Source organism: Mugil cephalus, chromosome 21, assembly GCF_022458985.1.
Source record: "Mugil cephalus isolate CIBA_MC_2020 chromosome 21, CIBA_Mcephalus_1.1, whole genome shotgun sequence".
Lineage (NCBI taxonomy): Eukaryota > Metazoa > Chordata > Actinopteri > Mugiliformes > Mugilidae > Mugil > Mugil cephalus.
Genome location: NC_061790.1, coordinates 12108555 through 12395647, shown reverse-complemented (window position 1 = coordinate 12395647; position 287093 = coordinate 12108555). Strand labels below are relative to the sequence as shown.

At 42.9% G+C, this 287093-nt stretch overlaps 11 protein-coding genes, 1 non-coding gene and 1 pseudogene across 24 annotated transcripts; 6 read left to right on the top strand and 7 right to left on the bottom strand.

Annotated features, from left to right (window-relative positions):
• Positions 1-17317: 17317 nt before the first annotated feature.
• Positions 17318-61072, bottom strand: LOC124998858 (A-kinase anchor protein 7-like). 5 transcript variants are annotated; one of them, XM_047573464.1, is made up of 11 exons: positions 60520-61072; positions 60180-60438; positions 59291-59449; positions 58978-59132; positions 57872-58008; positions 54984-55144; positions 52487-52599; positions 50923-50969; positions 50660-50760; positions 26460-26495; positions 17318-20586 (listed from the first exon to the last, which is right to left on the bottom strand). In XM_047573464.1, exons 1-11 carry the CDS (start codon positions 60682-60684, stop codon positions 20366-20368), a joined length of 1554 nt encoding a protein of 517 aa, XP_047429420.1. In that variant the 5' UTR covers positions 60685-61072; the 3' UTR covers positions 17318-20365. The 5 variants fall into 5 exon arrangements, with proteins under 5 accessions (XP_047429420.1, XP_047429421.1, XP_047429422.1 ...); XM_047573465.1 differs by lacking the exon at positions 26460-26495; XM_047573466.1 differs by lacking the exons at positions 17318-20586; positions 26460-26495 and adding an exon at positions 26517-27752.
• An 815-nt stretch (positions 61073-61887) lies between these two features.
• On the bottom strand, positions 61888-68608 carry si:ch211-245h14.1 (uncharacterized protein LOC563420 homolog). 2 transcript variants are annotated; one of them, XM_047573060.1, is made up of 13 exons: positions 68551-68608; positions 68180-68258; positions 67973-68094; positions 67814-67874; positions 67506-67649; positions 66871-66972; positions 66672-66761; positions 65751-65789; positions 65330-65521; positions 63514-63603; positions 63266-63355; positions 62431-62622; positions 61888-62241 (listed from the first exon to the last, which is right to left on the bottom strand). In XM_047573060.1, exons 2-13 carry the CDS (start codon positions 68238-68240, stop codon positions 62018-62020), a joined length of 1407 nt encoding a protein of 468 aa, XP_047429016.1. In that variant the 5' UTR covers positions 68241-68258; positions 68551-68608; the 3' UTR covers positions 61888-62017. The 2 variants fall into 2 exon arrangements, with proteins under 2 accessions (XP_047429016.1, XP_047429015.1); XM_047573059.1 differs by having other exon boundaries at positions 68449-68578.
• Positions 68609-83934: 15326 nt separating this feature from the next.
• On the bottom strand, positions 83935-99534 carry LOC124999561 (triadin-like). Its single transcript, XM_047574543.1, has 6 exons — positions 99348-99534; positions 93898-94096; positions 89936-89977; positions 85974-86021; positions 84537-84686; positions 83935-84030 (listed from the first exon to the last, which is right to left on the bottom strand). Exons 2-6 carry the CDS (start codon positions 94082-94084, stop codon positions 84008-84010), a joined length of 450 nt encoding a protein of 149 aa, XP_047430499.1. The 5' UTR covers positions 94085-94096; positions 99348-99534; the 3' UTR covers positions 83935-84007.
• Positions 90822-90894, bottom strand: trnav-cac. The gene has a single exon. It is a non-coding gene; the product is annotated as a tRNA-Val (tRNA).
• Positions 99535-116472: 16938 nt separating the features above from the next.
• On the top strand, positions 116473-200388 carry nkain2 (sodium/potassium transporting ATPase interacting 2). Its single transcript, XM_047573980.1, has 7 exons — positions 116473-117981; positions 154894-155031; positions 156022-156102; positions 173255-173455; positions 184161-184221; positions 192919-193000; positions 196670-200388. The coding sequence occupies exons 1-7, from the start codon at positions 117928-117930 to the stop codon at positions 196677-196679; spliced, it is 627 nt and encodes a 208-aa protein (XP_047429936.1). The 5' UTR covers positions 116473-117927; the 3' UTR covers positions 196680-200388.
• Positions 200389-203299: 2911 nt separating this feature from the next.
• Positions 203300-215773, top strand: rnf217 (ring finger protein 217). 2 transcript variants are annotated; one of them, XM_047573995.1, is made up of 7 exons: positions 203302-204454; positions 208193-208414; positions 209067-209231; positions 210054-210151; positions 210223-210326; positions 211366-211437; positions 212004-215773. In XM_047573995.1, the coding sequence occupies exons 1-7, from the start codon at positions 203483-203485 to the stop codon at positions 212084-212086; spliced, it is 1716 nt and encodes a 571-aa protein (XP_047429951.1). In that variant the 5' UTR covers positions 203302-203482; the 3' UTR covers positions 212087-215773. The 2 variants fall into 2 exon arrangements, with proteins under 2 accessions (XP_047429952.1, XP_047429951.1); XM_047573996.1 differs by lacking the exon at positions 211366-211437 and having other exon boundaries at positions 203300-204454.
• A 797-nt stretch (positions 215774-216570) lies between these two features.
• tpd52l1 (tpd52 like 1) lies at positions 216571-229896 on the top strand. 7 transcript variants are annotated; one of them, XM_047573677.1, is made up of 12 exons: positions 216571-216686; positions 219045-219143; positions 219721-219930; positions 221649-221669; positions 223052-223170; positions 223289-223437; positions 224699-224800; positions 225859-225891; positions 226809-226823; positions 227419-227457; positions 227795-227855; positions 228408-229896. In XM_047573677.1, the coding sequence occupies exons 1-12, from the start codon at positions 216668-216670 to the stop codon at positions 228528-228530; spliced, it is 990 nt and encodes a 329-aa protein (XP_047429633.1). In that variant the 5' UTR covers positions 216571-216667; the 3' UTR covers positions 228531-229896. The 7 variants fall into 7 exon arrangements, with proteins under 7 accessions (XP_047429633.1, XP_047429639.1, XP_047429634.1 ...); XM_047573678.1 differs by lacking the exon at positions 225859-225891 and having other exon boundaries at positions 216612-216686; XM_047573681.1 differs by lacking the exon at positions 219721-219930 and having other exon boundaries at positions 216614-216686.
• Positions 229760-232414, bottom strand: hddc2 (HD domain containing 2). Its single transcript, XM_047573684.1, has 6 exons — positions 232309-232414; positions 231757-231878; positions 231499-231601; positions 231356-231424; positions 231121-231259; positions 229760-230998 (listed from the first exon to the last, which is right to left on the bottom strand). The coding sequence occupies exons 1-6, from the start codon at positions 232378-232380 to the stop codon at positions 230847-230849; spliced, it is 657 nt and encodes a 218-aa protein (XP_047429640.1). The 5' UTR covers positions 232381-232414; the 3' UTR covers positions 229760-230846.
• Positions 232415-232690: 276 nt separating this feature from the next.
• On the top strand, positions 232691-235226 carry cenpw (centromere protein W). The gene is made up of 3 exons (XM_047573083.1): positions 232691-232881; positions 233068-233181; positions 234995-235226. The coding sequence occupies exons 1-3, from the start codon at positions 232795-232797 to the stop codon at positions 235019-235021; spliced, it is 228 nt and encodes a 75-aa protein (XP_047429039.1). The 5' UTR covers positions 232691-232794; the 3' UTR covers positions 235022-235226.
• Positions 235227-235376: 150 nt separating this feature from the next.
• Positions 235377-240517, top strand: LOC124998645 (R-spondin-3-like). Its single transcript, XM_047573082.1, has 4 exons — positions 235377-239052; positions 239410-239601; positions 239802-239942; positions 240091-240517. Exons 1-4 carry the CDS (start codon positions 238974-238976, stop codon positions 240381-240383), a joined length of 705 nt encoding a protein of 234 aa, XP_047429038.1. The 5' UTR covers positions 235377-238973; the 3' UTR covers positions 240384-240517.
• Positions 240518-241394: 877 nt separating this feature from the next.
• LOC124999346 (E3 ubiquitin-protein ligase rnf146-like) lies at positions 241395-244362 on the top strand. Its single transcript, XM_047574222.1, has 2 exons — positions 241395-241647; positions 242216-244362. The coding sequence occupies exon 2, from the start codon at positions 242217-242219 to the stop codon at positions 243279-243281; it is 1065 nt and encodes a 354-aa protein (XP_047430178.1). The 5' UTR covers positions 241395-241647; position 242216; the 3' UTR covers positions 243282-244362.
• Positions 244363-257466: 13104 nt separating this feature from the next.
• LOC124999118 lies at positions 257467-266595 on the bottom strand (annotated as a pseudogene).
• Positions 266596-269152: 2557 nt separating this feature from the next.
• Positions 269153-276733, bottom strand: LOC124999388 (elongation of very long chain fatty acids protein 4-like). Its single transcript, XM_047574275.1, has 7 exons — positions 276477-276733; positions 274780-274871; positions 273859-274046; positions 273036-273116; positions 271935-272106; positions 271694-271821; positions 269153-270514 (listed from the first exon to the last, which is right to left on the bottom strand). The coding sequence occupies exons 2-7, from the start codon at positions 274844-274846 to the stop codon at positions 270236-270238; spliced, it is 915 nt and encodes a 304-aa protein (XP_047430231.1). The 5' UTR covers positions 274847-274871; positions 276477-276733; the 3' UTR covers positions 269153-270235.
• Between the last annotated feature and the right edge of the window lie 10360 nt (positions 276734-287093).

Below are 287093 nucleotides of genomic sequence, written 5' to 3'. Positions count from 1 at the left end.
GGAGAATTGGATCTGGGATTTGTGCCATTTGACAACTGGCAATGAAGCTAATGGTGAAAGAAGGACTCGATTCAGAGTCCTTGGGGTATATTTGTTGGATGAGTAAATCAAATTATAATTAAAGTGGTGCCTTTGGGTGCAGGGAGAAGTGAAGCATCGATGCGTCTCATGCCGCCATGCACTCCTGACTCATGAAAAACTGGCTAATACTTTCGAAGCTAGTGGACAAACCAGAAACTTCAAACACCTAAAATTCGGGTTGCAATAAGGAAATGTGACCGGCCCTTTAAGAGGAGACGCCACATGAGAATAGGGCTTAAACTTAACTGTTACAAACCAGCTTGACACTTCCAGTTATATTTTCCAATTACGAGTGTAAAGAAATGTTTAAATGCGGAATAAGGTGTTATCTGATTAAATATACATTTATTTGTATGTATTTTCACAACATAGATCCGAACACGTTTAACTTTTTTGTCTTTTTTTTTTTTTTGGTTGTTTGTCAAAGGTCGTTAGTGTTATCTTGGTTTATCAGGCCACAAATGATAAAATGTCATCAGCAGCCACAAAAAATACATGTTTTTGTCATGTTGTCATTAAAAAAACAACAAAAAGAATGAATGAATATCAATAATATATGAACAAAGCCTTTTGCAAAAGCCTTCAGAAGCTAAATTGTGATAAAACTGGTTAGTGAGGTGCATGTTTGTGCAACTGAGGTGGAGAAACTTATGTATTCTCCATTTTATTACTTAGATTAAGATTACATCATTTGTATTTCAAGATTTGAATGAGCGTATAAGGTGTTATGGAACAAAATAAGCACTAATTTGCATAGATTTTCAGTAGACATAATGTAATAAATAAACATCTAAATGTATCATTTGGACACGCCGTCGAAGCAGAGCAGACCAAAACATCCACTTTCTCTATATCGCAACATAAAAACCAAAACACCTCGAGAGTAGTCGCTTCTCTGGCCGCAGAATTTCAAGTCAAGTTTGACCCCTGATCTTCACTCCCAAGACGTTGGCTGAGCTCGGTCCAACGCTGCGCCTGTGCATCTGTCAGTGCCTTCCGCTTACCTCCTTGGAGAATGTGTGCGCTGCCTGTGCCAGTTTTTTATTGACTTCTCAGCGAAGCACGTAAACAAATCCCACGTGAAGCAGCAGCTCCAGAAATGAAGCGCCCACACCTACGACGGCCGCGCTCCCCGTGAGGCCGTGCTCCGACTCGTCGACAACTTACCACGATGCTGTTTGCAGAACGTTTACCACGTTTAGCCTCATTTCTGTCGTTTGATAATTAGCGCTGAACGCAGTACAGTGAATTAATTTGCATTTTGATGATGTGAACACTGCTAGTACAAAAAACAGTACTGGGACGGTCTCTAAAGCATAAAATAATAAAAATGTAATTCGCCGCATTTATTTACTCCGGTTTCTGGTCCTTGCTCTTAACTCTTCCTTCTGTTAGATTAATGTCACACCTCAAACGAGAGCAAAGGTTTGACCTACAACACCACTGTTTGTTGCCAGTGGCAGGTTAAAGGTCAATTTCTGGTGTTTTTCTCACACTTTCCCCTCCGGCCTTGAGAGACACGTTCTGTAGCCTCACTCTGAGCTCTTCATCCTCATGCTGGAGAGCGTCCTCGTCCCCCACGGTGCCGTATTTGAGCCCTGATAAAATCCCTCTGTTTACGCAGAATGAAAACAATAAGGTTAAGACCAAGAATCAATCATTCCTGTTTTACCTGCCTCTCAATTATATTACACGGTCACCAGTTCGGCTGTAACTGAGTTACGGCGACGTTATCCGAGTTCCTCCGTAATTACATTGGAGACTGGAGCATCTCTGGTGATTTCCATTGTGATGACGGAGCAAATTCGGCTCTTTCTCGTGCTCACTCCGCGGCTTTGGAGGAGCGTGTCTTTATGGTGAGCAACTCTGTTTATTCAACATCTCACCATCCTCTTTAACAAAAATGAATGCGTACTAGGTCGACTGTTACTTAATCACATTACATCTAATGCCGTGTCCGCTAGTGTTTAATCCCTGTTTTATTTCTGCGTGTGCGCGTATGAGTCACCACGTGACCTCTCTATAAGATGTAGGTCAGCGGCGTATGTGCCTTTGGGGCCGCGCCTCACCTCTGGACCTAAATGTAATGTGACAACGCGCAAGCCTGCGGGATGTCGGACGCACGGGGAGTTTGATATCGCAGCGTGGTGGAGTAAAGCTGTCGTTACATATGTGTTACTGCGTTTCGCTCTGCTAATGTTGCGTGGGAGGCCCTGGTTTAAATATAGCGAGGCAGCATATAAGGCTTGTGAGCTGTGGATGGACTGGTGCACTGGTTTGATGTGTCATCCTGGACGTGTTCTGGACCCAGCATTAACTCCTGCTCTATTCCTACACGATATACGTTTTAGTGCCCACATCTAATGTGTTGCAATCACATGTAACTATTCAGCTATTCCATATTTTTTACAACTGAATAATTCATGCGGCACTACTACCATTATTCATGCTGCTTGTTGCTGCTTTATACCTTTATTTTATTCTTATGTAAAAATCTACCTTTTTCTACCTTATTTTATTTATCTTGTTAGACACAGCTATTATTAGATACTGTTTACTTGTGTCTATTCTACAGTATCTATAAATTATATGTTACTATTGGTAACAATCCGGGACCTGAGTGCATATTTTTGTTCCAGCTGGATTGTAATGGGGACCTCCATGTTCCCCAGAGGATAAAGCCAACTATAATCCTCTAAATTTTCATTTATGAAAATCACATTTACATCGATCGGGCATAATATTATGAGCGCCTTCCTAATATCGTGCAGGTCTTCCGTGTGTTTGGGTCCTACGGGTTGAGGGGAGGGGCCTCTGTGGATCATCCCACAGATACTTGATCAGTTTGGGATCTAGTGAATTTGGAGGCCAGGTCAACACCTTGTGCTGTTTTTCATGTTTGTTGTGTCATTACTATGGGATGGGGGTGCCTGGTCTGGTCTAAGAGGTACAAGTAACATCCAAATGAATGCCAGGTCCAAAAGTTTCCCAACTAAACATGTTACAAGATGGTCAATGTTCTCCTGTCAGTGGTTTTAATGATCAGTGTGAGGCATAAGTGAAATCTCTGTATCAACATGTATATGATGGAATCAGCCTTGACATTTACTGTACACGTTCCTGTTCCCCATGGGCTAAAAGGTAACAACTGGCCCTTAACAGTCCTCTGCGTCATGAACAGGGTATCATAATTAATTGATTTGTCTGTTTATTTGTGTGACAAAATATACAAAAGTCAGAGCTAATTCCTATCAGCTTTGGATTTGTTTTTTTGTTGAATACAAATGATCGAATCCAAATCGTGAACGCGCTAAATATCACCTGCTAAGCATTAGCATGTTAGCATTTAGCTCGATGCACCACTTGACTTGCAGTGAAAGAGCTTCTAACCTGGCTGGCAACTCGTGTCACTAGAGGAGCAGAAAGAATCGTTCTCCCAGCAACATTACTGGTAAACATTTGGTTGTGTGTTTCCTGTGTTTATGCGACGAGGGAATTACCACCTTCTCCAGGTGTAGCAGTGTTTCTTTTATTCCAAACAATCATGAAAGATGTCCCTGTACGAAGAGACTGTGCCGCTTTCCACCCACCCGTCAAATAGACACACACACACACACACACACACACACACACACACACACACACACACACACACACACACACACACACACGGCTTTGTAATGTCTACACTCTGATGTGTTTACATTCAATTACACACTAAAGCTCTTACTTCCAGCGACACACCCAAGTCTTTTCAATCAATTGTTGTTAAAAGGGAATCTCTGACCTAAACACACTCATTCACAGGCACAAAGGGCTTAGTTTCCTCATCTGGGGTTGCCATGACAACCGGATGCATCTGTGCCGGTGGAAGCGTGCGTGTGCCCGGCGTGAGTGCGCGTGATGATCTCCTAACCCCATCAGTCTGAATTTCAGCTGATGATCTTATTTCTGGGACAAGGAGGAAGGCGGAGGGGAAGAAAGCGTGTGCGGGGAGGATGGGGGGGGGGGGGGGGGGAGAGAGAAGTGGCGGAGAGCAGGGAGGAGCGGTAGACTGAAAAATGTGGCAGATGAAGGCGTCGTCCTTGGAGATGAGTGCTGATTGTTGTCCTCGCCCGACGCGTGTTCAGAAAAAAATCGCACCTGTTGGTTCCCTGTTGCGCTGGACTCGGAGCAGAAATCACACGAAGACGGGCCTCGTCTCCAAATTAAACAGACAAGCGCGAGGCTGGAGGACGAGGTCTGGAGCGGAATGATGCCAGAGAGGATAAAAAATGAATGATGTAATTATTGCTAGCAGCACAGTAATTAGGATTATTCTGGAGGACAGAGACAGGCGAACGGGCGAAGAGGACAGCGGGAAAAATCACTTCAGATTTAGCCGGTGAGGAAGGGCGCCGCGTGGCCTTTAAAGCCAAATCATTCAGACATCCCAGACATAACTCATCACACTAACCGTTCAGGCTCCCAGGGACAACAATTTAATTTTGTTATGCTGCCGTTTAACACAAACACTCACCCATTTTCTGAGAGCGCAAACTCAGTTTTCATCCAAATGTACTTTCCAGCTGTTTAAACAGTCCTCTGCTCAGCTGACTGCTGCTTACCAGCAGTGTGTCATCATCAGATTATAGCTGCTCAAACATTATTCTACAATGAATCACTTGGCGCAATTATCCAGCTGGAAGAAACTGCCCGTCTAACTCATTTATATGAAAGGTTCCCGGTTGCAAATAGGCGATGGGGAAGGGAAAATGGAGATCCGAGAAGAAAAAGGAAAGCGTGTTTTTATGTCAGAATGATGCCTCGATCATCACGCTACACTACGTATCCATCTGGACACACTCTGCTGAGCACATAAAGGAAGCACCGATCAGATTCCACATACTAAGGCGGCACTCGGGTGAGTGCTGGTGACTAATTTGACTCATCCTCCTCAGTTGCTAGGTGAAAGCTGCCCAAAGACAAACTGAACAATTTGAATAATGGGAACCGGCAATTTGGATCTGAAGCAACCTTGATTACTGAACAGAGGGAGTCACGGGGAAAAGAAATGTAAAGAAACATCAAGATGTGAATTAAACCTCCACCGGTTCAAATCAAAGCCCGAACATAACCCACGGCCTCAGCTGTGTTTGTCCACTCAGAGGAGCTTTGAGCCGCTGCTGCGTTTGTGGGGCTGTGCGTCGTACGTATGTGTGTGTGTGTGCAACAGCCTTGGTAAACACTTCTTTGTGGGTTCACTCTGCCCATGTGTGGCTTGGGAAGTTTCTCCTACATTATCAACAGTTAAGACAGCCGCTGATGTTTGCAGGTCCTTTGCGTGCGCTGCGTGGGTGGGAACGTTTGGGCACATTCGTCTGCATTCATAGTAACGACACAATCCTCGAGCAGCTTTTATAAATCTGTTACAGAGGAGAGAGGGATTATTGTTTCAGCTGCCATCTTTCACGTCTGTATGAAGTAAACCAAATCCCGGCTGCTTTAAGAGCTGTATAAACAGAGTCTGACATGATTTCTTTCTTCTTCTTCTTCTTCTTTTTTTTTTTTTATGTCTGAGTGATTGCATTTTGTGTAGTTCCTGCAGCTCATCCACACATGCGCTCACACCCGATCCTTCGCAGGCATGCCCGTTCGGCGGAGAACACAGGAAGTCTGCTGATTAGCCCGTGATATTTTCCTACGGTGTAAATTGGAGCCGTTATTAAGGCAGAGCCCAAACAATCTCCGCTTGAGTCGGCAGGGACAAAGACGATGCTCTTAGCGTGCGGCGCGAAACGTCAATAAATCTTTAGCTTCCTCTTTTCTGTCGCCGTCACATTAAGGCCACACTGACCACAAAAACACAAGTCGTCGCAGCTTTTACGCCTGGTTTTTAACCTGCTCCGGTTGAAACCTCAGATGATGTGAATGTCTTATTTAATGGATTCTGCTTGCCGCGGATTTGCGCAGGCTTTTTGATTTGATTTCCCACCTGCTTGGTGTTTTAAAAATGTCAAACAAGCCAGTCCATTATAGCGCCCTTTCAATTCATTTGCCAGTGCTGCATTGTGCAGGATTTGCCGGTGGTGTCTTTGTTCCTTTGGGGGTTGTAGGAAATACTCGATTTCTTTTTTCACAGGCAACACGTCATAATCACAAGTTACCATCTGAACTTCACTATCAGAGACTCATGTAAGAGCCTGAACACACCACCAGAGAGTTGTGCGCTCTCCCTCTGGGGGATTTCATCTACACCTCAAATTAGAGTCTGCAGTTTATCTCAGTGTTGCACCGGCACAAACTGAAGCCAGTGCAGACCTGAGGATAGAAAACCAACTGAGCAATGTAATTTTGAAACTCGATTCATAGTTGATGGTCTTTTAATCTCCTCTAGTGGCTCAGGGAAACGCTGTAATGCCAGATTTTTCCCAGCATGTTTACGTACACTTTCAACGATCCACTTTAACTTCACAGATTAAATAGTCGGCCTCCAATAAATAAGTCACTCAAACTCAGTGTGAGAGGCCGCCCTATGAGAAAAAGAGCCATTGTGCTTGGAACAATGGAGAACCAGTGGAAATGTGCAAATCGTGCGACGTCGCCTCCACCTCTACTCGCTTCTTGCTGCGGCACGTCGCTCGCAAGCCAGCGAGCAGCCTCCATGTTAGCAAACTACGTCTTCACACGAGCAGTTCATGTGACTTCATGCTGGGCAGCACTCCGAGGAAGAGGATCTAACATTTCTACAAAAAAATGTATCTGCAGCAACGGAACATATGAAGAAGTTGTCTTGGGGGCTGTTTAAGACAAAGCTGCAAGAAGAAAGTGAATATTGAACTCCAAATAAACGATAATGTTTCTACTGAACTAAGCCCCCCAGATAAAAACTGTTAAATCACAGTGGATGTTTATTTTTTGTGTTTTACACTATTGACCCGTTCACAGTTTATAAACAATGTGACGTTTTTGAGGAGCAGGGCTTAACTGGATGTCAAACATCTGGAACACTGTAGCTTGTCAACAGCGGTTAGCACATTTCAACTGTTTGGCACGGATGGACAAGGAAAACACGTATTTTAGAGAATATACTAATACACTCACTCTCCGAGAAAAAGCTGACTCTGACTGATGGGACTACACTCACCGACCCCTACACTCTCACTCACTGGGTGAACGATTTGAGGACACAGAGGAGGACACAGAGGGGACGAAGTCTGCTTTGTCTTTATAAAGTGACGCCTGTCCAACAATATTACAAGAAGTGGAACCACTGTGGAGGGTAACGTAGTAAAGCTTCTATTTGGACACCCCTGAAACACACAACTAACATTGTGTTAGCTCGCTCTTAGCAGTAGCATTAACGTGTAACAAGAATCCCCCAAATAACGATTGACTTAACGTAATTTGTCAAATCATCCAACCAGTGAGTGGTGGACGATAAACCCAACATTAACGAAAGACAAGTTGAAGGCATACAAATCGTTAGACGTCTATGACAATGTGCAATAGAAGAATTTGAACAATGACTTTTGCCCATACGAAGACAGAGGAGCTGTCTTTATCAAGTGAAGCCTCCAGCATAAATATTACAATAAGTAAATGGAGCCACTATGGAGGGTAATGTGGTAAATGCAACTTCTGCTTGGACACCCCTGAAACACACAAGTTGCGTTACCTAGCGGTTAGCATTTGCATTAACGTGTAACAAGAATCCCCTAATTAGGCATTAACTGTACCTAATTTCAGTCATGATTTAGTCTAACCCATAATATTATCCAGGCTGAAACTGATGATGCATTACATATTAATCTGACCTGATATGAAGTGTGCACATTGTTGATTGTCTCACTCCAATCCTTTCTTTTAATCGCCAAAACCAAACCAAAGTTGTGGCTGGTATGTGATAAAACTTCAAGTTAGTGTTTTTGATTTTTTGGTTTTGGCAGCAAAAAATACAGCAAGGCGACATTTTCATGGTTGAAAGTGACAGTGTTTGCCTCCAGCTCCCTTTGTTTTGCCTCCAGCTAACAATGTGACATCACAGTAACATAGGCCATGAAAGGGTTTATACCTCATTCACATACTGGTGCCTGGTCCTAACATTCACACAAAACTCAACTTGCAGATAATCTTACTGGTACTGGCTCTTACTGGCACTTTTAAAGATGCCGGTGACTCATCCTGCACTCAGGAGCGTGTACTAATTTTGCATCCAAGACATTGATCTGTCACTTATAGGTGGTGCCTCCACTGGAGCCGACCAGTCAGAGCAGCTTGTAGGTTCCCCGTTTCATGAAGACTTTAAAAGTGACGATATGACATCTTGTTTGTGCTGCTGCCCAGTGGTAAATGATGAAGTTCATCACAATGCGTCAGTATTTTTAATAGGACCCACCAACTGGCTGGAGAAGATAACCTACAGTACAGAACAGCTTTAAGCATCACTGGCATTTCTTGGTGCGCACAAAAGCGATTCACTCAGCAAATCTCTAAAGACTTTTCTCAGACCAATTAAAAAAAAAACATCCTGACTCCCTCGCCCTCTCTGGGCTCTCTGCTTCTTCTTTATTCTCCTCCATCTGTCAGAATCTCTGGTGCAGCCTGCTGCACACATCTGCCTCTAAAAGTAATTTCCCCGCCGCTGTATGGAAATTCAAATCATTAAAACGAATCTTGTCTATCAATACCCACATTTATGCCCTCTGAACCAGTGGGGGGCTTTTTCATGCTTAATTTATGGTATGTGTAGGTATAATGGACTGCTGATGTGCACCATGTGTTGGACCATGGGCTGATTACCAGGCTGCATTGAGGGGAGAGACTGCACCAGCTGCCACTGACTCATGGCTGAATCTAAAAAACTACAATTGTGCCGCTGACTGAAAAAAATAACATCATTTTCCGAGAGGGTGGGCTTTGGTCTTTCGACGTTTACAAGCACCTGGGTGATAAATTGCACAGCTTAACAACATGTGCTCAAAAGCTGATTGACCAGACCGTCTCAGCTATGATAAGAAAGCCAACCGCTGTAGCTCCTGCTTCACTTTCCCACGCCTTTTGTTTCGCCTCCGAAACATTGTTTAACGCACATACTGGGAACGTGTGAGAAAGAAAAACGTGGGAATGTGTGTTTGAGCGTGACCCACCCGTGACCCAGCGAATTAACAGAAAGCGGCTTTTAGGGACGTTTAGAAAGTGTTTGGCAATCACGGCCTATTGTTCGCGAGGCGTATGCAGCGGTATATTAGAGCAGTGGGTAAATATTCTCTCAGGAACAACACTTTAAAATAATAACGTCATGCTTTTAACATATTAGTCAATAATGATCTGATTTTTAAAATAAAATGTACTTTATTTATGAGTGGTATGCCTCCAGTTTTTACTCTATTGTATATTGGTGTTTTACCTGGCGCTATAGCCTCAGTTTATGATGGTCTCATTTAATCAAGTAAGCCACACACATATATATATATATATATATATTTTAACTAAACATTTCAACTTATTTTTCCCCTTGGTTGCCATTTTAAATAACAAGGATTGCATATAAGGCATGTCGGAGCAGCTACTGGTGTTCCTGAAGTCCTGGTATTCCTGAAGGTAACAAAATCCACCTCCAAATCTGATGACTGTGTCTTTTTCAAGCCTCCGAGCTGCAGACGATAGCGTTGTTTCCAGTTTGTCCTTCCTCGTCACTCATAAATCAGGATCACCTTGAGGAGACGTCTCCAAATTTGGCACGAGTGTTCACTTTATCTCAAGCATGAACCGTCCAGCCTGGTGGTTGGAGTTATTTATGAATGTACATCCGAAGCGACCAAGCAGAAGAAGCAGACAAGATCATTACACTTCACAGTTCCCTATGACAAGAGTCTTCAACGTTAGGACCCCCAAACCGATGGAGAGATTAAGAAAGGACCCCCTACCTACTATATGCGTTCTATATTAAACTCGACCTAGTGCTATTTGTAAATATATATTATTATTATCATTTTGCATTCAATATTAAGCTATTCAAATAATACACAGGTTCAAATATTCATTATGGACGTGCAATTATGGTACCAATTGCGGGGAATAAGTGAAGTGCTGACAGACAGATGACGTCTCCTGCCTCCATTTATCCATTTACTAAAATGCATTGGGTTCATGTTAATGTGTTAATTTAAATTTGTGTGGGAAAATTAAATATATATACATAAAAATGTCTAATCAACCAAAGATTTTGCGACCCCCCCTGCAGTATCTCCCTTGTTGAAGACCTATGCTCTATGAGTATTTCATCTATTGGTGTTTGGAATCATTTACTACTCAGGTAAATAGCTGTGGTGCACAAATTGCAGCCTCTCTCAGACTGTAATTATGGTATTATACCGGCTGAATTGCACACAGATTTCTAGCTGTTAAAAAAAGAGCCGTCATTTTGTACTTTCCTCTGTTCATGACAGGAACAGAGAGAGCATCATTCTTTGCCATAGATCCAGTGGGTGAGTGGAGTGGGGGGGTTTGGGCTTGTTCATATTCCAGTCATGTTTGTGTCACCTTGCAGCCGAGGCTCTTCCACCACAAAATAATTGCTCTCTTCCTCCCCCTCCCTGGCCTGCCTTTCAACTTCTTTAAATTATCATTGCGATAATTGCCAGCTTTCAGCCCACAGCCCCTCTGACACGCTTTCTATTTTCAATTTGTATTATTTTTACCGCAGCATCGCGTGGACTGTGTGGACTTGGCACCAGGAGCCGTCGACTGAAGCGGCCGGCAGAGAGAAATGAGTCTGTAAGTCGATACTAACATTTGCAGGTGCACGTGCACTTTGAGAAATAAATGCGTTGCTCGCCATGGCAGATGGTGCCGTGGACCACTGAGACTAGAATAGAAAGGAAAAAACAATGGATACTTTGTTTTCAGAGCAAAAGCAGAGAACAACCCTGTGGGCTTCAGAGTGCGCAAACACAAACACGCTGCAGAATCCAAACACACTGCAGAAAGCATCAGAGGAAAACCTCTTCTTTTTTTATTTTACAGTAAATGTACACTCACCAAGTTTTGCTACTTATTTTATGGTGTTTTTGTGAAACTTTTTGTTCTATTACCAAATCAACACAAAGCTCAAGATAAAAATTATGCAACAGAAGACCACAGTGCCATCATGTCCTATCAACTTTATTTCACGTGTTTGTATTTTTGAAGCTGGCTATTACAGCATCCCTACAAAAATATGAAATATTAAATGAAACTTCATTGATTATGACATGCTAAGCAGATGTTTCTACCGTGGTTTTGAATTTTTTATATTTTCTGTGACCCTGTTTGGTTTCTTTGTGTTTCCTGTTTTTATTTTGTCAAGTTCTTCCATGGTGTTTCTTGTCGTGCTTTACTTCCTGTGTTTGCTCCACATTGTTGGACTGGTTTATCCTTGTGTGCTCTGCCCTCTCTGGCCTCAATTGTCCCTGTGGTTCATCCTTGGCTTTTGCTCTTCACAAGTTTCTTTTGGATTTGCCAGAGGCGTCCCAGATCTTTGATCTTACATTTCCCATGATGCACCTCTGTCTGGTTAAGTCAGTTCCTGTTTCAGTCTCCACGAGTTTGTGTATTGCATTTATTAAACTATAAATCTATGTTTATAGTTAAGTGATCTGGTGGACTGTATCTTTAATCGGACTCTGACTTGCAAATCAGCTTTAAAATATCAGTCTGATAGTGCCAATATAAATAAAACCCGCCTCCTGGGTTTCCTATCTCCTAGACAACCAGAGGACGTGGATGAAATATTCAAGCTTAAATGAACAGTAAACATCTGAGAGATTCTTCCTTAATAAACACTTTAGTATTCTAATTCACATTTTTTCTCTCTGAAGAAGCAACATGGGTGGTCCTCCCCTTTCATGGGATTCATGAATATTCAGCACAAGTTCCATTAATGACTTCTCTTTCTGATGAGACACAGTGGGAATGTAGACCTAACAACTTACATAAGACGCTCTAATTGACGGTTCCTGTAGTGATGACTTGGCAGTTGTGCGGCAAACGTTAATCCCAACGCTAATAAGCTAAAACCCTAACAACCAGAAAAGACATTTCAAAAAATGAAGTGAAGAATTCATTCATGTAATAAAATATTTAAATCCCTAAAGGTCCTATAAGCTCTGAGAATACTTCTTTTGAGAATAATGTCATAAGTTCTCTGATGGAAATCATGATGTGTAGTCAGCTGTTTGTTGGCGTAGTCCTACATTCCTTCTGAAAAAGGAAAAAGGGTTTCATGGCTCCCAGCAGGAGATTACGCAAGAACATAATTTTTTCTGAAAGCATGGAAAGAAGTCAGAAGTCAGAGTTGGGAAAGTTTGACCGTGATCCAGTACAAGAAGTCAGAAAACCAAGACAAACACTTCCAGGAAAAACGTTGTTGAAATACCGTGGGTTAGCTCACTAGCCAAGTTAGTCATTGTTAGCACTAGCTATAACCTAGGGTCTGAATAATGAAGACAATCTTAAGTGCCAAAAGCTGCATTTGCTTGAATTACCACTTGAGGCTGCCTCAAAGAGCCAATCAATCTTCACTGACCTCCACGTTGAAGTGTCCAACTTTATAATGGAAATAAAAAATGTCCATGACCCCCGTACAGCAAAAATGGTTTTGGTGTCTTTCCTTATTCATGATGTCTGTACAAGGGCGATTTTAATTCTTTATTGTTTATTAATCAGTTTGTTGGAGACAGGCACAGCCAAGATGACGACGGCCAGAGCAGCACACTGAGCTTCAGGACTACTCTTTAGGGATCCACCGATCGCCGTCATGAAGGGTTTGTCCAGTATTTTAGTTAATATGCAGTTGATCAGCCCTTCTCTCTACAGTATTTCTGTCTCATTAAGTAAGTCGAAGACACAGCCCTGTGCAACGTCCGTCTTTGGACATGCTGCTGTGAATTTCTGATGCACAAAGTACCACATAATAATGATCCATTTAAAGTTTTCCTGACTTTTTCCAGGTGCACAATGACAAATTCAACTGAACCGTCAGAGATGCATTATATGAATTCAAATATACTTTAAGTTGCCTTTTAGTAAATGCTTTAGTACTGACAGTGTACTCTCCACGAGTGCTGCCATTGTTTTATGCGACACCAAACCACTCTTGCTCCATAGATGGATTTGCCCTGAGTGCATAGGAAGGGGCTCCACCTTTGAGCGATGTTCCATTGTTCTGCTTCTGTTAGGACATTGCACTTCCACTACAGTTTCTTTTTTATATATGCTGTCTGCCACGCAAGAGAGAAAATGACGAAACCACATGAAAGTCTTTCTCCTTTCAACTGCAGGTATTCCTGGTAGACGTCGCCCAAATTTGTAAGGAGGAGACAAAAGATTTGACATGAAATCCGATGAGATTTGAAATCTTGTACCTGCTAACTCTCATGTGATACAGATGTCTCAGTAGAAGCTTTCACGTTTGCCCAGAGATGTGCTTTTTGTGCGACAGCTGAGGAGCAAGTTTAAAGAGGACAATCTCAAGATGATGATATCTGTGCTCCGATTATTTCAGTCATTTCAGACAGGTAATTACAATCTTGCCCTCCATCCACCCCCAGCCTCAGTCTCTGGCAAAAGCACGATGCAGCTGACAGTCACAGTTGGCAAGCTGCTAAAGCTCTGCAAGTTGTGATGAATCACACTGACTCTGATCTCACGTACAGGTCATCCAATGACTAAAATCACAGAATCGGCCACGGGGCATCGCTCCATGTGATTCACCAGATTCTCACGTTACGAGGGAAGCTGTGAAATGATAGAGCTTGGAGGGTTTTCATGCTGATGACACCCTGATGACCCCGATTCACACAGACTTTTATTTATTTATTTTTTTTCATTTAATCGAAGGCGATCCTCATATCGGAAAGAAAAACTCAAGAAAAGACGTGGAGTGTAACTGTGCCATTCATTTACACATACGTACAGGATGTTTACTGACTATCTCATTGGACGTGAACGTGTCTTCATGCTTCTGATTTATACCTCCTAAATGTCAGGAGCAGGAAAGGGAAGGTTGTAGTCGTCTTTCAAATGTCTCATTGTCATTGATCTCTCTGTAATTGACTGCTTTTATCCTGTTGGCTGCACACTCTCAATCACTTGTGTCAGACTGCTTATAGTCTTGCTGTTTGGAAAGACGTAGAAATGGCTACTGTGACAAACCCATTTTAAAGCTTTGACTGTAGAATTTTGGCTAGTTGCCATTTTGGTTTTCAGAGCCAGAAGTTACCATGTTTGGATAAGAGGGTGGAGCCTAACAGGAGCAAGGAATGATACTCCTTTTTCCATTCTACTCTAAATGGTTCCATAAATTGCAAACTTACACAATGCTCTGTTGAACAAGTCCCCACCTTCCTACAAACCTGGGAAAGTTGACCTCCAGTATGAGAATTCGGGAAACCAAGATGGACGTTTCCAGGACAAGCTTTCTCTCAATACAGTGGGGCTATCTCACTGGCCAGGTTAGCCACTATTGCCTATAACCAAATTCACCCTGGCAAATTTCAGGATCTGAGGAATGAAGCCTACGCAAGAAGCGCTATAAACATGCAGTTCCTCAAATGTCCACTAGAGGCTGGCTGCAAAAGTGAGTCACAGAGCCATATATTAGAGAGAGTCTGGCCAACGCAAATCATGGGCGTCATGTTAAATACATCGGAGGGAAGATTCCACAGTGTAACCTTATGGGGCAGATGTGCTATGTTGGAATAAATGTTTTATATTCACCATTAACAGGCCTATAAATGTTACTGCCAACGTCTGTCAATGTGTAAAAGGCCCTCACTTAAATATCCCAGCATCTACTTACTTTAAATATCTTAAATGAGCCTGTAACGCTTTGTATGGAACTATGTTTCCCTTCTCCTCAGTCTCCCATGTTCATCCATTGCCCTTAAAAGTTTGAACAATTATAAATACTCAGAAATAGTGAAAATTAAACTAGTCTTACTGTTATTTAGTATTATCATTATAACATTAGCACGCTAGCCCTAATAACTTAGTAGTAACCGAGTCAAAGTCAAATTTGTCGCCTACATGGACATAAGCTTCACATTAATGATGGTATGACTTTATTTTTCCTATATAAACTTTTAACAAACGTCAAAGGGAGACGGTGACATTTACCTCACATAATAGAGAGAAATCAGTCGACATCGGGCTCTTCCTCTTAACCTCCTGCTCCCATGACTTTCTCTGTTTTTGTTCACTGGGGAAACGGTGGAATTTCCCTCTTGTTTTCCTGATCCTGTGCTGCCGCTGTAGGCTGAGCACTGTGGGATATTTTAACTTTTAATCCAATTTTATTCTGTGTTATTGCCACTTCTCTGTGTGTGAATGTTGGTTAGATGTATCCAACATGGCGCCAATGAATCCCTAGTTGGCCAGACTCTCTTTAATATACGGCTCTGATGAGTCAATCCCCATAAGTCCTACATGATAAAATGTACAGCATTACAGTAGAAATAAACTCATCTACTCCATACTAGTTTCTACTTTCATGACAAAAATTTCATGACAAGCTAAAGACGTAGCTGCTTTGACGGACACACGATTCCCTCTCATGTTGCCAGCTGTCCATCAGAAGTACTGTAGGTGGTGTCACAGAGGGTTTGTCGATCAATATGCGTAGGCCATGCATGGTCACCATCTTGGTTGTTTGGAACGAGAAGTGACAATGTTTGGGTGAAAGGGTGGATCTGAGAACACCCGGGACACTGTACGTGCACAATAGCAATTACATGCTCATATGCCCTGATTTATTCACTCTAAATAGAGCTGTGTTTTTTAAAAATGATCAACATGCTGTACTGAAGAAGACTTGAAAGTAACAACCAGACCATAATCTAATTGGGGAAATGTTTGCTGAGTTAATAAACCAAGAGATAAGTAGGGCCATTATTTCATAGACTGAATGTAATAAAACTGAATGCTGCTGCTACTGTAGCCCAAATGTAAACACGTCTGTGCCTTAATGCCAAGTAGGCATGATGGGTGTAAACAAACAAACCATAACATCTAGAGATAGACAATCTGTCAAAGTAATATCTATCCACCTATCTGCCTCCTACTGGCCATTAGGAGCCACGGCATTCCCCACAGATAAAACACCAGCTTCATTAACTCACCTTCTCTCATCTAGAGCCCTTTGCTACGCTGCATTTCTTGTAAAACCGTTCACCCAGGGGGGGAAAATGCAGGTGTCAAGACCCTCACATCCGTTTGCTGCCTGATGAAACCCGACGCTGCACACTCACGCTCACACAGGTGGCGTCTCCAGTGATTCTGATTGATCGGACCTTCAAGCACCACACTTCAAGGGCTGCGAGAGGAGACTAAAATCGGCCGTGAGCAGAGGTTTAGCGCAGTCAGAAACTCGGTTCAGGTTGTGCAGCACTATGCTGTTGTGGTAAGTCCACCTTTTAACATGCGGAGAAAAGTGGTACAGATCCTGGCTGTTTGCTAGACAGGCCACGACGTGTAGCCCCCTGCAACGCATGAATTCAGAATATTACGCTGCTTTGTTTCTCCTTATTAGATAATATTCCATGTGCTGCACGTCTCCATCTTCGCATTTAATGTTTGAGGGTGAGAGGAAACTTTTTCCAACATTAATTATTGCCTCAGAGGAGGTCTGATCCGGCAAAATAAGAAGCACTTGTACGTGTGGGCGTACTCAGTGTGTGTACATGTCGGGAAGTGCTGGTTTAAAATTAGCAAAGAGCCCAAGTTTTTACTGTAAAAAAAAAAACTCCATTTACGATTACAGTGGAAATATGATCTCTGAAGGATGGCTTGGATTTCAGATTCTGGACGCGTCTTTATTAATAGACTCTTCTCACTGCAGCCACTGTAGCATGTGAAAGGACAATAAACTCAAATGGAAGTGGCTCGATTTATTATGGTATTGTTCCAGTTTAGTGTGTCACAGGCTTCCCAGCGAACCAGAATGGTTCACTTGTGAAAGGTTGTTATTGGACTGATTAGTATTTGGGGAAAACAGAGCAGCACATTGTAGCAATTTAAAAAAGCAACTTAAGACATTTGCTTAAATTTCCTTTCCATAAATCTCTATTTTCCTTTTGGTCTTCTGCTTGGTAAGGACAAAGATTACCTGGCTGCTGTCTGACTGAGACGTAGACTTATAACAGCAGCACCGTCCCTTTGCGACATTGCCCAATGCTGAATGCACCCAGACTGAAATCAGGAGACGGGGAGAAGGATATTGGTTTTGGATTTCATATCCTGTTTTATTGTTCAAATATGGCAGAACAAGATATACAACACAGTACAAACAACACCCGCACGCAGTCAGACACACACGTGGACACATGGAAAGACAAACAGAAAAAGACGCACGCAGCTCTGAGTTGTGCATGACCGATGCAGACGAGAACTTCTCCGGGGATCGACTCGATCAAGCATCTGACACGCACACAATTACACGCGCACACTTCAAACACGCACACACTTGCAGAGACAGATGAACACAGGCCAACAGGACAACTCGTGTATTAAAGGGGATTTAAGGAGATTAAGGATCTGGTGACAATAAAAGATGAAAACGAAAATGTTCAGAGTCCACCTCAAGACAGACGTTATTGACGTTTCAATGAACCCCTAATGACAGGACTTCAGGGGATTTCACAGGGATGAGGGAGCCTTTCCCAGCGCACACCTGTTTGCACCGGAGGGAAATAAACAGCAAACAGATGAAAATCAGAAGCTGCAAAAGCAAATAATTGAAGATAACCACTCTGTTTGTTGTTTTTTTTTTAATGGAAGGGGATTACTGCCGCAGAGGGAAAAGTCAGAATTCACAAACTCGCATGAAAAAGTCAGAATTTTGAGGGAAATTTCAAACTCAGAAGATAAATGTCAGAATTCCAAAGTAAAAATTTAATACTCCCAACTTTTGCAAACACCTCCACTGTGGCATAAATAAAAGGTTATCTTATCTTGTTTTTTTTTTATCTTGTATTTCAACATTAAAACCAGAATTTGGCAGGAAAAGTCCTAATATTGACTTTTAGCTCTGAATTCTGACTTTTTGCAACTCTGTAAAAAAGAAAAACAGAATTCTGTCAAAAAAATATTCAGACTTGACATTCTGGAGACAAAAAGTCAGAAAAGAAAAGACATTAAATCCAGAATTCTGCAGAAAAAATCTGAGGTCACAATTGTGAAAACATCCGTCCTTCTCCATAGATTCACCTTGTGATGCAAATAACATGTGTTTTACTTATTTTACTTTGTTTTCCACACTGAACTCAAAGATTCAACTCACAGTTAAGAGAGGTGATTTAAGAGAATGTTGCGTATGCAGTGTCACCTTAAGAAAAGGCCACTTTGAACGGAGGTGATCTGATTTACCAGCATGTATATATTACCTGCTCTACCAAATCTAAACAAACAAACAAACAAAAAAAACACACATTTATAACTTTGTGCTTTTTAGATTTCAAAATCAAACATCCTTTTTTTTTAATCATTAAATTATACGTTTTAACGGGGGACAAATAATGCTGTGTAATAAATAAAGTACTTAAAACAGATAAAATAATCACCTTCATCGCAGCTGCACCTTCACCATCGCGAGTTTTCTTTTAAAAGTCAAATCTCCTTTATTTCATGTATCTATCTCAAGAGCTGCGGGGTCGAACACAAAGAAGCAAAGGCCGATCGCAATTTTCAAGTGGAACACGCGCACGAAGAAAGGATGGAAGACACTGCAACTTAAGAGGCGGAGGGGCTTTCGGCTGACGGCGGTGATTGTCTGAGTGAACCTCCTGCTGACTTCAGCCTTGCCGTCGGAATCACCGCTTGGCTTTTAACTGCTCTTCCGCGTACAGTACTGCAGAACGAATGCTTCTCAGATCAGCATAAATACTCCCAAAACCTAAAACGCTCAGCCTGCCTGTCTTACAAGACCTCAGCCCACACAGTTTATGAATGCATGGGTTTAAATAAGAGATAATAAATATCTGTGTGGGCTGCTGTTTTCAGCGATAACAAAAAAAAAAACACAACTGTGTACGATCAGACAGGAAAGTGAGTTCGTGTGTAAAACGGTAGGCGTGGCTCGTCACATGAAAATCTGCTTCAAAGAGACAAGCCAATAATTATAATACAGGTTTTGGCATTAATAAAGTAAAGATGATGTGTTCTTGGCAGCTTATAGTGTACTGTATTGTTGAAGCATAGTATTTTATTTCTATCTCCAATCCACCTGACCACTACTATAAAGTTAGTGTTATTAATAGAGACCAATTAATACGGTACCAGACTTAGACGCAGTGCCTGGATCCAACAGAGGAGAGGATTCAAAAACCGACACTTCTCTTTCAAATTCATCTTAACACGATTGTCTGAGTGCTGCCCCCGCTGGACACACTTGGCTAATGCAACAGTAACATACAACACATAAAGCGCGGCTGAGGGATGAATCCGTTCCTGTAGATCAAAAAGACAGACATTGAAAATAAAATAGTGGAGCTTTGAAGAAGATCCATCGCCTTTAAAAAGGACATGTCAAACACGGGCAGCTTAACGGAAGCTTGCACAGACCGAGGCCCAACGAACTGAACCGGGTTTCACGCTGAAGTTTGTAGAGTGCAGCTGGACGGAGCCGCGTCAGTCGCCCCAGCTCGTGTTACACATCCTCTTCGGCCACAAACACGAACAGATAGGCGACATTTTCTTCATTAATACCGTTCTGATTTTCTAAGACCAAAAAAAAAAAATCCTCAAGAAACTATTTAGGAGAAAGAATTTTCTATACAAGTCCATTTTACATGGTAACAAAACGTATGTGATTCTAAAAGGGCAGTTTCTGAGTGACAGGTCACAGTGAACACTACATGTGCATGTGTGTCTCTAGAGGAGTGCTTCCAAGGTGTTTTCTGGGTTTTATGTGCAAACGCAAGACTCCAGCTGACTGAAGGACGAGGGACAACATCCTTTGCTGTAAGATGTAGGACAGCAGAGTAAGTTGGCTCACAGGCTTAGCTAGGTGACCTGGTGGGACGGTCACCTTCAGCTCAAGCTACATTATCTATTTAACTAGCGCTGTGTCAAGCTAGGTCAGGAGGGCAGGTACTTAGCACGACTGGCTAGCAGGGTTAGCATGTCAGCACAGTGCGCCGAATGGTTGGCTGGTTCAGGCTTTGTGCCCAGGTCTTACTGACTCTTCTTCTGGTCGGCCAGGCCAGGCTGATGTTTGTTTTCTGGGCTGCTGGTTTTCTCTCAGTGTCTGTGCCTCAGTCCGAAGACGTCACTTCCTGTTGTCTGTGGTGGAGTTAGCTGTAGTGTCCGTCTTTGTGGCGGGTTCCTCCGTGCCTCCGGGGGGCTGCGCCGCGGCTGCATTAGGCCCGCCCCCGTTTTGAAGTGTTTCCTGTTTGTACTGCTGCAGGGCGCGGTTGACGGCATCCTCGACCAATCGCTTGCTGACTCTCAGGAGCTCCGCCTCGTCGGGCTCTGACCGGCGGCGCCCACCTGGGAAGAAAAAAATAAAACATTCAACCAAAAGAACAATAAAATACTATTATATGCTCCCTTATTGAGACATATTTTTGTCAATATCTTTACTAACAGTCATGACAAATAATGAGTGAGGTTTACTTGCTAGCTTCTCAAAAATTTAGTGTAGTTTTACTCGGACAACACTGACATATTATCATCTATTAATGTTAATAAGGAAGAAATGTTGGCAAGAAACTGCCTATTTACGCATGCACAAAAAAACATGGATGCTAGAGGGAAATATCTGAGATGCCATAAAACCAAAACAATGAGCTGAAAGACGCTAAAATGCTCTGTTGAGATGAGGAGAACTTCCAAACGGTGTGATTGTTTATGGGTGTTGTAATATATAAACTAGTGATTGCGGTAATCTGTACATTCTTGAGGTATTAAGAGTCTGTAACATTAAACTCCAAATCTAATTTATAGATTTCACCATCAACGACTGTCACGTACTAATGTCCCTAATACTTTGAGATTTTGAACACATGTTTGAGTGAAAATAGTTTGACAAGGCTACAGCAGTATTAAAACACTCAAACCCACAATGAAACAGCAGATTTCCCCTGCGTTCATGCCTCGAAGGCGTGGCTCGACTCTATTCTGTGTGACATTAATGACATTCAAATTCTTTGCTACGGTGACATTTAACTCCGCAGCAGATTTGATTGCTGCTCTAAGCCGCTTCCCGTTGTGTTCGGGCGTCTCTTCATACGACGCCGGGGCCGATTTCAATCTTTTTTCTAATATGTTCAGAACGAAAACAGAAAATAACTATTAATCTGACAACACTAAATGAGCGTGAACTCAGTCATTAGAGTCTGAAACCACCACTACCAACAACAACAGCAGCGGCCTCGATGTGACAACAATAGAAGAGATGTGACGGCTACAGAGATGATAATAACAGATTCAGCCGTCGTTCGGTGCTTCTATGAATTCTGATTGTAGTCAATGTCTTGCAGTGCTTAAAGCAGAAATGATACACTGCTTGTGCTACAGATAAAATGGAAGGCAACGGGAACGCGAGATGGAAAGGGATTCGGGCAGACTTAACGCAGGTTGGAGAAAACTCAGAGATGGACAGAAAGTCAATAATTCATGAAGATAGATAGTTAGGCCGGCAGGCTCTAAGATGGTCAGCAATCCATTCAGAAAGAGGGTAATAAAGAATCACTCAAGCATCCAGCCAGTCTGACACACACCCACTAGGTCTAGGATGATCACGGTGGCTAAAAAGCACAAGTCAACATTTGATCACTAAAGCGAGGTCAAAAAAGATCCCCAAGCTAATGCTCTACACTGCAGAATCCCAGTGGGCCCACAGGTTTGTTCCATTTGAGAGCAGCATGGTGCTCCATTATTCATAATAGAAATAGACAGTAGATACTGCGTGACATGAGACAGTAAGTAGGTTTGTTAAGTTCAGAGTAATCAGCGTGAGGTGCGATGTGTTATGCTCTAGCTTTTCAACTGTTTCGGGTTTTATTTTGTTTCACTGATTAGTTTTTTTAAAATTTAAAACAGGGGTCTTCAATGTTTTTCAGGCCGAGGACCCCCAACCTGATGGAGAGATTAAGTAGGGACCCCCTACTTAGTATGTGTTCTATATTAAACTCAGCCTGTGTTATTTTTAAATATACATCATTATTATCACTTTGAATTCGATATTAAGCTATTTATTTTTTTAATTTTTAAGCTGATGAGGCAGCTCCTGTATTGCTGAATGAGTGAAGTGCTGACTGAAAGATAACGTTTTCTGCCTCCATTTATCCTTTTACTGAAATATGTTGGATTAATATTAATGTGTATTTAAAGAAATTTAAATATGTGGGGGGAAATTAAAAAATATATGAAAAACGTCGATCAACCAAAGATTTTGCAACACCCCCTGCAGTACCCCCAGTACCCACCCTCTAGGGGTCGCGGCCCCCTCTTGAAGACCTATAATTAATTATACGTTAATTATTAATTAATTTATTATTATTATTATAATTATTATAATTAATTGTTCAGTCTGTTGGTACATGTCAGGTGTATGGGGGGAAGAATACAGAAAATATTCTTATATGAAAATAAACATGAACATCCAGAACATGAATGTGGTCCAGATTTAAAGTGGTTCCTTCCTCCCTCATCTTCTACCTCCTGATCTAACAAAGACAGTGAGTTCCACTGCACTGGATCCAATCGATTGGACATTACTCTCTATTGTCCCATTACATTCACCTACACTCAGAAATATGTCACAGCACATACACAAACACTCGAGTAGATTTCATTTTAGTGCGACCATATCTCGGAATAGTGTTTCACTGAGAGTGTGGCTCTTCGCACACATGCCCACTCACAGCAAAAAAACAAACAACAACAAGAAAGAAAAAAACACCTCTATCCCACTACGAGAGGTCACGGACTTTTTGACAGCGGATCGGTTTGAAATACCGCGAGGAGTAATGGAGCAGGCAGGAGCAGCCACGCTGAGATTTCCGGGGAAGAGCAACCAGCTCCTTTTCGCTGTGCCCTGCTGTTCACAGGCCCATGCTGCGCGCAGCATAAAATCACATCACAGCTGCTCATAGGGGGATGGAAAAAGTCAAGATTATTCCCCGAGATCTTCGTTAAGTCGTGACTCGCAGTCTCGGGCCCAATTTTCCGTGACCTCCTGTGCAGGTGAAATCCACAGGCCTGAAAGCGCACTCTTGAATCTCCACGGATGATAAATATACCGGGGCCCAGCTTCACGTAGCAGGACCCAGCGTTAATATGTGAATATCAATGAAATGCATCTGCATCTGTGTGATGTGCGCGGCAGTGTCAGTCAAGACTGGAACATCAATCCTGTGGACGTCTTATCCCATTGTGCGCTTCCATCCACCAGGTGTGCTTTGAGGTCTATATGCAGGCCGCTGCGATAAGTTCAGCATTTAACCCCCGGCGCCGTGACGCTCTGCTGACGGGAGCCACGCGTACCCGTGGACTGATGTTGATCGTGCCAAATATTCAGCGTGCAGAATAACAGCATGCCAAACAGACGGATTCGTCAGAGCGGCAGGCATATGCACATTCTTCACTCACCCATTAATCCTCACCATGTGCTCACATCAGCCTCACTTTATTTTTTCGCTAAACTGGTTAGAGCCTAACGTGGTGTTCTCTTAGTGGCGAGGCTTGGTTTATTGAGCTCTGCCGCTGTTGTACCGGGCTGATATTTGATTACCTGCGGCCTGCCTCTCAGTTGAACGTTTGTTGCTGTGTTTTGCACGCTCAGAACCGCAGCTGACTGGATCTATCGGAAAATAAATATTTCTCAGTAAACTGCAAACATGCATCTGAGAAACTGGAGTTTGGGCTTCTGCCACTAATGATCGCACCATGTCCAGAGCGATTTCAATCCTGCGATTCTGCTCGGTTTTTTACATCAGACTCTCACATTCTCAGCCACAAACCGTTGCTCATTACTGATGACTGGCTGCTGGTCTGCGCGCACAGACAAACTTATTTGTATGTGCGAACGTATTCCTCACACTGCTGTGTGGTTTCTAATGGGAGACGATCTGAAGGCCCACAAAGGAAGCGTGCGAAATACCAATTTTTAGATTCAAATCGATCTTGTTTTAAAAGATTTTATGCATCGATATAGATGGGTTTAACGTGGCAAATGCTGCGGGACTACACAATGGGATGAGACCATTTTTGGGGGTAAATCCAGAACGTGACAGAAGCTGAACTCATTTGAAAAAAATTCAATGACGACAGAGAAGAGCTGCACAAAATCAGAGCCATAGGAGGTTGGCTGGAGGCAAAATACTGCAGAAATACCGCACACATCTAGAGAGATGGTTTTAGTTTTAATTCTAATTGTTTTGAAAAAGTCAAATATCTAGCAGCAAAATGGAGGTTTTTACAAGTGGTTAGAGGAGTAGAATTGGGACTAAGCGGCCACTGGTTCCAATCAGTGGCCTAAGAGTCCTTGAGCAAGGCACTTAACCCCTGAACTGGTACCTGGGCACCTTGTGTGGCTGCCTACTACTCCTTATATGAATGGGTGATTCAATGCAGACGATAAATGACTTGTGTGAGTGTGTACTTAGACAATACATTTAAACATTTACCGATTTTAAATGATGTAGGACCAACTGAAAAGATCTCTTATCAAGCCAGAACGGTACACCCAGAATCTGAAGATTATTATTAGTGTCTGCCAACATTATGGATACGATCCCTGCAGAGAGCTAAGTGTGTCTAAAGCTAGAGTTGTACGTCACATCTACACTGTAGGTGCAGTTCTATAACCTACGCTGCATCCTGATGCGCAACCCCCCCACTCCCCAGAACTGCGGCTACATCGTGAATGGTCTGAAATTAATTTCCTCGCCCCCTATTTCTCAGATGCCAGACGAGCACAGAAGACTCACCAGCTCCTTCTGCCTCCTACACACCATCTACTCAGGTGTCCTCTTTCTGTTCTACGTCGCGGTGATTTCAGTAACTATTGTTCCGGCAGTAACCTGCTCCGGCATGAGCCGCTCGCTTCCAGTCGTCGCCGTTTGAAGTGCAATTACACAACGACGCTGCCTGACTCACTAGCTCATGAGTGTACATGCTCGCAACAGCAGAGACTGCTTTGTTTCACCGTATGAGGTGAAACAAGCCCCTTTAATGGGCTTCATTGGATGCAGCTAGCTCGGCGCTATGCGGGATTAGACAGGTATATGATGTACGATGTGAATATATCGTTTAATAAACTGCAATAAATGTAGTTTATTTTATTTTATTTAAAAAAAATTATAAAAATGTCTAATCAACCAAAGATTTTGGTTGATTAGACAATTTTATACATTTTTTTTTTAATTTTCACCCACAAATTTAAATTTTCTTTAATATACATTAACATGAATCCAACATGTTTTAGTAAAGGGATAAGGGACAGCTTAATATTGAATACAAAATGCTAATGCTAATAATAATAATGTATATTTATAGATAGCACCATCAGTTTTGGGGTCCTTGGCCGGAAAAACATTGACATAGGCAGTTAAAGAAGAGTTTTAAAAGAGCTGCACCACAAGCTGCAGTGTGGGTAGTAACAGCTGGTCTCATGAGGGTACTCCCAGAAGTCCATCAGCTCCTAAAGGCCCTAATCCCTGTTTGCATTATTTATGTTTAATTTGCAAGTAATTCATTGTATGATGGCGGAAGTCATAAAAGCATAAAATGAAGGAAAGGGGTGTAAATAAAACCTGTTGGCAAAAACCAAGCCCATGTGAAAGGCAAATATCATAAAGCAATACGTACGTGTTCGACCCTTTTAGAGCTGCAAATCACACCTAATGGATTTAGTTTCTCGTAAATAATATATACATATGATAAAAGATGGAATATTTTGTTTTGCTGCTTGGAGCAGAGTCCTGCTTGCTCGAAGCGAGCGGCGGATGGCTGATAAAATAAGGGAACAGTTAATGGACATTCTCCTTAATCACTTCCTGCCCAGCTGCTCCAAACAAGATAAAGGCTGGTTGTGCAGGGATCATTAAGGTCAAACTGAATTAAATAAACCCCATTGATATCAGATGGGATTTGATTGGATTACAGCAGCATTAGCAGAAATATTGATCATGATTATCAAGACAAAAAAAAAAACAATATGATTACATGATCTTTCGTAATCATTAAATTCCAGGTAATGGAGAGGTTGGCGAACGTAATCACACCCTGAATTTGATTGGCCTAATGGATTACATGAGGGCCTTTATTTCAGACCCCCGCAATGAGATGCAATCAGTGTTTTAAAAGATGATTCCTAACTCTAATTGCAAGACACATGATATGAGGAGGACACATACTTGAGCGTTTGACATGGAGTGGACTCTGAATCAAATCTGCAACACAAGCACAAACATCAGATATTAAAAGGAGGACACGCCTGAAAAGAAAGAGAACAGATATTTTTTCGCGTCTCATGAGTTTCATTCACTCGCAAAAACAGCACAGTCACAAAGGCCTCTTTGTCTGTTAACACAAGGGAGATGCTTTAGTGCCGGGCAGCCATGATTTTAAATGTTAGCTCTGGAGCTCTGGGCTACGCGAGGACCGAAGAGGACGCACGTGTTTTCTGATGAGGAATGTTGTTGCCCAGATCCAGTGAATCCACGCACAGCCGGAGGTGTAGAAGTACTGTGCAGGTGTGTGTTGTGCAGGCTCAAGGCTAGTAAGTCACACAACACAGCAGCATTCATTAAACAAGTCTGTGAATTATATATATAAAAAAGGAGATCTTGTGAATCAGCTGACTGTGCTTTAGATGAGGCAAACCCCTTCTCTCATTCCGCTCAGTGAATATCCTGAAAACCCAGCCCGTCATTTTGACCCCACATACTCCTCCTCTCTGCTCGACGTCTTTGACAGGGCAGCGTGTTTGCGTGAATGTTTTCTTTTTTTTTATCTCCTCCCGATAAAATGAAGGCCTTTATGACGGCAGTAAAGCCCCCCTACTCCCCGTACCTGTGTCACACACACACTAACAGAGACACAGATAAGCCTTTCATACGGTGGATAAGCTCATTCCACAGTAAGAAGAGGCTGCCGGTCTCCAGCTCAACTTATCTCCGTCTCATTCGCTCACACATACTCACACGGCGTTCTCACAGGCTTCTTACAGCATCCCTCCTTTCTGTATCTCCCGCTCCCTCCGTCTCCCCCGTTCTGCCTCCCTCTGTCTCCCCTAACCTCGTTCTCTCCGTTTATTTAAACATTTGCTCCAGCCTCTCTCTGCCTTTTTACTTATTTATTTTTTTTATTTTCCGCTGGCAGTGTTGTCATGGCGACGGAGGCGAGAACCAGACAGCCACTTCAACTTTTACCAACAAAAGGCAGCCGCGCCGGGTTTCCGTCCGCTTTTTTCGGCAGGTTTTCGCTTAACCGCCCTCTCCTCTCACACCTGTTTGATCTCTAATTTCTGCCTCGGCCGCCTTGTCTCTCTTCTCCTTCACCCCGCGGTCTCTCACGCCCATTTCGCTGACTGGTATCAGAGCTGTTCTTCCTCTGTGAGCTGACATCCCGGCTGCCTCCAGCAGGAGCTACAGCGCGGCTCTGCGTTTGACGCGGGGAGAGAGCAAACTGCTGCAGGGAGAGCGCACCTGAAAAATCATTAAAATGTATGAAGCAGCTGCAGAATTCTAATTATTTTTACAACGGCGGTCGTTAGATTACGCTCCGACTCTGCCTCTTTCAGTGGGTATTAAATGGCATACAGACGCACTAAACCTCTAAGTCCTTATGGTGCAAACCGGGCTAATTAGTAGATTGTGGTTTAACCTCTAGCTGAAATGAGATTAGATTCTGTCCGGGTTGTGTTTTCATGTTTTAAATAATCTCTTAAAAAGATTATTTACCGTGTTAGCACCATAGCTAACAAGATGACAGTGCCTGTCAGTGATCTGAACTACACTTCACTAATGACGATCTTCTTCATTGATTTATTTATTTGCTCATCACCACAGCTTGATTTTTATCATTGTCCAAAGACTCTCTTTTATTATTTTTCCCAACACTTTCACTCATTTCCGCTCTTCAGTCAAAATCAAGACTATAGAAACCACAAGCCCTCAACCTGCGCATGTACCACTGGGTGAACAATAGCCTTTAGAGAAGAACACAACACACTGATGGAAGGGAGCTCTCTACCAAGGCCAGATTTTGAGTGAGCATCTCATTAAGGGTTTCTTTTATCCAGCAGCTTATGTGTTAGCATTGGCATGCTGGTGTGCAGATGTTAGCACGTGGCCAAAGTCACCTGAGCCGCTACAGCTCGTGGACGTTCTTGATATTTTCCTCCTCCGCTTTTTTTTTTTCTCTCTCTCTCCGACACCCTTTTAAGTGTTTGTCTATCCGAGCTCTGTAGTCACTCAAAGGTTCAAAAGGTTCTCAGCGTACAGATGCCGCGTTTGGGAATTTGACTGCACACTGTCATCAAGTGACAGCATGTGTCGACTGCGTGCGAAACCCTTTAACGCCGTCACTTCAAACTCCCTCACGCACCGGATTTATCTTGCACTTCGGCGGCCCCCAGAGAGAACAGAGTTCCCTCCCTGGTTGGATCAGACCTCGCGTTCTGCTGAAGTCTCCCAAAACATTCTGCCAGTCACTTCCAATATTTGCACTCGTCGAGGGCACACTAAATATGGATAAACAGAGATATAGAAAGATGGATGGCGCATCAAAAGGACCCACACTAATCCCATTAACAGACTTTAATCAAATTCACTGGCTTCAACAGCCTATCTGATTATATTTGCATCCTGCCTAATTATCTGCTGTTAAGACTTACTTCTTTTTACTCCAAATCAGCCCACTTCCTGAAAGCCCTGGCAGGGGTTTAGGGAGAGGAGGAAAGGAAGAACAAAAAAACAAGGGGGGAGGAGGAGGAGGAGGAGGAGGAGGAGAGGGGCATAAAGAAGGGAAAATATAGTAGAGTACATGATGTAAGGAAGAGGAAGGCGAGCGTATGCGTGCACGAGGATCTCGTTAATGGGTGTCTGAATGGGAGAGGACTGGAACGGGGGCATTTGAGGACAAAGAAGAAAAGTAGGAGAAATGAGGAAGAATGCAGCTAGATAAAGAAGAGGACAGTCGGGTTTACGGCGGCTGTGCAGCTGGGAGGTAGTGTGGGGCATGGAGCCCTGATGCTGGAGCCGTTTCCTGAGGAAATACCAGAGACTCTTCCAGACCCACGATAGTGACTGCAGCGGAGGTCAGCACATTATGTTTAGGTTTTGTTCTGGACAGATCCTGTTCTGGCTGCAGACTTACTGAAGGCAACATGATAATGGGTCACCATTATTATTACTGAACACCAGCAGGATTGTTCTGCATGATAAAATGCACACAGAGAATACTTCCCAAAACACACAAGCTCATAAAGAATAAATTAATCTGAGCAGCTTTGGCTACAGATCTGTTTATACTGCAGACCTGTAGTGGCCACTGTCCAACTCAAATGGTCTTTTACAAGGCCCTTAAAGCTGCAGTGAACTCTACACAATAAGGAAAACTAAAAACTCTACCAGAATATAACACAGTGAAATACCCTAAAGTCCTGATGTGTCCTCATTCGCTTGCATTTTGTGAACATTTCCAAGTATCTCTCCCCCGCGTCAGAACAATGGGACACGGGCTACTGATGCTCAGAAATGTGCAATTCTTCACCACCAATGCCCTGATGACAATTTCATGGCTGATGAACTCTACACACAGCGAACAAACATCAAAGCTCTACTTTCACACTCAAGGCTCCAAAACAATAAACTGGGGATGATGGAGAGTCAAGGAGGGACCTAGGAGTATAACTTCATATGATATGAAACATGAATAATTACTGGTGGGAACAGTTTCGTCTCACCTAAAAACATCTAAACGATTGAATTGCTTACCTCAACACTGTCTTATGAGTTAGTCTGAATTAGCTACTTGAATAAAAAAAAAGCAGCAGCTCAAACGCTGCGATAGAAAAGCAGAACGAACCATTGTGGATGGGTTCTCAGAGAAGAAAGCTTCAGATAGGCTGTGGGAGGAAGCCTGAGCACCCAGAGAAAAACCGCGGAGGAACAAGGAGTGCATGCACACGCTGATCAAAAGGTTTAAACCCAGAACCTTCTTGCTGTGAGGCAATAATGAAAACCCCTGCACCGGAGTGCAGATCAATGGGGCTGAGCTACGATCCTTTGAGAGAGGCTGGGAAGGAGTCTGACAAAAAGTCAAGACACTCACCAAATTGATCTCAATCCACAGACGTGCGCACCGAGTTTTTATGTCAACTGATGAAACAGCCGCCGATCTAAAAATACCAGGCTGATGGAGGTGATACGGAACCAGTCCGATCAATCGTGTCTGGACCAAAGTTCATATTAGAGTCCCTTTAGCTGTTATGCGGCTAAAATGAATAAAAATAGTAGTTTCGGGATCTGTTAACACTGGGTCTCTATGTGGGAAAATAGAGCTTAAAGCTGTGCAGCCTGTGCACTGACTGTAGGTTAAACCCCAGCCTTTCTGCTGTGAATGGACAACAAGCTGAAAACACATGCTGCACTCTGATTTAACATCGCCTAGAACTCCTGCAGATACCAGTCTGTTGGCTATCACACAACCGCTTGACAAGTCACAAACTGGATCAGGTCGACCCTGCGACTGTAACAAATTATCGCTGCGCCGGATAGAGCTGCACGAACTATGACTCAAGAAAACAGTTTCATTTGTAGAAATCTTCAATACGAGCAGTCTCTCTAACTAAAAAGCTTCTAAAACATATCTGGCCTCAACGGCATCCAGCCAAACACAGGCCCTGGCTGTGGTCCAGCAAGACGCTGGCACAGTCAAACAGCGGCGACACAAAGCGCTGCAGAAAGGGACGTGTCTCTTTGCACCTTATAAAAGCGGACATCGAGCCATTGCTATTTATCTCCATGTGACAAAAAAACCCTGTCGCTTATTCTCTCGGGCCGAGCTCCGGGGCATGTGCGCCGTGATTTAAAGCCGGCCGCAGACACACTCCTCCGTGTTAGGACCTTACTTGGAGCACAAGCAGCCGACACTCAGGGGGGCTCTTTTCTGCTTAGCGACCCAGAGTACTTTGCTGTCACTGGCTGAGAGGCTCACATTTATATAGACGTAGAAGTCAGGAATTTGAGAGCGCGAACAGCAAACTGTGAACATTTTCGCCGAAGGAGTTAACAGAGAGGCACAAGAACGGAAGAAGAAATCTTGGCAGAGGAGCCCGAACGGGGAAAACAGCATGAATTAAGCAGAGCCGCACGCATCTCTACCCCTTTCTCCACACTCCCTCCACGTCTCCTTCTCCTCCCCCGTTCTCAACTTTCCCCCCTCACACAGTTGCGCAAACCGTGAAAAAAGCAGGGAAAGATGTCAGATGAAGGTCGTTACTCTCCCGCTGTTCCGCGGTTAATGCAGGTGAACAGCTCACGCGGCGACCAATCGGAGGCCGAGCCACCCGTCATCTGCGTGTACCAAGCGGGCTGTGCCACCTCGCCTTTATCTGGCTGCTATTAGAGGGGAGAATAAGGCACGATAAGGGTTTGAATAAAGGTTAAACAGCAAGCCGGCGGTGTGAAAGGAGCGGGGGCGTTTGGTTCACGCGGCACACAGTTCAAGTAAAGCAGAGTGAAACGTCCGTAAACTGTATATTCGGTCAACAAGAAAGGAGAGCGTTGATAAATAGTCACGACTTCTCAAAGGGAGTGAAAAGACAACTGCTCATTACAACGCAGTTTAGCGATGCACTGTTTAGGCAGCTTGATGATGGAACTGAGTAATTACCACGTATTCAGTCCATTCGTCACGCTGTTTGTCCGATACTTGTCAGAAAAAAGGTTCTTTGTATATTTAAAAGAGCTTTGTATATTTCACTTTAATCGCGGGTGAGTGAAACTGTGTCAGATTCATCAGATTGTTTAACGATTCCGTCCTCATCTCGTCATTCATAAGTTTTCTAGCCATCCCCACGAAGATAACAAAAAAAAGTTTAATGACTCCATTAGTCTATCTGAAAGTGTAAAAGGATTAGATAAATACAGAACCATTATGTTTAATTAAGTTGAGGTTTAAGCAGTTTATTCAAGCAAAGGTGAGGTCCTTATGGTCCCGCATTATTAAAAACCAAATATCCAAAGTCCCAAAACTCCCTGGAAGGTGCGTTTCTATTTACCTCAGAAGGTGGAATTGGGCAGTGGGAATGATGTCACGCCTGAGTTATCGGCCTTCCTGTTAAAGAAGTCGGAAAACTAGAAGGCCGTGACCATGAAAGCTCTCACCTCGTCCGAATATGACTCGATGTGTTCAGTAATTACATTTTTTGATCGCAGAGTGAGTTTTTTTTATGAAAATTCTTGATATTATTGCTGTAACGTTAAACTAAATTTAGGCTATTTAAAATACACAAATTGTAAATGGAACAGATAACGTGAACCAACTCATGAGTTTTTCACTAGAATCATTTACAGTGATGAAATTTACAAGACCACACGAGGCAGAAATTTATAAAAATATTCAAAAGTTTTAATTGTTTAACTTAAATGTAGAAAAAGTGTAGAAACACTATTAATTACACTTTAACAGCATTTCAACGTATGTATGTGTATGTATGCTGTCTGTTTGACCGATTTAATTAATTTAAAAACTAATCAGAAGTAATAATAAACAGAATATTACAGGAGCTTCTAGTTACTGTTTACACACGGGGCGGCCATCTTGGTAATTCAACTCTTTACGAGTAAAAACTCTGGGGGGACGTTCCGGTTGAAAATTCCAACTTGGAACTCGGAAATTCCGACTTTTGGATACAAATGGAACGCACCATTATTATTCTCTTCATTAACCAATTTATACAATCACGAATGCAGTGAAACAATTCTCTCATGCAGCGTGTCAGCAACATTGGCAACATTTCTTAAAGGTATAGTTCTTTGCATTTAATCCAAAGGAATTCATTCAGCTGTGGGAATTGGAACTTGTAATGTCTACATGCAGACCTGTTTGTGTTTCACCTGCTGGGACCGCTAACGCTGCAGTGTGACAGCTTGTCATATTGGTCATGGTTGAATTCGTAAACACATGCGCTGGAAGCAGGCGCGTGGCACACACAGGTACACAACTCGCTGTCACGAGGATGAATGTCACCACATCACAGGGTAGCATCGGACCTACCCTACACACACACACACACACACACAGACACACAACGTGTTTATCTCTCTCTCTTCCTTTGTCTCTGTAACTGTTACTCTTTAAGCCCATTCCCTCATTAGTCTTCATTCGCTGCATCACTCTTTCCCCTTCTCTCTCCACTCAGAAGTAGGGCACAGTGGCTTGACTGTTTATAGCAATGCAGCTGCAAGCGGGGTAAGAGAGAGGGACGCATAGGGGAAAACACAGGAGGAAGAGAAACAGAGAGGAGGAGGAGGAGGAGGAGGACAAGTGTGCAAACAGCAATGTGTGCACTCTCAGTTTAATATTTTCTATCTTTATCGGTGCAGTGAGCTACAAAAGAGAACACACGCACCCACACACACACACACACACGAAACCTATTCTCTGCGCTGCCAGTTCAACCAGTGTCAAACCCTGAGTTTACGACTTCGCGATCTTATATACAGCGTGCACACTCAAACACACTCTGTACAGGCCACAAATCATTGAGTCACTTTATTACGCTGCATCCCCGTTTAATCATTAACCCAGCCAACAGGTTAGCAGCTGTCTGACTCCACGGAGAGGCTGGGTTTTCTACCATTGAAGAACAATTCAGGTGCAGTCCACGTCTCTTGGCAGCCGCACATTTTCTATCAGTATCGAAATAGGATCCATTTCAATTTCTTGCGCTAGAATGAAACCTGGGCCAAACAAGTTGCCAATCCAATTAACTCTCCTAAACAGTGCAGGGGAAACCCAGGTCCATCGATCGAAGGCCTCCTTTCACCACAGCTAATCCATACGACACCTTGTAAAAACAACTTGTGAGCTCAGTTTAGGACTGCAGACGTCTCGTATTAGAACCAAGTTTATGCTGGTAATCAGCATTAGAAGACACACCTTTGAGGAGATTGTGTATCATTTTTGGTTAAATAATATAGCAGTAAAAACTGAAATTTTACTTCCTACCCTACATATAGTTAGCAGCAAATGTGAGTTGTACATTTGCCAAAAATCTAAATTAACCACAACTCCAGCTGCTACGGAACAATAATAGAGAAAGCTGTAATCAAACCACAAGCTTCACCACTAATTATCCTCTAGAGCTCATTTCATTTCCATGAGCAGACGCTTTCCTCTCCCTTTACAGCTGTTATCTGGAGGGAAATTCTCGACTTTACTTTTACTATTTATCCGTTTGAATTTGCCTTCCACTGACCGCAGATGTTGTGTAACATCAGGAGTTAGATCACACTGGTACGAGAACAACTTCCCTCTAGAAAAAGTACAGATAGATATCTGGCTAATGTGTGCTACATGGTCACACGCACTCAGGAAGGAAGGATAATGGGTTGCATTAAAAGTCCTCCTCCACTCAAAATGATTTCGCGTTCAATTGGATTTTGGCCCCTTGCACCGAGTTCAGAGCCAATTAAGTTCAATGCGAAAGTGGGAAAGTGTTGTGAGGCCCTCTAGGTCACGTACCTAAACTGAAAACAAACTTCTCGAGGAGTCATCCTGCTTCCACAAGTCACACTTGTTACATTAAAATGTTTCATAGATTGGTTAAATCAAGAAAATATCAAGGTAGACCCTCTAGAGCAGATGCTAACAGCTAACAACTAACAGCTAACAGCTAGCATGGCAGCGTTGCTTCCAAGTGCTAGTTGTGTGCCATCTGCTTAAGCACATATACACGTAAAAAAATTAAAGGATGCAGATTTCCATTATTGTTGTGCTCTGAGTGGACGTAAGTAACCATTCACAGATAAATAATACAAGTAAATTTCTAATTACAATATGTCTTCAAAGCTAAATCACACTCCACGCTGTCTTGGCTAATTAAGGACAACATAGCAGACAACATGTTTCTTAATTAGACCGACACTAAATAAATCCTAACTTTATTGCTGTCATATATATGATGTTCAAATATAACCCCAAAACTTTAATAGTCTGATTGTTATTTGGAGGTTAACAAAGGATTAATGGAGACAGTACTCATGAGACAGTGGATAGTGACTGGAAAGATAATTGCTTGTTACAGAACTAAACATATCAGCTAATTTACTATTCCTACATTGTTTAGACAGGAAAGACTTGAGACCAAACCTAATACAGTAGTTCGTTTGTGACTCCCCCTCGTTTAGTCCTTTTTGAATTATTTCTATTTCAGTGCCGCTGGTGAGCTATTTAAAAGGAGCCCCATGGAGCTTTTGATAACTAGAAGCGTTATGGAGCCAGTGACTTCATGACTAAAACCTTATTCTGTTTGGAACATGTGAACAAGGACTCACATGGGTAATTAACAACCTGCTGCTGGTTTCGCACAGCCCTGCTGATCAACAGTTGGTAGGAGTAAAGCTGCGAGGAAGAATGAAAAATGCACAACTTAAATATTAAAATTAACAATATGTGCTGAGCAGATGTTAACTGAGGGACAGTGGGATGTGTCCTGGTGATATTTTCTGGCATCACGGTACGGTTTGGTCTTTTTTCATTCTCTGCCTGGGAGATGAAGACCATACTTCAGGGCTCACAGTTGGCATTCGCTCAAAGGAGACTTTTAAGTAACTAGTACGGAATAAGGCAACTATGTCATCCAAAGCTGTCATTGTGTGGCTTCGCTTGGCCACGAAGCAATTACACAGCGATTACTCTGAATCACACAGCTGGCATACGATTATTATTCCACAAAAACAGACACATACACAACACCAGACGTCACACGGGTGGAATTACACGGTCGCACGCCAACATGTATGTAGCTGTGCACGCGCATGCAGACATCAAGTGTGACAGTATCTTCATATACTGCATGCATGCGTGCATACACCCCCCCCCCGCCCCACTCCCCTCACCCTCCAACAGACAGCACCACTGAGTGTATCAATCCACTTGGTTCCTCCAACAACATGCACCCACGCGTGGGAGAAGGAGACACTTACTGATTTTCTCCTCGGCTTGGGAGAAAGGGAAGCAGCACAGTTGACCCATGGCGCCTCCTTCCCTCTCCTCCTGCTCCCCTCTCCCCGATGTTACCCCTCTTTTTCCTCAGCCCCTCGCTCTAAGACGGACGGGCGGAGCGAGAGCCCTGCTTCTTCCCCTGCCTCTCACACTCTTTATCCTCCTGCCTCGCCTTCCGCGAACCCTCGCGTCCCACCCCCCCCTCCAACTCGAAGGACAGGCAGACGCCCGGCGAGGATGGAGGCAACGGCAGAAAAAGAGCCCTCCCTTTCCCTCCGTTCCGTGCAGCCCGGAGAAGCCAGAGCAAAGGCAGCAGGCGCTGGAAAAAAAAAAAACTGAACGAGTGGCTCCTTGCTCTTGCTCTACTTTGCGCCGGCACAGGGAGGAGGGGTGTGTATCAGAGAGAGAGAGAGAGAGAGGAAGAGAGAGAGAGAGAAACAAGGGAGGGAGGGGGAGGCTGGAGGGAGAGTGTGTGTAGGAGACAAAAAAGACAAAAAGAGTGATTTTTTGAAGTGGAGAAAGCAGAGGAGGGATGTGTGCGCATAAGATAATAGGTGTGTATGTGCATAATTAGACGGGAGGGGGGATGTGTGTGGTGTGGTGGTGGTGGTGTGGGGGTGGGGGGGTGTCTGGGAAAGTGTATGTTCAAAGAAGACACAGGGTGTCTAAAGAGTGTGGCGAGCGCGTGGAAGAGGAAAAGGGAGCGCTATAAGGGAAGAGACGGCAGAGGCAGACACTATTCTGTGTGTGTGTGTGTGTGTGTGTGTGTGTGTGTGTGTAGGGGGGAGGGGGGCTTCAAGCTCCACCTCCTCTCATCACTGTAGCTTCAATAATGGTTGGTGAATGGCCGGCAGCTGCAGCCTGCTACTGCATGTGTCTGTGTTATTTATGAGGCTGTAATGGCATTTTTGTGCAAATATGGCCCCCGAAAATAATACTAATGAAATAAAGATACTCTGAGATCAAGTACGGTTTATGGGAAGGGTCGCAGTTACACTAGCATCCCAAGATGACGGTGAAAAGAAGACGAATAAGGTCATAATAAGCAATATTAGCTATTATTATGAATGCTGCAGTCCCTCAAAAATGCTGCAGAAGGAATGAATAATGGATACACCTGAACCCAACTACGCCTGACCTGGTTGTGTTGGGCAAGCTCAGATTTATTTATTTTTTTATTTTAATTTAATTTCACCTGCCATGGAAGCATTTCTTCACTCTCGGCAGAAAACTGTTCATCAAAGATTAATAATAGATTAAACGGTTAAGGTTAATGTATGCTTACTTTTCCCACTATTAGAATATTTACGGTTTTAGGGCGGTTTTAGGGCTATTATAATATTTACGGTTTTAGGGCGGTTTTAGGGCTATTAGAGTATTTACGGTTTTAGGGCGGTTTTAGGGCTGTTAGAATATTTACGGTTTTAGGGCGGTGAAGCACGGAGCCAAGCAGCTGCTGAGAGCCGGTGATCCTAGTCTTGGTGGTGAGTCCAGCATCATTGCCGGTAGTTGGACCCCTTTCGTCAGATTCAGCATTTTGAGTTGGCAGATCAAGATTTGACGGACAATAAAGATCATGAATATTTTCATGGTGACATGATCATCTTGGTAAACTCTTGCTGTGTTTTTTGTTATTTCCACATGTCATAGCAGCTCCGGACACTGGATAATGAATAGGGTTATTAACATTTGGCTATAAGTTATAGCATGGTAACAGGGCTAGTCTGTACATTTTTTTATTATTTATTTTATATCCAGAAATTGCAGCCTCATTGCTGACTGTCGAGGTCAACCGCCTCTGCCAACGCAAGGTCAGTGAAAATCCAAGATGGTAGTGCCCTTAGTATTGACCATGGATGTCTAAAACCAGCTGGATTAGATGCTGCCACTCAACCTTGCTACTATTTCATTACTATTTTATAACAGGTACCATTCATCACAGAATGACACGTGCTTATAAAACTTCAACCAGGTCTGCACGACCAAGACAAGCAAACCAAGCCTACAAAAGAAATGAGAACAGTAGTCCCCAGATAGCTACTTGTTGACAATGACAGCTATAAAACTTTTTTTTATAGCTATGAAGGCACATCTACAACATGATTTTGCCAGCTTGTAAGTAAGTAAGTTGGTTTAGGACACTTGTTAACGAAACTAGCGCAATGAAGAAACATCTCTAGGACGTCTTTCTTACATGGGTGCAGTTAGAATTTTGGCCAGCGTCTGTTTACAGTTTTAAAATTAAACCCTGAATATGTGTACCACTGTGTACCAAAACTGACTGTTTTCTTACTGATACGCATAAAGTCAACAAATTGTTTTTCCTCATCAATAGCTTGCGCGCCTCGTTAATGGGAGTTACCATGCCTTGGTGTACATCGGATCCATGATGCATGATGTGTGCAGCGTTGCCATTAGGAGAGCAGTTGACTCGTTATGAAATAATGACTCATTTTCCTCCTTTCCAGCTCATCAGTGGCATTGAACTCTAATTTCTCAGAATGAGCAGCGTAAGCTGACTGAAATCTACTCTGACAGAGCAAAGCAAATACAGTGTTTTGCTTCGTCTATTTGTGAAATGAAGTTACGATGAGTGAAAACAGACGTTTCTGAGATTTTATTTTGTCCCACGGTTTATCTATTTAAGCAGCTATTCTAAGTGCACAGAAACAATCGGCCTCGATCCCTGCGACACAGAGGGTTTATGTCCAAGCGCCCTCAACAGCTACCCGTCTTAAGCCGTGCTGATGAGCCCTTGAGTAAGCAACGACTCCCCACCAGCTCCGGGGAGGCTTTTTTTTTTTTTTTTTGCAGCTGCATGTGGACAACCTGAGAGTGGATCTAGTTAAAAACACACTTTATACTTGGCAGCATTCACAGAGGATTACAAACAAAGAGTAAGGAGATGTTAAATAAAATACACACGCACGCAAACACACATCACAATACACTGCGCAGCATTAGACACTGAGCTCAGCTGTGTTAGTAGACAGTGGAGCCCTGTCTCCAACTGCAGCGCTGAGCTCACAGCTGCCACTTTACACACAAACACTTCACGCAAAAAAACACACACAACACACACACACACACACACACACACACCAAAACACACACACACACACACACACACACACACACACACACAGCCATGCAGCTGTGATGATTGCTATTCGTGCGGCTTAAGGGCTGTCATTGGTGAGGCCTGATTGCCATCGAGTGTCATTTACACTGCTCCCATATGTGTACATCTACACACACGTCATTCCAGCATATACATACTCCAAACGATTCGCTTTAATGTTTGGGTTGTTGGTTTTATCCAAACCCGTAAACCAGACAAAGTAACACAGCCGAAATTCATGTAATATTCTCCGATATGAAAATTCGTGAGGAACTTTAATAGAGTCGCATTAAGTCCAGTTTCATTTAAGCCTCATATTGCGGAACAACGGCTAAATAAAATACAGTAACGGTGTGTTCAGATGAAGATCAAGTCATGGTGTGTACCTGTGATGAAATGCATGATAACAGATAACAGTGACTTCGGGGCGCTCTCGTGATGTGGCACAATATGTATGTATGTCTGAGGAAGAAAAAAAACGCAGCAATGTGTGCGCGCTACAAACAGGGAGATGTTCGGACGGCGTGAGACATGCCTGACATTTTGGCATTTCCACTAGAACCTTTCTACAGACTTCACATGGCAGCGCTGGGAAACAGATGTAGCGCCGCACTAGCCTGACGTAGCCTGATGGAGTCCATTTTTAGCCAGAATACGAGTCTGGTCATTGAGATTACAGGATCTTCCTACAACCAATCAGAACCATTTTGTTGAAAACAAATTCAACTCAACGCTGCTCAGACGACGTGTACGACTACGTCAGCTTCTCTTCTGCTAAGACGTGTGTCTGGGATGTCCCTTTACTAAAATATGTTGGATTCATGTTAATGTGTATTTAAAGATATTCATGGACCCCCTGTTGAAGGCCTATGCTGTACGCTGTACCCGCAGTGTCTATACATCACAGGCACTTACAGACACTGAAAGTCATTTCCCTTCAAGTTACATAAAATCCACTATAACAATTTTCCTTTCCCTCCTGGTTCCACTGCTCATCACACATATTTCCAATATGGATTACTGCTCCCTTCTGGTTGCCATTAGGAGGAGAAGCCATTTGGCTGTATTTTCCCCATAAATTATTCTAGGACTCCTGATCCATCTCACAGAAAATGATTATTTATGTGCGCCACGCGTTTCTGCCAAGGTAGCACGAAGCCAAACGGGCTTGTAGCGCACAGTGCAGCGTTTCCATTGGTTGTGTTTTGCGGAGCTCAGTAACAGGTGAAGTTCCCCAATTAAACCGAGACTTTGTGCCATTAGTTTTAATTAAGAAGATACTGTACATTAGCATTGGGTTGTAAGGTAACCTGCGTGCTTCCGTAAATGTGTACATCCGCCTACCAACCACACACACACACACACGCACACACAGACAGTGAAAAATGACATGCCCTGTAAATGCCGTCCGTTGATTTATTGTGCTGAATCAATTTGGCGGGTCTAATGTAAAGCAGCATTTCTCACATGCTCCGTCTGCCTCCCATTCACTGCTCCGCCGTATTTTTATTTGCTCATCCGGGCTGATTAGGTTACCAAAGCGTCTCTGACTCCGGGCTCATTTACGTTCACTGCCGTCACATGTCGAGGTTTTCCACATTATTTACACATCTCTCTTTATGTTAATCTCTCCTAGAAGTATTCATGCCGTCCCCTCAATCCAAGACCGAGCTTTCTAACGTGACTCACCGAGATGCTGTTTGAGTTTTTATGCGAGTCTCTCGAATGGTCAGCTCCTGTTTAAGTGTCTGACGGATAAATAAACCTATGAATGACGACGAGCCGGTGCCAATAGAGAAACATATTTAAGCTTTTCCAGCTGATTCTAATCAGATCTGACACAGGAAACCAGAGGGGTAATTGTGCCTTTTCAGACCCCTATCCAATCTTCCTCTGTCTACCACCACCATCTGGCATTATTCCTCTCTTATCATCTGACTCCTTCTTTTTTTTTTTTTTTTGGTAGGGGGGGACTCCCGTCGACCTCCCTCACCCCGCCTCTGAAATCAAACTTCAATTCGCTCTATTGTTTAATGTCACCTTCCCTCTCAATTTTCCTCTCGCAGTCTGTCTAGCCACCTCATCTGCCCTTCTCATCCTAACCACCCGTTTAATTCCAATGCTTCTGCCTGCCTGTTCTCCTATCGTCTCCTTCCCCACGCCCATTTATCATTGTTGTTCAATCTCACTCGCCCTTCCATTCTCCCATCTGCTCAGCTGTCTTATTTTACTGTTACTGTTTCTAAAACACCACCTCCTCTTCCCTTCAGGTCTGTTTCCTTAATCCGACTCCAACACACCTTCTATCCTCTTAGCATCTACGACACAAAGTTGTCAGGTTAATGTTTGGTGAGCCGACGTGCTAGCCGAGCATGAGCACACTCTTGCATTGTTAATATTTAAAGAGCAATGGCAGCGTCTGTTTGCCAGAGAGACGTATTTAGGACTTCGCGTCCCACACAGTTGCTCTTGTTCCATGTGTAATGTGTCCAGATCTGACTTCATGTCCTTTCTTCCCTTTTGAAATACATACTGTTCCGATTCAGCAGCCGCAGAGTCAGAAATTCCTACTGTGACTTGGCTGCAGGAAGAGTTGGACCCGGGCCAGTCTATCAGTAGCTTGCCATTTTTCATGGTCTGCGCAGAATGCATAGGTGACTGTGGAGGAGATTAAATGTTGCACTTGCAGCAGAGACACCGTCACTGTTTCCCCCCTTCGCCATATTGTCGGTCGGGGATGAAATAATGCTCTCGTCATGACTGTAGCACATTTTGGTGGTTGTCAAACTAGAGAGAGAGAGCGAGAGAGAGAGAGGAGACACGCTGATCTTTTTTAGCAGAGATGCTGTGACAGTTACCACACATGACAGGGAATAAAACAAACACTTGTCCAACTGTTGCGCCCCGATCAGGCTGATACTGGTGCCGATACTGGTGCCGATGCTGGTGCGAAGTTTTAATTGACGGCGTCTAAATTTGGCTGCGCCCTCGGTGAAGTTCATTAACTGGTGGGATCAAACCACGGCCGCAACCAAACAAACAGTGTCTAATTGTTGAGTTGCGGAATTAACTGGACAGATTGTGTTGACGCTTGGATTTGTGTGCCAGCGATTGAAACTTCGCGGCTATTTGCGACGTTTTGTTTGGCATTTGTGATTGTTTTCACTACGTGGAGATCTGCCATGTCTGGGGGACGTGGATGTTTTTCCCCTCCGACGTAGTCGCCTACAGTAATCAGGCATAACATTATGAACGCCTTTTTAATATTGCCTCTAACTCTCTAGAGAATGGTGTCTGGTAGTGGGGGCCCCTTTGGGTCCTATGTGTTGAGGGGAGGGGCCTCTGTGGATCATCCCACAGATACTTGATCAGTTTGGGATCTAGTGAATTTGGAGGACAGGTTAACACCTTGTGCTGCTTTTCATGTTTTTTTTTTTTAGTTGTTCCTGAACCGTTTTTCTGTGTACACCTGTGTCAGGTTGCAACCTGCTGGGGATGGCAGGTCCAACAGTTTCCCATCAGAACATTCACCTGCCAGTGTCATTGTGTTGTGCCTGATTGTTGTATCTACCACTGCCGCGGGATGTGGACGTTTTTCCCCAACACAGTCGCTTATAATTGGGGTCAAAACAATCTGATGTGATAATAAGCACGACCCCTGACATCGGGCCAACCCATGCCGCCGCTGAATTGTTGCGCCATTAATCCCCCCCCCCCCCGCAAAGAACATTCTCCCACTGTGTAATTATGTCCTGCTGTGCTTTTCATTCTATAAAAGGCTTTTAATTGTGTTTAAATGGAACCTAGAAACAAACTCTCGCAATACGTCTGCGGTATTAAGATGGATATATGCAACGCTACAACAAAGGCCTTTCTTTTAAGCTCTCTCTAATGAATCGGATATTTGTAAGCTCTCCCACACTAATGTATTACAAAGAAGAAGACTGGAAGGAAGAGAGGTGAGGGAGTCTATTCAGTGAAATTAATTATTAGAAAAAGAGCCAGCAGTGATGTGCCAATCGTTCCACGAGGGACAAGTATAAAGCAATAACAGATAGAGACCTCAGTTATTCAAGGCTTATTTCTTTGGTTTCACTGCTTTCTCAATACACCAAAACACTTTCGTGCTCACAGCTGAAATCGCTGCAGTCAGATTCTTTTTCTTTGATTCTTTCAGCGAGAAATGCAAGGCAATTAGCAATTTTAAATTTAGGAAAAATTAGTGGGTTCGTCCTTATTTGTGGTCTGCAGTCTGTAAATATCCACACAATAAAAACCAACAATTAAGTCATTTTCCCACAAATCCAACTGTATTCAGGCACCAGTGATAACCCCTAAATACCGTTGAACAACCCTTTAGTCCTCAATTTTTAACTTCCAAATATTATAGCTCCCGGATTCAATATTTCTCCGGAGACAAATTAGCCCACTTAGATGCACATTAGCAAACTGCGTCATCTGGCTGTCTGGCTGGCTGGTGAGAGGAAAAAATGAGCACTGCCGAAGACTCGTTTTATAGAGGAAAAAAACAAAAATCGCAGTCTGTGCAGCAGTGACTGACCTTATCTCAATGAAATACCAAAAGGTCACAGGGCAACAAACCGCTCTCGTCTGTTCGTGTGTGTGTGTGTGCTGCTTTAGCGCTGGGTATTTATGCGGGTGGGCTTCAGTACGCATTATACCTGAAGATTTGTGTTTCAGCCTGTAAATCTGTATGTTTTAAACTGTAAATACCAACCGGCTGAGAGGGGAGCCAAACCTGTCATTCTATCGAACATCTGATAGCACACGACAGAACGCAATCATGTAAGGACGCATTTTAAAAGCCACTGTAGTTGTGAATTTTACTGGTGCAAATATTCCTCAAGAATTTCTCTTAACAGATGACTTCTATTGGAACATGGCGAAGTGAAGAGGAGACGTGCCGACCCACGCTCTTTAATTATCTCAATGCCTCTGCTTATGTTGAGGTTACATTCCAACAGAGCAGTGTCTGGAAAGAGAACTGTGTTCTTCAGCATCCATGCCCTGACTTCTAAACTTCTGCCACCTGTCTAAACAGAAGTGGACAAAACACCGTCACTGGCCGTTACTAAACATTAGAAATGAAAGACATTAAAAAGAAGAGGGGCGCCAAAGTTAAAATACTATCACCACTGCCGGCCGGAACATTACTCATGTACTCATGCTTGTAAAACAAATCTGCCAGGAAGATATATAGGTGCAGCTCGACAGGCCTATAAAAGACTCCAGTAACGTGTCAACCCGTTAATACACCATGTACCAAATGATAGCTTGGAGCATGATTATGCAGTGCGACACTGAGGAAGTGGGCTCAAATAACTTGTCTATGCACAAGTGATTCTCGAGAGACAACGCAATCAATGTAATACACTTCAGCCACCTTGGTAATGCCCCAGGCCTACAAGCTTTGCAATAACGTGGCCTGTTCTCGTATGTAGATAAATGGGGGGAGGTAGGGGGGCATGTACAACATTTCAGTGGCTGTCAGAAAATCATATGTTGTCAGTCACATATGATGAAAACCAAAAACTGGTGTTTTCCCCAAGGTTAAAACCACCAAAGTTTATCGCTGCATTCGCACTGATGTGACGTGACAGGCGTCTCAGCCTCGTCCCAGGAGAGCATTTGAATAATTCACATTAAGGATACAGAAAGCGACGACTCCTGTCAGACCGACATCTTTACCCAGCATTCCTCTCCCTTATAACATCTCAGTTTTCCCTAATTGATTTCAGCTCGACCGTTTTGCCCTTCACTTTGCTGCACATGTTAAACAACAACAGGGGCCAGTGAAAATGGTAGATGCTCCTCTTCTGTGTCTCATAAAGTAGTCGGAGAGAAATCCCTCCCTCTTAACCCTCTGTGCATCTTGCCTCCATCCCCATCGCTACGAGCGAACGCACCCTATCGGATTGTGTATCGGGGGCTTTGTTGTGGATTATGTTGTACTGTGGATTATGGGATTAACACACATACACAATTAAGCACTGACCACTGTGTACCACCAGGAAAGAACACATGAGAAAACAGGGGCATCCCACTCAGCATGAAAAGAATCATTTAACCGTTAACTATCTCTGATGTAATTGATTCAGCAACAGGTTTATATAGTATAAAGAAGAAATATCAGACTCAGGCACACTGTAGAGGATACGTCTGAATATTCTCACCAACCACAAATGGGCTACGTTTCATTATGAATGCAGAGTCTAGCACATTGGGATTTTATGAAACTTTTAATAGATCATTTAAGTAATAGAGCACTGGAAATGAACAGGATCCGAGGATGTTGCCAGGTCATTTGAATAATGTATGCTAAGAGAGATTTCCCTGTTGTGTTTGTTGAATTGCGGCTGAAGAGTCAGTTCCTTGTTCCCGCTGCATCACTGTCTCCAGTGAGGCTCAAGACTGCTGTGTGTTGGCTGAATAATTGCTCTCCTATGGAGAGAGCGAGGCCACATACTGCTCATCATGTGTTGCTGGCTTCAGACAACAGAGATTTAAAGCTCTGGTGTGAACACTGGCCATTTTTGAACCAAGGGATTTTTTTTAGGCCGACGAATGTGTTTTCCTACTTCTCCTCTGCCACGACTTTGCATGAAATGCATGAATACGAAGCAGACATAACGTTTTTTAAAAAATGGTAGTCCACTATGCAGACTACTTCAAGTTATCCAAGCATTGTATGTTCTCTAAAATATTTGATGTTGGCGAGTTTAAGCGGTTTATAAGAAAGTCAAAAAGCTTTTTTTCTGAAGATGAAATCGCATCAAGCTTTGGAAGATGTCCATGCTAGCTGAAAAATCCTTGATAAAATAAAGTTATATAGGCCAAGCAAGATTTTCAGCTGCTTAAAGTAGGCAGTAGTATGCTGAGTCACAGCAATAAAGTATAGATCTAAAAATGATGTAGGTCTGCAAGATTGAAATATGACAGTGCCTATCCCGCTGGTGTGATTTTGCTCCTGATTGATCATTATCGACAACCCCTTAAACGTTTGGTGAAATCAAATCGAAGAAAAACAACAGTAGAACTCAGGACTATGATTAATGGTGACAGTACGAGCATTTCCACACGCAGCACGTGAAGGAAACTCAGGGGATTGAGACTGAACAGCTGCGTAGCCTTAAGAAAACTACTAATCATTGAGGAGGCTAACCGGAAAAAAAAGGCCTCAATTTCCTAGGGAGCATAAAGATTGGACTCTGGAGCAAAGGAAGAAGGTCATGTGATCTGATGAGTCCAGATTTACCCTGTTCCAGAGTGATGGGTGCATCAGGGCAAGAAGAGAGGCAGATGGAGTGATGCACACACCATCCCTAGTGTCTACTGCATAAGCCTGGGGGCCAGTGCTATGATCTGGGGTTGCTTCAGACTCTCCCATCATCGAGATCTTGGTGAAAAATGAATGCAACGCTGGATGGAAATAAGTCTGTTGACACAGGGGAAGATTATTGAAACAATGCCGCAGCGAATGCGCTTTGTAATCAAAGCTAAAGGTCCCACAAAATATTAGATTGTGACCTTGTTTTTGGTGATGACTTATTTTTTTTTTTTTGGCCAGGCAGTGTAGTTAGACATTTTAAAGAGTCTGCCTTAAACTACAACAGGCTGGAAGACATTCAGGTGAAGCTCAGCGAGTTTATAAAAAGACCCCAGGAAGACATGACAATCGGTTGGAACAGCTTGTAGAACATGATGACGAAAGATGACTTAAGAGACTTTGAGTGTGGCATCGTTGTGGGTGTCAGATGGTCTGGTCTGAGTATTTTCCAAAACTGGTCATGCACTGGTACACATTCCCACCATCTCCACGGTTTACAGAGAATGGTCTGAAAAACAGAAAATACCCAGTGAGCAGCCAAAAAGACGATGGGCTACAGCAGCAGAAGACCACACCGAATGGCACTATTTTCAGCTAAGAACAGGAGTCCTCGAATGGCCTCAATAGTCGCCCATTCACAACCCAACAGAGCAACTTTTGGATGTAGTGGACGAGGAAATTTGCACTGTGTGGACTATTGTATCAATCTGATAATCTGTCAATAGGGACCAAACTCCCTTAAAGAATGTTTCCAGCACTTTGTTGAATGCCATGAAGATCAAGACAGTTCTGAAGACTGAAGAGAGACTACCCGGTACTAGCAGGGAGTGTATCCCTATCCATGTTGGACAGCAGTTCTGCATTGGAGTCCAGTTGTTTGCCCTCAGGTCGTACGGGTTGATATTATTTACAGTGGCCAACTTGACCAAGTACCGGTCCCTGGGAATTTTGCTGGGTTTGTCTTGGTATCCGCTCGTTATTCTTCTGTTTTTCCATTTTTTTTTATCTTCATTTAAACCCCACCCCCCAGTCGTCTGCTCATGTTTTTCCGGTAAACCATCCAAAAGGGTGGCGGGGGGCCAGTCTTGGTGTGTTCCCAACTTGGTGCAAGCGCATCAGCGAAACTGTGTAGCAATGTTAGTCAAGAGGCAACGTTACCAAACGGAGTCAGTAGTGTCAGTTACACGGCATCATTTATCAGAGGATTACCACCTTCAGCTACTTGTCACAACACAGCGGAAGTGAATTCAACTGTGTAAAGGCGAGTTTTAATTCTTTTTCATTTGTAAGGGGGATTGCGCTTTATTTCTTTATTTAAATTCACACCACATGAGTTTAAAGAGATTATGTGACTTCTAAGCTTGAGGTAGACGGACTCTTAATTCCTGCCATTCCTTCCACTTCCCTCACACACAGCAGGCACGAACACTGTGCATTTAAACCCTCCACGCTGTAGCTCTGCAGCGTGGTTAGTGCAGCATAATATCAAAGAAGCAGGCGCACTTTCAGTTTTCACTCGTTTTAAATATGTATGTAAGGTTTTTTTTTTTTAGGAAAAAAAACACTTCATGAAATCACATCATCGTTTTGATGATGTGAAGTGTGAGGTAAACATCCCGCCGCTCGGTCTCTCACTCCCACGCACGCGCTGCCACTCTTTGTCTCTCGCAGACAGCTCAGTGATCCACAAAACATTGTGACAGACTAGTTCCACTCACGCTGCTAGTACCCTCTCCCTCTAAGACACGCACAGAGCAATTAGCGTAGCTGCTTGACAGTGGAATTTAAGAAGTCTCTGTCATCCATTGTGTGCGTCCGTAACATTTGGGGCTGACGTGAGGGCGGCAAAAGCGCCAAATACTGCAGTTCCTCAAATGGCCTCTTGACTCTGGCTCCAATAACATGTCAGTCCTCAGTCCGTTAAAAAAAAATCCAACTTTACAGACTGGGACAAAAGTATTTTCAGCTTTTAAAGCTAAGATCCTCTTTCTTTCTTTTCATTACAAGGAGTGTAATTGAACTCACTTTTTAAAAATGACATCAAGGATTGTCATGCAGAGCTAAGGGCGTGGCCACGTTGAAGGACATATTTTTGAATTAACTGCTCTTCAGGATGGATGACGTCATAGAGTCAGTAGATTTCTTCTATCATTTATATATGGCTACTGCTAGTATTGGAGGACAAGTGTTCTTTTTAAATGTTTTTTTTTGTATTCCATTTTATACACCGCCTTTGCTAAAGCCACTGTTTTAAAAAAATAAATGATCTCATGAGACTGGAGCGTCTGTGGCTCAGTAGGTAGAGTGGGTTGTCCACGAACCAGAGGGTTAGCAGTTACATAATAATAACAATAACAAATAATATATTGGATTTATATAGCGCCTTTCAAGAGGCCCAAGGACACTTTACAAGAACAGAAAAGACAAGTTAGACAAAACAGACAGGACAGGGTGAGCTAACTGAGAACGTAAACACTGGGTTGACGATGGGCCAAAAGCACGAGCAAACAGATGGGATTTGAGGGCACATTTGAGTGAGTTCAAGGTTGGGGCGATGCGTATCTGCCAGATGACGAAGTGTGCTTGAGCTAGACACGAAGATCACCTACAAGCCATTTCTACATTTTATGACACGCTCCAATAAAACAAAAAAAGACGAGTAATAACACAACAGCATTTAAGTTTCTGTTGGCTGAAGTAACAATCTTTGACATGTCTGTTGGCTCATAGTTGTGAGCATCAGAAGGTTGGTTTGAATATAACCACAGTAGCTAGTAGTTCAAAGCAGAGATTCTCAGTTTGGGATATCGGGGCGCAGCTCAAATAAACATGACAGATTCAAACAGGTTCCGCATAACTCACCCTGAAAAAGGAAAGATCTTGCCTCCAATCTCAGTGCAGCACATATATTATTTATACTTGTATCTCTCTCTATCTCTCTTTTTTTTTTGTAACTTAGACCAGAAATTCAGTGCATTTTAAAAGCAGTTTAAATAAATGCAAACAATGATTTGTGTCACGTTTCTTTCAAACACAGGCCATTAGAAAAAGGCCTTATATGACTTGTTACCAACTGAGCATGTCCTCTGTCCATTTAAGAGAAAACTAGACTAGGACATCAAGACTTTAGTCAACACATAAAGAGAAGAGAGAACACAACTACGCGTCAGACTGTATCAAAAAGTGATTTCTCCATGTTTCACAAGTTCTGCTCATAAAAAGTGCCTTTAAAGCAGCGCTGAAGCAACAGAAAGCCCTTTAGCTCTACTTTCTTTCTTTGGACATTAGAGCCTCTATTCTACAAGGCTGACAAGTTTTCAAAGGCCTGGCAGGGTGGTAATGTACGACTGGGCAGCAATGTCTAAAATGGAAATGAGCTCTGGAGTATCCCCCTGGTGTCTGATGAGGGCAGCCCGCCTGGCTTTTGGCTTCTGCTGAGAACAGTTTGACTTATTATCAAATAGACTTCGACTCACACTAAAAACACTGGTGACTTGGTTGGTGGTTAAAATAAAGGGAAAACCAAAAACCTACACCAAGCGTTTACAATAGTATTTCACTGAACCCATCCCAAATGATCAACAACAGATCTACAGAAGCTTCATTGACAGAATTAAAAAAAAAAAAAATAATAAAAATATATATACATATATATATACATATATATATATATACACATATACATATATATACATATACATATATATACATATACATATATATATATATAAAAATATATATAAACAAATGGAAATGTAATTTAACATGTTAGTGTTTAAATAAGACTGAAAACATTATTTTTAGATGAATTGAAGAAACCAACTCATGTGGACTGTAAGTGGGATGAGAGCGCCCTCTGGTGGCTCATTATTGCACCTGGGAGTACAACCGCTTGAGTGTGAACTCACCGAGTTGTAGTGAAGTCTCAGTGTGGTAATATCCATCTTGTTGCTTCTTTTTCAACATGGAACACAGATCCACGCGGTCCACCGTCTGGTCTCCAAAAAATCTGAAAACAGACAGTGGCTGTTAGAGTCGGCACAGAGAGGGCAGGAGACTCCGAAAGTGCACTTTCTTTTTTTTTTCTAAAATGCAATGCGGACGTCTATAAGATGGAACATTGTAAATTTCTAATATGTGTATTTAACTACATGAAAAGCAAAGTACCTACTTGTTCGTGTAGTTTGAGTAAAGGGCTGGATCCACACGCTTTATACCCTACGGAGACCGAGGCGAAAATCCTGTTAGTGTCCTGTCACTTTTTATGATACACACACACACTGAGAAAGATATTCACACACAGAGACTGGAAGAAGACAAGCATGGCGGCCTCCAGGCGCCAGGCAGGATAAGGTGCCATTAATTGTCAGATGGATGCTGTCCTTCCTCTTCCTCTGCCCTCTTGACCGGTGCTCATCTCTGATTATCTTTCTCCCCTCTCCCTCTTATTTATGTCTTTGTCCAAGTCATGCATCATTTTCACTGTCCTCTACTCATTTAATGTGCTCTTTGCGTGGGTAATCTCCCCCGTATAACGCCAACGACATCAGCATGATATCAGCCTGATATGCAAATACAAATATTACTACAGAAAAAAGCTATTCCCACAGGTAGTTCTAGCTGGAGATATGTTTTGGCATGAAAACAATAAAATAATAATAATAATAATAATAATAAGTTATTTTTTTTTACAGCAAGCTTACTGGGAAAACATATGCAAACAATTAAACAATGTTGGTATGAAAATAATGAATAAAACAATGCAAAGCAGCATTCAGATTATAAACTCAAATGTAATCCCCGACATTCTGATGCAACTTTGTTTTTTTGTTTTTTTATGAATTTATTCGCAGAAATTGCAACATATTTAATTTATCTGGTCTTGTACGTAGGTTATTTCCCTTAAACTAAGAAAGCAGGTATCACTTAGAATTCCCTGAGATGCTTATGAAGGAAACAGCCTTAAACTTTAAGGCTTTAAAGCCAATTAGACAAGACTGACATATGAAGAAGAAAAAGGAGCAACTGACATCGTGTTTACTTTTGGTTTAGAAATGTGTCTTGCTCTAAGAATAACTGGAACACAAGTGAACAACACTGGAAACTTCTGCAAAAATCCCCTAAATCATTTGCAAAGAGAGCTTTTTGGTGTGAATTTCCTTATGCGTCCTCCACAAGGAAGTTGGTTGTTTTAATTTGTTTTTTTTAGCTAGTGTGCCAACCCTACCAAATCAGGGCAAAGCAACAGTAGAGAGGAAAACTAATATCCTGCAGCTTGTACATACAGTATATGTGAGCTGTAGTTATAATTATTATTTTTTTAGCTTGTCTGCCAACAGACTTTTGCAGCAGAAGTGACACTGACGGTAACAAAGCGGTAAACTGGACGCCTGGGGGAAACATTACAGAGACAGGTGTGATCTATTGGTTGTCCACTTGTGTTCTGATCCCTGAAATGCATTTTACAACCAACCAAGAGTGAACAGGGCATACGAGGTCCTGAACTGAACTTCTCCAAGGAACAGCCTACCTGCAAAGTACAGCGAGAAAATGAGACGAAGACGTTGAGTGATAAAAGAACCATCTTCACGGCGTTATTGTTCAAAGCATCCTGAATTTAAATGGCCAAACCCAATAATGCTGCGAGCCGGAGTGGTTCTAATGTCTTATAAATCCGATACTGGTTATCACGTATCACATTCGATTACCTAACACTTCCCAGAACGTGCGCGTACCTGTGACCGTAGTTTTGATGCTCTGGACAGCTTCATAATGGTGAGGTGAGGCTCAAACCCACGACAGTCCCCCTGCAGAAGACCCTGCTCCTCAAAGCGGCTCCGCAGCAACTCTGCAGCGCACACACAAGCACTTTAGACTTACTTCAACCCAGCAACAGCTTACGGTGTGACCCAGTCTAAGAATAACAAATAAAAATATACAAGCATTTAACATTTAAATACTGTAAGTCATATCTTGGACACCTTGAAAGCAAACCTTCGTGTTATTGACAAGACAAAAAAAAAAAAGTTACTATATATAGAACACATAATGTGGATGAAATTCATACTGTACACACCCAACCCTGTTTTCCCCACAGCACCATCCTCACTCCCATTTATAGGCTTTGTGAAAAGCCATAACAGAAGACGTAAATAGTGCAGGCGCAGATGGCTGAGAATATGTGTCGGATGATGGTTTATTCTGCTGCTCATTAAACTACTCCGATAAAACCCCCCCAAAAATAAATAAAAATAAATAAGGAATAAGGTCAGACAACCTGCAAGGACAGATACGCGCAGGCAAAGACGCACACATCAACTGATGAGGTTTAGAGGGAAGCTAGAGAGGTATTTTTAGAAGAGGAACTCTCCGGGGAGAGAAAGGTTAGTGTTTAATCAATAGCAGTGGTGGAGAGTACAGACAAGATGACAAGAGAGTCTGACTTCCTGTTTTGGCCTTCCTTTGCTTGGTTCGCTCTCCATCGGGGCATATTTTTTATTTTTTTTTTGTAATCTTTTGATCCTGCCTCATAATTCTTCATGCCAGAAGCAGGAATAAAACTGCAGAAATATCCGACTCTGTGATATTTACTGCTTGTTAAAATGGTACAAATGGTCTTTTCAAGGCCTCACAGTGACCTCCACATGAAGACTTACACCGTCCCGACAACTCAATGGTGTTTGTGTCACGAATATTATGTAAAGACTCCATGGGCATGAGCATGTGCGTATTCTCCACTGTCATTCCTTTCAAAACATTTAATAATAATCTAATGTCTTAGGATTTATGGAAATTATTAAGTGATTATTTTAACATTGTAATTGTATCTGTAAGTGTGATATGATGTGATTGACTGTTGTGTACTTTTGTTGTCTTTCCTTAGACCTCAGGAAGACTAGCTGGTAAATAAATAAATAATAATACTTGGGATTATTTGAACAGTAGCTTATTTCTATTTTATTTTACTAGATAATAATTTATTTTAATCTAAAATTATTTAATCTTTCTTTTTACTTGTGTTTTTTTATGTCCAACTAAGCTACTGTGACCAAGTCATTTCCCTCGTGGATCATTAAAGTCTGTCCAAGTCTTTGGAGTTAATGCAAGTTTGTTTGGATGTTTTATCACTATTTTTTTCATCTGAAAATAAGCATGCAATGTCTGAAATCATTTAAAACCTCGCAAACAGACAGGAAATTGAGAAAAACAAACTAGCAGATGCAGTTACGTGGAACTCGTGGCTCTTTCTCCGCTTCAAAAAGATTAACGTGTTACATTTAAATCAGCCCGTGAGATAAAATTCCCTGTGGGATTTGTCTCAGATTAGCTTGGATCTGGGCATTTAATGCACTGGATGAGGAGCCAGGAAAATCCTGCACATCCACTTTCACATACACTTACAAACACCGGCGCCTCTCGCTAGCACCGCGTGGATCGTACGCACATCAATAAGTCGAGACATAAATCCCTCATTTCCTGCGCTAAGAGAGTACACGAATGCGTCCGTGTCCGTTTGGAAATGACAGCGTGTTTCCCGTTCGGGCCGACATCACGGAGCTCATTTACTGTGCATGTGCTGGTGTCACAGAAGCGATGGAATCCTCTTAGAAATGACGCACAAAAAATACACAAACGTGTACACTGATGTGAAAAAAAGACACATGAGGGAGCACAAATGAAGAAAAGACAAATATCGTGCAGATTTAAAGTGAGAATAAAACAGCAAAAAAACAAATCAGTGCAGGTGGTTGATTATTTAATAACTACAACTTATATTCATATTTTTATATATTTATATACATCAGCTGTTAGGGAGTATAGTTTTTAAACAGATGCTAAAACTGCAACCTTCAATGCCGGGACAAAAGTTAGATTAACAACGACTTCTGACTGCCAGTGTCAACCCACAACAATTACACACAACAATCTGCGGTCACTAACAGCAAAGCCCTCAAAACTTCAAGGACGCTCCTGTGTGGAAACGTAGAGCTTCAAGGAAGGACCCAAACACCTCCAATCAGCAGCAGCGCTCCACAGCTAACTCCACAGCCTCAGACATCCCTCCAGAGGGCACAACGAGCCACGCGTTGTATCACGTCACATTAACGTTTAAATATCGCAGCTCGTCTTCTAGTAAAGTACAGCACCAACCGTAACCGAGACGGCAGAGGCGCCGCCGGCGTGAAATGAAGCGCGGCCAAGGCAGCGATGAGCCGAGCGTTTGTCACTGACCTGCCAGGCTGTCCAGCGTGTCTCTGTGTGGTCCGGTGGCCAGAGCAACAAACACCACCTCCTTCCTGAAATGACTGATCCCTGAGAAGGGCAGCACCAGATCCCGCCCACGCAGCAGCTCAGCCAGTGACGGCTCGGCCTGAGAGAGCACGGTCGCCGCCCTGGAAGGAAATATACACACATCAATACACACACACACACAGAGTCAATTCATGACTTAATCCTCTCCCTCCATTCCGTTCCTGCCACATTACATAATGAGAACCTAGTCATCGCTAATGACACGATCTTCATCTTGAAGTAGGTTAAGCGTCAGTGTCATCACGTGACATGGCCCCCGTCTCCTAGGTCTCTTTGCCCGTGAGGGGTTACACATCAGAAAGTGTGATCAGTTTCTGAAAGGGATGGAGAGACTGTGGTGGGAAAGCACATGTCTGAAAAGACGAATGGAAAAAACCGTCTCGGTCCATCACGGTCATCTCGTTCTGCTGATTTAATTCAGTTTTGTCTGGAGGGAAAAAAAAAAACGTCAAACAAATTTATATTCTGATTGATGTTGCAGGGCATGTGAATACACACACGAATCAGGCATAACATTATGACCACCTTCCTAATATTGTGCCTCCGTGGATCATCCCACGGATGCTTGATCAGTTTGGGATCTAGTTGTTTCAGTTGTTTCTTAACTGTTTGTGTGTGTGTCTGTGTCAGGCTGCATCCTGCCGGGAACGTCTGCTGCCATCAAGTAGTGTCTTGGCTTTGGGGTGGGGTCGCCACGTCTGGTCTAGGTGAACGAATGAATGCCAGGTTCAAAAGTTTCCCAAAAAGAAGAACATTGCATTGTCACCGGATGAGCTGTGTTATTATTTCACTTGTCACTTGGTTTTAATGTTGTGGCTGATCGGTGTATGCCTCTTATTGGATCATTTTACTAAGCGTCCTTGTAAAGTGTTCCAGTCCAATTTCGGTTTAGAATCATTTCAGACATTGTTAGCACCAGCTAAGCTGCTGTGCATGTTGAAACAAAACAACAGCACAATTAACTCAAGTGGGCCAGAAGACACGTGTTCAGGATGTAAAAACTAACTGAAGGGCTAATTAGGACAAATTGTGAGCCACAAATGGCTCACATAATTACTTCAAATCAAAGGAAATCCGCAGAGAAGAGCATGCGTGCTCATATGTATGCGTTTAAATGTGGAACTTCTTATTCTCGTTTAATTCTCTTGCTGCTTAGAATAATAGTGTACTCTTCCTAATTCTACAGATCGCTTTTTTTCCCCGGAAGTCCTGAGAGGAGGAGATAAAACAGAAGCTGTATCTGGTGAGACACGCTGGTAATTAACTACTGCACGACCCTGCATCCTCGACTTCAAGCAGAAACTTTAGTCTGAACATTCACCACTGCAGCAAGCTACTACTGCAGAACTCCGGTTCTCCGTTTGATTGAAGCATTTTAGAATTACTGTGGAGATGTGAAACAAGGAGAATTTTATTATATTCAATCCTTAATTACATGGCACACATGAGACACAATTACTGCTCACTGAGGAAACGTAATGAACAGCAGTAGCCTGCGCTTGTGTGGGAATGTACGTCGAAGGGCTGAGCAGCATCCATGTGCAGGGATGAACTCGTTGCAGAGGAAGAAATCAGATGCATTGATACACGACCACAAATACTTGAAATTGAATTTTAAACCCTGAAACCTTCACCTCCACTCGATTAATTAGATGACATGTTTGGTACGCTCCGTTCCATCTCAGCTGCTCAGTACGCGACAACTTCGCTCTTACAGTCACTACAGATAATGTGAGTATAATGTACATGTTCTATGGAAAGATACTGTCAATATAACACTGATCAGCCATAACATTATGTACCACCTTGTCATGATCACCGGTGAAGTGAATAACACTGATTGGCGTTATCGTGGCAGCCGTCAGTGTGACATTAGGTAGCGAGAGAATATAGTGAGCATCTCCAAAACTGCAAAGGAAGGAGAAGCTGTGAACCAGCGACCGGGTCACTGGCCGTCAAGGATCACTGAAGCATGTGAGAGGCAAAGAATGGCTCATGTGGTCCAGTCCAACAGATCAGCTACTGTCCACGCCAATCCCTGTCTAAAGCTGAAAGCCCCAACAATGGACATCAGAACTAGACCATGGAGCAAAGAAAAAAGACGGCATTGTGTGATGTGTCTCATTTTCTTTTATGTCATATGGACGGACACGAGTCCACATGTATGGCACCAGGAGCCCCTCCTTGTTGCTGCCATAGGGGCGATCTGGTTTCCCAGGTTTCCATTAGGATCATTATATCATAATGAGATAATCAATGTTGTTCACTTTACTGGTCTTTGGTTTTAATGTTGCGGGCTGATTGGTGTAATATCAGTAATACTGAGAGCTAGCTTGAGGTATTCTTATATAAAAAAAAAAAAAGCACTGGTGACCTTGGTACCGTCACTACAAAGAGACTTTGTTAATGTTAACAGTAACACCTGTGCTTGTGCAGCGATTTGACAAAGTCAAAATGTGAATAAGGCTTGTTGTCTAACCTCTGTGCGAATAACGTAACGCTTTCAACCATTATCAGTTCAAAGCTTTCGCTGCCTTCACGCGGAAATCATTTTTTAACATTGTGGTTTCCACATGGCACCAAGAAGCCACCGAGGTTAACGGTTTGGTAAAACGATGAAGAAAACACCTCAAAACGAAATTATCTCTGAGTTTTTCCTGCTGTGTGTTTCTTCCGCAACTTTAATTAGATGAGGAACAACATTCGAGACATTTTGGGTCGTGGCGCTGTGAATGAATACCGCGGGGCCTCTGTGTCTGCTGCGGATTCGTGTGTTTGTGTATGTCAACGTGTGCGTGTCCACTCACAGGTCTACTTGCTCCTGGTTGGCGAGATGAGTGACTAAAAGCGTGATGTGAAGAGTTGGGACGGGGATCATGGCTTTGGCCAGACGGGGCTCCTGCTGAAGAATGGCCTCTTGGACTTCAGTCACGCCTGAGCTTATCTGTCATTGGAGAAATTTGCCTTCAATCACTGGTAGCAGTGAGGACAGTGACTACTCGTTCCTTCAGAAACTATCTTGATACAGATGTGAAATGGAGATGGAGAAATGGAGGGGGAGTGGAAGAGCTCAAACAGAACAGAAACCTGAGGTTATGAAGTTCAACACATTAGATGAGCCATCGGCAGATGACGGATTAAATCAATAACCTTTCAGAGAGGGTTCTGGTCAATAAGCATTTCAGTGTCACCAGCCACCGGGTCGTTTGATTTTACTTTATTTAAATAAAAGACGACAGCCAGTGCAGACCTAGCTACACTCAGCATGTCTAAGTGTCAAACACAAAAACTCATCACCAGTCTGAAGAGATCATGTTAAGGTGTTCTCCACAAAAGGAGAGTGGAAATTACAAATGCGCATTCATGTGGTGTTGTGGCAATCACAAAACAAAAGAGCTTCATGCTATAAAGGAAGTGATATTGTGGTTTACATGCAGAATGATTTTTTTTTTTTAAGTTTCTTTACTTCTGGAGAAGATATATGTGCATATCTAGAAACAAGTTGACATCCAGGTCTTTCATAATGTTCAAACGTATGTGTTTGTGTGTGGTTCTTTCCAACCAGAAATGTGAGCTTATTTTGTCTCTCTACTTGCAAACTGTTGCTAAGCTGGTTCAGCGTACAGTACAATACAAGACAATAAGTGCAGTAAAAACCCCAAATGAAACATCAACATACTGTATCTGCCACGCGTCCATAAATCTGGATTAACTCCAACAGTCTCCCAACTGTATCAAACATAGCCCGTATCAAATTCAGAATATACGTACACGTATATATACACGTACACTGATTATTCTGACATGAGTGTGCATTGCAGTTTATAAAAATACAGGAACTAGGGTTGCTTTTAAATTCTTAGTCGATGTTTTAGCTATATTTACTACCAGTGCCTGCAGACAAGTTCTTTACCTGAGTGTTAGTGATGGGGATGGAGACAAAGTAGTTGGGTCGTTGGCTCTCTTTCTTTTTTTTCTTCTTGTCTCCATCCTCCTCGCTGTCCACTCGGCCACCGCTGTCTCCTCTCTTCCTCTTCCTCTTCTTCTGGGTCGACTCTGAGTTTGGGACTACAGAGCACAGGCAAATAAAAGTCAGACTCAGCTTGCAACTTGTCTGCCACTAGGATGGATTTGGTAAATCACATGCTAGACACCGACTTCGTACTAGTTACTAAAACAAACTGTGATTGAAAGAATCATTAATAAATGTGCACGAAAGCACATACACCCTAGCGCTTTCCACGTGGCAGGGCTAGTCAAAGCAAACGGGAGCTCCGACATCAAACTCTTCGAGGTATCGGGAACTTTCAGCATTTTCTTCATCATGTTCTTCTTCTCCCTCCGCATCTTGCTCCTCGCCATCTTTTCATGTGATCCTGTAGGAGCTGCAAAGAAAAAGCATAGTTTATAAGGACCAACACACACAGTGCGTAGAGACATAAAATAGTGTGATGAAAGCTGCACTTTTTGAAATCACTTGCTCTAGGATATATATCTAGATAAATAATAACGATTTGGTCAAGTAAAATTGCATGTTCAGGAAATAAAACTAACCACCGCCAGTTGTTATTAAAGTATTTTGCAGACAATGACTATTTCACAACATGTGGAGATGTAATGATGCAAAACAACATGTACCAAGAATTATGATTGTGGCCACATTATGACATGTTAGAGGTTTAAATACATGTTGCACATGTGGCAGATGCTGTGCATAAAGTTCTTTATGGACATGAGCGACATTAGGGTGCACTTTGAGTTCAAATGCAGCAGAGTTGATCTATAAATACTACTGATAAAATAAACATAATTCAGTCATATAAAAAAAATAAAAACCTTTGGCCCACTTGTGAGTGCTGGCACAATATGATCACGCTGAGCCATGTGAAAGACGTGATTCTCTGCTCTTTGCTCTTGACATTTTGTTCGCAACATAAGCAGCTTTGTCAAACTATGTGCCGACTGTAAATTACGTGGAAACATCTGGCCTACACAAAGTGATACTGTTGTTGTTTTTTTTTCCCCCATGAGTGTACCAAATTGAGGAGTGCAGTCAGCGTTGAATGAGATCTGCGACAAAGCCAGTCATTATTCGGGGCGGTTAGTTCTACTCACTAGACACAGAAGAGCCCCCAGGGTCGACGTGGCCTTTCGGGACCTCAGTGCTCACTGCATCCACCTGAACTGAACTCATCTCAGTCATCCTCGCCTCACCGGCTGCTCTGTTCACCTGTCCAACCGAACCCTCATCTCCACCACCCTCATCATCATCATCACTGTCTGAGGCCACCGCTGTGGTCTCTCTTCCATAGGAGACACCGGCTGGCTGCATGTCAAACACCGCTGGCAGATGCACAGAGGGCCGAGCTATGGCCTAAAACAGAGCGGGATCACATGAGAAGTTGCAATGTTATAATCTCTCCCAAATCAGAGGAGATTAATATCGTTTGATTACCTCAGGTCCGATCGGGTGTGCAGGCGGACTGGATTTCTGGTGGTGACTGATAGAAATGGGACGCAGCCCCAGAGCTGAGAGCACATTCAGTGAATATGTCCTTTGCAAAGAAATGCTTCTTGAACACTCGGACGTGAGGCTCAGGAGGACGCGGCCGAGGAGCATGACACACAAGTGTGCCAAACTTTAGCTAATGCTACCAGCTAGCGAGAGACTAGAGACTTCAAAGCTAACAGCAGCCAGTGAACGCCGAAGACAGGTCCGCAGCTTTCTTCAGGACACTTGCCTATGAGAAACCTCTGGAAACAGACTTTACCTCCTTGTGGTCTCGCAACACCTGTTGAAATGAATCAAGCAGCAGCGCTGCAGAACATCTGTTGAGCTACTTGACTGTCTGTGTCACGCTGGGCTGCCAAGTAAACATCTTGGTAAACTGTCTTTATGCTGCCAGAGAGGAAAGTTTGTCGGCAGTGGTCTTTGCTTGTGAAAGAAAGCAAAAAAATGGGACAAACTTCAGCTGCTCAACGACGTACCGCCTTAGAATGACGACCGGAAGCAGGCTGTTTGTAAACAATGACAAACTTCCGGCGTCATTTTTCAGAGCAAAAGTATTGGTCTTTTTTCAGAATAAAAGCATCTGGTACTTGTCATTAAACATTGGGGAAAATCGATTAACCCTTTATGGGGTAAGGAACCATAAGGTGACTTCAGAATACATCTTCAATTGCGTCCGTGCCCCTCCGTAAGATTTCGAAGCACGTGGTTTTCATTCAGCCAATCAGAGAAGATCAAGATCATGTTCTTCTAATATGATAATGTGTATGTTGACAAGTGCCTGAATTAGCTCTTATCTTCTAATGGTTTAAATACATGTTTATGTTTGTTTAACACTTAAGGACAAGGGACCATACATATTCAGTTTATTAATCTTAATTTTCTCCATGAAAATTAAAAAGAAAACAATTCCTACAATAACACTCTAGGGATGAAATTTAGAATTTACAAGTATTCTCAATGAGTGCCCTAAAAAGTGTTAATGAAAGCAAGAATTCATTTAATAAACGTCAAAGAGATTATGTTCATAATTATTAATATTATTGTTGTTGTAATGTCTGTGTATACATGTAAACATTTATTAAAATACACACAATTCAAGTTTATTTCGTTTAGGTATTTAATGAACCCAAAGTAGTCTGACTAGCACATTAGAAATCAAACTACATGCACTATGACTCCTCCCATACTTATTTACAGTCACACCTTATATACTAGTTTTCATAACATGTACTTACATGAAAATGCAACAACAAACATAAAATGTACATTAATGTGGTCTAAATTATTCTTTTTTGCTGAATTGTTTTTTGCAGTTTATGAAGCTATTTACATAATGTAAACGACAAATACAGAACACTACTACTTCCTTCACTTACCCAGACACCCAGCTTTACAACATGTCACTGTGAGAAACAGGTCTACTACCAGTCCTAATCATACCTCAGGTATATTTAACTCTTGGGACACTGTACTCCAGTAACTTGTTCTGTATCTCACAGACAGCATTATTGTTTTCCTGACACTTTAGTAATCCACCCACTTTGTCATGGTAGAGAATGTTGACAAGCAACACAACATTAGGGTAATCAGGGCATCTTCTCCTAAACTGCACGGACTTGACAACCTGCGTGTAGTGCATCACCACCAGAATGACAGGCTCATCACCTATGGAGACAAAAAGATGGAAATATTTGACTTGCAAATTACAAGTAAGTGTTTACAGAATGTAGTTCTGTGATAATAAATTGTAAATACAGTCAGATTCCCTAACCGGTGAAACAATATAACAATATCATCTTACTTTATGCTTACAGAAACTGAAAAAAAGAAACTAAATTAGATAAAAGATCATACCTGGTACATCAGTCATGGCTGAGCTTATGTCTGTCCCAATACGGGAACTGTTAGGACAGAAGACAATGATGACCCGGCTATCCTGACTGCATTCAGTGAGCTGAATCTGATCCTTAACTTGAGTATTCACGTTGTCCATCAGCTGTGTGTGGGCATTAAAGGTTTCCCCCGTGACGACCATCTGATACATCACTGTGGCGAAAAAAAAAAAAGCAAACGGTTCTGACACTCACACAAGTGCTAAAATATTTTTATGTTCCAGTTTCTAAAACTCCCACTATAACCACGGGAAATGAATGGGAGTACAATATTACTAACGTTTACAGGATGATTATTAATTAGGAATGTCCGATAATATTGGCCAACCAATAATATCGACCAACCGATAATATCAGCCGATATTAGCCTATTTATGTAATATCTGTCCGTATCATTATCGGTTTTACCACCAATAATGAAAACAGATAACATAATGCCCGGGTTGTGCTGCTGCGCGCTCCTGCTGTTACTGCTTGTGGGGTCCTGGGACATTTCCCGGGGCGCAATTCATGACCTTACCAAACCGCACCCATAGCCAAAACAACAACAGAGTGTAGCTAGTGTGGCTAACAGGTTGCTTGCTACCTAAAATTAGTCTGGGCGAGGAGAAAAACGTCCTGCATATATCGGTATACCATATCGGTTGATATCGGAATCAGAAATTAAGAACTTGGACAATATCCGCTATCGGATGTCGGCAAAAAGTCAATATCGGACATCCCTACTATTAAAATATATGCTGTGTACCATGATAACAACTACACTTGCAGTCGAGTGTCAAGAAAGTGAAATTTACCACGTGGTACTTGTGCGTTGCCATCAATTCTGGTATCGTGGGACTCCTCTGGACCACAGATGGCTGAGCTGTTTGAACCTGATGCAGCAACTGTTGGATACAATGACACAATGTTGCCAGAGTTTGCCACGGCGCCATGTTACAAAATCGTATGTGTCATGAAGCTGTGCATGGTCAGCTCCATGGAGCGGATGATTTTTTGAATGAGGGCCACATTAAATGCGTCAGTTCAAAAAAGTGAGATTTACCATGCGCTCCTTGTGGATGACCTTCGGTTTGGCCACTGTGGGGCTCCAGTGGGCCACAGGTGACTGAGCTGCTTGAACCCGGTCCAGTGTCTGTTTAGATACAGTGAAATACTGCTGTCACAGTTTGCCACAGTGTCAACCATTCACTTCTGTTCTGTCTTTTCTTGCCCATTCTCTCTCATTTTAGACCCACCCACCTTACTACCAGGTAATCATCTGTCTATCTTTGCCGCCTTTACAAGCACGCATACACTCCCACGGCACTTTAACCATAAACCAACAACTAATAGATGGTCTTTGTTATCATGCCGTTATTTTTCAGTCATTCATTCCTTCTGCCTGTTCTGCTTTTTCTCACTCCTCTTGTCTCTGTCTGATTTATCAACCTTGTAAGAACCAGTTCTGAAAAAATAATAAACCTGTCGTCATCTTTAACTTGCTGGCTTTCATGTCATGTCTTCCTGAAATCCTCATTATTGGTTCAAAATATATTTTAAAATCAAGGCATTCTTTTCAATTTATATTGAAATTGTAAAGCGTAAGCTGCTCATTGAACATGAGGGCAGAACAGGCGAGATTTACTATGCACTCCTAGTGAACGACCATCACTTTGGCCACTACATGGCTCCAATGGACAGACAGAAAATCTGTTAGTTACAACGACATGATGCATTTACTGAGTCAAAATCTTCATCAAAAAGAGAAAATTATACCTGTTACATAGTCATAGTCATTGCAGAACCAATATCTGCCCAAACATGTGATTAAATGACATGATAGTGAGTATCCTGTGTGGTTAGGTGAACTGTGCCTACTAATTAATTATGTGATGAATGCGCACACATTATTGAAATGCACGTGCATAAAATATATGTATGTCAAGACACAACCCAGGTTCATGGTGTTTCAGCATCCATACATTACAATCCATCAAAAAAAAGAAAACAGCTTTGACAACTTTTAATGATCAGACTATACTTGCAGTTTATTTACAGTCATAATTTAATGTTTTATGGAGCACAATTTACCAGAAAGTACAGAGCAAAAATGCACATTCGCAAAACTTGTGTATTAGTAATCATCAACTTTTGTGATTGGTTAGTACCTGTTCTACATAAAATATATACCTCAGCATATAGCTATTCACACAGAGATGTTAACATACTGGCATCATTAAACCATCAGCGTTGAACTTGACCAAAGAGTCAATGGAATATTTTGCAGCAGCCAATGACATAACAGTTCACTTTTGATGTGAACCATCAAAATACATGGCCTAACCAAAAGGCCAAAAACGAGAACCAGTATCTTTTTTAATACTTTGTCTAGAGCTGTTAGAGCCCTTACCCCTACCAGAAAATCCAGAATCAGTCCTGCCCCTTTCAGTATTCACACTCCACTCATTACCACTGTTATATTTAGTGACACTGTACTGCAGTAATTTCTTCTGTATTTCACAGACAGCATCACTGTTTTCTTGACACCTCAGTAATCCAGACACTGTGTCATGGTAGAAAACGTTGACATGCAACACAACATTTGGGTGATCAGGCCATGTTCTCTGAGATGGTACGACCTTGACCTCTCGTGTGTAGTGCATCAGTACCAGAATGACATTTTTTCACCTATGGAGACTAGAAAATGAAAATATTTGAGCCAAAAACAGTTTATTATAAAAAATATTATACAATTCTCTTTCACCAATAACTTAACTCATAACTTAATGCTGATTGTATGGTTCAGAAAAAAACTTGCACGCTCATGCTCACAGAAAGACAACTCAAAATAGATAGCAAACTGACCCAAAAGATCATACCTGATTGGTTGGTCATGGCTGCGGCAACGTCCGTCCCAATACGTGAACTGATAGGGCAGAAGAGAATGACAACATCGCCGTCCTGACTGCATTCAGTGAGCAGAGCTTCATCCTTAACCTGAGCCTTTACGTTCTCCATCAGCTGCAAGTGGGCATCAAAGGTGTTACCAGAGACCGCCGTCTGATACCTCACTGCAGTGGAAGAATGAAAAACAGTGGTGCAACTCATACAGATTTATAAATTCACAAGAGCAGTGAGTGAAGTGAATTATAATACAGTGTAAAATATATAAAATCAACAGTCTTTTAACTGTTCATTGTTGACAAAAAAAGTTGACAAATCCAAGGACTTGTCTTTATGACCCACTATCAGTTATCCTTTGTTTACAAGATGTTTAACAGGATATTATCATGGAGTTACCTTCCCTGTACTGGTGCAGAGACTCCCTGGAGAATTTCCCTGCAGAAAAAGGCATCAGTCTATTTAGCAAAAACTCCCTATCATTTGTCATCAAGTAACCGTTAACAAACACTAATATCAGAAAATGCTACAATGAAATGAAAATGTGCATTGGAATAAAGTTGGATATACTTATTGATCCACCATGGCAAATAGAAAGGGAAAGCTCTTTGTAATTTGCAAACCTTGTATTATTTAAGAGTTCCTTCAGAGGAGACTCAAGAAGAGACAAACTCAGGTATAATGAGCAGGCGACAGTGGCTCAGGTGGTAGGGCGGGTCATCCAATGATCAGAGGGTTGGCGGTTTGAATCCCGCTGTGTCCCGGTTACTGTCGTAGTGTCCTTGGGCAAGACACTTTACCCACCTTGCCCCTGTATGAATGTGTTATGTGTGTGATGTGTTCGGCGCACATTGGCAGCCACGCTTCTGTCTCAGTTTTGTGGCTACAAAAGAAGCTTATGTGTATGAATGAATAATGGGTTCTGTAAAAATGCTTTGGGAACCACTCTGTGTGTTGAAAAGCGCTATATAAATCCAATCCATCATCGTTATAATGTGATCTTAAAGTCTCCATTATATCAAATTCAGTATTTATATTATATTACATGTTTGTCATAACCTCTACAACAATTAAAAATGCTTTCTAAAAATGGTATTTTTGTCCTTTCTGGTAAACATTGGCAGAGTTGATGGGGAATGGTGGGTGTCTGCTCAGGCCTGTGAAGCTAACTAATCAGAGCAGATGTGACTTTACAGACATCCCTAGCTTCCGGTTTTTATTATAGAAATGTAGAAATAAATTGTGAAAACATTTGGGAAATTTGAAGCAGCATCAACCCATTTCCGTATGTCATAATGGTTAAAAAAAGGTGAGAGCTACCATATGCTCCTTGTGGATGGCCTTCAGATTTGTCCTTCGACGTACCCACCGAGCTAGTGGTGTGTGATTGGCTTGAGCCTGAAGCGGCACCTGTTAGATACAATCACATGAACTTAATTACTTTTAAAGCCATTTTTGACTCTGTATTCTTATGGCTACACATTAAACATGAGGGTTGAATAAAGTGAGACAGACATACCATATGTTTCCTGTGCATGGCCATGCTTTTGGTCACTGTGGGACTCCATTGGACCACGGGGGGCTGGAGTACTTGTACTTGTACTTGTACTTGTACCAAAACCTGTTAGGCACAATGACATAATGCCTAATTAAAACCATATCAAACAGATTCACATAACAACTATGTTGGACTTTTCTGAACGTATTAGAAATAATTGGAAGGACGGACATTTTACCCTGAAAACATACCAGACAGAGTGAGACCATAGTAAAAAATAAATATATTGCTTTATAATTTAATATATTTCATATGAGCTGTGGTGTAGCTGTCAAGCTTTCCTCACACCAACAATGTAGTGGTTTGAAAAAAGATTCCCAAGCCTCATGGTACAGCAGCAAACCATCCTGGGCAACACTTCTACAACATCTGAGAGGTTGAAAAAAAAGAAGGAGGACTATGTGCTGACACACATTGGTGCTCTCCATCCCGACAAAAGAAAAGCACAAGTAAATAAGAGCACAAACAGTAAGACCAAAGCCAAGGCACTGTACGCTCTCAACTTTACAGGTTCCTCTCTGAAGAAAATGATCTCAATCTTACATTAATGAAATAGGCCGTACAATATTAAAATAAAACACACACTGCATTCTGACCTTTGTCAGGTTCCTGGCCTGTTTTGCTGATGTCCAGTAGATCAATGTGGGCATCAAGGAAAGACTGCACATTATCCATTTGACTCTTCACACTCTTCAGGATGTTGAGGTAGTCGACCAAGACCCCATTGTTAGTCAGAGCAGCTGCACGGGAGGTGAAAGGTTGTGTTTTAGAATATGCATGACAAATTATATCATAGTGTACTTTTTAAAGCAGTAAAGCATTGCATCATTCACTTGAAAACAAAAGCAGCGTATGGAGAATGGAGCAAATGGAGAATTGAAAGCAAAAGACTGTCTGTACATACCCCTGAAAGACTCCTCCGGGATGAAGTCTTTCAGTTCTTTCAGGACAGTATTGATTGGCCTCTGAAAGAAAGAAAGAAACAAAAAAACACATCTAAGTGAAAACTATGCGTGTCAGTTGTTTAAGTATCTCTCCTTTCATTCTTACACAAATTGTTCACCTCTTTGTGTATTATCTCAAGAATGTTCCTTCTCATCTTGAAGTGGCTAGGACTAGGAAACAGGTCACGGAGGTCATCTCGAGTCAGTGACTGGATGTCTAAGTCAGTGCGAATGTCAGCCTCTGAAAGAACAGTGTATGTAGTTGAATTCATGATTCACTTTCTGTATTGGCAAAGAGAAACCTACAGCCTGGTGAGCGTACTTACCTTCCAGGGTGGAGACAGCTTTTGGATAGGCCGCCTTTATTTTTTTCAGTAAAATGGACATGATTTCACCTGCAGAAAACTAGAGAAAAGAAGATTTACCAAGTGTCCTCTCTCAGATTTGAAAAAAGAAAGAAAACAAAACAAAAGAAATGTTTTAAAGGATGAGAGATAAAATGGTAGAAGGAAATTGAAAGAGAAAGAAAGGCCCTTTCAAAAGAACAAACACTGATTTTCACACGACAGATAATTAGCTTAAATAATATACATACAAAGTGTCAGCTGGCGCAGCAGATATTACTCAAGTTAAATGCCAATTATTTCACAAGAATAAAACGAGTTCTTTTCTTCTGGAGTCAAGGCTCAAAACTCACCGCTCACTGTAACGACGAGTCAACTGAGAAATCGAAACTTAGATTCAAACGTATTGTTCCTTAACGTCGTGACGTAGCGGTGCCTCAAACCATGATTGGTCGATTGGAGCACGTGGTAGTCTACAGCCCCGCCCCCTTCAATTGAAAAGGTTATTGGAAAAGAATCGGAAGACGAATGAACACCATGTACAGTAACGATATGCTTTTTATCACGATTAGCTGGAAGCCTCTAGAGTCTAGACTTTAGACAGATTAAACTGATCCACAAGGGAAATAGCAGATATAAAAACGGAAACGTAAAATATAAAGAAACAGGTATATACAATAAGATAATGTAATAATAATGAAATTAAAAAAAAGGGGTACAGGCGGTATAAATATGGTGAGTGAGGAGAATGAGGAAATAAAAAAACAAGGCGACAGAAAAAGACAGGATTACTGTTAGCAGACTAAAATAAAAGAATGAACATAAAATGCAAGTAAACAGGAAACAGCAACAAGCTTGAGCAGGCATGAGTGCACATTTCCTCTGGCATGACTGTGAGTGAGTTGCAGTCTTATAGTAACTCTGAGCTTTTTAAATTGTGACCTTGGCAAATGTAACCCACAAATGAAAAAACAAAAAACAAAACAAACAAAAAAACCCTGCTAAATAAAAATCAATATTGAAAGCGTTATGAAGCAAACTTTTTACACATCAACAACTTGTGTGCAATCACAACTCTGGAAACTAACTGAACCCAAACTGATACGGGAAATAAATAAAATGAAAATCCTCTAAATGAAGAATAGTATTCAGATTACACAGCCAGAATAACAGAGCACAGTACGCTTATGTACACTGGTGTGAAAAAAAGTGTTGGTCTCCTTCCTGGTTTCTCTTATTATTTATTTATTTTATTTTATTGCATATTTGTCACACTTAAATGTGTTTACTTTTGTTATCTTTGTCTGATGTTAAATTAGTTTGGTGATGTGAAACATTTTAGTTGTGACAAACGTGCAAAAAAATAAGAGAAATCAGGAAGGGGACCAACACTGCACGGTATGTAACACAGCCAGCAGGGCGCAGCACTGTCTCTGTAATATTTATCTTACTGGCACACAGCACTTACTGTCTTACTGCTGCAATATTTAATAGTCAGGCACTCGCTCTATACTCTATAAAGTATGTGTGCGTATAGACATTTTGTAAGAGATCCCCAAACATCCCCCGTATTCGCACTCTGCAGCAAGAATCTGAAGGAGGAGTCTGGACTGCTGTTTATATAATGTATGTGTCTGCCTCAAAGCAGGCCAGCGTGGATTCCTCTCTCGCCCATTAAAATTTCATCACGGAAATTCCAACTGCAATATCATTATAGGTCAAACAACATTTGTTTGTCGCACCTTTTCATTTCAATAACAATGAATTGAATCGACTTAAATCTGACCTTTCACACCTTGCTCCACACATGGACACTTTAAATTGCTGGTGTGTTTGGACCGCGTGCAGATTTTTATGTTTCCCACTCGTTTGGACAGCCAGGTTTGGGCAGCCCTCCAGAAACTTTGGTCTTCGGAACGAGTGACACTAACAACGAGATAGTTCAGTCTGGCTTCAGATACCGCCAGGCATTCTCCCTTTGCTTGTAAAGAGCAAGAGCGGGGGAAAGTAAAGACATATCTCAAAGCAGCAGCGCGTTTGTCTGTTGCATCCAGCGTCATTCAGCAGTCTTGTCTGCAGCCGTTGGAAAGAGAGCTCCTTCTCGGAGGCCTGTTGGCACACGCCTACAGTAGGTGAAGTGTTTTTCTCTCCTGTGTCAGACTTTCTGCAGGGGGTAAGACAGCTCCTGGCGACTCTGCTTAGTCTCCTTTATGTATGATGGAGGAATAAAACAGAGTTTCATGTGGATCCCACTGTGCTACAAAACACTCTCCATGCAACGACATTCAAAGCCTCTTTGAGGCGGCGGTGGAAATGTGTGACTACTCTGACTCGCAACAGCTCAACGTTTAGCAGAAATGTTTTTTTCATTCGGGCTTTGAAGCTTCTCCAGTGACATCTTTAAGGAGAACATTCATTTTTGTCAATAGAAGGATTAAAGATGTATTTTAAGAGTGTGCTGGGGAAGTGCCGGAATATTTCAGACTTGTTCGCCACGCAGTAACTTAAAAAAATACACTCAACAGAGCTGCTGGCTCAGCAATCGAAGCAGTGGCAAACTTTGGCCAGGAGATGGTAATCAGGTATCAGGAGTCTCTCAGTTGGATTCAGGAAATGCAGGAGTCTTAATAGAGAAGTTTAAGGGCTGATTTGGCCTCCAGCCGAACTTTTAGATGATGCCAAGTCTGCAGTGCATCAGGAAACTTTGAGACGCAGCCAGCAGTTACCACAAACAGATGTCTCAGACTCACTCGCTGGCCTCGTTTACAACCATGAAGATGGTATCAGATACAATGTGTTAGATTCTGAGAAAGCAGGGAAAGATCTATCCGTCCGTCTTGCACGTTTCAGCCTTTCACAATAAAGGCCGTAAAATAAATAAATAAATAAAAATCACAAGTTGTCAGAACAGCTGGATCTGGAAGCAACCGGCATAATAGGAACTAATGTATAAAAACTGAAGTAAATAACAAATAAAGGGGCAAAGACAAACTAACCGAATGGACGATCTGATTCTGTGAAATTTAAAAGAAATCTTTGTTTATACAGCAACTTTCCAAACCCAAGAAGAATACATAAGAGAATAACATAATAAAAAGACAATTCGGGTTAAAATAATTAGCATGATCTCCCTGATAAAAGTGAAGAGGCAGTTTAACAGCAATGGCAGTGGCTCAGGAAGCCCAGATAAGGCCTCCAACTACGCCCAGACTCTAACGAAAGGTCAGAAATACTGCAACGAGCAAGGTCGTGACGAGCCTTTAAAGTAATCAATAGGATCTTAAAGCCAATTTTAAAAGGCAGCCAGTGTAAGGAGGCTAACGCGCGTCTGGACTGGTCACGATCCATTCTGGTTAAAAGGCTGACAGCTGCCTCCTGTACATCCTGGATAAGATTCCTGCTCACTCAGGTACATTGTCTGTTGTAATCATCATGGCACAGGGAGATGAAGGACGTGGAAGAGATTTCCAACAGGGCAATGTATGCAATTTTGTCACCAGGCCTCGTCGGCAAGCTATACGGTGAAATCAAAAATACATAAGTGATATAAGTAGCCCCACCTCGTTTCCCTGGCACGGTGGGAGTTCAGTTAATAGTATAGTTTTGTTCAAAGTCTTTCAGGGAAAGTGGAACTGAGTTGCAGTTCAGCAGAACATTCATTATTGAACCACAGCGTCCATACCACCTGAGATACCAGAGATATTCCCAACTCTGTTTTTTGAAACCGTATAATTTGGAAAGCTCAAGAAAGAAAGAAAACATTGCACTTTCACTGTAATAGTCAATAAAAATTCAAAAGATAATGAAACGTGTCATTATGAGGGACGCTTTTTCCCCATTCTTTTATGCAAATCGGATGTTAGCATGCAAATTCCCTCCACAGCCGCAAAACAAAAAAGACAGATAAAAGATATTAAGCAATAATAAGAGGAATAAATTGCTCTTCATCTGAGTGCACACTGGAGAGAGCTTATTTTGACCTTTGGATTTCTTACAGATATGGAAAGACAGTTTCAGATGGGCATAAGAATTTCTCATGGGTTTGGTCCTCCGCTATGAATAGCAACAATATAAGCGTGGACAAGAGGCGGAAACGAGAGAACCAGTGATGCAACTCCTTCACACCAGGAGTGTGATCCATCCCTTTCAAGACGCTCAATTACGGCAAATGTGATTTTCTCTCATAGGTACGAGCAACGTGTTAGATAAAAAGTCAAGGCCTTGTATGCATACACACATACAGTTGCTCACAGTCACAGACGATGCCCTCAGTTATTATGCATTCATAAATCAAAAGGTTGTGACGGGAATTAATCTAAAACGATGGTGAGCGTAAGTCACCGGATGCAAATATGACAGCTTTATTAGAAAACTAGATTGCTTGAATTTGTCTGAATTAATGTGACACTTTTTTTGATTAAATAGCGCTCCCTTCCCTTCACTTACCGAGCTGGGGCCGGAGGGGGAGGAGAATTATGCAATGGCTTTGTTTTTCCCGCTGCTGTCGTCCATTCAATAAAGCAATTCCTTTTAACTGTACTTAACTACTTTATGGAGTGAATGTGGGGAAAATAATCCAAACCCTACACCGTCTTTAGAATTGGTTAACAAAAAAAAAAAAAAAAAAAAAAAAAAAAGATCAACCATCTCATAAGACTGAACCTGAAATCTAAAACAGTGCAGATGTCTGAGGTTCTTGTTGGAACAAAGACTGATGAGATTATTGATTCCTGGGTTGAAACGATCAGTCAGTTTATGGAAAAGGAATTGAGTGCTTTGTTAGTTAATCAATTCATTTAACAAACAACACATCACCAATTGTACAGCTCTGTCTAGCAGCTGTGTGAGGCTATACTTTGGCACAGCTGTGATTTCATTAGCTAATTACCAATGTCAGAAAGCTAGCACGCTCACAACAGCAATAACAAACTGATGCTTAGATACCGCTACCTTCTGTCTATGTTAGTTACACTAAGCTTTTGACAGTACAGTTGTCATGAATCAGGAAGTCAGTTACAGAGACCAAAACCATTTTTATACCATTACCATTTCTATATTTATATAGATATAGATATAGATATATTAGTTTGTAAACACGTTTAACTCTGCTGTAAAGTTGGACATTTTAACGTCATGAAGCTCTATGTGGATTGATTCGCTCTCTCTAGTGGCCATTTGAGGGACTGCAGTTTCAGCATTTCTGCACTGGCTGCTTCATCCACCCTGGAGTCTTCTGCTTGCACAAAGCCAAGTTAAGGTTACATTAATATCTGCAGAGTAGATATTTTAGTCATAAAACTCTGATACAGTTCTAGTTAACTGGATAAAGTTGGACTAGAAATGTTAAAGAGATTAGAATCTATCTTGAGGGTTGTATGAATGTACTGTACGCATATTACCGAATGGAATTTTTTTTTTGAATGTCACATTTTGTTCTGTAAAATGGCCAGGTTTCAGCTGTATAAAACACACTGACATGCTCAGATTGTGCTGGGGTACACGAACACCATAGGTCTTCAACAGAGGGTTTGCGACCCCTAGGGGTACGCAGAGGTACTGCAAAATCTTTGGTTGATTAGACATTTTTATACATGTGTTTTTCATTTTCCCCCACAAATTTAAATTTCTTTAAATACACATTAACATGAATTGGCCCCTGATTGGCCTGAGAGCCATTCAGTCCCCAGGTGAAATCGCATGTGTTATGTGAATAGCTGAATAACGAAGGCAAAATGATAATAATAACGTATATTTATAGGCCGAATTTAATATTGAACACATATAGTAGGTAGGGCTACTTAATCTGTCTATCAGTCTGGTGGTCCTTGGCCTGAAAAACGTTGAAGACCCCTGATGATACCATTGAAGACAAGCAGACTGGATGGCAATCCGTCTAATCTGTTGAAACATTTCACTGCAAAATTGCCAACCTCCTTGTGGCACTAGTGGGAAAGTTCATGAGTGCCTCTATCATCCGGATGCCACTAATCCCCAAATAACATTTCATTGCAATCCTTCCAATAGCTGTTGAGAGTCTGAGACAATGAGGCCGACAGGAGGATCAACCATTCAAACGTTTTTCATCTGGGCGGCAAATCTGCCAAAGTAAACACTGTTCACAGTTTAGGACAGTTCATAATTTAGATGATTAATCACTAGAGTATAATGGAAACAATGAAAGCACTTGTTGGTGGCACAGTGCTTTGGTGGTTAGCACTGATGCCTCGCAGCAGGAAGGTTCTGGGTTTGAATGAATCAAATGAAAATGAATGAATGAAAGTACTTGTCCAGCTGATTGTATTGTTGGCTCTTTTTTTTTTTTAAAGATAATATATGCAACATGAAGTGCTTGAGCATTCATTTGTATGTGGAGAGGAGGTTTCAAGATAAAGTGAATGCTTTTGTGCTTGTTTTTTGGCCTGCGGTTGGCATCACCGAGCAGCAATCATTCAGCCGGTCGTTCCGTGCACAGGACTCTAGCTCTCCCCACCTTTTACGTCGTTTGTTATCTCCCTCGTATTTTCTGCGCTCTTTTTCCACTTTCTCTAATGAATCAGTTAGAAAAACCCTCTATTCTCCTTTTGATTTAAGTGCTGCGTGCTTTCTTTTAGAAGCAAACTAACTGACTGGGTGTGAATCACCCCACCCTTCCCAACATATAATATGGCACAAGGAGGATCAGAAGGGGAAATCAATATAAAGAGGAGGAGATCTAAGCACGAAGGTGTGATGTGTTTATTGAGGAGACAGCCTTATGGGTTATGATGGAAAACGGAGAGTTACTGCTGATCAGAGTGGAGTGAAGTTATTCCTCCTTTAGAGAGAGAGGGGCGGTGGGGGGGTAAGCCAGGCTGCTGCAGGGAGAGAAAAGCTAAGTGGCAGGTAACGACAGAATGCAGATCACAGACTGACGCGCACGACTATGTGGGCTGGAGGTTTGAGCACGAGTTTGTATGCGATACAAACAGCCTCACGAAGCCAGTGGTGGGACTGCAGGGCATGTGTGTGTGTGTGAGTGTGTGTGTGTGTGTGCGTGTGTGTGAAGAGAATTCTGGATGTAAGGGCTAAGGAGTGCTTCGGGAGCGGAGCCAGGAGGGATGTTGCAGCAGCCCAGGCTGGATGACTAAAGCATGAAAGGAGGGTTGGGTAGATTCCCCTGCGAGGGAGCGGGGGAGGTGGGGGTCTGGTACAGTGGATGGTGTAGACTGCAAACCTGCTGCAGCACATCTACAAAAAAAAAAGAAGAAGGAAGAAATGTGTGCATCTTCGGTACAAAAATATCTGTTCATACGTGCTGGGAGGAAACGACCGTGAAGCCACCAAAATACATTTGTCTCATATTTTCCAAAAGCTCAGCTGCCGCCTTCAGATCATTCAAATATGGCTGAGTGGTAAATAAAATCTTTCTTCCTGTGGAAATCAAGCATTTGTGGAATATTTGCGCTGTCAGGTGTGCACATTTTGGGACTATATTGGGGCCACAGCAGGGGCCACACACCATTCACGTCAAGCAAATGAAATTAAAAGAGACATTAGAGTTACAAGTCTCCACGTCTTGTGGTGCCACATTAACTGTTGCATAGTAACGCAAATATCTAAAGAATCTCACGGAGTAACACCTCTTTGCTCCCTCTTCTTGCTGTAGTTTCAGCCCCGACTGATGACTTGCTCCCTTGTTGGATTCTGCTGTGCAGCTGCCTTGAGTATTGGTGCACGAGTGCGTTCATCCGAGTGTGTGTTTTATGCCTGTGTGTGTTTGTGTGTCCGTCCTTCCACTGCTGTCTTCGCAGCAGGAGCCAAGCTTCTAAAAGAAAAAACACAACATCAAGCGGCAGCGAGATCTGCCTTGTGTGTGAATGTAAGTCTCAGTGTTTGTGATCTGTCAGTCCGAGCGAACATACAGCATTTGCGTCTGCGTTTTTTTCGACGCGAAGCTGCGGGCGTGCACGCCGGCGCGCGCCCACAGTGTGCGTGGGGGTTGTTGTGCGGGATTGTCATGGGAGTGCGATTCCTTTGATCACGACGGCTGCATGGAGAAACAGATTACTTTTCAGCGCCGCGGTGACAGAAAAGCCCTCTCAGGTTGACAAACCTCACCAGCAAATTTAATATCCTCCTCATTTCACTGACGAACGCTGGGCTGCGAGAAACTTATATGTGAGGCGGACTGGGTTTGTTCGTGAATGTCATGACGAGAATGTGACAATACCTGTTTGTCCATAATAAGTATAGAGAATGCAGGGCTGGGTTGTGGTTTTGAACAGAATGCAGCAGCATCGCACGCGAGAGAAGATTACAATGGACGCCCCAAAATATTGATATAGCACAAAGACTTCTGATTATATGATACCAGCGTTTCTTTATAAAATCCCTCAAGTGTAAAATAACATGGTACAGCATGGGTAACATAATTCACAGCTTTCAAGAGTCCATTGGAAACAAAAAGAGTAAAACATTGCTTTGCTTCTCTCCACTCTGGCAATGAGTCTGTTATTGCATGTGCTTTTATTTCTTTTTTTGACAAATCTGCCAAATCTGTTGCCATGACGGCTAAGGTGACTTGTTCAATAGGAGAAGGAACAGCAGGCTACCTAAACATTGTTTTATTGCGGTATACAGTTGGTTTTTTGGATGTCCAGATGCACCTAATAGCTACTACGTAAGTATTAATGCTTCCCAGTCAGGCGCTGTCATCTGATTTAGTTAATCATGTGCACGTTCACTTTAAGGGCAGGAAATCAAGAATAATAAGCAGCGACCCTGCCTCGTTCCAGCTCCGCGGAAGAAAGAGGCGAGCATGGCCGGTGCATTTTCCCGGCTTATTGCATTTTGCAGGAACGTCTTGATCGCTAGCTAACTGGCCGCCCCAGCGATCGAATAAAACAATTTACAAATGACAAAAGCATGACAGCAAAAGCCTTCCCAGAACCCATTCAGGTTGCATCTGCAGTTCAAAAGAGGAGTCTAAGAGAAGAGCCAGACTGAGATCGCCCCAAAGGGATGGGCGAGCAGTGCAGGCCATGAAACACAGCTTGACACTGATTGGACGATCTACGACTGTGACAGTCTCCCACAGCTGGCCAAGTACTGGGGATGAGTGTCTTAGAAAAGAATCATGTTCTTTTCCCCATGCAGATATCTTTCTATGCTGTGTTGTCTTGTCTCTGTTCATTCATTTTAGTTTGGCACACACCAACATAAATGTACTTATTAACAGTTAGACTATCCAGTGATAACCTAGTGGTATGTCCCTCCACCTACCTTGAACAGCATGGTTAGCATTGTTAGCTTAGCTTTGCACAATGAAAGGCACCAGGGATTTTCTCTAAGGGCAGATTCTCTGATGTGTGGTCTTCTTGTATTTCCAGTCTTATTTTGAAGTTAATAGCTGCTGACGGCTTCACAAATAAGCCTACAGACAAGAAAACAGTGATTTTCATATTGAAATCTAGGCAAGAGTTATTTTCTGAGATATCCGTGCACTCCAATCATAATCGATACAGTCAGATGCCAGATGTTCGTACACTTTCTTACTCAGGCGCTCATTTAAACTGGACGTCTTGTTGAACGTGCTGTCACAGAAATAACTGCACAAAGAATCAGGTCTTGCTTTGTGCCATGACTTGCTTAAGGTAATTGACAATTTTGTTTTGCAAGCCTCCTAAATTCCACAATGAAAGCTGCAGCAGCAGGACGCCGTAACACTGGCTGGTGCGTGACGACTCCTAAAGTCTGAATCGTTGGATTTTGTACTTAGCGGCTGATTTCCGTGTCGGATTACAGTCTGGGGCATTATTAATGAATGGAAGATGTATGTACAGTAAACAGCGTGCTGTGATCAGGGATCAAAGTACGTGCAGGAATCCAGGGTGCTGCGAACACGGCCTGTAAACACTTTTTTGGCAAAACGAAGCTCATCGTGTTTTGAGAGTGATCAAAAGTTTGCAGCAACGATCACGCTGGAGTCGGATGTGGATAGAGGACATTGGACGTGTCAAGTCAGAACACGACGAGAAATCCGAGGAACCGTGCGGTTGCATGATGTCTGTCAAAATTGCTATTTCATGTGCAAGTCGATGGAAAATCCTGAATAATGCATCATAAAGTGAGTCAGCTGCTAAATGTTGGTGGTGGTGCTGGTGGGTGTTTAGAAGGGAGTTCATGGGAGTCCTGTGATCAAAGTCCATAAAGAAAATCTGATTCAGAAGTGTGCAGGCTCTGCCACGAGCTTTACAACTGTATCAACATGACAACTGCACTAACGCATAGTGCTGCTGCTAACGTCTGAGTTTGTCATTATGATGGCAACCCAAAAGAACGGTATGTTTTTGGATCAAAAGTACGGCTAACACACGGTTTTACAACCATCCCTTTTCCGTACAGATCTTTGCATACTCATGATTCACTAACTGGATTCTGCTCGTAACGCGTTCCCAATCAGAGGGAATCAAATGCTTTCTTCTTTATTTTTGATGAGATGATGTGTAGTTTGCTAAAGTGCACTCAGCGGCCTCGTCTGCATGTTAAAAGCCGATTTTTTAAAAGAAGCGAACCGACTCTCTGCTTAACCTGTTGAAGTTAAAGCATTCCGACTTTTCTCTGGGATGAAACGCGTCAAAGGTGAGAATTAACTCAGAATAAATGGCTTCAGTGAGGCGCTGCCGGAGTAACGGTGACATCTGTTATCGCTGCACTGTTATTGAATATTTAATGCTAACATGCTTCTTTGTTGAAAGTGCGAGACAAGTTGAGACCGAATTTGAATACGACAAATACCTGGAGCAGATATATGTGTGTGTGTGTCATGTGCACCGTGTCTTTTGTGTGTGCGCACGTACCCCTCCCTGGTTCAGTTCTGTGTAATGCACCTAGCCCGAGGGCCGAGGTTGCCAGGTTGTGTAAATAAATTAAAGCAACAAATTATGTTTAAAAGCTTCTCCCTCAGGCCAGAGAAAACTAAGATCCATTATTCATGGATTTTTCTGCCGGGAATCTAAAGGCAGGTGTGTGTGTGTGTGTGTGTGTGTGTGTGTGTGTGTGTGTGTGTGTGTGTGTGTGTGTGTTTACGTGCGTGAATGTGTGTGTGTCAGTATTTTTTTGTCAATTATTCAAAGATTAACCTCCCTTACCTCATCACATTATCTCGCTGATGAAATTGAATACCATTTACATTTTGATGGCGGTGACGAGATCACAACAATGGGTGTTTAACCTCGTCTTCATCCTGCAGTAAACGGAGAGACTCTGGTCACTAAAGAGCCTCTGAAAGCTGACATTGCAGTTTTCTTTTGCATCATATTTCAGTAAACAGAGGAAGAACGAACGAAGAACATTACATGGTGGTTTTCCTTGATTCGAGGGGAGCAGGGGATGACATGATTGCGTGCAACTGAAAACGTGTACAATAAAAAAATATTTTTTTAAAGCTTGCGTCACATGCGTGACATTATTTTCTTTAAGACCTTACTAAGGGTTCATGCGCTCGTTCTGTAAAAACACCACCCAAACGCCGGGTTAATTTTTGCTCCCTGCTCCACCTTCAACAGTCGCCACTGAAAATTTTGCCGAAGACTACTCCTACAAATGTTTGCGTCTCTGAACCTCCTTTTCCTCAATTTGTTCCATCTTTATTGACCCAAAACAATCAATTTAAAAATTGCAGAGATGGACAAGGAGCTGGAAACACGCTACTACCAAGCGGACCAATCACAGCTCTTGCAGTCTGGGTTGCCATGTCGTGTAGTTACATTCACCCAAAAGTCTAAACTATTGGAAGACTTTTCTAACTCTTCAGTGAAGGTATGTGCAAAGATGACAAACTTGAGGTGAATAAGTTAGACGGGAGAACTGCAGTTTTTCCACGTCCAGACATTGGTCAGTAAAATGACTAGTACACTATGTAGTTTGTTGTAGTCTCTAATAGGAACCTTATTAATCACCGCCATATACCAGCTTCTCTCCTTTGTGCCCTTGGAGAGAAATACAAATAAAAAAATACTAAATCTGACATGAGTCCTGTTTGTTTCTAAAGCTCCATAATTACTGTGCATTACATATAATTACATGTAATTTACACAAAAACCCACATCTAAAAGTGACACACTAGACTGCCAGAACACCCAAGAAATCCATAAAGGGTAGGTTCTATGCCTTGGATTATATGTAGATTAAAACCGATTTAAAATGAGCCTCAGAGGTGACGATTTAAATGCATCTTATCTCATTCTCAACAAGAACGTAAGATAAGCTTGTTTCCTCAATTATCAAATTCCTCCTGCAGGTTATAGAAAAGCAACCATTACTGTATGGAAATGCAGTTCCCTTTTCCCGTGCTCCATCCTTTTGCTTAAGTTTGTTTGTGCAATGAAACCGCAGCTTAATTAAAAATCATTTGCTAATTATTCTGCATGCTGCTTCTGCTGAGAAGGTATAAGTGTGCGTCAGGGAGCATGGAGTGTTTGCAAATCAAAGGACCTTTTCATTAATATCCCTGCAGGGAAAAAACACACCCGTGTCAAGTGACTTTAGATCCGGAGCTGGTGTATGTTTTTCTGAAGAAACACAAGCAAATGCACCTGACCTGTTGTAAAGTTTACCTTTAAGACGCTAGCTATTATAGTGTATGTCATGAGACGTGGTCTGGAATGAACTCATGTGGTATGATTGATATTCAAATATCTTGGCCTGAGTAGATTATATTGTATAATGTATTATGTCATTTAATGAACCAACTCCCGGTTCAGTCATAGAGATTTTCTGCTACACCGATACTGCAGTGTGGTTAAAACCCATTAGAGCCGTAACATAGCACTGATTTCATTACGATTTCGGTTTAAGTCCGTAATTTCATTAAGCTAGAGGCACATTCCCACAATGCTGGAGGTTTTTCATTCACAGAATACACAAAAACATTAATATGCAGAGATTACCAGTTCAATAAGGAGAGATCAAATGGGTACAGTGGATGAAAGAACACTTATTAAGGAAACATGAGCATGTAATGTGGCTGTTTGACAGGTAGATTCCACAGAGTGACATGGAGCTGAATCCTGATTGATGAGAGCGGATAGGGAGAGTAGATGAAGATGGCAGGTGGCTGAGGGAAACCTCGGATGAAGACTTTTTTTTAGACGACCATGGAGAGGGGGAAGGCTGAAAAGTGACACAATGACAATTGACTTGGAGAAAGCATGCACATAGTTCATAGGATAGAAAACGGAGAATGGAGTGATTCTGAAACCCTAGTAAAGTCTAGGAGATAGGGAAATAGAGTGACACCAACAGTCCACGTTCACCGGAGGGGAACAGATCGTAAGGAGTGTCTTCCTTATTGAACTTTCCATTAAGCTTCACTTACTGCAACAGTAATAACGATTCAGCAAGTCTTACGGGGGAACGGAATTTTTATCCCGAGCAAAGGAAGTAAACGATCGGGAAACTTTTCTTTCCGCTCACGCATTCAGGTCACGTTTAATGCACAACCCAAATTTTGCACAGTCGTGAAAGTGTTTTGCTGTGTATCCGTCCCGAGATAAAGTTTTTACTTGTACACATGGAGATAAACAGTGGAAGTGTATTTTTACATCCTTGCTCCAGTTTAATTGCAAACATACATATTTCATAGTGAGTGTTCCAGGAGGCAAACCATGCATCTTTAATCGTATTTTTTTGTTGTTTTTTTCTTTTTTTCGCACTGGTTGCACCTTGAGTCGGAATTTAATGTTCATGCATCTAACGCCGTTTTGTCCTCCTTGTCTCAAGAAGAACTATGAATTTGAATCGTTTTTGCCCTCACTGCATCTACTTTTCATGCTTAAACTCCTTGTTGGAGTCCCCCCGGCGGTCTAACACTGGGGGGGCTCACTGTAGGGAAGCTGGTCCTAATTTTCTCCACGTTGGCTTCCTCCTGCCGATTGTGATCTGTTGCAGAGCACAGTAGGTAGTTGCTGTTACCTCATAACTTGCCTGAAGTGAACTTGGAGGCATTTTAGTCACTGATCATCTTCAACTCGAACCACCTGCTGTGGGAGGAGAATGGGGAGTAGGAGAAAGAAGTACGGAGATGGACTCGAATACTGCCTGGAAACAGACCCCTTCACGGTTTGTAAACAATGTGACATATTTTGAGGGGCGGGGCTTCACTGGAAGCATCTCAAACACTATAGCTTGTAAACGGCGGTTAGCATATTTCAAGAGAGTGTTTTGGCACAAAAGGACACAGAGGGGACGAAGTCTGGTCTGTCTTTAATCAAGTGAAGCCTCTCCAACAAAGATATTACAATAAGTAAGTGGAACCACTGTGGAGGGTAACGTAGCAAATGCAACTTCTGCTTGGACACCTGTGAAACACATTAGCATTGACGTGTATGAAGAATCCAGCAATGCTAATGTTTGCTAGCATTAGCATTAACATGAATCCTCTAAATAAGGATTAAGTTTACCTAATTTCAGTCATTATTTAGTCTAACACATAATGTTATCCTGACTGAAACTGATGATGCCTTACATATTAATCTGACCTGATATCAAGTGTGCACGTTGTTGATTGTCTCAGTCCAATCCTTTCTTTTAATCACCAAACCAAAGTTGTTTACACTTGTGATAAAACTTCAAGTTAGTGTTTTTGGTTTTTCAGTTTTGGCACCAAAAAATACAGCAAGGCGACATTTTCGTGGTTGAAAGTCAGTGTTCACCTCTGTTTTGCCTCCAGCTAACATCGTGACGTCACAGGCAGGGTCTATATCTGTGAATTTAACATGGTAACGGACATTTTAGACTTGAACGGGCAGTTGAATTCAGTTTCATGCTTCCACAAGGCTATCCCTCCCCCCGGCATTGCCACCGTGTCCTCGTGGACCTCTTCGGTGCAATTATGATCTCATTAGCAGATGATGGCACTAAAGCAGATGTTGTCTAATTCCTGAGATTGTGCCGACTTGCAGCACCCCCAAACGTCATTAGCTTCAAATATGCGACCATTCAAAGAGCGGAACTGACGTGTAACTAAAGGTGTATAACTCATTTCCTTTTAGATTAGGCCATAAGCTTTAAAGAACCCTTTGAGGTCAATATAATGTCATCTGAAAGTGAAAAGCCCGGTGTGCAAAGTGAGAGGGAAAGACAGAACAATGGGAAAAGTAGTTAAAGAACAGACTTACTGTTCAGTGTGAAGTATGAAAGCACTGAATGGCGATGCAGAGTAAAATTATAAAAGAGAAATCACAAATATAATGTGTCAGTAAATGACTTAATAAACAGCAGGAATGTAATATGTTGAGTGGAAAAACAGACAAAAATAAATTCTATCAATTCAAAGAAAAGCGAAAATGATAATGTAAATCTTTATGTTTCTCTTTACACAAATGATTAAACTAACAACAGCATTTACATGTTTGACTCATCTGATGTTGCTGAACGCGCTGTATCAGTTTACGTTGGAAGCACTGGGAAGCGATTGTGGTTGTAATTCCTTTGCACCGATTTGAATGAGAAAAGCATCAAATGAAACATGAGCCTATATCCGTTATGTAACTGTGACATAAATACGGCCAAGCATCTACTGTACGTACCTATAGTAACAAGGGCAAAGACTGTGACCGTCAACCTCGGAAAAGAAAGCCAAGGATTCGATGGGAGACTTTTTATTCATTTAATTTCAGATAGACAAATAACGTTACTGCAATGTACAACATCCTCCCCCTCCCTCCCTCCCTCCCTCCCTCCTGTTTCTCTACATCCTCTCTTCCATTTCTCTCTCTCTCCAGCTCTTTGATTCTTCTCGGTTCTTATCCTCCCTCCACCTCCTCTCCTTCAGAGCTCCTCCGAGTGGAAAGCTGAAACACGGGGAATGGGTTCAAGATTCGTCAATCAGAATTTTACAAAATGCTAATATGTATGACTTTAAATGACACACGCCACCAACTAGTGATACAATTTCTCTAGGGGAAATTGTATCAGTAAGCAAAAGCTGTCTGATATCTGTTCTGTCTTTGGCCATGAACTTGGAATAAATTGACTCTTATGTTTACAACAACTACTTGCAAGCAGGCTGAATGAGAGCATCTTTTAAGTGTAATTAAAATAGTTGTTAAAAGTGTGGCGGTTCAAGTTTTAAATGCACTTGATTAACAGGATTTCTAAGGAACATTTCTAATAACTGAATGTGAATATTAAGATGGAATGTCATATTCTTCATGACTCTGTTAGTCAGTGAGTGCTTATCTTTGAAAATGTTAAGCTGTGACCTTGATGAAATATGAATCTGCGCATCGTAATCAGGATATTAGTTGCTAATGGTCTTCACCAGATGGTTAATGGGTGTGAGGTGATGTTTTCTTACATGTGAGGGTTTCAGTTAGCTGGTGAATACCTTCCTCCTCCTCCTCATCGGGGGCTACCAAACTGGCCGCAAACGCCCAGATCATTTCCAGCCAGTCAGCGCTCTCCTGAGGCGGGACTTCAGCGGGGCTTGATTTCATTGGACGAACGCCTAAAATAAAACAGAACCAGGAATATAGAAAATACCGAATTTTGTGTAAGGAACTCTCAACAAATCAAGCACTTGTGATTTATATTATGGGAGTTTAAAATTCTTTTAAGGGAAACTAAATGCTTTTTGTAGCTCTTTATGAGACTGCGGGGGGTCGTCGCAAAATCTTTGGTTGATAAGACATTTTTATACATTTTTAAAATTTTCTCCCACAAATTTAAATTTCTTTAAATACACATTTACATGAATCCAATATGTTTTAGCAAAAGGATAAGGGATATCTTAATATTGAATGAAAAATTATAATAATGCTGTATATTTAGAAATAGCACTAGGCCGAGTTTAATATAGAATCTCCATTAGTTTGGGGTCCTTGGCCTGAAAAACACTGAAGACCCCTGGTTTAATGGATGCTTTCGTCCAACTGACAGTTTCAGCATTTTCTGTAGACTTTAAAGTTGACTTTTTGGTTGGTTGATTTGACTGATTGGTCTACTGACCAACCAACCCTCCTACCCTGTGTTGCTAGGTTAGCTAGGTTAGCTAACGGATACGTTGATTAGATGGAGCTTCAGACCATGTTCCAGGCGCAAACTCCTCCGTGTTTCGGTCAGACTGATGGTCTTTCGTCCAGCAGCTTCAGTTTTTTTAGACTCGTTTCACGTGTTGCGGTAGTGCAGCATTTCAGAAGACTCTTTTACGTTTCTCTGCTGAAAAGTCTTCCATGGTGTCTATTTTCGTTGCAACAGATGTTGCAATCAGATACCGCTGTTGCCTTGATCTTGAAGGTCAAATCGCAGCCCATAGATCTCAAACTTCCTAATAACACGAGCAGCTGCAATCACAGATACATAAAGCCACTGGGAGAAAGTCTCTTATCCTTTACCTTGACCGTGCTTATTATTTTCATCTGCTTTTCGTGTTCAGTCAGTGTGGAACGTGCCAAAATGCACAGCAATATTGAAGCTGAAGACAATAGTCTGTTTGAAATAATATTTTTTCTAATAATTTTAGTGGATCTTTGTGGAACAAGCCAGAACCCGACATTTTTCTCATTTTCTTTGCTTCATTCTGTGACAAAGAACAAGGTTTTAACACTTCTGCCCAGTGGCGACATCTCTATATAGAGTATTTACTGCATGTATAAATATGCATGTGCCTGTATTTTTCCATTCTATGATATGCCGTATGAAAAAAAACTGATATGCTCATTATGTTACGGTAGGTCGCAATCCTGTATAATATCGGGTGATTTAAATATGTGACAGCTTGGAAGTTTCTGCTTGCCTCTAGCCCTTAGAATTCTCTTGCCGATAGCAGGAGGAGGAGGGAGACCTGAGGGGGAGAGAGACACAAATATGATATTAACAGATGTGGAAAACAAACAGGTGGCTGAGAAAAAAAAAGACAAAGGGGAGGGCAAACAAGGAGGGGGGAACGCACATGACGGGAAGGCAAGCCACACGGAGGAAAACAGAGATCGGCAGCCTTCTTCTCTCGTTCACAGATTTAGAGCTCAACCACGGTCATGCAGCATCTCAGAAACAGAAAACATGCAAAGCTTAGAAGAAGCAGGCATGGCCAAGATGGCGACGGCTGGATACGCCGTACTGAGCTTCAAAACTACCCTTATTGATGGTTTTCCATCTTTATACGGAGCCTTTGCTGGATGCGACACATTGAGATAAATGTTTTCCAATCCTGTTCACAGAAAATATAATGCGTTTGCAATAACATTTAAGACATCACTGGATTACTGAACACAGGAGACAGTTCAGTTTTACGTTTTTTTTTTCCTTGCCGTCCGGTGTGACTTGCAGAAGCCAAGTCGAGTGCCTTTAAAACACATTCCTTCTCATTTGCTTTAAAGCCCGGCTGTGGGTCCCCGCGTCTTGAGCGCTTCATTAAAAACTAATTGCTGCCGTTTCACTTTCATGTTGCACCGAATTGCAGAAATGATTTTCTATTTAGCCGATACAGGCCGCGCGGCGTACAGTGCGACTCGCTGCTGCACTGCGCAAGTGTATCTGTAATGAGCAAGATTGTGACTTTGGTGTAAGCCTCTGGTTGTGACATTCTGTGATCGCGCGAAGCACGTCGGTGGCTGCCACGTGTGTATTACGATGACTGCTGACTCTAAGGAGCCGAGTGCAGTGTTTTGATTTTCTCTGTGGATCTCTTTAATTGTCCCCCTTTCAGGTGGAGGCCGCTTCCTGCCTGATTCTTGCCCAGTGTGGAGGAGTCGCACGGGCTAATGGAGCCTCATAAACAACTGAATTAATGCACTGACATTTGTTTGACTGGCACTCCAGACACAACGAAATGGACACCAGGAATAGAAGGCTAGCATTTCTCCTCCGCCGTCCTTTTATTGCCGTTACTTAGTCATTCAGACTCTCATCCACTTCACCTTTCTGCTTTCTTTTAATTCCTCCCTGCCGTTTTTGAAGATTCTAGAGTTACCTTTCCTCTCCTTTTCTTTTGCTCCTCTCTGCCTCTCTTCCCCTGTTTATTGCAGTTTAGGGGAGCCATCAAAATGATAAAGCACAAAGGGAAGAGATGAAAAATACAAATTGAGCAGCAGAGATGAAAAAAAAGAAAAAAAGAAGCCCGCGGGTCTTTGAAAAATCCTCAGAAGAAAAAAGCACCAAGAAGTTAAAGAGGGACATCTGAGCTTTCTCTCTCTCTCTCTTTATTTTACATCCCCATCCGTCATGTCTGAACTCGTGGATAAACACCGGATTACCATCCACTCATGTTCTCCATCTGTCTCAATCCAAGCGTTTTCTGTTTTAAAGAATAATCGCTAACATTTCGAATGGCTGTCTCTCTGCCTCTGTTGGAAGAAGCGGGGACACGTGTTTATAAAGGCCACTGATTAAACCCTCATTGTCTGCGTCTCCGCCTCTCCTCCGCGCTCATATTTCTGTAACGTCTCCACTTTTTCCACCCTGCTGTTATTTTTATTCAGTCCACTCTAACCTCTTCTGAATTACTGTATTTCTCTGTACGGCGTGCCTCCGTGACTGCATGTGCCTCTGCCTCTCTCTCATTATATCTCTATCCTTCTCTAATGCTGCGCGGGGATCCGGGCGCCCGCACACACGGGATGAACTTCACCCTGCCCAAATGCTTTCACCTTAAAAAGGGGGTTGTTTTCATGACGTCTCACTTACCTCATGTCTTCTCGATCTGACTGCGTACACAGATTTATGGCCCGCAATAATGCTCTTTCACCGCGGCGGCAATCAACTTTCTTCTTAAATGACCAAAAACGACCCCGAGCTGTTTCATTTGCACTCCCCGGTCTTTATGTGAGTCTCAGAAAGTGACCGGCTGCTTAGAAGATAACAACAATGTGCAGCCCTCGCTTTTCACGTCTGTGTTAAATCTACTTATCACGGCGTCACAGATGACAAACAGCAGACAAGACACATGCGGTTCATCGTTAACACAGTCACAGGCTTTGATTTGTCATGCACCTAAAGATCAGGAGTCAGAACTTACTGATGGGTGACAAATAATAAAACACACACACACACACGCACTACCTGTTAAAAGTCTGGACACATTCTCATTCAGTTCAATGGGAAAGTGTGTCCAAACTTTTGACTGGCAGTGTATATCCAGAAAAGTGTTCCTTAGCGGTAACTAAATAAATTGCCAAAACGGTGTCAAGGAGATTTCTCTGTGTTTTTGTTCTTGTTTTTTAACCTTTATTTGTCATTCATCTAGCTGAGAGGCTTCAGAAGCATAAGCAGTTTTCAAACATGAATGCGCCGAATTCTGGCGAATGAATAGATTATTTCTTTATTATTATTATTATTATTATTTATTTTGGCAAAATGCCATGCTGCATTAACAGCTTGGCATCGCTGACTTTCAAAGAGTAAATCAACACTGAATCCTTTAAGTCAGGAGAACTTTAGAGCTTAAGTTTTAGGTGCAGTTCCAAAAAAGTCTGGTCGTCGCAGCATTTCGCTGCTAAAACCAGCCCTTTCTGCCTCGCATCCGACGACATACGGAGTGACGTGAGGTAAAGATGGCGGAGAGTGCGCCCCAAAACATGTCATAAGAACCTGATTCCCTTTAAAACAGCCGATGCTTTATTTTGGTATCATGATTTAAACATGTACACATTACTTTTACAAACATCATACACCTTTTACCGGAATTGGTGAAGTAGTTCTGTGCAGGTAGCTTAGCTTAGCTTAGCTAGCAAGTTAGCTGAGGTCTACTTAGAGCTAAAGATAATAAGTAATATTTTGACATGAGGATTTTGCCTGGGAATTGTAAAACCGTTTCAATACTACGAAACTTATCCAAGGCAAACAACCAAGCACTTGGTGCAAAGCTTCACAACAGCCAGTAATTCAGTGCTGACTTTGATTGATGGGCTGGGCGTTTTTAGCCAGAATACAAATATGTTACGTGGTGATGAAGATAAGTAACAGAAGAAATTAGTGGACTGAAGGTGTTTCAGGGGCAACGTTTCCTGTGGGAGAGACGAGCTCCCTTTGCAGTTCACTTTGTTCTATGTAACAAGGTGCAGGCCTTCTACATAAAAATATAACTATATGATACACTACAGTTCTAGGAGAAACTGCACTTTAAAAAAAAAAAAAAAAAATCCTCCACGATAACAACTGCAAATCAAACAGTGATTCTGAAGTCTTTTGGATGAACTGTGAACAGTACATTCTGTTCAGCAACTCAGCTAAGAAACTTGATGATAGTTTGAAAGCAGTTTTGCAGTACAATCAGCTTATTTTTTTCCAACTCTTTGACAAATTGTTTGACTGAATCAAACTATGTGCAGCCAAGAAAGAAACACCAGGGAGCTGGGGAATAATGGTTGAGAACTGAGGAATTGTAGTTTCAATATAAGTACTTAAAGCCTCAGTGTCTAAATGCCGTGACCATAAAGGATAGAAAGCTACTCTTACACTGTGTTTCACTGGTTGAAACCTTCGATCCTAGTTACTTAACAAATTAGGATATTTTACAGCTGGAAGAACTTTTCCACCAATAGAAAGTACGGGCATTTGTGCTGGTTTCGTGCTGATTTACTCTTTAAAAGATCAGATTTATAGTCACCTCATTTCCAATGCTGGTCACATGCTGGACAGGGCTCACACCCATATCTATATATAGCCTAGACTCGACTGTGGATTGTTACATGCAGCGCTCTACATGCAAGCAGTGCAGTCAAACAGCAGGTTTTTGTTGTTGCTGTTGTTGTTTTTTACCAGGAGATAAACACACGGGGTCGTCACAGTATGATGTGTAGTCTTTGGGATGGGATGGCAGGTGATTGACGGCATGAAGATGGAGAGGCGGTGAAGGGTGGGGGGTGAAGAAAGGAGGAGAGCGAGGAGAGGAGTTAAAAAAGATGAGTGTCGGATGTGTGATGCAGGACTATCCTTACGCTGAAGGATAATCCAAGTGCGTGGTGAAGTGGTGAGAGCGGTGAAGTGCAGATATGAGTGGAGTTGATAGAAGGGCCATAATGGTGGTGGTGGTGAGCCAAGTGAAATACACCAGTAATTGATTTCCTCTTGTGTGACGGGAAGATCAGTTGCTTCTAATTAGCAGTGTGCAACATCACCACTACATCTGGTCTAACATGTGCAACATGTGTAACTTACTAAATCACACAACTTATCAGCTCATCCAGACAGTCGTGGTGTTGAGTGAGGACTTTCTGTTCGTCTCTTGTTTCCTGTTTTATATTGAAATAGCTCGTTGTACTAGTCTCAACAGTCCCTTGTTACCATATCAGCCTGTGTTTGGACACACTTTGTCACTGAATTAAATGAGTAGTATTGTGTATATATACCGTCTATAGCCCTGTGTTTTCCCTGCACTTCTTTTTGGTTCGACTTTTCTCATATAGAAAGTTTCATTCAAGTTCTTTTGCTTCCTGATCCTCCCTTCTCCTGCGTCTGTATTTAATAATAATAATAATAACGATGCTATCATAGCCTCAAGGGGCCATGCTGGGGGAGGCAGTCTGGGGGTTCGGTGCTTTGTCAGGTTGCCACACCCTGGATACAAGGGGAACCGGTGACCTTTCCGTACCAAGCTGCATCCCTGTTCTACCAATCACTCCATGGCTTTCTCCAAAAGATACATTGTTTCCGCCCGGTTTCGAACCGGGGACCTTTCGCGTGTGAGGCGAACGTGATAACCACTACACTACGGAAACTGCGTTGGGTGACGGTAGGTGCTGTTTTTCGTGCTACACATATGCTGCGTACTTGTTAATTGCACCTATTTCTGCTTTACATAAGTGTTCTTAGTCGGTATTTTGTCGCACTGGACCTTCGGCTGAAACTATTCTCACTGTGTTGTGTAAGTAACTGCATGACAGCAACAAGAAAAGCTATCTTATCTTAGCTTATCTTACCAGCTTGGCCTTGGCCGTTGATTTACGTTTCCTAGAGGTTAATTAAACATGACGCTTTATTTTATGGGTTCAAACTTTTCTTGATAAATAATTACTAAATATTCATTATTTATTGATACATTTCTTACTGGATGTATTACAAGAATCATATATGTATAAAGCTTTAATTTTCTCCAAGCTCAGCCCATCTGACTAAACTAAACTGGATCAGTGACTAAAAAAATTAAGAACGCTGTCCATTTTCCACTAGTTTAAGTCAAATATTCATGAAGTTATCATTAGAATAAAGGCCAATGGAGCCTGTTAATTGGCCTTGATTCAAACATAAACTTTTATTCTTATTAAGTGAAACATAGTAATAATACTATTTTCTGGTTTAAATGCTATGGAAAAGGTGCAACATATCCTGTTCATCATAACTACTTTTTGTAATTCTGTTGTTTGGGCTGTATGCTTAAAGGACTAGTGCAACATTTTAGGAAATATTCTCATTCACATTCCTGCAAGACAAGTGGATGAGAAGACTAGTATTTATGAACGTCCTGTCGATACATAGCTATAATCTGTAGCTGACTGGTCTGACTACTGGCTAGAAACGGCTGGAACTGGCTTCCATGGCTCAGTCCAAATATAGAAGAAATCCACCTGGCAACACTTCTAAAACTGAGTAATGAATCATTTGAACTAAATGTTTAATGCTTACAAAAACCAAAAGTAGAAAAAGAAAAAGAAAAAGGTTTGCTACTCCTGGACTAATTCTGTAGCGAGTAGACAAGTGAAATGGCGCTTATCTTCATGTAATTTGTTATAATGGACTAAACAAATGAGATATAACAACTTAATTAGTGAAAGCAAGTTTGAGATGTATTTTTCTTACATAATCGGAAACCATGCAAGCAGTTTGTATTCTAAGTCAAACTCAGGTGCTGGTTGGAGCCTTTTTAAATAGTAGAGAAATTTAAAAATTAGTGCTGTGCTGATGTTCTTAACTTTAACAAGAAAGCAATATAGTGCCACAATGTTTTGCTTTACATTTAATAACTGCTTCCTGAGGTCATTGCATGCAAATTTTTTCCATCAGCGAGATGGTTTACATCACTTTCCTAGATGATGGATAAACAGATGATAAATTTAAAAACAGTGTTGGCGCTCAGATGTGCATCGATCATACTGTAATCCCACAGACATGGCCTCTTCACGCCACTTTAACGCTTACTTTTAAAATGCTCTGATCACTCCTTTGTGTTTGTTGTGATCTTTATGAATGAAGTTCCTGATTCCTGAGGCTGAAAGATGCTAAACTTTGTTAAATCCAGTGTTTTACTGTGTCTAAAATGCTCGTAGATATTTCAGGGCCAATTCGTGGCTGCCATCGTTTAAGAAAACAAAATATGTTATCACTTGTGGTTGAATGAAAATATTAATGGTTGTCCATGGATAACCAGTGGGTTGTCAGATGAGTTGTCTTACTGTGAAAAACAGCCAGATTTTCACTGTGCGTTGTTTGGTTGGAATGATCACAGTTTGTCAAGTTCCCTACATTTATATGCTTGTGGCAACCAGGGACCAAGCAATGCATTATTCTTTTGATAACAGTCTTTGAGTTAGACGTTGGAGAAAAATGGCCGCCGTGGGAGTATGTCTTATTGGTTTCTGTGTGGTTTTAAAGGTAAAAATCAACCGGGCGTCCCAAAATTAAACAACACATTGAAGCGCGCACCAGAGCCCTACGCCAGTTTATCACTTACTGCTGCGATCAACATTTCTCAGTATTTACAGATATGAATTAAAAATTTTGTAGAGGCTGATTATGGCGCCACTGAGGCCGTCTTTAGTGAGAAGCCGACCGTTCCGTTTGCTTCAACCAATCTGTGGCGCGGTTGCGATGTTGGGGGAAATTCATTTCCCGTTATCTCATGACAACGAAGTAATTAAAGCGTGATCAAGGAAAACAAAATGTGATCGCTCAAGACTTTGAGTAGCAGATTGGAGATAACGAGATTAAAGTACATGAGAAAACAAAGCTGATCTTGGTTGAACAGAATTACATGGCAGTCCACGTAAACCGGCTTATTACGTTTTACTTGACACGACTCAACGGGGTGGAGCAGTGGTTAGCGCTGTTGCCTCACATCACGAAGGTGTCCTGTAGTAGATCTAGGGTCTGTCCTGCCTCTTTCCCTATGTCAGGATAAGCGGAGGGTTGCAGCACTATTCAATATTGCACTCTCCCCCAGTGTGTTACTAATGTGTGTGTAAACATCGTGTGTATGAGTCAGACGTTGGAAGGAAAATCTCAGTATGTACACAGCTCCTAACACCGGTACATAAACAGTCAAACACATGTTAAGTGGGTTTTAGAAAGTGCATTCCTAAAAAATGTGCATCATTTTCAACGCGTCCCTCTGTCAAGGTTTTTGGGACACACACCTTCTTCTGCTTTAAAACATAACCTGCGTAACAGCAGCACAGATGCTCAGGCTCTGTGTTAGATTGAGAGGTGCTGAAAAGCAAATGTGTGTGTCCCACATTTTTGACACGTGGAGGCGGTTAAAAAATGATGACCTTGAGAAAATGAGAGCACGTCCACTTTTGAAGTCCGCTTCAAAAATGTCTTGAAATGCCTGGATGAAATATGGATGTGCGACTGAAATGTGAAAAAAAAAATGGGTAATGCGCGAGCGGGCGAGAAGTGTAATTAGAAAACTTCACGAACAGACTCGAATCACATTTTTGATGAAGTCGTAACAACCGTCCAAAGTTAAGAATCACCTCAACTGTTTCAAAGGTTCTAACCGTTACCTGCGAGGGTCTTGTAATCGAGCAGGTCGAACAAAACAATGGCCACTCCGGACCACGTGATGACCAGGGCCACAACCAGCAGCCAGGCCATCGGGGAAGTGAAGGTCAAAATCACTTCATCCAGGAACGTCCTCTCACTGGGGCGAGGCGGGGGCGCGGCCTCCCTGCCATTGGCTTGGCTGCCCATTGGCGACGAGAGCTGAGGGAGACAAGAAGGAAATCTTGAGCTTGAAAACGGCAGATTTTGACGACTAACCGAAATAGTTTTTCGACAAAATGAAATGCACAATGCGGCCTCTCTTTTATAAAGAAATAATCCAGATGACAACGCCATTGTTTCTCTTTGACTGCGAAGCTCTCGCACCAACTCCACAAACTGCATTTGTGTAGAGCAGATTTGTACGAATGTCTCCATGTTTTGAAGACTGAACAATGCAGCCCAAAATACGCTTGTTCTACCATCGTAATGAGAAAAGTCTGATTGGTGTGACAGCAGATTATCATGATAAAGCTCTCTGCCGCACCCGTTTTTTTTTTGTTTTAGCTAAACCCACCAACGATTCAGGTTGTGAACACCAGTCATGGTCAACACCAGAAACATGAACTTTGGACTTTGGTAGCTCGACTCCGTGGGGTACGAGGACTGAGGACAGCCAATCTTGAAGACAGCTGCGAAATATGTTCTGGGATACCTCGTTGTCCCAAGTTCACACGGGTTGCCTCCTGATACGTCCCTGATAAATCCAGGCCTTTGGATTTACGTGACAACATATCATTGTTCATGCAGTCCAAATAATAATAATAATAATACCAATTTGTTAGTGACATAGTGCTCAGCTATTATCTGTCCAAATCATCTGTCTGACGCAGCCGTGACTGGTTTATGATTTGTAATATGATGTATGAAGAGAGTGTCTGAGTCATGGAATGACAACATTAAATGGTAATTATTATTTATCAGATGCCGGTGAACTGTGAGCACGCTGTGTGATATTTTACAACTGATATCTCCACCAATTCACCCCAGTTCTTCTCGTAATTGATTCATCGCGGGGTTGACATAGAGTAATGTGTCCAACAGACACGAACGTCTGTTTGTTTACGCATGTACGCTGATGAATGCGACCGAAAGACATGAAAAGCAGGCCAGAGGAGTAACAGAGTGACAGACAAAGGAGGTGAGGGGTTTTCTTCCTTTTTCTGTGGCCGGGTCTCACACGGCTCGTATGCAAATGAAAAGTGACAGTTAACGATGGTATTAATGGAAGCAATGGTTCCCACATCTTTAATGAGATCCATGTGAGTCCTGTACACTCTGTGTCCAGCATTCATTACGGCATTTTCACTGGATGGTACCAATTAATATAAATTGAAGATAAACTATCTATCTATCTATCTATCTATCTATCTATCTATCTATCTATCTATCTATCTATCTATCTATCTATCTATCTATCTATCTGCACAGTCTATGTGTGATTCAGGATGGTTGTATAATGTCAAGAATTGATGTGTTTTCATTCAGTGGCCGCTCTCAGGTTGACCTTTCTGTTGCTGTGTTCAGCTAACAAACTGAAAAATCAATTTAACATAATTCTACCACACGCACACGCACACACATGCACGGTCAAATGTGCATTTGTGCGTTCCACCTGATTCACGAAAACCAAAGCATTGATCGCCCTCGAACAGCCGTTAGCGCGTGTGTCATTTTCCCGAGGCAGGGCCGAGCTGAACAGCGCCGGTTCGTGCGTGCGTGCGGTATATAAAAGCTGACCATTGATCAAGCTGAGCCTTGGCAGCGGCTAGTCAGGCCAACATATTGATCCACAGCAGGTGAAGCAGCCACAGTGTTACAATGACAGAAGACTGGAGCGCTGTGCAATCAACCACTTCACCATTCTACTCCGAAAGCATGTAGAAATTACAGTGTTGTCCTTTCATGTTTCAGAGATCCTGTCAAAGCATGAGTCACAGCCGCTCTCCCTTTATTTATACGTGCCTGTCTGTGTCTGTCCCCTTTTTCAAATACAGATGACCCGGCCCACCTGTTGTTACCATAAAGTGCTGAGCTGATCTTCACACGCACTCACACAAGGACGACAACTGCTGCCGCCGCCGCTGCCTCCTCCACTTCAAAGGAATGCACAGAATTAGAACAATGTGGGTGAAGGCTACTGACTGGCATCTGAGGGCAAATGAAAGGCGACAACAGCTTGGTTGAAGTTCTGAGTCACCGAATGCGGCAAGGAGAGCGCTAACTTTGTGACACAGTTCTGTGCACGGCACAGGCGGAGACTGTGTGGAAACCTTAAAACATCCCGCTTAAATTAGTAATGCTTTGCGGCGGGACACGCCGTGTGGTTTGCTGCACAAACAGTGAAAAAATCTAAAACTGCTGAACTTTTGTCTTTGGATACAGTTGGGACGGAGCAGTGCACTAATGAGAGTCCTTCCCGCCACTAAGATGTTTTGCCAGCTGCACTGCTCATTTGCCAGAGTGAGAAACAAATCACTCCTGTTACTGTGAGCCTAGCTTAGTTTATAGGGCCAGAGATAAAACATTTACTGCCACCACTTTAATTTCATTTTGACTGCATACAGTATGAAGATGGAGAGAACCTCCACGGCCATCGACAGGATTCCTTAGTGAGTCTGGCATGGGCAACTGATCTTGTATCTATATAGAGCTTTTCTTACCTATTGGTACCAAAAGCACTAGGACACATTTACTCATTTGCTCATACAAGCAAAGGCAGTGGGAGCAACTCGGGGTTCAGTGCCTCGCTCAGGACTCTACTTCCTGAGTCACATCTGCCCCGACAGTTGCCATCCAGGCTGTGCTTGACTCTAGCTAACTCCCTGCTATTTGAATAGAGTCAGACTGGTGGTGGTTAGCTGAGAGGAGCAGGTGGCACCTAGAGAGGCCGTTAGCAACCTAAAGTTTGCTCAACCTTAACTGAAGCGAGAAGTTTGTTCTTAGGGCTGTGAGGACAAACAAGGTTCTGGCCAGGTCATTTTTACTCCCAGAGAAACTCAAGTGCCAAACTCTGGGGAAGTCCTCATAGGGCTCTTCCCACAGAATAGTTGCTGGACACCACACGGGAATGTTCTGTCTGGTTGATGTATCGAGAACAGGCTGCAAGAACAAGGACAGCAAGAATTGTCCTAGGTATGAGAACAAATTTCTCGCTTCCTGTGGAGTAACAGCCTTAAGCCCTGACCTCAAGCTAAACAATTGAATACTATGTATATATAAAACATGTCCCATACAGTTGTCAGAAATAAGGAGATTAGCCACAGAGGCAAAAACTTCCTTTTCTAGTTTTAGGCTATCAACTCAAGTGGCCATTTGAGGAACTGCAGCTTTTGGTATTTCTGCGCTGGCTTCATTTTCCAGCCCTGAAAGTTGCTGTATGATTAACACACGTGACGTAATGACAGTTGTCAGCTGCAGCTCATACAGCGAAGGCAGGGAAGTGGCAGCGAACTTGTGCGTCTCATCTCTTTTACAGTATCAGAAGGTAACGTAGCTGATGATCAGAACCTATGTTATAAAAAGAGGTTGTAGCAGGGGCCTTGTTCTTTGGTGAGTGGGAATTTGGCAACATGAACAGACAAACTGATGCCCGACACTTGTGGCCACATGACGGGCGTGACGTGCTACTTATCGGAGTTGACTTGGCATCAACTTTTGTCAGCAGTTCAATGACACAGTGACACATCAGCCATTCACGGGTTCCAGTGACGACATAACAATGTCAAAGAGCACTAACTAAAGTACTAAAAAACGTACTTGTAAACTTGCTACTCTACAAGTTTATTGCCTTTGGGTCATTTATAAAATAATTTAATTATGGAATGTGTTTTATTTACAGGATATGTTTGTAGATGTACCAAGTCAAATGTACAGACACAAATAAAAAGTAGCTATGCATTAATAATCTACCAAAGTGAAACTTACAGTTATACTCCTGCATTAGAAATATTATAATAATAGTATCATAAAAGTGTAATAATACTGAATATATACTTTTACCAAAACTATGAATCAGCGTGGTACTATTTGTAATGGATTTTCTTATTTGGTCTATTTTTTTGCTATTTTTTGTCCAGCAAAAGATCAAAGAACTCCTCTACCACCACGACCACCGATCATTGCATGTTATCTCCATCGTGCAGGAGCCCACTACTCGGACCACACACCGGCGAAAACCGCCAATGTTCTCATAATGAGTACGAAGTGTTACGCCTTTACCCACATGCGTGTATGTTCGCACATGTGGTAAATTCAGCTTATGTGAACACATCAGTGAAAGCAATGATTTACATATCAGTCATTCTTCTCTTTCACATTTCACACATTACCTAATGGCCCCATATGAACGAAGATTAAGGGGTAAAGAAAAGAGGGAGATGATAATAGGTTTGCTCCAGAGTGAATAATTTCAAATGCAATTGTTCCCAGCCGGGAGTTCAGTACCCCCTATGGATACCAACAGACATCTGAGAGAGTCCAAGCTGCTATAAAGCAATAAGAGCACACACACATATATATATATATTTTACTTTTGAAATACTGGAGACTTTGAACTCACCAGGCTTCAAAAATAGTACACATTGCTTCTTTTTAAAGGGGTCACAAACGGAAAAGGCTAGAAACTGTTGGTTTGAGAAGTTCACATGGGAATGTTGCAGTTATAGGCTGCATGATAATTGTTACCTTAACAAAGCAGCACATTTATGATATTTGTCCTTTTTATATGTGTGTATGTGAATGTGCAGCACTATCTCAGTGATTTAGAGCAACAGGTTATAAAGCAGAATTAAATCATTACGGAAAAACTGGGATTGTAAATTGTATTTCTAGTTTTATTCCTCATTTTTACTTCATTGCCGATATTCTATGAGAAAAAAAAAGTGAAGATAAACGAATGTGCTCCACACTAAACCCAGGAGGAACTAGATATTAACAGGAGCTTACATAAATGGTTCTCCCCGTCATGGCAGTACACCCTCACTGGCGGCCAGTCTTTAGTATATATTTTAAATGACAATGAGAATGAATAACTGTGCGGACTGTGCAAAGACCCCCGGGTTTCAGAAAGAGCAGTATCAGATCATTATTATAAAGTTCAGCCGGAGTGAAATGGATTTTTAAAGTACCTTAGTCTTTGAGTTTGCCGAATGTTCACTGATAACCTTCAGTCCTTCAAAGGCTCTGGAAGCGCGGTGTTACCATAGAAACAAGCATGTATCTCCTTCGTTAAATCCTTTTTCGCCCCAGTTGATTGTGAGAAAAGACGGCGGAGGCAACGCTCAAATCCAGCAGTGCAAAAGCGCACAACAATTGTCTTAAGCTGAATCTCGGCGGCTCTAAAAATACACTGAAACTTCCCCGCGTGAGAAAGTGGAAGGAAAATCCAACGAACAATTCTTCTGTTTCTAACCTCCGCTGTAGTTCCAAAGTTCTTCTCGAGGTCTCCAATTTGTGTCCGAGAAATTGTTAAGTCAAGGTTTTGGAGATTTTTTGTTTTGATTTTTTTAATGATTAAATGCTGGATAGAGTGAGCAGGGAGGAGGAGGTCGACCCACCGAGAGTCACCCTGCCCCCTCTGAGCGTCCAAAATAGAGAGGTAAAGAAGTGGAGGGAGGAGTGGAGGGGCCGATTTCAGAGGAAGAGAGGGAGCGGAGAGAGAACGGTGAAAAAAGATCAAGAGAGGGCGGCAAGGAAAGAGGACAGAAAAAGTGAATAGATAAAGGTCTCAAAGACTCAAGTGCAAAGTGTCTCAGAAACACTGGAGCTTATTAATCATGATTTAATGATGGAGGCAACTGAGAGAAGGTAACAGCGAATATTTCCCCCTCTGAGAGGCTCATGTCCACATCTCTGATCTCACCTATACTGACTCCTTCATTGTGAAAACCCATTTTATGTTTCATTTTATTGCATGGTTTCATACGCTTGGTAGTTCCACAACAACAACAGCTACAGAATGTTTCATCAAGAGTTTGCCATAAACCAAAAATATTCACTTCGTGCCCTTGACAGCAACTTTGAGAATAAAATACTCTTAAGTTTCTAAAGCTTATAACATTTCCTCCAGGGGAAACATATTTCCTCCTAAGTGCCCAGTCCTGTCAAAGAGAGGTCACTGTGAAGAGTAAATAAGTTAATGAATATCTAGCCGAGCCCCATGTGAGTTTTTAAGCCCTGTCAGGGGCTGTTTTTGAGGCCCGGTTTATATGAGGGTGTGTGTGCGCCTTTTGCGCGAGAGCTGTGGGAAGGAGTAACCTGACCCCCAGCCTTGCCCTGGGAGCCTGCACTGCAGAGGCTATAATTAGAGGTACGGACAGCAGCTGGTGTTAACATTGGACTGGACTGCTTTTAAATGTAGGGCGCACCGAGGGGGCTGAGGGCTGGGCGACAAAACAAACACACACACACACACACCACGCACACAAAATTCAGATATTACACAAGGAAAAGTTAGAAACCGGAGGATGACACGAGCGTGAGCAGGGGCTCGAACTTTACCTTTCAGCAGGGACTGAAGGCGTTTTTATTCGGCTTTTCATTTTACATATATTAAAACAACAACTTGCTTCATCATAACTCAAAGAGACGAAGTTAAACACAAGTCAGAAATTATTATTCCGAGTTCGCATTGTTAAACATTTCTGATGCGTCAGTGTGAGTTTGGGGTATACACATATACTGCATTTATCCAGCCTGGTGGGATTTGGGGCAACTAGATAACCCGCCCTTTAATTAACACTTCAGTAAAGTAGCTGTGGTATGGAATTAAAATCATGCCATAATTCCCCCCACTGAAATGAAAAAGATTTGAAAAACATTTTCAAATGAAAAAACAACATTATTTTTATGCAGTATTTCTTACTTCTTGAGGTTTCCATCTTCACAAATGCAGCTTTTTGGTTCCAGATTTGTCGTGCTTGTTTTGCAGGTTTGAAATCCTGCAAATGAAAATGGTATTTTGAAGCTTCGGTGGACGTACATTTGCAGCCGTATTGCGCTGCCCTTTCAGAGGTTATTTTGAAACTCTCACTCACTCTTTCGCTCACTTTGTTTTGTTGTTTTTTTTTTTGCGTCGAAAAACAAGTTTGTATTTCTAGAGAATGCGTTTTCTTTATTCATTCCTTCTCCTCCTACAGCTGTAACAAACAGATAAAGGAGATGTGGGTGGGGACCTGAATCACAGACAGCATTGTTGCACACGCTGAAACTCGTATTTTCATGTTTATCATTGGCATTGTTGCCTGTTCATTCTTGAATTTCATTTCACTGTTATTTATTTTTTGTCCGATAGCTGCTCATGGATGCGCACACAAATGTGTACACCTATGAGACATGCTCTGATGAAATCCACCATCCAGTAATTCTGATGAAACCAATAGCAATCAACAAGAGCCACGGTACACAGACACACACACACACGCCGTGACTCACACAGCCACAATGTGTGAGGTTTGACAGACGTTGATACGTCCTGAATCATTTTTCCTTCTATCTGTAACTCAGGATATTAAAGAGATAGCTGTGAAGTTTCCTAAGGTTTTATGAGGCCAACCATCAGATCATCTCACTCAAAAAAAAAAAAAAAAAAAAAAAAATGTATTTTTGGCTCTTTTGAAATTCGCAGGGACAGAGTGTGGTGAGCTTCACTGCGTCTCAGGTGCAGGCAGAGATAGGAGGAGTGGAGAGGCAGCCAGCCCTGCTGCTGCTTGTTCAGCACCTCGGACAGCGAACAAGGACTAGTTCTCACCTGAGGCTTCCTGGAAGAAACAGCTGGATGCGATTTGACCAACGCGCTGCTCCAACACTTCAAGGTGAAATGTTGCACCTCCGGTGTGTGGACTCAAACCTCTAAAGTGCTGCATTATGTAACTCTCTACCTACTTCATGCCTCTCAGTGTGGCTGAAGTTGAAGGCGTTAGTGCTACTTTACGCAGCTTCTTGTAAAGTAAAATCACTTCTAGCATGACCTCAGATCAGACCACTTAATAGTGTATGTTGGCTACCAGTAAGTCAAGTTGGTATTTTTACTTTTCTACAAATTTGTTGTGCAAAATATATGTGTGTGAAATCTCAAACACTCAAATCCTCTGACTTGGATCTCAAATCCAAGCTCCGGTGCCACCATGGTTGACATTTGTGTTGGGGAATGAATGGATCGACTTCCACAATAAATGATACCAACATTACTACGCCCTCTCAGGATTAATTCACTGTTTTGTCAACACCACCGTTGCAAAAAAAGAAGAAAAAAGAAGTGTCAAGTATTTTGATTTGTATACCGAACACAAAATCTATAACATTACTGAGGGTTAAGTGCTAATTAGCTGAGCTAAGCTGACATGTGAACATTATGCATTGAAAACACAGCTATACCTGGATGCTGCCTCAATTATGCAAAAGATGTCAAAAGTCGGGAAGTGGAAGTCTGTCGAATCCATTGATTTGAAGGATGAAAGCACCTGATGAAAGTGTATGTAATGGAAGGTGCTGAGGTGTAAGGGAGATAGCTGAAAGGCTTGAAATAATAAAACATGAACTTCAATAAAAGATTATCTATTGAGAAACTGAACTCGTTGGATAAAGTTTTGTGTTCGTTCGTGTTGAGCTGGTTATGTATCATTCCTGTCAGCTCAGGCCAGTCTTTCAGAACTTCAGCTTGAGCGCAAGTCTAACTAACAGGAATATGTTTGTCTTTAGATGCTGCCCATCCATTATCTATTACCACTCTAGAGCAGAGGTCTTCAGCAGAGAGCTCTGTGGAGGCGCTGCAGGTTGTTATTGGTTGATTGGAAGATTTTTCACACGTTTTATATTTTCTAATCTAAATGCCTTTAAATACACATGAACATGAATCCAATGGATGGAAAAAATGGGGAGAGGAGACAAGAGGAGGACCCACCACTGGTGCTGGGACACGCGTTACATGTCGGCTCTGCCAGGCTCCCCGTGGTTGATCCCAGATACAAGGATGCGCGCTGCAATATTATTTGAAAAGAAGACACTGTTGAAAAAAAAAGAAAACAAATAAATGAAAAGGAACAAATCCTTGTGCAGTCATTTTTTACAACATATTCCTGGCTGAAACACTGCAGCTCCTATCCCCAACAGCCAACTACTGAGGCCAGTATAATATTATGCCAAGCCGATGGACACTGTCATGAGCCAACACGGATTGTTTTGTAACTCGACCAAAAAACTGGTGGCACCGTACATTATACCTTGCACATGTTTGAATAGTACTAATGCACAAGGTGCGTTTGTCCATCTCTCTATCAGCTCAGGGGTCCTTGGCCTGAAAAATGTTAACCGATGCTCTAGAGTGCCTCGGGACCGGCCCGTCCCAGCTGTCTTTTGGAGAGAGGTGGGGTACGCGCTGGACGGCTCACCATTCTGTCAAAAGGCCGCCAAAGAAAGACAGGCACTCACGTGGACACCCACGGCAAAATTTAGACCCATCAATTAACCTAACAAGCGTGTCTTTGTGTGGGAGGAAGCAGAGGCACACGGAGAAAACCAGTTAAGGGAGTACGTGTAAAACCCCGCTACAAACCCTCCACGGTGTGGGGCATCCATGCTAACCACTGCACCGCCGTGCTTTTAAATGCCCCCCAGCTTTAATTAAGGCGTGCATTTACCGCTGTCAAAACGCAGGAAGAGATGATCAGCATACGAGTGCGCGTTTAACGCTGTCCTCACATTAAAATGAGAGTAATGGAATAAATAGGCTATGCTATTAATTATCTGTGAGGTTGCTGGAAAATATGTGATACCCCACGGGCACATAACGAAGTGTTACTTATAGTAATGAGACGTTAATTTGTCTTCACTTGTCAAATTAAGACGTTTATTGTGAGGGCCCAAATTAACTTTGGGGCCAGAGGCTCCCTCGTGCTCCGTTCATTCTGCCACGGGGCGGCTTCCTGTTTTAGACGAGGAGACGACCACAGGCCTTTGGCTAGAGGACGCTGAGGACAGCTAATCTGTTACTAAAACAGATGTGAAGAACGCCGTAGTCATTCATCAACGCTATACGTACGTCCCTCCATAACACTCGCCGCTCCTTCATCGCTGTCTGGCTTCTTCACCTGCCCACTTTTTCTCCCTTCTCTCTTCTGGTCCCTTCCCCCTTTTTTCACCCCTCTCCTCTGTGTCTCTAACTTCGTGTCCTCCTTTCATCCTCACCCCTCGGTCCCTTCTATGTCCTTCGTCCCTTTTCCGTCCTCCTTTCCTTTCTTTTTATCTAACCACCTCTCACCTGCTCCTGCAATCCATTTCTTCTCCCCATGTCTTCCCTTCTCTTCACACGCCCCGCCTTCATCACCCTCTACCTCGCTCTGTCCCTTTTTGTCTTTGTTTCTCTCAGTACCCCGACACGCACACGCAAGCACGCACGCACGCACGCACGCACACACCATGCTTCTTATTAAATTAGTAATAATGTCACCATGCTCCATCCCAGGAGGCCAGTGTTATTGACTTCATTATGCAAATGTAAACCAGCCCAAAGCTATACTACTGATGGGACAAGACATACACACACACACACACACACACACACACACACACACACTCACGCTGCTTGTAGGACGGGTGTGCTGGCCAGGAAAAATTTCTTGCTGTTTCAGATAATTATGTCAACCAGTGGAGTTGATGTGTGAATTAGCATGAAATCAGCTAAATCCAAAAGGCCTGGGGCTTCTGATATCCGTCATGCAGGGACAACGTGGTAGACGAGAATAGAATAGAATATAGAACGGGACAGTAAACGCCACACAAAACACAACACGAAATGTAAACCTCACATGTCATTGCGATCACTTTGTGCCTTTAAAGCAAAGACTTTCAAAGAGACCTACTACCTGAGCCTGTGTTGGTTATTTAATTCCCCATTGCCGCTTGTCCATGTCACATGGTAAAGGAAGACAGGGGACTAGCAGGGGTGTGGCAACAAGAGACCATGGGGCATTTTAATGGAATTCAGTGAGAGGCTGGTCTGGCAAAATATCTGGATGGTTTTCAGTCATCCAGGTCATGGTATATCGAAAAAGCATTTTTTAGAAGATGCTTCCCTGCTCATCCGAGTAGGGTACCTACGCAAGTATGGAAATATGGAAAAGTGTGGAATTTGACTTGAAATTTCCAGTTCGGAAAAATACGGAAAATGAAAACTAGTGCATGGAAAAATATTCAAGTTTCCAAATGTTCCGTTTTCTAAAACATGCAACATTCAGAATAATGAACACAAACAATTAATTCCATAATTTATTTACATGATACACAAGTATTCACTCAAGTGCCGTCATTTTTAATTACTTCATTTATTTTTTTACCAAGACGCTTGGAAATTAGGGTATGGAAAAAGTATGGAATTTTGAAATGTGTAGAAACCCTGTCCTAGTAACTTCTTCAGGTCTAAGGGACTGGAGTAATCAGTTCCAAAGGGAGCAACTCCAGATCAACTTTCCGGGTTAGTGATAGGTCATGATAGGCCAAATAACAACAACATTTGCCAACATGTAGTGGGTAGGTGTCATTCTGAAAATTCAGACGACGTGGCTTAGGTGATGAGCAAAGGGCCTATCGTACCAATGACTGACTGGCACAGATGATCAGCTGATGGAAACACCTTTAGTTCCTACCACCAAATTCATCATCCTAATAGCAGACTTGGAGTGCTGCCTGAATCCAGAAACATCCACACTGATAGAGATCGATTATGCCAAGGAGACTTGTTCTTAATTTCTTATATTCTGTTTGTACACCCAAATATTTGAGGTGGGAAACATGTAAGAGGGTTACCTGGGCTATCAGAGCCTCAGATGTCCACAAGCTGCCCTCTGTATGGTACAAAGTAATCCGCGATGAGCAAATTGCTTTATATATGGCTTTAGTCTCCTTCAAATTAGGCAATTTCTGGGCATAATTCTCCGCCAAATGAATGAAATGTCATTTTTCATTTCAACAATATTACTTTCACGATATTAGACAGCAAAGGCTGCACAGAGGCAGAGCCTAATAAGTCTATTTTATATCTGGGTTTCAGTGCCAGCTTGAACAATCATGACTGATTGAACAACATTTCACAGGAAACAGACTGATGGGAAGGCCGGCCAAGTCAACTGTGTCCAACAAGACCAAGTACCCGCGTGGCCTGTGAGCTTCAGGAGTAATTTTGGCTCTGTGTCTTGGCCAGGGAGTAAAAGTCCTCTCATCTCGACTCTGATCCGCCTGGTGTGTGGTTCTCTCCATCCTACTGGCAGTGGCTGGTCACAGGGACCAAACCATGCTGTGCCTTGATACAAGTTCACAGACCTGGAAATATACTGGAGTGTATACAATAAACACACAGGCTCGGGGCGCGCACACACACGCGCACGCACGCACACACACTTGCAGACACAGTGTTGGCAGAGGCAGACAGGACAGATGGAAAGACAGCAGAGAGCAGGGAGGAAGTGGAAATTAAAGTCACAGTGTCAGGACGAACATTTAGAGCTCAGAGACTAAACTGTTCATGTAAACTGACTGGATAGCCATCAGAGGAGATCACTGTAGCTCACTTAGTTTGAACACAATGTCACATTTCATAGTTAATACACTGAAAATACAGCAGAAATGACTAAATACTGTTTGGTTTTGTGTTATCGCTGGTTAAATATAGCATGGTGTATAAATGCTTGTATTAGTTTACTTCATTTATTGAACCATTGTGGTTGATGTGTTACCTTGCAAATGCACCTAAAAGAAAATGGACAGTTAAATCTTTTAATTTACTCAAATTAAGCATCTATGTCATAGGATAGCCAGTTGCATACAGTGTCACGTCATTATTGACTGTATGTAAAAATGTTCAATTTCTCCACCCATAGGCAGACGACTGGTTATTGTGCATGACTTTTTTTTTTTGTACCATGCTATAAACATGTTTATTTCTGTAGTAAAGTGTTACATTTTAACGCATTTTAACGGGACTGGCTATATTTTTATAGAGACAGAAAGCAGTTTTCTTTTTGGTATCAGGCTGTAAGTATAATTATTTCTGTTGCAAATTCTGGCATTTTAACATGGAGGTCTATGGGGGTCTGACTCACATTTGGAGCCAGCCTCAAGTGGCCATTTGTGGAACTGCAATTTTTGGTACTTCACAAACATGTCAGAAAATAAAAACAATAGCTAGCTGTTCCATTTTCTACAGAGGCTAACGGTTCCTTGTGGACGAAGCCTAAACATCTAAACACCTTCTACTGGGCCACAATATTTGCATGCCCTGATGGTGAGAACCTGAGGGCGACCACCTGTAGAAAACTAACCACTACACCACTGTGTTGCTCTGAAGGTCACATTTTTACTTGCCTATTCTGTTTCCTTGTTCTCTATCAATCCATCTGTGACAACAGACACATACAAGGAATTTTAGGTTTCCAGCAACTTTGTATGTATGCAACATCATAGTGAGTAGCGTTTCTTCTTATCATGGAAAGTGTGTGATTTGATGCCAGGTTGTGTTAGGGTCTGACTGACAGACTGACAGACAGACTGACTGACTGACTGCCTTATTCAGTGCATCAAATGCTGTGAAAACAGCTATTAGACACAGCTCTGTGTTTTAGCTCCAGACTGTTTGGTCAGACAGCATTAGAAATGAGGAGCTGCGCACCAGACACCTCATGCATTTTTAACCAACCAATATCCTCTCTTCTGAATCTCTTTTCCCCTCCTCTGCCGTTCCACTTCTCTCTCTCTCTCTCTCTGTCTGTCCTTTGCATCTTTTACTCACTATCCTTCTCACTGCTGTCTCGTACTGTAATTGTTTTCCTTACCTCTTATCTCACTATGTCTGCTGTTTCTTTCTTTCTGTCTGTTATTCTCGACAAATCCGAAGGGAAGACCGTTAAGGATGTGAGAATGTGAACTTAGGGACTGGAGCTTCAGTACTCAAATATATGCACATAATAAACACTCAAGCTACAACCTGGTGACACTTGGATGATCCTAGTAGGATCTGAGGAAGGTGACGAGGGCTCGGACACACCGAGCCGATGGTCGGCCGTTTCCCAGCGTTGGGCCATCGTCGTCATTTTAGGTCGGACTGGCTGGTCACATTAGCAAGAAGAGGGCAGGGCGCTCAAAGGCTTTTCTTGTTTTACATGTTTATCTCGTCTGAACGTTCAAATATTTTCACAACGATCTTCTGGAATGAATTAACTGTAGACCAACCAACCGATCAGGAGATGCCAGGTTTGTAAAACTGTTTGTAGCTCTCCCAGCTCACAGCTAGTAGGTCATTTCCAGCCTCGCAGGTGCAAAATGTATGTGTTATGCAATTTCACATTGGTCTTTCTCGGTGTGACACCGATAGAAGAAAGTGATGTCGTGACGATGAGGACAATCGTGTCCAGAGGCGTAATGTTTTCACTATGTCGTCCATCCCATTCATGTGAACTCAATATTATTTGAAGAGCTCCTCATGGGAATTTATTCAAAATAGACAAAACCATGTAGTTCAAGATGCAGAGTTATTTGATTTGAATTTGGAGATGAAAGGTAATGAAAGTAAGAGTCACTGCGACTTCATAACATGTTCCTGGCCATGACTCGACAAAGGGTTATAAAAGGATATAAATTCCAATTTAAATAATTGTTCGAGGCACACAACTGCAAGATGGTAATTATAGTAATTCAATGAAATCAAAGACACATCTATCAAAATCAGACCAAAAACCAATAGAAAGCATGAGTGGGATTTTTTTTTCTTTTTGTAATTTGGGCAAATGTACCCTTTATTCACCAGCACGGTACTCGCACTTTCGCGTGTTTTCTGACAACGGAAACTCCTGGAAGGTGAAATTAGCTTGTGATTCGTTGAACTCCAATCAATACGCATTCAAGGATAATTTAGTGGTACGTCTATGTCTAACGAAAAAAGAAAAGACGTTTCATCTTCGGTTCGAAGTGGAGTTAACAGGGAACACATGTAGATTTATGAGGGGAGATTGGCCTTGAGAAGATTGTGTTTTTTTTTTTAACACAAAAAAAGAACTGCAGGATTATATGTATCAAAAACGAAAGCATGACCCATGGTTGGATATGATAATGAGACTTAAAGCTACTTGTGATTTACATTATACATTTACCCCCGGCTCTTGATAAAAATGACAAATGCACTGAATTGTACTGAGCTCCCGTGAGCTACTGCTGCAATATCCAGATCTAATAGCACTTACAGTTCTGCCTCCAGGCACACACACACACACACACACACATAGGGCTGAGTATACGCACTAGCGCGAGCCCCCCCTCCTACACACACACATACACACTTGAGCCCGGCCTATTAGGAAGAGAAAATGCTTCCGCGGACAAGGAGCACAAATAAAACTGAATTAGTGCACGATTCATGGCATAAATGTCTATATCCACACAACACGCATGACACGCACACATACACTAAGGCTGCCTCTTGAAGGATTCTACAAAGAAGTGTTTTTTTTTTTCCTAGGGATTGTTGTAAGAAGATTAAAATGGATTTTTTTTTTAAGGACACTTCTACAGTAGCAGTTTAGTGCTGTATTGTGAAGTTGTGTCGCGTTTTGTGTTGCGTATTATGCTGCGTTTTGCGTTGGAGTTCTTATGTCCTTGTACAAGGGGAATGCATTGTTAGGGCCATTATCTAAGGTGACTTTTCATTCTGCGTGGATTGCAAAGTCAAAGGGAAAAAACAACCAAAAAACAAGTGAATGCTTCAATTCCTGCAGAGGAAACAAAATAAGCACCGCTCTCCTCTCAGTGAAACGTCTAGTGCAAACACAGTTAATGGGAAAGGGGGGAAAAGGCAGCAACAACCCTGCTATGGTAGCTGTAGGGGTGGAGATACATTGCTTTGGAAATATTCCTGCAAAATTCTAATAGGGAAATTAACAATAATAAACGTATGATGGGATGTTAATCAGATTAAGTTCTAATCATATGTGTGGAAAGGAAATTCAAATTTAAAGTATATATTGCAAGAAAACCCATTTTCAATCCAAAGAGAAGCGCCAGATGTTCTGTGCATTTTCTGTGCGGTAAACAAAATGAATATAGCCATTTGTGAGGGTGAACAGAGGGTACGGAGTATACTTCAAGAAGGCTTGTATTTTAAGAGCACAGCTGTGACAATTATCTAACTTTTTTTTGTTGTTGTTGTTTTTATACAGATAATGTCTCAAGCTGTGTAATAAATAAATGTGGATGAAAATGTCTGCGTCGAGAGGTTTTATTCGACCCTGTAAGGTGCTTGTGGATGACCCCGCGTGAAATGGGCATCTCATTTGTAGAGCCAAAAGAGACGTTTTTATGTACTCTGGCGGAAGGCATGAGAGGCTGTGAGCTTCTTGCTGCTGTCAGTGCCATGCAACGTCAAACAAAAAAAAAAAAAAGAAAGAAAAGAAAAGGAAAGAAAAAGGTACTGAAAAGTGAGAGTCTTTTACCTTGGAGGTGCTGAGCCAAAAGCAAAAAGCTGCACTCGGGCTGCACAAGCACGTCAAGAGATTAGGAGTTCTTTTCCGAGATGCCGCTCAGGTTGGACCTCGCTCTGTGGGTTCATGTTCAGTCTTACAGCAAAAGTGCATTTGTACGTGTTAAATGACATCTATTCTGAATTTAGATTCGTTTGTTAAACATGTCTATGCTATTGAGAAAAGTGCCATATGAGAGCGCCTGCCATCTCCACCTCCTCGCTCTGGATGGTGACAGGTATCATTTTGCTCCCTCTGCCGTCTCTTCATCTCGCTGACGCCGAACTTCAAGTGCTTCAGTTTTTAACAAACGATAAGTGCGCCTGAACTGTGCTTTTCATAGTTGAGGAAATGTGACAGGTGGCGGTTTATCCAAAAAACAACGTGAGCTGTTAACACTGCTAGCAGTCTGTAAACTCTCTCGCTCTTTGCGCGTATTGTTCAGTCTGTTGAACAAATATAACGCAGACATACAGATCTTCTCCATGAATTCCTTTAAAACCCCTTCTCACTATTATCCAGATTTGTTAACAGGTGCAAGCCGTGACAATGAATAGAGTTCCAGAGTGTCTTACAGCCTTTTGAATGCAAGTGTGCATTTTTATCCCTCTGACAACTAAGCTGGTTTGCGCTTCAGTGTGGCACTGCAAATCCAGGAATTACAGTGATGCCTACAGTTATGTTGTTATGCAGCAATCAGTCCGTTAGCACGATGTTAAAGCCTTTGAATGCTGTTTTTCTAACATAAGGAAAGTGTTCCTTTAAAAGTCAGTTGACAACTTATACTTAAAGCAGCTATAATTCGTGCCTGTACATTAACAATGGGTCATGTTAAAGTGAAGGTTGATAAATGCACAGGAAACGATCACCAAAATCAGAAAACAACTTCTCTTAGCTCTTGGTAACATTCTAGCATCTTTCAGCTCATTGTTCTCTTGTTTGACATCAACACAACAGTATTAGTATAATTTTCAACCCCAACAGGAAGTACTTTTGAGCTAAAAATTCAAATAAATCCACTGTACATTGCCTTTGCTATTTGCAAACGACTACAGTCTTTAGTTAGCAGTTAGCAGGCAGCAGTTAGCGGTTAGTGGCTAACTTTGGGTGGGACCTTTTTGCTATCAATGAAAATCGGATGCACCTTTGCCTGGGGGCCAAAAGCACAACACTAGCTAATGCTACTCAGACTGTCAATATGAAGCTGTTTGCTGACAAATTAGTCATATAAGCTGAACCCTTTAAGACCTCAACATCTGCCCATGGACAAAATTCAAAGGGTGGCTGAAGTCTGAGATGTTTTGCTTACTGGAAAAAAAAAAGCTGCCATTACGGTAATGATGACACACCGCTGCTGGTTGGCAGCAGGTGGTGGGGGAGGCGTAAGACCGGGAAGAGTTGTTTGGTGGAATTTGTTGGTAAAAATTAGGTTAGTTATACCCTTGAGATGTCAAGAAGGTCTTCCCGGCAAAAGCACAACTTCCTAGTGTTCAGCCACAAGTTTTGTCAATAGCGGAAACCATTGTGAGTTACGGTAATTCAAAAAACGCAAGCTTTAACAGATCACCACCGATCTGTTCGGTTAATAGGAAACATGCTGCATTGACACTAGTGGCTAGAAAGCAACAAGCCACGATGCATTTTCAATGGAAGCCAATGAGCCCTCTTCAACTTGTTTTGTCACTTAGCTTGTCCGTTCCCATGGATATGGGTAACTGGGTTGTTACTTATTCCAAACCACGCAGCCGATGACACCGCTAAGCCCTTGAGTGACAATCCTACGGCCCTGGATAACGTCTGAGCATGCACTTACGTGTTCCGGTGCAACATTCTCATAATCTCCACAGCTTTGTGCATTCATTTTCGATGCAAAAAAGTTCACTGTCAATAAGGCAGAACGAGAGCGACAGCTTGTCTTCTTCCCTTTCCCTCCTTGTCACTACTTCCCCTCGTCTCTTTCTCTCCGTCTGCATTTTTTTCCCGTGTTTCTCTCCGTCCATGTCAGCCGATATCTCATTTCCGTCCATCTTCAATTGTGCGCGGTGTAAACACAACATGCGAGTGTTCTGGGGGGGTTCGTCTCTGTAACTCATATTTCACATTCACATGTTTCCAACTGTCATGGGTCTGCAGCTCGATTGTTTTCAGACAGGACGAGGTGTGGGAGGTGTAGCATGTCAGGCTGGCAGAAGGTGTGTGTGTGTGCGGACGTGTGTGTGTGGGTGTGTGATTGGGCCGAGATAGGCTGGCAGCAGCCGGCATCTGGTGACATCTGGTCCAGACAGATAAAGTAATAAACACAAACTATCTCAGTGTCAGGAAGGAGGCGTAGCGTATCTCTCACTCTCCTCTCCGTTCGCCGCTGCTCATTCGCTCTTTTCTTCGCTGTGTTAAAATCAAAGGCAAACGTGCTTTATTGATCTTACAGCAAGGCAGCGTGTATTGGACAAGCATGCAGAGAGATTCACATGAGGAAGGCGCCTACAACAATAACAGTCACACTGACAACAGGATAATGTGCATCTATCATTTCTGTCTCCCGTTTCCTCCCTCATTTGAAGTGTGAATTGTTTCGCCTGCTTTATGTGCCCTTTCTAATTTCCCTCTGTTTCTTTGATTCCCTGATTTAATTTATGTTCTCGACTAAACAGAAAATCTTGCTAGGTCAGTGCAATGTACACACAAATGGTTTGATCGACGGGCAGACTACGTACATCAGTATAGATCATACACGGTGATGTTAGTTATACATTACAGGTTAGAGCTTATGCTGTTAGGGCTCCTCTGGTGAAGATTACAAGAAGAAATTAGACAATAAACTCACTTTCACTGGGTGGCTTTTGCTTAAAGGCCTGACTACGCCAAACTAACGGCAAAAAAAGGCTTCAGTCCAGACTGACATGTCATGTGATTGTGGAAATGTCTGCATAACTGAATAAATCCGATAAATTCACATTTCTGTACCTCTTCTCCTGCACTGGGGAACAGCCAACCAAAGTAAGCTTCCTTACTAATTCACCAGGGTCATGGCCAGCGATGGCCCAACGTTGGCCAAAGGTAAACACTGGTTACGTAACTGTGTTACGGCCCTAATTGAGTTTACCCACGACATATTAAATCCGCTGTTTACATCACCCCCCCCCTCCCCTCACCACTGTAACCATCCTATGTCAACTGTTCTTGAGTGTTCAGGCTAACCTGGACAAGAAATTTGATATTTAACATGAATTTCTTTGATAGCAGGAGTCTTTGAAGCCTCCAGAGCAGCCACTGCCTGACTAGTTTCTCAACTGTAGTTTCTCGGGTCAAGAATGAACTTTTTCATTGGAACTGTTGCTCATGCATAAGTTTCTACCAATTAATGATGTTTAAATGAACGAAAACGATAAAACAAAACAAAAAACAATTGAAAAGTGATCAGATCAAACAGGCTTGGTTACTTTAATGTAAAACCCATAACTGAGATTACTCATGTATCATTATTTAATAGAAAATGTACACAGATCTTTGTCTTTCAGATTAATTCTTGATTAGCAAAGAATTACAAAGCTGTTCTGTTTGCTTTCATAAAGAATGAAGAAAATATGAGAATATTCCCATTTAAGAAGCAGGAAAGCTTATTATTATTATTATTATTTTGCAATTTCTGCTAATAAAAAAACTTTTGATTAATTTGTCTCCTGATCACTGTTTCCGGCGCTACCTATTTCACATTGCGCTATGATCTCTACACCTGCTCAGATTAATTGACAACACACGGGTTAGGAGTTGTGATTTATTCACCCCTGACTGCCCGGGGAGGGGTGGAGGTGGTGGGGGTCGGGGTGGTTGGTCATTGGTCAAAGGGCACACGGAATAGGTACGATCAGCCCGGTCACTGACCTTTGACAGGGAGCAGATGACGGGAGCCCGGGAAAATAATCTCTGAGTGACCACTGACAAAGGCCCCCGGAACTGACAAAGATGAGGACAGAAAGAAAGAAGGGATAAAAAAAAGACGTGGAGGGATAATGAAGTGTGGAAATATTGGTGGAGACGATGATGGACGGATGACTAAGTAAGAAAGATGATAAACAAGAGAAGGGGTGGATGCCTCGACACGTGGCCCCCGGGGAATCAGCCATTATACACGCCACTGTCACTCAAGATTAGAGGCATAATTAAACTCCTGTCGCACTGCACCGCATGTGGCTCCAGTGTGTGTGCGCGCGTGTGTGTCTGTGCATTTGTTTGTGCATGCTTGTGTGCACCTGAACGTGTGTGTGTGTGTGTGTGTGTGTGTGGGAGGGGTTGACTGTGACAGAGATTGATGGTGAGGGGAAGGCAGACCATTATGTTGTATAGCTAAAGCAGTGATAGCCTCTCCACCCCTGTGTCGGCTTAAAGAGCTGGACATTTCATAGGCGTGGCACGGGTGACCCTGCGACAGACACACAGATTCTCCACCTTTAATTGGGATCAAACTTCTCGGTTTTTGGTGGTAGGCTGTGTGAAACGCCTCGGCTGATGAACTGGAGGACACAGCACAGAGCTGCTTAGGCGAATTGAGTCATTTGCAAATGAGGTGACCTCCCTGTGAGGAATCCTCCCAAAGCTCTTTCCAATGACTCACAGATAACCATGAGAGATTTCAATAGCAGGTTATCAGGAGACCTCCCAGCTTTAAGATGAAGTGAATGAGAAGTGGAAGGAGAAAAATGATTATGATGTCAAGTCGGACAGGACGGTCCTAGCAGCCTCGTTCGCGGTGATGATTGAGGGCCACGTTTCGGGAGCAGCTGCACACCGACCGACGCCGCATCCCTCACGGTCCATGTTTGTGTTTCAGTGAGTGAAAGAAAGCCGCCGCTCCCCTGCCGAGCTCCACATCAGCCTCGTGAAGTCAGCCTGCAGCAGCTACGGCGGGGGACAAAGACTGGACCACTCGCCTTCAAAATAAGAGAATCAACTTTTTAAACATGAAGAAAATTCTAATGTGACATGAGACAGGCCTTATAAATACTTCACTATATTTGCAGCACATTTTGCCGAAGTTTGAATTCATACAATGAATAATGAATAACATTAAAGCAAGCAGCAACGATTTTGTTCATGTGACTTCTGTGTCTGGTTAAGCATTTTGACGTGTGGCCAGACAAATTAAGGCCTCTACCTAGATATTGATACATTAAGGGGATGTAGATATAGTCAGAATTCATTGGATTATCCCAAAGTCTGAAGTGGTATCCAGGCCCTGGGAGAAAAGCCTTATCTTGTAAACATGCTCCAGTCAGCCAGAACAATAAAAGCACCTGCACCTGCCTAATATTGTGTAGGTCTCCCTTGCGTCTCCAAAACAGTTGGGACTCATCAGAGAATGGACATGTGCCTTCTGGGGGTGTCCTGTGGTGTCTGGAAATAGAACGTCGTTAATGGGACCCTTTGGGTCCTATGTGTTGAGGGGAGGGGCCTCTGGGGATCACCCCACAGATACTTGATCAGTTTGGGATCTAGTGAATTTGGAGGCCAGGTCAACACTTTGTTTTTGTTTTGTTTTTTTTGTTTTGTTTTAATTTTCCTAAACCAGTTGTATGTGTGTGTCTGCCTCAAACTGCATCCACGTGAATGCCAGGCTCAAAAGTTTCCATTCAATTTTCACATGAATGGCCAGTGTTATTTCACCTAGTCACCGTTCATAATGTTATGCCTGATCTGTGAATGTTAAGTTAATGGTGACCCTCGAAAATGGTAATAGAGATGCCTTTCCCAGTTACAATCAGCACAGGTCATTGCAAATAAATCATACCCAATGTATGCTGAGACAGACTATAGTAAAAACATATTTCCTTGATAAAAAAATCAAAACTAATGTTGAATAGTATTATAGTAAACGTTCACTTTTAAAGTCAAATATGTCATGTTACGTTTGAATGAAATGTATTATGTATCCAGATGTTAAATTAAACCCACAGGAGGAAACCAGAGCAGAAATTCTCCCAGCACGTCAAACGACCCTCGTTAAAGCGCTCTTATTTCGAAAATCCCTCCCGGAACTGGTAAGTGGCGGCGAGGTGTTTGACTTGACAGGTGGCAGGCGCGAGACGCTCCTCGCGGCTGTCTCTCTCGGTCCGTTGGTCCATCCCGGTCCCCATTGTCTCCCCTCCTCACTCCTCGAAGACAACCCCGAGACGACAAAACTAAACTTGGTCGCTATCTCGCTCATGTCGCCTTTCACGGGCCACGTTTGGAGACTTACCTCGACCTGAAATTTCACCCCTCTGTCTCTCCCCTCTGTCCGAAATTTGGACATGCTCTCCTGTTTTGTTTTTGTTTTTTTCTAACAGTGTAGAAATGTGTTAACGGGAGAAGGCAGCGAGGAAAACCGACGGACCGACCGACCGACTGACTGACGGACACACCGACCGACTGGGGCTGACAAAAAACGGCATCTGTGTTGCGGACCCCTGATGGAGACGTGAACCGGAGGACTCCTCAGCCAGAAGAGCCACCGAAACCAGCTTCCAGCGACTGTTGACACATCACAACAACAAGCAGCACCTCTGTTTTTTTTTCTTCCTCCTCAGATACAACATTCAGGGAGAAAAAGAAGAAGTGATAGTGGGGATAAGAGGCGATAAAAGGAGATTCAAAGAAAAAAAAGAAGTGTTTGGTGAAGGATGTTGCCGCTACATGTCCGGTACTTCCCCTGAGAGGAGAGGAGAAGAGAAGAGGAGAGGAGAAGAGAGGAGCTCGCCTGTGAACAGAGGCAGGGACTACTTTCACTTGTTTTCTCCACCCTAAAACAAATTAGGCTGCTTCAGTCAGACACATGCGAGTGGCGTTTAATCGGATTATCAGAGGAGAGATTTAATCTGAGGAATATGTCCATTTAATCTCACAGACTTTGCTGGGTTTTTTTTCCTTCTTTCTCCTGAGTGGCTACTGTCAGTGTCTCCCGCGTCGATAAGGATGCGACTAATCGAAGGGATCGTCGATTGGACTTCCAGCAGGTGATCGCCTGGCAAGTGGAGAGTCGCCTCAGATCGAGGCAGGAGTGCTTCCAGTTTGATTCCATTTCCCACGTTATCAGAAATCCTCCGCCGGTCGTCGGCTAACATGCACTAGGCCAGCTGACACGCCGGGATACTAAACCGCCTCCACTTGCAGAGGATTGGAGAGGCACGCCATCCAGCTGTGTGGATACATAGAGGACAAATCGTCAACCCTCCCCGAGGCCCCCACCTCCCGCCTTTGACCCCATGCGTGCTGGGAATCCAGGTGACCGTTTCAGGCTGAACTTCTGAATGAAGCTTTAGTCCCCAGAGCTTCCAGAGGCCCCGTGATCCGTTCTCCGAGGCCGGGCGCTTTCTACCTGGGCTGCCGGCCAGCCAGACGGCCCTCTGGGGGAGTTGGGAGGGGGGGCGGGCAGGAAGGCAGGCAGGCGGAGGCTCTTGTTGGATTTCGGAGTTCCTGCTCCACGTGGGCTCCGCTGGAGACGGGCGGGAGAAGGACACCATGGGGTGCTGTAGTGGCAGGTGCACCTTGGCCTTCATCTGTGGCATGCAGCTGGTAAGTCTTAAAGGTCGCTACTGATCCCGCGCCGGGTCGTCTAAACGGGCAGATCGGTCAGGAGAAAGACACGTTGTTGTCTTTTTCTAGGGCTGAATTAAGTGGAAGCAGGCGTTTGTGGTGGTTGGGTAGGGGGAAAGATGGATTACTCAAAGGTCACATTTCAGAAGTTAATAGGTGCGTAAAAGGTCACTACGGGGTACGACGTAGTTTGAGGGACGGGTTTGACGGATGGGGGGCGGGACCGAACAGATGGATGGCTGCTGGTCGGAGCTCTAACGCCGTGTTAAGAGTCCGTATAGATCATTGGCAGGTTGATGGAAGCAGGTTGTGATGGATAGACGGAAGCACGGGAGAAAAATGCGGGGGGGGGGGGATGGATGGATTTATGGGGCAAGCACGTGTGACATATGGGGGGTAAATGTATGGACGGAGAGGAAGAATGAAGCGGACGGAAACGCATTGACGGTGCACCCCTCTCTCTCTCTCTCATCACCGTTTGCCAGAGAAGAGGTAGATCTGTAGGTGTGCACGCTAGCAGTCAAAAGTTTGGACACAGCCTCTCATTCAGATCAGTGAGGAGCTGTGTCCAAACTTATGACCGGCAGCGTATGTGGGCATGTCAGGATGCGCGAGGAGCAAGTGTTTTCATTAGCGCGTTCTTGTAATTTTTGCATGTTTATTGGAAAATTAACCAGAGACGCGCAAGAATGATTTCAAGTAAAAAAGAAAAAGAAAGAAAAGCTAGCTCAGCCTCGAGTAGGTGACCTGCCGATGGGTAAAAGACTTTTCCAGTCCAGCTATGGTGCCAAGAATTTCAGTTTTTTGCGTTTTCTTTTTTTTTTTTTGTTCTGAAACATTTCTGAAACATTTTCTTACACAGAAGAATTTCAACACAAAAAAACAAGCTCATGAAAGGAGAAAATCTTTCCCTCACACTGGGGCCTGTCACAGTTCGTACATACTCGCCTGATGGGAATGATTCGAAGTGACTGTAATCAGTTTTCATAATAGTTTCTATTCATCTGTGTAAAGACACCTGGATGAAAGAGATAGAAATGTCACATTTCTATCACCATTTCCTCATCGTCTTTCACAGTCTGAGGTTTGATTATTGCTTTTTTAATGACTTTCTCTTGTTGCGTCCCCTTCTTCTTCTTCTTCTTCTTCTTTTTTCCGCGGTTTAAAGGCGGCTGAGTGGGAAATCAGTGCCACCCACTTTGGGGCGCTTACCTTCAAAGAAGTGTAGGCGACAAAACTTTGATGATTGGCCCTACACCCACACATTATATACTGAATATTCGGAATTTTAACGAGCTTTAGCGACGTCCGCCTAAACAAAGTAACCTTAGACTGTTGTGTTTGTGTATGTGTGGAGCATTGCTACAACAGATGCCAGCAATTCACAAATAACAATGTGTCGGTGTTGGAACATTTGTACGACATATAGCCTGTTTGTTTGAGGTGTTTCCTCCATTTGTTCTGTGGCACTTTAGCTTTGGGTTGATCCTCAAAGGCTCAAAGCTATACACCCATATAGTCGCCTTGGCACCTGCACATACTGCCACCTATCCACACATTGTTGTACGCCCAGCATCTATTAAAACAAAGTAGTGCCGTGTTTTCAGAATTTTAGCATTGACCTGGTTTTTCCCAGTTCAAGTTGTGCGCTTGCTGCGGTCATTATTAAACCCTCCACTACGGCTACACGCTAACCCGAAGGGGCATTATTACTTCACACAGTATCCGCAACACTAACAGCTACAGTGGAGCAATAATTCCAGCCAAGATCCTCCGTGGGCCGCCCTGGGAAATGAAGGAAATCAGTACCTCAGCCAGGAGCAGAGTAGGGAGGTTTAGGCAAAGTGGTCCCACTCATCACCAAGCAAATCCTGCATATATTTAAACAGTGCAGATGAGTGAAACGCTGCCGAGAGTGGGTCTCGCACTGGAGTTTCCTCACGACACGCTGTGATGCGGAATGGGCCGTTGCACACAAATGAAGCGAAATGCTTGCGTGTGTGAGCAAACATGTACACAGCGTATGTGCGGACCATTGTCATGTTTAATAGGACACTGTTACAGCCTCCAGGAGGTGCATTCAAGCTAAATGGAAATATGGGGGGGAAAGAAGCAACTTATTTACCATAATACATTATGTGCATGACTCTCGTTGTGTGAGCGTGCGCTTGTGAAAGGTCCCATTGTGCGGTGAAGAAGGGGGCACTGCTTTTTGTTGAAAAAACAAGGGAAAGACAGCTGGGTGAGCCAACGTGTCTGCAGCAGAATACCAGAGAGACTGCCACATGTGGCGTACATACATAAAACACACCACTGGGCTGTAAATGGAGATGCTGTGTATTTCCTTGTGTGTGTGTGTGTGTGTGTGTATACTTGTGAATGAGATGCTGTCACAGAGATAGTCATTGTGTCTAATGCAGTGGAACTAATGTTATGCCATAGTCAACAACATGTTTTGCTCTGTTAACTGTTGTAATAGCTAAGGCAGCTGATACCACCACTAGCTGAGCTGGGGGGGTCTGACGCGACTCTATGTTACAGCTCGGCCATGCACAGTTAGCTCCCTTACAGTCACAGCCATTCAGACAGAAGTCTCCTGATGCCAAGATCTTCACGGGAAAAGAAAAAAAAGCACCAATTCTCCACTCGGTAGGGATGTACATTTAAAGATACGAAGGTATTTCCATCAGAAGTCCCGGCACTGCTGCGGTCGCCTACCGGAAACCGCACTGCCCGCAGTCCTCTTTGTTAAAGGCAACCTCGTTGACCACAAATTAAACGACAACCTCACACTCTATCTTTCGACCCCCCTGCTTGTAAGTAATTGTTTTCGCTGTGTGAGCCTCCACCTAATAGGTGACCTCGCAGAGGAGAAAACAATGTTGGTCAGTGTGCCTTATGTAGTGGAACTGATGTCTTATGTAACTTAACAGCAGTTTTCCTCCTGCTTCATTAGCTGGGTTAATTGCTGAGGGCTGATGTCACTGCAGCTGAGCAGACTTCAGTGATCCAGGTTGGAGTTATGTCTTCTTCGCAGCTGACGTCAGCGCGTGCCAAGTGTAATCGCTCCCTACCAGGTGTATCTGTGCCCGCTGGTGACACCACGTTGGCGCCGATACCTCCCAGCGAGAAGGTTCAAGTCCGGTTCAAGTCCAGTTTTCATGTCCTTCCTGCGTCCGGGTGGGTTTTCTCCAAGTACTCGGGTTTGCTCTCACCTCCAAAGATGCTTGTTATATCAATTGATGATTCTAAACTGTGAGTGTGAATGGTTGTTTGTCTCTGTGTTAGCCCTGCGATAGACTGCCGACCTGTCCAGGATGTACCCCGCCTTTTGCCCGGTGACGGCTGGGATAGACTCCAGCAACCTCCTGGCGATATCTTTATATTGCTCATTTTGTCGGGGTGTGTTGTTCCAAAACCGGGAGCATTTCCCATCCGGTTTTGGTACAGAAGAGGTCTCACAACACTTGCAATTGCTCCTCTGTGAACCCGTGTTACCCACAGAATGATATGACTTTTATTTTTCCAGCTCGTGAAAAGAAAATGCTGGGTTAATAGGTTGTTTTTTGTTTCCCGCTTAATAGGATAGTTAGTTTAAACACATTCAGTCTGTGCCTATTCGCAACTTGAAACATAGCCGTGCTGCAGCCACAACTCCGTTGCACAACATATATTAGTGCCGGGTATTACTGCTGATCTCCTGATTCGATTCAGTTCGATCTAGTATCAATTTGTTTGGAGCACTTTCTTAGTTCACAAAACCAATCCCATCAGTTACGGATATTTGTGGTATTTCTACAACACGTTCCCTCTAGTTTCACATCTTACATGTTGTTTTACTTCTGTGCAGCTCTTGTCTTTCGCAAGACCGCTCCAAGGATGCAGTATATGGCACGTATTTAAACAATTTGTCCAAGGATGCTCGATAATGGATCTTTCAAATAAAGATTGATTTACATTAGAAAAAATCAATTCTAAGATCGAATAAATCTAAATGTATTTTTTTTTAAACCCAATCCTAATGTATTGTTTCCTATGCACAGCTGCTCGATCAGACTGAGCATGTCGTTCATATACGCGACGCCGGCACATGCTCCACTTTTGATGCAATTATTTCCTGATTTCCAGACGCCAAATGATCAGCAAAATTACGTCCAATCACAAAACTGTTTGCAAGTGCGTAGCGTCGAGGGCACGTCAGAACCTCGTCTTGATTGCTTTGTGAATATGCACCAAACCAAGGTCGAACGCAACGTTGCAACAATGCTGTATTAATCACCCACTGAAGTTGAAATATAGACGTGAGAGCACCTTCAGAAACACTACAAAACTCAATCATGTAAGAGAAAAACGAGAACTAAATCCTCACGGTGGCAAACATGGAGAGAGAGACTGACTTTTTCCCTTAAAAATGAGAGAACGTCTGAAATGTCTCACATTCAGTAGGAAGCGTTGATTGAAGTATAAGCTTAAGTACTGTGTTCATGTCATGTTGAATTAAAAGATGTGGAACAGTTTTTTAAATCAGCGTGCTGCCTCTGCAGTGAAAACTTTACTAATTTGGAAGTAAGACTGTATTTTGGCAGATTAACCAGGTTTTAAGAGATTTATTTTGAAAATATTGCTTTTATTTTCTCTCTCCCCAAGGCTTAGAGGAAGCCAGCAGCCTGTTAGCTTTGACTTCTTTGTCCAAATGTTGCAAATCTCCCCTCTTAAGCTGACCAATTAACACTTTACGTCTTGTTTGTTTTAATCACTTCTATTTTTTAGCCGGGCAAAGCGACTTCCTGTCAGAGTGAGTTGTCTGACAACAACCGCAGACGCCAATAAGTCACCGCGCCTTTCCAAGAAATAGTCCTGCGCCATTAGAGTAACAATTTATCTTAATTATCCCACAAACAGAAGAGTACCGTTAGTCTTCTCATCTCCAGTAGCCGAACAAAGAAGCAAAAAAAAAAAAAAAAAGGTATTTTAATTACAATTGCATCAGTTTGTGTTGTGAGCAAAACAGAGACGATTATAAAGCGGATGATTCAAAACAGAGCAAAAAGACCAGATGCCGTTTTTTGCCGACGCATTTGCGAGCACACCTACACACACACACACACACACACACACAAACACTCAGATACATGTCATGCTACTGGTGACTCACAGTCAGTGGCGATGGTTGGGGTCCTGGTTTCTATATCAGTCGACAACACCCACGAGCTACTGTCACAAAAAGAGATGACTAAATCATCCGATGGCGTGAAAGGTAACGGGACCGCAAGCGTGGCCTCCCACCGTCGGCTGATTCAGCCGATCTCAGGCTGAGGCCTGGTGGGTGTGAATGTTGATGGAGCGTTAATTACATTGCTGGTGTGTACGTTAATTGAATAGAGTGAATGGAGTAAAATTATAGCCCTGTAATTCAGTGTAGTGCACAATTAGAGGGAGATAATAATTCATAATCCAGTAGAAAAAGATTGTATAATTGATCTTTCAAATGCAAAACATCGTAGGTTACAAACATGTTTGTTTGTAACAGGTGAAACATGCTAAATTCACCTGCAAAGGGGTGAATTCACGACCAGAAACATCTAGCTAGATAACCTAAATTTCTTAAAATTTACATATCTTAAAGTGCCCATAGGCTGTGAGCGACTTATTGTTTGTCTGTGTGTAGCAGTGCGTTCCTCTGGCATTTCCACCACTGAGGAACATAATGAATAATTTACCTATTGGAAGCTGCGACATGAATGCAGAAACGGTATCTCTGCATGTGTGCCGTGTGTGTTACCTGCTCGCGAAGCAGTGACTGTGCAGCTCTTTAAGCCCAGAAGTCAATACCCATACAAGGCACATTTGGAGGAAAAAAAAAAGAACACAGATAAATCAAAGGTGATGTGTTGGATTTTCCAGAAACAGTTAAAAGTTATCTCGGTGGCAAACATCAATTTCCCACAATTTAATATATAATAGAAACCATTTCCCGGTGACACTGGTTTCATAACTTCTGTAGAATTGCTGTGCAGATTGGTTTAAATTGCCAATTTAACTTCGGCGTAGCAGTTTTGCTAAAAGGTTATCCCACTCAGCCCGATTCTATCTTAACTCCCATATCATTTTATTAGCGATACTCTGTCACAGTGATTTCGCAATATGCATCCATCCGGCGCCGTTGGTTTCTCGGCATTTTAAGGCAGATCCACTTTGAGATTGGCTTGATTTGAAAGCGAACTGAGCCCCTGCTCCGCGGCAACAATCATAATCTTTAAGACCTTCCTTATTGCAGTAGCTCTGAGAGATAAAATGCTTTCTTATTCTTTATGTACAACACTGCTTTCAACAAGGACCACACACAATGTCAGCTCCCAGTGTATAGATTTTCTGTCGCGCTTTCTTTTTCACAGTTTCTAATTTGTCAGTCTGACTTGCCCCAGGTCTCAATATTTTTATATATGCCCACCTTCTCTGTGTATGCCTTTCTGACCATTTTCATTTCTTTATCTACCCAGTCCTCTATTTCTGTCTCTTCTTAGAGGAATGCAGCCTTTGTACCAGCCATTATACCTCGACTGGCCACTGAACTGAACTTATTGCACCTTATGAGGTAGTTTTACGATGTACAAATTGCACTGGAACTCACACCTTGTAGGTCAGCTGTATTTATTCAGTTAATACTTCAGCTGTAGCTAGCTGACTTCACTTAATGCTAATGATGAAAGGTACACGTCTGCAGATAGTTAATTTTATCGGCCGTAGCTAGCTAACCTAAGTAAATGTTAAGGCTAAAATTATCTAATTCTTTTAAAACTTTAAAACAGACTATACTACTGTTGCTGACTGACTTTATGAGCTACGGTGAGCTAACTTAATAATTTCTAATGTTTAAACTTTTTTTGAAACCTCAGTGGACAATATGGTGGTCGTACTGTATTGAATACTGATACTAAAACTCACTGATTCTGTTAAAACTTAAGCTAATGTTGCTGCTGTTGCTGACTGACCTTTTTAAGGCCTTAACTAGCCCACGAGTTACTGCTAACGCTAAAACGGAAAGCATTCTCGGCCAAGATGTTTCTGTGTCACATAATTTGATATAAATGTGTTCTACTGCCCGTGGATTCTGAAAAGAAGTGTACAACATATAGTAATTAGTTGAGAAAATGTTAACATTTAATTTTAGGCTTTATGAACAGACCTAGTTATTGTTGCTAATCACACACAGCGTCTTCCTCTTGACGGACCTGCTAGTTATTTGTAGTTACATTACTCGACAGTGAGTCTTGTGAGTGGTTAGTTATAGTTGTGTAAGTGTGTCCATTGGAGTCATGCTGAGACCAACACATTGCCATCATCAGACTGAATAAGGGACGAGAGCGGTAAGACACTTAACCCACCTTGTTCCCAGTATGAACTCCGCTGGCGTAAGATTGCGAGTGAGTGTTTGGTGGCGGTCGGAGAGGCCATCGGCGCGGATTGGCAGCCACGTTTCCATCAGTCTGCCCCGGGGCAGCTGTGACTGCCGAGGTGGTTTACCACCACCAGGGTGTGACTGTGTGAACGGATGAATAATGCATCCAGTGCAAAGCGCCTTTGATAAAGCGCCATATAAAAACCGATACATTATCATCATTATTATTAATAAGCTTTCGTGGTTCCGTTTTCGTGCAAATGGCCAATCAGCCTGTACCAAGAACGGTTAAGCTGTGGCTGTTTTTATTTTATTATTTATTATTTTATTGCAGTGGTGCAGAGGTAAAATTACTGCTGCAGGAATTATGTCTGCGGCGGCGGAATTCTCCCAAAATAATTACGAGGCTATTGACAGTCAAGCTCACTAAGAGATTCCAGGGCACTGTGCTGCGATACACATTATCTTAGGTCAGACAATAGATCAGCCCCGGCTCAAGCTAACAGATATTTTTAATTATTCAGCTGTTACTTCTGCTTCCGATAATAGGGGACACTGACACAAAATGAAACTACTTCTCCCTTTCCTCTGCATTGATTTTTGTCCTTTGTGCTTTCTTGCATCCACAAATGCTCATTTATTTCACAGCCACATGCTTCACACACACAGTCGCTGCCTAAACGAACAGGTCTGAATGGTGGGACAAGCGCTGCCGTTGGTAGCCATTCATGGATTTTATAAGCAGGGTGGTGGGGAATGTCGGAGACTCATCTACAAACCCATCCCAGCTGTTCTTCTGTGCGACGTATAATTTAATTGAAGCTGTCAACTGGAGCTGTCAAAATAAAAGTTTTAACATCTGGAATCTCTGAAGTTGTAATGAATGAGAAGCAAATTATTTTCAAGGGGAAATCTTCCCCCCGGTTTTCGCACCTAAGACCGCGTAATTCTACACAGCCTGGAGTCTTTGGATTCAGTCAATACGTAGAGTTTGGGAAAAAGATCAACACGCGAAAATGGAAAATGTGTAGCGAGGTGCATTTTATGCTACCTTGATGTTGGACCGCCGATTCCTCATGACAAATTGCATCCCGAAACACCTTGAGGTGACGGAGCTTCTTGTCAACTATTACCAGCTGATCTCAGAGGCCTTAGATGGAGCGTAGTCATGCGCAATTTGGTTCGCTTTTTTTTTTTTCTTACGGTGGGTTTCTTGCTTGAGTGTTTTCTGATTTGCTGAAACAACACAATTCTACGAAACCGGGCTTATCAAGTCTGAAGTTATTGGTGTGGGTTATTCCAGAGTTGACAGTCATGTTAGTGACCACGGCAACACTGTGCTTTGAGCTAAATGCTAACGACAATGTTCACACACTGATGCTTAACAATTAAAATGTTAACTACCTTACTAGAATATTAAGATTTAATAATTTGATCAGAAAAGAAAGTACCAGATGTGATGAGATTTACTTGTAGATTACTTTACTTAATATTGATAATAAAGATATTAATTATTCCAATGTATTTTGACTAGATCTTAAATGTATGAACCAAATTAATGCCAATTCCATTCATCTTGGCACTAAAGGTAAATTTAATGGATCACCAGTGGTGGCATGTGGGAATGTCTATAAAAGCAATCAGTGTGATGTTGTCGAAATACTGTATATTGGTACCCGAAACTTTCTGCATTTCTGCTATTCCCATTCCCTGTAAACTGGCTACTTGTGAATCAGTCCCGCCGGAGATGTCCACCGCATGCCTACTCCATTCTCACATCTAGAGTTGCTGTAAACAATGACTGGCAGTAGCCGATGGGTTCCCAGATTGCTGACAGACCAACACTGCCAACCCTAGAGCAAATGCCAGGGACTCTGCCCACTTGTTTATCTTTGTAGAAAGTCTTGACCACAAAAGACAACATCTGCCATCCTGCGATAGACCTTTAGACGACGAGCAGCCCGGGACATTCTGACGCACTTTGGCTCGGCCGTAACGAAGCATACCGTCGTTGTTTGGTCCAAAGCTGAGGCGCCACTTGGAATAAACCATTTCCAAAATATTTTGTCACCAGCAACAGCCGCACTGCAGCACCAATGTTTCACTTTTTTTTTCTCTGGAAAGCCTTCTCCATAAGCAGCAATTTTCCACCCGAGATGTTTTTATTGTAAAAAACAACACGAGCTCTTCTCCCGGTGGAGATCGTGGCGCGTCTTGTAAAAGCGTTTGGAGTCTCGCAGAAAGGGTGCAAAACCGTGATGCTGTATCAACTCACACTGACATCATGAAACAGTCTGTGAAGCTGCAGAAGAGTGGAATCAGTAAAGAGTGAGTCTTTTTGTTCGAGTGAGAAAAGCTGACTCAATCTATATTCCTCCATAGCTCAGTGGAGGCTTTAAATTGAACCCTCACACAGTTGGATTATTTGTTCTGTTGTGTCAGTGATACTGACACGCAGATTGTGAAATCACATCTGTAAAGTAAAGCTCAAATCCCCTGTATAGGCCTTTGTTGTGCATGCACATGGGGAACTACACTACAACTTTACACAAAATCCAATAGAGACGGTGTTTCTTCTTTTCCCCCCGTGACCACACTCTCTGATTACAAACGCAGCATGATTAAAAACTTGAACATTTGCAGAGTTGAATTATTTATTCCCATGTGATGTTTTCCTCTTATATCATAAATATTACTCAACATAATTGCCTGTTCTAGGTATGTGTCATGGCAACGGATTTAGATGTTTTTTTTTTAATCTTTTCTGAGAAATCGTGTGTTTTTCTGTTTAGCTATTAGAGCTAACCATCGGTTTTGGATTCTCTACTGTTGCTATGGCGAGGAAGACAGTCAGAGCTGTAAATCAGAGGTGGAGCGATTTTAAACGATCTTCAAATGTGAGCAAAACACATTGCAGAATCTCGGACTGCAAGACTTCACCCTGTGTCCGTTTCGACTGGAGACAGTTTACCTTCGTGTGAAAGCATTTTATATGAATTCACATCCAGTGGTGAACATTGTGAAATAATTCTTTTAGCTCTCAGTTTTTGCAAGTGGCTAAAATGAACTCAAACATGTCTGATGTTAGTTTGATGAGAAAACTAAAACAGGTTTTAGTAGTAATACTTCAAAAGCAATGTACACTGGTGACTGATTGGACAGTCGAACTTTTCTCTTTAGCTTCTACAGAGCTAAGATTAATTAGCTACAGCTAATCCAATCGGCCACCTGTGATGACTGTCGTGTTGACTCGCTACAGTAGCTGTAAACTAAATTCCGGCTCCTTCTTCATTAATAAAAATGAATGGGGTTGGTTCAGCGATCAAAAATAAAACCTAGTCCTAGTATCATTCAAATCACAGATCGAGACAGTAACTTTTATAGTTGCATAATTACATCTGTATTCTTTAAGTTAGGGATGGGCGGTATACCGAATACCAGTATTTTTTTCAATATGATATGAATTTTTAATGTGTTTTGGAACGCTGTGCAGCAAGACATTGTTTGAGACCAGACCATTTTCAATGTAGCACTTCTAAACAGGCATGGTGCGACTGTGTCACTGCGAGGCGTGGTGAAGGTAGAAAGGTCCTAAAAATAAAGCGGCAGAACCAGAAGACCGTGAAGACACGGATGAAGACAAAAAAACGTGCCATGCGGATTTTTTTGGATTGTTTTTGGTTTTAAAAAGTCTAACGATAATCAAAACAGACAACAACGATTTTTGCGAGTGTTGTCAGGCTAAAGTTGCGGTGCTACCATGCAAACATATTTTACTACTAGTGGAATTATTCTACAATATTTACTCATTATCACAGTAAAATAGTCCATCCTTTGTCGCTCTACTTCATTCATTCCTCTCTCAACCAGTAGAAAATATTGTGAACACCTGATTATGCATGAAGCTACCAGAATTAGAATTTTGAAAAATACCGTGATCGAAGAATCAATTAACAACGAAATCCGCAAATTAGTTGTTTCTCACCATTGACGTTAAAGTCCTATGGTGAAACAGATGGACACATAATGTTACCATTATTACTAACGTTTTGTGCTTTTTTATTCAGCTGTGTGACAGAATTTTTTGACGCATTACATTTTTCTGTAATACCTTTGGGTACTATTTTCTTTTTTCAAACTGAGTCAGACAATTCTAATGCAATTAGAGTCTATCTTTTCTAATAATGATTCAACTAGGAGAGTTTTTAGTGCATCCAAGAAATGCCGTGAGTCACCTGTTATTGTCTGCGGGGGAAGGGAATGTGACAAATTGCCCTAATTTTGAGTCCAACTTGCGAGTCATTAGTGCCCACTGCTTCTCCTGGTACGGACATCTCAAGCGCCAGAAGTTTCTCCTCTGCATCAGTGGCACTCGTAGTTCCATCGATGTTGCGAGAATGAAAGAGGAAGCGAATCAAAGTGAAGTTTCTCCTCAGCAAACAGAGCATGAGAAAAACAACTGTACTAAAGATGTCCCCCCTCTCTTCTGTTTTGAATTCCCGAAAGCAGTTCCCTAATAGAGCGCCGTATAGACCTTCGTCTTAAAACGCTGCGGCGGAGGACGCTGGCAGAGCTCCCAGCGACGAGTCGCGTCCGAAGGCTCGTCTCCTCCGCGCAATCTGGTGGCCAGTTTCAATCTTCCTGCGTCGTGCTCCCGAGCCCTGACCCCCATCTTTGGAAACCGCCACCGGTTTCATATCGACACTCAACACAGCGGCGACCGAGCAGGAAAGCGAGGCGACGGCATGCAGCAAAGGTCATGTACTGGATTTGCGCGGGCGATATCACACCGCGCGTGCCCGCTGATCCTCTAAGATGTGTATCCGCGGCGCTGGAGGCTGACCTTGTGCGTGACCACCGATGGGTGTTTGCTCGAATGCTGCTGGCTCAATATTTACACACAGGCGCAGGCGGACGGGGTGAGACGCAGAAGGCCGACACACACTTCGCTTTCCCTTTCTGCGCTCCAAACCGCCGCGGCGCTGACTCTCCGCCGGTTGCTGCTCCGGTATCGGTTATTTACCCCTCAAGGTGAAACGATCCCATTGTTCTCCGAGAACTCGCATCCTGTTGATGCAGTTGTTGCTATTGTTGCTGAACGCTGATATTCCGCCCGCGCACTCGTTTTGATCTTATTACATCAAAGGAGGGCTCGAGTTCTAATTGGGAGCGACTACAGAGCGGCGCCTCGAGCTTCATTACACATAACTGTGAGATGGCGATATGACTGCTCTGAGATGAGCACCTCCTGTTTGGTGAACAAAAAAAAACAACCGCGTTGTCCGGACGACGCTGATATTTTCTGGAGCTTAATGGATTTTTGAGGAGGCTGGAAAAGTTGCTCAGAGTATCAGAGTATTAAGTCACCAGTGTCCCGTATTTAGCTGAAAAGGCGAGAAAAACGAGATACAAGAGACTCTATTTAGGTTTATGATATTGTCTGCAGTTACCGCCGCCTTTAATTCTGTCGGCTCCTCACGCTGCTCCACCATATTTCTCTTTCTCTGCATCATTGTTGCCCTTGTTGCTTTGTAATTTTTCTCTGAGCGTCTCTCAGTCTTTCTTTCAAGCTCGCTCCCTTTCATTCTCTCTTTCGCTGCTCTGCACAGTCTCTCCCGGGCCATTTGAGTTGCTCAGGGAGCTGTGAAAACGATGTCTGTGTGTCTTCGCGTCCGCATCCTGTAGGGGCTGCCTTTGTGTGTGTGTGTGTGTGTGTGTGTGTTTGTTGGAGTGTGTGTGCGTGCGTGTGCGCGTGCGTGTTCTCATACAGGGACAGCGGAGGTAGTGGGGCGTGTTAAGCCTTGCTGTAGCAGCCCTTCGACTGGGATAAGGAGCCAAGGGAGGAAGGAGAGGGGGGGGGGAGAGAACGGATGGCTGGATAGATATATTCATAGTGGATAGATGAGCGTCTGACTGCGGATCGATACCGCGATGGAGGGATTGAGGTTTGGATGAATGAATCGAGAGCGGGGCAGGGGGAGATGAGTTGAGGAGGCAGAGGAGGGGCGGGAGATAACAAGAGAGGATGGATCGATGATGGATGGATACCCAAGATATATGGATGAAGAGATGATTAATGGATGAACAGGCCATTTAACGCTGCGAAGTTTTCAGCAATGACCACCGACGGCACGGAGACTGCGGAGATTGTGGCAGAGATTGAAACAAATGTTGTGATGCGCTGAGAGAAGACAAAGCAACTCCAGACTATATTAAAGCCAATAAATTAAAAAAAAGCCATTAGAGGCCAATAGAGAACATTCATGTGTCTGCTGCTAAGTAGTTCAAACTGAATATCGCTGTGAACGTTGCCTGCTCTGTAACTGCCTGTGTCTTATTTATGTTTTTGTTTTGTATTATTTATGTGAAGCTACATAATAAGTTACTTAAGCAGATGGATAAAAGCACATATTTCTATGTGTACAGATAAATGAAGAAACCTAAAATACTCGAGCTCCTCACTTTCCACCACTGGCTAAGAGTTCCATCTCTAGACTTAACTCTTTCCTCCATTTGTGGCCTCGCGTGTTAAAAATGCGCGTTTTTTTTTCATTTAACCCCTCTCTCAGCCCTGACCTCCTCCCCGTGCAGACCGGTGGTCGGCTCTGTGATAACATCACCCGACTTCCTCCTCTGCTCCCGTCATAATTGCCGCGGCCTATCTAGAAGGGATTGTCAGCTGAACCAGAACACATTGTGTTTTCAGACACGTGCTGAATCGAGTCTGTCACTCTTCTTGGGGGGGGCCATCTCCTTGTGGCTGCGAGAGCTATTATAATTCTGTTTTACTCTGGCATTTATAATCGCACGGGTGGTTGTGACAGTGTTCCTTTAAGACTTTTTATTATCCAAGTAGGCAAGCTTATTATTGAAAATGACATTTGCAGTCTTTTCACTCCAGTGGCATTTAGCCGTATCATTGTCCTTAGGGGATTTTTTATCCGGACAGACATCTTGAACAGAGCTGGGAGTCAGATCCACATCAAATAGCTTCAGAGAAAATCATCCCTCAAAATGTATTTACAGATGAATGTAAAGGTACTATTAAATAGAGGTGAAAGATAATAATGAGAGAGGAGTTCTACTGGGTTTTCAGATGTCTCTCTTTCAAAAGTCTCTCATATTATATCGAGCCTTTATTTTCACTCGATGTTACTCAGCAAAAGTGGATGTTGTTAAGAGCTGAGACCAATGCTTATTAGTTCTTAATGGGGCTGGAGAAGATCAAAGGTTATCGCCTGAATGGTTGGTGTGACCTTAATTGACTTATCTGCTAATGATTAGCATCACTTGGTCAGTATTGACTCAGGCTCAGATGTTCGATAGCACATCAGCAGCCTTAAACCTGACTCTGTCCATTTGCGTCCGCTGATAGAAGAAGAAGCTGCTTGCAGTCTGATCTGTTCCTGCTCTGGCATCAATAGGAGCACTGTAGTGATTCCCATTGTTCTGTTCCTCGACAAATGAATCAATTTGACGTTTGTCTTCGAAATGAAGTGAATACCTGTCAAAACTACACTGTACTTCTGCCACCGGGTGCATCTGCTGTTGTTGGCAAGGCCTTAAGGGGCACACGCTCAAGAAGGGAACAGCAGGGATTGAATTTTAATGCCATTCGGGGAGTCGCTTGCGTCTTTGTGATCGAGACGACAACCAGTGGGACCGATACAGTCGACTGACATATGACAATGGGTTCCCAAGGAAATGCTGTCCACAACTTTGGTCTCTGCATCTGAATCCCCTCTCTTTGATAGAGAGCAGTAATGGCGAGGAGAGCTCTGTCCGTACACCTGCAATGTCTTTATGTTCTGCTACTTTCATTTGGAAACATTTGGGGCGGGAAATATACAGGAAGGTTGTCTAGGCAACCAGAACCTGCACAGTCCACTAGCGGCCAGCTGTCAGCTACAAAGTGATGGGTGACGAGGGATCGATCCGTATGTGGACGGGGCTTAAGGCAACAGGATGAAGCACATCACACTTTTACTCTGGGTCTAATACCTTCCTATAACTTTTTTTTTTTTTTTTTTTTTCAGCCATCAGACATGTCACATGTTTCTGGGCCAGAATGCCCCCGAAAAAAATCAAGATCATCACTGCATATGGCCTAGTGAGAGCCCAGCTGTACATGTGTACCGCTTGTAATAATTAGGCCAAGAAGAGCCTCAAGTGGGACCACAAAATAAATGGTGGTATGCTTCGACGGTTTATTCCATACTTTTGGTCTGCTGGCTCACAGGCTGGTTGATGTATTTACAGGAATGAGGCTTGTGAAAACAGGTACTTTTTTTTAAGTCTCCACATGTAATTGATAAAATAGTTTGTTAAGAAAAGTAAAATAAAATTGGAATAATGGCATTTAACGATTATTTTATTGTTTTACTCCCAGATTAATTATTTATTTGTTTAATCTTGTCTCTCATTTAATTAGCATCCCCAATACATGTCTCAAAAAAAAAAAAGCTTTTTATAGATAACTTACTTATGGACTAGCGCGTTTGTGTTGTGGAAACAGAAGATTAAACGCATCATTTTACAGCCCTGCTACTCGTTAGCCTCTGTGTCTTGGTAGCATGGAAACACAGCGGCGCAGACTTATGTTGTGACAGAAGCTTTCTTATCTGCGATGGGTCACATTTTCACGGCTGCCTGCCAAGGTCTTCTTGTCACGTCTCCAAAAGCTGCCATTAGTTTGATCTATAAATATATTACTTGGCTCTTTGTTCCCTCAAACACACGCACAATTTAGAACGCATTGACATGCAAGGCACACGTCCACGTGCACACACACACACACACACACACACACACACACACATGCAGATCCAGCCTTGTTCTGATGTCTTGTTGTTGGAAGCCAGAAAATCCTCTTCTCCTCTCGTGGTCCCTGAAGGCACCATTGAAGAGGAGTTTGGGTTCAGTTTTGAATCCCTTTAAGGAATCGAGAAGGTATTGGGTGATGCGTGAGAGCAGAAAGCGCTCAGTGTTACGCTTTCATCTTTACCTGTAATCATTTTTTCCTCCGTCGCTCATCCCTCACTCATGTCCTCTCCCCCTTCTCCCCTTCCTGTCCTCGTCCTCTCCCTCAGTATGAATTGATTTACTCTTATTACCTTACACACCTGCCCTCTGGTTTGGCTCCACTCTTATCTCCCTCTCCCATAGACACACGTATACCATCTCCAGCCCTGTTTTTTTTTTTTTTTTTTTTTCCCTTCCCCTCTCACTGTCATACTCACACATACACAAACACACGCAGACACCGTAATCAGATCCGGCAATCTCTTGTATTTTTGAATACGGCAGCTAAAGCGGGATCCAGTGTCAGCTTTCAGCCCGGGCTCCGTATCAGCGCATCAGCCAAACTACATTCGCGTCTCACAAAAATAGAAGCACGGTATGTTTTTGAGTGTAGGAGACATTGCGGTGGCAGCGGTGATCAGCCTGTACGTGTGTGTGTGTGTGTGTGTGTGTGTGCAGGGAGTCCGTATTATGTATACAGCAAATGAAATATGACTCACATGACCATTTTAGACAGTCCCACTTGTCAGAGTCCCTTATGCCCACACATCTCTCCATCCTCAAACTTTTCACATTGATACAACGGATTCATGCCACATCCAGCTTTGCTAGAGAGAGCACAATGGTTATTGAGCTGTGAAGTGTGAGGAGTTATTTTGTGCATTCAGGCCCCGGCAATAAAAGTTTCTTTCATTTTTTGCATAGACAGAGTTAAGTGACTGGCACTTGGAACACTTCTAAGCACTGGATGGATATGAAACTCACTCGCGCCTTAATTAACATTGAAGTATCTGGTTCTAGGATTTAAAGTGTTGATAAAAAGCCTCAAAGGTAACGACGCCTTTTAGGTCGCGTATTAGCATGAAAACGCCCATACACTCTGCGCTAAAGATGGCTGCCTTTAGAAAATGGATGTAGTGTGATCTTTTTCTTCCATGCTGCATCAGGTGACAGCGTTGTGAACCACTCACCCTTCACCTTTCAGTCTCTGGGATTTCAGGTAGTCACCTACGAGATTTGTGTTGTCTCAATAGGTGTCGACAATCTTAGTTTTACATAGGATCCGTTTTTCAGAGGGATCGTTCATTGCATCAAAAGATGCTACATTAACCCTTTTGTTGATCAGCCAGTGGGTCTGATGGACCCGTTGCATTTTCAGGTTTTTATTTCGCCACAGTCGACCAATTTTATGCTTAAATAATACACAGATGTTTACTTCATCCCAATTACAAGCCCCTTTACCTTTGTTAGATCACATTTATGATTTAAAGCGTGTTTTTTAAAGTATCTACTTACACAGGTCAAGCATAACATTACAACCACCTTCCTAATATTATGTGGGTCTCCCTTGTGCCTCCAAAACCGTTCATCAGAGGATGGACGTGGGTCTTCTGAGGGTGTCCTGTGGTGTCTGGCAACAGGATGTTTGTTGTGTTGAGGGGAGGGGCCTCTGTGGATCATCCCACAGATACTTGATCAGTTTGGGATTTTCTGGCTAAACCGTCTTTTGTGTGTAGAACATCATATTGTCACAAGATGGTTAATGTTATTAACTTAACTCCAGTGAGTGGATTTAATGTTGTGGCTGATCAGTCAGCCAGGTTTCTGTTGTCCAGGTCCTCCATGTCATTCTGTGATCTCTGTTGCTAGCCCCCATGGAGTGAGTCCAACTCCAGCATGTTGTGCTAAAGCTTTAATAAATATAACATATTTAATAAATAGTAAAATATTTACCTCTGGTTAGACTTTATAGAATATATTCAGAGTGAAAACAGTCAGATATTTATTCTTGATTTGAAGTGATAGGCTTCATATCCCGCCAGCCATATATGCACAACTAATCACACGATTACATGAGTTCAGGGACGTGACACTTAATGCTGTGGGCGTAACATAAACCTACGTTAAAACCTTCATCATTTTTCTTCTGTCTTGGGGGAGATTCTGTTCACAGATATCGAAATAGATTTGTGTGGATCCAAGAGAAAACGCTCAACTCTCACTAGTGGTGGATGGAGCTTAATTTGGCATATGTGATGAGTTTTAAACTGACTCTAGATATACTTTGTTTTATTTTGCAAGCTGAAATGAGCGCTGCAGACGCTGTAGTTGCACTTACATTTACATTTCCAGCAAGCCGTATAATTAAAATCAAAGCTTTTTAAATTATACATATAAATTCCTCCTTTGCTTCTGGCATTTCTTATCGTGGAGGCAGCAGCTAGTCGTTTTTTTTATTTTTTTTTTCTTATCACCTTTTCTGGAGGTACGTGTGTTGGTGCTTTCTTAAACGTCCCTCACACTCTCGATTGTGTTTCGTTTTGAGGCGACAGAAGAGGTTGGTTGTGTTGCCGCCTCTGGCAACGAGTGTCGTCGCGAAGAGTCGACTCATAGTTCCACGTTCAGCTTTTCCGAACCAACCGAGAGACACCGCTTTGTCTGTGCTGCTGTCCGTGTTTATTCAGAGACGTTGCCCACAGTCGCAGCTGCACTTTGCAGCTTGACATTTAAAATTAGTTTTGTGCTCGTAAAAAAAAAAAAAAAATCATATTAAGACGCACGTCTACTGGTGTGAGTTATTCACGCCCGCGTTGATGCACTTCTATCCGGCAGAAGTTTCACTGAAAGACGCGCGAACTCATGAAGTGGACGAACCCGAAACCCAAAGACAATCTCTCCCCTTGAATCCGACATGATCGCTCACTGAGTCTGATGAAAGCAAGCCAATATCATTTGGCAATCTCTGGGCCTTTTTGCGGCGGAGGACATGATTGATTGAAATAAAGGGAGACGGTGCGTAATGCCGACACTGTCAGCTGTCCAATCCCCAGAAAGGATTTTATGATTGATGGCAGGCAGTAGCATTTAGTACTCTCACACCTCTGCACTGCACTCCCAGCACTCACCGTGATTACATCTGAGTGTGTGGAGGTAGTGTGTATCGGGAAACACACACACACACACACACAGGAATAGAGCAGCGGTGTTTGTGTGCCAGTCCGCATGTGCGGGGTTGATTGCGGTGTCAAGCGTCTGCCTGCCTGCATGTATTTGTGTGCGTTTAAAGGTGATGCCGCAGTCTGTCCATGTGTGATTTTTGTGATTGTGCGTTGCCGTGGAAACCCGAGCGCCAGCGGCGATAACGCGAGACGGCGAAGGACAACTGAGGATGTAGCAAAAAAAAAAAGCGGGATAGGTGGAGGGAGTAAGGGAACGAGGGACGCGCGGGGAGGATATAAAGGAGAGAAGGAGATAAATAAATGTGCAAGGTCCAGAGAAGAAATAGGAGGATGGGAGGATGGATGGATGGTTAAATAAAGCTGTAGCAGATGGGAGCAGGGAGGCAGGGTGGTATACAGCGGATGGAGGGTGTAATGAGGAAGAAAGAAGGAAAAGAAGTAATGATTGAGCAGAGTGGAAATGTGGGTCATATAGAGGGAAGAGAAAGGAGGGGTGTACAGAGAAGAGTTTCCCATTTCTTGTGGATTTAATGTTGGTTTCTGGATCTAATGTGGCTGAATGAGTAATAACTTGACTCAAGAGTGAACCCTAAGTTATTTTTTTTTTTTTGTTTGTTTTTTTACTACCAACCTGGTAGTACAAACTACACATTAACAGCTGGCACACACATGTTCAGATTCGTTTAAAAATATTCATTCATTGTGCGACTGGCTGCCCACGACCATGAGAGGCTCCCTTTCGATGGACCTTTCCAATGGCAGGAAGCTTAAACCAGTTTAGACGCTCACACACTCAATCTAAGTGTGTCAACAGACCGATTCGGCGGTAAATACACAGTAAATCTCTGTGACACCTGCACTTTATCCCTACACAAACTTACTTTCTTTGTTTCCCACAAGGGTAAAGAAAGAAAGGTTCATTGCTTCGGGCGCAGCAGGTCTGCACTTTAACTTAAACACAGTTAGTACAGTTCCGACTGCAATTCAGATGGAGCTCAGTTATATTGAAAAGTTTGTTCACAAGTAGCAAAAAAAAAAAAAATGTTTTGCATACTTAATATCTCAAGGTCCAACTCATTTTTTTTTTTATGGAAAGTCATGATTGCATTGTTCCAACTCTCTCCTTGAGTAATGAGACTGGAAAAATGATTGGGTTGTGTTTTTTTTTTTGAAAACACTCAATAAGTTATTTTACTTTACCAGGCACCCGTCAACCCCCCAACCCGGTGCCATTAAAAATGCAGAATGTCATCCTCAAAGTGACTCTTAGGCATAAATCTCTCTGTGTGCATGTCACTGAGTGTGGTTTCAGATAGGAGGTCAGTAACGGGGCAAGCTGAAGGCAAACTGAGACTGGTGTGTTTATGTGTGTGGCACAAGACTTCACATCAGGGTTGGTCAGTTGACATATTTGACTATTAAGTACCTGTGTGACACAGCGTTGCTGTCAGGTCACTCACTTCCTGGTATACAGATATCAGGCCTTAAGTTTTGGCCACGTCCCATCCCTACTATGAGGCCTCACGTAATGTCTATAGCCACCTGTATGTTCAAGCTGCTAGTAGAAAGCCCTTTGCTGTTCACTTCTAATAAAAGTTGCAGAGTTGTGGGTGTGTTGGTTTGTCACTTCTGTTGGCAACAGACGCTGTCGTGCCACACTGCGGTATTTCCAGCACAGTACACTACAGTTCGACGTGAGAACATTGGTTTGGTCTCCTTTCTACAAGATGGAGTTCATATGCGGAATCTCCACTTGTCTGCGGTTATATCGCGTATTCGCGCACATGTGTTCATGGCTTTAAGAAAACATTTCCAGAAAGCATGCTACATGTATGTAGGATGTACACTACAATACTAAAACATGCTGTGAATATAGGGAACTCCTCCAAAATGTCCAACGCAAATAGCATGTGTGGATGCAGTACGGCCAGTTATCCCAGAAAACATTCCCTGGGCATCGTACCAGTTGCTGAATGACTGTCCCCCCCATCCTCTGACGTCTGTTCCTCAGAATTCAGTCCGAACAACCAAAGACTAAAGTCTAAAGATTGCGTACTTGGTAGAAATAAATGTCCAAATTCAACTGAGCCTGTGAAAGTAGGATAAAAAAGCTACAGAAGGGTCTGTTCCATTCACTCCTCTTTGTTAGTTTTTTGCTGCTTATATTTGTTAATCATTTTGTTCAGTTAATAACGCTCTCATGTCAGTTAGCAAATTGATTAGTGTATTGTTGCTAATGGTGCAATGAGATTTTCATTATTATGACAACTTTAATCTGTTGCGGTGCTGCCTGTAGATAATACAACCAAATGATTAGTTACACAAGCTTCCATCTTTTTGGATACCCTGGTTCTTTGTCTCCTCAAAGGTTTCTAGAAAGCTAATCGGAGATGCATTATGAGTTCATGTGATGTGGGAATGCTGGGAAAAAAGAGTTGGGAACCTCTGCAAACAGATGTCAATGAGTTGTTTAAAAATGTTAAAAGCAAAAAAGAAATGCAATATTGTTTGTAGCGTCCACGTTCTTTCCACCTTCAGACTTGAACACATGAACTTGAACACACCACATAGTAGAAGGACTTCCCATCCATCTAGCATTCAACACAAACGCTTGAACAGATTTACCCTTGGAACTGAATCTGGTTATCATCCTTGTTATTTTAGAATCAGTTAAAACTGTCACAAAATATTTCCTTTTTAATCGCTGTAGAGACCAGGCACGGTGGAAACAGTGACTGTGACTTGGTTCCTAGTTCTAGTACGCTTGTTTAATTGTCTTCTTATAGTTGATGTTATGCACTGTACTACAGTGCAAACATTGTTGGGTAATTGGGAAGAGAAACATCGCACAATCTTGTCTATCTACTGATCAGCGTGGCAGCTCCACCAAATTTACTTCCCCACTCTTTGCCTCCCAATTTTCACGAAAAGAAATTATAGCTTTGAAACTTTCCGATTCCATCTTAGAATTGGATATCAGTATCAAATTACCTTGGCTTCAGTTTCCTTTTCTGTGCGGTTATCTTTAAAACATGAATCATCAGTGATTTGGGACCCGTCTCAGAATTGCCCTGCAGAGTTTATCTCATAAGAACCATCAGTCTGAGGCTATTATTGGATCCGTAGTTTGCACCTCAATAAGACAAAACCCACCAATCATCTCCGCACGCCTCTGTATTTGACAGCTGTCTTGGTTGCACATGAAGGGATTTATCTATTTTATTTCTAATTTGTGAAACGTAGATGATTTGTATTCATGCGGTTGCCAGGCAGTATCATCATATTACTTGAGCTAGAGCACCCTGAAAACTTTGTAATGCATTTTAGAGATCACCCTTCCTTTCAGTGCCTGCGACTCCTTGTAATGCATTCGATACGGCTGCAAGCCGGTGCGAGTGTGTGTTGTGATACGTTTGTTAGACGGGGAGAGAGAAACACAAACCCAACAAACCCAAGAAACTGTCTAATGGAGACCTGAAACAGTTCCACTGAGCCTATTACAACTCTCAGATCCATGTTTCTTACACATGCCATTTAGTGGTAATGCCATTTTCATTAAATAAACATCCTACTCTATTTGTGAGTGGGATTGCAATTTAGTGATTCAGTCTTAATATGGCTATTAATAGAGGAAAACAGTTGGCAGTGCAGTGGTCAGAATGATGCAACGTTGCTTTGACAGTTCTGCAACAGCGACGGAGCAAAAATTCCAAACAAACCAGCGCTGCTAACGATAATTACGTTCATTTGAAAACATTAAAGTTTCACATCATATCACGGTCCCTATCTCCAATGGCCACTAAACTAAAGTCCTAACTCCCCTGCCATGCCATTAGGTTAATGAAAGCAGAATAACACAGACACACACTTGCGTTTTCTCTCCGCCTGCGTAGAGACAAAATGTCAGTAGTGACTTCGTAAGAGCTTTTGGACAATGCTGAGAGTACGATCTTTGACTGAAAGAGCAATAGATTTAAGAGTGAAGTGGTTAGTTGGCTTGGGGAAGACACACACACACACACACACACACACACACACACACACTTGCTGGATTAAAGTGAGAGATAAATCACATTTGAGGGAAAAAAATAGAACCTGACCTCACCCTGACAACAACAACAACAAAAAAAAAGATGGTAGTGGCCAATTTTTTTAAGTGACAGAAACAGACAGTGTTTATGTATTTGTGTGGTCCGCGGCCACGTGAATGAAACAGATGTAAAATCTCAGTGTCAGAGGGTGGAGATCTGAGAACATGGCCGTCAAAACAAACGATCACTACCAGAGAAGCATGTTGCAGATAAGATTAACATTCGTAACATTTGTTTAACTTTGAGAAAGGGTTCTTCTTAAACCATTTTCCGAAGTCAACATTATCTATGAAATTATATGAAAATGAAAATTGTATTAAAGTAAGAGTCCAATAAGTGAACATCGTGATAATGTAGAGTTCGGTTTATAGTGCTTAAATAGATTTACACAGAGCCTATGGTAGAGGTTTACACTGTTGTGAGCATTTATACTTGTGCGTTGGTGTGTTGCCATGGTCATATCATGAAGCTAAATAGCTGTTTACGGCAGTTGCACGGCCATTCCTACTGTTGCACATGTTTGATATAAAAAAAGAAGAAGAATTTGAATAGCTTAAAGCCGAGTTCAATATAGAACACATATAGTAGGTAGGGGGTCTCTACTTAATCTCCGTGGCCTGAAAAACGTTGAAAACCCCTGGACTTAACAATAGTGATCATTTAATCCATAAACGCTTCAATGCAAATGTTAATGAGAACGATATTGAGGGTTAGTCACTTGTCCTGTGACGTAAGGTGTCATTTCTATTGTCTCAGATGTAATGATCTCCTCCTTTCCCCTGTTTAATCTATGTGAAAATTATGTTAAAGTTAATCGGTCAAACCAACCAATATAAAACCTCAGCGTGGGTTCTGGGGACTCTAATGGCCATGTTTGACTATTTATAGGTATTTTATAGGCTAAACAACTGCTACAGTTAATAGAAAAAAATACACAAGGCAGAGTAATCAATAATGAAAGTAATTGCTTGTTGCACCAAGTATATAAAATATGTCCAGACCTAAATTTACTGCTGCGACTGCTGCGAGGAAGCACCTGCGGGCTCCTTTTATCCCACGGATGACTCAGTTCCTATGAATATATACCAGCTCCTACATGCTAAACAAATCACAGGTACATTAAGGATTCCTTGATAATGCATGAGCCACAGGTCACCTTGTCCAGGCTGCGTTATGGAAACCGAGACGCCGGCAAACAGAGACCAGGCTGGGTCAGCTGAAAACACAGCCCCGGTTTTTAAAGCGCCGTCTGTAATGCCCCTAGTCGCAGGTAGCCCGACGATAGGAAGCCGCAGAGACCTCCAGATTTACAGCGTCGTAAATGGCTTAAGTGCAATCTGCTCGTGGGCGTTTCTGTACAGTAAACACACAGACGAGCTTTCATGTCCACATGCACCGGGAGCAAGTGCCGGCTGGATGTGCTCCGCTGGCGGTGAATGGGCGATCAGCAATGAGGCCTCAGCGATAGCAGCCGGAGTAATATTATGGAAATATGGCCACATTTTCTGCCTCATAACAGTGAGCAGTGAGGAAATAAAGTGCCCGGTGCCCACTGATGCTATGAGCGCTGGGAGCACAATGAAGCTCATTTAAATGAGGTGACGACGACGGTCGGCAGTTCATTGTCAGCTGGGAAACCACAGGTTCTTTTCATGTCCCCCATTCAGCCCAGGACACAAAGTTAATTTAGTTTCAGACGCAGATAAAGACACAATAAACCGCCCCGATCCCGTCGTCTCCTGACTTATTGGAGGATCTGAAACATTTGGGGGAAACAGTTCGGCGGTTCAAAAAAACATACCTGGCTGTTTTCAGGCCGCAGACGGCTCTCAGATACTATCAACTAACGGGAAAATCAAACCCTTTCAAGTTTTATTATTTTTTTATTTGCTCAAAGTAATCCTTTTCACAAAAACAAAAAAAAAAAAAAACACCAATTACACAACACAACACACACTCATACCGCTCTCTGCTTGTGTATACACATGCACGCAACACAACCGCCAATGATGTGGTTGATTTCATTCAGCTCCCGAGAAGTTATTCAGGGAGAGGGAGAGGCCAATATCTACTTACCATTCTGTGTGTGTGTGTGTGTGTGTGTGTGTGTGTGTGTGTGTGTGTGTTAATGTGTTTGTGCAGTCTTAATGTTTCTTAGCCCGCTGGGCGTCCATCTGTGGGTTTATCTGGTGTCATTTCCACTCCCACTTCGCGCACGTGCACACACACACACACCCACAAAATTTAGCACACACACCGCGTGCACTGCCATTACCTTGTGTGTTTGCGCACAGAAAACCGACAAAAACCGGGAGCGCACGATGAACCGCACGCATTAAACATGCAGGCGCGAGCGCACACGCATGCACTTAACACACACGCAAAGTGAGAACCCCTGGGTACGATAGAGGTGCCTCCTAATACTTCCTATTTATCATGCAGCAGTTGAACTAACCAGCGCACACACACACACACATGCATTTTGTTCTCATAAAAGCACTCCCTGCATAGATCGGCCATTAAGATATAAGAGTGTACCAACGGAAAACCATTGGTGGGCTGATAATTCATTTACAGATTGACTGAGGATGGTTGCTACTGTGTTTGTGCGCGCGTGTGCGCTGAATAGTGACACGGAACCCGATTAAGAAAGGGAGGGGAGGACGGAGGTGTGGGCTGAGAGGAGGAGGAGGAGGAGGAGGAGGAGGCGGAGGTGGTGGTGGAGAGAGCCAAGGGAGAGGATGGAGAGATAATGGAAATGGAAGCGAGAAGGGGAGAGAGAGAGGAACGGCAGTGGGGAAAAAAGGGGAGGGGAGAAGGAGGAAAACATGGAGCAGAGAGGTCGACAAAAAGACAGAAGAAGAGAAAGCTAAACTGACAAGCCGAAAGCAAGAGGGAGAAGAGGAGGTTTGCGATAAAGGAAAGAAAAAAAGCTAAGGGTGGCGGGGGGGGGGGAGAAAGGGAGAGCCACTGGGAGGGCTGAGAGATAAAGGAGGGAAAAGGCAATAAGCAGAGGGAGCTGAAGTCATTAAGGAGCCAGGAGAAAAAGCAGGAGAACAAAAACCGTTGCACAAACTGTATAACTCCTGACGTCTGTGTGAAACCTCTGCAGCCGCGTTTCCTCCAACTTCTTCAAGTTCTTCGGCGAACATTTGTGGGGGAGGGCATAACAAGTTTTTACCCCAACTACGATGAGACAATCTATCATGAAGATTTGAATAATGCGTCAAGAACCCAATCCCCTCTATCCTCGAGATAAGTTTTGGAATTCCCAAGTTTTGTCCACCTCTGTTGTCTCCTCCTCTCTCGTGTTCTTTTTTCACCCCAAATCATTCCAGTTTAGATCAAAGCGGCGGAGCAGATAAAAACATATTGAGACAAACCCAAGCATTTCACCCTTTCTGCCTCCCTCTGATAATGCCAGCGTTTCTTTGGTCTGGCCAGATCAGACAGAAAAGGACAATCTGACGGACGGACAGAGGAAGAGAAAGCTTTCAAAGGCAAGCAGCGGGGAGGCAAACACAGATGGACAAGGTTTTCATCGAAGACATTAGAAACCGCTACTAAACAATTTGATTAATAAGGCGCTGATGAGAACGTGGAGACGCCGTGACCAGGAAGGGGAGACAACGGGAGAAAAGCGGACGCTGAATAAAGCGGGACAGGTGCATTTCTCGAGATGATGTGTGTGATATTAATCATAATCACTTGGTCAATCACGGTAAATGATTGTAAAGAGCTTCTGCTGCAACCTGCAATTATCGCTAATGACACATTCAGCTCAGTGTCAGCACACGGTGACACACAGTCCAACCCACAGGCCGCTGTCGCGCACGCTCAGACGCACGCGCGCGGTCTCGTTTGAGGCCGTCTAACGATATCTGATTGATAGTCTGAGAGCGGGAGAATGTCCTCCGGCCCTGTGTGCTTCCGCGCGTCCGCGTCGTCCTGCTGTTGTTTTGTGCGTGCAGATGCAAGTGGGTGTGTTGTTGTGCGCGGCCCATTCAGATGTCACCGCTATAAATAACCCCTCACGCTGCTTTTATTTTGGGATGGGGACACGCCATCAATTATGCCTCACAGTTAGGGGTTAGATTTTCTTTGACAAGCTAACAGTGATTTGATTTGGTGAATGAACGTTACTATCCATCCATCCCTTTTTGTCTGCTTATCCGAAGCCGGGTCACGTTGGCGGGAAGCTAAGCAGCGTGCACCGTCTTCCCCGTCAACATTTCTGGTTTCCCATGGGGCATCCCAAGGCGTCGCCAAGCCAGATGAGACATGTTTTCTCACTGGTGAGTTCTGCCTAACCCCAGGATCTCCTCCCAGAAGAGTTTGCCCTGTAAACCTCCCAGGGAATCAGAGTCAGACGCCTGTAACGCCTCAACTGCTTCCTTTAGATGTGAAGGAGTGGGAGTGTTACTCGGAGCTCCCTTCAGATGTTCAAGCTCCTCTCTGTTTCCAAGGCTCAGTCCAACCACCCTGCGGAGGAAACTCATTTTGGTCGCTTCTATCTTCAACCTCATTCATTCATTCACTACCCAGAGGTCATGATCAACGCCATGTTCGGAGCGTAGATTGACGGCTAAATAGAAAGCTGTTACCACTTGTTACACTACGGCAGGCGCGATCCAGCAACTACTCGACAATATCCAAATTAACAGTTGCAGAAAAGTATTTCAGCTAGGCTTTTATTTTTGTTTCCAGGCAGTGAGGGAGAGAGCAAGAGAGGCACCCAGCTGACAGAAAAACAAAAGAGCAGTGGCAGAAATAGATAAAGATAGAGGGGTGGACAGTCACAGACAGAGAGGGAAGATCTGTTGAAATACCAAACTGATTAGCCGGTCTTCCTGACATTTAAATGCCACGTTTACATACAGAAATGTTTCCTAGGAATATTAATCACTCCAGTTAATTCGCAAAGAGATGTGAAATGGATCCTTGGCGCTCGTGGCACGAGAGAGAGCGACAGAGGGAAGAGGAAGCGGCGGATACAGATGGAGCGTCGACAGAATAACGTGTTGGTAGTATTAACAGCAACGGTGCGAGAATAGGAACCAAAAGAAATTGTTGGATGGCTTTTACGTCTTACTCGTCTTTATCATCATTCCAAGATGCAGATATCTTGATGGGCTCCGAGCCTATTGCTGCTCAGCAAACCATGATAAGACCGGCAATACGTAATAAATACCATTTATGTAATGGCTTATATTGAAAGTGCCATAAAGGAGTTGGAATGCAAACATCTTCTGCGTACACAAGGCTGCGCCGTCGTGTGAAATGAAATCTCTGGTAGCGGCATCTTTTAAGTCAATGGTCCGACCATAGCACAGCCCATTGAGTTAATAGGTGAAATCACGTTGTCTGTCTTCATCTTGACTGCTGGAATGAAGCAAGATCTCAACATGTGGCACAATGGTGTCTTATTCTTGTTTGGAGTGTGCTGGAACCTGAATGCATTCGAGCTCTGAAACGCTCCGTCAAGGACGTTCCTAGCTGAGAATAAACATCAGAGGACAAAAAGAGTGGAAGCACACACGGTAACAAATTAGGGAAATTTCCCCCCAGTGTTATTTCTGACTATAATGCAGAAATAAGGTTTGCGTTAAGTCTATTCGTGACATTCCGTTTGAGTACGTCGGACTTCTGTGGGGTCCAAATTACAGTTGCAATTTGTTCAGGTGCCAGGATTTATTATTACAAATAAGAAATGGATTTTGCCTCGGTGCCCGCGGTTGCTCATCGTATTTCTAAGTAGTCTGTCTAGAGCTTGTAGCATGAAGATGAGTGACCATAATGACAATCTATGAGTGCTCCTCTGAAGCACAGCCTTCATTAACACGCTGCCATCTTGATCCATCTCGGTTGTTCCACATGACACATCACGGTACTTACAGGGCGTTGCTAACTGGCTAACACCGACTCCATCATCTCTCTCCATCTGTTTACAGCCATGGCAGCCATATTTATAAAAACTGACATCATGGCGGGCTAGCAAAAGTGAAAAACAGATGAACCAAATGGTTGTAATCTGAACAGGGACAAGCGCCCGGCCAACATTTATAATAGCAGATATTGGGCACTTACATGTGAGTTAGCGGTGGAATTGCCATGAGGAGGAGAAATAATAACTCAAGTCTGAATTCTTGCCTGTTTTGGGAACAGGAACATTGATTAAGCTCAGCCCTGGAGCATGTGCAGTACTACTTTAGTTTTTTCTGGATAGGTCAGAATAATACCCTTTGAACTTAAGGGTAGAAACTGCCTGGAGTCACTGGTCTTGAACCTCCTGCAATGGAGCGAGGTGCTTTTGACTTCTACAGTTCACGCAGGCTGCATTTTGGTTCATAAAAATAACTGCCTGATAACTTTTGTTCTGTTCGAGATAATCATTACAGTTCTATAAAGTTATTTTAGATGCTGTAAAGAGTTATAGGCTGCACCGAGGAACTTGACCCACATGATTCCCTGATCAAAGCGACCTTTTCCCGTGTCCCTTTGCTGTATGCCGTGTGGCGTTGCTTCTGCTTCGAGTAGCCTTGATGTATTTAACAGATGTTTTTTTTTTTTTTTGTCTAAAAGGTTAATTAAAGCCCAAGTTAGCGATGTAAACTTAAGCTCTTTGTAATAAAGATGTCAGTCTGAATCAATTACATCGATTAACTGTGCAGTCCAACAATAGATCTTTTCATCCAAAGACCCAAAGAAAAACGGCTGTAGGAGTGACAGCTTCCCGGAGTTCAGTTTTGACCAGGCAGTCTTTCTTCATCAGCATGTGTGGCTGAACATTAACGGACAATTGCGTGTTAATTTTTTTTTGCATCTAAGTTGAATTAACCCATATCTGAGAAATCATGCTCTTGCCTGTGAAAAATGTTTATCACAGATCTACATCAGATAGTACATTTCTAAGGGGCTCTGATCAATCCTTATTTTCTTCTCCTTGCTCCAGACTTAAAACAAAAGGAGACCTATGCCTTTGAAGCCTCTCCCTGTAGACTTATAATCTGGGGATAATGTTTGCACTCATTTAAACTTGAAACTGAGACCTTTCATCCTAAAAATCTCTTGCGGTGGTTTTGGAAATTGTCAGAATTGGAGATTCTGTCACTCATTTCAGTTCCGCCTTAGAAACACCGGCACGTTCCCAGGTTTTCAAACATCCATACCATTTTAACCCTTGTACACTTCCCTTCCGCCTTTCATCATTTGTGGCCGGGTGCAAAGCTACAAATGATGAAATGCTATCGCAGAACCAAACGTTACTCCGTATCTCCCGCCGCATCTCGGTAATCCCGTTCTCCGGCTTCAAGAGAGCTCTGTAAAATTTGGGAGGTGCACCTCGGGGCTTGGCAAGAGCTTAGCCCAGCTCTCCTGAATGTTCGGTCCGCTCATGCCAAGGAAACACAGCATCTGCATGAGTCACGGGCAATTTCTCCAGTGTTAAAAGGCTTATGAACGTCGCGTCGACGCCAATGGTCATCCTTGCTGTGTTAATTCAAGTGGGACTTTCCCTCGGAGTTGTGTGGAGTTTATGTATAGCTGAGTCACTGAAGACATTATGGTTATTAAAGATATGATTGAACAAATGTGGTGACAGTGAGCAGCTCTAAATGGAGGAAATTGGATATTTAATGGAGAGATTTTCACCTATGATCGTTATCCTCTCCTTCCATCACCGCCCTTCTTCTATTTCCCTCTCCGCCATTCGCTCCCGCTCCTTCGCCCCCCCCTGCATATTTTTCATTTCTTTTCGCGCAACCTTTTATCTTTTTCTTCCTCGCTTTAGCTCGCCCCATCCTCCCCGCCGTCTTTGCTCTCTCTCCGAGCCCTAAGTAGCCACAAATGGTCCCTAATAGCCTCCAATGGAGATGAATTGATCGTTGTGTGAACCGAATCAATAGGAGATTGCTTTTGCTGTACACAGTGGGATATTGCGCAGTTAGGCGGCCTTAATTAAGTTAACAGTAAACCACGACTGCTTCGGAGTTTTATTAGGAGAATAAAGTTTACGATGATTATAGAAACGGAAAAAAGGCTGCAGCTTCAGAGCGGAAGTCGGCGAGGAAGAAGCGGCGCGCGTTTGCTGCGATGTGAGCTGCTGCTCGGTCGTGATGCTCCCTGTGTGACTCACAAAGCATTTTTTTTGGATATTTTCTCACTTCCCCTGCATGTTTTTTCTCTCCACTCCACGCCCGCCGCTTCCCCGTGCCACCTCTCCTTCACCACAGCTTCCACCAGCTCCTCCTCTCCATCCATCCCCTCCCACCCTGCCCGACTCGACCGCCGCCTCCCCGTCATCCCTCTCCCCTTTCCCTCCCTCTCTCTGTCGTCTGTAATGGGATGAGCAGCAGAATTTGATCAGCAGTTTTCTAAAGGTCACGGAACCAAGTGAAGACTCTCAGCCAAAGAGCCGAGGGAACGAGGGGAGGGAGGGATGAAACCGAGAGAGGGAGGAAGGCGAGCGAGACGGAGAGAGCGAGCCAGGTAACGGGGTAGCAGGTGGAGCCGAGGGCACGGGGGGGAGGAGGAAAAGGAAGGGACGCGAGAGAAGGAAACGCTCCGTGATGAGGAGACGGGAGGTGGAGACGGAGACAATGGGAGGAACGGGGAAGGGAACGGAGGTGGGAGGGGTAAGGTGGTGCGGTAATAGAGGGGGGGGGAAAGGGAGGAGGCAGATGAGGTAATTTGCTGTTTTATGACACAACAGATCTGGTAACAGATGAATGCAGATTAAATATGTAGGAGAGGGAAAGAGAGGTGATGATGAGAAGAGGGAAAAGGTGGGGAGCAAAACGAGAGGACAAGAGTGAGGTGAGATTGGTCAGGGAAGGGGGGGATTGGGGGGGCAGAAGACGAGGCAGTTTCATTTTTCCCACCCACTGCCTATGTACCATCTCTTTCTCTCTCCTCTGTTACAGTTGGCTCTTAATCGCCCCTCTATCCCCTCTCATCAGAGCTCTTGGCGTGTCTCTGTCCATCCCTCGCTCTGTTATTCTCTCTCCCTTTCCTCTGCTTAAGATAAAAGACGCTTTTATCACTCTCCACTGTCTCCTAATGGTCTCACAGGGCAGATCCCAGAGCAATAATAATTCTTTGATATCAGTCTATCATTCATTACCAAATAGAGCAAAATCTTTCCCAAACCCACTAAAGACACTCTCTCCCTGCTTCATCCTCCGCTTCTCTCCTGCTCCTTTCATCAGCCTCCTCGTTCTACTTCGTGTCTTTCTGCGAGTGATGCATTTCCGCGACGCGTCCCCGCGTGCGCGCGGCACAAGACGCGATATATAGAAATAGGAAAGCAGTCGTTTTTAGAAGTGCTGCACTGACCTCTGTAAACGAGCAGATTTTGTCTCGCTTTGCGTTTTCACAGAACCGTTTAACGTGACGTCCGGGGCTTTAATGTCTCACTTCGACGGAGTGATTGTACTCCAGGGTGCGTCTACGCAGTTGGGTTAGTCCAACGGGGCGCGCTTTTGTGAAACATTCCCGACAAGCGCGAGGATCCGAAAGACTTTGACAGAGGTCGCGTTGGCCGACTTCCAAAAGGCGGGACGTGCGCAGTGTTCTGGTCGTTCAGCTGTTTCCACCTACAACCAGAAGTGGTCCAAGTAAGGACAGTCTGTGAACCGGCGACAGGGTCATTGGCGCCCAAGGTTCATTGGCTGGCTTGTGTGGTCTGAGCACAAATTTTTAAAAGCCTTAATGCCGTCTATGAAGATAGAAAGATGTCAGAACACAGACCTGCACAGACTGGTGAGTCCTCATGCAACTCCACGACCTAAAGCCGCTGAAGAACTGCACCATGGAGCGATGGAAGACGGTGGCCTGGTCTGATGTGAACTGAGGCCCAACTCTCAATCCAAAAAGCAGAAAGTGCCATTGCTTTATTTATCTCACAGAATGAGCATTAGTGTCTTTTCGACTGGAGCGAGGTGAAACATGCTAAATGTTGCGTGAATTCAGCACACAATAAGTTTTCTCTGCCCCTACCAAACCCAACTGTTTTGGCCAGAATATTGATAGGTGTACAGCAGCTGTTTACTCTGCATTTGGGAAACTTTTGCTAAGAAGATCACACGCACCAGCCTATGCTAACAAAACAGTAGGTGGAATAAATATCCTTGGCCCCTGAGGGACTTGGTTCTGGCAAACGATTGACAGAAGGCTGCATATCAAGTTGTTTTTCTGTGTGTTTTGTGAACCAAACTCAAACAGAATCGCGCCAACGCTGCGTACCCATGCATGCACTCACACATGCATTAAGCACATCCAAAGCAGCGCCTAATAAACCAACCATTAAGGCGAGTGTGCTGCGTCCACAGTTTAACACCCGCGGCGGACGATTAACCTGAACGCGTCCATGGCCTAAGCAGCGCTGCCGAAATGAACGTCTCCGTCGGCATCTTCAAAGCGCGTCGCGGCGGATCCCGAAGGACCCGGCGAAGTCAGCCCGACGCTCCACCTGTACGCCACAGAAGCTTTCATCAGCTGCACACGCCTCGAAACCGCCGCGGCTTACGTAGCCGGAGCGACTGTTCTCCGCGCGCACATTCCCCCGTCTCTCTCCCCGCAGACTCAAAGTTGTTGAAAAGCCGGGGGGATTTCAGACCTTATCTGAAGCCTCTTCTCGTTTGATCCACGGAGAGAGAGGATGCCGGCGTTACGACGGAGGAGGCCGTGCGAGCGTCTGCGTCTATTGTCTGACGGGAGGACGGAGTGACCGAATTACAAAGAGTGATGTACTGAAGCAGCTGATGTTGGTTGTCCTGCAGCTGAGCCGTGTAATGAGACTTTCACATGAAAAGATGAGCGTGGCGCGAAGGGAACAGATGGTCAGGATTTGAATATTGCTGTCATTGGTTCCTATAGTTCAGAGTCAGAGCAATGAACACCAGAACAAAATAAGCACGTTCTTACGCACAAAAAAAAATATTTATTCCTTCTGTCCAATTTTCTCCCTTGTAGTCGTGTTTGTGTGATTTATAGTATGTTTTTAGGGTGTGCGCGCACCCCAGCTGGACTGAAGACTGTTTATATTATTGGTGATGAAAGAGGGGCCCCCAGGGGACTCAGTAATGGGCTGGGAGGCCTCTGACTTTTTTTTTTTTTTCTAATGGCCTCTGTATGTGTGTGTGTGTGTGTTTGTGAAAGCGGCACAATTGTGGCACTGTATAATTGTCAATGGGAGGACACACTTTTACATAATACAATGAAGCCGACACACAAAGGAGCGGAGAGACGGAGCCTGTCCCGCGCACAAAGGCGCTCGCACAATGAAGCACAATGTCTCTCACTCTCTCTCACGCACTCACTCACACACGTGTTCACACATTGTGGTGCCAGCTGAGCCCAGTGTGTCCAATAACAGCAGGTGCTGTCAAGTGCAAGCACAGCAGACCTGCCCTGACATGGAAACTCACATGCACGCACATGGGCGGATGCAGGTCGGCGCACACTCATTCACACAACCTCATTTTCTTCTTGGGTATCTCATGTTTAGTAAATTATATTTAAAACAAAGATGTCCATTCATTCAGTGTCACAGTTATTTATGATATGTGTGTGTGTGTGTGTGTGTGTGTGTATGTGCGTGTGTGTATACCTGCTGTATGTGGCCGTAGTGTTGCCATATGGTCTCACATTAGGGCACTCGAAAACTCAGCCATCCAGAAATGTGTGCGAGACTGAGAGAAAAACCAAACCTCTGATTTGTTGGTTAAGCCGTCGGCGTTTAAACGCGTCTTGTGGATGGTGCGCAGCAGTCGCCGTTCGTCTCCTCTCGGGTAAACGAAGCTAATAATTCTACCCTTAACTTTCTTTTCTAGTTCACATCTCGTCTTTGTGTCTGCCTCCCCCCCCCCGCATCTCCCCGCCTCCCTTTTCTCTCTCCCTGCCTCCGTTAATATATTTAGCAGTGCCATATCATTCGCTGCGCTGACTTCATTAACTGTCTCAGCGTGAGGCTGCAGCGTCTGAATGATAAACACGCACACATGCGCGCACGCCGGCCCGGGCGGCTTAACGGTAATGCATGTGTAACTGATTACCGCGCACTTCATTCTGATAAAGCCTTTGTGATTTATGATATTATGATAAATAGCCTTTCCCTCTCCTTAGCCGTTGTGGGACGGACTCGGCGAGGCCGAGAAATCTCAGTGTAACTTTCTCAATTAGCTTATTAATGAATATTTCAGCGTTATTAATGAATATTCAGTTAATTATCACGTACCGTAGGAGGACAAAAATACACCTCTTTTTGAGTAGGTTAGCCACTGTTAACATCTTTAATGAGTCATTTTCTGGTATTCAAGTTGTTTTAGAGATATGTTGTGTTTTATCAGTGGCTCCGTTCCAAATCCGAGGCTCCGTCTAAGATTAAAAGCTTTCTTACCTCAGTCACGTGTGCACTGTGCAACTGAATTAAGTATAATAAAGACATTTTCAAACTGTCAAACTTATTGTATACGTAACAGTTATAATAATAAGTGACGGTAAATAACAAAAAAAAAAAGTGTATTGGGTCTTTTCACAAAAAAACAGTGGCTGGATGGCGACGGCTGGGCGACTCTTCATTGTATTCCAGGTAAAAAGTCTGACCTTTATCAAAAGGATGACACAGATTGGGAGCCATCTGTTGGAATGACAGGCCAGCGAAGGTCATCTGAAGATCCAAGTAGCCTGATAGCTATCTGGTAGCTTGATATGAATTATACTATCATCATTCCACTAGAAAATTAGTAAAGAGCCGCTGCTATGAACACTTCAGTTACCTGACAAGAAATGGGCCGAACAAATTCGGATGTTGTCCAGACTTTTGCCTCTAGAACCTGGTTTAGCTTCGCTCACCAGAAGCGCTTCTTGTCGACTGATATCTGTTATTTTGTGACTTTTCCACTTTGCAAATTTATCCTGCGGCCAGATTAGACCCATTAGACATTAAGACTCTCTGGTGGGCCGCTTCTGGCTGTCTAGATGTTTGACACCTGTAGGCTAGAGGATACGGTGCATCACTTCCCCATCATTACCGTGGGTATTCAGGTTGTGCCAGTGTAGGGTGAGTCAGCACCGAAGGAGGCACATGTTTGTTAAGAATGAACGAAGACAGAACCAGTGTAGTAAGAGCCACTGAAACGTCCCAACTCCACTCTCTCGTACTTTCTACTGAGTGAATGCAGTGCTGTAGACACTTTCTTCCCATATATTTAGTCGATGCTTGCATGTATCTTATTGATCATTACATTTGATAGTGACGGCGTAAGCAGTTCAGTTGGAATGATTTCAGTCGGGTACAAGGAGAGATTATATTTTTACCATGTAAACGTAGGTGGTTTTCTCTTTGGGACCACCCACAGCCATGACTTCAAAGATTGCAGAGCTGCCACTAATCCCTCCGCCTCCCCTTCATTCTTCTCAGGTCAGTGTGTTGGAGCGTCAGGTGATAGATTTCCTGGGCTACCAGTGGGCTCCCATCCTGACCAACTTCCTACACATCATTGTAGTCATCCTGGGACTCTTCGGCACGATACAGTTCAGGCCAAGATACGTCACTGGGGTGAGTTTCACACACACACACACACACACACACACACACACACACTCAGGACTCATTGGAAAGTGTTGTTTTATGTGTGGAAACAGCCTCTCATTAGCCGGTTACATAAAATAATGAGGGCTGAATCCTATTGGAGTGACAGTTTAATGATGTATTTTTTTTTCTGTCTCACTGGAACTGAGAGATAAATTTTGTAGTTTTCAGTGCTCAACTGGACTGAGTACAGCTTAACCTCTCCTCAATGCAGAAAACGGTTCATACCTAAAATACTCTGAAGCACTGAACTAAAACTGAACCAGTATTATAGGAAGTATCATCATGTCGCCATTTATTATTTAATAATACATAATATGAAGATTGTGCGGTGTATATATACTTTAATATTATACAAATATTGTCCGACATGGTGGGTGTGAGTAGGAGGAACTCGCCATGTGGAATTATTTGTTTTAGTTTTGAAGCTCCGGCAGCTGTCCATGAAATGATTAAAATTTCTGAAAACTTTCTGAAGCGGCTACATGCCTCCGCTCGGCGGCTCCCCGTCATCTTATAAACTCCTCAGAAGACGAGCACCTTCACACACAATGCTCAGTGAGGTGATTCAGATAATTAAAGGGAAATGGAAGTTTGATCCGAGCTCCTAAACCGCCCTCTTTCCATCCTTCATTCATTCGTTCCTATAACTCATTTTTACTCAGACACACACACACGCACAAACACACACACACCTTCCCGCTATCCATTTTCTCTCCCTGTCTGGTTTGATTCAGGTGATTGGTTGCATTCTTCGCTGTTGTTTTTGTTTCTCTGCATCTTAACAACATCAAAAGTGAAGCCTCCCTCTGCCTCCTCACTCCATCTCACCCGCTCCAAATGCAAGACATGAGCATGCCTTTTTAATTCTCTGACAAAGGCCTGTCAAATCTGGTCTGCATCTCACTTCCCTCCCTCTCTCTTTGTCTCCGTGTCTGTGTGCCTCTCTCTCTGCAGTACGCCGCCTGGCTCGTGGTGTGGATGACCTGGAATGTTTTCATCATTTGTTTTTACCTGGAGGTTGGAGATCTGTCCAGGGTAAGGAGACTTTTTGTTGGATTATTTCTGCACCCCTGTCAGGTCCTCTACTGCACCTGTCCTGGGTAACAAGCGCTCTCACTTCGGTAACGCTAATACCACAGCATTACGGCACCGCTGCACGCAGGGGTCTGAGAAAGGGAATTCTATAAAGTCCCATTTACATTTGCTGTTTCAAGTTAAAAATTCGGCTGCAAGAAGAAAAGAAAAACACTTTCACCTGCAGACGCGTTAAATTATTCGATCTGATGAGAACATTTGTCAAGCAGTAATATTTTAGTCCTCTCATTTACGATGCATGCATCCAATCCTGAGAAGAAGTCAAGCGTAAGGTGAGTTTCTTCTGCTGGTAAAAATAATTGAAATCGTCGCTTCATGTTAAAATAAACCAGTCAGGCATAACATTATGACCATTGACAGGAGATGTTTGAACATTGATCATCTTGTGACAACACAATGTTTTGCTTTTGAAACTTTTGGACCTGACTTTCATGTGGATGTTACTTAGAAAAGTACCACCCACCTAGACCAGACCAGACACCCCCACCCCATGGCAATGACACTTATTGATGGCAGCCAGCAGGATGCAGTCTGACACAGACACACACACAGAAATGGTTCAGAAACAACTCAAAAAAGAAAAAAAAATATGAACAACAGTACAAGGTGTCCACAAGTACATGTGGGATGATCCATAGAGGCACCTCCCCTCAACCCATAGGACCCAAAGGCCTAACAACTAACAACATTATTTTGCTAGACACCACAGGACACCATCAGAAGGTCCATGTCTATTCTCTGATGAGTGACAAAAGTATTGGTGGCACAAGGGAGAGCTACACAATATTAGAAAGGTGGTTATAATGTTAAAAGTTTAGGTTAATGCTATAATTTAGGATGGTTATTTAATAGTAAGTTAACGAAATAATAAATTAACTGCTCAAAAAATAATCAGTGTTGAATGAAAGCCCTTGTTTGTTGTATCCCTACCAAGCACTACCCATAATACAAACCCACAAACCTTTATTTATATCACGTAGGACTCCTTGACTGGTCTGATGTGCTCTCTGCATGTACGTCTGCTCTCAGCAAATACGATAAACCGAAGTCTTGTAAAATAAAAGTCTGAGGAATGATGTCCATATACTCTGACCTCTAGTTCTTAAACTGTGGAGGTGGCTTTTGTCCCGTCTCCTTTTGGCAAGAAAGGTCACATGATTCAGAGTAATTTTAGTGTCACTTCTGCTGCCATAATCACAGGGCCAAGACCCTGCCACTTTTCTCCGCCTGTTTCCTGACATGGCTACTCTCGAGACCAGTAAAGATGAGCTATGCGGCGTGGAAATGTGCATTCATTTACAGCCTTCGTTCATTTCTAGCTTGAAAATGATAACTAATCCCAAAGCGGTGATTAGTTGGATTGAGGTGTAGCTGTTTGCATTTAGATTCGGTTTTATTTGCCATTAGCTGGCTGTATTATTCCCCCGAGTTGTTTTTTTGCATTTCCATTAACCACAAACAGTCAAATATGATAAATAGAGGTCGTGATTCAGATCTTTCTGGGCTGACTCTGCAAAAGTTGATCCTTTCTACATTGAAAGTTAGTCGATTTTAAAGGCGTTATTATCAACTTGGACAATTAATTACGGCCAATCAGCGCGTCCACAAACTGAAGAAATTAGTTGATGGGACTGCTGATTACAGCTGATTACACACTGTGTCTGTGGTGTGGTGCTGAAAATACTAGTTTACTCACCACGGTTTGCAGTCATTTTCTTATTCATTTAGTCATTTTTATTATTTTTTTTTTTTGCTGTCAATTTAGTAAATGACACAAAATTGCAGTTACAATACCACACACTATATCCTGAGCCACATATTATTGAATTTCCCATCTTTTCAGTCAGAGAGAAAATAATTGCTGCAAATTCTTCAGCTAGTTGTTCTCCGTAATTCTCACTTGTTCCACACGCACACACCCTCTATATATGTACAAGCTATGAGCCTTGTTAAGTTTGGTTGCCATCCAAACTATATCCACAAGTTTTACAGTGAACACAGCTGTATAAAATTCTTCACCTTCTGCCACTGAGCTCTGCCTTTAATGATATTTACACCTCCCACTATCCCAGAGGCCTAATTTTAACAGTAACAAAAAAAAAAAAAGCTGTTAGGGTTTTGTTTTTATCACATTGAGAACACAAGGCTGTCTGACATTTTAGCAGGCGAGACAACGAGGTAGAAATATGTGGAAAAGGAGCATAATAACGGGCTAAATAAAATAAATAATGTGTGTCATTTTTATTCTGTTCTAAAAATTACTTGAGTCTAATGATTCTCCTTAAAAAATGTCTTCAAGCTCTCTGACCGGAATCCACACATCTGGTTTATAATGAGGGTGAAACAGCCTGTTAATTAGAGACACCTTTATCAATTACCTGCTGACCAATCAGAGGGAAGCACTCGCGGACCAGACGCTGAACAGCTTGTTTTTATGACCAGAGCAGTTTGCGCGCGAATCGCTAAAGGGCGCGTCCACCTTGACCCAGATACCAGCGAGGAGGGGAGCCGCGGCGTCCCGCTCCCCCCGAGCAGATTCACCAGCTGTTGTATGAGATACGAATCCATCACCTAACTTTTGAGGGCTTGTTTACTGACCCGAGGGCTATTATTACACCGGACCACATGTAAAACAAGTATAGGTATGTGCGTGAAAAAAAACATTATGATACCAGATTTCTCTTGAGACAAGTAAAAAAGAAATGTGCTACGCTGCTGTTAATAATGTCAATCTTTAGCTGTTAGCATAACACTTTCACTAACTGTCATTCATTTTCTCCTAAAGGCATTATAAGAGATGAATAAAATTATTCATTGATGACTCATAATGAAAAAAAATGCTAACAGTGGCAAAGAACTGGTAATAAAGTACAAGAAATACAAGTGATTTGCAAGGGAACCTGGTGACATGAACTTTAACAAATAACACAGCTCCAATGAAACATCAACCAATCACGTGCCTGTGTTTCGTTACACTTCTTTTATCAGGCCCCTAAATTCCATGCACAAAAGGAAATAAAACCAGATCTGCGTATTATACAAGCAATTACAATTATACCAACACAAACAGTGCATCTTAGATCTTATCTTAGGTAGAGGGTGGCAGCCATTGTGAAATAACTTTCTGAATGGGTGGAGACAAAGCAGTGTCAACCAGCACTTGAGCAACGCTACAATGGTGACTCTGGAATCAAGAGTGTAGTTTGCCCCGCTTGGTCGTTTGACAACTTTGTTGCAGGTAGTGTGAACACAGCCACAGCAGCAGCTCTGTGATTGTTGTACTTCAACATGCTAATAGGCAGCTGATAGACACCTACGCAGAGCCTTTGGAGAGCCTTTGAAGAGCCTAGTGTCGTAACTGATGTGCACCTCCCCAGAAATGTAACGCATAGCACACGAGCTCTGATTGGTCCACTTGGTAGTAGCTTTAGTATTTCCAGCTCCTTCTCCATCTCCAATTTTTAAATTGATTGTTTTGGAGCAATAGAGGATCGCTAAGGTTAACTGAGGAGGTTTGGAGATACAAACATTTGTATGACTCGTGTTTGCCGAAATTTCCCCAAATGTTTCACCTGCCACTGTTGAAAGTGAAGCAGGAAGTAGAAACAAAAATTTACCTGACTGGCAAAAAATACATAGCCGTGGTTGGTGTTGTTATAGAACGTGCCACACTGGTCATGGCATCTAGCTCCCGTAGTACTGTAAAAGAGCCTTAACATACTCACAACAACAGTGTAACATTTTCTACATTTCTAACATTTAACTCAAAATACGAGTGGGGTACATAGGATGGCCATTCTGTTCAGCAATGTAGTTTCACAGATTTAATCATAAACCAAAGTAGATGACTAGTAACAGTTTTTACCCAACAGTTCTGCTGTGTGGACAAATAAATCTTAATTTATAGTCGTGCGTCATTTCTCTGCTGTAGCTATGGCATTCCTCCAGACCCAACGCTGTAGCCTACAGTGTTACCTGATGCCGGTGACCACAACCACTGTGATTGGTCCCACGTGCATTGTCCTGTTCACGTGTCTCAGCAGCTCCTACACACTGCCGATGTCTTCTCTATGTTCTGTGTCACTGGGATTTCAATAAAAATAACCGTTGATCCACATTTATTATGTAGTTAAGTTGCACTTGTGTGAAGTACAAAGTAAAACAACTAGTGTTTTAGAGGCACACAGGTATAAATACTTTGGATGACATAGCCTCTTACCATCTCTAGACTGGTTGAAACAGAGAGTAAACCAAACTTAAGACATCCCCAAATCTAAGAGGAACGTAAATGTCAGCGGCAAATTTAAGGGCGACTCATCCGTACGTTGAGACATTTCAAAAACAGAAATGTCTACATGATGGATTCAAGACTAAAACTATCCTGAATCATGTTGAAAATGACCATCCATCGACATCCAAATAGATTCACAACTGGCACTGAACGTCTAAAGAAGCCCAGCAAAATTAGAAAGATTCAAAAAATGCCAAGCTATCTGTGAGTGTATTAATGTAGAGTGAGATGTTCTTTTCTTACTTAGCCCTACCTCTTTTTTATGTATTTGCACGCAGCTGGTATTTGATAAGGGTAATGATGACATACTCTGTGCTTCAGGAATCCTATGATAGAAATGAAATTTCCATCAGTCTCGCTCTCTATTGCCTTTTGATGCCGACTCCCTCTTTCTCGGTGTCTCTCGCTCCCCTTCCTCCTGTGCCTCGCTGTCTTCATCCTCATGTAATTCATTCCTCCTCTCCCTCCGCTCACCCTATAATCAAGTCTTTTTCATGTTGTTTTCCAAAGTGCCATGTGAATCTGTCCCATCCTCCTCTTCGCTCTCGCTCGTCTTCATCTCTTGCCTCCCTTTCATTCACGCTCTTCCTTCGACATTTCCTTTGTCGAGACGCCGAGAAACGTACCCCTGTCATGACGGCGCCTCCATTTGTGGTCAATGGCAGCTCATAACACAGGGCCCTATGTATTGTCCCGTGCAGAGAGCCAATTTAATACATTACCGTATACACTCAGACCATTACGCTGGGGTCACAGGACAAAACTCATTGTGACACACTCCATTTTTCCTCATTACAGAGATCTGACATCTGTGTATGAAACAGGGAGACAATCAGCCTCGCTTTGATTTATGCCGTTTTATCAGTGACTCTTGGATTCATGCTGTAGCTTTGATGTCATTTTTCAGTGCCAACACTCAGTTTTATCCATGATTAGACTTGATATCCAGATTCTACATCCCATTTCCAGCAGTGTACATTTATCACAACACTGATCAGACTGACAGGGAGTTAAATGAATGCTCGGAGGTCTGGCTTTGTATTTGAGATGAAGGTAATAGCCTTTTATGTCTATTAAATAACAGAAAGCATCGCAGGCGAAGACAACAATTCCACTTAGTTCCATACATATGTTGCCGTTCTAAACGCCGCTGAAGACTGTGCATCGGATGAAGTGCAGATATTCTCAGTTTTGTAGCATGAAAGACGGAGAGTCAGAAATAGTCGGCCTGTAATGGTATGAAATTTGCCAAGTGCCGATGACATTTCGTCTTGGGCAGGCAAAGTAAACCCAAGGTGGTGAGTGGAAAGGTGGGAGGGACAGCAGGGAGGGGTAATGCGTCAGCGTTTGTCAGCTCGGTCTGAAGCCCTGAAGTGAGGCAGCCAGATGGACGGACAGTGGAGGAACAGGCAGATCATCACCATGGTTGAGATAACGGCAAAGTGGGTTTGATGAGACGTCGTGACACTGAGAGTGAACAGGGCATCTTGATGCACATCACGGATGAGTCACTGACACTGTCCCACGCATACGGTTGGCCTGAAAATTAAAGATAACTCACCTTTTGTTTTGTTTTTTTATTCCTGAATTATTCCAAGTCTGACAGCTTGGTCTCGACAGTGGAAAACAGCAGTTGACAAAACAATTAGCTTCCTCTTGTTGAGAAGATTTCAAGCTATCACGCAGTCCTCGAACGCAGTCGAAGTGTAGGCGTCACCTTCTCGATCTATCATATGAGACCAGTTCATAAACATCTCATAATATTAGAAATCACTCTGCAAGGTTCTAATGTCTGATACACGCTCATTAGTGGACCTCTCTGCATCCAAGACTCTTCATGTCGGTTCACTGTCTGGTGATATTATTTTGTCAAAAATAGTAACAAATCACAAATGAGACTGCTCTCATGCCTAGTTTGTTGTTCAGAAACTGTGAGCGTCTCCCCCCCAGGTCGGTTAATGAGTCCTCTGCAGCGAGAAAACACGTCGCCCATGGAAGGATGCGACGTCTCCCTGCCACCGGAGCGTCTTGTCCTTCTCAGATATCTCTCAGCAGCAGGCGCCTTCTCGGCACATAGATGCTTGATCAAACTGAACATGTTCACATAACGCTGGTACATGAACCACGACACAGCAGGAAATGCTGGTGGCAGTGTAGTGTGGCTTTTCACTTTGTTTTGAAAGTGCAAAGTGTCAGCGGTTGCCGCCATTGCTCAAAGTTACATACTGTATCTTATATCTCTGATTTTGAACAAAATATAGGTGCAAGCACCCTAAAATACACCAAAAGTAATCATTGGTCCTGCAATGTTAAGATGTAGATTAATTATAATAAATCAAGCCGCAGAACCTTAAAAAACAAAAAAAACAAAAACAAAACAGGAAATTGTGAAGAAAAGCCAAAGTGTGATTACACAGCTGTTTTCTGTGTCTACCAGCCTTAATGGGTGTGTTTTCCTTGAGTGTTTTTCTTAAAGAACACATTACAGAATCAGCAAGCGATGAGCAGGCACTGATCTCCCCCTAGATATGCTTTTTAATCCTCCCAAGTGCGCACACACTACACAGTTGTGTGTCCGCCGATGCACGCTGGCAGAAGGCAAACATATCATGAGGATTAAGACCTCAAAAATGAGGCTCACTTCACCACACACAGCGCTTCAGTGCTCCAGTCCTTCACTCCCTCACTTTTTGTGTGCAACACAATGAACGGCGTTCAATTCACTTGGAGCAGCTGCAGACACTTGTGCATTCAGATGTGTTCTAAACTAAACTAAACTACATATTTTATATGCATATCATTTACATGCTGCGGTCGATATTAAACTTTACATGCCATATAAGACTAATTCATATTTATTTACATTTCTGCTGAACAAATGAGTGATAGGTAGTTTTATCTCTAGGGAAGCAATTGTTCAGTCAAATGATATATTGATTATATTTTTGATTAAAGAATGGATGATTTTCTTAGCAGTCCACTGATCCACTAATAACTTCTACCATCCACTTTCTGTTTACAACATTTTACTATAAATTCATATTTTAACATGAAACCTGTGAAGATTTCAAACTTCAACTTTTTCCAAAGGACTTATTCATTGCAGATCTAATTAGGAATGATGTTGCTTACCATGTTCTGCCATAAATTACCACAAATAGCGTTGAGTATAATTTAACTTCAGCGACTTGTGCTGATTGCAATTACCAGAAGGTTGCCTGATCCCACGCAGACTGCAACGAAAATGTGATTCTATGTCATTTAGTTTTGTAGGTTGAATTGTCATAAACACACTATTTAAAACTCGGGATCGTTACGGTTTTATTTGATATCGGTACTTTGGAAGCGGTGCTGGTGCTTAACCCTTTGACTTCCACACTAAGAAATACGATTAATCGCGATTAAATATCATTCATTTTTAATCAATGGTAATAGCATGCACTGCAAGCAAGCAAGAATTTTGACATATCATTATTAAAATGTTCACACGATTGTACAGATTCATACAGCTTAAATACTGATTCTGTATGATGTATATTTTTAAGCTATGATAATATGTTCAAAAGTGCTGTTTCTCAAAAAGTATACAAGCATTTCATTGTCTACTAGTACTACCACAGAAAAGATCAACCGTGCAGTAAAATTCACAACAAACTGTCATAATCATAATAAAAAACAGCAGTCGATCAAAACCAGCAGCCACAGAACATAGAGAACACAGAGAACATGCCAAAAAAAAAATCACGAGGCTGGGACTCTCTTCTCCAGGGATCCTGCTAACTCCGCTAACTGCGGCAGCAGATGTGCTTGGCGTGGGGTCTCGCAGGCTATCAAAGACAGTACATTTCTCAGCTTTTAAAAAAAATACTATGCAAATTGGAGGTGTTACCTCCCTTGCACAGTATGGCCTCCGAGCAGGTTGCTCAGTCTACATCTTTTGAGGTGAAGCACAGCCAAACCTTTGACCGTTTGGCCTTTGGCATTTTGAAGGTTCACTTCCATCCATGCGGATGAAAAACTGCCGTGACGTCACGCGTAGCGTCGGCACAGCAATAGAGCTAAGGAGGCACAGAAATGAAGCACCGAAATCTGCCTTGCTTTTTCAGTCTGGTTGCTGCTGTTTGCATCAGCACCGGTGCCCTTATGGTACTCATCCCTGTTTACAACTTGCAAATCTGCTGAAAAGCGACACGACGACAGCTCCCAGGCTACGTCCACCAACCTCAGTCTAAACTCACTTTATTAGTCCAGATACGCACAGTGCTGGGGGGTGTTCTCTGTTGAGATGCCCATGTGTAGCGGTTGTGTTGCTGTGGTGAGCCATTTCATTTTTTAAAAGTGTCTTCCCACACTTCTGAACATGGGTTCCTGGCTCTTTTTGGTCATTTTCCAGCGTACCCGTCAACTAGAAGTGCTGTTGTTTGGGATGCATGTAAACAGTGGAACTTAACCACATATTTCATGCATGTAGACAATATATCACAAGTTAGTGTTTGATGTGTCAATACAGCCCAATATATTACCAGTCTTGTAAAGACATGTTTCTGTTTGATGAAACTTTCTGTCTAATAGATATCTTTGCCTTCCTTAAGGCCCCTGTAGAGCCCCAGAGGCAAGATAAGGTGTATATCCTGTCTTGACAGTAATTTGAGTTTAAGCCCGAGATTCATACCATATATCAGTCTGTCACACTCCCATCCTTCCTGCCACTCGCTGCTGCACTATCTAATAAAGCAGCGATGCCATAAAATTAATCTTTAAAAAGATTTCTGATGTGGCATCTCTGACAGATTTTGGAGAGGAGCCTGTGGAGAGAGAACTGTCACCCCGCTGCAAACACAGATACACACTCGCATATTCACAACTCGCTCCCGCGCACACTCGTGCACACTCTCAGACAGCGAACTGTCACTAGTCCACTGTGTCACATAAAAGATGTAGCCACCCTCTGGGCGTCGGATGACACACAGATGCAAACACGTAGATGCACACATGCACCGCGCTCAGCTGTCACTCATTTACTGAGGGGGTGGCTTGCTGTGTGGGAGGGTTTACCCTGCATGTTTTTGGTTTTTTGTTGTTTTTTTTTTTTGTTTTTTTTGGAATGCCGTATGTGTGAAAATGTGTGTGCATGTGTTGGTGAGCTTTGGTAGTGGGCATGAGGGACACAATGCTCGCACACCAAATCCAAACAGTATCAGGACAGTGCCATTTTGATTTCCATATCCATCCCGGCATCTAATTTCAGTCTGCAAACACACAAAGGAGCGGCGACAGAGTGACAAGAGTGACCACAGGGAGAGTGAGGAATAAAAATGAAAGATGGGGCGAGGGGAGAAACTAAAGAAGACTGAAAGATCGGGGGTAGATAAATGAGGCATCGGGGCGGAGATAGGCGGGGAGGTTTAGACAGGCGAAGGTATGATAAGAGTTATAAAGGATGATGTGTAGTGGGACAAAGCCACATGTGATTCAGAGTCCCTTTCAAGAGAAGGGGCGTGGGGACAAGGGAAAAAGAAGAAGCAGGAACAGAGAAGAAGTTGGTTCAACAAAGGAGATAGGATCGGTTATCTCACGCAGCGCAGGGAGAAAATCCAATGTACCTTTCGTATCATTTTCACATCAACATCAATAGATGCAGTTGTCAGAGTAAGAAGAGCTTTTTACTGCAGGATAAATAGTCGAAGAAATGTGACAGTTAATCAAACTGCAAACCACCCAATTTATCCCTAAAGATAGTTTTAAAAAAATGATTTGTTGAACCAGTTTGAATGCTAATGGTCGCGTAATATCACTCCCCTCAGTTTTTATTCAGTGCCGGCACTGAGACGATGAATGAGAGGATCCCACACATTTAATCATAGGCGTTCTAGTTAAAACATCCACCCTGATTCACTGAGTTAATCCATCAACCCGAACTGCGTTTGATCAATGGATGCATTTGTTAAAATCATGGCATGAAATTGGCTTTCTTTTTTTTTTTTCGTAACAACACATCTCTAGTGGGGCATTTCTAGCAGCCAGTTTTATCACTGGACCCCAAAGCTATGGTGATTCAATTTGATTATTCATTGTTACTGTATAGTGTCATGTGCAACGACAAGAGTGAGTTTTTACTTGTTCAAATAAAACGAGCTGATTGAACACAGATTGGCTTTATGCCGCAGTAGATAATGGATTAGATTGACCCAACTGCTGCAGTCAAACTTCAGATGGTTTAGATGGTGGCGGGCATTCATTTCCAGCCTTGACTGTTATAGATTTAGTTTCACTGTGCTAGCAGTAAAGTCTGGTTTTATTGTAGGTGCTAATCTGCCTGTACTTTAACGCCCCTTTACAGTTTACTTCTTTTGGGTTGATCCCAAGTGCTTCCTCTTAACCACGTAACCATTACAGGATAACTGCAGTTCATCATATCCCAGGTTGTAGTTTTAACCATTATTGTCCTCTGAAAGACACCCTGGATAGGTCCCCATGCTATCGCAGGATGGCCATGATAAAATTTGACTACCAAAAGACAGTATTAGAAATCTAGGAGCATGTCTAATGGCGATGTTTCATACACAGACATTTTTGTGGGCACTGCAGGTATATGTTGTATGTTGTGACAATACACTATTTTGCTAGGACAATTTGGACCTGGCATTCATTAATGTGGATGTTTCTTAGACACGTACCACTCACCTGACCAGACCAGGCACCCCCACCCAATATCAGCGACACTCCTTAATGGCAGCAGACATCCCCAGCAGGATGCAGCTCAAACTCAAAAAAACATGGAAAACAGCACAAGGTGTAGACCTGTGCTCCAAATTCACTAGATCTGAAACTATCTGTGGGAGGATCCACAGAGGCCCATCCCCTCAAAGGACCCCCACAACATTAATAAGGCCCATATCTATAGAGGGTATGAATTCATGCCACTGCTGCCTGGGGCCACGCCCACCTTAGTGGCAAAACCTCAGTGAAATGTAGCAGTAAAAGGAAAAATGTGGATTATCAGATCAAATTAAGGCCAATTGGACTCGACAATGATCCATATGAACTAGTATGAATTTATAAAAGAGGACTAGCCTCAGTTTCAGTTAGTTTAAGTTAGTTTTAGCTCATTTCATTATGGTAAATGTAGCTAAATAAAAGATTAGCTAACGCTAAGAGTTAGGTACGTTAGCCAAATACTGTCGCACCCGTCTGGACGTTAAAAGGATGATGAGGAGTGATCGCAAATGTTTGCTGGTTTATTTTTGGAACTGAAATAGTTACTGTCGGCCGTAGCTACACCAAAACAACAACATTGACAAACTTATCTGACCGCCATCCAGAACGTAACTTAAGAAGTAACTTAAGGTGTGACTTCATCAAAAAAATACAGCATAAATGAATATTACCCAACACTGAATGTGAACCACAACACCAGGTTTCTGTGCCTGATTTCCAGTTGGTTCTTTGTAAAGCAGTGATCCATTTACTTCTCTTTTCTTTGGCAGTTGGAGAAATCTGTAAAAATATATCTCTGACTGCTTTTCAAATCTGTTGGTTCAGTCAATCACCCAACAGCTCTTCACCTTTTTTTAAAATTAATTTTACAATTTAGACGCTATTAAAGGCCACGGTTCAAACTAATTAATCTTTATGTTCAACTGTCACTTTTTGCCACTCAGTGTCTGTAGCTGACTTTGCCAGCGGTGACGTCACATACCCTCTATTCTCCGATGAGTCACAACTGTTTTGGAGTCGCAAGGGAGACCTATGTGATATTAGGGTGGTCATAATGTTATGCCTCATTCGCGTACTTGTTATTGAGATCACATAAATATAGTTTTAATAATAACGTTTAGATTTATTGCTTAAGGTGTAGCTTGGGGGCGTAGAGCTAAATTAACCCATTAAAGGCGTCTGTTGGCAGCCCTCTCCCCTTCATGGATTCCACCTGGAGCTGAATCACTATAATGATCTGAAAGAATGAAGGAAATGATAATGGCTTTAGTACGGTTAAGGTCGGGGTTAGGATCTGGAACAGACCTCATCTCTACCTACCCTCAAGCACAAATGCACACACACACACACACACTCACGCAATTCCCCAACACCCTCAAACAGTCTGATCGGTGAGGAGCGCTTCAAGCACCGTGGGCTAAGGCCTCATCTAACACCCATGGGAAATCACAGCAAAACAATGTAGGGAGATGCACCGTGACTGAATATATTGGTTTGAAATAACACAGAGAGAGACATGGGAGAGGGAGAAAATGATAGAAAAAGGGGATGGAGATGGAGGCTTGGTTAAATAGAGTGAAAAATTGACTTTGGAGAGAATGAAGCTAAATATTGCCCCCTCCTCCATTTTCCTCCGTTTAGTATGAGGACCTGCTGATCTTTGTGTCAGCTCGCTGGGCAGACTGAAAGCCTGGGAGACCGTTGTTGTCGTTTTTATGTCTGACTGCGTCGCTGCATGGCTGCCGGAGCTTGTACTGTATGTTTAGAGCATGTAAAAAGCTGTTAGATTAAGTGTGAGTCAGTGTGTGTGTTACGAGGTCCTTTATAACACATATTGGTGTGTGTGTGTGTGTGTGTGTGTCCAGGGAGCAGATGCAGAGTCGGCCGTGTGGAAAAAACGGGCAGTCCCTCCCTTATGCCCCCTTATCCATCCATCCATCCATCCATCCATCCATCCATCCATCCATCCATCCATCCATTCATCCATCCATGCATACAGAAGCAGGGTGAATGTGAGTCAGGGTTCATGGAAAAATAGTTGCTAAGATATTCATCATTCGTTTCCGAGCGCCTCTTTTTTTTTCTTTCTTTTTTCAAGATTTACATACTTTTCCAGTTGCCAACGTGAAAACGCGCTGTCAATTCTTGTAATTGTAAAACTAGCATTTATAGTTCCAGGTAGCATTTAAGGGGCATCAGTCCTCCCTCGTTCGCCATCACAGGAAGGGTCGTTCAGAATGGTCTTTTTTTTTGCCTCCTGGGAGTGGAAGACAAAGGAAAATATGGAGGTGGGAAATTGAGGGGAAATTGAAAGAGAGAGGGAGAGGGAGGGGGGGGAGGGAGGGAGAGGTGGAGAGAAAGGCAGAGGAAAAACAGATGTGGTTCATTGAAGCGGCACTAGCCCACAGTCAGAGACAAAGACCTGAGAGCATGAGTGCATGATCCTCAACTAGCACACTGGAAATTATAGTCTGTGTGTGTGTGTTATTGCATGTGTGTGTGTGTGTGATAGAGAGAGAGAGAGAGAGAAAGACAGGAGTAGATAACTGGAGAGAGAGATGAGACCAATAGAAGGAGGGAAGGAAAGATGTAGAAAGACCGGAGGGCAGTCAGAAATGGAGGTTAGTAAGGAAATATTAATCCAACTCCAGCCAATATTGTTTTTTATTTGAGGTTGCGAGCCAAACAGCCCATTCATCACCAGACGGATTCATATCTGAAGATCACTTTGGAGCTATGACTTCATCTTCTTAGTGGGTTAAACGCTGCACCGTTGAATAAATTCCACCGTATAAGATCAATACGCCAGTGCCAGTACACGGCTGCAATTTAATTCCTTTGTATCGCAGTGGTGAGAACGGAGTAATTTGAGCTCGGTCTCCAAATCTTCTGTGAACACTGCAACTCTTAATATTTGTTTTTTTTGGGGGGGATTTGGGAGAAATACATGTTATCTCTAATGTGTTTTTTAATATAACATTTTCTCCACCTCTGTGCGGTTGGGGCTTTTTGTGGAGGCTCACCGCAGCCGAGTGAATGGAAAGGAGATAACACAAAGGAGATAATGCGCTTTTTTTTTTTTGTTATTAGTACCAGTCTGGTTCTGAGCTATTTTACAGGCCGCGTGACCTCAGTGGTGTCCGTACCCAGGCAGCAGAGGATCTTGAAACACAAAAATGCATCCAGCTCTTAGATTCATGTGAAACGGTGAACTCACTCATATAGACATGAAGACGTGTTGACGTCGCTTCAGTCGAGGTTCAGTTGAGCTTAGGGGTAGTTGTAGTTTAGTTTATTACTTATTTTGACAAAGAAAGAAAAAGGAAAGAATAAGTGAAGATCAGGGGTACGTACAGCTAAAGGGAGACATCTGGCTTTGCTAATGACTGTTGCATATGTACATCACTTTTGCTTGTTTCTGCTCCCTTTTTTTCCTTTAATACTTTACATACACGATCAGACATAACATTATGACCCCCTATGGGGGAGGGGCCTCTGTGGATCATCTCACAGACACTTGATCAGTTTGGGAACTAGTGAATTTGGAGGCCAGGTCAACACCTTGTACTGTTCTTCATGTTTCATGTCAACCACTTTTGATCCTGCTGGGGATGGCTGCAGCCATCAAGGAGGGTCATTGCTACAGGGTGGGGGGTGAATGGTCTGGTCCAGGTGGGTGGTACATGTCTAAATAACATCCACATGAAAGCCAGGTCCAAAAGTTTCCCAGTAGAACATTGTGTTGTCACATTCGTATGGTCAGTGTTGCTTTCTTCTCCTGTCAGTGGTCATAATGTTATGCCTGATAGATGTATTTAATCATAAATATTTCAAAACTGCACTTTGTGTAATACACAGTATATTGAGTCATGTTGCATTATTTTGTTTTTCTCAAGTTAAATGAAGTCGCCGTGTTTTGCACAACTAACCAAGCCAAAAAGCTCGGCTGAGCTCAGCCACATTCTTCTTTTGTGTCCATTTTCATTTCCTCCACAAACTGAGGGAATATTACCGATTTAGTAGCAGTCCATCCTGCCCGGTCCCAACAACATTTTTTTAACAAACTCAGCGTTTCGTTGAGAATTACCAACGTGTTGGTGTGTGCGTGTTTTTTTTTAAAGAGGCTCGTTAGAAAAATACTGATAGATGAGACCGTACCAAAATAATTGTTACCCCTCTCCTAACCTCTTTAATAGACAGAAAGGGAGCGCGGAAGAGGTTTGAGACACAGAAGAGCAAGGAAGAAGAGAGATGAGAGAAGAAAATGAATCTAAAAAGAAAGGGAGAGGGATATGGAGCAGGGCGGTGGCACAGAGAGGGGGAGAGCGATGGCAGAGGGAGGGCAAGAGAGAAATTTAAAGAGATTTTACTCATTAAAAAGAGGAGCACAACAAGGGGAGATGGCATTAATCAGAGCTCTGCGCTAATGAGGCATTTACTCATTACGCTGAAATAGAGAAAGGTGGAGGAGGAAAAGGAAGGGAGAAAAGAGGGGTGGCGAGAGAAAGAAAGAAAGGAAAGAGAGGAAGTAATATAAATTAATAGAGTGAAAACGGAGAAAGAAAACTGAATGGATGAAGGTGACACAGTTAAGTGTGGCTGTGGCATAAGGAGACGAAGGACTGTTAAACATAAAGAAACAATGTTGACACAGGCGTTGATGTCAATTTAAGAATGGGATCTCTGTGTAAAGCCTCGTCTGAACATTTGTGCTCATTGGATGATCTGACGTCGCCGCTGACGACCGGGTGCCGTTGTCGCTTTTGATTTCGTTTAAGCTTTCAGCGGCAACAAACTGCAGATTAAACCCTTTCTGGGAACAAAGAGTAATTGAATTTTGATAGACAAACACAGGATAATTAAAGACTTCTTTTGCAAAACCACACACGGTAAAAGTGATTTTTGCTTTCGCCTGCTTTTAGGGAGCGTTGAGCTTTTTGATTCGGCTAATGGCGAGGCAGCGCATGGGCAGATGCGAGTTGGGCCTTACATCGGTGGAATGATCTATATCTCTCCTTGGTAAATGGAGTCGTTAATATGTGCATTATTTAAACCAAGATGACAGTCATGTGCGGCTTAGAGGCACTTAAAATTAAAAAGGGTGAAGAGAAGCCTGACCAGAGGCTCTGCGTGTTGTAAGGGGTCAGTCGTACAAGCCATAGCTACGTGGCTGAAGTGGTGCGAAGTTTAATCCAAGCTGAACAGCAAGTGTGACAAGACTAAATGCCCAAACAATTGAAATGACTAGCATGTTGCCTATGTCTGGGCCAAAAAGTTGCACTTGAACACACCACAAAGACTACAGCCAGCAGAAAGCCACAGACGGTGGTTCCGCCCCTGTGCCGATGCTATGAGCGATATGCTCATTTTAAATGACAGTATTGACCATATTCCCGGGAAAAGTCACGGCTCAACAAAGTCATTAGGATTCGTCTCCTTCAATCCTTCCGGTGCTGTGGAGACGATACTGTGTTAGACTGACTGACACTGGTGACATTCATCGAGCCATCAAGCTGGTGTAGCCAACGCACTCCGTGTGCTTTTCAATTTTTGATGGCTCCCGGAGGTTTCGTTTGTCCCGCACAAGACGAAATAAATCAAAAGACCCAAACTTGTCTGCGATGCCTAAAACCAGAACTGGACCATTATAGCTTCTGAGCCTCCTCTGATCGTCTCACACAAATCTTCTCCTCAGTGTCCTTTGTTGGATGTATGAACAACATATTTTAATGCATGGAGAAAATTCAACTCATAACCAAGCTATTTGCTATCTCTTCTCCATTCTCTCTCTCTCACCTCCTCCCATTATTCTTTCCCCACCTTTCATTACGGTCTCTATTTTACCTACCTGCCTGTATATCAGCTCAGATCCCTGGTATTATAAATCTGCTATCTATTTTTAGCTCCGACATCTCCTCTCTCTTTTTACATCTCACTCTCAGACTTGGGTCTGACGAACTGTTTGGTTTAATTAAAACTCGGTTAAAGTCTGCCCTGACATTCAGGCTGTCTGTGTATCGTCTGTCTTTGGAACGTAATTCAACTCTCTTTCTACCTTTTCATCTCTCCCTGTCGCCTCGCCAGGACTCTGACCTTGTCCTGACGTTCAACCTGTCCATGCATCGCTCCTGGTGGATGGAGAATGGCCCAGGGTGCAGGGTGACACCTATCACCCCTCCCCCGTCCTGGGCACCCGAGGACCACCGATATATATCTATATCTGGCTGTCTGATGGATTTCCAGTTCATAGAGGTGGCTCATTCCTCGCTGCAGATACTGCTGGCTGTAAGTACTTGAGCTAAATATGTTCTTTCCAGAATGCACTGTCATTTCAAACTGGAGTACCTCGAGTATGTTGTTTACAAACTCTAGGTTTATGGCTTTAAATGGCTTTTAACTAATAGAAATGACCTGTGGTTAGAGCAGGTGTTGCTGTAAATACATGTAGCAGCTCTGAAACATGAAATAAAGTCAAATGCGCTTATTTGCTCTACAGTATAATTTCTGTAGTGTAAATGTAATGTCTGTGCACCAAGTATATAACTTTTAGCATTAGCCCTGTTTAGCTTTAACATCTGGGGCTGAAAAATGAAGTCAGTGACAAGGTGGAAAAATCTGCAATTCCTCAAATGACCACTTGGGGCTGGCTCTAAAAGCAAGTTAATCCCCATTGACCTCCAAGTTAAAATCCCCAGCTTTAAAACAGAAATAAACTAATTTATAGAGTAGTACAAAGGGTACGGTCTCTATAGCTGATTTCTCCCCTTGTGACTTAATTAGTATTAAGGTTTCAAATTATTCATACTGAAGGGCATGAGTGCTTTCAGCAACAGGTGGGTGCCGTCACAGCAGCGTGCCTAAGCACTCATCCATCCACCTCATCTCCTGTCACACTCCAACTGTTTGCCCGGTGAGAATTAGGTGAAGTCAAGTATTGCCAAGATGCCCATGACTGGAGCCACCACACTGAGCTTCAAGACCGTGTCCATCTTCATATAAAGTTAAGGGTTTAGTCTGGCGAAGCAAACGAATAGCAGGATGGGGATACAGAAAAGTTCTGTTCAATGATAAAGCCTTCCAGTAAAAAAAAAAAAAAAAAAAAAAAGTAAAATATATATAAAAATAAAATATTTAATACATATAAAACCTCTTAAACCCCACAAACTGTTATATTTACATTTCATTTATGGTTTATGATTTTATGATTTTACTGCACCCACCAAAGTTCTCACTAAAGGTTGTTAACAGGCTAACTCTTTTATTCTTTTCTGTGCTTAACAATGCTAAGCAATGCTAAACATAGGACTCCAGAATTAAACCTAAAAATCGGCTTTAATCTTTTTGTTTTCACACGTGAGAAAAACCGTGCTCCTAGCACAATTTTGACACATTTATCTTGTTATAGTCAATGTGTTGGCCGTCATTTGGCTATTTATGCCACTTAACAAATCCAAATTACGTAACGAATCCTTTATATTTTTCTTGAGTCCTGACAGTGTTGAACATTAGCTCTGAATTTAAAATTGAAATAGATGCCGTTACTCAGCTGACGTTCTATACGGGGTTGTACACGCTAGTACATTAAGTTTAATGTGTTCCTAAGTGTATTACGACCATGGTATCCTCGTTGCCCGCTGCAGTGGCTCAGGGAATTGTGGGTAATTGTATAACTTTGCGGTATAGGCTTTAGATTAAAATAAAGTATGTGGGCTCTATTGGGTTAATAACTCCATGTCCTCATTAACGTAGAACGAGCTGGATAAGCTGCTTTTGAATCTCTTCCTCTATCTCAGCCCTCTGCGTCTTCTTTCAGTGACGTTGCGGCGGGTTTCTTCTCTGTTTTCCTTTGCCTGGCTCTTACACTTGCCTTCTGTTTTTCTTCCTCTATGCACTATCAAACTGTGATAATTAGAAGCATCAGACGAGAGAACAGAGAGAGAGGAATAAAGAATAGGAATGAGGGAGGCCTGCTGCCTGTCATCTCTGACTCCTCTGTGCTGTAGCTGGGTGTGCGGATCCGTATGAATGCAGACGCGCTTGCGGTAAACAAACCGAGGCTTTAATGCAGCTGCACGCATCATTACGCCAAGAGACAGCGAGGGAGGAAGATTTGGGGGAGAGTGATACTCCGTCCCTATGCCTGACTGTCCCCTCTCCTCGTGCACTCTCCGTGTCCCCGTGTCGATCGATGGTGGTACTTATAGTGTAGCTGAGTGCCAAGCCACCACACAGCTGTAGCACTGTCTCACTGTAATTGGTGTGTGGAAACACTGTCATGCCTCATGAGCAACAGTCTGACGGGTTCGCTGGCTGACTGGCTGTCTGGTGCACTGTAATTGACTCAATAAAGGGTTAGGGTTTGGTTGGGGTGTAGCCTGCGCTGGTTAGCTTGTAGCTGCTCGATTAACTGATACTTAGCTGTGGGGGAAAGGAGCGTTTGTTACAGCTCTTCTTGAAACGGAGGCGGCTATGGATAGATGGAATGAAATGAAGATATGAGTGGACAGTGTGTGGAAGGAAAAACAGCCTCTGAGGCATTTCAGCTGCCAGGTCCATCAACATGTTTTTGTTTGGCTGGCTGGTCAGTTGGGTATGTGATGGACTAGTTTGTCCGTCGCTGACTGTCTGATTTTGTCTCTAGCTCACTGAGGTACAGATACGTGTGATGTCTTGACTGCACAGCAAATCTTTTTAGTTAGTCGCTGTACCTACAAAGGGTAAGACAACAGCTTGTTATGCAGGCAGTTTTGTCAGGTTTTGTGCCATCATACCATCACTCGCTACTTTCTTCAGTGCACTAGTGACAGCAAATGCATTCTAATAAAACAGTACTGCACTAAATCCTCTTGTTTTGGAGGATGTAGTTTTTGGTCATTAAACTGAAGAGACTGAGGTTGTCAAAATAATAGAAACACGGGCCTTTGCAACACAACACAATTCAGTATTTCTACAAACTATAGCCTCCCAATTAAAACAGTTGATTCAACATCTCTCTCCGTTGTTTGAAACAAGTGCTGAACACCATAACCTTCACGAGGATTAGGTTCAGTGCAGGGCTTTTACATCAGAATGTATTCAGTTTCACTAGCGTACCTAATGAACTGGCAAGTGAGTGTACGCTAAATTGTTAGCAAATTTACAGACGTGTAACATTACACGCTTATAGGCTGCCTGACTGACTGCAAATTACTGTGTTACTTTTGAAGAGCAGACTTCACAATTTCTTCACAATTTGTTCCACAGTGTGAATATCATCTGTGCAGAGACAGAGCTTGGGACTTCTCCAGGGAGATCTAGAGAGGGCTCAGTGAAATGTAGGCCATCACTGCCAGACTGAACACTGTGGGGAAATGCACAAGCATGGCTTCTTTAATTACAATCTTCAGCTTTATTGTACCTGCTAATGGCACAGACAAAGTGATAATTAGATTTTATTTCACAGCAACAACAAGAAAATATCGGCGACGTGGCTTTCTGCTGGCTCAGTGGTCTACAGTGCACGCCTCCGAGTCATTTAAGTGATTAGCATAACTTCAACCAAAGTGGAGGAACTAATCAGTGAAATCACCTACTGTTGTTCTTCGTTGGGAATAAAACCTGAACGCTCTCATGCCTCCTTTGCACACAGCTGAGCAACCTTGACTGTGAAACATCATGCGTATGAAAATAATCACCAGGGATGCCAGCTTGTTTGCATGTTGCACCTTTTAAGAACCTCGAACGAGCTGACTGAGAGAAGTCACAGCCACAATATCAACACCCGCAGTCAAATACGTTGTGCTCTTAATTGGCTCCTACCCTTTGCCAGACAGTCATTCTGGTGTGAAATCCAAAATGATGACAGTTCAGTCAAAATGGCTCGAAACTAACAGGCGGTATCTTCAGAAAGTAATCTCTTCAGTTGCAGATAATTGCTAGACCTCATGGATCCCTTTGTATTGTATTTACGGTCTGGCATAGTTTATTTAATGATTCATCATCTCAAAGTCATTTGACACCATGACGGAATATTAAAAGTAAATCTGTAAATAAACGACGCATCTACATCGTTGGTTACAGGGAAATACATTGATTTTTGTAGAATGTGTCAATGCATCAAAATTACCATGGCTCTCACTGCCAGGAATGTTGAAAATGACAATGTGGCCCAATACAGCAGCACAACCGGTATGCATGAGCATCTCAGAAGAGAACATTGGCTTGCTCCCCAACCTGTGTTTGGACTATTGCAGTGATTGGTGGTTGGTTGGTTGGTTGGTTGGGAGTGTTGGTTGGTTGGTTGGTTGGTTGGTTGGTTGGTTGGTTGGTTGGTTGGGTGGTAGGTTGGGTGGTTGGGTTGTTGGTTGGTTGGGTGGTTGGTTGGGTGGTAGGTTGGTTGGTTGGTTGGTTGGGTGATTGGGTGGTTGGTTGGTTGGGAGTGTTGGTTGGTTGAGTGGTTGATTGGTTGCCAGTGACAGTATCTGGGAGTTTAAGGCAAGAACTCAACAAAAACTCTCTGCCATTGTCTAGTACGACACCCAGTTTTCTAGTGCATTTGCAAGTCATGAACCATCTCTGTGCATATAAAACTAAACTTTGGAGATTTCAATTAATGCTGCACCCTAAGTGGGTGTAAGTGACCTTTTAAAGATGAATAATACAAGTGCATTTCCAATTACAGTCAGCACCACTGAAGTTAAATTATACACAACACTACTGTATGTGTATGTTAATTAATCACAGAATACCATAAACAACATCTCTCCTAATCAGGGCTACACCGCATAAAGCCATTCTCTTATGATAAATACTATCATTAGGCGGAAATTAACGACTGAAGTGGTTTATTCATTCAAAAAAATGAATATTGGATTATGTTAGTATGGAGAAATGTGCCAACGTAATGTAATGATACAAGTTGTTTGTTATTTAGTGCCAAGCTAACCAAATGATTAGTTGGTTATCACAATTAATGGATCGATAAATTAAAATATTCAGTAGATTAATAGATAAAAATAGAAAAATTACTAGTTTCCTGCTAAAATCACTTAGAAGTGGAAGTATATATATATATATATGTATATATATATATATATAAAAAATTATAAATTTTACATTTTACAGTACTTTTTTTATTTTTATTGCATTAATTGAATTATTATTTATAATTATTATTATTGGCTTCTAAAAAAGAAGTCATGTTGAACTATATTGATGTGAGCAAATCAGATTCACGGCTATTTTTATCCAACGATCAGGGAAGAGAAAAGAAAGAATATGAACAAGGCATCAGAATTGAGTGTCAGTCAAGCAAAGCAGCCGATGTGCTCCACGGCACTAATCCCAGCGTTTGCTGAATAAGTCAGATCTCACATGTTTGTTGTTCTTGTTTCAAATGAAATCAGGTAACTCTAAAAATTCAATTAAACAAAAGCGCGGCGCATCACCGACAGCTGCAGAATTCTCACATGTGAGAAATGACATCAGATGAAAACACTCATCCTCTGAAGCTTTTACTTCATTCGTGGTTCATTTGTTGTTGCTGTAAACAGCGCGTGGTTCTGCAGAAGCATCAAACAGCTCAAACAAATGTAGATGAAAGTGATTAGATATAATTATTGATTGTAGTGTTGCGGTGATTTTTCCGCGAAGCTCCGTCTGACAAAATGCTTTCATCACGAATAATTTGCGCGGAGCACAAGAGGGAGACTGGAGTTTAATCTGGCATCATCAGCACATAAACAGGTTTAATCCAGTGGATGTGACACCTTCATCACAGCACAATTCATCTGCAGTGGGATGACACAGGCGTAATGGATTCTCACACTGGAGATGAGTTAATTTTTCGTCACTCGCTAATGCGTCCAACACACAGCTAGCTGTTAGCAGATAGAAAACAACTCCACAATTAAGATCCAGCACAGACAGTGTGCATGTGGTGAGACTAAAGAAACAGGGAAGGAGACAGAATAATTATGGATCTAAATAACAGTGAGATGCTGTTAATGCTGGTCATAAATTAACCAGTGAGCAGTTTTACCATCAGCCGTCAGCATTTTCTGCTGCATTCATTCTGGCATTATGCTCTCCTTCCTCTCTAGTGGAGGCCAAACTGCATCACTGGGTGACTGACCTATAAATGCCCTCCCCTGGCATCTGTCCTTGCTTTTCTAAAAGGTCACATCCCCTCACGCTCTCCCTGTCTTGTCGCCTTTTTTTTTTTTTTTTCACCTCGGTCACAGGACATGCAGATCACACACCGAAGATTCCCCTTCCTTTTTGAACACCAGCTGTTTGACATTCAACTAATTTCTCCTTGCGCTGCTTTCAAAACTTGCAGGTGTTATCAGAATCTCTGCTAAGGGACTTGATTACTGTGGGAAACGATCGTGGCTCCATTATCTTTCAGTTTAATTTTCTCAGAGACCTTCTGTTGTAGTGAATTCCTGAGCGTTTTGGCCAATGTGACATCTGTAATGTTGTTAGGCTTTACTACCAAATGTACGAGTGCAAATGATTGTAGGATCCCACTTTCAACGTGTATAATTCTTTACATTGTGTGTCTCTTAACATAGTGGCTGTGTGAACTCCTGGCCGGATAATCTATTCTTCTAACTCTTGGATTAGATAGACTGGCATGGACTTTGGCAGTAATGGTAATGCTCAGAAGAAGTCTCCCCCTCAATCTTGTACAAAATGGTGATCCACTATTTTTCTCTTAATAAGGTCAAATACTGGCTGCCCAAAGTACTGCCCTGCATAGATTAGATCAGTAGATCAGAGCAGTGTCTCAGAGTCTCTGGAATGGTTTTAGAGTCTTAGTCTTGGTTATAAGCTTTGAAGCCCGCCTCACTCCCACTGGAGCGCTATGAATGTAGTTTGTGTACAACAAAATGACTGTGGTTGGTTGTACGACCATTCAAGTGTGATCAGAGGTATTTTTTTCACTGTATTGGTTGAAACACTCCCCAAACTGAAATCCAAATAGTTTGTTACCAGACTCACATTCAGATACACCCAACAACTTGTTAATTATTTATATTTTTTTATTACATCCATCATTTGTCTATACTAATTGTCCTTTCTGGAGAACATACTACTCTAGCAAACTCAGACATCTAGTTACTAATACTGTAATATGACATACACCTCCCCAGAAACGTAACACCGCTGGCCCCAAGAGCAGGTCCGCTTAGTAGTAGCTAGTAGTAGTAGCTGTTTGGAGATACAACCATTTGTATGACTCGTCTACGGTGAAATTTCATTGAAAGTTTCTGTCGTCATTGTTCAAAGTGAAGCAGGAAGTAAAGACAAAGTGACAGCTAGCGCTAGCATAAATCGCTCTTAACAATCACACCTGTGTACAGTTTAGAGTTGCCAGGTCAAATAGTTTCCCACATCTGCAGGTCTGCATCTTGTATGTTGACATTAAAACCACCCAGTTCCATTTAAATTCACCTAATTACCCACACTAATCTGGTATTACGGCCAAATGGGAGCCTTAAAATAAATTTACCAAGAAGCTGCAGATAAACTTCAAAGGCTGGGGTCGAAAACGTGGCTGTGGATGCCGGTCAGCGTTCCTCGGCGAGAAATCGCAGGAATTGGGAAGACGTTATGAAACCGGAAGGTGTAACTGCAGTGCAGGTAGCCCACTTTGCAGTCATTATCATTGCAAACATTTGCTCAGAACATTCTGTTTAAGCTCTGAAGGGGAAAAATGTCAAATGCTGTGGAGAGAGAAGAACATGCACATTTGACAGTTTATTACCCATACCTTCACCTTTCTCTACCTTGGGATAATGCCACCAGGTTTTACTGACTTACTGCTGCATAACTACATTTGCAGTGTTTACCATGGCAACAGGCACCTGCTGTACGGTACGTTTAGGAAATGGGACGAAGACTGTCCTCTGCCTCCTGGGATTGTGTGCGCCACTGTGCACATAAAGATCCATAAAAATGGTTTCTTCTCTGAATGAGCCACCCGCCGCTGTGAGGTGAAGTGGTGAAGTTGTACAAGTTATTACTTGTCAGGCTGATCAGGGCAGGGATCCTGTCTGAGTCGAAGTGGTGCGATTTCCATTTCCACTCGTCACGCCGAACACCCTTCAGTTTTTTTATTTTTTTTGAACCAGGTAACCATAATCCTCAGACGAAATGAAAAAGGGAACCAGTGTCAGTCTGAGAAAGCAAGGAGAAGCGCACTCGAATTCGGTCCATATAAATGCAAACAGAAGCCGAGCAGCAGAAAAGATGGACAAAGGAAGAGTTTTTCTCGCACAGTGAAAAACGGTGGTCAGTCACCGTTTTTATTTTAGGAAACTAGCGCTGATAAGTATGAATTAGCTTCATAAATAGTTTGAAATAAATATTTGAAACGGGAAAATGGGAGCAGTGGAAAAAAAATGTGGTTAAATCTTAAATGTCTCACGGAAAGACATAAAACTCATGAATTAATTAAATGATTTTTATTAATGCATAGAAATTATATAATAATAATTATAATTATGTATAGATAATAATGAATCAATTAATTCTCATTCAGCTTAAAAAAAGTATCAATATTCAGTTTAAAGGTCTGATGTTGATTCATAAAAACCTTAGATACGTTTTTTAATGTGCACCACTTCTTTATATACTCTTGTTAAAAAAAACTTGCTGCGGTGTCTCGAGGCTGGTTTTGAGATTGAGATCAGTAGACATGTTGAGGAGAAGCAAATAACTGTAAGAGCACTGTCAGGTGATGTGTGGCAGCACCTTGGATTTAAAACACAACAAAGCCATTTGTTAAATGTAGTTCAGATTCAAAAAATGTGTTTTGAAACGTTTTTTTCGCGCCTTTAAAGTAAAATACTTCAATTTAAGAGGCTCACGAGCGGCATCATCCAAACATCACTACAGGCAGCAAAGCGTACTCAGACCCAGAACTCCGGCAATAAACAAGATAAGGCTCACACGCGCGAGTCACAGCCTCAAAGCTGATATCGGTGCGCCGCAGCTATCTTATTTGGACTCCTTCACTTGAGGAGGAGATACGATCGGCTTTATTGTAAACAGGATATTATGTTTACATGCAGCGACGCCGAAACGGAATGCTGGAGTTTCGGGAATATTAACAGGATATTGATGTGCAGGGAAACGCACTCTTGTCAAAGCTGATCAAATGTTCTCCGTGGCAGGGCGGGCACGGCTCTCTGCGCCCTGTTCAGTCAGTAGCGCTATCAAAACTGCACCCAGAAGTCATTTTCAGAGGCAATGAGCCTGCAGAAGACAGAGCGCTCCCCGCGTCGCTTTTTTCGCTCCGCGCGTCTGGGAACTCCGCAAACTCTGGAAAGTACAACATTTTGACTTTGCAATGTTAAAAGTCTCCTCCAAGTGAATAAAATATAAAACACTCAGTTCAGCTAGACTGGCAGCTGCGGGCTGAGGTCAACTGAATCTTTGAAAATATAAGCTCCTGTCAATGGCGGTGACAGCTGAGACGTTGCAGCCCATAAAGTTTATCAGCATCTTTGACCAGTAGTAATTTTTCAAGGCATATCTGCTACATAAAACACATTGATTTTCTCATCATCGCTGATCCCCGCGCTGGTGCTGGCAGCATTGTCTACTCTCGCTTTAAGTAAATTCATCCCCCCGCACGGCAAAACGCCGCATCTCTGCGACTCGTTTATTCGTCGGGGGGCAGAGGAGAGAAAATGTAGATGTTGGGGGGGGGGGAAGAAATGGGAATGGAGTGAGACACGGGGCGAGGAACAAAAGGCAGGAAGGAGGCAGGAAGCTGGAAGGAAACAACGAGAGAGCGTGCGAAGCGGAGGGAGGCGAGAGGAGCTTTGGGAGCTGAACATTATTTAGACTAAATGAGGTCGGGACCTTGAGGTATACGCTGAATCTCAAATGTAGCTGCTCACATTTGTAGCCGGCTGTGTTTATGTGTGAGTGTCCATGTAGTCGATAGAATACCAACCGGGCCGATGTCATTTTCCCGCACGCTTTGAGCCTCGTTTTAGCAATGAGGCTTCTTTTTTTCCGGGCTAATACGTTAACTTAATGCCTCACGCAAACACACCTGTGCACCTCCAATCGCTGCTGGCTTCAATCCTCCTCACGACCCACATTTCTCTCCATCTCCTCTCCCTCCACTATCATCGCGGGGTAATAAGGTCACCGAAACGCTGACCTTACGCCGACTGCACTCTCCCCGCGCCTTCACACCAATCAGCCGCCTCCGGTCGGTCGTCTTGGAAACAGCCAGCCAATGAGCGCGCAGACCGGAGAGAGCAAAAGGTGCCGGACGGCTGCATCACTGTCTAAACATCACGCGCGCCCGTTTTAATGCTCCCTGTGCTCGGTCGCGGCACGAAAGCGCGGAGCTCCCGCGGCAGCGCTTCTTTTCTGATTGTTTATCATTTCAAGTGCGCGAACGCCCTCGAAAGCGCGCGCTCGCGGGAGGACGAGAGGGAGGAACAGCGCGAGCCGGGGCGCAACAAAGCCCTGCCCGAGTGTGTGGCGGTGTAAGCTTTTCATTTTCGACGATAGCAACAAATCCAGAACTATCTGCCTCGACATCGTAATACCAAAGCAATAAACGGAGCTGAAAATTCAATTTCAGTGATCACAATCTCTTAGCTTATGTTTACCCACAACGCTGTTGTGGAGAGACGCTCGTGACACTTCTCTTTTTGTGAAAAAATGTGTAAGAACTGAAGACGCGCATTAGAACTGTGCTCCTCTACAAACATGAAAATTTGAGCTAACCTTGTGGTTGACATTGACGATGCCAGAAGTGCATGTGTGTGTGTGTGTGTCTGTGTGTCCACTGATTCAAGTGCTCTATTTTGGAGCGAAACACCACAGCGCTGTTCTGCTCCACTTCCACCAACACCTGTTTTCTCTGTCTCTTCCAACTATTTGTTCAGTGTCTATTCCTCCTCACTTTTCTCTCTCAGTTTTCCCGTATTGCCCAAAATAATAATCTCCGTTTTTTGACTTTTCTCTTTGTCTCTAGTTGGTGGGATTTATCTACGCCTGCTACGTGGTCAAGCTCATTTCTGAAGAGGAGGATAGCTGTAAGTACACACACGCACACACACACACACACACACAAACACACGCAGGGCAGCTGCGGCTGGAATTGCAAATACCGGAGCGAAATTTTAAAATATTCACATGTCCATTTTAGTTTCATAGTTATGCAGCTGATTTGTTCTCGGTGATTCAAATTAGCCGGTTGCTGCAGAGAGAAAACACACACACACAAAAGCAAAAAAAAGAAAACACAGTGCCCCATTCAGGCTCACAACACAGGCTTCTCATTGCTAGCCAGCTGAAATGACTGCAGCTGGCAGATTTGATCAGCCGCCGCTAGCCGGCTAATTAGGCTAATTAACCTGAGTTGGCTGAAAAGGACGTTTGACTTCTTGACATTTCCGGAGAACTCCTTTAAAATGAGGCTTTCTACGTGCCGCCTGCGTATGTGAGGTACGGCTGAAAGACATTAGCGTCCCGGCCAGTTGGTGATCAGCGCCCGGGACGTGGACATGTAGGAACATCATCGTTCACAGATTGCAGCGTAGAGCGAGCTGGTCTCGGTGTAATCGAACACTTCCACGCTGCCCAAATACATCTCACACCAAATTATAAGAAACCTCAAAGTCAGTCTTTTGTGAAGAAAAATAAAGATTAAAAAAAAAAGCATGTTCTGAACACGACAAACCATTTGTGTCTCTTTCCATGGGTCAGACCAGACCAAGGCCTTGGCCAGACCAAAATGTTTCCTCGTTCACTTAATTATGAATAGCAGTGTCCTTAAAAGCCCATAACTCCCTGTGATGAAGCCTGAGTCTGGATTAACGAGACTAATAATTAATGAAAGTTGTGTTTGTCGCTTCCAGCTGTTTGTAGTCATATTTTCTCTGAGTTTATTAAGTACCTGCAGCATCATGCAGCAGCAGGATCCCAATGAGCAGTGTGCATTTTTTTACATGCTGCACAACAGGAGTACCTTCATTAACTATTAAGAACTATTAATTATCTAAGACGCGGGGTGGGGCCTGGTCAGGATCCAACAGTCGAGCTTTCTCACACAGAGTTTATAAGCTCACAGCTTTCGGGACATTTTTATGTTGTTGTTATTTTACAGCTACATTAACTAAAGTCATAAACACTTTTTCTGAAATGTCGGCTTTATTATTACTGACTGTTGAAAGTTGGCAGTGCTGATACCTTACTGCCCTGTTATATGAGCTGAACTCACACACTGCCACAACTTTACAAGAATAAAAAGCTAAGCTACTTTAGTAGTAATGAAAAATAACTCAGTGAGTACATTGCATACATTTCAGTTTAGGTGCATTAAATCTGGAACAACTGGCAGCGGCTGCGGTGTTCATAATGTGCATCCATTGTACTATACAATAACTGCAATCAAATAACTATTTGATGTATTTTGATATTTCGGTGTCCTTTCAAAGCAGCAAAATGTTCAATTTTACCCTCTCAGTGAAATCCTACATGCTCCATACGGTTTCCTCTCCGTGGAGAGCACGGCCAGTGCCTCTTCATGTCACAGAAATGCCTTGATTGCCGGCAAATTGACTGTAGCAGCAATCGAACAATGAAGCAGGTTACATAACGATTAGTTCAAGCCCTCCCGGAAAGTCATTCAGATTGCAATGCGACGTCTGCAGTACGAAGAAAACAACCCTGACCTGACAGTGTATGAGAGCGATCAGCATATTTAAACTTATAATTCGCGTAATTCGAGGTGGGTCCCCAGTATTTTATGGATACAACGTGATACTGACTGGGCTACATTCAAATGCGCTAGACAAATACTGTGGTTGAATGTGGTAGAAAAAATACCTTTGTTTCAATCTACCTTTGGCCACATTGCACCATTGGAATAACCACCACTGGTTTGAGCAGACATTAGCTTATTCTATTCCTATTCTTTCACACAGTGGCAAATGCTAGTCATGAACTTTGCTCTTCCTTTTTCTTCCTATGTATAACGATATAAACTATTGTAGTTGCAATATTTATGAGTTTGTTCCTTGGCATGGCTACAAGTAGTCAAAGACTGCTGCCATGAGACGAGGTAAAGACTTAGTTTAATCTCTCCCTTACACTTTGTATATTGGGGTTTGAAAAGGTTAGAAATATACCACCCCTCGGATTCTTCGAAATGTCAGTTGTTGCTCCGGCTGCTTTAGAAATCCAAAGGTTGACAGACCTGCTGTTCTTGGTGTCGTTGCTAAGCTCTGCTGCACACTATTTGGCGAGCCTTAGCGAATGACCAATTTATTACGTATTTGGTAAAGTAGTAGCCAGTCTTGTAAAGTAAATCCAATCTGTTCCCCTTTCAGTTCCTTCCTCCCCGGCGCGTTCGCACTCTTTGTAACAAAGCAGCGGGTTTGAATGAAGTCATTTCGGATGAGGGGGTTTTTACTCACATTTTACCGATGGAATTCAAAATGAAACGTGTAGCCTGAAGGCCTTACAGCCCGGCTCATTCATTTACTGTAGCACGCAGGGGGAGAGACGAGAGAGAGAGAGTGCGCTGATGAAGATCAAAGTTGCCTTTTCCTTCCTACTGTAGGGCTCTCCCGCATGCTTACCACCATCATCAAGCAACCAAGCAAGAAATGGAGGTGTTGATAGAAGGAAGCTAAAGGATGTTCGTGAATCCATTCATGCGTCATTTATTTTGATTCAACCTTTTATCGGCGCATCTATTCATCAGGACAACCATGCTGATTGGGGAGTGTGCAGCTTTTACAAAAGCTACGCTGAGAGCCATTCAGTTAGCATTTGAACAAAACTAGCGAGCCCCGTCACAGAAGATGAAAATGAGGCAAATTGACATGTTAATTCTGGGATTTAAGCGTGCCATGCATCTGTGTGCATTAACTCGTATGAGCCCATTTACCTGAGGCCATCAGTTTAGTTATTCCATTAAAGCTGGCGCAGTCGTTCTTCCCCGCAATCGATACCCAGGCATGTCTTATTCAACACCGAGCAGACGATGCTGTTTGCTAACGCATAAATATTGATAGGTAATAAATGCAGACTGGATCAGAGGAAATAGTTTGAAGTGCTCGAGACGAGACACGTTTCCCTGCCTTCCTTCCCACTCAAGGCAGACTCAGGGCTCAGACTGACAGGAAATGATGAGACTGTGGGTCAGCACCGAGAGGCTCTTCATGTGACGAACACGTCTCCGCGTTCAACGAGGTCACAGTAAAATATTAAATCACGGCATTGTTAAAGTTGCAGTTCAGAGAAGTAGAACGCCTTATTTATCCCACTTTAATGGAGTATAATTGTGTTTCAGGGGTTATTTGTGAGGTGAACGTTTTTTAACACTGCATTTTAATAAGCTGTGGTGATGACGGTAAGCCTAAAATGCCACTTTACCTCTGCTTCCACGTCTAAATAATTAATGTCTAACTGTTATAATTTGGCCTTTCCTTAACTGTTGTGTTTTGGCCTTTGGCTCTGGATGCTGTTCATTTCTGCTTATTTTGCATCTCAGGAGAGAGCTCGGTAGAACTAGCAGCCGGCGAAGATGAGTACGTTGGGTATTGATGGTAGTGTTGCTGTGCTTAGCCATGTGGAACAATGCTGCTTAAAACAAGCATTTGTTCAACCGTTCTTGTTTTTTATTTCAACAACCGAAATCTCAGAAAGATGTTTAAAATGATGACATTTACCTGCAGCTGCGTTCCACAAGTACATGGGTTTTTCTGCTCAAGTAAGACCAGTTTTATTTCAGCACTCGTCCTTGCTTTCATCATTAGTTTGAAGTGGCTCAGCTTGAAAAAAGAAAAAAGAAAAAAGACAACGCTATGACAGTCGTGGGGCTGTTTTCTTTGCTTATGTTGCCAGCACTGTCAGGTTAAGGCCTTTTTATGCCTCTTTGCCAGTGACAGTCATGGCTGGAGACGTATTATGCTTTTCATACACAATTTGTCCTTCCCATTTTTGTGAATGCAGTGCCTCAGTAACAACTGGAGGAAATTTCTTAAAAATTGGCACAAACATCCACTTGGACTCAAGGATAAACTGCCCCATTATTGTGAATACAATATGTTAAAAACCCCTTAATGAACTTTATTAAAATTTGGCAGAAAAGTCTACTACTCAAGGATGATCTGATTAGGATTTGATGCTTGAAGTCAGTGTGAGCTCACTAGATCTTTATTTTTTTTGACATGATAAAAGAATTCATACTCTAATTAAGACATAATTTCACTCACACACACCACCGGTCAAAAGTTGCAGCACGCAGTAACCTCTGGTGTAGTTGGTCAGGGCTTCATCTTATCAAGACATTGACTAGGGATGTCCGATAATATTGGCCGATATTAGCCTATTTTTATAATATTGGTTCATGTCGTTATCGGTTTTACCACCAATAATGAAAACAGATAACATAATGCCTGGGTTGTGCTGCTGCTTGTGGGGTCCTGGGACATTTACCGGCACGCAATTGATGACCTTATCAAACCGCACCCGGAGCCAAAACAACATCAGAGTGTAGCTAGTGTGGGTAACAGGTTGCTTTCTACCTAAAATTAGTCTGGGCAAAAAAAAAACAAAAAAAAAAACGCCTGCATATATCGGTATACCATATCGGTTGATATCGGAAATTAAGAATTTGGACAATATCGGCTATCGGATATAGGCAAAAAGTCAATATCAGACATCCCTAATATTGACCCAATTTTTTAGTCCAACCTATACCAGAACTACCTCAGGATAAAAACAAGATGGAAAGAACCAAATGAACCTAGAAACCAATGGTCAACATAACATTAAAAAATTAAACCTTATACAACAAGTACAACTTGAGGAACTCAAAAGGTGAGAAAAACAACAGAGGACACCAAGGAAGTCCAGCTGACCAGACAAACTGACAATGAATAGAGTATACACACTAGGGGACTAATATGTGGTGACAGTCCAGTCGACGTCGACTAGTTAATGATGTCACACATAAAAACACAGTAGAAAGTAACACTTTGCAACAATGAAATCTATATTATTGACCTGAGTCCATACTGTAGCATTTCACACAACAGAAGCTATGAGGCTTTTCTACAAGGTAATTAAAGCTGGACTTAGCTCACATCAACACCACAAACACAGTCAGTCTGACGTTTCTAATATGCGGCTCTAACTCGACAAACTCTCAGCTCTACCATCATTTTTGTCTCTCACACGGGGCATTCACTGACATCAAGGACAAAAAACACGCTCCACAACCACAGCAACACAACAGAATTGAACATAAACAAATCAGCTTAGAAAAACTGTGCTGCAGATATAACTTGACACTGTCAAAAGCATTTAATAATTCTTTACAGCATGTTGTAAAATCTCTGGATGTATCTTCGAATCCTTTTCTGTGTGTAGCAGCTAATGTCCTAATAACTTTGACAATGAAATTCACCAGCAAATTGATGTTTTGCAGCCTCCTTCTCTCTGTTACTGCGGGGCGTTTGGTGAAGTTTCTAACTGACTGATTTGGACCGTTCATCTGCTAGCATTAGCATATGCCTTTTCAGATGAGTGTGTAATGCAGTAGTAGTCACAAGATGATCAATGTTATTCACTTTATCTGTCAGTGGCTTGAATGTCGTGACTGATCGGTGTGTGTTACTGTGACTTATTTGACTGATTGCTCAACACATACTCCACAATTCTAGTTTTGCTTGAACCTACGTACTTATTACTCCTCATTCAGACATGAATGTTTACTAGTAAATAAATAAAATATGTTCAGGAGTTTAATCTGTGTGTATCACCAGCTAACCATCTATTCATACATTTTTAAACCACTTAAAAGAAGTGAGAGCTGCAGCTTATTTCAGCGTACGGTGAACAGGAGGCAGGGTACACCCTGAACAGGTTTCTAGTCTATCACATCGCTAACACATGTTGACAAACACTTTCACACTCACATTCACACCAATGGGCAATTTAGAGCTTCCAGCCTTCGGTTTGTGGGAGTAAAACAGGCTCGCCAAGGAAATTCATGCAGACGTGAGTAAAACCTTCAAATGCTACACAGATGAGAAACAATAAGCTGCGTGGATGGTTTTAACATCTGGCCTCAGGCGGAATCACACGGAATCAGGTTTTAATTCGAGGCTTCTGGCCCCTGTTAATAAACATAAAGGTGTGTCACATGTGACATTTCCGTGTACCAAAAAGTTAATTTTCTCCAAAATAATTTTGAGATCCATTGTAATCTTCGTGTTGCTGAGCCTTAAGTTGTGAACATGGCTGTGGCAAGCACTGTGATAATGCAGTCTGGAAGAATAAACAATAATCAGGGAGCTTTGTAGAGAAACACGCCTTGGGTGAAGAATCTAATACTCGCTGAGGACCGATGAAGATTTTGAGTTGCTGAGGAAGCTAATTACTCTGATAATTATTCCGTGCATGTGTTTGTGTGTGTATCTGTGTGAGATTAATCATCCTAGTGTTATGTGTCTCGCTGCTACTCGAATGTATCAGGCGGATTTTTATCAAACATACTTGTGCACCCAAACAACACATGCAAATACAAACCTTAATCTAACTTAAATAAATTTAGACGATCAGTCTTTGGGTAAGCTAATGGGAGACGTTCAGATATTTTAAATTGCCACATGAACTAAAAATATATTTGTAAAAAGAACATCAAATCTCAGTCCTGCAGGTTTGCTGCTGGCGCCTCTTAAAGTTTTTAAACATTCTGCGGAAATGTGGAAACGTGTTCTCAAACATTCATTGGAAAATCCTGAGCTTCATAAATAACGTATCTGACTTTTTAAATTGGGCCTCCACAGTTTGATAGGCAGCACGCTGACAAGGTTAGAGGCTCCATTTCCTCTTGTGTTCAAAGGGTCGAGCATGGCACAAACTCTGCTGAGACTATTTGACTGCAGCATGAATCAGCAGGAAACCCTTACCATTCCCACCAGCCTGTTCTCCCACAAAAGAATCCACACAAAGAAGGAATACATCAAGCACCGGCAGAGGCTCTGCATTGTCTGATTGAACGGCCATAATGAGCCGAAAGGCTGTAAAATACCACCGGGGAAAGTGCTAATAGAACAGAAAAGGTTGCCCCGTTGCGCAGGGTTATCAAACTTGTACATGTCTACAATGGGAAAAATGGGAAAACTGCGCGGATAATGAAATATAATGGTTTGATGCAGGATTTTAACAGAATGAAGCAAATGAGACATATAAATGAAGCGTGAATACCTTCTATTTTTATGTTGTATTTCCGCCTGATATTTTTTTTTTTTTTTGTTGTTGCTGTTGATTCCACTCTGATGATGAAAAAGTAGGAGTAGGAAAATAGTGTAATAGAGTTCTCTGTCAAAAACAAATCCATCTACCACCACATCTAGCACTTACTGAGTTACACATTAGGTCTTAGTTGTTTGATCCATACACAAACCATAACGCTAAAGCTTGTATTAGCAAATTTACAAGATTATTGTACTTGCAACAAGCTAGGAGATAGTTCTACTGCACCAATCCATGTAAAACCACAAACTACTACTTGAACATTTTGTGTAGATGTTGAGACATAACATACTTAGGTTGCTGTACCCTACAGTACTTGTTCTCAGCAAATGAGCCAAGCAGGAGCCTCCGAAATACAAAAAGGAGCAGTTCCCCAAATGTCCTCTTGAGGCTGGCACCAGAAGTGAGTCAGTGTCCATGTTAAAATGTCCATCACAGCAGAAATACACATGATTACGCTCAAAAGGTGGTTTTGGTCTCTGTGGCTAATTTTCTCATTCATGACAACTGTAGAGTGAATTTTAATACAACACACCTGTTTAAATTATATCAAGGGTTAACGTAAAGCATAATTTAGGGCATGTCCAATTTGAACGGTAGGTGCGTGTCTAGCTGTTACCTGTCTAGTTCTTTGTTTGATATTAATTTGCCGGGAGTTGGGGTTAGTCACACACTTCCAAGATGGCGACAGCCAGAACCACCGCACTGAGCTTCAAAACCGCACTTCAGGAAGTCAATGCTAACCCTGGGCAACATACATAAACTAATTGGTGCTTTTCTTGGAAGTGAAAATGTCAGACTATATATTCTGGTTTTTCGCATTGTGAAATGTAGACATGTTTCTCTGTGTTTATTGTAGGGTTAAGGTAAAGTCATAGCTGCGTTTCATCTCTGCAGTGACACATAAATTCCTCATTGTACTTGATGTTATGAAATCTCGCTGAATAAATAAGATCGTATGCCACTGATCAAGGCGAATACGTACACTTTTATGAGCCCTACAGCTTCAAAGTTTAAAAATAAAAAAAAATACCTCCCTCTCTTTTAAAGGTCTAGGCTCTCTGCCTCAGTCTGAGGAAAGCAACCACCTGCTGGCAGCTCGGGAATCTGTGGAGTCACATCCTAGATAATTCAGGAGTATTCTCAAGGCATAAATATAACACTGCATATGTCTTAGTCTTCCTCCTAAAAATAGATTCACATTTGCATCACAAGATTTTCATACAGTTGAGACCAGGTTTTTTACCGGAAGCTCTTTTTCATGCGTACAACCCTGATTAGCAGCAGGAGCAGCAACAGAGGTGGTTCATCTGATACAAAATGTACCGTTGACTCCTCTGAAGGTGTAGGAGGCCTACAGCTATGAATCATCTGTGGTGGGAGGTTCCCAGTTGATAATCACAAGGACGTTTGCTTTTTCTAATTGATGTTTCTTTTTCTTTTTCTTATTTTTGCAGTTGATTTTATAGGAGGGTTCGACTCATATGGTTATCAGGGGCCTCAGAAGACCTCCCACCTCCAACTACAACCCATGTACATGTGAGTATAATCGTGCTCTACATGTCTCTCTGCGAGTGCCTCGCTGAAATGCTTTCATGGTGTTGGTGTGATGTTAATCCACATCATCAGTCAAAAAAACAGACATGTGATGGCATATGCTTTGCTAAATCGCCATCAGAAATCTACCTTTTATTCCTCTCTGGTGTCTTAAATATTGGTAACGCAGAAGAAATACACCCTAGACCCTAAATGTATCCCCGCCATCAACAGCAAACTGTGTTTACGAGCTCATTTTCACCTGGGTTTGATATTATGAATTCCACAGAGGATGATATGAGTGCGTTCCCGCTGCATCAGCATAAAGCTTTTTATCATTTACCAGCCCAAGGTCTCATCAGTTATCACTGTGTGCTGCTTTTATCACTCCCCCTCACGCGTAATAAAATTGATGTATGTTATGATTGTTTTTGCCAAAGTCGGTTTTCGTAATTAGCTCCAGATGAAGTACATTTTGTTGTTGTGGAAGCTTTCGTTCTGTGTATTTATTTATTTATTTTTTTTAGGATCAATTCTAGATTAAACTGTGATTTTCTGAGGCTCAAATGAAGGGTTTCAGTTTCATCAAGATCCTCTGCTGTTTTTAGCTTCGGGAGCCGGTATTAGATCACAAAAATGACCCAGGCTACGACAACCCTGCACCAGCCTCACTGTCTCTCCTTGTCCTGGGGAAGGCACTAAGCAACACTAAGCCACAGCCACTGCAACAGACAGCGAGAAAAAATAACGGTGATTCCACTGATGTGCGGCAGACAGGTTATCAATAACAGATTTTATTGGAAAGGAGCTGGAGCAAATAAGAGAGAGGTACAGATGGAGGGAGAGAGATATGAGCGAGAGACGAAAGGAGGGAGAGACGTAGAGTGATGGATGAAATGCAGGACTAAACAAAGAAGAAAGGCAATAAAGGACCATTCTGTAGTTTTATATGTCCCCGGTGGAAGCCGTAACACAGATCATAAATCATCGACCCCCAAGATAATGGCTGCAAACACAAACATACGCAAGAGGTGGAGCATGAATACACACGTCTCCTCAAACGCACCCACACAGACAACAGCACACACTCTAATAGGGCGTTTGTGTCCGCACACACGCGCATATAGACACACTAACGTATAGCTGTATATGCGTGCATACTTACACAAACACCATCAATATGCTATCATTGTTCCCCAGCTGTTGTCCTTTCAGCTTGGTGTTTATTGGCTCTGGCCAGAGGGACCAATAAAAAAGCATCAGCTGTACCATCCCAAAGGAAATCTCCCTCGCACAACCACAACCACCTACACACACAAATAATTTCACAATTACCGCCTCCAGAATTCTGCGGGAAAAAAAAAAATCCCTTTTCACTGATAACAAATGGAAAACTAACTCTCTGATAAATTTATTGTTAGCCTCGGTAAAAATGTGTTCCGCCGAGTTCATTGTAATAAGAGGTCCAAAAGCAAAGACTAATGAGATAATGCTACGCTGCAACCTCTCCCTTTAGCGGTTACCTGAATTGTAAACACACTGTCTTCAGATGGAGCTCACGATTGCAGCATGGGGAAGTTGTGTATGTGAACTGATTACCACCCAAGTGGTGACTTTGGCCGTTAGCCATGAGGACAGAGGCATAATGAAGGAATAATGAAAAGATGAGTCTGTTAGAACACTGTTGGACTTGATTAGCTCTACGACTAAATTACCACAAATAACTGGTCGCCCACCAAAAACAAAAACCTTCATTGGAAACATCAGGAAACACCAGATACGATAGTATACCGTGACAATACACAATGCGATACTGTGCTATGCAATACGATACGATACCATGACAGATCATGCTATATGTTAGGATACGACAATACCACATTATGTGTTACAATATGATACGACACCATGCTATGTGTTAGCATATGATACGATACAATGTTATGTGTTACAATATGATACGATAGAATATTATGTGTTAGCATATGATACGATACCATACTATGTGTTGCGATATGATATGACACCATGCTATGTGTTAGCATATGATACGATACCATGCTATGTGTTAGCATATGATACGATACCATGCTATGTGTTGCGATATGATACAATATAATATCATGACAGGACACCATGCTATATGTTAGGATATAGTATGATATGATACGACACCATGCTATGTGTTAGCATATGATACGATACAATGTTATGTGTTACAATATGATACGATACAATATTATGTTTAGCATATGATACGATACCACGCTAGGTGTTACAATATGATATGATACGATACAATGTTATGTGTTAGCATATGATACGATACTATACTATGTGTTGTGATATGATATGACACCATGCTATGTGTTAGGATATGTTACAACATCACACTATGTGTTAGCATATGATACGATACCATGCTATGTATTGCGATATGATACGATACAATACCATGACAGGACACCATGCTATATGTTAGGATATAGTATGATGTGATACGATACGATGCTATGTGTTGCGATATGGTATGATACCATGCTTTGCAATAAACAGTTCTTACTTGCTGGGCTGACACTGCATACAGAACATATTGGTGGCAGATAATGCACAGTGTTGGTGTTACTGTATTATTTAACAGCACATATAAACCAAGACAGAGATCACTCTGCTTGATATAGAATATACAGTTCCTTGCACACAAGTCTCAGTTCTGGTGTGTGTGTTTGTGTGCGTGTGTGTGGTCTGCTGGGAGCAGGCTTGGTTGTACAGTGTGACAACAGCAGGTGACTGCGGGTGAAGCAGTCTGTTACTGAAATAGCTGCCCAGTCCTCTCATAGTCCTGTGCACGGGGTGGGACATTTCCGTGTAAGTGCTGATTGCTCTGCCATCAACCTCCTCTCTCCCACCTTTTCCACTGAATCTCGAGGGCATCCCAGGAGAGAGGTGGACTTCCTGACAAGTCTGTTGAGTCTCTTCCTGTCAGCAGCCTCGATGCCGCTCCATCAGACCACGCCACAGTGACAACTACAAGAGGGCAGCATTAATTCAAACATGACCCCATTTGAAGGCACCAATAACATGCTGTTCATACTAGACCATGCAAGACTGCAGCCACTAACTCCAGACTGTACTAAATTGAGCAACACTGTGCTTTGCCAAAGATGACAGAATCTCACATTAAAGCACATTCATTTACACAGTCTCGGCACACATTGATTATTAGCATTTTTTTTTTATCCTTGCCGGCTATTTTTCTTCTCATGCATGTTTAATATTTTCGTGGATATTATCGGCGAGCCAGTGTGCCCATGAGAGTGTTAAGCCGTCTCTTGAGTGTTATTGTCTTTCATAAAACACACAGGACAAGTGCTTCTGATGTTCTCATCAAGCTGTATCATATTGTTAATATTATTTGCCAGAGATAATTATTTAGTTAAGGGTGACACTGAACAAAATGCAGCTAGTTTTTCATCTTAAACCAATTAACCTTCAGCTTCTTCAATTACAACAAAAATCTTTGACGCTATAACACATTTTGCACAGTTTGGGATGTGTGTGATACTGTCACTGGATCTTTTTCTACTGGCAGCCTCGGAATATGGACTCACCAGGAGAAACAGTGACAGCTTAAGAAATTAAATTTAACCGTCTTCTGCTGTTTCTCCGCAGGTCAAAATAAACCCAGAAGATTCTCCAGGAGTGCTGCCTTACCAACGACCCCTGCTTAAAATCCTGCTTTTACTATACTCCATAAATAAACAACCACAGAGACACAGACAAGAAGACGGGGACCAGACGACATTCTGCGATTCAACTTACAAATCCCCAAAATACTCGGGTCAGGTGATGTCTCCCTGTGTGTCTGCTGGTTTTAAAGGAGTTCCTGATGAAACACTGGCCTCGTGTGGTTGAAGATGATAACTGCAGGAAATGTTTGTTTTTTTATTATTATTATTATTTTTTATTTTTTTTGGTCATACCCAACCTGGAGCCAATGGCCTGCTTCCTCTGTTGTGCTGTTGGGTATCTGGATTGTGAAAGGATGCAAAGAGGCCCCGACTCTTTGGGTGAAGTGTTTCCTCAGGCTTCCAGTGAGACCTCTCGGATTTCTGCTGTAAAAAAAAACAAAACAAAAAAACAAAAAAAAAATGTCAATGTTGAGCTTAAGTGTTCTAACAACTCTCACATAAGCCTGACCAAAGAGTTAGAAAAAAAAAATAACGAAAACCAAGCTACTATATCCCTGTGTACACAACAGATCCTGCTTCTTCTGCTCTTGGTGCCAGGCGCACTGGACTTCCAAACCGAGAACCTACAAACAACCACTACCGATAGAGGAATGTTAGACGTGTTTTTATTAGAACCACTTTCCGGCGTGTTGGGATCTCGAGGTGGAAACTCGATACGTGTCTCGCACACGCTTTGAATGTGAACTAACAGCGAGACGTGTCGAGCTCAGGCACCGAGGACGTCAACACACCCTTGTAACAGATCTAACCACTTCACTTTTTTTACTTCTAATGTGAATCTTAATGTTTACAATACAAAGTCTGTCGATCTGACAAAAAAGAGGCTGAACGCTCGAGTCACAGATGCAACAGGTACGTAGACCTGCAGAGTGGGAGACGGACTTTTTAGCTGCAGCATCCCAAAGGCTTGTTTCGGGTTGTTTCTGTAGATATTAGTAGATTATTAGAGACAGGACGGGTTGATCCAGGTGCGTCTTTAGGCCTCTTGCTGTCTAAATATTTTTGTCTTCCACCCAAGACAGACACACAGAGGGAGATAGTGACAGAACAGAGACAAGAGAGTGAGGTCAGGCAGCAGTTTCCCATCTGCCTCTTCAAGACGCCACATCTCTCAGCGGGCAAGCTTTTCCTTTTTTCCCCCTAATTAATTACATTCTTCAAAAATGCTGGAATCCAGATAAAGAATCCAATCAGCCTTATCACTCGCAGTATCCAGCTCTTCTTATTAACCGAAGCAGCTCGTGAGAAGGAATCTTTGCGAAAGAAAACACAGCACCCCTTAGAGAAACGACAATCACACAGTCAGAGTGGCCTGAGCCGTGTCTCCAATCTGGAGTTTGATATTTTTCTGACAAAGGGGGGAGCTGGGTGCAAAGCCGGAGAAGGAAATCCACCCCAAAATGTCGAAAACGCTAGTCGTCGTCACGTGGGGGAGCGGAGGAGCCTCTGAATTCTGTTATTTGATTCCCCATTTATCGTTTTAATTTATGTGCATTTTTTCCCAAACCGCCGGTGAACGCTGAAGCGGAGGCCGAATCCTCGACAACACACTGAACGCGTCCGCCCTCGCCGGCGGTCTAATGAGGACAGAAATTATGCCGGGGAAATGCCAGAGAGACGTAGCAGCTCGCCCCCTATCACCTCACCGCTCGAATTTTAATGTTGAAAGTGCCAACCATATCACCGCGCGGATTTCTGTAGCACTGGTTTCCGAAAGCCTCAGACCAAAAATAATAGGTCTCAAGTTTACCTGACTAAGAAGAATACCACAGATATCACAAATCAGAACGGAATTGGCATTCTAGACATCCAACAGGTTTCTTTTTGCTTTTTTTTTTTTTTTTAGTTCAGAGAAAATCAACTGAATCCTTCTGGAAATGTCATTGAACTTGTTGGATTTTTGTTGCAGTCCCTGGATCAAAAGTTTGAGGCTTTCTGCTTCTACTAAGCAACACTACCACCGACTTCTCTTTGTGTAAAGACAAACTAACAGACTCTTCCCCTCTACAAACAGATCTCAAAGTCCACCTCCCCCCCGTTTTTTGTTGGTTATCTTCAGCAGTCTTTTATAACAAAACTCTGTGGGTTGCGTTCAGAGTCGCTCCGGAGGACGGCGACGGCAGTTTGTGTGTTTGCATGAGGTGTTTCCAAACCGTTGCATATTTAATCTCATGCCGCGTGTGACTAACTAGCTACTTAAAACGGGAACTGTTTGGTTTGTTGAATGCTCCGCAGCTCTCTTCAGAGTCCTAAATGTGAACTTTGTGTTTTTTTTCTATAAATAACACCGTCTGAAATGTCTGCCGAGTAAAGGAGAAAAATAGCTACTACGATGTAAAAACGATGAAATGTAACTTTGAACTTCTAGACGTTTTTTATTCACGTGTGGCCGTGTTTACTGTTTTTTCTAGTTGACTAATAATGTATGATGTTGTGTATAAGTGGGACTACTGTGTTTTATTTCTTCTTACTGTACAGTGTATGTGAAACGAGAGGGTACGAGGACGAGGTGGAAAGAGAATTAGTTGCACTATAGCCTTTAAGTATGTCATGAACCGTTATGTCAGGGCCAGAAATTCACTTTCACTTCAGAACAAAGCCAACTTTACAGTATTTATTTGGGGTTGATTCACGTTTTATTAATTAAACGGCATCGGATTATGTAATTGGTTTCCAAAATTCAAACGCGGGGAAAAAAAACAAAAAGGGCGCCGCGCATACGCTGTTTTGAAGCTCAGCTGAAAAAGACGATCAGTTGGGAAATGACTGAACTGAAAGTGAATTTATTCCTCAATTTATTTGTCTTTTGTGGAGTAAATCGACTTAACATAAGCTGACATTGTGTACGCATTACCAATAATTTAGACAGTCCCAATTTTCCACACTTGACAAGCAGCAAAAGGTTTAACAGGTCGGAGAAGGATTTCAGAAATATAACGTCACCCCAGTGTGTGTGTGTGTGTGTGTGCGTGTGTGTGTGTTTGTGTGTGTGTGTGTGTGAGTGAGTGAGAGAAACTGTGTGCCTACATGTGGGACTAGACTATGTACTGCAGTACATTGATTTCTGTGTCATGGTGAACGTTACAGCGTTCAACCCAGATCCTGCAAAAAAAAACAAAAAACAACTCCCATTTAAACTGAAGGAAAAACTCTTTAAAGAGCAATAATAAAGTTAGTGGTAGATTATAAAGTACCTACGGCTACACGGCTAACTTCTTCTTGATCACACTTTGGAACAGTACGCAGAGAATTACAGATTTGAGGAGGAGCAAGGAATCAAACTATTACTTAAGCTGCAAAAAAAAAGACTATGCTTCTCTCAGACAATGGATTCAAGAAAACAGATTTCCTTCTGTTCAGTACGAAATTAGATTAATTTAAAACATAAAACCCAATGATTACAACACATTTAGCGACTATTCTCATTGTGCGTCTATTCAGGAATGTCCCACTGACTAACTGGAAGTAAAGATGTCGGGTCTTTCTCTGTGGCTCTGGGTTGATTTGTCAAAGTTCACCGCTGATTAGAACCGTGTGTTGATTTAACTCCTTCTCTTTTTATGATGGTTTTCCCACAGGTGACTGACTGTACATAAACTAGACAGCTGGGATTAAACTAGAGCGTGGAGAAGGAACGTCTATATCGTGTCCTCTGTTCTGTCTGACTCCCTTCACACACGAGCAGTTCATTATTTACTCCAGCTGTGTTTATTAGTGGCACTTTTCCACCTGTTCCGTGCCTCTGCCCTTCAGGAACTGAGTACGGTTGTAGCTCTTGGAACATTTGCATGGTTTGTCAGAAGAGGTACACAAAAGGTACTTTCCCGGCGCAAGAGGAACCTGTAATGACGTAAGTGTTGTGGTGAAATAAACTCAAACATTTAAACGTTGGTGAAAATTTAACCATGCGAACGGGAACGTTTAATGTTAGCCTTAAAAAAAATGGCACAAAACACATAGAGGTGCGCCAACTGTGAAGTTACTTGCTGTTCCGTGTCACACAGATGTCGCTGAGAAGTCACATAATGACCGAAGGTTGTACCTTTTCCTAAAAGTAACTGCCAATACACGAAACATGCACATTTGTACATTGTACGCGTACTGTCCTCACCCTTTGACCTGCTGCGCGCGTTCTGAAAACGTGCGACGGGTTTCCGAGGCTTTATGTAATAAGCTGGGACTCGCACTTGTTAAGGCCTTTCAACGTTGTTGGCATTCTCCGCTAAAACCAATTGGGCACAGCCAGGACAAGAAAACTAATTACCGCGTGGCTCGCGCCCCGCAGCATTAATGAGGAATTGTAACAGAGCTAACAACCCATTTTACAGGCGCCCCAGTTCGGTTTATTTGAAAGTTGTGCCAACAGCGCTGAACTAAATATGTGTCGATTCAAATTGCTTTCATTTCTCTGTGTTCAGGTGTCACTTTCCGTGATGAAATGGGATGGGTGCTGGTTAAGGGCAGATTTGGTGGAGATAAGAACTGGGAGTGTGATGCAATGGAAAGCAACTTCCCTACAACAACTCCGTGCGCAGTAATGGCCTCGTATTTTGCTGGAGGAAGATGACGGGGCAATTTTACAATTCTGTGAAACACCCGTAACTTCCTGTTTGACCTGCAGTTCTAACCCAGCCGACACCATCAATGAGCTAAAAGACTGAAACAAAACAGGAGCCGCACATATCGACGCAAACCATCTAAATGGAATGAAACCCACCGCAGTCTTCACACTTGAAGCCAATGTAACAGTAGTTTTATCTTTTCATGAGGTTAAATGTGTTGTTTTACATTTTACTCGAGGGTTCCCTGGTGAACTTGGGGAAATAGTCAAATTTTTAAAAAAAAACAAAACCAAAACCAAAAAAGCATTAACTCAAGGTTACCGTCATCATTAGCTGAGAGTTTGTCCAGTTGTCATGGAGATGCCACGATGGACTTGGTGTTAGGTTATGCAGCGGTGAGTGAGCCATTTCCTTGACGACTGCGGCGACACTTTCTCATTGAATTGAATCAGAATGTGTCCAAACTTTTGACTGGCAGCGTATGTCTTTGAAAGCACCAGAAGACGTTAACCACGTGGACACCAACATAAAATCCTTTTTCATGCAGACTTTGTGACACAGAACATATTTAATAGTAGCCATTAAACTACAATAAATAGGCTCATAGTCTTCTGTGCGGCCCTGAGTTCATCTCCTCCATGATAACAAACTCTAATATATCTGGGTTAACCTACAAGGGCCTGGGACTGAAGCTGCTGGGTCCCTGTTTTTAATAGTTTAAAGACTTAATGCAATATAGACTCCTCGTAAAATATGGAAGGACACAGCAGAACAAACTCAGGGGTCTTCATTATGTCGCCAAAAACCACCTCAGGCCTTTATAGAAACGGATTTTTATGTATTTTTGTTTACTGTCAGACACGGCTCTGCATGCACTCCCATACAGTATATTTTCAGTCTGCCCTGGCTGGACTCCACCACCAGGCTTCCCATCAGCCTATCGCTGCTCTCCCTCGTGCTTGCGTCACGCAGGCTTGGCGTCAACCCTCAGCAGGCACAGTAGTATTATGCACAGATGGGTCACTTGGAAGAGATTCGGTAGTTCCCTCCTGGGCACTTATGCATGTATGACAGGGAGGGTAGATGTCGCATCAAGCTGGATCACACTGTTATTTATTTATGCTTTTTTTTTTTTCTTGCAAAAAAAAAATTCAGTGATTAAACATTGCATTTAGATTTATTTAGAAAAATAACTTGTATTGTTTTTAACGATCCTTTTTTAATGTCATGCCTACGCCATCTTCACTAGTGAACACAAATGCATATTAATAGAACTAAATCTTAGCCTCGTAGCTGATATAAGGTTCAGTTGAAACATTTCAAGAAAGGTGGGCATTCAGTTGTGGGATCCTTTTGCGAGGCTGTCAAACTGGATTTGATTTACCCATTAATGAGATGGTAACTTCAGCACAGATTTTAAATTGCGTCCCCGCCTCTCAGTGAGGTTTAGGAGCATGTGGTTTTCATTCAAACAATCCGAGAAGATCAAGGATCATTTCCAGGTCGAATCAGGGTCAAGTGAGGTAACCTCTGTTTGAAAGCTCCTTATTGTTGTTTAATGTGATAATGTGAATCAGCACTTATGTTCTTCTAATTGTGTACATACATATTTACAGTTGTTTACCACTTAAGGGCAAAAACCATATATAGTAAATTCATTAATCCTAAATTTCTCCATGAAAATCTAAAAAATGGAAACACTCTTGGGTTGAAATCTAGAATGAAGTTTTTCAATGAGGACCCTGTAAAGGGTTAAACACCAAAGTGTTTCTGTTATTTCGGTTGTCCAAATAATAGGAGCATAACCCACCTTAACCTTTATGTAAAAAATGCATTCGTTTTCATTCATATTAGTGTACCTAATGAACTGGCAACTGTGCGTACATACTGGTCTATAAACTGGATATTATTTTACACCGTTGATTGTGCAAAAGGTTAATATTTATAAGTGTTTTTAACAGACTTGTCGGGTTTGTACTGCCCTGGTTTCCATCCCCTCTCATCCGGTCTGTCCAGGCTGGGCCCCTCTCAGCCTATCACTGCCCTCCCTCACGATTACGTCAGGACCCGGAAGTAGCGAGCTGCCTGCTTTGTTTTGTTTTGTTTTTGTAGTAGGAGTTGAGAAGGAGACCGACTGGCAGAGGTCCGACCGGGAGAGGGCCGCGCACTAAATGGGGAGAGCTAAATCGGGGATGGAAGATGACGGACCGATAGCCGACGCCTGCAAAATGCCGAGTTTCATCGGCAGTTTCGAGGAGGGGAGGGTGAGGTTGTCCCGCAACCTGCCGACAGAAACTTCCTCCGCGGACGGTAAAGTTGAGCGGCCGCTCAGAGATTTGACCCGACGTGTCACCAGATCAAACTCCCGGCTGTCGCTCGACGGGGGCGAGAGGAGCGTCGGGGAGGAGAAGGATGCGGAGGGCAACAACAACAACAACTGCAACGGCGGAGGAAGAGCGAGGAGGAGGAGGGCGAGCGCTGTCGAGATTCTGAGGAGGAATTTCGGGGACTCGAAGCCTCCCTCTTTCCTCCTGAACACGAGCAGTCGGATGCAGTGCGGCGACGAGAATGAAGCCCGCGAAGGAGGCGACGTTAGCGACGTTACTAATGGCAGCGGAACTGAATGTGGCGAGTGTGAAAAGTCGGACGTGGAAACGGGCGAAGCCGACGCCGAAAACGAGCCCACCCCGAGCGAGTCGCCGACTCCCGGTGTTCGGGGAGTTGAACGTTTAACCGTGACGGATCGGTGCCATAGCGGGTGCGACGGAGACGGCAGCGCGGACTCTGTCGAGGACACTTTCGATGCCAAAGAGCACGTCTACAGCACCGTTTACTGCATCGCCAACGACAGCCACCGACAGGACGCTGAAATCACAGACCGCCACGATGGAGCGGGCGCAGCTGACGCAACGGACGCGGACTCCGAGACCGGACGGGAGGCCGGTGGGCCGGCGCCGTACACGCTGGACGACCTGGTGGACCCTTTCGCGGGCATGTCGCGCCGGTCGCACGCGGAGGAGGCCGATGCGGACACTGAGATACAGATTTGCTGGGTGTGCCTGGACGTTAAACCCATCGCCCCCCTGCCCTGCTGCAAGAACGCCGTGTGTGATGAGTGCCTGAAGCTCTACGTCAGCTCCCTGGTTGGTGGGAGGAAAAGTGGGGGGGGGGCAAGGGAGGGATGGAGGGGTGAAGGCACTGTATAGTGCAGCAGCAGCTGGGTGCTTCAGTGATAATCATGGGCCGGTCCTAGAACCAGTCACTGCTGGCTCAGCTCAGCCGGTTCAAGTGTCACTGAGCAGCAGAAGCAGCAGCAACAAAATCCATATGTGCTATATTTAGCAAACCCCACCAGAGGCACGTTTCAAATACTTCAGATCCAGATCAAAAGATCAAGGGTATCCAATGTTAAGTAACTACTGAGACAAAGTTTCATTATAACCAGAAAAAAAAAGTTTCCTAGTGGATCTGAGTCATGCTGACACATGTGTCACTAAATTGGGATGTGGCAGGAATAGTTTTCAAAATAGCCGAGCGAGCTGTGTGGCTTCTCCCTCTTTTTTTTTTTTTTTTCTTTCTGTTTATGTTTTTCTAGTCGCAATCCGGTCTCCTTCGTCTGGTTCGTCTCCTTCATTTCCCCCAAATACCCTTTCGTTAATGCCAGAAAATGTGCCTGAGCATCCCAGCAATGTGTTTTATATAAACACGGAGGAGGGAGCCGCATCTAAGTAATGCAATTATTGAAGCTAAAGTAGAGACAACAGGGACGCAATATGTCTTGTGCCTACAATGAATTCTAGGTAAATTAGTTTATTGCGCCCTGTTTTTCTGTCATAGATAGTTGAAAATCTAGAAAAAAGAAACAAAAAGTAGTGTGTCGTTAAAGGTTTGTTATTTTGATTATTTAACCGTAAACAAACAGGAAATGAATATTTGGTAGATGAACATTTACTTCCAGTTATCTTCAGTATACAACAGCTGTTATGTCAATACAGACTCTACAAGCTAAAACGATTCAGGATGGATTTTTGTTTTTTTTATCTTAAGTGCCTTGTTCAAGAGATAGCACCAGTCAGCAATGTCTATTTCATAATCCTGCTTTTAAAAAAACATGCTGCAAGCTGCAGAGTAGTTGCACTCTTTGCCACTGTTGTGAGGATATCTTCTCTAATCTGTTTAGATGAAACAGTCTTTGTCATTCAGACTACTTTTTATCAGCGCTTTGACAATAAGGCGTGACTGATACGAACGTTAAGACAAGCGCACTGGTAAAGTGAACCTTTTCCATTAATGCAGTGGAAAACTCATTTTAACGTTCGCGTTTGGTTCACGGTGACATTATGTCAGAGAGGATAGATGGTCAGTGACTGGCACATGGGCATCAGTGGCAGGTCGGTGAGATGGATGCTGCAGGAAGGTGGACGGGACAGGTTTAGTAATCGGATTAAATCACAATTTACCTGTTGTTTGCCATCGTTTCCAATTCACGGCGGTGTTATCGGGCTTAATTTAACAATCGAAATAGAGACGCTTGCTTAAAATCATACTTATTTTTTTACCGTAAAATGATGCGTTCAGACGTAATTACAAAAATACTTAACACATACTGTCATTTTTAATTTACTTAAGTTTCAAATGTATTCTATGAATGGATTATTCATTTAGACTCGATTCAGTTTTAGCCACCTACTGAGCCTTACATCTAGTTTCAGTTTCCCCAGTCATGTTACAGCTTTGCATAACTCTAAATCCAGTATTTTTAAGGAACTATTTAACTAGTCGTTACTGAGAGTTGATTATTTAGACCAGCTGTCCAGTACTTTATGTCTGAGAAGAATGTAATAATGAAGTGGTGTGTGTCCCAAAAGAAAGCTAAAAGAAATCACCACAAGTGGTTTATTCAGAGTTGTAAGCACCACCTTTGTCTTTGTGGGTCACTCCATTTGGCCGTTAATGGATCAGTTATTATTAAGGAAGCAACTTACCCTCTGTTGGCCTCCTGATTGGTCTACTGACCGTCACCTTAAGACAAGTCCCAACTTCCTACGTGCTAGGTTTAACAAACAAGAGTAGTGTGGGGATCCACCCCTATTTAAAACCTAGAGTCTAGACAAACATGGGGGTTGGAATAATTCTTTTTTTATTTTGTACAGTTATTTCCTCCTCTATATCCACACTTTTCAGCTGTAGATTTTTCATGTTTTTTTTCCCCGAAGAATCACAACGATCAATTCCAGGTTTTCTGAGTTTTTCTATGAGAGTGTGCCTTCGCGTTGCTGTTGCTGTTCAACCTAGCAACAGGAACATGTGTCAGCAGACCAATCAGAAGGCCGACGCAATTGTGGATAAAAAAAAAAGAGGACACCACCATGAACTATATCTTTTAATTTCAGCTGAGTTTGCGCTCTAGGAAACCAAAACTCTCAACCAGTCATTTAGAACTGACGTGATCCAGTAGTCGCCTCTGATTTATCTGTGTTTCTAAACGTCCAGTGCCTCGTGTTAGTTCGTCGTTCGTGTTATCAGCTCTCACTTGCGACGCAGGCATAATAATGGCCTGAGGCGGATGAACAGTTTATTGCCTATGTTATATAAATCATGCAAAAACAGGCTTCGCTGTAGGTGCAGCCACCATCTGGTCACTGTAAACTCCGTTGTCATCAATCACCATTTATGGCTTTGTGGTGTCTTGTGTTTTATCTGATAAGAACGAAAACACAGAACCAAGTCACATTTTGTCACAGTTTTTTTTTTTTTTAATTAAACAGGCCACGCGCGCACGGTAGCACGTCCATGTGAGAGACAACCTGTCCAACCGGTCTGGCGGTGGTCATCGCGGCGCCGGTGTTGTGGCAACAATAACAGCAGAGCTCTCATGCCTGCAGAGGATATGCTTTCACAATCATGTAATAGGCTTTTAGTTTGTGCGCACGTGCTTGAGGGGATATTGGGTGTGACACCGTCGGAGGCCGGCCCCATTGTTTTTTTCCCCTTTCTGCCCGCTGTCATTTCACGCACACATGCTGACTGCACGCCTCATCGTGTGTCAGTACGACCGGTCTCGGGGGCTTTGGAGGGCTTCAAGTGTGGGGAGGCAGAAAGAAAATAATATGAAATGAGGAAAAGGAGGAGAAGATGCCTAGGGCCTGGGAGGAAGCGAAGACAAAAGTGAGCCAGGTGGTAAAAAGGAAATAGGAGAATAAGAGGTTAGGTTCTCAGTGGATCATACAGTCTCACACACGTAGGTGCACAGTTGAAAACCTGTGAATTTCAATATGACGTCACTGCACCAAATCATGAGTTATGACATTCAGCATTTATTTAAAACAACTGAGAGAGCTGATGTGATTCAGTTTGTGGTTTAGTATCTGTGGTTCTTGCAGACGTGTGTTTTCTGAAGTCTCTGTGAACGCACGCACACTATTATTAATATCGGAGTGCGTTTGTTTTCACCAGTGTACCTAATAAAGTGACAAAGGGGTGTGAGCTGTAGGATTTGATGAGATCTGAACACACACTGGACCCAGGAGTGATCTTGGAAACCTTTTTTGTTCACTAGTATTATTAACTTGAATGCTAGCTACAGTCAAGCAGGTTCTAAAATATAATGTACAATAAAGTGAGAGGGTTTTTTTTCATTTAGTTTTACTATTCAATATTTATTTTGCCTCCTTTGTTTAAGCAGGCTTGTTTGGCTTGGCTTCAGACACCTTTGAGAGAAGTCTTAATTCATGTCTCTGACGTTAAGGTGTGTTAGCGTTACCTCCTTTGGCAGCAGGCGGAGGCTCAGCAGACGTTTTATTCAAATATCCGGCAAAACAAACCCCAAAAACAACCTGTGTGTCTCCTGTGTGTGTGTGTGTGTGTGTGATGTGTCCCAGGTGCGAGTGGCTAAGCTTCAAATCCGGTGTCCGATCCCGGAGTGCACCGGGAACCTGGAGGAGGGACTGGTGATTTCTCACCTGGCCACCGAGGAGGTGGCAAAATACCGTTACTTCCTGGAGCTGAGCCAGCTGGATTCGAGCACCAAGCCGTGCCCCCAGTGCAGCCACTTCACGTCTCTGAAGACGCACAACCCCAACCGCTCCGAGCACAAGTACAAGGTGTGTAAAAAAGTGGCAGCCTGGTGGGAGATCCTCAAACAACCAGTGTGTGCGGCAGCGTAGAAAACAGAGATGGGACAAAGTGTCTTCAATTCAGTTTAAATCAGTCTGATCTGTGGCTCTAACTTAATTGTTAGACTCTAATCATGATTCAGGGTGTAAGAGTTTGGCACAAAGTGATTCTACTCGCTACTCTGACCACATCAATTCCAGTTTCACTAATCTTTTCAACCCCACCACATAGATTAAATGTTCCTTCTGAGGTGGATACATGAGGCACTTTTTATTCTTATTATAAGTGGAATAATAGTCTTGGCTGCAAAGCCAAGAGTCAAGTCAATACAAAGCAACATCCCCCGGCCTGAAATCTACCCTGATCATCACTTTTCCCCTGTCTTTCCTTGTGTCTACTGGCAAACTATGAAATTAGGTGATACAATCCCTCAAAATACACATAAAACCCCTCAAACGTCCTGTTACTAAGCTGAATGAACCCTACAAGTACTTTTTAGATATGCCTTGACCTGGATGACTGACTGCGCTCACAGACGTGCCTCTGACACACGTTTTCTCACCGTTTCAGACATTAGCACCGGCCCGTTGTTCGAGATTAATCGTGCTCATTTGTTGTCATTTGTCGTCCCTCCTTTAGATTCAATGTAGCAACTGCCAGTTTGTGTGGTGCTTTAAATGCCACGCTCCCTGGCACAACGGGCTGAAGTGCCGCGACTACCGGAAAGGGGACAAGCTGCTACGAAGCTGGGCGAGTGTCATCGAACACGGCCAAAGAAACGCCCAGAAATGTCCTCAGTGCAAGGTAAGAGCTGGCCGAGGATGCAAGCTTTTGTGCTGCTCCTGTTTTTTTTTTTGTTTGTCTTTGCAGAGGAATGCTGGATGTGGCCACGGTGTGCGCGGTTACGCGCCTAAAAATGGAAAGGGAGTTAACGCGTGGTGGGCGGAATCAGACGAGCGCATCAGTGAAGGTTAAGAAGCGCCATAGCGGGGATAGGTGATGGATGAAGAGCTGGAGGGAAACGGGGCGGATGCACAACAACAGTGCATAGGCGGCGAATGTATTGAGAAAAAAAAAAAAACGAGGGCCGCGTCCCTGGTAGACTCGCTGGCAGCATCTCTCTGATAAAGCAGAGCGCCCCAGACAGCCGACACAATATCTAATTTGACTGTCAGATGACGAAAGGAAGGCATAAATTAAGCTAATTACCGGTATATGGTAAGCGTTTGCTCACAGCAGCGAAGCGCTTTCCGTCTGTGCTTGGCGCACAGCTGCTCCATGTCTGTGTGTTTCTGCTCTGGAAGCAGAGCGAGAGGATTGTGTTTGACTGTGAGGCCAACAAATTGGTGTCATGCTGTGTTTGCCTGGAAAAGAGGCTGAGAGTGGCTGAACCTAATGCCCAGTTTATAGGGACGCCGCTCCAATAGTGAGGTCATCGCATGTCACGGCTGCTCCACGCTGAACCGGATCCTTCCGGTTTTCTGCCGGTACTGTACTGTGTGAAAAACGCTGGGGAAAGTTGACCTCCTTTATAATAAACTCAGCTGACTCGACTCAACATATGCTCTGCGGCGGCCGATCAGACGACTCACTGTTTGCCTCCGTCTTCCCATTTCTCGTCCTCAGATCCACATCCAGCGCACGGAGGGCTGCGACCACATGACCTGCACGCAGTGCAACACTAACTTCTGCTACCGCTGCGGGGAGCGCTACAGACACCTCAGGTTAGAGTCCTCCTGTTGCGCCACTCCCGGTCTGTTCTTCTTTCTGATTTCAAATCTGATTTGGTTGACAGATTTTTCGGCGACCACACGTCCAACCTCAGCGTGTTTGGCTGCAAGTACCGCTATCTCCCTGAGAAACCTCATCTGAGGCGCCTGATTAGAGGGTCTGTCTGCGGTGAGTCTGTGTGTCTGGGAGGGAGATATCCCTGCACGGCTCAAGTATAACATTATGACCACCTTCCTGATGTTGTGTAGGTTTCCTGTGTCGGGTTATAGGGTTAATGTTGGCGTCATTGCTACAGGGTGGGGGTGCCTGGTCTGGTCTAAACGCCAGGTCCAAAGGTTTCCCAGCAGAACATTGAATTATCACAAGATGGTCAATGTTATTTACTTTTCCTATCACTGGTCATAAAGTTACGTCCGATTGGTATGTGCACCTTATATTTTTTTCCCCCCAATCTGCGTGTTGCTACATGTATTTTTGTGAAGGGTCAAATTCGGTTCAGCAGACTCTCTTCCCATTTTCTCACAACCAGCCTTGTTCACTACGATCCCGCCCCCCGTGACTCAGACTGAGCCCGGAGAGACCACTTAGCACTCAGCTGGGGATTATAATTGTGCATCAGAGTGAGAAATAGTGATATGAATACCAGCGGAACAGTCTTTAATCTCCGAGAGTCCACGCTGGAGGCAGCAGCTGTGTGAGGTTGAGCTACACTGCTAGGAAATCTAAAAAAAACAAAACAAAAAAAAAGGCTGCATATAGTGCCTTGCTTAATGTTTTCTTACTGTTGCTACTGTTGAACCCAAAGACGTTTGTCTTAACTGACTGGAATTTACCGCTTAATAGGAAGAGCATCGAACACATCGAGCTTAATAATGAAACATGATCAGAATGAGTCTCTTTTTCTAGTATGTTGGCTCCAAGCAGTTGAGGAAAAAGAACCAAGTTTGCAATTATCAGATACTAGCAAACCTCCGAGTTGAACTCCAAGTTTGTCTCCGCTCTCCGTGACACCCACAGCTAGTTGTATCAGCATGACACCTGCAAACCGGGAGCTAATTTGTCTTTTAACAGGCGCGCGTTTCCTGCTCTCCTACGGTACACTGTTAGCGGCGAAGATTTAGCATTTGGTAACTGCAGTGACTCGCACGTTGCAATTATGAACTGTTGAGCAAACGTCTTCCTCTCTGCGTTTTCTCTCTCTCTGCAGCCACTAAGGTGCTGATTGCTCCGGTGGTCATCCTGCTGGTCGTGGTGCTCGGAGCTCTCGCCCTGGTGATAGGTAAACGCAGTTACGCACACGGACACTCGGGCTCATTAATCAGGGTGAAGCTCCGGAGGGAGGCGACCGGCGGCAACACAGCAGTTACAGTGTTTTCTTCCTCATGTCAGAGCAGCAGATACCAAAAGCCGTAGTTCCAAATGATCACTCTCTGCCTGACTGATGCTGGATTCCTGGAAGTGCATTTACATCCAGATGGAGACTCTCAGAAGAGTTTTTTTTTTTTTCTTTCCTGGCTGTGCTGTGAACTGCCGGTGCCTCATCTGAACTGTAATTAGTGTTAATCCCTTTCCCGTGTCTGTATGTCTGACAGATGATCTGCTGCAGACTAATACGCCGTGATGGCAGATTCATATTTACTTTCACTTGTTAATGGAATCAGTGTTGTGCTGCTGTCGCCCTCCAACCCTTCCCCCCAGCTCAATTAATTTTACACTTGTCAAACCTGCTAACGTCGTGCTGCAACACCAGAATAATTAAATCCACATAGTAATGACTCTACAGAAATTGTCATGTGTAGTAGTTCGAGAGTTTTTTACTTCCGTCTTTCTCCTCCTCGCCCGTAGGGTTGGTCGTTTTCCCGGTCTACTACGTGTGCAAGAGGAGGAGGAAGAAGCAGCACACGCGAGGCTCCGTTCGATGGATCTGAAACCCGCCCCGCTCTGCATCCAGACTCGAAGAAGACGACGACGCCCACATCTCCTCAGGGACGGACACGACGCCCCGAGTCATCGCGGAACTCTTAAGGATCGACGCTGGCGGTCAGCGGGGATCCCTCAGGTGGATGAAGTGTAGAAACATAAAGCGAGGCCTGGGTGAACGCACGCTGTCACGTCCAGGTTATTTATATCACATGGGAGAACCCGCGCGACGCGGATGCTTTATCGGGACGCTGGATATTTAAGCAGGGAAAGAATACGGTCCTATAAACTGAATGCTGAAGCAACGGCTCGTCACGCGGCGGAGCTGAATTTCAAAGCAAGCAAAAGACTTTCTGAGTGGCAAACGCTCACCGTGGACATTTTGCAGGACGTTTAACCGGTGCAGATTTGCTTTTTTTTCGCCCCCACCCCACTACTTTGACACAACAGGTCACCGACAGATGCAGTTTACACCCGCACTTGTGAGAATATGTTAAAAGAACTGGCTACTAGCACTAGTTAGCGCCGCTTAGCAGGTTGTTGCTGCAGGAAGAGTGTTGGCAGCACAGGTGAAAAACGGTATGAGGAAACGTCGTCCTCCGTATTTGCAAATGTTCGTTTCGCACTTGGCAAAGAACAGGTGAGAGGCTGAAGCCAAAGGGCTGATACTATTCTCAGCTGACCCAAAAACAAAAAACACACAACACAGACTCTGTCTGATCTCTTGGAAGGTTTGATGTTGACACCTGGTTTTACACACCACACACGGCCTCAGCCCTTTCATCCCTTCTTTCTCTGCGCCAGCGGCGGCTCTCAGACTCTTCCCTGCATGGCCACACGCCGCATGCCAATATCTGCATCATCAAAATCAAACTGCGGTGCCAAAACAAAACGCTGAATGCGGCGGGACAGATAGCTGACCCAGTCCCTTTGCCATTTTTTTTTTAGTTGTTGTTCTTTGAGGGGGTGGACTTTTTCCAGAGGTGGAAAGTGCACAAGAAGTGGATCCAGATCGCTGTGCACTGAATAGGTTGGACCATTGTCCACAGTTTGGTTGACTGAGTGGTGGTTTTTAACGCACACGCCGCCCCACTTAATTTGTTCACCCTGGCACACGCTGTGAGAAAGGACACACATGGACTGCAGCCAGGAGACAGGAGATTTTCAAGAGCTTTAAAGGTAACAACCTGGCAGCAGCCAGCTGGCTGTCCTTCACTTATCCTCCTAACATCCCCGCTTGCATTCTTTCAATTTGTGTCGCCGCTTCCTTGATTGTTCCTTAACTACTTTTGCCCACCCTGCCCTCTTGAGGCGCGACCGGGCTCGGCTGTGAGCGGAGGTGGAGAGAGAGCGTTGATCACACCTAAAGTAGCGGCTGCCGTTCTGGCGGAGCGGGGAAAACAGAAACTGCCTTTGAGCTTCTGATATGCAAAAATAACTCAAAGCTGCCCGTGGCGCATGCTGCAAGGTCAAGTGCGAGAGGTTTCCCAATCTGTCGCAGAATTCGCCTGCGCTTATCCCGCTGTTTAGAGGAGCGATCTGGGTTTCGCTTTAGCGCTCCCTTGTGAAAGGTTTAGAGGGAGCTTTTGAGAGATGGATAAGCACAGTCTGTCCGCAGGTTGTAGATGAATGCAGCACAGCGATAAAATGTTTGGAATGAAACGGAGATGAGAAGTTTGGGGGTAATGTCTCCACTAGACACAGACACCCACAGTGGAGACAGGACCAGTTCGGCTGCTTTGTATCGGTGCATCTCGAAAACTGCAGGGGCCACCAGCGGAATGAGCGTTGCAGCACGTTTCATCATCTCCACGAGAGCAACGAAGGAAATCTGGAGCTCATGTTCATGCATGTCGGACATTCTGCTGCTCTTTATCCCAGGGATCTGAAACCGTTTTCTGCTCCCAGGGAGTTAATAAATACCGACACAGAAAGCATCTCGCACCGGGCTGATTTCAACAGTCCTAAGAGGTCCAGACTCTGGGTTTGAGTCCACTCTCAGGGAGTTTTCTGTTCACTGTACCCAGAGCCCCTCCGCCTGTGTGAACTGTGCCACAGCAGAGTCGAAATGCTCTCTGATAGGTTTGACTGCGGTTACCAAGCAACCGGGTTTAATTCCAGGAAGTGAAAACCCCGTTGTGTCAAAAGAGATCAAAATGTTTGCCAACGCCGCCTGTGTCTGGCTCAGCTGTGTTGTGAGCGCTGCACTGGAGTTAGAAGTTCAATCTGGGACAAATGTTTGTTTTAGTAGGTCAGCACTGGGAAACTGAACGCGCGAGTAACGGGCCCAGTAACATTCAGACGATCCGCTCCGCTAAGAATGCACACGTTTAGTTCCTTGCATTTTGTTCGTGACATGTGACTGACAGTCGTGTATGTACCATATTTGATGCACATTTCATCTTAAATTCTCCACAGAAATACTTAAAGTACTTTTTTTTTTTTTTTTTTTTTACCTAAACCATTGCAATCTATGTCTGTGCACTTTATCAACACTGAAACATTGATTCAGCTGGTTAGCTGCTTGCCAGAAAATGAGCAGTTGGAAACTTTGACAACTGACGTATCAAGAAAACGTTTTCTGCCATGGTTTACAGTCAGATATTACAACCAATGAATTAGTGATCATATACCTGTAAACTCAAGTAAATCAGGTTCTGTTAGCGGATAGTACCTGACTAAACAACAACAACAAAAAAAACTTTTCTAAATGTACAATCATTCCCACTGATGCAATTTTTTTTCTTTTAATTTGCTATAGCAATCCGCTGTTTGGGGAAAGCTTTACAATTAACCAAAATTGACTTGCTTTAGTAACACGAGAAGTCCAGTGTTTCTTTTTGTACTCTGGGATGAATTGGCTGCATGATGCCCCGGCTTTTTTTTTTCTTTTTTTCTTTTTTTCTTTCCGTTAAATATTGAAATCACAGTGAAAACAGCCTAAACATGAATGGTGCCTTTACACCAACCTTTGGTTCAGGGCCCCTGCAAAGACAATAAATTAAGGTGTAGTCTGCCACACTTTAGATCTTAGATAACCTAAGAAAACTATTAAAATATTGTAATAGGGCTCATAGAGTTAAATATAATTGTATGGGACTACTGTTGAATATGTCTATGGATTTACTGTCCCAACACAAAGAAGAATATGCAGTCAATTCAGGTCTTAACATTGTACGTTTTTGTGCTAAAACTGTTTTATAGATTGAAGCTTCTGAAGTAACTCAACCCAGGGTGTCCGCTGCTTCCCAAATACTCTTGTACTTTTGCACAAGTTGAACTGTCACTTTATTTTGGCTCACGCGCTTCGGACCGAGCCCCGCTTCATCATTTACAGACAAATTTAATGTCTGCTTACATTACAGGTTGTTTCAACTCAGGAGATGTGAATATACTGACGATGCAGTACACTACGTATTATCAGCGACATCAAGATGAGTTTCCCCTATCTGCTGTGCAAACTTGTTGCAAGTGCAACAAGTTTGTGTGTATACACTGCTTTGTTTGCGTTTCCAGTCAAAGAAATGTCAAAGTGACTTTATTAATATTCTCCTTGTTTGCACCCAGAATCCATTCTTCCACCCGCTGCCATTGTCAGAAATATCTGCTGATATGCTTATTGCTCACTTAGTCAGGCACAAACACTGTTTTCACCTGAGGATTTGATGGAGAATAAACAGACTCAAATGCCAAAATGTTTTGACTGGTTTATTTGATGTTAAAATACCACACCAGTAGCCTTTCTCTTATGAATAGGTTATGAGAATAGTTTCCTGTGTTAGACATGCAATGCTTTTTGATGTACCAGCAACCTTTAATGCATCTTTATATATTCATGCAGGACGCATGCTCGCTGGTGTTCAGATCAGCCTGCTACAGCAGCACTGACCTCTCTCTGCTCCTGTTTTAACTGCACTTTTACTGTATGTCAGTAGGGGTCATAAGAGCATCACAGTAGACAAAGCGCCCATGCATAAACTTCATTTTTATTTATTTATTTATTTTGTATAAACAATGGTACAGGCTAATGAATGTAAAATAATTTAACATTTATACTACCTAACTTTTAAATTACAAATAAAATAACATTCTGGCAGATAAATGTTATATTATTATTTAGAATTTCATCTTATTAAAATAGTAGCAGCAGTTATGGAAGTTGTTCAGTGGAAGACACAACTATAACAATTTCTATATATATAAATATTTATTTTCATTCTTCGAATGGAATGGTTATATTTTTGTAGTTTATTTGTGTTATAATGTCAATTATTTTTATAATTATTTTAGAAAAATTTTAAGTTAAAAAAGAACTTCCTCCGTCGACATTTCTGTCTATTATTATTATAATTAATATTATTAAATATTGGAATATATTATTATTATTATATAGTGGAATCTGTTGTGTCCAGTGAGGACAACTTCCGGTAGCGAATGTCCAGGCTCGCGCGAGCCCATTGGCTTGTGCTCCAAGCCCCGCCTGAGAGCTGGCCAAGCTCGTGACATCCAGGGAAAGAGCGGCGCCGCGCGTGCTGCTGATCCTCGAGTGTGTCGGAAGGTTATTTGGGAGGTTCACCTGAGTGTCGCTGATGGAAACTAGACAGCAAGGTGAGTCGGTTTAACCCAGAACACACTTGTTATCATTATTATCATCATTGTCATTTTTATGACAGCATTAGCAGCGTTACTTTGTTTGTTTATTACTTGACCTCATAGTGAGCAAAACTGCACTGACTGCACGCGCAACTGTTCAGACCTAAGAAAAGATCTTCACGACATTTAAAAACCAGCAGTGTAGTGAAAACTAACGGCCGTTGCAGAATTCCTCCTTAAATGCTTAAATGTGCCACGTGTTTAACTTGGTATGTGTCATTTGTGAGCAGATAAAACTGGTTCGTGTAGAGTATTTAACCACTAAGACAAGGTGGGCTGTGTGTGTGTAGGTGTGTTTGTTTGTTTGTTTGTGTGTGCAGTAGACCCAGTGCTGGACTGGTTGAGGTTTCCTGCATCTGAAGATATCTGCTGTTTCACTTCATGAGTTTTCTGCTATTTCTGGTATTTGTAGAAGTTCAACAAACCCTTACAGTTTACTGATCTCTGATATCAGTTTCAGTTTCAGTTATATTCTACAAATTATCTCCTTTACTTCACCAGAGTTAAGAGTAATGGAAGAGAATAGGAATAGGAATATCTGGAGTATTTGTGTTCTTTTAGAGCTGATGTTGAGTCACTGATTGCGTTGTGACTGTTGTAGATTGGTTTAGATTAGATTCAGAATTATGTACCAGTCTTCAGGAAGATAAATGAGACATGTCCCGATGAAGCAGGGCAGCGGCTCTTTCCACCGTGCAGTCTGTGGGATAAAGGTTTGTTTATCCAGGTTGTTAATTGCGTTCGTTTACATTCCAGGTCTAAATGGGTACCTGTTACAGCTGACAGCGATCAGACAGAGAGTCTATGAGCTCAGAGCTGCAGTGGGTCTAAAAGACCCCTATTGTCTGTGAAACTTCAGGAGGATTGCATTTATTACGGGACTATGAACCACCTCAAAACTTTCCAAAACGGTATAATCTGCTTACATGTTGTTGCAAGGCAATAGTTAAACCCTGTAAACTGAAGTCTTTTTTCACTACAGCTGTTCTGAAAAAGGTTTACGTGCTTTATACAGTACGTACAGTATTATTTCTCTGGGGCAACTTGGCCCTCCAGTCTGGCTTTAATTGATTTTTCCAGCCATATGACCATCCCCAGGCCTCTGATTTAGCGTAGCCACATGACCAGTGGGCCCAACAGTAATCTTGTGACCAAAGGTATTTCGCCCTCTCAAAAAACAAGGGGGAGAGACAAAGAGAAAGGAGAGTAAAGAAGGAGGCGGTTATTATCCCATCGTGCAAAAATAAGGCCCTCAAAGTGCCTCATCATCTGTTTTGATCTGCTAAAATCATGGTTTTCATCAAGTGTTTTGGTGCGAATGAGCCTCTTTGGAATAAACCTTTAAGATCTTAAGAAGGTGAAGGCTCTTTGTCAGGGATGGGCCGACACTGGTACCAGTTTTTAAGAAAACATTTTTACTTGCTACATTTTTAGACCTTAGGTGAGACAGTGCATAATTAAGACAAAACGCCTCTTACCTTTTAGATGAGGCTGTGTGCTTATCACCCAAGGCCCAAACATCAGCCAGCAGCTCCAATCCTGTTTGTGATGCCAATTATGTGTTCGACCTGGAGCGTTTCAGAGAGAACTGTTTAAACCACACACACAGTTATAGTCGGTGTTGTTGATGTAAGTTGATGTAAACAGTGATATTATCATTGTGACATTGCAACACACTGACCCCTTTTCCATTTTATCTTGCCACATCAGAGACACTTACAAAAGTCCCCTGGACGTCATCAGAGCGGCATGTTTACAAGACACCACAGTCTGAATCTGAATCTGCCGTCTTGTTACTTTGCGGTTATGTTTTATACTGGAATCTGTGACTTCTTCGTCTCTGTAAATAGTGGTTTAACTGTCAGGTTTAAAAAAATGTGTAGGCAGAAGGAAATGATCGGGAGTGAAACTGGCTTTGTTCTGGCCTGCTTCCTCCTGTAGTGCTGTGTAATGAGATTTCGCCAGCAACGTCCATTGCTTAATAAGCTCAGATATTCTCTCTGGATTGATTTACGGCTACAAAAGATCTCGTTGTGAACCTCATGAGGCAGAGATTTGTCACATGCCTGGAAGTTTAAACAGCAGGAATCTGGGCTATCCTGTTTGAAGAGATCTGATAATCTGTGTCCGAGGGGTTAAAAGCCAGATTTCCTGTTCCCTGTGCGAATGCCTAGTCAGATAAACTGCGGTGAACCACACATCTCCGTGACTGACGGGGCAGGAAGGGACACTGGAGGGACGCCGCGCCGCTGTCTGTGTGTAAATAACCAGTTTTCTTGTCTCCTGTCGCCCTGCTGCCTTGCTCTGCTGCAGAGTTGTACTCTAGTGTCCTGAGTGAAGCAGTGGTGGACTGGGGCAGCATGGGTCCTGGAGAGGAATGGGTTAACTCAGCCTCACAAGAGGGAGAGCAGGGTAAGACTCAACTCTCCCCATGAAAAAACAAACAAACAATAACTAATGAATGAACACACTGAATCTCACAAAGCAGGAAAGTGCTTTGTGAGATAATAATTTGGACAACACTGTCAACTCGTCAAGAAAATAACACCTCTTACAAGTATCTAAAGATGTGTAAAGCCCTTTGCGTATCACTAATAATAATAATAATAATAATAATAATAATAATAATAATACTTTTTATTTATAAGCGTCTTTCGGAAACCTCAAGGTCACTTTACAATCAATTAAAAATGAAAATGAAATACAAAACAGTATAGACGAACAGGATTTGTACATTTGCATAAATTATCATGTAGCTGTTGAGGTTAATGGGATTTTCACAGCATGGAAAGACTCGTTCATAACATCCTTCAAAGTAACACTATCCCGGAAGCTTTGCTCCGTTCCCGCAAGCTCATAAACACTTTCAAACGTCTCAGATTTTGTTTTAGTCAGCTCCGCTCAAATATTAAATGGGAACTTTCAAATTAAGACGAATCCAGTGCTTCCTGTTTTGTGAAAAAATGCATTCCCCTGTGACTTTGTTCAGGTTTCAATCAGGCCATGTTTGACCCTCCCGATGAGGAATCTAATATGAGGAGCTCATATGGGGAAAGCTCGGCCCCGGTCGTCCAAAATGGGGAACGCCGGACAGAGTGGGGTGGAACTTCTCCGCCGGGGGAGGATCAGTGGGGTCGCACGTCAGTGTCTGACGACTGGGTCATGTCCACTACCTGGGATATGCAGCTGGACTGCACAGGTGACGAGGGATGTAGAGTAGAGCCCGTAGAGCGGTGGATGACCTTTCACTTTGGTTGAACATTTACACGGCTGCGTAACTGTGGGAACCCGCAGCCTCCATCAGGTCTGTCCCTGATGTTTTTATCTGCCTCTCGTCTAATTATTTATCTCAGTGTTTATTTCCAGGAATGTGAAACGTGTAGGTTGTTCAATCAAAGTGAAATATCTCACTGTTGCACAGTACAGGTAGCTCCTGCACACAAACTGCACAGGCGATGGTACACGGGCACATTTTCAAACAGTGTCAGCAATGGCAGAGATTAGTAAATATTTTTTGCAATTAAAAAAAATAAAAGGCACTTAGCAAAGTGTTATGTCCCCATTGCTTTTTCGAATTTGCCTGTGTAACACGGCCTGAACATTTCTGTTCACCCACTGCTGCTGTTTATTAACGAGTGAAGGGTAGTTGATGGAAAGTGACACTATGAGAGCAGGTTTATTCAGGATCCTAGTCTGTCTGTGTTGAGTCTGAAAATCTCCATTTATCTGATTTTACCCAGTGACTGTTTAAGTTTCAGTCTACTTCACATATTTGAAAAATTTTAAAAAACAACAGCAACAAAAAAACCTACATGAGCGTGTTATGGTTTAAATGACGTTAACGTGTTCTTGGAATACCACATTTACACTGCGCAGAGCAACGTTTTAGTATCCATTGGTTCTGATAATATAAGAAGCAGCTCCCACACTGAGCCTTTTGTTTCCATAATGAGAAACCGTCGCACATGTGACTCTCGCACACAATTCTGCCATACATCTTTTTATAACACAGACACAGCCTGTAGTGAATTGTCAAAAACGCCTTAATGTCAAATGTATTTTCTCCAGTTCTGTTCCGTGTAACGAGTCCTGTGGTGAAACCTGCATCAACTAAAAGCCAGTCTGTGATAGTTAGAGAGAAAAATGTGTCACTTAAAAGTAAACATGGGGGATTCAGTGAAGGGACCTTATGGTTTCAAGTCTGCTTCTCTAACCACTAATCCAGACCAATACAGACTTCAAGAACCCTGTTTTATGTAAAAGGAAACTTGTGTTAGCTAAAAGGAAACCGGTAAGATAATAGAAAACCTGTGTTTGCCAAAAAATCATCTGCTAACAAGAAACATTTTCCAACATCTTGAATACCAGTATTCTGAATATAAAACAAACATGGTCTTTTGTTGTTATCTTTAAAGTAACAAAACCAAAACTGTGTAAACGTTACTTAACAAAAGACCAGACTTGTGTCGTGAATGTGTGAACTCTTGGTGTGGTTGTGGTCCTCTCTTGTGTGCGTTCTGTGTTAATTAATAGCCCGCACCGATAGAAAATGTTTAAATCAGGGCTCTCTATGGCCTTTTAAGGTCTTTTCATGGCTGTGTAAACAGGGGCGAACACTCTCATGCTCTTAGACAAGAACAGCTCCCACTTGAGCCGTGGGGGGTTTGAATGTCTCATTGTTGTCCCGCTGTGTAATGTTAGCTCACCATAGAGAGGCCTGCCATGAACTAAACCTCTGCATGCTCCGACTGCTTGAGTTTAGTTCTGCGAGCTGTGTTTGTGCGCGTGTGTGTTTGCGGCAGAGCCTGCTTCACCCTTAGATTTCAAAGCTCTGAACTTTGGAAAGCAGATCTGTTAGTATCAGTCTTAACTAACCTCGCTGTCTCCTCACGTCTCTCATAACGCGGCCACATCAAGAGAGAGGACACCTCACTGCAGGTACGGTAATTCATTTCATTTCCAACTCTTCCTCAAGCCTTACAGGGCCGCTATGGAGACATTGACGCAATGACCTGTGTGTGCTTGACTCTGTTGTGTTGTGTATACACAGTCGTATCGCTGTTGCCTGGTGCTGATTTGCCTTTCGCACTGAGTGAAATCCGACAACAATACGAGACTTATCACACTGAAGCTGTTATATTCCCTCTTCAGTCTCTGTTGCCTGTTGTGTTGAGTCCGTGCCCTTTTCTATGAACCTCTAAGATTGTTTCATTCAGGATGAGCATCTAAAGAGTGGATGCTTGTGGTCGTGGCAGTGTAATTGTGTGTATGATGTGTTGAATGGTTGAGTGAGGTATAAGTACAGTGTGCAAGTAGTGTAATTATGTGTTTGTGTTTGAGGTGGAAAGACGTTTTTTTGTTTTCCCGTAAACCCATCTCGCAGACTTTCGTTTCACACAACTTGTTTAAGCCCGCGACGCTGCTCAAGTAAACAAGCTGAGGTTTTACATAACGTGTTCCCGTATCCCCCGTTATTCAATTACCGAACTTCTGAAATCAATTACCGCAACTTGAAATCCAGTCAGCTGAAATCTGAAAGCATCTCTTTTGTGCGTGTGTGTCCGCCTGTAATGTTGGTCTGCAGAGTTAAGGCAAGATAATCCGCATCGGTTAAGCCAGATTAGAGCGCAACAGGCTGTGGCCAGAGTTTACATAACTGTCAGACAAATGTGTGGACGAACGCGCACTCACTGATGCGTCGGAAGAGACGCGGGGGGAAACTCTGCATGCTACAAGCACAGGGAGGTTTTATATTGTAAATCAGTCACTGATTCTTGACACCAACTGTGTTTGTATCGCATTACATTTGCATACAGTTATTTGGCAAAAACAATCGTCCATTGTGGCTAAATTTGAAAGCTTCATGCTAACACAAAAAAGGGAAGTGGGTCCTGTTCCTCCTGGAGGGAAACAGAAGTTCATGGATTTGATTCCAGGACCAGATACAGATTTGGGTTTTTCTGAAACTAAACTACAATTCCCTATAGTCAGTGACAATGGTGACCCAGTTACCAAGTAGCACATTGTAGCAACTTTAGATATTAAAATTGCTAAACTGAAACTAAAATGATTGGCAACAAATATGTGCTCAGGTTTGCATGTGCAAATTTTATTATCATTATTCTCCTTTTTACATTCTGTGCGTCTCGTTCGTTGCCTTCTTTGAAGTCATACACAGAGATTCTAACATGCCTTCATGAACTGGACTTGTAGCCTTATCTCGTCGAGTCCAGCTGCATTTCATTAACATTTTTTGCTATACCATGTCCCGGACGACTGAGGACCTCCGTTTATGTAGCTCTATTTTGCATTTCCAACAGGTTTTCTGGACTCTGAGCCACTGAGAGAGGCTGATGAAGATCTGGCCTCAGATGTCAACCTGAACAACCCCATCCTGACAGAGGAGGAGAGGGAGGAGATTCAGCAAGAACTGGCTAAAGTATATGCACGGAAAAACGCACGCAAAAAGGACGCCGTTATCTGACAACATTGTAGCGTTCGAAGTGGTGTATGAATCCCCTTAAGTTGCTCTTTGTTTTTCCTGTGTGTGTGTCCAGCTGGAGGAGGAAATAAATACTCTGAAGCAGGTCCTGTTGTCCAAAGAGAAGCAGCACGCGGAGCTCAAACAGAAGCTGGGCATCAGTCCTCTGAATGAGCTCAAGAGCAACTTCAGCCGAGGCTGGCATGACATGCAGAGCTCCACGGCGTAAGCTAATGCGTGACTGTGCACGTGAGACAAGGAGAGAAATATACGTGTATCGGGTGTTGCGTGTTCATTAATGTGCTGGTAAAAGCAGAAGCACATGACACAATGGCTTTTTATGATTGCTGTCAACATAGGTGCCCTTCAGAGGACACAAAGTAAACACACACGCGAAGGGCAGGTAGCTTTAACACTCAGTATAAACTCCAATCCGTGTGCCTTTTAATGCACAGATATCAAAAACCCAATTAAAAACCCATAATCCTCTGCTTCTAGCTGCATAGCGTGTTTGCTTTATCTTTGCTGTGCTCACTGTAACAGACATCAAAAACCCGATTAAAAACACATCCGGTGGCCACGCAGAGCTTTAGGCTATTGTTGACCTCAGTCGGGGAACAATTAGCAGAACGTGTTCTGTTCAGTCCCTGCAGATAATAATACGGTACAATCGTTATCTTGTAAATGTTTGTTCCCTGCATACAGTAGGAAGCGTGTCTTGTTGGTTTTGTCACTGCGTTTTCAGCTTCACCTTTTCAGCTAAAAAACTATTCACACATTTGGGAAAAGACGACTTCTGTAAACATGTTATTGTTGTTAGTATTGTTGTTGTTATTGCAGGGCGCCCCGTAATCGCTGAGATAACATAACAATAAAAAAAACTCCCATCAGATTTAGTTTTATAGCCTCCAGGAACAAGCATATCTGCTTTCCTGCCCAGAATGATTGCAAAATATAATATTAATGTGCCTCAGAGATGTTGCTCAGTGGATTTTGTTGTCATTGTTTCTTGTCTTTATACTTATTCTGAGCTAATCGCCCAGGTTTAAGGACATCCGTCATCTGACTCTATGTGTTCTTAGATATTTTAACATTTTTTTAGTCTCCATCCTGCCGAGAATCAATCACATTTCCTGATGATATGTTCAGCGCTGAGCTTTTATCCAGACGCTAAGAGACAGAGAGGAGCAAGGGGATAGTCTCTAAAGGCCACCTTTCTTATCCAGTTACACCTCATCTTGAAGCTCGCTTTACACACGCGGCCTCCATCCTCATCTATAATGAAGCAGCGTGGACACAGGAGGAGAGCAGATATGTTATTGTTTAAAGCTGCCAAAGGGGAAGCAGATGTAAACAAAAGCCCACGCAACAAGACGAAACACAGGACTTTAAAACGTCCGATTAGGACATGAAAGGTGCAGTGTGTGAAACCAGTTGTTTGAAATGACATCGCTGTGACGTGTGCGTTCATGCGTGTGTCCGTCAGCTACAAGAAGACGTCTGAGACGCTGTCCACGGCAGGACAGAAGACGTCGGCAGCTTTCAGCACCCTCGGCAGCGCCATCACCAGGAAGTTTGGAGACATGAGGTACGCAGTGGCATCTCTCACGCCGAAGCTGTGTCACTCGTGTCACTATGCACGAGTTGAATCTCAAAGTGTAGGTTGACATTGTATCGTCCAAGCGGTGAGGACGGAGTGACCCACTAAATTTGGTCGCTCTATTGACATTTCCTCTATCATCCGCCTGTCTGCTTGGACAAACCGACGAGAAAGCCGATCCAAGCAGTGTAATTCCAGACAACGTCCAAAGCAAATTTGTAGAAAGAGATACATGTGGGTCGAATAGTGTATCAAATTTAATTCAGAGGGCCGTGCGCTGAAAAACGAATCACTTAAAACAGGAATCTATGAAGGAACCTATTCGTGGTTTATGTGCAAGAGCTGTGTCAAGAGCTTCCTTTGAATTTACTATCACCTTTTACTTTAGTTCGTGAGCTCCTTCTCTCTCACTCCGCACAGACAATTAAAAATATCCATTGTTCTCACGGAGAACAATGCCCTGCATGTGTGCCGGCCTTAGCCGTTTGCTCGTCGTAAAGTTCACTTATCAACTCATTTGCACGACTAACCCCGGCTGAGCCCGTTTCATCCGTCCACTGCTCTGTCTGCGCCCGTCCACGTCAGCGTCTCAGGGAGCGCGGCTCTGACTCTTGCTCTAACTAGTTCAGGGGAGCTTGAGATTATGTAAGCCAACATTAAGCTGCTTTCTGAGGGAGATGAAGGGCTCGAGGCAAAGTCTGTCTCCCTCTGCCACTTTCTCTCTCATGTTTCTCTCTCTGACAGTCTGTGTTTGAAAGACTGGAAATACAAACAGATTTGTTAGTCTGTGGAAAGGGAGTACGCGCACCTGCATTGTTCTATATAAATACATTGAGTTGTTAGTGTGTGTGATGACTAGAACAGGCTGGAGGATGGAAGACTGTGACAAGATGTTGCAGAAAGTGTGTCCAGCATGTGCAGGAGAAAGCACAGCATGCATCTGAATAAGACAATGGTATATTGTGCGTCTTTGTGAAGTAGGAAGTAAATATACCCGGTTCTCCTGTGAAGAGAGGAAACAATGTCGTATCTTTTATATATTCCAGCATGGTTGGTCTAGAGTTACTGTTCCCTCGGAGGTATGTCGCCACAGTGCACATTAGTACATGAGTTTTGTTTGTGTGGACATAAGCATGTTTGAATGTGTTTGCTGTGCAGGTTTGACGTGTTTCACTTGCATGTAATTCTGTTTTATAAACATTTAACCACTTTTAAACTGATATTTTCTTACATTTATCTTGTCATAGGACACATGTTCGTTCTCACTATCCAGTCATAAACTGTGTCTAGTAACATGTTGAACTAATCACTGGTCTTCATGTAATTGCTATTAACTACAAAAATGTGATGAGTATTTTGGTGTAGAGTATAAGTATCTGAGTGAAGGTGAGTATCACGTTCCAGAGGTGAGCGGTCTGTCTGATAAAATATGCATATGTGCAATGAACTTCCTACAGTGTGTACACTTTTTATCCCTTTATCCTCCTTCATAATATATGTTTTATTTGTACATGACATTTTCCATTTTGCGTCTCTGTGTCACCGTTCTTCATTTTGTGTTATTGCTCTTTTGACATCATCTATACAGAGTGCGCTCACCAAATGTTGTTTATTCCCTACGTTGATGAATCCATCTGTGTTTTCTTTTGGAGTGACTGCGGATACGTTTGTGTGCTTGTGTCACTTAACTTTAGAAGAACATTTCTGTTTTGTGTTCAAGTTACAACCTTTTCTGTAGCTTGGTTCCTGGGGTGTTCAGCATTTTGTCACCGTACGTCCTCAAGCAGACACTGTGTGGGATTAAAGATCTTTTCGTATTTCATTTTTAAGATGTAGATTTGCTTCCGCGTTGAATACGATTATAAGTAGCTGTGACAGTTTAGCTTTCAGAATGAAACTTATCACATTAATAACACAAAGATCCTATGAAAGTGAGTATAAAGTGTGTCTTCAAAGTTTCTTAAAATGTTTTCCATTTCCCTCCATGCTTCCCAAGGTCCAACTCTATAGGGTAAGAAGCACACGGCTGATTTAGTCCCATTAGTTGCCCCTAACTAAGGAGTCTACGGCAGTGAGTCGTAACTCATTAGATCTCAGCTGATGGCACCAACTATCCAGTAGTTACCTTTGATTGCTGCTCTATGGGACCTCTGTACTCAGTCAGGTGCTTATCTCAGTCCACAATTGGATCTAATTGATTTTTATCTAAATAAATCATCTGTGTGAGTCAAGTAAACCAAGTGTCCCTGAACTCCACAGCTCCTCAGTGGATGCCGCAAAGTGCTAAAGCTAAGCTGTGCTCGGTTGCTGAACTGACTGATGGAGAGAGATTTCTGGAAAGATATGCCGCTCTGTGTGATATCACCCTTTAGTCTGTGTGGATCTTTACCTGCTTTATTTCTCTAGCAGCAGAACAGTCCGTCCCCTTCTAGTAAAGTCTTCAGATGCAGTATTTTGTCTTCATTTCCTCAGTTAGACAAAGTGAAGTGAACAGAAAACATAAAAGTGTGTCTTTCTCTTGCTTGGTGTTGATCCGGTTGTGTGTGTGTGTGTGTGTGACCTGTGCTAATCATTAACTCTTCTCTCGCCACGCTTTCTGGGGACAGTTACTCTATCAGACACTCTATGAGCATGCCCACCATGAGGTAACCGCTCTGTTTGCTTCTGAGGGAATATTGTGTTGGTTTTCATGATTTTTCTGAAGAAATTCTACTGTACTTGGATGTAAACCGACTCTGAAACATGTCATACATAAGTGTGTGTTTAAAAACAGTTAAACTCTTACAGCATTTATTTAGTTAATGTGACAAGATAAACCTCGTAAAACTAAAATACTTCCCTCTGTTTTGCTTGCTGGTTTTTACTGCCTCGCTTCAGCTAAAATGTACTGACCTGCCACTTCAGATGTAATTACTATTGATTGGACTTTTTTACTGTAATCCCAAAATGTAATTTCTCTATCTGTTTTTCCTCCCCCCACAGAAACTCTCCCAGCTTCAAGTCTTTTGAGGAGAAGGTTGAGAATACGGTTTCCACCATCAAGGTAAACTGTGTGTGAGAGTTTGAACTGTTGAGTGAAATCCTGAAATAGCTTCATAATATTTAATTACACTTCACACGCTGGTACTTGTGCATTTTGGAAGTATCTATTCTGTACGCCTAAGGAAACTGTTCAGGTTACAAAGTGACAGTGAAGAAGAAGGGAGCAAAACACTATAATCTGTGTGTAATTACTATGTTAGACTGTGACATCGAGCCCACTGGTTATTTATGTTCTCAGTGATCCTGATACAGCCCTAGCAGAGATACACTTCTCTGTCTGAACTTTTATTAGTCAAAACCGCTGCTTAGTTCTGCCCTATTTTAAAATTTAAATATCATCTGAAGGTTATCTAGAAGCCAACATGTTCAGTGAGCTCATGATACTCTGTAGAAGCTCGTGCAGTGAATGCCTGCAGGACTTTGTGACAGTCTGCCACCTGGAGCATCCTCTGCAGTACAACACTGGTGGTGCAGCACGGACACGTGGAAAGAAAAAGCTCTTCTGATCTTGTGTTTTTTCTTTTTTTTTTTTTACATTTGTTACTTATATCAGACCAAAGTTGGCGGCACAGGAACAGGAGGCAGCTTTGAAGAAGTCCTGTCGTCCGCAGCGAACGCCAGCTCTCAGGACACGCCCACCAACAACTTGACGGACAGCTCGGAGAGGCCGTGTTAAAGCTGCATCCACGCTGAGAGGCAGGACTCAAACCAGGAAAACTCTGACTGCTGCTCCACAGCATTATGTTGCATATCTGCTCCCAGCTCTTGACTGAAATTACTGTTTTTATTTGATCATAATGCGTTTGATTGCAGACTTTCCCATCTAAGTATTTTTAATACTTACTTTTGCCCAAATGAGCAATGCCCAAATACTTAGAATGAACCAATATAACTAAATATTACAAGGCAGCAGATGTCTGCCTTTAGCTTGATGTCAAAAGCACATAGTGGAGCATTGACGGGCTCTATGTGGGTGTGATATCAGTAAAAGCTCCTGACATCTGTCCTCCGATGATTTTTTTCAATTTTAAAGGTCAATACAACCCAGATGTAGCCTGGAAGCTAGCCCGAAGTCCCTCCGCCCACTAAATTCCAGATGTTGTTCAGAGAAGAGTGGGGAGGAGCAGCCAGCTGTTAAATGACCTTAAAAATAACATGAATGCTGATGTGAAGATGACGGCAGGAGAGAAACCTTGCATTTCTTACCTGCTTTTTTATCGTGTTAGACATCAAGTTTGTCATCTTGACAACGCTCAGCTGCCAGAGATACAGCCTCAGACACAAAACTATAAGGTTATTCATTTGTTCTTGTACCTCTAATAGGTAAATGTGACATGAGTGGAAAGAGACATGGACTTGAATCAGGACCAATCTGACATCGACCCCGTCACCTTTTATACCAGATCAATGCTGAACTACATTTTTAGCTTCTGAAATCAATCTGATGTCGCATTTTAACACTTAACGCCGTTGATGTAATTAACCCAAACCTGTACAACGCTGGGACGAAGAGCACTTAAAGGAAGTGGGTGCGTTCACACTGCAGGACACACTAGTCTACAGGAAGCACCGCATGTATGAAAAGGCGTTAATATTAACTCAGTGTGTCATCCGTAACACAATCCTTGGCTGTAATGTGACCTTTAAATCCAATACATGCTGTTACTTCCTGGTGCAGAACTAACCTTTTTAATGCCTAGGAAAAAATGCATGAAAAGGTTGGTGCCGCAGAGGATTAAAAAATCTCATTATGATTTTTTTTTTTGAGTGTGTGTGTTTTTATTTTAAATGTATCCATTCTGGTCCGTGTAGCAGCCTCGCGCTTCAAAGTGACCCTGATTTAATTACATAATCTGTTTGTTTTTCATAGTTCTCATGTTGTAACGAGTTCATTTCTTTTTGTGGTTCGATGCCATGGGGTTTATATTTATTAAAAAATCATGTCGACATTCAAGCACTGAGAGTTTGTGTGTAGCAAGAACAGCTATTCAAGTCTTACAAAAATAACTGAGGTAATCCACGTTAATGATTTACAGGAGGTACTTTACACTTGTGTAGGGCTGAAATAAAAAACAAAACAAAACAAACAAAAAAAATGGTTCAGAACATGAAAAACCAAAGACGTAATTTACATTTACATAAAACAGCACGTACTCCTCATTTTCAAACCATTCAAATCAAATTTAAAAGGTTGTTTGAATCAATCTAAATATCTCACAACCATTATGATACACACTGAACACACTGTGAACATTATTGAAATTTAATTTTCTCTGCAGAACTGTGGGTTTATGTTTTTACCCACTTAGAAAAACTTCATGTCAATTCAAATAATGTCTGTTGGTGTCGCAGCTTCGTCACATCTTTTATAGATATAATAACTGCCAGACAGCGTATGCGTGTAATAACATTGCAGTGCCGGAAACTTCTAATGAAGTCTGTTGATGTAAAAATGTATGGCTTAATAGTTTCTATGTACGTTAACTAATAAAGAATAAACATGGAGCATACACTATATAACATGAAGAACCAGAATAAACAGAATCCAATGACTTACTGAATTGTTGTTGTAATTGCTGCAAAGGTAATAATGTAAGAACACTGTCTGGGATTTCATATTAGTATTAAAAGATATCTAACCATATTTTGATAAGTTATTATATTTGTAAATTGTCTGGCAGTTTGTACATAGTGTGTTAAAAGTTTAAAGCTACTTTAGACCTATTGTTCAGTCTGCAAAGTAGTGAACACAGACAACTAAACCAAACATGAAACATGAAAACATTAAATACACATAAAGGACTTAAATTCCCCTATTTACTGATCAAATATAGCTCAAAAATAAAAAAAACATCTCTAAATCCGGGTTTCTATTTTCAGTTTGCATGTCCGATCACGTGGCCTGTTCATGTGCCTCACAGTGCAGGTGTCGTGTGTTTCAGTCCAGCCTACGGGGCCACCCGCTCTGAAGGTTTTTCCTGGCGTATTCCTGTCAGGACGTGTGAGATGTGGTCTGTTCCGATGCTGCAGGAGCAGTCTGCGATTTCTCAGCCTTATCTGTGCCATCGGTGTCGGTCATGTGACGTCCTCTCTCTTCATTCAAAGAGCTGACCAGCTGCAGCACGTCTGGGTGCTGGAAACGATCTAATGAGACAAACAAAAAAACAAGAACAGTGCAGGTTGATACATACATATTTAACACATTCATTCCACATTTTGATCTACCGGCGAGGAAAAAGCGAACAGATCCCAGACTGGACACGTACTAGTGGTGGAGTCAAAGAACTCCTGCAGTCTTCCAGGTGTCCCCTCCAGCTCTTCATACTCATGAGCCTGCAGGATCATCTCCAGGAGGTCAAACTCTTTAACCAGTCTGGCCTCTGAGCTGCTCTGGGATTCATATTCCTGCAGATAACACATATGCATCAACTCATCACGGCGGAAAGGAGCGATCAGCGAACAGCCAGGTTTGTTTTTTTTAAGAATATAAAAGTGGCATACTTCCCACAGTCTGTAAATCTCCTGTTTGAGTCCCTCGGGCAGAAGACTTGTTAGATGTCTCATTGCTTCCTAAGAGAGAGAGAGAGAGACCATTTCTTCTCCATTGTTCACTTAAAAGTGTATTTTTATTTGCGATCACTTGCCTCTTCTCTCCTGTGTTTCTCCACTTTACTGATGTTGTCTGATGGAGCGATATCCCCCACAATGCACTCTGCCATGTCATGGACTAGAGCCAGCTTTATGCACCTGAAGACGAAAAAAGGCATAATGATACAGCTTTTCTTAAAGTACATTATACATTATTTTTATCCCTGAAATGCTGTTTTTTATTTTCAACAACTAAATCTATAGAATCTGGGCTGATATTGTGATGTCGCTGCTCTGTTGTGTGTATGACCCACCTGTCCTTGTCCACTGTGGGGTCAGTGATGGTCAGGGACATCATGGCCATGCGGTACATGTGGTCCGACACACTCTCGGGTTTCTTCACGTTACTGTACACCCACCCGGTCCGTGGCACCCTCTGTAGGTAACGTGACCCCCAAACATGTGAGTCATCAGTGGGATACAACATGGACAAACCATATTCACCATTTGTTTCAAAAGGTGACTACTGGTAGAATAAATCTTTATTCCCTTTACCCCCTTTTTTGTCATAATCAATTATCACTATGCAGTATATTCATTATTCTAAGGGTTACAGAGGTCATACAAGAGCTTTGTCCTGTTTTCATAATACAGTAATAAGGCGCTGTTTTCTCTTTTCTTGCCCTGATATAACAAGGTGAGTTTTTCTACACTTCATACACACACAAAACGTCTTCTGTATTAACACCAGCTGCACAAGTCTAAGTCTAAAGACAAACCCAGATCTAGGGAATCGGCCTTATTTTAAATTAAGGCTAAGTGGAGACAAATCGCTCAAGCCTTCTGAGTTTGGGGAGCAGTCTTACTTTGAGTTGTCCAATAAGTTTCATGAATTGCAGCATACTCATGCATGTCGTTTTTCCAGTGGTGGTCGCCATTTTTACCTGCCGACCCGGATACAGATAATGTGAGGTTTGTTAATGTAGTGGCCTGAAGCTACCATAGGGTGGCAGCATAGACAATAATATATATGGCTCTGGACAAGGTGCTAAAAAGAAAAAACAGACTGCTCTTAAATGTTTCACTGAGCAGACGACGTGTTGATTTGTATCATTTTTTTTTTATGTTTTTGGGCCAAGAAAATATTTTACTTCATATTGTGCCCGCCTGTCCATTCTTTTCACGTGTAAAGTGATAACAACCTAGCTGTAGATGGCGCTAATGTAACAGATTATAAGTCAAGGAAACCCACGAAGAAGAAGAAACTGCAGCGGAAGTCGGCGAGGCGGGAGATTGAAAAACGTAAACAAACTTATTGTCGGGCTTTGTTTGACGAAAACACTTTTACCAAAATGATGAAAAAGGCGCCCAATTTGAAGCGTACGATCAGGACGAAATCGAAGAGCAACGTAAACATTGGTCCGGCGTCAGTCGCAATGGTAGGTAGACAGCGACATATCTTAAAAAAACGTTCATTTTGTCTCCCCTTACTTGAATAATCTTGAATAATAAAAAAGACTCCGCAATATTAGACGGCCACATATTTTCTGCGCTTCGGGTTAGGCTAACGTTAGCTAGCTAAATGACCTAGCAGCTGGTCAAATAACAAGTGAATTTCTCCTCAGATTGAACTGCTGACAGTGGTGTTCCTGAAGAGCCTGGCGGAGGAGGCGAAGGCCCAAGCTTTTGGAGAAAAATCCGCAACGATTAAAGCACAGCACATCAAAGCGGTCTCTAAGGTTAGTTCACAGTACTCCCGGATAGCTTTTACTTACAGGTAACTTTAACTCACCAGGACGGCAATGAACAGGTTGTGTGGTGTGGTTTACTTATGTTTTTGTCATATACACTCACCTGCCAGTTCATTAGGAACACTAGGGGGTAAACAATATATTATAACACGTATTGTAATATATTAGTCCTGTAACTCCTCCATGGTTATTATAATGTTCATCTTATTTATTCTAGCTAACTGGCTAAAACGGAGTTGCCAAAATAACAGAAAAACGTGTGGATACAACACAATACAATGCAGTCTTGTCATTTTGGTTTAGGTAATACCTTTGTTAGTAGTATTTTTCATTAGATTTTCTTACAGTCGTTGCTTATTTCAACTCTGCCTTCAGAGAAATTTGGAAAACATTTAAGTGGACTTCCGAGGTTCAAACGTTTCTCATTTATGTTGTTTTTGGGTATATCATGTGAGAAAGTTTTATTTGAAATGTGTTCGACCTTTTTCTTTTAAACAAATTTCTGACATCTTAATAATTATTATTGAATTTAACTATTTTATTGTCACGTCACAGAAACAATGCAATTGTACAATACAATACCGATGGTATAGTAAATAACTAAAATACAAAAAAGAATGATTTAAGGCCATATAAGGAGCTCCATTAGCTGTCAACATGGTGCGTGTTTATTTTGAACTTCCTGTCTAGTGTTTGTAATCTGCAGCTCATTTAATATCGTGCTTCTCATAGGGACATATGCTGTATATTGGTGTTTTTTTTTTATGATAGTATCCTGTGCTTAAAGTTATTGTCACGGTCTTCTTAAGTGAATTTAGATCAACTGTCAAACTCTCTGTTAAGGGCTGAGGTAACTGACAAAGTTGTTTTAGGCAGTGGTATTCAAACCTATGCAAGCTTATAGCATGCCCCTTTCACACACAAAAACATTAAAAAATGGTTCACTCCCATCCCGGAGTTATTATCAATCGTTGTCACTGACGAGAAAGCAATAAGCAACGTGGTTGTGTTTTATACTGATTATGCAGTTGGGCTTTCATCCAGTCCTACAGCAGGCGGACACTGTTTCACCACTTGGTGATGTGTGTAGGTTCAATTCAATTTGTTGAAATGTCGACTTGAAGCTGAAGGACTACTGCGGAATTTAACACGAGAAATGCAAAATGCATACAAAGGATGCATGCAGAACGGAAGCAAGTTCGTTGTCCAGTCTTTTCCACATCACTTGCAAAGCCTGAAAGATTGACAGCGGCGCCAACACGGACCACAGTGAGCTTCATTTCTGGTCATTCCGCATATTTTTTGACGCTGCCATCAAGTGGCTGTGGACATTTGCAACCAGCTAACATGTCATGCGTGCGGTGCTCTGCATTTACACAGAGCCATGCTACACTCTCCGGTTTCCCTCTATGTTATTTCACTGGTTTTCTCTCTCCCCCTGCAGCGACCACCATGCTGTGGTTTAGAAACAACTTGCTTAAAGGCAGGTGCACCAGAAAAGTTAACTGAGAAACCTTGTAAAGAAAATGCTCAGAAGGTGTTTGGAAATGTCTTAAGTGTACTGATCAGCTTGTCGTTTACTAGAGCTATTAAATGCATTTTATTATTAATTTTTCAGTTACGAATAATCACAAACATTTACTAATTTTTACGCTGTTATTTGAATCATTCTACACTGAATCCCTGTGTTTGACTTCAATCAAATGTAACCACGGTTGTAACAGAACTGAAACTTTGTTTTTCTGCATCTCTATTTTGAACAGAAGATAGGCTTTCATAAGTTTTCTTTCTGTCTTTATAGAAAGTGCTGAAAAAAGCAAGAGGATGAAGATGGTGAAGATCACCTTTGCGTTTCCTGAACATTATTGTGGAATACAATACTAGTAGTGTTTTTGTTGTTTGTTATATATATTATAATAGGTCTTATTTGTACACTTTTGATTTGACCTTTTTTTTCAAGTGCAAGTGCAACACTTTCTGTATCTGGTTTCCTGTCATAGCAGCTTTTTGTTCTATTAAATTCCTTGATCTTATACTGGCTCCAGTCCCACACCTTAAAATACTAAAAAAATAATAACTTTTATAGGAAAACACATTCATGACTGCTGGTTTCTTTGCTGGGAAGCTTAAAATTACAAAACAACAACAACAAAAAAAAAAAAAACAGTATGGATCGCTGAATATTTACATCAATATTCAGAGGATGCAATACAAGCAATAACAAAACAGCTGTGTTTGTGGATGGCTTAGAGCACATTAGCGTCTCGGCCTCCCTCTCCTTTCACCCGTCACGGTAGTGTTTTGAGCTGCATGCTTCACAACCTCTTCAAATTCCTCAGTTCTTCACGCTACATATATTATCTGTGTTCTGAGATGATATCCCGCTCATTCCTTATCACCACAGCGAGACGTTTGCCTTCTGAGCGAGAGGAAGAAAGGTCAAAGCAATGTCATGAAATTGTACCGATCGTGGTGCAGAGTGTCTGCGATATCGCCGCTGAAACGCCTGTTATGTCTGCTCCACCAAAACCTTGGCAGCAGGTGGTGATTCAAAGCTGTTTCTGGTTTGCATTAGACTGGACCAGCTTTTTAATGACCTATTTAAACTCCAGCCTGAGTTCAGCCATTCCTTTAGACCACAGAAGAAGAGTTTTATTCTAAAAAAATGCAAATGGGACAATATTTCACCGATGAGTCTCCACGTTTTGTACTGGTCTGTAACCTCAACCCCTCCAGGACAACCACCTCCACTTTCTGTCTTGCAGTTTAGACATTCTTTGCCTTCCAGTGGGTATTTTCTTCATGAATCTGATCTGGCACCCCAGCGAGCGTGGCCTTGTCATGTTTATATTTCCAGTCAGATTGGGGAGGGGTGGGTTGAGTTTGTGGAGCAGACCAATCTGCCCTTTGAGCCCTCAACACCCCTCTCTTAAGAGTCCCTCTCTAGCTATCCTCTAAGGTATTTTTATGAACAGAGCCTTCCAAGATGCAATAACACATCTACATATGTTTGACAAACTTTTTTATTTTTTTTTTAACACTGCCTCTGTTTTCTTCGGCCTGCAGTTAGCGGCGATAGAGTTAAACCTCTGCACAGCCTCCTGGTAGAGGTGTGTTTTTAGATGGCCGATCTGTCTGTTAATTTATTGCACGCAGATTGATGGATGATGTTACCCTGTGTAAGCTGGCTGCACACCCAGAGTCTCCCCTCAGGTGTTATTTTATTGTCCTCCTTTTAAGCTTCGCCGTTGTTCTGGGGGGAATTTGAGAAACGCGTTGCTTGCCTTCCTGTGTATGTGTGCGCACTCGTGTTGGAGTTACTATTGACATTTTAAGCCAGCGTGAGTAACCCTCTCCAGCTCCTCTCTTCTGGCCGTTTCTCTTAGCTCTGCCTTTTATAGATAAATCAGCACCAGAGCAAAATCCCTCTGCAAGTCTCCTACTGATTCATCTTTTGATGTTTTTCCAGACAAGCCAAGAAGTAAGAACTCTCCTTGCCTTCTTAATAAGGAACACATGGTTTTAAACACCCTCTTTTTGCAGATAAAGCGTCATATTAGTCTAAAATTGTTCTAACAGTGAATATAGAAATAAGCACGCGCCATAGCACTAATGTTGGCCTGTTAGCAAAGTGTGATGGAATAAGAATTGACAGGCTCTGAAAAGATTACTGATCACAGCTATTCCCAGAAACGTCCGCTACATAAACTGGAGCATTGGCAAGTTCAGATCTGTTTTCTCGAAGTAGAAACACAGAGTTCCCAAAACAATCGATAATACACACCGGGATGCCAAACAAAAAATCTGCCGGAGGACGGGATCTTTCATCACCTTCCAGCATTTTTGTGGGAATCGCACATCCTTTCTGACACCTCCAGCATTCTAGTTTTGTTTTCTCTCTGGGAGGTAGACAAATCATTCTGTAGTTTTGGTTTTCATTTCCTAATCCCATGTCCTAATGGAAAACATCACAGCTTAAGTCAAACTGACTCCAACATTTATGCATTTCTATGATGGATTAAATGTTTTCATGATCTCCCTTTGTGCTACGACATTTGCCACTTAAGATGAAGATGGTAGATCTGATGACAGGGAGGTTTGTGTTGTTGATGAGGTACACTAAACTCTAAACATGCACCATGAACAACCGACTGTCGTGCCAGATTTTTAGCATGGTTGTAATAACAGTAATAGGGGTATGATTCTGTTGTGTTATTTGAAAAACCTTTTATGTTTTTTTGTGAAAAGAATTATTTTAATACACAAAAGGCTATTGACGTATATTATGTTTTGGGGTTGTTTTTTGTTGTTGTTTTTTTCAAGTTCCTCATCCTCATATAGATTAAAACGCAACATTTACAACCAAAGTTCCTAGAACTAAGGGTTTTGTTGTTTGTTTTTTTACAAGGAACTAAAAGGATCCTTGGGGTTGTTTGTGTTTACATCCCAGTCTAAAGACGTGTAAAGATTCTGCTGCTGTTATACGAAATGGTAGCGGCTGGAGTCCAACCTGGTGGTGCAAATGAACTTTTTGTAGAGGAAAAATAATTTCTCTATAAGTTAATTCAGTCGTGGTACTTGGGTGGAAAAGGCAAAGAGCACCTCCAAATGTTCCTAGACCCCAGAGAGGGTTCCTGCAGTAGAACCACATCAAGTACTTTTAAAGGTTCCTAGCCCCCAGAGAAAGTTCCTGTAGTAGAACCACATCAAATACTTCTAAATGTTCCTAGCCCCCAGAGAAAGTTCCTGCAGTAGAATCACATAAAGTACTTCTAAATGATCCTAGCCCCCAGAGAAAGTTCCTGCAGTAGAATCACATAAAGTACTTCTAAATGATCCTAGCCCCCAGAGAAAGTTCCTGTAGTAGAACCAGATTAAATACTTCTAAATGATCCTATCCCCCAGAGAAAGTTCCTGTAGTAGAACCACATCAAATACTTCTAAATGATCATAGCCCCCAGAGAAAGTTCCTGTAGTAGAATCACATCAAATACTTCTAAATGATCCTAGCCCCCAGAGAAAGTTCCTGTAGTAGAACCACATCAAATACTTCTAAATGATCATAGCCCCCAGAGAAAGTTCCTGTAGTAGAACCACATCAAGTACTTCTAAATGATCCTATCCCCCAGAGAAAGTTCCTGCAGTAGAATCACATAAAATACTTCTAAGTGATCCTAGCCCCTAGAGAAAGTTGGTACCCTAAGGGTTCCTAGTCCCACCCTGCAGTGGAAAAGCAGCTCAAGATGTCTCTGACCGACCAAGAGAAGTAACGCGAAACACTTGATTTGAGAGGAGACGTTTAGGAGACGGAAGGTCCAGATACCTAATAAAGAAAGAGTATGTGACAGATGGCGGTGGATTTCCATTAAGTGTTATTAGTCACAGTCGGTGTACTGGTTAGAACACGAGGGATCGCTGGTGTGATAATGGATCAGTAGGCGGGTCGAGAAAGGAGAGTGGGAGTATGAATGCGAGTGTGAAACAAGCCCACCGCGGCTTAACCAAACTTTATATTAGATTTAGCCTGCGACCATCATATGATGCTTTCTCTTCTGTTTGCATTCTTCATGGCATTCTGACGGCTTGAGTGATCTCATGGAATTCACATGGGATTTTTCCTCAAGAAAACACGTCTGCGCTCAGCTGCTGTTACTCAGACTTAAAGTCTCTACATGGGTCCATTTGACTGACTGAGAACTACACTAACTTTCTGAAATGTATATGACTTTGGGATGTGAAGCCAGATTACTGGATGACTGCAGCACTGAAGGGGAAGGAAAATGTGGATTCTAATTTGGATTCTGCCCCTCATGGATTTTACAGAAGGCCAAGACGGCACAAATATACTGCGACACAGACGTAAGTATTAAAGCTTACATCTTCAATAGTATTAGCTTTTACTCTTGTGAAATGTGCTTTATCTTATTATAGATAGAAAACTGCCAGGCAGACAATATGGACATATGGAGACAATACGCGTTTTCTCCCAGCTTTCAGGGAACAATAAGTCCTACGTTTCTGCTGGATCTACCCCTGTACTCTGCGACTATCAAAGCTTGAATCTATTACCATAAAACCAAGTAACCTTTAAAGTTTCAGTGTAAATAACACGGTGTGCCGAGTTTATTTGCACAGATGAAAAGAGAAAACGTTGTTGTAGTCAGACTTCAACCCGTCACTAACATAAATTCCGCATTTGCCTTTAACCCGTGACAGGTAGCTCTCCGGTGAGCAGCGTCTGTCAGTCAGGATGTGCGACATGCTCGGCCTTGAATGGCTGCTTGTCCTGTAAACCTCGTCTCTTCTTCCACCTGGAGCTAGATGGGATTCGGCAGAGGGGCGCCTGTCTGTCCTCCTGTCCCCGCGGCCACTATGGCATGCGCTCGCCACACATCAGCACCTGCTCCAGTAGGTACCAGCGAACGCGTGTAGGAGTGGCGGATTTGAAAGTATTTCGAGAATGAGACGAGACTGCGTTAAATGGATCTGATTTTGCAGAGAACGAATCCCTTGACACGCTTTGCATTAAAAACCCGAAACAAACTGCGTCATGTTTTTGTGTCCGTGGTCAGTATCTGCTGATCAGCGTCATTCCTGCTGTCTTGCAGAGTGCAAAGCAGACTGCGCATCTTGCTTTAGCGAACATTTCTGCACACACTGTCACCCGGGCCACTTCCTGTTCCGAGGCAGATGTAAAAGCAGCTGTCCGAAAGGGCTCACAGCAAACACAGCACTGCGGGAATGCATAGGTAAGACGGTGCCACTCGTCTCTTAATCAGACTGAACATTCTGGTTGATTAGCTGAGTTATAGTGTCCATGTAAACATAGCCACTGAAACGCGTTTCTCCATGATGTCAGTAAATTACACTGCGTTATACTTTGTGTGTGTCCATCAGAGTGCCCTGCAGGCTGTGAGGTGTGTGCGAGGAAGAACATGTGCACGAGGTGTGGGGCAGATATGTACTCTCTCCACGGCCAGTGCCACCACACCTGCCCCAGCGGGTTTGAGCCCGACGCACAGCTAATGCAGTGCATCCCCCAAAGTGACAGATATTCCTTTTCTCCCGATGTCCGCCGCGCATTTGAGACAACGAGCCCGCCAGTGCATCTCAACCCAAACAAGATCTACGCGTCAACGACGACGAGAACGACAACACGCGTCGTTCTGCTCCCGACCAGCTCACTGTGAGGTTGGGGGACGAACGGACTGGGGCCCATGTGTTTGGGGAAACACAGCATGTGGGCCAAGAGGGGGGTGGAGATTCGACGAGTCCTGCAAGCTCCATGGTGACCCCCGCCCACATGGGTCGGAGATCAGAAAGTGCGTCATGAAAAAGAGATACAGTAGCAGGTTGTAATGAGTTTTTCAAAAGCTCCATATTCAACCTGTTATTTCACGTTGTGTAATTTAAAGACTTGAACACTTGTAAAAATGTATTAATCTAAATTAAAATTGTCTTATACAATATAACAGAAATGAATTAAATTGTCATTAATAAAGTTCATGTACCTATAAACTAATCATCTTCATTGCATCATTTTTAACTTAAGCTGATCTGAGATATTTCATATGATCAGCAATTATATCCTAAACCATCACCGGAGGACTGCCATGATAGAATTTCTCTCACTTCATTGCTGCAAATTCTTGAGGATTCGTGCTAAATATCTCATTTACAAGAAACTGTTCCAATAAAGACTTTGTTCCTCAGCCCTGCAAAAAATTAACAGAAAACAATTCAGTAAATATGGAATTTTCAGGCCTTTGAAATAAATTCCCTGTAAATTAAAACCAAGACAATCTGAAGAAAAACCACTGAATAAACTCCAGGAAAAATAACTGATGGTGTTTGATGCCAAAAATCCAGTATAGAATATTTTTTGTGTATTCTGTTTATCTATCTGTCTGTCTGTCTGTCTGTCTTTTTCATATTACAAAGGACTCAATTTCACAAAAAAAATATTTTTTCATCGATAGTGTGGTAAAATGTACATACATTATTGTACAAGTATTCTCGTCTTTCGGGACTACAACAATGTATTTTTCATGCAAAGGGTTTAACCGTACAATTCATATATTGTTGTTGTAGAGTTTACTACATAAGACGTTGCATAACAATTTCGACAATGAAAATGCGACTCTCAAATTCACGTGACTAACGACGGGCAGCCACCTGATCTACAAAACATGTGTCAACGTGAATCAGCTGGCCCCGGTCTCATTGGCTGTGTCTCTACTACAGTCAGTCTGTGACACCGAGGACCTGGAGCCGTGCGGTCTGTCCCGGAGCTGTGAAGTTAGTTGGGCTCGTCTGCTACGGTTCTCCCACAGCGAGCGCTGTCATTTCTTGGCGTAGTTCTTCCCAACTTTACATCCAAATGTTAATGAGGCTGTTTAAGCATCTCAACCCGTGTTTCTGGTGAGGACGCTTCCAGCGGCTTTGCGTGTCCAGGTGAGGAAAATGAATACAACTCTTAAGAAGCAACAACAACATGACAGCTAGCAGTTAGCCTCCAGCTAGCAGTTAGCCTGGTAGCTCTACCGGAGCTAACCACGGTAGCTAGTCAGCTCAAAGTGTGAGCTTAGCTGACTGTTGATTAGTTTCAATCTTACCCCACAGAGAAATACCTCTGACATAAGGCAATAAATCCAGTCCCTAAAACAATTATGTGTTAGCTAATGAGCGAGTTGGCTAACGTTAGCCTAGTTGGGTGTGGACGGTAGCGCTAATAAACCGAGAGGCCCTGTTAGGTTGGTTGTTTGTATAAACCACAAGAAAAGTTGGGCTTAGTGTTTTATTTGTCTCTTAAATGTTGGCCATACGATACCTTTCTAAAACTATTTTCATAGATATTTGTAAAACTCTAAATGTTATTTTCGGTACAGAAAGTGTCAACACAGCAACAAATGTCAGATTAACCTGATGTGCAATTTCATGTAATTGTCACTAAATCTGTCTAGTCACAAGTGGAAGCCGGCGTGTCCAGCTGTTTGATGACAGTGTTTCTCTCTCTCTGCAGCATGGCAGGCTGTGGAGAAGTCAGCCCGTCAGTGGCTGCCCTGGCTCCGTCCAAGCTGAGGGAAGAAGCGGGAGATCACTGTGCTACTCCCAGCCCCGCCGCCTCCCCTCCGGAGTGTGCCATCTGCCTGCAGAGCTGCATTCACCCCGTGCGGCTCCCGTGCTGCCATGTCTTCTGCTTCCTGTGCGTGAAAGGCGCCTCCTGGCAGAGCAAGCGCTGCGCTCTCTGCCGACAGGAAATCCCGGAGGACTTCCTGGAGCGGCCTGACCTCCTCTCGCCCGAAGAGCTGAAGGCGGCGGCCGCGGGGCTGAGCCGAGGCAGAGGGACCGGGGGCGGTTCCCGTGGAGACTACGCGTGGTACTACGAGGGCCGCAACGGCTGGTGGCAGTATGACGAGAGGACCAGCCAAGAGCTGGAGGAGGCCCACGCCAAGGGCAAGGAGAGCACAGAAATGCTGATCGCGGGGTTTCTTTACGTGGCCGATCTGAAAGCCATGGTGCAGTATCGGAGAAATGAGCGTGGTCGCAAGCGTAAGATAAAGAGGGATGTTGTGGATATCCCTAAGAAGGGGGTTGCGGGTTTGAGGTTAGATGCTGAACCCGTCCCCATCCCTGCCGTGCCAGTTGTTGCCCCGGCAGCAGCCGAACGCGTCTGTTCGGCTGATGGATCGGACTCTGCGGGACAATCCCAGTCGTCCGCTTTAGGGATTATGGCGTCTCTACCTCCCGTCAGGCCTGTAACACTCCTGGGGCATCCCTTCAATCGTCGCCCGTCCCCGTCACCCTCAGGGCTGGAAGAGTCTTTCTCCCAGCTTCTGATCGGCCAGCCCCAGGGTGAAGAGGTGGAAGGAGACGACGAGGCGTACGAGTGTGCATCTGGTAGCAGTGAGAGCGAGGAGGAAAAAGAGAACGGGAGAGCGGGTTCGATGCCGCAGAGTAGACACGAGCAGAGAGCGCAAAGACAGAGCCAGCCGACCAGAGTTCCTCCGAGGGGCAGGCCTTCGAGCTCGGCCGTCAGCCTGCGCTCACGCAGTCCTGATGGACAGTGCACTGTAACAGAAGTGTGAATAGATAGTAGTGACGTCAGGCCTCCGGATGAGAGCTGTTCAAGTTGATCAAAAAGGTTAGGAAACCAGTATGCATCCTTAAAAGTCACATGAAAGGAAAAATACCTTTATTGTGTCACCGTGTGTGTTTTCACCCACTTAATATGAGCTGAACATGATCGTGGGATGATCTTTGTTGTACTTCACCTGTTTGTGGATCATAGCTTAGGCCTTTGCCCCAATTTGAGTTTCACCCAGAAATAGCAAAAAAAAAAAAAAAAAAAAAAAAAAGCAATTCAAGGGGACTTTTAACTAGTGTTTCAGTGCCCTTTTTCTGCAAAAACTGGTTTTAGCAAGCAATACGTGGGGCACTGGTTAATTATGCATCTGTTTGAGCAGCAAAGGCTGTCACTGCCGCAGTTGTGACAGCGTAATGTGACCTCTTTGAAGTTATACTTTGCTGTCTGAGCTCATTGTTGATGTGGCTGATTTTTCTGCTGTGTCAAAAAACTTTTTTTTTTGTCTTTTTGAGTGTATAAATCAAGCTTAAATGTAGCACTTTATGTACCAGAAGGTTTAAACTATTTACTTTCTCCTGCTGTGCTGATTAGGTTCCAGCTTAATCAGGGCCTAATTTTAATTTAAACTGAAGTTTGTGTGCGTGTGTGTGCGTGTGTGTGTGCATACATTTAAGTGTAGGAGAAGGACAAAGGCTGAATTCCCTCTGTTTTAGTGTGAAAGTCTTGTTTTAATAAGGACATGCTTGTGTTGTTTTGAGCAGTCTCAAGTGCTGAAAGGCTGCTGGCAGAACCACTGGAAAGCATTAGGTTAAATATGTAGAGACACATTTAGATTTCTATTTCTTGTCACAGTACTCTCCTTAGGGCTACTATCAAAGCGCCGGCATTGACACGTACTTGGACCGGCTCAAACTGTTCTCACACGCTCAGTTTTTTTCTCTGTCGCTCCAGCTGCTATTATTTTAACTGTCAACTTTTCACTGTTTGTGTCTTACTGCCGAATCACTTAAGTCATTTTGTCTGTTTGGTGTTAACCGTGTGGTGTTTTGTCAAGTTATTAAAATGTTTATGATTTAAAATCACATGCTGGCTCTTCTTTTTTTTTTTTAATTTTTTCATGGCGATATATATATATAATAAGGAGAAGAAACCACACTGACAATAGTCCTGTCTGCTAAAAACCACAAATTCAAGGGTAGTGTACCTCAAGTGTCCACAGGATGGCGCTCTTGTATAAATAAGTGAAGTCCTCGACTACCTTTTTACATGCCGTGGTCCAGACAGATTTGTTGTTGAAAACTTGCCAATGATGGAGTGACAGCTGTTTTTACATTGATGTTTTTGGGCAAAATTTTACATTTCTGTTAATAACATCAGCTCTTACAAACCGTGCACTTGTATCAATTCAAAAGAATTGTTATTGCCGAGCTTGAGCGCACAGATCATCAAGAAACTCACATTATGAAATGAATTAGGCATAACACAGAATATGTTAACACATTCTCCTTGTAATGCACCTGCAATGACAGAAGCTGGAAAGTCTATTTCTTTATTTTCTACAACGTCGCCACTAGAAGCTGCTGAGCAGCAGCATTTGCCAAGTGAAGAAAACCACAGTGTGTGCAGTCGGTCTGTGACTTGAATGAGAAACACGGCTTAATAGGCCAGAGTTTCCATGGGACTGAGTGCACTGTATATTCATTCATGATAAAGTGGCCAAATGTTGTGTTTCTGCTTTGAGATAATTCATATACATCTGCTTCCTTTAATATCTGTGTATGCCACAATCATAACAATCTTCATTACTCCTTTAAACTAGTGTCACGTGCCATATGTAAGGAGGACTGGATCTAACAAAGCTGAAAATGAACAAAGAAATGTCTGAACAAGTAAATTAACACTAAGTGTGTAATTTCTGTATAATTTTTACATGAGGTTTTCACCCCTAATCACCTCAGTTTTTGCCTGTTCTTTGACCAAGTTTTGAACCTCAGTAAAAAGAACAAGTCATTATGTCCACTCACTTGATGCATGTGATGACATTGTTTAGAGGCATAAATCAGATCAAGGGTATATAACCATTTATAAAGCTTTGATGAACTCAGTGGCCTCAATAAAGTTTATCTGGAGCGGTCAAGTGAAAGACCATTGGAACCGGTGTAAACTGATATAGCACATGCAGAAAATGTGAAGATTTTACCATTTTCAGCTGTTCTTCATTAATCCGCCCTCGGTGGTCAGTCACGTAGACAGAACCTGCTGTGAGTAAAAGGCAGATTATATTACTTGGAGTTTGCCAAACGGCGTATAAAAATTTAATTGAATTTTTTATCTGTGAGCACATGTCTGTCATCGACATCAATGTACCCTCTAACGCCGCCCCCACAGTGAAGCATGGCGGCGGCACTGTCATTCTTTAAGGATGTTTTCAGGCAAAAAAAAGAGACCTGATGACGTAGGGCTGAAGGTTCACGGGTCCTCTTTTTAACAACAATAAACCAAAGCCAACGGCGTAGACAATACTGACATGGCTTCAGGACAACTCTGTTCTTGAATGGCAGTCAAAACCAAAATCTTAACAGATTAAGTTTGACGTTGTTGTGATTTTTGAGTAAACTAATGGGGAACAAAAACTGCAAACCAAAGGACTCTGAGTACTTTATGAGGTCAGTATGTTGAAAAAAGGAGCAGCTAATTAGCATGACAGTGTGGTGTGACTGAACCCATATGAAAAGTACCATTTGATGCGTAGCTTGTATGAAGATATAATATATAGGGTGGCCTAACCTGACCTCACATAAACCAATCACTGACCTACCAAATGAGGTGCCTTTTTTAGACATGAAGGTCTCGGCATCTCATGTTGTTTGAATATATATCGAAACCCACGGTGAAAGTTTTACTTTTACTTAAATAAAAAAACAATGCAATAATTGAAATACACAGTATAAATGTAGTATTCAATAGTGAAAGTAATTAACATCATGCTGTAGCTTTTGCAAAAAATTGTGGTAAATTTTTTTTAATCTTCTCAAGTAACACTCAAAATGTCATGCATAACATTAAGTGTGTTTTGTCCTGTACGCAGATGCACCATATGTTATAAACTATTAAAACCATATCCTTGTCTGCATGCTATGAAACACTGACAGATACATTTACATGGAAACAGAGTCTGTATTTAGATGAACATGTATGCAACAGAACAGGGAGGGAGGGAGGGGGTGCAGGATACAATGTGAAGGACAACAGAAGAAGAGCAGATGCTGAAGAGTACACCATGTTAACAAAGAGATTTAGTCTTGAGTAGACGAACTATTATGTTTCTCATGGCGTGCATGATGAGAGGTCATGGCTGCTTGAGGGTTTGGGCGTGAATTATACGCCAAACTTAGTTTCTCAGCACAGACAGACTGACAGGAGTCTAGGCCTCTATATGTTTTCAGGCACATAGCTGCCATTGCACTCCACCCTTGCCTGTTTCTTCACGCCACAGGAAATACACACCATGTCTCCAATAGTTACACCCCGGTTACAGTAGTGCCACAAATAGTCCCATCGTGCTCTCATCAGTTGCCACCTCAAGGCCCGACATTGTAAAATAAAATAAAAAAATCTTGAAAGAGGAAGACTGTTCTTGTTCATTAAATGCTGCCAGTTTTGCATAACTGAATTGATAAAATGCTGGATGCTAATTTATTTAACTAGCATCATTTGACTAAGTCTATTTTAATAGATTCATATTTAAAAGAAATTTTCATATTTTGGATCTGTGTTGCAGCTGTGCATGCTGCGTCTTTACATTTATGTACAGTATATGGTCATAATGCAGAGATTCACAGACAGGGTACCTCACTCATGCAGCAGCCAGATATGACTTCACTCCTACTGTAACCCTCATCGACCTAACACCATTAGAGCCTATCGAGTGACATGCCTCGCTAAGCCTGGTGCTACTGAACCATTTATATCAGAGACGTATCACGTCATTACTATGATGACCCCATAAAGTCTATATTATGAGTCTTCTCCATTTTTAAATACACTGCCATGTGATTGCACAGTTGCAATCATTGCAGCATGTTTTCTGTGTGCTATCTAATGAAATGGGATTATGTAGAAAACATAGAGTGCTCAAAGCATACTAGAACCACTACAGTGTAGTAATAGAAGAAATGTAGCTTTATTCATGGAGCAGGAATCTACTTGCTGCCTAGTCTATTAATGGCACATTTTATGGCGTCTATGTCATTTTCCACCATATGTTAATTTTGGGGCATTGAGCTAAAGTAGGTGGATGACCCTGATGGAAGCCATGGGCCGAACCGCGTAATAAATTTCTTCCATTTACTACAAGTGCTGCTAGAGTCTTGACCTTTCTACAATTTGTTTTCCGTCTTCACGCACCTTGGTAGTAGGTGAAGTTCTCCCAGAAATAATACTTTTCATCTATAGCGCTGAACTAAAGTCACTTTCAGTCTGAAATTATGTGTTTAATGAACTTTTTCTACTTCACCATTATTGAGACCACTGTGCTCTAGGGAACACTCAGAGTTTTATGTGTTAAATAATATTTAATAATGTCTATTTAAATAAGTGGCGACTATAAACCCATGTATTGCTTGTATCACTGCAGTCAAGTGCATGATGAATTTAAATAGTTTATTCCATACTATATTACATGTTGTGTGATTTAGATTTTATTTGCTTGTTTTTTGTGGCATCATGCCAATATTACCTAATAGGCAGTAGATATTTTAGTTTGGTAATTCTGGTGGGGTCATGCAGGAAAATCCTACAATGCAATCCAGAAATAACATGATCAATACCCTCACAACAAAAACACAGAAGCCAGAGTACCCAGAGAAAACCCACGTTAGATGCAAACTCCACCCAGAAAGGCCTGAGTCAGACTCGAACCTGCACTTTCTCGTTGATGTGACAACAATAATAAAACATTTTTAAAAAAACACACAGCCCATGGTGTGAACGGCATAAACGCAATACACAGCAATCAATATACAAAGTCACCACACACAATATACCACAGTCAAACAGCCATTTCAGCTCCACAGACAGGTAAACAGCTCCGTGAGGTGTCCCTCGCACACACACACACACACACACACACACACATCACCAGTTAAGCATTACACAAATTCACAAGCGCCTTTTTACGAGCACCCGGTTACCCAAGTTTTCTGCTTAAACCACTCCTGGCTGAATGACCTAGTTTTATCTTATCCCTCTTGAGAAATGATTCCATCCTCTGTTCAATGTGATCCCAAACATTTTATCACCAACTTCTGCTCAAGTGGTAAAGTCCTAAATCGCACACTAGCCAAGTAGTCAACTCGATTCATCATGCAATGAATAAATGAAACGTGAATTAGCTCTTACATTATGTACGTTAGCTGAGCTAGCGAGACCTGTGCAGTCCCCGGCCAATGCTTCAAATCAGCCAATGAGAATCGCTTTCATGTGCACCAGTTCTCCAGTCCACAACACTGTAGGCCAGGGCCATCTCGGCTGTGCCCCACCAAGTTGAAACGCAGCATCAGGCTCAACAAACTATTGTAACACACGCATCTACAGTAAAAAAAACCTGCAGACATATCATTGGGGATAAAGTTTATTATTCATTAACTTATGCACGACAACATTTTTGACACAGGAAAACAGGACAGCCCTCTGGTGGGATCGTGCGACACGGCCCCTAATGCAAAGACACCACTGCTAATGGGGAATTTTGAGACTCCATATCCAGGCCATTGTCACTTTTCTTGGTCTGTTGGGTAACCCTCATGCAGTATGAACTGCTCTTTACCCTAATGATGCTTTTTGCTCCTCCTCCCTATGAGAAAATTGGTGCCACTGTCTTGTCTATAACTTAAACATAAGTGCACCGTTAGGTATGGTTGGGCTTGGTATCACTGCTAGAAACAAAGACTGACTAGACCATGGTACTAATCCATTCCTCTTCATATAAACTTTTGTGATATCGATTCAATATTTCTGCGAGAGCCACATTCAACTAGTAAGTCGCCTGTAGATTTAGTCAGTAAATTTAAGGCAGGCTTCGTAATTGTCATGCTGTACGTCTTTCGTTTCTGTGGCACGTTCATTAGTCACTTTAATGGTCATGATCGCCTCCCTACATTCTAGGATTCTCCACCAACATTACTTTGAAAGGGGACTGTCACTGCATCCTGGGCAAGGTGCAACCCAAGATGTTTTTGAAAACTTTCACATGCACATGGGAGGAGTCTGGCTCATCTGTCAATACCCACAGTATGTATAGGATCAGGGAATTCCTACAGAAGAGAAGGCCCCAGCCAGCTTGAAGGTTTGAGGATCCTTTGTGCTGTGACCCTTTGTGCTGTGACGTAACATCCCTCCTTCAAAACTGATTTTGTAGGAGAGCTACTGTAAGTGCCATTCAAATATAATGTAGGAATATTAGTGTTATTGTCTATAAATGAAGTACTTTGCCAAAAAATATTTAGATACTTGACATTAGCATTTAGTAAAGATTAGCTATACAGAGCAGTTAGCATGGCTGCAGACTCTTTGTCTATGTGTATTTGACTGGGGCAAACATAGACACATGGTGGGACCACAGGCCAGGCGGTGGTCATGAAGCCGCTCCCAGCTGACCACTCCACTGAAACCAAATTAAAATTGGTCATTTGTCACACGATAAATAGACCACGATAGTCACCTCTGCCGGGCAACACCAGCTAATCCCACGAGAGCGCCCCGCTCTTGTTTTGAAAGACGACCCTCACGGCTTGTCTTTCAAAGGGGAGATATTTGGGCCCCATTCTATTTTAATGGAGAGGTCTGAAATTCTCAAGAATGCTTTGGGCTCCTCGTGGCTGTTCGCAATGGCCCCACCTCTTGTACCGTTGCACTCATCATTCGGCATTTGAGATGAGCGCTTCAGTGGAAGGATGCAGACACACTGACAGTTTGGACACATGGACGAAGATAGAGTGAGCCAGACTGTGACTTTAGCTCCGGTCTAAGAGATGCAATGTTTTGTGCTTTGTAGATAAAGTAGGTGAAAAATGGAAGCGTAGAGTGGTCGGATTTAAAAGTACACCGTGGTCTAACGGGGTTGACCCCTGAATTCATTATTTAAGCTGTCAACAGTCCCGGCAGATGACCAACAGTTTGAACATTCATGTTGCGCATGTTACTGATACAGGTATCCAAGAGGAGCAGGCTCTGCAAATCATCTACAGTACGTGAATCCAGCCGTAGAATCAGCTTTGACTGATCTGTGAAAGAAAAAGAAAAAAGTTTGGTCTGCATCAAAATGAGATCATGACAAGGATGAGAACAGGTGTCCACCTCCCCAGCTTCTTCATCAAAGCATGCAGTCACATGTCCCGTGCAGGCAGATTCAAGTGTGGAGACATGCAAATGCTCAAATGCATGTTGTTCCAAACATGCAAACATGTCTCATCTATTAACTTTTAACAAGAACAAAACATAGCGTGTACTGCAAAGCGGGAGACCGGAGAAGCCTGTAAAAGGGCTGCAAAACAGCTCCGTTTCAGGTCATTAAGTCCTCATTATGTTTAACCTCTGAACCAGGGTGGTCCTGTCACTCTATTCACATTTTTGCGTAACATGCACACACGCACACGCATTTAAGTGGCAGTTTACTGTCTATTTTGAGTCAGTCGCAGAAGCAACTGACACATGCTGAGGATTTCAGCTGGAGCCCCATCTCCAGTGAATGATGGCGAATGTCAGGACAGAGATGCAACGTCGGGAGCAGAGGGCACAGGACAGGGGGACAGGTGGATGTGGGCGAGAAGAGGCAGAAAGGAACGTGAGATTCCCACGTGCCACAGGCATCCAACAAGACATTATATCAGCCTCCAGGTTGTTCTTCAGACACATGCAACGATCGCAGTCCAGTAGACCTTTTCACAGCAGGCATTCTGTCATTCTTCCATAGCAGGAAAAGCAAAGTGTTCTGTTTAGGAAAGCTAGTTCCTGGGTCTTATTATTGTCCATGCTGTCATGACTCAGTTTCTGCGTTCCCATTACCCCTAGAAATGCGCAAAATCTAAATAGCGCAACAAAAAGCTGGTAATGGAAACACCTACATTTTGAAAAACCTCTCACATAATCCTAAAACATTTTCACGCTCTCATGAAGTGGTTTTTTAGACATATTGATATGACAGTTTATTGCGATAGTGTAATAGAAACAGTGACCAGATCATTTGAAGTCCATCTTCCTCAAAGTGAAGTGTCGCTTGATGAGAATTTAAAAGAATAACGCGAGTCGAGACTTTACGAGAGGTCATTCGCAAAACACCTTTCAATGGAAACGCACAGAAATATCGCTTTTATTTTGCTAAAAATTGTAATGGTAATGCAGCTACTGCTACACTTGATGGAACTGATCCTTATTTTTGTACATTTTATTATATTAAACACATGTGATATTATCTAAGCAACTATCAATCAGTCTTAATTAGTATTTTTCTAATGAGTAATTTCAATTTGCAGAGGCAAAAGCAAATTAAATTTGACTGGTAACATTAAGATATTAGTTAGCCAGTGTGTGTGTTTTTACATGTTGGTGAAGGAAGTGCATTTATAACAATGGTACCTCAGTCTCTCTCCAGGCACCTGTACCTGTGCTCGAGTAAAGATGATAACAGTTGGCTGTAATGTGCAATTTCCCTGATATATATCTTTGATTACCAGTTTGATTTAAACGCTGAACATCTCTCCCATTGGCTCAAGTGCTCATGCGACACAGATGCCATGTATAAATCTAGTCCGGTTCCAGGATGGCAGTACATTGCCAAACACACACATGCAGTAACCACTCCTTCACAAGGGCAGAGTGGCACCCTAACCATGATCAAAGCCACGCAACCATGATATGCTCCTCCTGTCTGGATGTTTTATAGCAGATATGCAGAAGGGTCATGAATGTGTGCATGTAGGATTGTCCAGGACATTTGTGCACTGCAGGCCAAAACATAATTAATGTTATGTAACTAAGTAGAGACACACAAAGAACTCATCACTGCTGTGATGCAAAACAGTTTATTGATGGATGGTGCATCCCCAGTCCTCAGAGTGGGTGTGTTGACTTGGCCTGCTGACGTCAAGGAAGCCATGGCTACAGTTCAGCTGTCTCCTCTTGTGTTCCCTCTCTTTCTCCCTCTGTCATCTGTCTGTCCCTGCTCTCATGAATAGCCCGTCCGGCCGAGAACATGCTGTGCCATGCTCTGCCTCGCTGGATCAGTCTGACATGAGTGTCTTCGGGGAGGGGAGCAGGGGGCTAGAGGGAAGGAGGGCGAAGAACTGATCGTTTTGGAGGCTTTATACAGCAGATCCCCCGTTTAACAGTTCATGAAGGCAGGAAGACGAGTTAGCAGAGTGGTGAGGAGTGACGGCCAATGAGAAACCTCGTTAAAATGCCACCATGCAGCCCGTGGAGGTGCCAAAGTGTAAGACAGGCAGTCATTTACAACGCACAACCTGGAGACACAGAGAGAAGCCTCACTTAGGGAAGCAGGCAGGGGTTAAGAAATGTATGTAATAAAAATATGTCCATAAATAAAAACTCAAAGGAACCGAAAGGAGAACGTACCATGTTCAAAGTGCAAATGGAATCCTGATTTTGAAGACATTTATTTGAAGTGAAATATATTGATATTTGATATTTCATTGGGAGAGACAGAAATAGTGACAGGCAAGATAAAAGAAAAATGGCTAAGGAGACAGAGGGAAGAACCGACGCCCCCCACCACCTCCTCCCTCTCTTTATTTATACCCCCAAAGACAGCAGGCTAAGATTTCTGGCACCAAAACACACGTCACGCTTCCTATTTCAGTCCGAGGTGCCACATAGCACCGAGAGGTTGGGTGACAGGGCTGAGGCATCGTGGGGCCAAAGGACTTCCGTGCCTCAAGCCATACATGACATTTCACACTGTGGTTACCTCTGCCAAGGTATGAACATATGGCAGGGCGCACACATGTGCGCACGCTGCGAAAAGTGCATACTTTTTGCCGAAACTGTGAGATGTGTACCGTTTACCCCAAGGGCCCGTTCTTCTCTGCATTTACGCGAGAGTGTGTGAATGTGTGTTTCCTCCGCCCGCACGGAGCAGGAGGTGTCAGGGAGGCCACAGGTTGTTGATGTTGTCTTATGAGGCGAGAAACACAGAGCAGGGAAAGCGATCCCTGCCTGTGCTGCACACTGGATACCCTGATAACGATCGGTAACATAACAGCTCTTGTAGAGTGTTAATGTAGCGCATAGCTTTTATGACCAATGGTTTGCTTGTGTCAAACCTAGAAAATCGAATGCCGTAAGAGGCTCAAAAATCACCACTTTTACAAGACGGTGTGTAATTTGTTTTAACATCAGCTCATGACCAATTATCTAATCTGCTATGACTAAGACCACTTGAGCTGCCATTGGCATGTAGGGAGCAGCTGGTGTCAGATAGCCATGAGCTTGACATGCACTAAATCCCCAACATCCTGAAATTTGAGCCATCATAAACAAGACAATGCAACACAGAGAGAGAGAGAGAGAGAGAGACCGAGTCTTCATGTCAAAGCACGATCATATTTATTACCAAGAGAGAAAAAAAAATACATTCAAGCCATATAATAATCATTTGTCACAGCCGTTATTTGAACACCTTAAATATATTATGACAGTATGGTACAGTAAAACACACTGTTGTTGACAGTTAGCAGGTTGCTGCTGGGAGCACAGTTGCAACTTAAGTTACTCCCACCGGTGGCCAGGCTGAATCTGATTCAACATGGCAACCGAGAGAACTGAACACATGAGCATGCACCCTCATACCAGGGCTGCATGCCAAATCACACAGAAAACACTTGAACTTCATACAAAAAAAAAGAGGAAATATGGATAAAGAGGGAGGACCGCAACTAAGCAATATGGCAGCGTGTTGGCCAGGTTTGGGCACAGAAGAACTTCAGAAGTCACAGCAACACTGGAGAATGTCGTGGATGTGTTTTATTTTTGAACATGGCATCAAGATGAAATTGCATTTCTTTGGCGCACTCTTAAAGCAGAATTGTCCTTTTACTATTTACACAGAGACGGGGTTGTCCCAGGGGAAGGGAACAAGCTCCACTCATGGACAACTATCACATAATGATGGTCTCAGTCTGGAGGGAATAGGAAACGAGAGGCCGGTGCTTCACGGCGGGGCTCGGGGTCCTGGTCATGGGGCTGGGGGGACGGTAGATGGGGCCTGACGGGGCAGTGATTGTGGCAGTAGGGGTACGGCTGGCCCATCTGGAAGGAGGTCGCTGGTTGGCCGGTCGTGCAGGACGAGAGAAACTCTTCCTGGGTCTCGCTGGGGATAACTCAGCTGGGTTAACCTGGATACAAACATAAGAAGACACTTGTCAGGCTTCTGTTGGAGTTTTGCTGCTTGCTTTTGTAGAGCATGTGCTAAATAAAGAACAAGAACCTACCTGCTGTGGCTCCTGTCTGTAAGCCGTGTACCCGGTTCTGGAACTGGAGCTGTACTCATGTTGGATCTCCAGCATGTCCAGGAGCTCAATAAGTCCTTCATCCCTCATTCTGCCGCAACCTGGCAACTCCTGTCCTGTGTACCCACCGCTCTGAATCCTCTGAGCTCCAGAGGAAGAACCCGAGACCCTGTAGTCCATTTTGGGCTCCAAATGTTGGAGTGCAGATTTCCTTGCTTTCTCCCCTTGAGCCAGTCCTCCATCTCTCTCTGCCCCACTGTTAGCCCTGGGTCTAACCTTTGGGCTCCCTGCCACATGTGATCTCCTCTGGGACTGCTGAGGACTGGGCTGGGGCCCTTTGGAGTTGCCTCCTCTCTGATCCTTGTAGTTCTGCCTACTTGAGTCTAGTACTAACCCCCGCTCCTGGAAGACCTCCATCTCTGCTGTCAGCACGTCGCAGTCTGCTTGGCATTTCTGGGCAGGCACACGCATGGGCACCCTGCCTGCACCGGCAGCGGCTCCCACAGCTCTGCGCTGACACACCGGAGTGGAGCTCTTTGCCTCCTGGGCCGGTCCCTGATGGGTCACCACCCCCGATTCTGTGAGCATTTTGCCCTCGTTTTCCTGTAGCATGGCCCCAAACTTCCTAAGAACCGAGGGGCTGCTGCCCTTCCTGTCTCCCAGGACTCCTGGACTGAACTTCCTGTCCAGAGCAGGAGATTCGGCCGTTGTGGCTGAATGCTGTGAGCGTGCTTGTACAGCTGGAGAATCCCTTTGTCCGAGAGGCGGCTTGGTGCCTGTGTTTTCTTTGTTGGGGGAACTCTCTCTGCGGGGGGAGCTCTTCATATGAGACACACGGTTCTTCTGGTTTTCAGTCTCCTCAAAACTGCCCAGAAACCTCTCTTGACCAAGACTGGATGAGATATAAATTAAACCAGTCAGAAACTAAAATAAGCTTTGATACTTCTAATTCTAAAAATATGACAAAAACATGCCTCACCTTTGATTTCCAGACCTTTTCCTGATTTCAGACATGTCCGGGCTCACCTTGACTGTGTCGCTGAAGCGCTGAAGGAAATATGAAAAACATATTTAAAGAAGCATGCTCCTGGTATATTTAAAAAGCTTTAAATGGATGAGCACATCTTCAAGATCACTGACGAGATTCGCTTTACTGTCCAGTACCAGAACTTAACCTCAACTCACCCTCGATCATGCCCTCGATATAGCACAGCTCAAACTATTCTCATCTACTGTACTTTCATCGTGGCCAATCACGTGGCCTTTCATGTGGACCAGGAAAGGTTTAACATCTTGTCTTTCTTCTTGACAACTCACTCAGTGCAAGACTTGGAAAAGAATGTGAAACTAAGTCCGATCTGGTAACTTGTCAGTGTAAGTAAGCAAGCTTGAGGGACGCTGTAACCAATACGTTCCTGACAGAACCCCAGCTTTAACTCATATGTCCACCTGTCTGCTTTCTTCAAATGTGCAAACGCCAACAGAATGCGGCGCAAGGAAGAAACAAAAAATACAAGAAAACGCAAGAACTGCTTTCTTACTCACCACGTGGCGAGCTCCGTTGCTCTTCCGACTCATCTGTTTCCCCTTCCCCAGATAGTCCTGCAGCAAGTCTCCGATCTCTGAAACGCCGTAGCCATTCTGATGACTCACAGGGTAGCTGTAGCCACTGGGGCTATAGTTACAGCCGTTACCATAGTGATGTGGCACCGTTATAGCTCCGGGATGATTCTCGCTGTGATGGCCGGGCGCAAAAAGGCCATTGCCATGGTGCCCCAAGCCACACTCCAACTGGCTGCCAGTTTTCTGGTTGTCATTAGTGATATCGTTCGCTCCTCGGCGGGCCTGAACTTCATTGTACAGCTGGAATACGAAAAGAAAAGACGGCATTAAGCCCTTCCTGCTCACTGCCTTTTAATCCTTCAGATACCTGTTGTGTTTACATCACAAACAAGTCTTCTCCCAAAATCACAGCGCAGCCTTTATTTACGGCCAACACATGTTAACTTGCTTTGCGAAGCATCCGTTTCTCTTTGCAACCTTTAATACTTCCTTTAGTATCCACTTTCAGACCTTGTGTGTGTGAGCGAGGGAGAAACTGTGTGTGTGTGTGTGTGTGTGTGAGAGTGTGTGTGTCTGTCAGCACATCACAGTTTAATTAGCTTGTTAACATTTGTCTGTATCGTTGCTCCGACAAGGCCACAAGGTTGAGCCAGCCGATTAATTATGGCGCATGAACAGACACTCTGAGGAACGCCGACAAAACTAGGAACGTCATCTTAATCAGCCACCAACACAAGATTCAAAATTTTTCTTCTATGTTTATACATCAGTAGGTGAAGGATTAAATCCAAATTGTTTACAGAGACTCATAGCTGTATGTAATACAATCTGTGTTCTGTCAGATTAAAGGGCAAAGTTTCAGCTTAAAATGATGATTTCTGGAAAGTAACCTAACTGCCTAGTGCCAACACAGTTCATCGTTTTGATAGAAGAAGAAAAAAAAGCACCTCTTCGATTTTCCTCTGGATGTCCTGCAGCTGGTCCTCCCACTCCTGCATCTCGGAGTCGAAGTTGTCCATCAGCTCTGGCCTCTCTTGTCCCCAGCCCCGACCGTTACGCTCCAGCCCCAGCTCCAGATCGATGGCTGCCATGACGCGCGGCGTTCGATACCCAGAGGTCTTTTTTAAAAGGCAGCCCCCCCTTTTCTCCTGTTTCACTTCTCTGTCAGGGGTCACCGCAGGGTTGCCAGCGAGGGACGGAAAGACCGATGGCACGGAAACACTAAAAGAGTCAAACACATGGAAAATCAAAGTTTAACTTTTTTTTTTCGGTTGTTGTTTAATTCAGCCTAAAATCTGTTTTTTGTTTACGACTTTTCACCGAGAACTCGAGCAGAAGTGAACAACACTGCTGACGCAATGAAGCGTGACAGTTAAATCGGAGCAAGCTAAACCTCTATAACCCCATATTCTTGTCTGACCTGCTTAAGTAACTCGTAACACTGGCTGTTTTCTGCCCTCGCATTGGTCAGATATTTATGACCGGTCTACTTTGACATTCTTCTCCAAAATTCACGGGCATGTAAGCCTAACTATGCAGCACGTGTGGACAAGAATACGGCATGACAGCACCGCGGCAAGTGTTTAGACTCTTGGTCACTTTGACCTCCAGCTTGGCCCCTCGCAACACGGGAAGAAAAAAATCTCAAGCATGCAGTGGGGTGGTCATTTTCTTTGAACCTGACACGGTGGAGCACGACAGTTCTGTGAACCTAGGAAATATGGAAATGTCTCGGCTGCTGATGCCGATTTCCATCGTAAGCAGAAAAGTCTGGCAGTGTCCTAACGGGAGATGTTGCAGCGTCCCCTTAAATAAATTAAAGCGGCGAGGGTTGTTGTTGTTGTGGTTGCCATCATTAAGCATTACAAATATCCTGGCCGAAAGTGCCCGAATGTACCAGCCGCTTCCCCCCCACCTGTGATGTAAGAGTAGAGATATTAATAATCTTGTAACTATGCATAGTAAACTGACTGTGGACACGGGAGATGGACAGAGGGGGGGGAGTGCATGTCAGAGGGACGCACAAAGAAATCATAAAAAAGTGCACCTGAACACATAAAAATGGGGAAACTTTTAAAAAATCCCAGAAGAAGACTCAGCCAGAGTCAAGTTGCACCACTCCAGTTGTCTTAATTTTCTAATATTTTGATTGAAAATTTAAATGATCTCAAATTGAGTTACACAATAAGAAAGCTGCAGTTCTTCTTACCTGGCTCTACTGTTGAGTTTTCTCTCTGCCCCAGTTTAAATCCTCAGCCTGCTCTAGTCCCTGCGTGCTGCTCTCTCTGCTCTCATGTGTTAAGTCCCCTCTCTCTGGCGCTTCCTCCTCGTTTTTCTCCTGCCCTGTTACGTAAACCCCCTCGGATTGGATTTAAAGTGCCCCCAGTCTCCTATAGTTGTCGAGGTTAAGTCCGCTGCTAAAGGGTAAACAACCTCTGTTCCAGCCGGGGTACCCTGTCTTTATACCGCTCCCCTAGTGTTTACGTGGGTGTGCCGTCGGAGCCTGCTCAAATATCATAATGTCAAATTTATTCCAGCATTTGAAGTCCCGATGGGACAACTGTCGTCACCAGCGTCCTGGCTATAATTATTGGGGCTCACGGAGAGAGGGAAAGTGTTTACATAGCTATTTCAGCTGCTGTGTTCTCTTGGCCAATGGGCTTCTCTGTTGCTACTCTGCTTTAGGAGGCTTGGGCAGATTTTGTCTTGTGACCATGCCCCGCCGCAAATCATTTTTCCAAGGGATGCCAAATGGGTGTGGGTGACACAGTGAGTAATAATGTGTCACAGTCAATAATATCTTTATTGAAGGGAGTCACGGAAAAGAAACTGTCAGGTACATACCTGGCATATTTGGCAGTAATGCAATTTGTTGCGAAACTCACGCGATTTCACTTTTTTTTTTTAATTTAAGGGCATATACTGGAAAATGGTGATCACGTGTTACATTCGGCACATAAGCTGTGCTTCAAGCTGTGCAAAGGAGCAAAATATGTGAAATCTCATACAATGTTTGGGAGAAACCCGAACCTGTGACTCATCCTGCTGCTGTGACGTCTGAGGGCAGTTGCTACCGTTCATCCGCCACACCATCAATTGCTAATGCCTGTCCCTAATCAGGGGCCCTGGTGGGAATTTTGCGGCCCCCGGACAAGAACTGACATTTGGCACTTGACATAATGACCAGAATTCCTTCCGGTTTGACGCAGGATCACTGGAGTCACCCCTCCACCTGCCGCGTTCCCTAATAACTTGACAAACCCAGCACAAGTTGAGAAGAGACACACAAACGGGTTTTTATCCTCATGTTACCTTGAGGCGTCAACGGCAGGGCAGTGAGGCAAGTCGTGCTCTGAAAAACAAAGAAGAGGTCACCGCTGTCACAGCCGGTTACAGGAGAAAATATATTCGGCAACAAGGTTAAACCAGGACGTAAAGCAGCATGGGAGGTGACTGAGGTTACAAAAATATGACATCACTTTCTAAAGTCTGTGGGCATGTTTACACTGGGGCTTCATTTTTTATATATATATATATATGAAACCTAAAACATCTTTAACAGCAATGTATTCCATCTGTATATTATGTGCGACCACACAATGTCACCTCAAAGGTCTGCTTTTGGCTTTTTAGGAATTTCACCCACATCAGGTCAGATTTGCTCTTGTACTCAGTCACCTCTAAATATGTAAGTCAATATGAATCACCAAATGAGGTAACAGAGGTGACTGAGGCTCTGACCCAATGACGAAGTATTACAGTATTTATACATTTGTAGCATTATGAAATTATGAGTCTGTGGTGAAACTTTAGGAATAAATAGTGTATTATGTCCCTGGTAATGCATCTTTATAAACTGATATCTGAATGCAGAATGATAAATCACCACATGTACTTTTCTTATATTTATTTTTACAGCAGACCAGGTGAAATACTGCAAGGTGTAAAGAAGAAGGAGCAGCCCCAGTGACCTCCAGCTTCTCAGCAAGGTAACCAACTATCATGTAGTGTGCAGTGTAAAATCAAATCAATGAAAGATGGTAAAGGCCTATTGACCTATTCGGGAATTTATTTATTTCTTTTGTTTTGCTGCCATCACAATTCTGTGGTTTTAAACTGCATTTGCCGCTACTACCAGTAGGTGTCACTATATCGACAAGGAAACTGGAAATTTTGAGAATTATGTTAATCTTTAGATTAGACAGACGGACAGATAGATGCTTTATTAACACAGTGGGAAGTCCAGTGTCCAGTAGCATCATTACATAGTAACAGATATGAAAGATATTTAAGTTATATAATAATTCAAATATACAATAGGCCAACTGCGAGAAAAATATACCAATGACCCGTTGTTTCCTCACAGGGAGGTGTTGTAGAGTCTTACGGCCCAAGGACCGTTTAGCAATCCTTTAGCAAACACATGAGGCATTTGCTAACCTTAGCTAATAATAAGCTGCTGACTCCAGCTTCATATATAGCATGCAGACATGTAACAGTGGTATCAGTCCTGTCATCTACCCCTCGATAACTGTGCTCCCAAAAGATATTGAAATATCCCTCGAAGCTACTTATATTTTTCCAGATGTGAAGAATGTACATGTACAATCATAACTGTCTGACGCGCAACCTAAAATGTTCAAACACATAAGAAATATTGTGTGACAACGGTCTTTTTGATGATGCATCATGCAGCAAGCTTGTTTCTACTAATACCAGGCTTGACTGACATTTAGGAATAAAAATTCATTTTCTATGAATGTCCTGTAGAAATCAACCTTAATTATAATTACATTTCCCTTACAGCTGTTTCAACACAAAGGCAGAAATGCTGTGATAATCTCCTCATACATGAAACAAAAGCATTAGACTCCACTTTTGTTTCTTGCTTTAATCCACATTAAGTACAACTGCAGCACTCCGTTCCGTCTTTATTAAAGCACAGAAACACTGGGACTCACCTTCTTGGGTGACTGATGCACACAGTGATGTTTTGTGATAATGTAGAATCCAGTGTCGAAGCTAGCCACACCTCCGTGAATGTGAGTGCAGCCTTGGCAAATGCTGAGCTTTTTCTGTGCTTTTGGTTACCTTGGCAACAAATGATGACGGGTTTAGGAGAAAAAAAAAAATTCAACAGAGCAAAAACAAACAAGGGGCGATGTAAATTAAGGGGGGCGTACATCACAGAACAAAGAAAAGGGTAAAGAGGAAGACTAGTTTGAAGATGGTGGCGTAAGAGAGGGATGAGAATAGCACGAGAATGAGGATGAGCAAAATGATGGGCTGGAACATCTGGGGCGAAAGACGGGAGGCGTGACGAACCAGAACAGATGAAAAACATGAGGTTGGATCAAGTGAGGAACAGGGAAAGAGCAGAATCAGCGTTAACGGTTTGGGACTTTTCAAATACCACCATGAAACTCAAACACCGAATCATTCCCTCACCGACAGCGGCTCCTCTGTCTCTCTGTCCTCAAGCCTTGGCACTTCCAGTCGGTCTATGAAGGTCTGCAGCTCTTTTCTGAAGGCCTTCATCTGGGCGTTAATGCGATACAGCAGCTCATGTTCCCTGATCCTGCTCCCGTCCTCCTCGCCGCCTTCCTCGCCTCCTCTACCAAACATCAGGTCGCCATTGGACACGTAGACCCTGGCTTCAGAGATGATGGTGGCCGTGTCGGCGATGAGCCTGTCGATGGTGCGGACAAGCCTCTCCGCTTCCACGCGGATGTCGATCATCTGCTGCCTGTCGCGCAGGCTGCACCGGCCGCCAGGCAGGAAGCGAGCCAAGGCGGAGGACGCGGCGCCCTCTGGCCCGGTGGGGGTGTAGAGCCCCCGCGTGGGCGTCAGGCATCGGCTGCTGCCGTTATTGTTTCTCACCTCGTCCGAGTCACTTTCCCCGCCGACGGGGCCCTCGCGCTTGCGGTGGGGCGGGAGCAGGCGGGAGGAGGTGGAGTCCTCGTCGCTCTCGCGGCGCCCGCTCGCCGCTCCGCCGGCGTCGCTCTCTGCGTCACTGTCCCGCGGGCTGGGCCGCAGGGAGAGGTGGGAGGCCAGGTCATAGCGCTGCATGTTGGAGAGGAGCACGCGGTTCTCGTACTGCAGCTGCATCACCTGAAGGAGAAGAGAAAGGCCGTGCTGAGACGGGATTGTTTTGGTCGTTTTCTAGGGACATTTATAATCCCTAAATTATAAATCCAATTAATCAGTTTTTCTTTGACACTTATTCTAACCACATCATGAGGTCCTGACTTATCAGTTTAAAAAAAATTATGCAATACTTACATACTAACAATTTATAAATAAAAACAAAAAAAATCTAATGGCATCCAATAAACTTGGGCTGTTCTTTGGGGTTAATGCTAGCTCATTAGCTGATTAGTCCAAATGCTAACATAGTTAATCTTAAAACTAGTATATTTATGCTAACATTGTTATATATACATGAAAACTATTTAATCCTGCTAAAGGTGAATTGGTAGTTTCCTAAAACAATGTTTTTATGCAAACATGTTAGCACAGTTGGTGTTAGCATGTTACCATAGCATTATGATGCTCGCCTAGCTGCTAGCTGGCTGTGGGCTCTTGTCATGTCAAATAATCTGTCCGCCTTTCATACCTTGCCACTCAGATCGTTGATCTGCAGTCTCGCAGCTTTCAGCTCCTCCTGCAGGGCTTCTGCCTTGGCTCCATCAATCCCTACGCCTCCTGTTCCTCCCCCTCCGTGCCTGGCGCCTCCCTCGTGGGTGCCGGCCTTGAAGCGTAGCTTGTTGAGCTCGCCGGTCACCCTCTTGTTCTGCTCCTCGGCGTCGGCGAGGTTTCTCCTCAGGAGCTCCGCCTCGTCCTCCACCAGCTGCAGCTGCTGCCTGAGCTCCGTCAGATCATCGCCCAGACCTCGCCCTGTGCCCGCACCGCCCATTGCTCCGCCACCAGAGCTCCCGGCTCCTTCCCCCTCACCGCGGAGGTCGTCGAGCTCGGCCCTCAGGCCGCGGTTCTCGACCTGCGTGGAAAGAAGGATCGACGGCTCAAAAATCACAATCGGCAACCAATCGGAAAATCCCACGTTGGATCGACCTTACCTCCAACTCGACTATCTTCCTCCCCAGGATGTTAGCCTCCTCCTCCACCAGGCGAAGTCGCAGCTTCAGTTCTGACTCGCGGGTGGTGGGCGGACCCCCAGCCTCCCCTTTAGGGTGGGTGCTGTCCAGTTCTCCATAGAAGGAGCGGTACTTCTGCAGCTCTTGCTCTAGACGGTCCTTCTCCTTGTCAATCTTGGCCGTCTTCTTCCTCATTAGCACAGCTTCCTCTTTGATGAAAGCTAGCTGGCACTTCAGGTCCTCATTGTCCTCCTGGAACGTAAAGGGAACACACAGTCCAGAGCTCAATGTGAACACCCCTGTGCTCTCAAGCAGAAATTGACGACGGGAGGACTTAAGATTAAAGCGGAGAGAAGATTTCGAACCACAGTCCGCCTGAGCCAGAACGCTGTCTCTCATTAGATCAAGAGGATTTCTGACATTCGCTAAGTCTAAAGTAACTGTGTTAGCTGTGCTAACCCCAAGCTTCCAATTTAGTATACTCTGCAGCCCGAGGTAAAAGCAAAACATCGGACTTAGAAACATTACATAAGGACTGTTTTATTCATATTTATTCATAATAAAACTTCCCAGTAATACACAACAAGGCGACAAAACAACTACAGCCGAGATCAACACACAAGAGGGCAGACATTACTCAGGGAACTACTTCAAATGTAACAATAAGATACGGAGACATGTGTTTATTTCAGCAGCATCTTACCTCTGTAGGCGTCTGGGCAGCTTTCTTGTCAGTCTTCTGGATGTCTTTGCTTCCTCTTCTCTTTTGGGACTATTAGAGGACAGTGAATATGAGTTTTTTTTCCACATGATCATGTATGTGTGGATATGACAAGGAAGGATTAAGAGGGTAAAAATGTCACGTATTTACAGATGAGAATTCGCTATCTGTACACAGGTTATATGTGCTCATTAGTGGTGGATGTGGATGGATGTGCCCCAGTGTTTTTCTTGCCTCTTTGGTTTTGTCCAGTTCATTCTGCAGAGCTTGTTTGGTCACTTCCACCTCTATGAGTTTCTGCCTCAGCTTTTCGTTCTCCTCTTCTGTCTTGGTGCGTTTCTCCTCCACTTTCTCCAGCTCGTGGTGCAGCCTCACGGACACATCCTTTGCTACCTGCGATAAGTGTAGAGTAGTTTAAAATGGAGCTGGCATTCATTTATTTCTTGTTGTCTTTGCAGGCTCTAGTGTTTTCAAATAACCACAAAAAAAATATTTTTTTTTTCGTATATTTATATATTTATGCAGCGATTAATTGCCTAAGCGTGACTATAAAAATACAACACCATGACAGACACACACAGCAGCTTCCCTGCCCGCCCTCCTTCTACCTTCAAGTCCTGCTCCAGACTCCTGAGCAGCTCTTCATCGATCTCTCCCGCCTGGGCGTAGCGCAGCCTCTTCCTCTCAGCCTTCCGCAGACGATACTGCAGGATCCGGCAGTTTTTATTGGCCCTCTCTAACTCACGCCTCATCTCCTGCAGCTGGCATGTGTCTTCCTCGTAGAAAGTGTCTCGCATCTCGTCCATCTCGGTCCTCATTTCTTCGATCTCGCACTAGAGGAATCGGAGCAAACGTTACTGGATGTGTCACAGAGACACAAGGAACAGTGTGTTTGGTGGAGTATTTCTGACACATGTAGTCATATTCATACAAGTATATGGTATATCTGGATGTCAGCTACATGATGTTTTTATTTTGCCAGAGAGGTTTCCTGCAACTGCTAACTTGGCACATATGTGCAGTGCAATCTGCTTGTAGATATTATTGATCTTATAGGATCAATAGTAGAATAATCAATAGCCAATTAGTTATTTCTGGCCAGTGTTTTCTTTCGGTTTAGGTTTTAAAACTGACTGTGTGATGATCACTTTCAAGTCTGTATTGGCACTGCAAACTAGATACTAGATACACATTGGCTTGCTTTAAACAAATACAGGCATTTCCTGTGATCCTTATATGATAAAGCTGATGTGGACTTCTTGTGCATCGTCGGCCTACATTTCCAGATGTCGTGCTTTATGATCGCCCACCGCATTTTACTGTGATTCCGTGATTTACGTTCAAACAAATTTGCCAAACCTTAAGGTCTTCGTTTTCCTCCAGCAGCCTCTCTATCTCGTCTTCCAGGGCCTGGTCCTGCTGTGTCACGGACCCCGCCTCTGTCGCTTCGGCCGCCGGCTCCGTCGCTCCCTGCTCGGCCTCCACTGCGCCCATGTTTTCCGTTTTGGTTTGCATCCTCGCGCCGCTCCTCCTCAGTCTCTTCTGCAGATGGAAGTGGATCAGTTCAGCCTGCAAGCATCCTCCGCTCCACAGACCCAACCCGAGGCCCGGTCCGCAGCCCGCAGACGCGCCGCTCCTCTTCCCGTGTCCGCCTCCTCCCTCTGCGGCTCTCTTCTCCTTTTCTCTCAGAGGCGGCTCCCCGCCGGAGAGCAACGCGGCTTGGACTCGCCTTTGAAGCAGGGTAAGCGCAAAGCGGGGCGACGGGCCGGTGCCGATGAATCCGCGGAGTATTCCCCGACAGCATCCGCCCTGTTTGATGAGACGAGATCAGCCTCAGCACCATCCGGGTGAACAGCTGCTCCTCTGCGGCTCTCGGGCTCCCTCTCCCTTCCGTCGGCGAATCTCAGCGTCTCCCTCGCCCGAGCGTTTCTGCTTCTTCCCGCATAGAGAGCAGCAGTAGTTCTGGGCCTGACTGGGTGTCGGACAGCTCGCTTAGTTGGCCCTTCTTGGGCTGTAGCCGGCGAGGGAGCCCGATGCAGCCTCCTCCTCCCTGAGCTGTTGTCTGCTGATGTTGTTGACGCTGATGAGGGGTCTGCAGCGCCGCTGGCGGCGGGCTTCATCTTTCGCTTTAATGACGTCCAGACACGCACTTCTTCGCGGTTATTTGTCGAAAATATAAATAAAGTGGCCGCAGAAGACAAACAGCTGCACAATCACAAAGCTTAGGCCTACGTGTAACAGCGAAACAATTATCCTACAAACTTTTAACTCTCAGGGAGATTCCTCCACCGAGGGAGCCACTAGATGGCGCCGTTCTCCTGCTGCGGCCGCCGCTGGAAGCGCTCCTCTCCACCTGAACTTTGCAGCTTTGTCCACAATCAATAAAGATGAACTCCAGCCGACTGGACCAACAACTGCGAGCATCTTGAAATCGATGCATTCCAAAAACATTTAAAATGCATACATTTTCGCATGAGTTCGGCCTCTCTGATCTCTCATGTTACCGCAGAGCACTGTGGGGAGACGCTGACACAGGGCACCGCCAGGCACTGCAGGGGCACGACGTGACGATGTGCGTCAAAGCAGGAAGCGAGCAGCCACCCACACACACACACTAGAGCCTGCAAAAAAGTCAACTCTGACCTTTTCCTCCATTTCTTAGTTTGATTGTCATGGCCTAAATGAAGTACACCTACACAGTAGCTACCAGCAAAGCGGGATGTATCATCAAAATGTCATCAAAATATTAGGCAGCATAAGAAAAATACTGAACACCCCAAAATTGACTTCCGTTACTCAAAATCTTTTTTTTACAACTAAGTCCAAGAAGAAGTGTTAGTGCTCTTATTCCACAGGAAGTGACAGAATCCTTCTCAAGATGTGCACAGTCTTTTTTGTTTCTGATTTGAGGGATTGAGTGTGTGATAGGGTAAAAGTAGGATTAACAAAATGTATCCAGGCGTCAAGTATGCTGTATACTGTTCCTATGGAAAACACATCTATTTGGAGTTGCATTATTGATGCCATTGGTGGGTCATTATTATTGAAATAGCCTATTTAAAATACTTAGTAACTGGTGATTAATATTAATGTTGTGCTTGATGAAATGTTCTAACCAATCATATACTCTTGAGTGTTTTCCACAAGCAAGAACAACAGATTGCTTATTTTGTACGTAAAACCTTATTTTGAAAAAATAATTTGGTGCTAAAGCTGTTGATGGACAGTCTAAAATATGATAAAAAGTAAAAGTAGCACAACCAAATTACTTATTTTCAGTCCTTTTCGGGACCGGTATACAGCACTGTGACTGTAAAAGAGGCCTTAAATCTGGAGAACACTGAGCCAGTGGTATATGGAAGATCCAGTTTGCACATAAAGATTTTCAGTTTGTACATACTGAATCATAGCAGCCCCTCCTCTTGTCTGAATCTGGCCCAGCAGATGGTGCCCTTCATGCACGAAACAAAACTGCGCTTGTAATCTGTCCCACAGCCAGTAAAACGCTGACTGTTTCCACTCTGTTAGGCTAGAATGAGCTCCTTAGTCATATAATTGCTAATGAGATGAGTGACGGGTCAGGTTTTCAAGGATTTAACCCCTAGAAACTGACCCATCACCCTCCTGTCCTGGGTGTGTCAACCGTCGGTCAGCTAATACAACTCCTGTTCAGGGCCTGCAGGGCCTGTGGAAGGCTGTGCCACGTTGTTAAAAACTAGGGGAAAATGACATGTTAAGGAACCAGTTGTTTGTTTTAGCCTTTTTGAAAAACCTTCTGTGGGTTTTGCACAGGAATGTTAACATTATACGTGAGCGTCCAGAAGCCACTTCAATGACAAATCTGAGCCGAGTGTCCTTTTTTTTTTTTTTTCCATTTTATTTTTTGTGCATGCATGCTTTTGCACATTCCTGCAGCAGTAGCAGCAGGGGTGCAGGTTAAAGTGACCTGTGTTAAATGCCTTTGATAGAAAAGCCTGGGCCCTTCTGCAATCCTCTTACTCTCTGGCTTAGATCCCTCTGTGTCCTGAGGAGGACAAATACACCTCTCACTCATCTAACCCAGCCCATCATTCACATCTACACGCTTCCACCCACATCCTGGTGCCTTGAGTGGAAAGAGACAGGTGGCGGTGCACTGGGATAAAAAAGGAGGAGTGTGAAGTGCGTGTACAGTACGATGGAGGCAGGAGGACATGAAATAAAGTGTGTGAGTTCAGTAACCAACGAGAACGTGAGAAAGTTAAAAGCTTCCAGAAAGGCAGGGTGAAAATACCCAGACTTCAGTCTTGCAGTGCCACAAATGACAACATTAACAGGAGCTGGGAAAGTATGGGATAAATAATTTAATAGATACTATTAGTGAATTCACAGTGTGGTGAAAGAGCAGCGGGTTTTAATATGTTTGTTACAGGCTGCTGAAGAACTAGATGGCAAAGTGTTTGAGGGGGAAATGGAGGAGAGGAAGCGGTCGAGTCCTGAAAAGAACGGATATTAAATTCACAGCTTGCGCTGCATGCAAGTGCCTTTTATCACACGAGGGAACATGAAGGGCATACACTGACACGATAACAAAGCCAAATGTTAACTAATCCATACAGTTTGAGAGCTACAGCGCAACCTGATGGCAGATTAGCCGAGGCTTCTCTTCCAGTGACCTGATTTTCTGAGCAACTCATGGAGTGACGTGGAAATAAGCTCTTTTGGAGTTAAAGCCAATTTACCCCCCAAGATTAGGGCAGATCTGTCTGGACAAGCCAAAGACACAGCCTACTGCTTGCTCACACACACATATCGGAGCTCTTTCTATCTCGGAGACACTGGGGTGGAAGAGAGACGTGCAGGAAGTGTGGGAGAGAGAATATGGGAGGATGGGAAGACTTCATTCTGAGATTAAGTAAGAGGTTTTTGCGAAGACATGCCATGTGCACTCATGCTCCCACCAAAGCTAACACAAAGACACACAAACGTAATCTATGGGGTACTGACATTGTCTTTATTTAGTTGTATGTGCAGCAGGAAGCTGTGTCACGTTTGTTTTAATAAGACAATGAAATGGCCATCTTTTTCTTAAAAAAAAAAAGCTCCTTTCAGGTTGACCTTCCCATCAGTCCTATATGGCAGTGAGATAATACTGAGCTGAACTTTAATCTCTTATGCCTGCACAATAGCTACAGCACATAGCAAAAAGAACTAAATTGTGAGGACCTGCAAAAATTAATACAACAAAGGTGAGCACAAATTTGCGTAAACTCCAAAAAACAAAAAAAGAAACCAAAACACTACAGCTTTATCCCCAAAGTGAGAGTTTTAATTCACAACGAACACAAAGAAAACAGCAGGTTGTGTAAATGCAGCAGTTATATTCGTTAGAGAGAGCAAAGATGTGTTGAGAGAGTCCATGATGTGTTGTACGAAGGTGAGGGTGACTGCGAGGTCTTTAAATACAGCATATGGCAGATGTATCATTATTGTCATTATTTGTTTGCTATCCGTGAGCAACTCAACTAAGTGTAAAAACAAAACTCCCCACCCCACCCCCCCAAAAAAACAGTTCAACTCATTAAATTCTTAAAACTCTTTTAGAGCACTAAAACATAAGTTAGCATATTAAAGACTAGTTAAGCTTTGAGTTATAACTATACTTGATTCCAGAGTACAAAAGTTGGAGGTGAATTTTGGTTGATAAATTAGTAGATGCTGAGCATGTTGCAGGTCCTTTGATAGTTTGGTCCTATTTTGGTCCAAAACACGGTTGGACAGAAGAGCACAGATCCTACATGGTCAGCATTCTGCTTTTCTTAATTAAAAAAACTGCTACAGAGACACACAACACCCCTCTCGTTCCTCTCAAAACCAAAACACATCACAGACACACTCACAAATACACACTGCTACCCATTCCACTTCTCAAGTTGGTCCCAAATCACATCCATCTACTCTATTTGCAGTGATGGTCGTCAGGCTTGGACTCTTGGTTTACCCCTCTCCTCCTTCTCTGGCCCTTAAAACAGTTGTCCTCTTTCTGTTTATCACCAAGCAAGCCCCTGCTCCTTCTTTACTCCCTTTTCGCTCTTCCTTTCTTTTGCCTCTTTCCGTTATCTTCCACTTCCTCCGCTTTGCTATGACCGTTAGTTACCGTGGAGGTACCATTGGCGAGGGCCTTGCCTTTCTGCGAGGAGGAAGGTTTGCGTCGGTATGCGTGGTAGTAGAAGTTGGCGAAGAGGATGATGAAGGTCACGGCGTAGCCGATCAGGGCCCACTGCATCCAGTAGGGGAACTGGCAGCCAGTGTAGAGGGAGTAGCCGGCGTGGCAGATTGTTAGGTGGAACTGGATCTGTTGAACACACAATGATGAAGCGACAAACATCCTGAAATGTTACAACTATAGAATGTTTGACATGAAGCAAGGAAGAGTGCTCGAAAGCAGTTCTTCTCGTGATACTGTTAAAAATATTTAATGTGGGAATTTATAGTGAAAAAGACAAAAATCAGACAGTCACGCACATCAGAGTCTAACATTATGGTGTGAGTAAATGTAATTTGTCTTTCTGTTGCTTCCAACGGATCAGAGACATCCGTGCTGTTATGCCTCAGTATAAGAATCAGTGCTACTACATATTATACCCAACCTTTGACATGTCTACAAAGACATCTTCTTTCAGGCTTGAGGATTACAGCTACATACACTAATCAGGCATAACATTATGACCACCTTCCTAATATTGTGTAGGTCTCCCTTGTGCCACCAAAACAGTTGTGGCTCATCAGAGAGTGGACATGAGCCTTCTTAAGTGTGTTCTGTGGTGTCTGGTAACAGGATGCTGTTAGTGGGGGTCTTTGGGTCCTATGGGTTGAGGGGAGGGACCTCTGTGGATCATCCCACAGATATTTGATCAGTTTGGGATCTAGTGAATTCGGAGGCCAGGTCAACACCTGTTCTCTGTTTTTTTGAGTTGTTCCTGAACAGTGACTGTGTCAGGCTGTGTCCTGATGGCTGCTGCCACCAAGGAGTGTCTTTCTAAGGGGTGGGGGGGTCTGGTCTGGTCTAGGTGTGGTACAGACCTGAGTAATATCCACACTAATGCCAGGTCCAAAAGGTTCCCAGCAGAACATTGAATTGTCACAAGATGCTCAATGTTATTAACTTCTCCTGTCAGTGGTTTTAATGTTGTGGCTGATCGTTGTATATCTGCACAGAATGTGCAAAAACGTAATCATAAAATAACATGTAACACGTTCCTTTGTTTTGGTCTATACTCACATGACAACCAATTATACTCTTTAAATATTTTTTTTTTAGAATTAAAGTTAATCTTCCAACTTCAGATTCATGGAGTCTTACCACCCCTTTCCAATGTTAACTTGTAATTGTTAATATGTACTATGAAACTATGAACAGGTCATCTCACCTTATTGTCCAACCAATACCTATTTAGAATGACAAAAACCAATTAAATGTGTCACTTATAGGCCAATCTGCCTCCAATACACTGTACATGAAAGTAATACCCACCATCTGCATAATGGTGAGGTATTTCTTCCACCAGAGGTACTTCTGCATCTGAGGTCCCAATGCTGCCAGGCCGTAGTAACCGTACATGATGACGTGGATGAAAGAGTTGATGGTTGCGCCAAAAAATGCTGCGGAAAGGGTTACATTTGTATGGGATGAGATTGCGCTCGGTGCAAGGTGATCACTTTGATGAATTGATGAATTCAGAAGCTGCATAACAGGCGAAGACCCTTTGACTCACCTTGTCCACCGGGGACCCACTTGATGCCGATCCACCACAGAATGAACATGGTGCAGTGATGGTAGACATGGAGAAAGCTGACTTGGTTGAACTTCTTCCTCATTATGAAAAAGACTGTGTCCAAGAATTCTATTCCTTTGGACATGTAGTACCACCAAAGAGCAGAGGCTATCTGCAGGCCGAAAACAGTGTAGGGTGAATTATCACAGCTCATCGCGTCAGCAGCCACACAGAAATAATGTATGACAGCTCGGGTTGAGGATACAATGTGCCGATAGCTTACGAGATATATTTTTTCAGATTATGGAGGTCAAATTTCTGTTCAGATCCTGTAAATCTCTTTACATCTGTAAAGTGAAATATTACTAATAGGGCCGCTACTGCACAGAGCTATTTTTTTTATTTTTCAGGATTAAATTATGAATATAAGGTCTAGTAAAACAGAACATATACTGAAACTGAAAAAAGGGCTCATAGGGTTAAATAAATGAATATTTAGTCACACATACATAATCATGTAGCTAGAATAGTTCAGTACAATATACAGAATATATTTTAAGTGATGAATTCGGGATCGGTTGCAGTAAATAAATAAATGAAGTAACCCCTTGCTTGTTAACTGCACTTCGTTTGTACTCTACAGTATATATGTTTAATGGTGGTGGTCAAACAGTGGAGTGTGATGACATGTGAAGAGGCCTGGAACCGTATTGTTGATGTTTTCATTTTAAGCTGTTGTCCCTCTCCATGTTTTCCTGTCTAACACACATGCTGTAAGCCATGGCACCGAGAAAAGCCATCATGTAAGAGAAAGGCCAGAAGGGGCCACGCCTTCCTGGTCCTGAGATATAAACTTTTATCCTTCAATCCTCTCTCTGTTCCTTGCCTACACAGATACACTACAGAGGCAGTGATCTTATTTATGCCAGCAGCGGGATTACAGTATCATTCCACTTGTGGACGATGGAAAGATTAGTGAGGCTTTGTTAAATCAATGCACTTTTACTGAGAAAAAGGTTGGCACGGAGGAGTGTTCACTTTAACACTGATACACTGGATCTGCATAGATTGGTTTCATGATGTGTGTGTGAGGGAGCTTACCCTGACTTCATTGACATCATTGGAGTAGTTAACAGGCTGACAGAGGTAGCTGTACCCAGCTGCTCTAGATGCTAATAGAAGCTGATGAGAAGACAAAAACCACAAAGTCAGCATGAGGCCAAGAGGAACAGCTCCTATGTCTCATTTCAAGAAAACAACTACTGCAGTAAAGATAAGTCATTCCTGTCAATTCATATGTTGGCAACACAGAAGTATGTATATCCATATCAAAAAGTCCTTAGTCTATTCCCTATGACACAGTATGTCAGGATTTATACAGGAAAAAAACACATACAAACATTCACATCCTGATCATAATGTTTAAATACTAAAATATTATATTGTGCCACTTGTGGCGTACGGGGCATAAATTAACATACCGTTAGCATCGCTGAAAACATGTACATGCTAAGTGAATGATTAATGACATCAAATGAAAGTGACAACTGCAAAAATCAGCAGCTGCTCCCAGAGTCGGGGGGATTAGGTATCTTCTGGCTGCTGGGGCATATGTCGTTTCAGGAGATTATAAAAGGATGATAAACTTGAAACGCCTTTTCTATTTAATGTAAGTAAGGACATTCAATTTGTTGTCAGACATATACTTTAATATACAACCTATAAAGCCAGAAGCCCAACTCCCTATTAGACATTTTTTATATCCATAATAGTCATATTTTAAACAGTTGTATACAGGGATTGTAATGTAAAAGTACACATATTGCAACATATTGCCTTTAGCAAAATAACCACATCTCTCTGTTACCAGTCATGTTTGTGTATCTATTTGCCGTCATCCTACAAATGCTACAGTAGCACTAACCTCTTTTAAGATGTAGAAGTTGAGTACCACCATGCTGAAGTTGTATACTATGAGGGTCTTCCTGAGTGTGTAGGGCTGGCGGTCCTGCATGAATCTAGGCCCCGCCCACAGGAAGATCAGGTACAGGCAGCTGAGGGCCACAGTGGGAAATGGAGAGGCCATCATCGGCCAGTTCTCCACCCTCTTGTCTGGAGGGAAAGGAGAGGAAAGAGAGGGTGGAAGGAAAATGTGAGATGTAACGGCACCAATGAGATAAATCAGCAGTTAAGTATGAAAGCGTTAGCACGCATTATTCAGCTTACAACTGATCAACCAACGACTACTCGTAAGATTTATCAACCACTTTGCTCTTTGGTGATGTTGTTTTACGTAAACTGTGTAAGTTATACTTTACCAGACATTTTGCTTTATTGACATTTCTTATACAGTAATTTAATACATGTTATCTTGAGGGTAAAAATACAAGTTTAATTTGAGACGTAAGTGAACAGGTTTAATAAATAAGTGTAACAGAGGAGAAAAATCATTGCTGCTACCAGTGGTCGCGTCGTGATACAACGGTACCTACCAAACTGAGTTATGTAGTTATTCTGTATTCTGGACATACTAACATATGAAAATACATATGCACATATCGAGTAGTCTTCCGTTTGATGTATTTTACTAAGATGACAAAGTCAAACGAGGCAGATGTTTTAATACTTTGCTGTCGACTATGTTTCTAAAGGCAGGTTAGTGACTAAAATCTATATATTAGAACTGTTTGCATGGAAAACAATCAACAACGTTTAATCAATGTGCAGTCTGCCATCGATAATCCTAGAAACGCAACTACTTGCAGAGATATGCTGTGTTGTATCACTAGGTATGAAATACTACATTGCTCTCGAGTGCCGTCCGGAAACAGTGAACCCAGCTTACCTGCTATAGTAAGGCTCCATTTGTAAAACTCTACAGTGTCATTCACCAGATGTGTTACAAGCTCCATGGCTGTGGCTTTGGTCCTGATTATTCTGCAGCGGGGAGAGGGAGGCAGAAAATACCACAGTCAGTGAATACCACCTAAATTAAATCACAGGCCATACGTGTCCTATCAGCGTAACTAGGAGCATGAGGATCTACATTGTGGGATCATTTTGTCTCTCCACAAACACTGTTATAGATAGGTGCAAGCTAGTCTAGCTTGCAATTGTTCTATGTATGTATATATTTATCAGGCTAGGGAAGTCTGAACTATACCCTAACACAACACGCTGTCAGTGAATATGTTTAGAGCTGTGTCCACGTAGGAGGCCCCAACACTGTGATTTCAATTCTGCTGTGTCATACGCTTTATGTCGCCTCCAGGGAAACCGAGTAAATAAAATGCATGAGGTTCGGTCGCAGTTTTCAGCATTATTGTGAACATCCTAAGAAGTACATAATCCTCTATTCACTGGTCGCCATCTGAAAAAGTATGGTAACATAACCCAACGTAGCTAATGCACTTTCCATCGATTCCATTGAAGTGTTGGTCAGTCATGACAGTTTTTAGATAATTGTAGGAAATAGGATGGCAGATCGATAGATTTCTGTATTAACCGCAAAAAAAATATGCAAAATAATGTCACCTGGTGCATTGACAGAGAGATGAGCTCCTTATTGACTGTAATTAGGCGCCCTTACATAACAAATAGTTCTTATCCAGGAGAGAGCTGAGAGCATGCGTCTCTATATTAATCTATAATTAATCCGATGTGTCAGATCAGCTGGCCTTTAAATAATTAACTGCTCAGTATACAAGTAACTACTGTCCACCAATGAGTGTTGACAGGCAGGAAAGCCAGGAGCACCTCGCCCAGTGTGCACATGGGTGTGATTACTAAATAGCCTGCACAAGGGACAGCGTTTGCAGGACTTCATATGATAACACATGCAGTCCGAGTTCGGTCGAGTCGCAGAGGGTTTTTGAGACCGAGAGGGTTAACGGGGTCTGAGTGCGAACAAAAAGGCTGGGGCGCATGTGTCAGCAGGTTTCGCTGGGACCGCTCAAGAGGCTTAAATTCAATTGATCAACGAGCTTAGATGTAGGCCTAAGTACAAATGCCCAACGACCCACAAGCCCGTTTGATGGTTATCTGCCTGCATGTGCTGCGGCATGACAAAAACGAAAAGTAAAAAAAGACACACCGTTAAAAACACCTGCACATGGTACATGTTGCAATTTTCCACGCTTCTCTATTAGTTCAAATAATTCCGACTAGTAATATCCAATTAGATAGATTACACTTGCTCTATTTAGGTTAACTTAATTCAGATGTTGGGCTTAACAGGTGGGTGACTGAAAGGTGCCGAAAGCGAGTCCAGATGAGAATAAGGCCTTGCTAGCAAATGACAAAAAAAAAAAAAAAAGTCATAAACTAGTGTCTCCATCGACCCGAGCAGTAATAATTGATAACAAAGGGCTGGACTCTTCTCCAGCTCCGCCAGTAATTACCTATTAACCCCCCAAATAGCGCTCAAAACTGGGAGTTGGCCGCATTTAGAAATGAAATGAAAAGAAATGTATTTGGAACCTCCTAAACCAAATAACTCGAAAGACACACACGGCGTTTTTAAAATAATACGCAGTTACTTACGTCGTGGAAATTTAAAACCGTGTAATGACATCCGGCGCAATTTGATGCCCAACTGCTTTCAGTTACTGCTTCTCTCCGCTCTTCCTCCTCCTTCTTCTTCTTCTAAACCCGTTACAGCGAATCGTTTTCTTTACCGCTCGACATTAAACAGCAAATTTGGCAAGAAACTAGACAAGGCAAGTGAGAATCTATGACTAACATAGGCTAATTATGCACTCGGTCCGTGCCGGCCGCTCAGCCGCTTCATCATCTTCATCATCATCTTCTTCTCCCCAATCTCCAGACACCGAGGAGCCTGTTCGCTCTGCGCATGCGGGATTGGCTCCCATGTCTCGCGTGCTGTTGGCCGCTCGGCTCGTGTCTGTTGCCTTTGAGGCCATTTCCTGTTCATCTGAGGTATTTGATGCCTGTAAATTAGCGCAGCACACCAGCTTAATAACTATATTATCTTATCAAATCTAAATAAATAAATCAAAATGACGTGGGGTTGCCTGTAGAAGTGCTGTCCCACCAGCACAAACTGGCGAAAGTGGGATTGTGGAGTATAGATGATACATTGTAGAGCCTTTATATGTTTAAGGGGATTTATGGTTTTCATTGAAAAATACGCACACGGGTAGCCATGGGGTCCCACTTTCTCATTTTATTCAGTGCTCCCTAACCTGTTGCTTAATTTACATGTACTGACACAGAGCACCTGTGGACACACTAAACGCAACTTCAGGACCTCCCCTGCTGCCCCCACCTCCACTAGATGGTGCTGTCCAACTATCAATGGCTCCTCACTTCTCCAGCTGTCTCCCACAACCCCAGCTCCTCTACTCTGCCCCTGCACCGGGAGAGGCTTCTGCTCTCGTATTCGGTTACAGTAAGTCAGCAATTAAGTTCCCTTTCTGCTTTAGTCCACCGCAACATCCTGACACGGCACGCCATTGGCTTTTCAGTTTATATACCTGTATCCTTCCTGTTACCGTCAAATTTACAAACACCTTTTATCCTTGAGGTCAATTTAAACGTCCAGGAAATTATTACGGTTAAAGTTGGTGCCCAAGTTTATGTGTTGGGTACTTTTATTGTTTGTTTGTTCACTAACTAAATATCTCTTTAAACAAAACAACCCCCGACCCACCCACCACGTATTCGGTGACAATGGAGAAATATGCAATTTTTTCTGACTGACCTTAAATTGGAAAGAGATGTGATTGAGTGGTTTTATATAATTCCTAAGTACATATTCTTGTTATCTGCGACATAGGTCTTCAACAGGGGGTTTGCGACCCTTGGGGTGTGCGCGGAGGTACTGCAGGGGAGTCGCAAAATCTTTGGTTGATTAGACATTTTTTATAAATATTTTTTTTAATACCCCCCCCAACAAATTTAAATTTCTTTAAATACACATTAACACGAATCCAACATATTTTTAGTAAAGGGATAAGGGCTAGCTTAATATTGAATGCAAAATTATGATGATAATAATGTATATTTATAAATAGCACTAACTTGAGTTTAATATGGAACACATATAATAGGTAGGGGCTCCCTACTTCATTTTTCCATCAGTTTGGGGATCGTTGGTCTGAAAAATGTTGCCGACCCCTGATCTATAACATTTGCTATCAGTGTCAGGAGCCCAGAGGCTTTTTGGGGCTTTGCCTTTTGACATTTATAGTCCTGCCAAAAGAGCTACCTAGCCGTTAATGGTATTATGAAGAGCTCAAATGCTGATTTGATGTCTTGGTCATGGCTGACTGTATATCTGTTGGGGCCTGGAACCATTTTGATGACATTAGCAGGTATAAGTCCAGTCTGTTGTTCAAATAGGGAGCTGGACCATACTATCTTTCTATTGTTAGAAGCTAGAGTGTTTACTGGTAGTTGAGAGGAAACACAGTCAACACTGGGGTCTCATTCTCATCACAGAATCAGAGGAGGGTGTCTCATTATCAGGGTCCTCCTCAACAACATTCTCTGTCTCAGACATATTGAGGGAGGGCAGAATGACACAGCCCCAAGAGCAATCCAGAAAGTTAACCAGAAAGACTACTGTCCAAGCTTTTATATGTTGCTTCACCCCTATGTTATCAATATCTGGAACATGACAGGTCAGGTCCCTAAAGCTTTTTGAATTTTCTAAATAACAAATGTGTAAAATGTTGATCTTTTTATATGTTTTATACAGCTAATAGAGCCTAGGGTCAAATTGATTCCAAATAACACAGATGTATAAAACATGGGTACAGGAAATAGAAAACATATTTTTTACCCCCCAAAAAGTAATTAAATATGCAGAAAAAACATTAAAATGTTAAACATTGAATGGGGTCAATTTGACCCCAAAGATAATAGGAGGGAAATTAACTTGGACGGTGGGAGCAAGTACCCAGAGAAAACTCATGCAGACACAGGGAGAACATGTAAACTCCATCCAGGAAGGCCCAAGTTGGCTTTTTTACTAAATCCTCCAAATATCCACCCTCTGTCACCGCACTTGCTAATATTGTTAGCAAAATGTCAACATGAACTTGTTGATCTCGCATTATGTCATTCAGTGGCTTGATGATCACGATACAATATTTTGATTGGCGTGAGGCCAGAGAGTGGGTGGCTTCCCTTGGCACAGTCCAGCCTAATCAAAGATGAGCAGTGGCATGACAGCGTCCTCACCTGATGGGTTAATCATTCTTCTTTTTTCACCGAGGGATGCCAACTGTGCTTGGCCTCCTGTTCGTGTGTGTTTTCATTGTGCTGCATCGCGCAATAACGTGACTGATTGCACCACTAAATATAACTGGGTCAAAATGACCCAGAAAGACAGAAGGTGTTATAAATGTTTGATAAAACACACATAATTTAACAAATAAGTGAGACAAAAACAACAATGTATTGCTTTTTAGGGGAAAAAGAGGACATGAAGTTTAGTGCTACCAGCCAACCAACAGTTGTTCCTGTAGAGGTAGTTTTGTAAAATTGCGTTTTTTTAACAAAATCCTCCAAATCTCCAGCCTCTGTCGCCACACTAGCTAATTTTGCTAACAAAATGTCAACACAAACTTACTCAGCTCGGCACGGTCCTGCCTAATCAGGTGAACAGGTGAGCAGAAGCATGACAGCAGCCTCACCTGATGGGTTAATCATTCTTCTTTCTTCACCAAGGGATGCCAAATGGCCTCCTCCTGGACAACAGTGTGCACTATTGTGTTTCACCAGTCTTTCGCTTAATAAGATTCAGAGGGGCGCTCTTTTACATGTTGTAAAATGTCCAATAATTAGAGAAGAGAAATAAAGAAGAGATGACGGTGACACAGCAGAGAAGAACTGCTGAAACTGTTAAAGGTAGTGTTTTTATTTAATGACTACAGAGATGAAAAAAAGAGAAGAAGCAGAGAACGCCACTGTGACTCAATAATTTGAAATTCAAGCTCTTGTGATGGATTATGAACAAAATGGAAACTTTTCAAGTAGTGCACAACTTGCATTGAAAATGGGGCCTGTGCTAATGTGGCAACATCCTGGTGCAAGCTAATTAGCTCATATGCACTAATGTATTGCAAAGGAACTATTATTATGCAATTATTGTTTCACACCACAATCCACTCAGTATTGCTTTCATTAAACACAAGGCCCTCTTCTGTACAGCACCTTGATTGACTGCTGTCATCTTAAAGGTGCTTTATAAATAAAGTTTGAGTTGAGTTGAGGTTAGTACATGACAAAGGAAGGTTATTTACCTTGTGCGCCCTTGACCGGTTGTAGAATCTCCTGCTCTGATCTCTCTCTCCCTGGCTCCTGTCTTATACACATACGTGACCATGCATCACACAAGTCCCTCCTTCTGGCACAATTAATTCACCTTTGATCGATTTATTTCACAAGTGCAGTTAAACTGTACTTGCAGGACTATCAAATATTTGCTCATGCAACAGAAATCCTCAACGTTCTGACCCTGACAAACTCACTCTTTGTTTTAAGTTTTTCCATTCCTTTGCAGCTTTCATAAACTGCTGCTGGTATCACTTACTGGTCCTTTATGTGGTGCGACGGATCCTTGCAGCCTGGGGAGAATGTACGAGTCGGCTAATGCAGAATGTGAAGGAGCCGCATCAATTCTCCTGTTAAGAATTCTTCAAACTGGGACCATTTATGTGTTCTCGCTTGTATTTTGAAGTGGCCGTACAGCGGTGCAGCAGTTGCTAACGATACACTGGTCTGTGCCCAGAATGCATCGCTGTGCCCAAACAGTTCTACAGTAGTGTAGTGTCAGAGGTTTTACTCCACAACACGTCCTGTGGCCAAGAATGTAATCGAAGGTTGGGCTGGCGGCAGATTGCAGGCTGTATAAATACACTTATTAGAACAGCTCTGAATAGTCCACTGGCAACACTTGGCTCCGGTACGGTTGGCAGTTTCTGTCTGAAGTGGTACAGCTCATGTGACATTCCCATCTGGAAAAGGAGTCCTATTAAGATGCATTTGTTCAGCGTTGCGGTGTTTAAAAATGTCGGGTAAAAGTAATTAAACTTTTTGCAGAGTAAAATAATAGATCAGATCAGCTCATATGCATGGAATCTGTGGTAAGACTGGTGATATATGTGCTTGGATGGAGACAGAAAATATTAATTTGCATTTTGATTAATTTTGTCATGTCAGCATTTAGGAATAGACACTTCAACAGTGGCTAGATTTACATGCACGATGATCTTCAGTCCGTCTGATGTCTGATTCTGACTGGAGGTTCCGATTTAACTGTTTACGTGGAAATGATTTAAAATGATCCAATAAGATGTTTGTTTGCATTCCCCCAAACACATCAAATCAGGTGTGTGTTTACATAACGGAACAAGAAGATGTTTTACCCAAATTTTATTGGAAAAATTGAGTAAATTTAGTAAAAAGGTAACCGAGACTGGCTTACTTTTTGCTGATTTCATTCTTCTTTTCAAATACTCAGTTGAACTATAGATTGTTTTGCTACATTTCTTCCCTCCTCCCCAAGCTGCAAACCACGTCACTCGATACTTACCCCATGTGGGTTAAAAAAAAAAAAAAAAAAAAAAAAGATTTCCTGTTCAACCAATTATCAAAAGCTTACTCCACCCTTGTCAATCCAGAAATATCTTTCAGTCAGAGCCGTTCTGGTGCAGCTAAGATGTTTACATGAGATTTTTATTTTTTTTTCCAGATTGTGCTACTATTCTGATGATTAGTGGGATATTAGTGTCCATGTAAATGTAGCCACGGATGGATAACGTAAAGTATTCCCATCTTTAAAGAGAACAGTATTTTTGTACAATGTCTTGTAAATGTAAATAGCAGCTGCCTGGGCTTTCAGTGTTTGCATTAGGGAGACATGTTTGCTGCAACATTTAGAAAAGTTGTGTGTCAGAGTGGCTGCATTGTAGAGGTTAGAGATCATGTTTTGAGTGAACTTCCTGTTTTCACCCTTCCTCCTTTTTTCTTTTCTTTCTCGCTCTTGTCGTGTTTGCTCTCCCCATCGCTTCACTTCATCCTCGGCCTGCTGTATATTGTGCTTCCACGGCTTATAAAGTCCGTTAATCTCGCACACTTTTATCGCCCTTCACGGTCTTCATATTTCATGCAACATCTGGCGGTGCCATTTTCTAAAGGGTAAACATTTCACAATTTCCAGCCCAACAAATGCCAGAGCGTATCCATCTACTTTTTTAGCCCCCAAGTCATCCGTCAGAGATATTTTAGTCTGTGATTTATGCTGGAACACGCTGTGCACAAACCACCAAACTCTGCTGCGAAGGAAATTTCCTTCTGTATGGCACATTCACAGCCAGCAACCTGGGAGAAACCATTTTCCACATACCTCTGGAGCAGCTTTAAAAAAAAAAGTCTTTTGGGAAACACCTCTTTTCCACAACATTCTCCCAGTAAGGGGATAATTTCTTTTACACAGGCCAGTGAGTTGGGTAGGTACGTAGAAGTCTTACAACATGAAGTGTCTGTTTACACATATTTCCTGAAAGAACGCTGGGAGACACATCCACATTGTCATCACCAGCATTTTTGCTCACCGCTGGCAGAGAGTTGGGTGACCTGTGATGATGTGTGAGGCAAGAAGAAGCACAGATAGAAATAACTCAGTCAAGATGTATCTTCCAGCACGGTCTCCTTTTCGGCATGTGCGGCCAGGAAATTACAGGCTCAGGGAGATTTGGCCCTCGACAGTGTGCGTATATACTTTTCTCAATGGATTCTCTGTGTTAATTCATTCTTTAGGCGCACAACGACCGACAACATCTCACTGCAGGTCATCCTAATGCACGGTCACGTCATCGCTTTTTTGTATGTGTGCCAATATTTTCGCTTCACGACAGATTGTATAATTTCTCACATGCAGCAAAGTGCGGCAGTTTCCCCATAAACATCTCGTTTTATGCTCCTTTAATTGGTTCTCCTGCCCTTCAGTTTCTACATTTGCATCTAATTGCCCTGAGTCGTTTTCTTTCACAGTTTCTCTGTAATCTGGATCAGGTCTGCTCCATTAGAGCCTTCTCATATGGTTTTAATTTGAAAGGCACATGCATTGGACTGAGATTTAACTGACTTCATTCGGTAGCTGATCCCTCGATGTCTATAGTGGCTCACTAGATGTGGCATTAGGTCACAGCTTGTGCCATTTTAGGGATAACTGGGCTTTTTTTACTACGTCCCATAAAAGCAGGAATTGAGTCGCACACATATATACAGTATGCGCTCTACATGTGCGCACACACACAGTCTTGTCCTCATTTGGCCTCTTCGGGAGAGGAACCCCTCCTCAGTTGCGGAGTGTGTAGAAGTATCGGAGGACCGATAATAGAGATTGTTTTTCTCTTTTTGCCGATGCTCACCCACCCAGCGTTCTTCAAAATGTATTCTGTACTCCTGTCGCTCGTTCACTTCGTTCTTCGCCCTTTCTTTCAACTCCTGACGATTTTCTCTGACTATTTCATTTCTGCTTTTCTTCTCGACTTCTCGATTCATGCGCGGAGTGGGCTGGCTGAGCGTGCAGCCGGCATGACAGCGAACCCGCACTGAAACCAATAATTAAAGAGGAACAAGTTCTAGAAGTTACACACAGGTATGGGGGGGGGGGTTATTTAAAATTTAAAGAGGGATATATGTGCCTTGAACAATATGGTTAAATGTGATCCACATTTCTCGAGACTGAAAGCTATGAGATGTTTGGTTAGGGATTTATTACCATAAAAACCCCAGTAATCATTCCATGTCTTTTTCTGGGAAGGCCAAACAACCATATCATTTAACATGGTGACCATTGTAATTATCTCCAGAGGTGAATCCCAAACCAGTCCGGTTAACTTAGTTTGAGTGTGTAGAGATGGAAATGAATGCTTCAACAATCTTGTCAACCCAGAAAGAAACTCTTTGCAGAGCGGAACAAAATGAAACCGATGTGTGCGTGCTCTCCAGTTTTAATGCTGGGAAAATACTATACATTCAGTGCTCAAAGTGTAACCAAAGAGCTTTAACATGTTTGAAGATCATCAACAGAGATATAGTGCTATAAAAACACACTATATGGTCTGCTATAATATTTTCATTACCTGTCTCGTAGCGCAGCCTGTCAGTCAATGCTGAGTGAGAAACCACAGGCTTAATACAGAGGGAGGTCTCAGGGTGGAGGCTGGACTCTACTGAGCTGCTTGGTTTGCTCTCTTTGTCTCCTCTGATGAAATCTGAGTCTCGACTCTAAGCTGCAGCCTCGGCTAATTAGGAGTGACACACATACCGTAACCTATGCAGTGGTCCTACGCCGCTGTTGCTTCACTCACTTAATGAAAACGGGGCTCACTAAAATCTTTGGTGAAAGAACGAGTGGAAATTCCTGCTGACGTGATGAAGATTGATTTTGGAGTTAGGTAAAAGTTAATGACGGGTTTTATCCGTCTGTTGCTGTATGCTATTATCAACCTCTGTCAGCGTCACATTTAACCACAAACGCAACAGTGGAAGGACCCTCGTAACCTCTATAGCTATTAATCCACTTTTTATTAAACTACCTGAATTATAGTGTCTGTGAAAACAAAGTTACAAGCTCTTTTTAGCCACTTTATGTGCTCTTGCATAGCCACACTTCTTATGAAATGTGCTTTCATGATGCGAACACTCTTGTCAATGTCTGCAAGGGCGCGATAATATTTTGACGGAAAATATTCTACTCTCCGACTAAAGCTAGCTGGAAGCAGTTACACGTTGTCCCCTGATTTGGCGTCACCACAGGAAACACGATTCCCAGGGTTTGTCCTCACTGGCAACGTGTGCAGCCATATTTTGACTGTGTCAAGCGAAAATTTGTCCAAGAGCACCGTGGATAGTGTAATGTAAACCCATAAAAACAAGTACAGCCGTACAAAACAAGAGTTATTGGATTCGTTTGAAGGAGCGAAGCCAGCGTAGAAGGGTCTGCAACTGTGGCCTGGAAAGCAGGAGTCAACACGAGGCACTTCCAGCACTGTGTGGTCACTGATTATATTTACAGCTGGTTCAAGACCAGCTTTGCCAATAAGCCCATAATGGGGACACGGTTATTGGAGAGACTGGCTATACTGGATTTAACTTTGACTGAGCTGTCCTGTCTGCTCTGTCTTTTTGTTCCAACAAACCTTTCAGAAATAAAAAAGATGAAGAAGAAAATAAAGACATAAAAGCTTTAAATGAATTTAAAGACATATGTCCTGGCAAAAGCTAGTGCTGCTTTTGGATTATAGCTGTTAAGAATATATCAAGTTTATGAAGAGCAAGATGCAAATTTAGTGCATCAGAATCCACATGGCTTCCTGAGACTACAAATAAGTGCCTAATTTAATTAAAGACATATTCCACTAGGAGTACCTCTGTCTCTTGATCAATTTCTTATTTAATTTAATTTAAATAAAATAATACATATGTATTTTCCAGTAGCGATATTAATTCCTGTACTGTATGTGATTCAAGTGTACATGTGTGTTTCACTGTGATGAAGTGGGGGGTGTCAACGTGTGAGGTTTAGAAATGCTCCTGAACACAGATTAAAAAAAGGAGAATAGTCAGACCATGTGGAGCCGAGACATTTCCATTTCGAGTTCCCATTAACTTCAAAAGCTGGCTTGATTCTCATCTAAAACACATTTTCAGCAGATCTTTCCTGCATGTCAAATTAATAGCCTTAATAGTATCTTTTCCAAAGAATCAATATTTCATTGTAGTGGAGTGGAAGTAAAACTGTCAGGAACCAGCAGGAATTCACAGCTGTGAGTTACACCGTGGGACAGTATTGGCCATCTAAGATGCAGTTCCTGTCCAGCTTTGAGTATACTTTTAGTAACTTTTCCAACCTACTTATATTAGTATGTAGTATGGAATTGGGACAGCATTAGCTCCAGGTAGGCGCTGTAGGTATTGCAGTGGGTAGTTAATCCTCTGTCCACTGAGCTGAAAGTCTCTCAGCACTGTCATGTTCTGTTAATGTTAATCTGACGCGGATGTGCTGCCAACAGGCTGACCCACTGCCTGCAACCCTGCCGAGGTTAGTCGGACTAAGTGACGCAGGAGTGACCTTTGCCACTGACTTACCCTGTGACTGCCAATAACCTGGACCTAACTTTAATATTTTTGCCCTTCACACATTTCACAAGCACATGTACAAAAGGAGGACTTACTTTTATAGCCGTTTGCCTGCAGAAATTAGTACTATTTCTTTAATTCGATGAAAGGGAAGCTGAAATCTAAACTGCCTTCCATAAATTGACAGTGGTGAGTTTTGCTGTTGCTGCATATGATTTGTCTATGTGATGGCAGATAAGGCATATGCAGCAGTCATCCCTCCCACAACTAGACGTGTGGTCAGTGGGACAGTTTATTGTGACAGCAGCTTTTACTTCAAGTTGGCACGGGGAATGGGATGGAGTGGCGTGTAATTTTTGTTGAAAGTTTAAGTTTACAATTTAGATCTACAAGTACACTGTGTACCAATCCCCTGAATAAAACAATTATCTTGAATCCCTGGCAAGAGGCTTTATGTACAGCGTGAGTGCATCATATTTTATTTCTGTAATAACACACTTTCATCAAGATTCTGATCCAACAAATGTGAGTCAGGATTACAAAGAAAACAGATCAAGTCAAATTTTATCTGGAAATGATTCACCAGCACGGGCAATGGCCCAGTATTTTTCAAAGGATGTGGCCCGTTATATAGCCGTGCATTTCAATCTTAATGGATCAACACAAACTGGCTTCTTTTACATACCGTTCTAGAGAGAGTCTTTGTTGTCTGTGGTCTGTGATGTAATTTAGAAGTGTTGCATTCAAACAGACATCACTGGAGTTTTGTCTATTTAGTGTTGAAGAAAAATACTTTAGTTCGTTTATACACCAACCAAGCTTTATAGTTTTTGTTTGTGTTCTCGTTCTTCTAAAGTCAATTGAACGCCCCACAAACTCATTTACATTGTTAATTCAATGAGTCACAGTATGTTGTTCTTGTAGTTGGAAAATCCATGAACACTGGCGCCCATGAATTAAGGACAAACGAGACGGGGAATGTGTGCATTTGTGTGAGCTTGTTCCCGGGCATTTTTAGTAAAAAGCATTTCTTTTTTTTTC

Coding starts and splice junctions, on each gene's coding strand:
- LOC124998858 (XM_047573464.1), bottom strand. CDS start 60,684: ATGCTCCTCGGCCGCGTCCTCCTGAGCCTCACGTCCGAGTGTTCAAGA. Junction 59,133..59,290: donor CACGTGGAAAGCGCTAGGGT/GTATGTGCTTTC, acceptor TGTGCTCTGTAG/TCCCAAACTCAGAGTCGACC. Junction 26,496..50,659: donor TGAGACTTCACTACAACTCG/GTGAGTTCACAC, acceptor CTTGTGTTGCAG/ATTTGATTCAGAGTCCACTC.
- si:ch211-245h14.1 (XM_047573060.1), bottom strand. CDS start 68,240: ATGTCCATTTTACTGAAAAAAATAAAGGCGGCCTATCCAAAAGCTGTC. Junction 65,522..65,750: donor TCTGCACCAGTACAGGGAAG/GTAACTCCATGA, acceptor CTTCCACTGCAG/TGAGGTATCAGACGGCGGTC. Junction 63,604..65,329: donor AGCCATGACCAACCAATCAG/GTATGATCTTTT, acceptor GTATCTAAACAG/ACACTGGACCGGGTTCAAGC.
- LOC124999561 (XM_047574543.1), bottom strand. CDS start 94,084: ATGGGCAGCCAAGCCAATGGCAGGGAGGCCGCGCCCCCGCCTCGCCCC. Junction 89,978..93,897: donor CGATTACAAGACCCTCGCAG/GTAACGGTTAGA, acceptor CCCATCCCAAAG/ACTACACATCATACTGTGAC. Junction 86,022..89,935: donor CCCCGTGTGTTTATCTCCTG/GTAAAAAACAAC, acceptor TCTCCCCCTCAG/GTCTCCCTCCTCCTCCTGCT.
- nkain2 (XM_047573980.1), top strand. CDS start 117,928: ATGGGGTGCTGTAGTGGCAGGTGCACCTTGGCCTTCATCTGTGGCATG. Junction 173,456..184,160: donor CGCTGCAGATACTGCTGGCT/GTAAGTACTTGA, acceptor CTTTGTCTCTAG/TTGGTGGGATTTATCTACGC. Junction 184,222..192,918: donor TTCTGAAGAGGAGGATAGCT/GTAAGTACACAC, acceptor TTATTTTTGCAG/TTGATTTTATAGGAGGGTTC.
- rnf217 (XM_047573995.1), top strand. CDS start 203,483: ATGGGGAGAGCTAAATCGGGGATGGAAGATGACGGACCGATAGCCGAC. Junction 209,232..210,053: donor AGAAATGTCCTCAGTGCAAG/GTAAGAGCTGGC, acceptor TCTCGTCCTCAG/ATCCACATCCAGCGCACGGA. Junction 211,438..212,003: donor AGCTCTCGCCCTGGTGATAG/GTAAACGCAGTT, acceptor CCTCGCCCGTAG/GGTTGGTCGTTTTCCCGGTC.
- tpd52l1 (XM_047573677.1), top strand. Junction 221,670..223,051: donor GAGAGGACACCTCACTGCAG/GTACGGTAATTC, acceptor CATTTCCAACAG/GTTTTCTGGACTCTGAGCCA. Junction 224,801..225,858: donor AGGAAGTTTGGAGACATGAG/GTACGCAGTGGC, acceptor TATATATTCCAG/CATGGTTGGTCTAGAGTTAC.
- hddc2 (XM_047573684.1), bottom strand. CDS start 232,380: ATGGCGACCACCACTGGAAAAACGACATGCATGAGTATGCTGCAATTC. Junction 231,602..231,756: donor CCCACAGTGGACAAGGACAG/GTGGGTCATACA, acceptor TTTCGTCTTCAG/GTGCATAAAGCTGGCTCTAG. Junction 230,999..231,120: donor GTTCTTTGACTCCACCACTA/GTACGTGTCCAG, acceptor TTGTCTCATTAG/ATCGTTTCCAGCACCCAGAC.
- cenpw (XM_047573083.1), top strand. CDS start 232,795: ATGATGAAAAAGGCGCCCAATTTGAAGCGTACGATCAGGACGAAATCG. Junction 232,882..233,067: donor GTCCGGCGTCAGTCGCAATG/GTAGGTAGACAG, acceptor ATTTCTCCTCAG/ATTGAACTGCTGACAGTGGT. Junction 233,182..234,994: donor ACATCAAAGCGGTCTCTAAG/GTTAGTTCACAG, acceptor CTGTCTTTATAG/AAAGTGCTGAAAAAAGCAAG.
- LOC124998645 (XM_047573082.1), top strand. CDS start 238,974: ATGTGGATTCTAATTTGGATTCTGCCCCTCATGGATTTTACAGAAGGC. Junction 239,602..239,801: donor ACACATCAGCACCTGCTCCA/GTAGGTACCAGC, acceptor GCTGTCTTGCAG/AGTGCAAAGCAGACTGCGCA. Junction 239,943..240,090: donor AGCACTGCGGGAATGCATAG/GTAAGACGGTGC, acceptor TGTGTCCATCAG/AGTGCCCTGCAGGCTGTGAG.
- LOC124999346 (XM_047574222.1), top strand. CDS start 242,217: ATGGCAGGCTGTGGAGAAGTCAGCCCGTCAGTGGCTGCCCTGGCTCCG.
- LOC124999388 (XM_047574275.1), bottom strand. CDS start 274,846: ATGGAGCTTGTAACACATCTGGTGAATGACACTGTAGAGTTTTACAAA. Junction 273,117..273,858: donor ACTTCTACATCTTAAAAGAG/GTTAGTGCTACT, acceptor TCTTCTCATCAG/CTTCTATTAGCATCTAGAGC. Junction 270,515..271,693: donor ACCTCACCATTATGCAGATG/GTGGGTATTACT, acceptor TGTGTTCAACAG/ATCCAGTTCCACCTAACAAT.